Source organism: Lissotriton helveticus, chromosome 1_1 (genome assembly GCF_964261635.1).
Source record: "Lissotriton helveticus chromosome 1_1, aLisHel1.1, whole genome shotgun sequence".
Lineage (NCBI taxonomy): Eukaryota > Metazoa > Chordata > Amphibia > Caudata > Salamandridae > Lissotriton > Lissotriton helveticus.
In genome coordinates, this window is record NC_136057.1 from 1,251,165,202 (window position 1) to 1,251,453,559 (window position 288,358).

Sequence of the window (288,358 nt, forward strand, 5' to 3'; positions counted from 1 at the left end):
TTTAATAAGGGGGGAGCAATGCTAACCCCTATCTAAAAAAGACCTAATCGCACTGCTCTCTGGGGAAGGTGGTAAAGCTCGCTGGGGACTCATATCATTCACAGGAGAGGGAACAGGTCGGGCAGCAATATTCTCTATCATGGGCAAGTTTGTGGTTGGTAGTCAATCACAGACATCTAAATCAGAAAGATGAGCAAATCTGTTAACTAAATTTAAGTCAACTGGTCTGTGTAGGATTCTGTGGGGTACCCTTGAGTGGTTCAATGCATGTGGAATCGCCCAACCCATCAAGGGAGTGTGGTGGGGTCTATAAAAGAACCCTAGGGGCAGAAGAGAGATTTTTCTTATATGATACTCTAAATTAGTGCTACCTAGGTGGTCCAAAAGAAATCTTACAACAATCTTGTTATTAAAATTAGCAACTATACAGTCTCCTCTCCCGTTCTTTGTAGAATGACCTATCCATGATGATCGTCTGGCCATAATCATCTGGTTACAGATATCCCAATTCCCTACCCCAGCATCCTTCAGTTGTGTTGTAAGCCAGTGCATGGTTTTAGCCATCAGCTGATCGGTGGTTTCAATCTGACCGTCCTGTAAAACTGGGACATTCCTCAGAACCACCACCAAAGGGGCTGCGGCCGGGGGAAGGTGTAAGACTCTAGAGCCCCCTAACGCTGGGGTATTGTCTAGTCCCTCGTGCATCCGGGGGTACTCTTGGCCATGTGACCTGGTATAGAGCTAACCCGATTTATTGGTGCACGGGTAGTTGACTGTTGTACAATTTCACCTACTAGCCCTATGGATGGTCTACTTTCCTCCCCTCTCCGAGCACCCTCTTTAGCTAGACCAGAACCCCTAAGCACATTCCATATTTCACCCACTACTCTTCCCACATTCGTTAACCACGCTTCATGGTTAATGGGCACAGTACCATTGTTCCCCGATGGCAATAACATCAACCTAGTTGTCGGTAGATTTGACGAGTTGGAATTGGTTACTACCGCATTTCTCAGCTCTGAAGATGTAGATAATCGGTTGGCTTGAGTCAGTAAACCCTCAATAGTACTGTGATTTGTCGTGACCTTCTGTTCAAAGTCATTTAGTCTCTCCTCGATCTTAGTCAATCTGTGGATAATAGGAGTTAAGGATGTTACAATTAAATCCCGAAATTTGTTCCACATAGCCTTATTTGCTTCAGCAGAGGAGCCACCATAATCTTGTGTGATGGGATGTGCAAAATTGTCAGCACGTGAAAATAAAAAAGAAGCGTTTTTGTGCTACTTTCCATGAAATGGAGCGCCCAGTATGCCTGGCTCAGGGGTGAGTTTATTGTAGTTCACTGTTCGTGCAATGAATAGAAAAAGATAATCCCATTTGTAGACAGTTACATCAGGGATCGCCATTTTCCCACCAGCTACTAGCCAGTAAACAAGGGAATTACCATGTCATTTTAGCATAGTCATGGAGGAATCACCCTGCCAGCCTCTCGCTCAGACTCACACTTGACAAGCAGAACGACTGAACCTATTATGTGGCTATGGTCAATGCGTAAGGCTTTTGTACTCACACGGTGACCTTTGACCCCTGCCTCGGTCACCAGCTGACTAGAACGGGCAGTGTGCTTTGCGCACAAGTGCAGTGCGTGAACGTCTGCTTTCCAGGTCCGTCGTCTCTCAGTAGTGTCTTGCATTAGCAAACAATATGCAGTTACCATAAATAATTCTTTCTGGCAGGCTGTGAGCTGTGCCTTGCCTCGGGAATGCTGAGAACGGTGACCCGAACGGTGATGAACCGTAATGCATAATGCAGACTGCTGGGAGGATTTGTTACTCGGTTCATTTTTAAATGTGAGACACCTGTACCTCAGTCAGTGATGTCATTTCGGGGTCATCTTCGGACTTCTTCCTCAGGTATCTGGCTTCTGAAAACAGGCCACAAGCAGTGACAAGCCTTCCAGCGTGTACAAGGAGAAGGATAGTTCAGGGCTGAAAACTTTCAGTCTAGGGAACCCTTTATATTCTTTCCTTTCTTGTTTTCGGCTGTTTCAGTGTTGAAACTTTGGGAGGTGGGGGGCTTATATTCCTATTTCATTGTTTTCTGGCAAAAAACATTGAAATTCTGACATACTTTTATATTATTATTGATGACCAGCAGTGTGATCGATATTGATGAACACAGCTATGCATTTGCACACAACTGCATAATAGTGAAGGAAACACAGGTAGCGATTGTGAATGTCACAAGGTGTGGACCAAGGGTTGGCAATGGTGATCTCACTTAGCCAATGTTTAGTGGTCGATTCTATTGACTTTACCAATCCCAGATGCTTTTAACGTACACTGTCCATCATCTCTTTGTGTTTGCTCTAAGTTGGCAGGATATGCCCAGATGTGGGCCCCTTGCTCACTTTGCCACTGGATTCAAGCTAGCCTGGCTGATGAGGAGTGTTCCCTTGAAACCGGTCCAAGTGCGCTTGTTTCCGCTCCAGGGAAGACCTGGCTTGGCAGTTTGGGCAGGACTGTTCCCATGAGGCACAGGGTCAAGACTGATTTGCATATAGTTGGGTCTGAACTGGGGTGGCGAAGTGAGCTAAAGAGCGATGATGGATTCAACCCAGATCTGTGACTGGGGGTGCGTGTCTGAAAAGTTTCAGCACTCCGTCCATCATCTGATTGTGTTTGATTTAAGGTACGCTGCCACCAGCAAAGCTGATAGATGCGGCCAGCCATCTTGAAAGTCTGGTTCTTATACATTCAAACTGGCCTCCACATTGCACAATGCAACATGACTGGACACGAATTAGCAACCATTTTGAAAGTATAGAAAATGTTTTCATACTTCTAAGATAGCCGTAATTTTGTGTGAAGCAAATTAATGAAACAGGACACGGCAGCTATCTTGAAAGTATAGAAATAATATTTTATACTTTCAGGCATCGGGAATAACATGCACTGTTTTTTAATCATTCCCTTGTAGTTGAGTGCAAATTATGCACCCACTAATATTTCAGCACTATCGCAAATTTGCAGGTACAGAATCTGCATCCATTGTACACCCGCAGGTCAATTATGATTGGGCTTCTAGTGTCTACCGTACAACCAATGCCAATAGATAATCTTGAAGGCATTGTCCCTAAACACCAGTTTTGACCCATTCACCCCAGGCCAGAATTATTACAGATGTTCACAGCTCAGCACCCGCCATCCCACAAAGAGTACATTTGATATTGATATAGTATAAGTTCTGGGGGCCTCATTTACAAAGTCCCTAGTGGCACTTTTGCACCGCCGGATCATCCCTTTTTAAACGCTCCGGTGGCGTTTTGTGTCACAGCATATTTACAAGGCCACGCAAATCCACTTTGCATGGCTTTTCATGGCCTTGAAAATATGTGGCCCTTTTACGCAGAACAGTGTGCGAAAGGGACATTCCATGGGTGTTGCTGTGGGTGCTCCCACGCAACATCCATGGAATCTGAAGCATTCCCAGACAGCGGCGGTCCGTGTAGGTAAGCAAGGTGAGGCGGTGAGGTCGGGGCATGGCAGGAGGGGAGAGAAGTCACCAGATGACAGAATATGGAAAATTAAATAAATAAATAAATCCTATTCTGTCTGTCGACATCCCCCCACCCGCCCCACCATGCTTACCTGCATGGACTGCCGCTGCTACCAGAATTACGAGGAATCGCAAACTTGGGAATGCGTCTGATTCTAATGCATTAGGGAGGCGCAGCAAGAAAAAATATCCTTATTTCTCCTCGTTTTTTCCTCTATGTGTGCTGCATTTTGTAGCACATTTAGAAAGAAGACAACACCTCTTGTGATCACCCCTACAAAGCAGACACTCTTGCTGTGTTGGTGCATGACAGTCCATTGTACGCCAGTGCAGGGGAAAAGCCAAGCATTTGCGACCCACTAGCTTTAGTGGACATGAGGCAGGCAATTTTTTAATGTAATAAAGCATCATATGGTAGTGCATTGTTATTTTCAGACAGCTCATTTTACATTGAAATGGTCACTGAATTTGCACAGACACAGTTTTATAGATTAAACTATACTGCACTAACCCTGGGTGGAGTTCGCGGAGTTGCACTACGCGGAACTCCGCGATGTACAAAAAAACACTCCGACGCACTATGCGGAGCTCTGCAAATGGCAGAGTATGATAGAAAAATGCCGTTCACGGTGATTGCACAGTGCGGGCATTGCAAACGGCACCTTGCACAGCACAAGTGGTCCCTGCTTTCCTTTTCTGCCCCTCGAATAGATTTTTACTCGAGTGGCAGCTTTCTCAACGTGAATGGGCAGTTTCTCATCGCAAGCAGTCACAAGCATTCAAGACCACTCGCAATGAGAAACCTGACCCCCACGTTGAGAAATCTCACCGGGAGGTTGATTTCCCAAAACTTGCATCCGCCAACTTCATGTTGACGATCACGAACGAGGGAAAATCTCGCCAGGAGGTTGATTTTCCTCGCTCGCCAACTTGACATTGCCTAACGCGAGCGAGGAAAAAAACTCTGCTCTGAGTAGTTTTTCGGAACTCCGCGAGCTCCGCGCAACGCACAGTGCAGAAAACTCCGCAAACTTCAGGAGCGGAGCGAAGTTCACCGCCCAGGGTTATACTGCACACAAATGATAATGTGGAATTCGGGTGTCAGTAAACATTTATGCATCACCAAGTAAAGTGTCTTGATTTGTTCAAGGCCTACTAAAACCTTTGTTTCCATCTCACTTCAGAGTTACAAAAAAAATGCTCCATTTTGCTTTCCCAACTGCTGAATGTGTACAGTTCATTAACCCATCACAGGTTGGCTCGCTAGATGACTCCATGTCTCCTGGACATTGTTCCAGTCATTAGTAAAAAAACAAATACATTCTGGGAGTTATAGTCTTGGTTAGCTTCAATTGGATTAACACACCTGTAGCTAAGTAGCTGTTAAATGAACGTCCAGAACTGGGAGCTTGGCGTCGCTGTGACCTGGAGATAGTTGGCAACCCTACAAGCAGGTGTAACAAATGAACCAAACAATCGATAGCTTTCTCCTACCTCTCACTTATTAGCCTTCGCACTTGGGACTAAGACAGGCTCCTAATTAGAGAATTGTAACAAACTCCTGAAGTCAGCCAAAGCTCATTAACTCCAGCAACAATTAAAATACAAAACAAACCAGTTTATCAAAACAATCGAGGCAAATCCTTGGGGAACCAGATGCAGGCGAAGACCAAATAGCCTGGAAGCGGATTTCAGTTTTTACCACAACCTTACGACGGCTGCTAAAATAGCATATATTATTCTTAGATTATTTTCCAGGTGCCACCTCGCTAGCAGTATTGTTAAGACTTACTGAAAACGCCCCTTTGTGGTAACACCCACTGTGACACCGACACGTGGTTACTTTGATGATTTAACAGATTTTCCAACACAAATAATTTAGAAGTACTTGATCACAGCTTCTCACTTTCCTTCTCCAGTAAATTCATAAGGCGTCAACAAGTGTTGTAACCACCATGGTCTCAACAGACTAAGATATGTCATTGAGGAGAGCTTATAGATAGTGTGGCTGCCACAAATCGCCTTTACCTTTCACGTCCTGCCATCTTGTTTGTTTTATGGATGTATGGAAGCACTTAAATACCAATATGAAATATTATATTTCTTCACTTCACTGCGCCTAAAGGTGGCCATGGCCGCGCCTCTGCACGAGACAAAAGGTTTTGTTCAAGCTCATGAAAAGCCTAAATACCACTCAAATCTGCAAATATCTCCTTCATTCACATTTAATATGGTATTATATGCAGGGCCTCTGCAATTCTGCAGCTGTGAGATTTTCTGGTTATGGATATACTGCACTTGCCACATAATCCAACACCTGTGGCATCATTTGCAGATGTCATCAAAAAAAGTTTCTAGCTTAAAGTTACTAAACAAAATGCCAGGTGTAGTGCTGCATGGTAGCAGATCATTTGCAAAGGTTAACTGGTCACATATCAGTTGCTGATTGTTGTATTCAGACACTAAACATGTACAAATGAGAGGACGTCTGCCGAGACAGTATTAATGTGTGCTGGAATTATAAAATAGTGCAATAGTACTGCTAGAGAATGTGCTGCAATATACCACATACTTTGGCCTTTCTTGCCTTATTATTTAGTCTACCCGGCCATATAATTTGGTCTCCATTGCTCCATAATGCCATTGAACCTGGGTGTATGTTACATGCTCATTATAGGACTCTTTTACACTATGAGGGCATAGCACAATGTGAATCAGTGTTAGGTAGGGTATCAGTAGCGATGGGGCTGTCAGCATCACTGGTGTACTCCGCCCGGAAGAGGGACAGAATTCCACTCCAGGATTTTCTTGGGCAGGAAGTGGTTGCTAAGTTTCCACCAGGCGATTCTTTGTTTTTCAGACTTACGAAGACACCTGAGACAATTGGCATGTCAGATATGGTGGCAGGGTGGCCGGGTAGAAGAAGTGGAGACATTTTGTTCATGCATTTTTGTGATGGAATGAGTGTCTTTTCAAAATTTGCCTGGCAGATATTTAGGGTATGACTGGATGTGAGACTTGATGCTGATGATACAGCACATAGCCAACATTCATAGGGGCATATTTATCAAGTAGTTGGGTCGCCCTTGCGCCACTTAATGGGACACATGGGCAATGCAATTACTAAGTAAGAGCGACCTCTGACCCTGTGTGAGTGAGTGAGTGATTCTCCCCGACTGTACCTGTGTATGTTGCTGCCTTGATTGTTCCCCTTTCCTTGGTGTCCAGATTGTGTCCCTTTTTTTCTTCTGTCATTCCCCGCGTCTCCCCCTCGCCGCCCGTTTCCCGCCGCCGCGTCCCGTAGCTCCGCCCCCCTCACACCCTATTGGCCGCCCCGCTCCCACCTCCCAGCTGCTCCTCCCTCCCTCTCCCACTCATATGGAGGCCGCGCAGCGGTAGAGAGAGCGACCTCTGACCCTGTTTACCAGGCAGGTCGCTCCCCTCACTGCCACGCAGACCCCTGTGTGACCACTGACCGCTGCTGCATTGTGTCTGCCTGCGTTCAGAGTGACTGTGCCCTCCTTCTCTTCTGTACCCACGAGTGAGTGATTCTCCCCCACTGTACCTGTGTATGTTGCTGCCTTGATTGTTCCCCTTTCCTTGGTGCCCAGATTGTGTCCCTTTTTTTCTTCTGTCATTCCCCGCGTCTCCCCCTTGCCGCCCGATTCCCGCCGCCGCGTCCCGTAGCTCCGCCCCCCTCACACCCTATTGGCCGCCCCGCTCCCACCTCCCAGCTGCTCCTCCCTCCCTCTCCCACTCATATGGAGGCCGCGCAGCGGTAGAGAGAGCGACCTCTGACCCTATTTACCAGGCAGGTCGCTCCCCTCACCGCCACGCAGCCCCCTGTGTGACCACTGACCGCTGCTGCATTGTGTCTGCCTGCGTTCAGAGTGACTGTGCCCTCCTTCTCTTCTGTACCCACGAGTGAGTGATTCTCCCCCACTGTACCTGTAAATGTTGCTGCCTTGATTGTTCCCCTTTCCTTGGTGCCCAGATTGTGTCCCTTTTTTTCTTCTGTCATTCCCCGCGTCTCCCCCTCGCCGCCCGTTTCCCGCCGCCGCGTCCCGTAGCTCCGCCCCCCTCACATCCTATTGGCCGCCCCGCTCCCACCTCCCAGCTGCTCCTCCCTCCCTCTCCCACTCATATGGAGGCCGCGCAGCGGTAGAGAGAGCGACCTCTGACCCTGTTTACCAGGCAGGTCGCTCCCCTCACCGCCACGCAGCCCCCTGTGTGACCACTGACCGCTGCTGCCGTGTGTCTTCCTGCGTTCAGAGTGACTGTGCCCTCCTTCTCTTCTGTACCCACGAGTGAGTGATTCTCCCCCACTGTACCTGTGTATGTTGCTTCCTTGATTGTTCCCCTTTCCTTGGTGCCCAGATTGTGTCCCTTTTTTTCTTCTGTCATTCCCCGCGTCTCCCCCTTGCCGCCCGTTTCCCGCCACCACGTCCCGTAGCTCCGCCCCCCTCACACCCTATTGGCCGCCCGCTCCCACCTCCCAGCTGCTCCTCCCTCCCTCTCCCACTCATATGGAGGCCCCGCAGCGGTAGAGAGAGCGACCTCTGACCCTGTTTACCAGGCAGGTCGCTCCCCTCACCGCCACGCAGCCCCCTGTGTGACCACTGACCGCTGCTGCATTGTGTCTGCCTGTGTTCAGAGTGACTGTGCCCTCCTTCTCTTCTGTACCCACGAGTGAGTGATTCTCCCCCACTGTACCTGTGTATGTTGCTGCCTTGATTGTTCCCCTTTCCTTGGTGCCCAGATTGTGTCACTTTTTTTCTTCTGTCATTCCCCACGTCTCCCCCTCGCCGCCCGTTTCCCGCCGCCGCGTCCCGTAGCTCCGCCCCCCTCACACCCTATTGGCCGCCCCGCTCCCACCTCCCAGCTGCTCCTCCCTCCCTCTCCCACTCATATGGAGGCCGCGCAGCGGTAGAGAGAGCGACCTCTGACCCTGTTTACCAGGCAGGTCGCTCCCCTCACTGCCACGCAGGGATATATGACGTTAAAACGCATGTTTTTACAACGCATACCGTTACAACGGGACTTTTACAACGCCAATACTATTACCACGCATGTATTTACAACGCATTTTTTTACAACGCAGGTACCTTTACAACGCATACCATTACAACGTAAGTATTGGTAAGTATATATATTTTTTTTAATTGTATATTATTTAAAATTAATATAATGTAATGTAATTGTATTTAATTTAATTTAATTTAATTTAATATCATTTAATTAATTTAATTTAAATTTAATTTTATTTTATTTTTACCCTGTATCCCTTTACCCAAAAACCCAAAACTGACCCTGAACCCTAAAAATACCCCTTTACCCAAAAACCCCAAACTGACCCTGAACCCTAAAAATACCCCTTTACCCAAAAACCCAAAACTGACCCTAAACCCTAAAAATACCCCTTTACCCAAAAACTGAAAACTGACCCTAAACCCTAAAAATACCCCTTTACCCAAAAACTGAAAACTGACCCTGAACCCTAAAAATACCCCTTTACCCAAAAACTGAAAACTGACCCTGAACCCTAAAAATACCCCTTTACCCAAAAAACTGAAAACTGACCCTGAACCCTAAAAATACCCCTTTACCCAAAAACCCAAAACTGACCCTAAACCCTAAAAATACCCCTTTACCCAAAAACTGAAAACTGACCCTAAACCCTAAAAATACCCCTTTACCCAAAAACTGAAAACTGACCCTGAACCCTAAAAATACCCCTTTACCCAAAAACTGAAAACTGACCCTGAACCCTAAAAATACCCCTTTACCAAAAAACTGAAAACTGACCCTGAACCCTAAAAATACCCCTTTACCCAAAAACTGAAAACTGACCATGAACCCTAAAAATACCCCTTTACCCAAAAACTGAAAACTGACCCTGAACCCTAAAAATACCCCTTTACCCAAAAACCCAAAACTGACCCTGAACCCTAAAAATACCCCATTACCCAAAAACCCAAAACTGACCCTGAACCCTAAAAATACCCCTTTACCCAAAAACCTAAAACTGACCCTGAACCCTAAAAATACCCCTTTAAAAAAAACCTAACATATAACATTTTAAATATAATTATATACTTACCAATACTTACGTTGTAATGGTATGCGTTGTAAAAGTACCTGCGTTGTAAAAACATGCGTTGTAAATAAATGCGTTGTAATGGTATTTGCGTTGTAAAAGTTCCGTTGTAATGGTAGTGCGTTGTAAAAAATGCGTTGTAATGTGTGTTTACCCCACGCAGACCCCTGTGTGACCACTGACCGCTGCTGCATTGTGTCTGCCTGCGTTCAGAGTGACTGTGCCCTCCTTCTCTTCTGTACCCACGAGTGAGTGATTCTCCCCCACTGTACCTGTGTATGTTGCTGCCTTGATTGTTCCCCTTTCCTTGGTGCCCAGATTGTGTCCCTTTTTTTCTTCTGTCATTCCCCGCGTCTCCCCCTTGCCGCCCGATTCCCGCCGCCGCGTCCCGTAGCTCCGCCCCCCTCACACCCTATTGGCCGCCCCGCTCCCACCTCCCAGCTGCTCCTCCCTCCCTCTCCCACTCATATGGAGGCCGCGCAGCGGTAGAGAGAGCGACCTCTGACCCTGTTTACCAGGCAGGTCGCTCCCCTCACCGCCACGCAGCCCCCTGTGTGACCACTGACCGCTGCTGCATTGTGTCTGCCTGCGTTCAGAGTGACTGTGCCCTCCTTCTCTTCTGTACCCACGAGTGAGTGATTCTCCCCCACTGTACCTGTAAATGTTGCTGCCTTGATTGTTCCCCTTTCCTTGGTGCCCAGATTGTGTCCCTTTTTTTCTTCTGTCATTCCCCGCGTCTCCCCCTTGCCGCCCGTTTCCCGCCGCCGCGTCCCGTAGCTCCGCCCCCCTCACATCCTATTGGCCGCCCCGCTCCCACCTCCCAGCTGCTCCTCCCTCCCTCTCCCACTCATATGGAGGCCGCGCAGCGGTAGAGAGAGCGACCTCTGACCCTGTTTACCAGGCAGGTCGCTCCCCTCACCGCCACGCAGCCCCCTGTGTGACCACTGACCGCTGCTGCATTGTGTCTGCCTGCGTTCAGAGTGACTGTGCCCTCCTTCTCTTCTGTACCCACGAGTGAGTGATGATTCTCCCCCACTGTACCTGTGTATGTTGCTGCCTTGATTGTTCCCCTTTCCTTGGTGCCCAGATTGTGTCCCTTTTTTTCTTCTGTCATTCCCCGCGTCTCCCCCTCGCCGCCCGTTTCCCGCCACCATGTCCCGTAGCTCCGCCCCCCTCACACCCTATTGGCCGCCCCGCTCCCACCTCCCAGCTGCTCCTCCCTCCCTCTCCCACTCATATGGAGGCCGCGCAGCGGTAGAGAGAGCGACCTCTGACCCTGTTTACCAGGCAGGTCGCTCCCCTCACCGCCACGCAGCCCCCTGTGTGACCACTGACCGCTGCTGCCGTGTGTCTTCCTGCGTTCAGAGTGACTGTGCCCTCCTTCTCTTCTGTACCCACGAGTGAGTGATTCTCCCCCACTGTACCTGTGTATGTTGCTTCCTTGATTGTTCCCCTTTCCTTGGTGCCCAGATTGTGTCCCTTTTTTTCTTCTGTCATTCCCCGCGTCTCCCCCTCGCCGCCCGTTTCCCGCCACCACGTCCCGTAGCTCCGCCCCCCTCACACCCTATTGGCCGCCCCGCTCCCACCTCCCATCTGCTCCTCCCTCCCTCTCCCACTCATATGGAGGCCCCGCAGCGGTAGAGAGAGCGACCTCTGACCCTGTTTACCAGGCAGGTCGCTCCCCTCACCGCCACGCAGCCCCCTGTGTGACCACTGACCGCTGCTGCATTGTGTCTGCCTGTGTTCAGAGTGACTGTGCCCTCCTTCTCTTCTGTACCCACGAGTGAGTGATTCTCCCCCACTGTACCTGTGTATGTTGCTGCCTTGATTGTTCCCCTTTCCTTGGTGCCCAGATTGTGTCACTTTTTTTCTTCTGTCATTCCCCGCGTCTCCCCCTCGCCGCCCGTTTCCCGCCGCCGCGTCCCGTAGCTCCGCCCCCCTCACACCCTATTGGCTGCCCCGCTCCCACCTCCCAGCTGCTCCTCCCTCCCTCTCCCACTCATATGGAGGCCGCGCAGCGGTAGAGAGAGCGACCTCTGACCCTGTTTACCAGGCAGGTCGCTCCCCTCACCGCCACGCAGCCCCCTGTGTGACCACTGACCGCTGCTGCATTGTGTCTGCCTGCGTTCAGAGTGACTGTGCCCTCCTTCTCTTCTGTACCCACGAGTGAGTAATTCTCCCCCACTGTACCTGTGTATGTTGCTGCCTTGATTGTTCCCCTTTCCTTGGTGCCCAGATTGTGTCCCTTTTTTTCTTCTGTCATTCCCCGCGTCTCCCCCTCGCCGCCCGATTCCCGCCGCCGCGTCCCGTAGGTCCGCCCCCCTCACACCCTATTGGCCGCCCCGCTCCCACCTCCCAGCTGCTCCTCCCTCCCTCTCCCACTCATATGGAGGCCGCGCAGCGGTAGAGAGAGCGACCTCTGACCCTGTTTACCAGGCAGGTCGCTCCCCTCACCGCCACGCAGCCCCCTTTGTGACCACTGACCGCTGCTGCATTGTGTCTGCCTGTGTTCAGAGTGACTGTGCCCTCCTTCTCTTCTGTACCCACGAGTGAGTGATTCTCCCCCACTGTACCTGTGTATGTTGCTGCCTTGATTGTTCCCCTTTCCTTGGTGCCCAGATTGTGTCACTTTTTTTCTTCTGTCATTCCCCGCGTCTCCCCCTCGCCGCCCGTTTCCTGCCGCCGCCCCCTGTAGCTCCGCCCCCCTCACACCCTATTGGCCGCCCGCTCCCACCTCCCAGCTGCTCCTCCCTCCCTCTCCCACTCATATGGAGGCCGCGCAGCGGTAGAGAGAGCGACCTCTGACCCTGTTTACCAGGCAGGTCGCTCCCCTCACCGCCACGCAGCCCCCTGTGTGACCACTGACCGCTGCTGCATTGTGTCTGCCTGCGTTCAGAGTGACTGTGCCCTCCTTCTCTTCTGTACCCACGAGTGAGTAATTCTCCCCCACTGTACCTGTGTATGTTGCTTCCTTGATTGTTCCCCTTTCCTTGGTGCCCAGATTTTGTCCCTTTTTTTCTTCTGTCATTCCCCGTGTCTCCCCCTCGCCGCCCGTTTCCCGCCGCCGCGTCCCGTAGCTCCGCCCCCCTCACACCCTATTGGCCGCCCCGCTCCCACCTCCCAGCTGCTCCTCCCTCCCTCTCCCACTCATATGGAGGCCGCGCAGCGGTAGAGAGAGCGACCTCTGACCCTGTTTACCAGGCAGGTCGCTCCCCTCACCGCCACGCAGCCCCCTGTGTGACCACTGACCGCTGCTGCCGTGTGTCTTCCTGCGTTCAGAGTGACTGTGCCCTCCTTCTCTTCTGTACCCACGAGTGAGTGATTCTCCCCCACTGTACCTGTGTATGTTGCTGCCTTGATTGTTCCCCTTTCCTTGGTGCCCAGATTGTGTCCCTTTTTTTCTTCTGTCATTCCCCGCGTCTCCCCCTCGCCGCCCGTTTCCCGCCGCCGCTTCCCGTAGCTCCGCCCCCCTCACACCCTATTGGCCGCCCCGCTCCCACCTCCCAGCTGCTCCTCCCTCCCTCTCCCACTCATATGGAGGCCGCGCAGCGGTAGAGAGAGCGACCTCTGACCCTGTTTACCAGGCAGGTCGCTCCCCTCACCGCCACGCAGCCCCCTGTGTGACCACTGACCACTGCTGCATTGTGTCTGCCTGTGTTCAGAGTGACTGTGCCCTCCTTCTCTTCTGTACCCACGAGTGAGTGATTCTCCCCCACTGTACCTGTGTATGTTGTTGCCTTGATTGTTCCCCTTTCCTTGGTGCCCAGATTGTGTCACTTTTTTTCTTCTGTCATTCCCCGCGTCTCCCCCTCGCCGCCCGTTTCCCGCCGCCGCGTCCCGTAGCTCCGCCCCCCTCACACCCTATTGGCCGCCCGCTCCCACCTCCCAGCTGCTCCTCCCTTCCTCTCCCACTCATATGGAGGCCGCGCAGCGGTAGAGAGAGCGACCTCTGACCCTGTTTACCAGGCAGGTCGCTCCCCTCACCGCCACGCAGCCCCCTGTGTGACCACTGACCGCTGCTGCATTGTGTCTGCCTGCGTTCAGAGTGACTGTGCCCTCCTTCTCTTCTGTACCCACGAGTGAGTAATTCTCCCCCACTGTACCTGTGTATGTTGCTGCCTTGATTGTTCCCCTTTCCTTGGTGCCTTGATTGTGTCCCTTTTTTTCTTCTGTGATTCCCCGCGTCTCCCCCTCGCCGCCCGTTTCCCGCCGCCACGTCCCGTAGCTCCGCCCCCTCACACCCTATTGGCAGCCCCGCTCCCACCTCCCAGCTGCTCCTCCCTCCCTCTCCCACTCATATGGAGGCCGCGCAGCGGACGCGCCGAAGGCGCGCCTAAGGCAAGCCCGTCTGCGCCCCTCCGCGCCTGGCCCGCGCCCAGTGCCAGGACCCCTGTCTCCCGCAGACACCAGCCCACCCGCCGGACCTACGACGCCACCGAACTCTAAGCACTCAACGCCGGCCGAATCCCGGGCTGCTATCGAGCCACCCCGAGACGCACCCACTGACCCTTCTGCTGCCACTCCTGCAAGTTCACCTGCATTCGGACCTGCACTACACCAGCACCGACCAAGCCGAGCAGCAACCACCTCAAGTGCATCCTGCTCAACACCCGCTCCATCCACAGACACGCCGTCGAGCTCTGGAACCTGCTCGACACCACAGCCCCAGACGTCGCCTTCCTCACGGAAACCTGGATGAACGCCTCCTCAGCGCCCGACATCGCCATCGCCATCCCGGACGGCTACAAGATCATCCGGAGGGACCGCGTCAACCAGACAGGAGGAGGCATCGCCATCATCCACAGGAACACCATCCGCATCACGACCAACACCGACGACACCTTCGCACCCGCCGAACACCTGCACTTCCAGATCCACATCAGCCCCAAGACCACCCTCACAGGCACCCTCATCTACAGACCCCCAGGACCACGCACACAATTCAGCGAAGACATCGCCGACTTCATCAGCCCACACGCCCTCCTCTCCACTGACTACATCCTCCTCGGGGACCTCAACTTCCACCTGGAGTACAACATCGACCGCAACACCACCACCATGCTGGACAACCTCGCCAACCTCGGTCTCAAGCAGCTGGTGACCACCCCCACCCACTACGCCGGACACACACTCGACCCCGTGTTCTCATCCAGCAAGGACATCACCTTCAGCCACGTCACCGGACTCCACTGGACGGACCACAGCTGCATCCACTTCAGCTTCAGAAGGACCACGATCCACCACCACCAACAACAGGTTGCAGGCAGAAGCTGGAACAAGATTACAACCGACCAGCTCACGACCTCCCTGAGCATGAACCCTCCCACCAGCGCAACTAACCCAAGCCAGGCGGCCACCAACCTCACGAAGTGGATCAGCAACTGCGCAGACGACCTCGCCCCTCTGAAGACCCCGCCTAGCAGACCCGGCAGCAAGAAAGCCCCATGGTTCACCGACGAACTCAAGAGCTCCAAGAAGAACTGCAGAGCACTCGAGAAAGCCTGGCGCAGAGACCCAACACCGAACAACATGACTGCCCTCAAGCTCACCACCCGAAAACACCACCAACTGATCCACGCCACCAAGAAAACTGCATTCAAGGAACGACTGGACAACAACGCACACAACAGCAAGGAACTCTTCAACATCGTTAAAGAGCTCTCCAACCCCAACGCCGGAAACAACGACATCATCCCTTCGCAAGACCTCTGCAACTCCCTCGCCTCCTACTTCCACAACAAGATCGCGGACATACACAACAGCTTCAGCACTCAACCGACGCACGCCACGACTGAACTACCGCCCCCCATCACGCGCCGGGACCCCGATCAGCACCGAAGACACCATCTGCACGATGAACTCCATCCACTCCGGATCTCCGACCGACCCCTGCCCTCACCACGTCTTCAACAAGGCCGACGCTGTCATCGCACCCCACCTGCGGGACATCATCAACACCTCCTTCAACACCGCTACCTTCCCGGAGAGCTGGAAGCACGCCGAACTCAGCGCTCTACTAAAGAAGCCATCAGCCGACCCCACCGACCTCAAGAACTACCGCCCCATCTCGCTGCTCCCGTTTCCTGCAAAAGTCATCGAGAAGACCGTCAACAAGCAGCTGGCCGCCTTCCTCGAGACGAACGGATCCCTCGACCTCTCGCAGTCTGGCTTCCGGGCCAACCACAGCACCAAGACCGCCCTGATCGCAGCCACCAATGACATCCGAGCCCTGCTCGACAACGGAGAAACAGCGGCCCTCATCCTCCTAGACCTCTCCGCGGCCTTCGACACTGTCTGCCACCGTACCCTAGTGCGGCGCCTCAGCAACGTCGGAATCCAGGAGAAGGCACTGGAATGGATCATCTCGTTCCTCGCCGGAAGGACACAGAGAGTCTGCCTCCCCCCGATCAGATCAGAAGCCACCGAAGTCATCTGCGGCGTTCCCCAAGGCTCCTCGCTCAGCCCAACCCTCTTCAACGTCTACATGAGCCCCCTCGCAGCCATCGCACGCCAACACAACCTCAACATCATCTCCTATGCCGACGACACCCAGCTGATCCTCTCCCTCACCAACGACCCCGCCACCGCCAGAGCCAACCTACACGAAGGGATGACAGACGTAGCCAAGTGGATGATGAACAGCCGCCTGAAACTGAATTCGGACAAGACGGAAGTCCTCATCCTGGGATCTTCACCCTCCGCCTGGGACGACTCCTGGTGGCCCTCCGCCCTGGGCAACGCACCCAAACCAACAGACCACGCACGCAACCTGGGCTTCATCCTGGACTCCTCCCTCTCCATGACCAGACAAGTCAACGCCGTCTCCTCGTCGTGCTTCAACATCCTGCGCATGCTACGTAAGATCTTCCGGTGGATCCCCACCGAGACCAGGAAGACGGTCACCCAGGCCCTCGTCACCAGCCGTCTGTACTACGGCAACTCCCTCTACACCGGAACCACCGCCAAACTCCAGAAGAGACTCCAGCGGATTCAGAACGCCTCTGCACGACTCATCCTGGACATCCCCCGACGCAGCCACATCTCCGGACACCTGAGAGATCTGCACTGGCTCCTGGTCAACAAGAGAATCACCTTCCGTCTCCTCACCCACGCACACAAAACCCTACACAACCAAGGCCCAGGATACCTCAACAGCCGCCTCAACTTCTACGCCCCCACACGCCAGCTTCGATCGACCGGCCACGCCCTCGCCTCCGTCCCCCACATCCGAAGAGCCACCACAGGAGGAAGGTCCTTCTCCTACCTGGCCGCCAAGACTTGGAACTCCCTCCCGACCCACCTCCGCCTGACCCAGGACCACCTTGCCTTCAGGAAGCTGCTCAAGACCTGGCTGTTCGAGCAGTAGCGGACCCCCCCTGCCCTAGCGCCTTGAGACCCTCCGGGTGAGTAGTGCGCTATATAAATGCTTTGATTGATTGATTGATTGATTGATTTATCAAGCCACACAAGGCCACCTTGCCTTGCGTGGCTTGATAAATCTAAAGTAACGTAACGTAGCGCAAATTAATGAATTGCTTTACTCTGCCCTGGGAAGGCGTTCCTTGGGTACAACATGGGTCTTCGTATGCATCCATCCATGGATCTTCGCGCATTCCCATATTTACCACTACTGGTAGACCTGGGAATGTGTCAAAATGGTACGACTCCCCAGGAGAGGTGTATACCTCCGCTTTCTATCTGTGCTGCATTCTGCAGCACAGATAGAAAGAGGAAAATGCCTAAGGGGATTGTTTTTTTGCAAGAAGGTGTCCTTTTCTGCATAAAAACAATCCTGCCGGAAACACAAGTCCCATGGTGCCAGGGTGCAAGGGTGCCTGAGTTGGCGCTAGGCAACAATAGTGAAAAGCGAGAGGGCCGTTTCTCAGCCTATTTAGTTAGATGCATTTTCGTTTAACTACTGGGTTGATCGTTAGAGAAAACAACATTTCGGAACCAAATACATAGACTATCTGAACGAAATGGACATTTAAATCACTTTGTATTAATGCGGCTGGTGTGCTTTTACTCTGTTTTGGCAAAGCGAGCATAAGATAATTGAACCAGTGCTGTTTTCTCTATGTACCATCACAATTGTATGACACAACCGTGGCATGTGCCATTTCCAGAACCTAACATGCTATGTTTCATTTTTCAAATATCCGTTCTTCATTAATAGAAATCAGAAGCATAGCTATTTTTACAAGCAATTAAAGGCGCAGTACCAATATTTTCAAGAAAACAACTATACATCTGCAGAAGAACAATATCATAGAAATGTGCCTATTAAAATTGTTTTCAAGAACAAATTCAGTTTTTGAGCACCATGGTAATTAAAGGCATGGCCCTTTGACAACATGGCGCTGCAGAGATAATTTTGTATACCTGCAAAATAAATAGAAATAAACCTAGACTTTCTCCTAAAACCAAGGAACCTAGAAATAACATAGAAAATTGTATCACTGGTATGAAGAGGCTAACCTTTGTTACTGGTTCTTAGCTGTTTTGCCTATACTTCATGAGTGGGTCGGACAGTATCACTTCATCCTGAAGCGATCCTTTGATTCTTTTTAATTTGGTCGAAACAGTCATATTTTATACTTCTTTATTCCTTACAATAGCGTACTGAGACAGGGTAGATTGGAGAATATGAATATTATTTTTGGACTTTTTCTCATCTCTACAAAAGAAAATTTGTGACAGCTCAGACATAATTAGCTTTCTGTGATTATTCATTCTTGTGCCTCACTTTTCAGTGAGCACTGTGCTGCGTGAGCGTTTGGGGGTTTTCTGTCATCTATCAATACGTGAAATTTATGTAACTGTAATATATGTTTTTCTAACTGATTTTGGATCCTTCGGCTTACTCAAATTCACTTGAATTGTCTATGAAATGAATTGATTGAGTCTTTGCAGCTATGTTTTCTTAAATGTTATTGCTAAAAATTGGAGCATTTATGAGATTACATGAATTCCTGGGACCGCTGCTATAGTTCTCCTTGCATAATTGGGCATTCCATACTTATGCTACCAATCTCACCAACCTGCTTTATTTTAGATAAAGTAGGACGCACCAAGGAAAGCTTCAAGTGGCCTAAACTCTGGCATACAGCTTGTGGCAGGAATAAATCATGTTGGCCATGTAGCAACAGCCAAGGAGAAGTTATACTGGCTCTAGTTGGAAGACCAGATTCGAATTAAATTCCCCAGTCTGCTCTAGTATTGTGAACAAGAATCAGACCACAAAACAATCTGAAATAGTTATGTTCTCTCTTAGTTGGAGAAGCTGAGGGCTCCACACGGGACTGCTTAGACCTTCTACTTTTCATCTCACATCTGTGAAAGGTGGCATATTGAATCACTACATAACGTTCCTGGAATTCTCTTCCATTGATCCTTGGACATGCAGCTTCCTTTAATAACATCACATCAGACCCCAAGATCACTCTTTTACTTCAGTACATCATTCATTTTACTGAGTCTCTTTACCTCAAGATGCCCTAACATGTATTGTACCATATTGGACTGCATGTGTTTTGCCAAGTGCTTCAACTGAGCTTAAGCAGAATATATTTCAAATTTCAAAACCATTATAATTGCAATAGGTAAAAGGTAATAACTATTTAACTTTAAGCCTGGAATTTTAAGCCTAGGGGTCTTACATGCTGTGCATTTGGTCCCGATACCACTGTCCAATCAAAAGTTACAAAAGTTACATTACATTTTATACAGCAGGAGTATGCCCTGCAGCAGGGTTGCTAGTAATAATACTCAATCACATGCTATGTTTTAGAAGTAGTCAGACAAATATGCCCCTCACTCCTACTTACCATGCCTGTACTCTATGCAAATGTGCAGGGGTCCTCAACACAAAGTTTCCTTACTAGAGTAACAGTCATGACATTGTGGAAACAGGGATACCTATTCTTTTAAACACAGCACATGTAGATGGGTATGATTAGTAGGCTACAGACACTGTAAAGGTCAAAATATCAGCCGTCAGGAGCTAATAGAGGGAATGAACATGGCACAAAAGAAAGATTTTCTTACAACTAGAGAGACTCAGAGGAATATATGACGGTACAACACATGCCTTTACAAAGCATGCCTTTACAACGCCGTCAATACAACAACCAAATTGTTACCTTGCGTACCATTAGAACGCAAGTCATTACAAAGACTTCCTGTAGGGGGGGTGCTGGAGTTTGGAATAGTATAATTTACTATTCCAACTCCAGTCTGTGCAACGGTAGGGAAGGTGTTGGATTTAAAACCCAACACCTAAAGCCTCCTACAGCAAGTCATTGCAATGACTTGCGTTGTAATGGTATGCTGGGTAAAAACACGGTCGTTGTACTGACCGTGTTGTAATGGCATAGCATTGTACCAACAGCATTGTAAACACTGTTTCCCGACTCAGAGTGGCAGTCATTAGTAAGCTAAAAGACTGGTCACAGAAACAAGAAAATAACAACTTTGGTATGGGGGTGTTGCGACAGAGGCATTTGTTAAAATTCAAAAAAATCTGGGCTGAGGTAGTAGCTTGTTCTGTTCGCGAGAATTGGACAGCTTAAAAAGTTTACAGTCCAAAGTTATTGCTTTTAGAACAATCATCCTCAAGAAACAAACTCTATACTGACCAGAAGACGGTTCATAGAAACTGCGGTCCTCTGCTTGCACTGCAAAACAATATTCTACCTGGCACGGAATCAGCAATATAGTATGTTTCCACAATCAAATGTATGCAACACATGCACCAACTGGTGCATTAACCCTTTAACAAACCAGATCGAGAGATTGCCTAAGTAAATAACATGGGATTTGCCCTTTCAAGCTAAGTCTCTTCACACTTTGAAACACATAAACAAAATGTAACTATTTTCAGCAGGGCAAAGACACTGACGCCTGATATCCAGTATAAATTGATGGACAATCTTGAACCAGGGGAATAGCAGAACATTTTAAACAAAAACATCACTGCTTTGATCTTGTCTTTTGTAAACCCTGATGATGGTGGACCTAGAGAAGCCAGAAAAAACACACGTCTATAGCTGTGGCAAATACAAATTCTCAAAAGGACTGGAAACTTACCTTGGCTGAGGAAACTGATGAAAATGGACATCAAGCAATAATAAAGAAGAGACGCAGAGTCTAAACTTGGACCTTCACATTGCTCTTCTTCTGGGTTTTGGTCCTGACTGGTACTATAACAGAGATCTTTCTGGACCTCACTTAGGACAAAAAAGCTAGTATGGATTTGCAATATCTTCATGAAACACAGTACAGAAAATTGTAAATACCAGACCTTTATTCTCTTTTGAAATGACAAAAGCAAAGCAATGTATATTGCTTTTGAGAACAACCATCTTTATGAAACTAACAGGAAACAGAACAAAGTCCAGTGGAATTTAATTGTTGGTTTCATTTTGAATTTAAAAGACCAGAACAATACAGTTATTTGATTGAACAATGTTTGTCTAATTAACAGTTTGTAGTTACAGTATTCACAAGCACCTGTTTAAAAGACACATTTTTAATAAATAAGGAATGATGAGAAGGGAATTAATTTTGGCTGAGGGAACAGCTATATTTAAAATAGTCATGATTTCAAACAAGCTCCGAAATAAAAACTTTCAAAAATTATGAATTTAGTAAATATTCAATATAAGTTTTACAACAGACTTTACGAAACGTATGTTTTGCAGTTGTAAAAAATAAACCAAAAGTCAGCCCTTTTGGTATGAAATTTACACTCTATACAGTTCTGCGTAAACTACCACAATTTTTGGTTCTCTTGAAATATAGTCCTATCTTTAAGGCTCAGAAAGCAAGTATAGAACCATTGGCGGAATTCCACAAATCTATTATGTACAGTTTTCTGACTTTAAAATTAGGATTGGGAATACATATATTACAATTAAAAAAGGAACAAAAACACTAAAAAAAATACATTGATAGATTATCATTATACCATGTGCATTAGGACAGGGGGATATGACTGAATATCCCCATCAGCTTTTAGCAGCACGTGTCCATACTGAAAATCCACTATTTTACAACATTGTTTCCGAAATGGTCTCCTTGCCCCACCATACAATGATGTTTGGCCAGCCCCCGAATGCTTGGGGCAAAATGACAGCTCTATATTTTCTGATTGCCTAACAAAGGCAGCAGGACAGTATGATTTGGGGCATATGTTACCAGCATGATATGAAACCACCCCACCAACTGTTCACTTTATGTAGTGACCTGCTTGCTGCACTGCTTTATGCAATGAAGGTTCATTTTTAGGAGAGGTATAAAATATTTGTGTCATGACTATTGCTACTCTGCTATAAAGTATACCAAAGTATAAACACCAGTCTACTTGTTTCCGACCTGAGATATCTTACAACATAAATTTTACGACAAAGTTTAACTCTATACTTGATAACCTATGCACACTCAAATTATTGAATATTGATCTTAAAGTACTTAGAATATTTATTAAAAATAACATAATATTATATCTTGGTTTTGTTCTATTGTTTGACACAGCTGTCTGCATCAATTTAAAGAAAAAAAAGAATGCAAGACTTTTTGACTTTTAAATTGTTCAGTGCGATTTATCTTCTTTAAAACAAATGACTTCCATGCATACGCAATTCACTCACATGCATGAATGAGTACCTCATGCTACAGTCGCCTAACATTGATGATATTGCAGAAGTGCAAAGGCCAGCCTATATTTAAGCGAGTGTCAAGCAACCTTAATATTCACATTCATCAAGTCAACAGAATCATTGGAAACAAATATTAAATTAAATTAAACATGGATCTGTGTTTTTAAGAGCGACAGTCTTCTTAGCCAAAAATCTGAAAGAGCATTGCATTCTTAGACGCATTTCAAAGTCATTGGTTGATCTCAGGCAAAATAGTTTAAAATGGCGGGTATGTGAATTTAATTTTTCTATGAGTATAGTAACTAATTAAAATGCCAACTCAAGTAGCATAGAACTCACCTGCAAATGGCCTGTATTGGTAATTTCAGAACTAAACTTAATTCTACGGGCATGTCATCTTTTCTTAATTTCTCTTGCATTGGTGTGTACCTGAGATTTTGGTCTTCACTTGTATTAGGGTTCTCATGTACAATCAGCACTCTTTTTGACAGCAGTAAAGTAATGCACGCTAGTACTCACAGGATTGCTTCTTCATTGTGCCAGGTTGGCCATACTGCATGTTTGGTTATTTTGTCACCTAGAATCACTCCTATCTTCTACCATTGCATAACACTGAGGTTTGCAGATCACACTTTACAGCATAATGATTGAATATCGAAACATGCGCACAATACAATCCGGTTGCCTCGTTGAACACATTTTTAGTTCTTAACTAAAAAAATATAGGAAGGGTCTCTTTGAGCACATTCAGATATTTACTCTTCATTGTCGACTGTTTTCAGCACCGAATCTTCTCCCAGTATTTTGCAAAGTTCGTTAAGCCTCCTTTGCATTTTAGGAATGCCTGCAAGTTGTGATTCTAGTCTTTGTTTTTCATCACTTAGGGATAAGCGAGTAGCAGTGTCCAGATGCTCAAAGCGCCAGCCTCCTTCACCATCAAACTGCAACAGATGAGTGTGGTATTTCCTGCAGGAAAAGGTAATATCGGAGAAGTTTTATGATGTAAGGTTCGCACAAAGATATTCAGGACCGCACCAATGTTAATGTATAGGAAAGCATTGACCAATTACTTGGCCTCTTGGGGCTATTGTCATTGTAGGTTCACGCCTCAATACTCCAGTAATACTACTTTCCATACTTTTAAATTATTTTGTCAATTTTGTCTTGCAGTCAATATACTCCTTAATTTACTTGAAGAAGGGGTCATCAGTTATATATAAAGTGACTCAAAATCATCAACAAACCACTTCAGCACACCTGGGGCAAATTTTGCCACAGTGCTGGTCCCTTCTTCTGTAAGCACATTTAACTCCCAAAAGTGAAATAATGAACAATGACGTCTATTTCATTCAATTTTTATATACTTTTTAATAAATGGCCATTCGTGAACAGAAAAAAAAGTGGTGAATTGAAAGGGCCGTGGAAGTCTATTCAGACTCTGATGTAATACCTTTGTTAAACAATTGCTGGGAAATATTAATATATAATGCCTCGCTATCTAATAAAAACAAAATCTGTGACAGAGTTAAAGGCTAGACCACAAATACTTTTTTATCATGGTGCCTTTGAAATTTTATGGCTTTGCTTCAGTAGGAGCGCAAAGAAAATGGGTACAGTGTTTGGATAGACCTAACATAATTCTAGATATTTTGCAGATCATCAGAGCATGCTTGGTTTTGTGTAGGCCAGAGCAAACAAATTGTCTCGTAGGATTTTGTTTTCTGTTGGTTTCTTGCGGATTAAACTAAAATACAATAAAAGATTTCTGTGATGATAGTATTTCTATTGTAATATTCTAGAATTAGAATGGTTTGGAATATTTCCTAGTGTTAATAAGAGTAATCATGTATTTGCTTTCTGTCTTAACTCTTATCTTACTTGATACCCTGGCCTGATGAAAGCCCCATAAACTGACTGAGAAAGGAGGGTGATACAGCTTTTCTTTTTGAGGAGTAAGCACAATAATCACAAGACATCAAGATCATAACAGCATGCAATACATATACCGCAGGGGGAAAAAAGGGTGCCATTATACATTAAATAAATAGATAAACATATGAGGGTAATAAGAAAAATTGAACAGATAAAATGGAGAAGTACAAATATATTAAAAAGCAATATTTTTGCTTAATTTAGCAAGGGTCCCCAAATTCGGAAAAACTTCTTCCCGGATCGAATGCCTCTGCTCTTAGCAATAGCCATCTCTCTCTCTAGAATCTCCCTTAGCACTGTCCACCATTCAAAAGCTCTAGGCGAAGTTTTAGATATCCAAGTGTGGGCAACGCAAAGTCATGCTGTTACTAGCATAATTGATAGGTCCTAATCCCAGGGATACGCCTGTTTTATAGCCAAACATAATCTCTTTCTCTGCTAAATATAAATTAATATTTAGACGATCAGCTATGATGCCCTGTACCTCTTTCCAAAACGCGGCCATGTCTGGACAGACGACAAGGATGTGTAGACTATTTGCAGCTATCAGTCCAAATTTGGCGCCTTTACATTTATCATTCATATTTATATTGCTAGGACCTATCCATTTAACTGTACTTTCTGGTGTATAATAAAGCATAAACACTGTTTTAAACTGTTGCAACTTGAGATTGATAGAGTGGATCTAAACTCTCCAATGGTTCTACTATATCAGCTGAGCTAACATCTTGGCCAAATAGCTCAGCCCATTTTAGTGCCATCTTTAGATTATCATTCTCCCAAGTTTAGGCGAATAATTGACACACCTTACTAATAGTCAGTTTTGATTCTGAATGTATATACTGCAGTATGTCTGATCCCATAGGTTGTTTAATACCTCTGTGTCCCAGTAAATAATCTCTTATCTGTAAATATTCATAAAACATATTTTTAGGGAGGCTAAATGAAGTCTGCTGATCTGAAAATGTACGGAACCCGGCAGCATTATACAGATGGCTTTACTGTCTAATACTAAATCTATTCCAGGATTTAGCTAGCGTATCATGAAAGATATCAGGGAGCATAGGATTACACCATAATGGCATGTTGAGATGTATCAAAGGTAGAAAGTAGTTAACTGTGATTTCGCGCCATATACAGGCTATATCCTTAAGAGGGTTAAATCTCAGTCTCTTAAAATGATTTGGGTCATTTATTCTATACATGACCATAGTACTGTCATTGCCAATAGCAGGATTGTAACAGCATTGATGTCTTCTAGAATCAAGGAGATCTTGCAAATGTCCTACAAAAGAAGCCCAAAAATATAGTTTAAAGCCCGGTAATTTGAGTCAGCCCTTGCTATAAGGAAGTTTTAAATACTTTACAGCACGTCTCGGCTGTTTATAGCTCCAAATAAAACTACTAATAACCCCCTCAAGTTTTTAAAAACAATAGTTTGGGACTCTCAAAGGTATTGCCCTAAATAAAGAAAGAAATTTAGGCAGAATAATCATTTTTATAATATTGCAGCGACCTATAATACTAATTGGCAACTTATGCCAGTCCCTCATTTTAGAAACCATTATTTAAGTAAGGAATCGTAGTTCAGTTTTATGACCTGCCATATATCTGAAGTAATCTGAATGCCTAAGTAAGTGGCTGACATACAGGCCCGGTTACCGCCCTTCCTGATTGAAAGTTAAGGACAGTCTGAGTTTTACTAACATTAAGCTTATATCCGGAAACGTGTCCAAATACACTTGCTTTGGATTGGATTGTTTCTATCGCCCTTGCTGGGTCTATGGAGAATACAGCAATATCATCGGCATAAACCGTAATTTTCAGTTCATCAGAGCCTAGTAAAACTGGAGGAATAGATGGATTAGAGAGCAGAAATTTGATGTATGGTTCGATGTATAAAGCAAAGAGTAAGGGTGATAGAGGGCACCCTTGCCAAGTGCCCCTCAGAATTTTAAATGGTGTAGACTGCTAGGCTAAATAGATTTATTTGGCGCTCGGACATCTATATAAGGCTCGTACCCAATCATAAAATCGGCCATGGATATTATATGCCATAAGTGTAGCCCAAAGACAGTCCCATGTTACACGGTCGAATGCCTTTTCTGCGTCGAGCATGATCATTCCTATGTCCAAGTTAGTTTTAGAGGCAACATCAAATGCAACAATAGAGGTATTCATATGCGCAGCCGTGCCTCTGCCGGGTATAAATCCATATTGCTGGGCAGAGGCGAGTTGTGTCATAAAGGGTGCAAGGCGCGTTGCCAATATTTGTGCAAAAATGTTCGCATCAGCATTTATTTATGGTATCGGGCGGTATGATCCACACTCTTCTCTCTGCTTATTCTTCTTTAAGAAAAAAACAATATTTGTCATATCCCATGTCTGAGGTACGGACCCTTTTAAACCAATATGGTTCATAACTTTAAGCATTACAGAGATTAAGCTGGCCTTAAAAGTCTTATAAAATTCCACCGGTAAGTTATCTTCATTGGCTGCTTTCCCGGAGGGAAGAGCATCAATGGCCGGTGATATTTCTTCTGCTGTAATTTCTGAGTTCAGTTAGTTTGCCTGCTTTGTTTCCAATCTATGAATCGTTTGATTAAATCTACACTTTTCCATATAACTAAGAGTTTTTTCTTTATCAAACACATTAGAATTACTATAAAAGGTCTGATAAAAAACAGAGAATTGTTGGGGGGGACGTGGTTAACTGCCAAGAATGGCAGACTTGCTTTGAGAGAGCTCTGTGCCCGGGCCCCAAACAATCCACCCAAATCCTGTTGCTGTGGGGTATTACACACCAAACCGTGTGCTGCATGACCGGGGAGCAATACCGGTGACATACGGCTGTTCCTGAATGGGCAAGGCAGACGAGCGCACTATCGCCGGTGGAGCCTGTTCACGCTGCCGACTCCGGAGCTGTCTGATGGGCACCGATCTGTAAGGCGCCCGTGACACTGCCGAAGCAGTGGCCTGGAACTAATCCTCACCTTGTCTGGGCAGCCCGGGGGCCCAGAATATCGCAGGTGGGTGTACAGACCACGAGAACTGCGGCAGGCCTGAGCAGGGCTGGAGCGATATGTGCGGCTGATGACTGGGCCGCGGATCTGTGGTGCAGGACAGAATTGAGCCGGCCACAGGTGACTGAAGTATTATTACTACAAAAACAATGGCTCCTGTGGAAAAATTACTCAAATAATATGGTAATATTGCTGCACAATGGCAATGTGGGTGAATCACCCACATTGCCATTGTGCAACAATATTACCATATTATTTGAGTAATTTTTCCACAGGAGCCATTGTTTTTGTAGAAATACTTCACCCAGGCTCCCAGTGAGTAGGGTTCCCCTGTTTAATTCCTAACTGAAGTATTATTACGGCGCCCCAGTACACATGTGCCTAGCGACACCTCCATGTGTGCTTGACGGAACAGTTTAGGACACACCCTGTGGGACGACTGGGTGGCAGCGTGCTGAGGGTGATACCAATGCAGAGAGCCCGTCTGTTTAGCTGATCTATGTGCAGGCTGCCCTGTGCTTGATACGACCGGAGGCGTGGCCTAGTGGAATCAGGCACTTTTTTGAGAGCCCCGGTGATGTGGAAGAATGGCTGGAGGTAATGGAGCCAACCAAAACTGTAACTTCTGCTTCTCAAAGCACCGCCAAAAGCCTCAACAGTACTGGAGTCCCTGGTCACCACAGTGGAAGGCGCTCAGAAAAACCATGAAGAGGTTCCTCACAACACAGCAGATGCAACAGAACAAATCACAGGCGATCCTCGCTGCAAACACCTTTACCCACACTGCACGAACGGATGAAAAGACTCCCTCTGAAGAAGATACGCATGACACAGACTCAGAGGGAAGTGTGGCCCTATAACCCACAGTGACCCGGAAAACAGTTAACAAACTCTTTGGTTGATTCGTTATCTTTTTATATTCTACCTGAAAATTTATTCTGTTTTCGTAAGATAACATCTACGTACACATGCGATAGTGATGCTTAATAGTGTGCTCTTATGGCCCATGGAGCCGACATGCCCCTGAGAGATGGCGAATACACCACATGCGAGGTGCTGGCGATGCCTCCAACATGACGAAAGCGCTTCCTGTACTTAACATGTTTATATATGTTCAGTTCAGTTGTGTGGCCCGGTATAGTTCTACGACCGGACCGAGTTTTGGGTTTCTTTTCGGGGGGGGGACAATCCTATTGCAGATGCGGGCTCAGTTGGACGCGGTTGCTTAGAAGCTCTGCCTACAGTTACGTGGGTAAAAGTTGTTCTACAACACGCACACTTAGCAAATACACTATACTGGCGTGGAATGTTCACGGAATGGGCTCTGTGCAGAAGTGGCACAGAATACATGCACAGCTACAGCGCCATGAAGCACAGATAGTATATCATCTGCAGGAGTCCCATATGATGGACAGTGAAGTGCTAAAGCTCCGTAAGAAATGGAGAGGTCAGATATTTTCCACTATGTACTCAAGCTTTGCGCGAGGGGTCACAATTTGGATTCGACATGGAGTGCCATTTTTAGCGCTGGAGCAGCGGATATATAAGCAAGGTGTAGTAACGAGGTCCACACGTTGTTGAGTTCAATATCATTTAATAAGTTCAATTCCTCATGGGTGCTCCCTGCTTGACAGAATCGTAATTCCCCAACATTCTACAGCTGCCTTCAAGTGACAGCACGGGTCAAACCAACGGGAGAGAAGCGGGAGGGGGGAAGCAGGGAGAAGAGGGAGGAACCAAGTGACAAGTTACAACACATCATCCTCCCTAGGGAGACAATGGGGAAAAGGCAGGGGGCATAAGAAAAGAGGAGCGGAGTGGATAGAAGAGAGAGAGCGAGTGAGAGAAGGAGAAAAAGAAGAAGAGAGGAAGACAGAAACAGGAAAAGAGAAGAAAGCTGCGACTACACAAAGAGGCCTAAAAGCGGGTCCTGCAAGGAAGACCGCAGCCCCTGTACGAACCTGGGACATAGAGAAAGATGAACCAAAGGCCTCTGCCAAAGTTTTGGCAGAGAGCCACTTTAAATCAGAAGACAGTCTGTGTGAGAGCGGGGTGGAGGAAATCAGGAATAGGGAAGATCCTGAGCCTCTAACTACTCTTCCCCACCCTTACCTATCAACCGTAAGAAGACAATAAATCCCCAGGGTATCCCGGTAGATCTGATAGTGAAGGGTAAAGCGTGAGATGAAGACCCACAATATCCGTCCACCCCGGGCCCCTAAAATACTAACAAGAAACAGTAAGGCTTAAAACTACTAATGATACGTGTGTCTGTCCTCAAAGAACTAATGTAGACACTGGTAGAACATAACTACCCCTTCATCATGTCCCGGGAGACAACACTTCAGGCTTCTAGATAAACTCAGTTAATATTTCACATGTGGTACTACAGTAAACAAGGGTTATTAGTTCTGTGATGGCCAACCCGAAGTCAAAGTTATAATAATCCTCAGTTCCAATATTACCCAGGAGGGTTGCTGTTAAAGATGGTTATAAGTTCTGTGATGGCCACTCATAAGTCCAGGCCATAACCAAGGTGGAAAACAGATTTCCCTGGCGGATGCTGCAGAGTAAATGATTCCTAGAATACCTGCTTTTCCGCTATGCCAGTAAGCCACCAGTCAGTTCCTAAGTTTTACCTCGAGGAGGAGCGTTGCACCTTGTGGTGTGCCTCTTAACTTCCTCCACAGTCTCCTCTAAGCTTCCCAAACACCAGGGAAGAATTTACAATTATGCTCAAGGCTACTCTCCCACGTATCTTCACTTTCCTTGCAGGTGAGAGAACAAAACTTTAAGACCTTCTCCTTGGGTAGTTTCCTGGACCAGATCGCACTGCGTCTGCGCCTTGTAACCACGCAGACCTCATACACCTTATCACAGTCGTTGTCTGGTCTAGACCATCCTCCCCCTTCGGATCTCTTTCCATACTCAGCACCTGAACCTCTGGTCATGGGTTCACACCATGTAACTTCATGCCACTCTCTCCAAAAGTTGTGTCGAATAGGCTTACACTTTTCCTCCTTAAGTCTTTTAGTTGGAGTAACTTTACATTTTCCATTACTACCAAACTCATTTTCATTTTTTCTAACTTCTTCACTTTCTTCCTTCACAGATTTCATGCTTATATTTTCCCTCCTTTCAAGTCCTTTATAAATACCATGTTTGACTTTGAGTTTGTCCATAACTACCTTTTTTCTCCATTCCACTCTCCAAGCAGTTCCTTTCCATGCCCCCTCACCCTCATATGGTGGTTTTCTTTCTTTTAACCGCTCAAACCAAGCTAATTGTGTACTGTTGATTTTCACCAGATCACTACCAAGTTCATTGCTTTTTTGATATATCATCCATCTTAATGCCTTTTGTTCCACCCCTCTCAGATGGGAGAGTTGATTTTCTGTGTTGTACCTCTTTTCCTTCGTACTTCTTTTCCTGTGTGACACAGAGTCCGCGACCCTAATTATTTCACTTCCTCCAAAGTTGATAGTACACACAGGGTTAACTTTGCTCATGTTCATCTCCACTTTGTCATCCTTGTCATCCCTGATAACTTCATATCTTTGTACATCACGAGACATCACTTGCATAAAATGATCCCTAATACCTTCCATAACTTCTTCACTTACATTCCTTCCAGCTCCCTCTTGTTCATTCTTTTCAATGTTAATGTAGACCTCTTCACCTCCAGCTCCCAATCTGTTCAACACTATTTCCACCTTATCACTGGGGAGTAATGATTGTTCCTCATTTTCTATAATATCTAAATTACGAAAATCTTCCTTCCACTTTTCCTTTGTATTTGTAGTAATACCATCCCTTCAAAAAAATGGCTCCAGTGGCGATGAGTTATACCTCTTGTTTATTTCCATGTTAATTCCACTGTATAACCAGATGAATAGAACACAACAAGAAAATTTCTATGGGTACTATGTTACTGGCGATACACGCCATAGGTGAAAAGAGATGGGAAGCTAAATACTCTTTAATCCACCCAGTGCGATGGCGTGATTGCTCCGGAGCACAGTTGTCATTCACTTTAATCAGCTCCAAAAGTAGATTACTCAAAAACTGCTTTGCGCCGTTACTCGTGTGAGCTGACAACAGGTAAATTTCACAGTTAGATTCATCACACGTTTTTTTCCTATTCCTTTATCCCTAGAAAGTGGATATTTTATACTTCTTGACGCTTGTAAAATCAAAATTCTTTTCAATCGTAAGTGACAGTTCTTAAGAAATACGCTTCACCTCACAGCGCGCTGCCTCAGATCAATTTCCTACGCTGCACCAGGGGTTTGCTGTACACCCTGTTATTCTCACTGTTTTCATGAAATGCACATCACCTCACGGCGCGCTGCCTCAGATAGCTTATATACGCTGCACCAGGGGTTTGCTGTACACCCTGTTATTCTCAATTTCTTCACGCAGCACCAGAACGCCTCCTTAGATCTGTTTCAAACTCGGGAGCAGGGGTTTGAAACACACCCTGTCCCGCTCCCGTCTCCTCACACGGTTTCAATGGCTTCCCACAAGCACTTGCACCACTCTTGTGTTTTTCCAACTGGGGTACAGCCTTCGGGAGTTTTTTTTTTCTTAAACGCTTATACCAACATGCTCGGTTACACAGAGGCTGTTCCTTACTCGCATCCGACAATACTTTGTTTAGAAGAAAAAAAAATTAGCTTACAAATGCAGTCCTTCACTCATGCTTAAATAGCTTGACGCACTGCCTCGGGTCAGTTTCCACTGCGATGTCAGAGATTTGACATGGTTCCCTGCTCAGAACACTTCACCTCCGACAGCTTCATAAGTCTAATCTCCTTGACTTGCGCTGAACCCCTTGTTCTCCGACCTGAGTCTTGCTTTCCTGCACCATAAGAATATCAAGGGAATACCAAGGTAAAACCTGATATTACTTTCACTTTTTTTTCTTTCCCAGTCCGAGTAATGATACTTTCCGACTCCTTCTCATATCATTTCTCCTATGGGATTCACTGCACCCCAAATCAAAAATTAATAAATTAGGTTGAACTCACACTTGTAACAGCCATCATACATCTTGGCACCTCATATCAACGATTCCTCACGTGGGTAGTTCACCAATATGCCGTTCTTTACTCCTTTCAAATTACGACCAGCCTCCTTTCACCTCAGAAAATAACCGGCTCTTCACGCAGGAACACTCGCTTCAATGCTTAAAATGGCCAGACGGTGGCAGTGCCGTCCCAGGTTTGCACTGTATATTTGAGGAGAATTTCGTAAAATGTGACAGAATTTTTGCTGCAATCATGAAAACTGAGGAGAGTTAAATTTTGAACGCAAAATTCGCCGACACACCTCAATATCACTTGCGGAAACAGAGGACACTTGGTACCCTTGCCTTGCTCATTCATCAAATCAGTCACCAAGGCTCAATTTGCAAAGTTCACAAAACGGCGTAAACGATTCCGAATCTGTTCCCCGCTCCGCTCAGCTCTCTTCACTAAGCTGAAACTGCTCACCTCGTGAACTATCACGATTAACTTGGCTCTTGCTCCTCTCACCATTTCATTTCCACACGGACTTTCGCCTTTTTCCCAGAGCTCGTTTTTCCAAGTCAGTCACCCAGGCTCATATTTTCAACTTCCAAGTGCGGCGATGGCGAGCTCTCCTCATGAGCTTAAGCTGCTCAACTCATGAACATTAGCCTCCTCCGAAGCTCATAAACTCGGGTCTTACACCTCTTCTCTATCACAATTACAAGAGCGCCCGAGATAAATCATCGAATCATTTCATTTCTTTTTCCTCGTTCAAGCTCACAAATTCCAGGGGAGAGCACCCCACTGACCCTGGCTCAGCTCCGTTTCCGTCGTCGCCAAAATGTAGTAACGAGGTCCACACGTTGTTGAGTTCAATATCATTTAATAAGTTCAATTCCTCATGGGTGCTCTCTGCTTGACAGGATCGTAATTCCCCAACATTCTACAGCTGCCTTCAAGTGACAGCACGGGTCAAACCAACGGGAGAGAAGCGGGAGGGGGGGAAGCAGGGAGAAGAGGGAGGAACCAAGTGACAAGTTACAACACAAGGGCATACATATTTGTAAGGGGGACGCTGGATGGCCAGCATGTGGTTCTGGGGAACATATACGCCCCTAATTTTGAGTAAGATAAGTACTGAGGAATTCTAAGCAATGCACTGGCGGGGTGGGAGCTGCACCCATGGATTATAGGGGGCGATTGCAATACAGTACTGGATGTTACACTGGATAGGTCTCACCCACCCATGCACTGAGCAGGAGTGTATAAACAAGTAGAAGCACTAGGTAGCTGGGCGGATGGATGGGAAATATGTGACGCATGGAGGATGCGGCATCCTACACATAGAGAATACTCCTTTTATTCCCCTGTTCACGTGCTTCACACGAGAATAGACAGAATATACTGTTCTAATAGGATTGCAATGCAAGTGTCCCAGGCTACATACTTGACAAGAGACTTTTTCCAACCACAACAAGTTGGAGATTGTACTTAAGTGGGGCAGGATTCCCACCCCAGTTCCCACTTGGCACCTGTGGCGATAATTACTGGAGGATTCAGTGTTCCGAGCTACTATGTCAGACACTATTGAACATTTCACAGAGAATAGTAACACTGCGTTGAGAAGGCTGATTGAGTAGGACGCCTTTAAGACGGTTATTAGGGGTAAGGCAATCAGTACGACAGTAGGCGCCCGACAAGAAATACATAAATCCCTATTAGAGGTAGAACACAAAATGGGTAGAATGGAACAGTAAGCCATAACTGACGCTGAAATCGTGCCGCACTACAGGAGGCTAAAATCAGCCATGCGGAATTGCTTGAAACTCTCCGGGTTGTAGATCACCAAAAATATTCACAGCTGCGCCACACTGAAGCAGATAAAACTGGGACATTGCTTGCCAGATTGATTCAGGACACTCCCCCTGCGGTTATCATAAATGAGGTCACTACCCTGGAAGGAGACAAGGCTGTTGCCCAGGGGGACATAAATGTCGCCTTCCGTCAGTATTACGCCACGCTGTACAGTAAACCTAGTAGCAGCACAGAGGCACATATGGAGGCTTTTTTCTCCACCCTTCCATACCCACAGCTCATGGCGGAGGCACAGAAGGAATTATTGGGGCACATTACTCAGTCTGAAATCAGGGTAGCCATGAAGGGACTCCCGCGTAATAAAACCCCCGTACTGGATGGCCTCCCAGTAGAATTTTATGCTACATATGCTGATTCCCTGGTGCCCCAACTAGAAATATTATACAACACAGCACTAGAAAAGGGTTCTTTACCTCTTACTGGTATCACTCCCGAAGCAGGACGAGACCCTACAGATATGGCCAGCTATCACCCGCTGTCAATGCTGACCACAGAGTACAAAATACTCAGTAAGGTGCTGGCCAATAGATTATTGCCCTCCCCGACTAAACTGATCCATATGGACCAGACTGGCTTCCTACCGGCACGTAGCACGTAACTAAACACCAGGAAGCTCCACTATCTCCTGACAGAAGCCCCGGGTAGACATGACCATGCAGGCTGTATATCCTTAGATCTGCTGCAAGCATTTGACTCCATTCACTGGGACTATATGTTCCGTGCCCTGTAGAAATTTGGGATACAAGCGGGCTAGATTGACTGGTTACGTCTATTATATGCTCCTCCTACGGCGAGGGCCCTCACAGGCGGTAACATTTCAGCAGAATACCCGATATATAGAGGAATGAGACAGGTATGCCCTTTGTCACCCCTTATATTCATTCTGGCCCTGGGACCATTGGTGCTTAAAGTGCGTATGGATCTCACTAACATGGGCATAATATTAGGGAACACAACACACCTTTTTTCTGCATACGCAGATGATATTATTCTATATCTTAGAGATCTCAGTTTGCCTTTGGGCCCGCTGTACGAGGTGTTTCATCACTTTGAATTAATCTCAGGCCTTGCAATTAACACAGCAAAGTCACATTTTTTTTTCTTCAAAGAACATGCAAGCTCCACTGCCATTAAGTTTGGAGATAGAAGACTCCAGGTTGCACAAAATACATTTAAATACCTGGGTATCCAGGTCTACCGGGCACAGATGGATATGCTAGATGGTAACTTGCATTGGGCGCTTAGAGCCTTACGCTCTAGTGTTGCTTTCTGGACAATGTTACCTTTGTCAGTCATGGGTAGGGCGGCTATAGCGAAAATGGTGGTCCTACCGCAACTGATTTATTACTTCACTAACTTACCTCCTATGATTCCACACACTACTTTCAAACTGATGAATACTTTACTAATTGACCTAATATGGGTTTCTGGCAGGTGGCGCATTAGTCTTAAGAAACTGCAGCTGGGTAAACGTAGGGGAGGATTGAGCGTTCCTGTCCTACGAGCGTATTATTACACATGTCAATTGCAATCGCTGCCCTATTGGACTGCTGGGCGCAACTTGCAAGAGATAGGGCTCACAGATAAAGACATAGATAGGGGAACCTTACATGCCCTGTTGTTGCCCAATAACAAGACCCTGAGGTGTCTCCCCCCTCTGCTGCGCAGTGTGCTACAATGCTGGAAAGCAGCGCTGCAATATACAGGTGCATCCCCGCGCTTATGCAGGCAATATCCCATTATTGGGAATCTTGTTGACAGACGGCCACATAACTACACGACGAATAACACCGTGGCTGGAAGTAGGGATCGACACGGTGGCAGACCTGTTTGGAGACATGACACTTTTGTAAATGAAACGGGAGCCCCGGTGCAATTATATTTACTACATGCCGCCTTGCTACAATATGTAAAAACCCACTGGGCCCCTCAGAGACAACACCCTCCCACACAAGACCTGGTCAAGATGATGTATTATATGGGAAGAGGCAGCCACCTCATTAAATGGCTATATACAGGGATACGGTCCCATGCTGAGACTGGTCTGGCTCCACTAAGCACGGCATGGGGGGAGGACTTAGGGAGAGACTTGGAGGATAAGGAATGAGCGGCTATGGTCGAACACCCCACAAAGATACCCAGGAATGCAAAATGTAAATTTATTCAAACCATGATTTTACACAGGGCTTACCTCACCCCCCATAAATTGGACAAAATGTTCCCACAGACACAGCACTCCTGCCCGAGATGCCTACTGGAGGAGGCTGGCCTCCTACACATGGTATGGGCGAGTCCAACATTACAAGGGTTCTGGGATGCTGTCAGACACATTATTAGTATGGCCGCGCACCATGAGGTACACAATTCAGTGGAGGAATGCATATTAGGCCTGCACAAACACAGGGGCAAGCATAAGCATGTGGAGAAGTGTGGCTCACTGGTTAGAAGCGGCAGACCCTGAAGCAGAGGTCGGCCCGGGACCAGGGTTCAATTCCCGACGCGGCAGGGTCTTGGGTCAAACGTCCGCGGACTCGATAATTCTCGCTTAGGTGCCTACGCTAACCATGGGTCCCACTCTGCAACTCTGGGCAATAGCTTGCTTAATCTCCACAACGGCCCTAGCAACGCCGGGGATGCCTGGCTTCACCTTGGGGTGCCCTCTCACAGGGAAAGCCAAGACGGGTTCCCCAGCGGTATACAGCGCCAGGACACCACGTAATGAGGTAACAGTGCGCTTTACAAGTATACATACATTACATAAAGTAAGTTATCATTTTGTTGATTTGGCTCTAATTTTAACGATATGTGCCATCACTATGCGATGGAAGTCGAGGAAGCCACCTATGACTCACGCCTGGTATAGTGAACTGCTCCATTGTGGCAGTGCAGAGAGCGCGGCCTTACGCTAAGAAGAGCTCAGAGGCCTACGAAAGGTACCTATAGCATTGGACTGGGATGTTATGATGGAAGCACTCAAAGCTGCAGACGTACACCAGTACAATACCCTTAATGGCACACAGTAGAACATTCACTGAGGCGATACTTTCCCAAACGCCACGACCTGAGATGTGTAATTGTAGTGCATAGCTTTATCAAGAGCCTCAAACTGTAGAATACGAAATATATGGGGAATACTTGAGCAGACATAGGCCTGGGGGGTGGGGGAGGAGGGAGTTTGTAAGCAGTTTAGTTTAGTGTTTCTTAGAGCGGTAACAGCTAACAACACGTTTCACTGAATGGGGTGAGATATCGGGTGTACTAAATACAGGATTTGTCACCGAATCATTCAATTGGCAGGGATGCTATTGCAGAGATGTGTATTTCATGCAGTAATGTTATACCTGCTATCTGTCTTGGAAATTACCGCCCGCTGTACAACATCTTAAAAAGCTTGAAACCTATTAGCTGCCTTTGTAGATATCTCGCACCAATGGTATGATGTATTTTTGAAAAACAATAAAACTATGTTCCAAAACAAAAAACAACAGAGAATTGTTCAACAATCTCTTTGGGTTGTGTGTACAGTAACCCACCATCACCTCTTATGCCCTTTATTACTAGCTCTGCCCGTTTATTGGAAAGTTGATGTGCAAGCACTTTTCCAACTTGCTCGCCATATTCTTACTGTAAAGCTTTGTTTATTATAATTTGTAGCCGTTCTTTCTTTTAAGGACCGGCTTAGCGCAGCACGTTTTTCAATTAAAAGAAAATATATTTGGGAATATATAGGAGTTGTCATATGTTGAGTAGTACCATGTATGATTTCATCTGTATGTACTACTTCTAATTGTCGAATAGCATCTCTAATGTCCTTATTTGCCTGGTTTTTAATTCTGTTTTGTCTTAAAACATATTGCTGAGTAGGCCCCCTTATGTAGGCATTGAGTGAATCCCAGACAGAAAAAAGAGAGGCAAAACCTTCATTGTCCTGTATAAAATTGCTAATACATTCCATCATAAATACTTTATTCTCTATCGTTCAGCAAATAACGAGGCAGCAAAAACTGGCATACTTGTTTAGTAGATGAGCTGAGTGTTACGGTCAGAAGTTAGGGTTATGATCTGAGACTATTTTAGGGCACACTTCACACCTGGCTACTTTAAGGATAGAATTAGAGATAAAAAACATATTGATTTCTTGAATATGATCAATGTGGTGCACTATAATAAGTATAACCAGGTGATGAAGGATGCAGTGTCCGTCAGACATCTTTCAAGCAGTGTAATCGAGCCATTTCCACAATAGTAGCCCTAACTTTCCTCATTCTAACCGATGCACCTTGGTTTGTGGAGTCGATGCAAGGGTTCATAGTACAGTTAAAATCACCCATAATTATTAAATCTCCCTGCCAGTCAAAAAGTTCCAAGGTTAAAGTCTCAAAGATAGATGGATCATCAGTGTTGGTTCCATAGAGAAATTTTCCCGGCTACATTCCAGCATAAACACTTTATGACCCCCATTTTTTTAATATTAGAATCATACAAAAGCCCAAAAACCATAAGACATATCTAACTATAATCCCCGTATCATCATTTTTAGGTGGAGTAAGATACATTAAGCGTCCATGGCATTCCATGCTGTATATGTTGTTGCGACTATAAAATGTCAAATCAAATACATTCTTTCTGCTTACTCCTTCCGGTATTTTTTGTTTAGCCCCCTCCACCACTGCACCCCCATGCCCCGACTAGCCCCACATTGGCCATCCCTGGGGGAGACCCTCCCACCCCACCCTGTTCTTTGGAGAAGAAATTCCCCCCATCCAGGCTGTCGATGGACCTGAAGGCCAGCATGAGCTTGTACTACCCCGGGTAAAACCCGCACCACCCTAAGCCCACCATAGAATAGTTTAGAACAGATTAAGTAGAAAAAAGAAATAAAAAGGAAATTAGAGAAACAAGCATTGGCATAGCCAATAGGTCTCGCCTTTGGGACCTTATAAGTAAAAAGCGAGACCAATTGGCTATGCCAATGCTTGTTTGTTCCAGTGGTTACTGAAATGAGCCTGACGTTCTACTCGTCTGCAGTTTGCCTTGAGCTGGCGTGGGGAGAAGTCACGCCTGACCATGAAGCTTAATAAAGCCTTTTAATTACAAGCTTATTAGTCCCAGAGCTTCATATTACAACATAATTTTGGCGACGACTTGCAGGCTCATTGACAAAGTCGCAGCGTGAACTTCAAGATCCTGTGAAAGCAGTCAGGAAAACAAACCCATGAAGGAAGGTTGAGAGGAGCACTTGACACCCCCATGAGGATTGTAAAAGACAGTCTGTGGATTTGGTGTCAATGCGCAAGTGCAACAGAAAATGAATGTGGAGCGTCGCTGAAAGAAAGAGGAACTAACGTGATATGCTGTAAAATGAAAGAGACACCATATTTAAGTGTAGCAGGAGGATTGTTTTTTAATAGCGGAAAAAAGCAAACTAGTGAAAGCGATTAGTTGAGGCGAGCGCAAGACATCCCTTCTCTCTAAAAGTGCATTTTTGATATAAAGACCACTGTCACATTGACGCAGTTCGATATTGTGTGTTGCAGCGGAGGCACAGCGCAAGGTAATCAGATACAGTGGGGGAGAGATAAAACAAGAGCGGCCGGGAAACTGAAAGTACGGCCGGCCAGCCATGATTAATTAGGGGAGGAGAAGCCGCAGAGCGCACGCTGGGCGAAGCCCTTTGATGTGCTGTGCGGCCGTGAAAAAATGCAATTAGGAGGGAGGGAGGGAGGCTGATGCGCGTGCTTGTTTGGTCACGTGATTCACGTGAACTCAAAGAAAACCGCAGCAAAAAGCCCTTGGTTTGACGAGCTTTTTGAGCACTTGAATTCTCGCTCCGCTCAATGCGCTTGCGCGCATTGATAGGTCGCAAGACTTAAAAAGGAGAGACCCCACTAAAGCCGATTGATATCACTAAATCATATAGTCTATCATAAACATAATCAAAATATATATTCAACGCTTAAAGAGTCTTAGGAGGCCGGTTGATTTGAAGACTTCCATTGCTTAAGAGTTTGCTGAGCCTCTTTGACTGAGTGGAAAAGCCAAGTATGACTGCCGCGCATAGCCTTGAGTCTGGCTGGTTCCTGAAGAAAGGCTTGTGCGCCCGTGGCCTTCATAACGTCGATCAGTTGGCGTAAATTCCATCGGCACTCCATAGTTTCTTTACAGAGATCTGACCTCACAGAAAATGGATATGACTTGGATGTGCTAGGTCGGGCACGGAGAAAAACAATTCCTGAAGTAAATGATCATAGGTTTGGAGTGCTGTCGGCTAGCTTGTGCTTCTTGGTTGAAAAATAGAGGGAGCCTGTGGGCCCGCTGGATCTGGGAGTACCAGTCACAATCAGAAAGATCTAGAAAAGATTTCTGAAATAGTTGAACCAAATAGGCCCTAGGATCAGTGCCCTCCTTTTCCTCAGGAATTCCAAAAAGCTGTAGGTTATTCCTCTGTTGCCTGTTTTCAAGATCGTCAACCTTGTTTTTAAGAGATGTAATTTGAGTTTCATGTGTCCCAATTGTAGCTACTGACACTGCAACAGTATCTTCTGTGTTCGACAGACGCTGTTGTAATTCTGTTATTTCTTGTGTAAGACCAGCTACTTTAGTTGCTACCTCAGACAAACCCTGTTCATCATACTGCTGTCCCCTCTGGCTTGACTAAAGCTATTTAACATTTCGGTTCTCTGTTTGTGAAGTAATTGAAAAATAGCAGATAGGTTTGTTATTGGTATCTTGCCGTAGTTCATATTGATTTGTAGAGATAGCAGAAGTGAGAGCGGAGTGGTTGAAGAGGATACTATTCTTATTGCCAGCAGAGTACGCACCACCAGAAGTTTCTCCAATATAAGCACCAGGACCCGAGCTTACTCGAGCTTACTCCCAGTGACTCTTGCACTTCGTTGTTGGGAGAAGATCCAGATAGTCTTGAAATCATAGCTTTTGCATCCCCTTTAGCAGTAACCCATTTTCTAAGAGGGCTAATTTTGTTAGTGCATCCATCTGTGGCTACTGCTTTTGACGCGATAGAGTGTAGCTTGGCCTGTTCTTTAGCCTTCTGCTTCTTTTTCGGCTTTGACCCTTTATTGTAGCCACTACCAGCTTCGACTTGTTGCTTTTTTGTGTCAGCAGTCCCCTTTGTATCAGATGAACAATTGTTACCTTTGGAAGCTGGATCATATGTAGTAACAGAGACAAAGGAGTAAATAGGGGAGTGGGCGAGAACCGGGATCACGTTTGGCGAGTTGATTATTGCCGAGTCAGTATCCTGCTCATTAGACTGAGGTTCTGAGGTTGATATAAGTATATGCCAAGGCGCTCCTACAAACACTACTTCCTTTTCATCAAGATCTACTCCACCAAGGTCGCTGCGTGCCTTCATCATCTCTGGTTGTTTTTTCACCTGGCAATAAAATAGCTGCTGTATATCAAGTTCTGCCCGCTCTGTAGCAGGACGTATGTTAGCCAGCACCTTAAAATTCATAGTTGACCTATTGCAGGTATCATTACCAGTAGTTAATAGGTTTGATTGAGTTGCAATAGTGACCGGCTTTGCTAAAGTATTATGCAATTTAGGTTTCTGCAGATTCTCAGCAAGCAAACTTTCAGAAGCAGATAAATTGTATCCAGCCTCAATTTGTGTTATTAAGTCATTACCTTGTATTGTTGCTGAAGTCGCCAGACTAATATTCAATTCGCTGGAAGGGGAACAGACTACAAAAGTATCTCGATCTCTCTCTTGTTCTGTCTCCACTGCCTCCAGCAGAGCTGCTGCCACAGACTGCTCCATAGAGGGGGCTGCACATGACTGTATAATAGCAGCTGCCTTCCCAGACTGAAGCAATTTGAGGACAGGCTTTTCCATGTGAGAGTTTTCCCCTCGCGCATCGATGGTTGCAAGCAGACCAACAGGCTCATTGATTATTGTGCCCTTACTTTCTCGCTGGGAAATAGAAGCCGGTGAAGCATTAACAGGCGCTGCAGCAGGGGCGTGCTGATTCCGGCCACGCTGTGGAGCAATAGTCTTCTCCAGGTGAGACAGGCCCTGAAGTCTAGATGAGCCGAGAAAGTAAGCATTGCAGGTGCCGTAATCGCAATTCGAGTTCTGCGGCGATACACACGTGAGCCAGATGACAGCACCGCAAAGTTGTAGCGGTCAGCAGGCAATGCTTAGCATCTGTGTTTCCAGCCCTGAAGTCTTCTAAGCCGTTGGTGGGAAAGTTGAAAGCAATGATAGCGGAAGCAGCCGGGGTTACGAGCTCACAGCGGCGACATCATGCCACCATCTTCCTTCCCCACGTGATCACATCAGAGGAGGGTGATATAGCAATGCCAGTTTTGGACTGTTTAGCAAAGTAACATGATTACTATATATTTTTGATTGTAGCTCCGCAAATATTCATAATTGCACATGTGGCTCTGTGTAAAGAATTTAGTACCTGATTTTTTTTAATTAAAAAAACACTTTACCCTCTTGACTACTTTTCGGGGATCCCCTTTCTTCCCCACAAGTTCTACCATGTGCCCCATTGTAGTAGATTTGGGAATCCATCTGTGTTTGTTGGGGCTTTTGGACCTTTGGATTGCTTCTCTGTTTGCTCGGCTGTTTGCTACCGCAGCCTACCGCAGCCCACCGCAGCTCCTCGCCTGTTGGGGTGAGCGCCCTTCCACCGGAGGCGCCTGGGACTGTGTATCGCTGTGTGTGTGTTGGGAGAACCGCAGGGCTGCGAGCTGACCCGCAGGGACTCAAAGTACCAAGAGTCCCTGCGTGAGGTCTAGACCCGCAACACCTGGGTCGCTCTCCCTGCCTGCCCCGCCCCCGCCTCAGCACTGAAATACCAGGCGATTTGAATCTCCGTTGGAATCCTTCTGTGTTTGTTGGGGCTTTTGGACCTTTGGATTGCTTCTCTGTTTGCTCGGCTGTTTGCTACCGCAGCCTACCGCAACCCACCGCAGCTCCTCGCCTGTCGGGGTGAGCGCCCTTCCACCGGAGGCGCCTGGGACTGTGTATCGCTGTGTGTGTGTTGGGAGAACCGCAGGGCTGCGAGCTGACCCGCAGGGACTCAAAGTACCAGGAGTCCCTGCGTGAGGTCTAGACCCGCAACACCTGGGTCGCTCTCCCTGCCTGCCCCGCCCCCGCCTCAGCACTGAAATACCAGGCGATTTGAATCTCCGTTGGAATCCTTCTGTGTTTGTTGGGGCTTTTGGACCTTTGGATTGCTTCTCTGTTTGCTCGGCTGTTTGCTACCGCAGCCTACCGCAGCCCACCGCAGCTCCTCGCCTGTTGGGGTGAGCGCCCTTCCACCGGAGGCGCCTGGGACTGTGTATCGCTGTGTGTGTGTTGGGAGAACCGCAGGGCTGCGAGCTGACCCGCAGGGACTCAAAGTACTAGGAGTCCCTGCGTGAGGTCTAGACCCGCAACACCTGGGTCGCTCTCCCTGCCTGACCCGCCCCCGCCTCAGCACTGAAATACCAGGCGATTTGAATCTCCGTTGGAATCCTTCTGTGTTTGTTGGGGCTTTTGGACCTTTGGATTGCTTCTCTGTTTGCTCGGCTGTTTGCTACCGCAGCCCACCGCAGCTCCTCGCCTGTCGGGGTGAGCGCCCTTCCACCGGAGGGCCTGGGACTGTGTATCGCTGTGTGTGTGTTGGGAGAACCGCAGGGCTGCGAGCTGACCCGAAGGGACTCAAAGTACCAGGAGTCCCTGCGTGAGGTCTAGACCCGCAACACCTGGGTCGCTCTCCCTGCCTGCCCCACCCCGCCTCAGCACTGAAATACCAGGCGATTTGAATCTCCGTTGGAATCCTTCTGTGTTTGTTGGGGCTTTTGGACCTTTGGATTGCTTCTCTGTTTGCTCGGCTGTTTGCTACCGCAGCCCACCACAGCCCACCGCAGCTCCTCGCCTGTCGGGGTGAGCGCCCTTCCACCGAAGGCGCCTGGGACTGTGTATCGATGTGTGTGTGTTGGGAGAACCGCAGGGCTGCGAGCTGACCCGCAGGGACTCAAAGTACCAGGAGTCCCTGCGTGAGGTCTAGACCCGCAACACCTGGGTCGCTCTCCCTGCCTGCCCCGCCCCCGCCTCAACTTTCCCTTATTTGTGTTTCTCACTACCGCTGCGCGGGAGCGCCCGGGGTGAAGCCCGGGCTAAGGGCGGGCCGTCTGTGGCCGTCAGGGGCCAAAGGAGGCCGGGCTGGGCCACCCCACTGACACTTAATGCATTTGTGCTGTACTTTTATTAATTATTTATTGTATAGCTGTTGGGGGCGGTAAATAATGTCTTCATTACCAAATAGTACCACCTTGGTCCCTTCCCAGGCCGAGGTTGGGCCAGCCATCTTTGGCCCACTAGATAAATATTTCTATCGCGCTGCTCAAGACATTGACAAGGAAATTTCCCTGGCAGAGAGACGTGTTGAACGTAGGCTGTCCATTGAGCTTCTTAAAAATTCTGTGGAAAAAAGGCCACCGCAAGGCTTCCCGGCATTGGTTACCCCTTTGTCGTCCATAATCCTGCCCATTGTGTCCGAAACACCTTATGCCTTCCCTTCATTTTTGGAGTCGGAGGGTGGCTCGAATTCCGGACCTGAGATTCCCACCATGCCCATAATTTCACCTATTAATCTTACTGACTCACCAACTTGTATAGTTGAGCCTAGTGTGTCAACCAGTGTGGCTCAACCAAAACCATGCTTAAAAAGAAAGAGGAGTACCGCCCCGAGGAAATGTTATTTCCCTAAACCTCCAAACAAAGTTAGGAAAGTTGCAAAAATTTCGCGCACCCATAAGGAATATATTGGGGTTAGCCAAAGTGGAGAACCACCCGATGAAGGGGGGACTGTTGTTTCAGTGAGTCCAGGCCTCACTACCAATGACCCCCAGGGGACGGGGTTGGTCGAGAATTCATCCCCTATTTATTTATTGCTACCCGAGTTGGAAAAGCTGTTAAGGTCTCTGCTGACTCCCGTGGAGGAACATGTTAATAAGTTAATTAATCGATTGGACCATTTTGAGCAGGCCACCTTAGATAACTTTTTCTCCACGAAATCATTGATTAAATCCCAACATAGGATGAGCGAGAGTAGTAAGCTGCAGGAACCTATTGGGCAGGTTAAAAATGTGCCTATTGTTGAAATACAACCCCCAGTAGGCAGAACCACAAGTGGGCTCCAGGGGAAGGGACTAGGTCAACAGACTAATTCTGTAGTGCTAGCTTGCCCTGGCAGCAGTACTGGAAAAAAAATAACCAAGCTCCCTGACCCTGTGTCTAAGGGTAAGAATAAAGAATGCCCTCAAAGTAGTACTTCTGTTTCGAAAGATTCCCAGCCTCCGCCCAGTATCTCAAAACCCTACCCTAGTGTTGGAGTAGGGGGTAATAATGGTTCCAGAATAAGCAATGCTGTACCCACTAGCTCTCAGCAACCACCAAATATTCCTATATTCCGCCCTGTTGCTCCAGCTACTAGACAACCAACATCTTATTCGATGAAGCCCCCTCAAATGATACCCCCTATGAATCTTACCCCAGACTCCTATCCCTATGTGGTGGTCCTTACCAGCGTACCACCCCTTTCGGTTGAACAAAGAGAAACCTTCCAGATGCTGAAAAACAAGGTAATGCACTGGTTAAGGGTAAATAGACCACTACCAGGGGAAGCGGATGGGCTGATAATAGGGGCAAGGAGGACAGATTGGATTGGTTGTACTCCCAAAAACTTGGGGGGGACTGTATTGTCATCAATTTTCAAGACCCCAGGGTGGCAGGTTGGATAACGAGACAGGGCTGGGGCACAAGTAGTGGTGGAATTGGTATTGTCGATCTTACCTTTTTCTACCCAAGACCAATAAGGGCCCAAGAAGGCGTGTTTAGGAATTTAAGTTGTCCTAACAATCCTCCCCGGTAGGGGTTGTTCCCTTTGCTGCACCATTGCAATGGCAAAACCATTGTAATGGCCTAAACTATAACTTTTTGGGTGGCATGCAAGGTTTGGGTTGGGGTTGTTGACCAAAGTCTGATTATTTGAATAGTAGGGGAGGCACAACTTGTGGGAACCTTAATGCTTCTGCTTTGAATATTAATATGGTGCCAAATGAAATAAATGCAGGTGAAAAGATTGTACTTGTGGAGGAAGCAAGCGGGGAGTTAACGCAAAACCAGGGGAGTGGGGAATTACCCACACCAAGTATTGCTGGTACTCAAGAAGTGGAGCACAATATTATGGGAAATGACCAAAACTGGGGAGGGCATGGTGGCAGCCCAGTCAACCTCCCTACCTCGCCCTCGACAAAAGCAGTATGCAGGGATGGTTCTATCGCAGGGAAGTTTATATCTTGAAATATTGCAGGATTGGGTAGCAAGCTGATGTCACAAACCTGGATTGATTTTATTAATGGGTTTGAAGTGTGCTTTTTACAGGAGACATGGGCTTGTGATCCCATTTTTCTTCCAGGTTATTTAAATTTCTCTATTCCAGCAAACAGAGGTGCCAGGGGTAGACCAATGGGAGGTCTTACAATTTGGATCAAGCAGAGTTTCGAAATTACAATAAAAGTGTGGGATTTGGGCTGTAGAGACATTTTAATGTTGCGAATGTCCTCAGAAAAGTTGGGTGTGATAGATTTGTACAATGTTTATGCCAGGGGCACCAATACCGGGAGTTCCCCCACTCTAGAGGCCCTGTCTACCTTTCTAGAAACAAAGTCCCTTGGAAATAGAGTAGTAGTAGCTGGGGATTTAAATAGGACCTTTGAACCCCTAGACAGTACTGATGATCCCCTGGGGCAGGAGGAGGATAATCTTTGGGCAGTCCCTACTTTGAATTTAGCTCCTGTTAAACGCTGGACGAAGGACATACTTCTCCTAAATGCCATGTGTCTGGAATATGGGATGAGAGCCCTTAATGGGAGGACAAAGGGTGACAAGGAGGGTGCTTGCACATTTGACAATGGCCACAACAGAAGCAGGATAGACTACGTTATATGTAGTCTTGATCTTTGGCAGGGGGTTTGTGATATGGAAATTAAGGGTAGGTTAGAAAGCGATCACAACCCCCTCTGTGTGACCCAGACCTGGTGGACGGTCGCCCAATACAACTTGCAGCCAAATGATGGTTTACTCCCTGACATGGCCAATGATATGTGCAGATTGAAATGGCCATGTGTGTTGGCGAATGCGGAATCCATGGACTTTATTAGTTCCGAGGTGGACAGTGCTCTCGCCTCTATGGAGTTAATAAGTCCCACAGTCCCAGGGTCTAGGGTAATTACTGACATCCACAACAATCTCTTTTCCCTCCTAAGACCTCACTTTACGAGAACACGCAAGGCAAATCGTACACTACCTCCTAAACCAGCCAGGTGGTTTAACCAACAGTGTAGGGCAGCCAGATTAGCCCTGGGTAGTGCTATTAGGAGCAGGGATAGGGCTGCGATTAGTGCAGCAAGGAAGCACTATAACGCAAGCATATCCCTGGCAAAGAAAACGTGGGACGAGAAGTATTGGGCAGAATTAAAGGAGGCCTCTGGAGCCAAGGATTCCAGGCTCTTCTGGAAGATAGTGAAGTGGGGTAGAGGTGGCATCCCAAATAAACCAGAAAATAATGTTGCTGAGGCTGCTTGGGTGAATTATTTTAGACCCCAATATGCAGAGACAAAGGAGGTGGTGGGGGGGAAGTGATTCCAGCTGTATTTCCTACTGATAATTTGTTTTCCCCCAAAGAAGTTGAAATTGCAATATGCTCCGTACAAGGGGGAAGGGCCCCGGGTTTAGACGGGATACCCTCGGATGTTTTCAAATATGATAAATTAAGGTGGGTTAGGTATGTGTTCCTATTGGGGAATGCTATTGCAAAGGGCGTGCTAGTCCCAGAACAATGGAAGGGAGCAATCATCATACCGATCTATAAAAAAAGGAGATCGGTCCATCCCGGCTAATTACAGGCCAATAAGCTTGATTGCCACTATCCAAAAAGTGATAGGGAAGATGGTGGTAAACAAACTTATGGAATGGGTGGATGAGAATAATTCCCTCTCCCCTTACCAGGCAGGTTTTCGGCGGGCTACTAGCACTGTCGATCAGGTGTTTCGTTTCACTATGCTACAGTGGGGGACGGTATTTCTTGGCAGGGGCAGCCTGTATGTCGCCTTTGTCGACTTGCGGGCTGCCTTTGACTTAGTCCCAAGGAGCAAGCTTTGGACAGTCTTAAATAAAATAGGTATCCCAGCAGAATTGCTCACTCTAATCATGAGGTTGCATGAGAGTAATTTCGCTAAAGTCCAGTGGGGCCTGAATGGTCAATCGTCCGTCGACTTTCCGGTTGAACGGGGGGTTCGCCAAGGTTGCGCAATGGCACCCTTGCTTTTTTCATTATTTATTAATGGAATCGTAGGTAGGATGCTGGATGCTAGTGTTGACGCACCTTCGTTAGCGGGCCTCAGGGTCCCGATCCTGATGTTCGCTGACGATACGCTAATCATGTCCAAGACCCCTTCTGGGCTACAACGTGCCTTAAATATTTTTGATGGGTTCTGCCTGGAGCATGGCCTCGAAGTTAATGTTGGCAAGACCAAGCTGATGGCTTTTTCCCCAAGATGTAAACCTCGTACTAGGATATACCTGAATAATATCGAGCTTGAGGTGGTTAGGGAGTTTACTTATCTGGGGGTACAAATAGCAAATAGCCAAGGTTGGTCCCATCATATAGAAAAAGCGGTCTTGAAACACCAGCAAATTTCGGAGGCACTACGGGTGGAGCATAAAAAATCAAAAACAAAACCCATAAAACCTGTCCTTGCCATAAATGATGCAAAGGCAATAGGGTCGGCCCTATATGGGGCAGAGCTGTGGGGTTTTGAAAGGCTTACTTCCCTACAGATAGCAGAGAATAGGTTATTCAGGGGAATTACAGGACTTCCCCAGAGCACCCCACTAATCCCGCTTAGCCTTGATCTTGGGAGAAGATCTGTTAGTGATCGAGCTCGATTGCGTCCCATTCTATATTGGAGACGTCTTTGGACCACCCCCGAGATCAAGCACTATGCAGATGGGTTTCTTGCAATAATCAAAGTTGACACCTTCCACAAAATATCATGGCTGAAAAATCTAAGGGCTATGTTAGGTGAACTTGGCCTGTCCAACCTTTGGGACAATCCAGCGGGGGAAGTTTTTCCAAATAAAGATACCCTTAAGACTTTATACTGGGATTGGATATATGGTAGGCTTTGGAGGGGTACAAAATCTGATTCGATGGGGGGTCGTTTTCTGGAAATTAAAATGTGTCCCGTCTTAGAACAGTATTGGGACAATATAACTGTCCCTATGGACAGGAAGTTATTTTTCCAGTTGAGATCTGGTTCCCTCCCCTTGAGATATCTAACAGGCAGGTGGAGGAGTTCGAACATCCTGTGCTGCCCAGCGTGCGGGGCAGCTAATGAAAGCATAGGCCACTTCCTATTTGTTTGTAATGCCTACGCCACCCCTAGGAGGGTTTGGCTAGCTCCAGTTTGTAAGAATCTTGGGACATCTAGTGGTGTTGAGGCATTGAGAATCATCTGTACCTCCACTGACGAGCCTATTGTTCTGGGAATAGCCAAGTATTTGGGGTGGGCGTGGTCCATTAGGCGGAGGGCTCTTTCTACAAATGCAATTTGATTCCTGTTTTAAATGTGTGTTAATTTTTATACTGATTAAGCTTGCACAACTGTTTTAGAAATATGTACTTGTATAAATGCGATTCAAATATTTAATTGTGATGTATTTTAAATGTATGTTGTGCTTTTATGAGTATATACCTCGAATAAAGCTTTTCAAACATTAGTAGATTTGGAGTAAACATGGCTTGACTACCGGTAACAATATTGAAGGAAATAAATCAGGCCTAGCACACCATAGATGGAGGCCATCTTTTTGTTTTACACTCTCCATGAAGACAAGACTGTTTAAATTAAATTCACCCACTTGAATGGTCTCGCTTGAGTAACTACAAGGGAGAGTGGAATGTTTGGTGCAGCCTTCCAATCCTCCTACCTTCAAAGATGCTAAGGAAACTGGATTTAATTTCTCAAAGACCTGATGAACGAATCACTTTGCACATCAATCAACTTTTATTGCAAAAGGCTACAGATCTTCTGTTTACTGATCTAAACAAACTGAATTCAACTATACATGTAAACGTTTGAAACAAAAGTGAATTATGGTCTGTGTAAACAAGTGAATTATTAATTGGGGTGGATAGTACGCGACCACAAGTAATAAAGTCACTAACCTGTTAGGTCCAGGCTAATAGTTTCAGTACTTTTAACCTGAGCTCAATCCTTTGTAGGTTTGACACAGAGCAGACAGGTTTAAGTTAGAGAATATGTGTGAAGCATTTAGAAGTACCAAAACATGATGTCACTGACCATGTCATTAGTTATGTAGAATGTGAAGGTCATAAGCAGTGCATTGCAGGGACGTAAGTTATAGTTAGCTCAGGTAACTATAACTGCTGAATTTCTATGGTTTTGTATGAGTGAAATCTGAGCCTAACTATAACCCCTCTGTATTTTTTTCCAATATATATATATATACTAGCAGCCCGTCCCGACGTTGTCCGGGTATGAAATAGAATGTGTGTAATGTGTGTATTTGGCAAGGGCAATTTATTTTAAAATCTCGCGGTAGGCAACATTTTTTGTTTCATTAGAATCAGGACGGAGAAGGCCCAGCTGCAACCCTGGTTGATGTTAGCAGGCGCGTGCAATTGGTGTAGTGATCCGCCGCCTGAGCCCGGCTACAGCCCTGGTTGATGTTAGCAGGCACGTGTAATGTCGTTGAATGAGAGAGTTATCAGCCGCGGGTAAACCCGTTTAATGAGAGAGTTGAGTGATAGCGAGTAGGAGAGGCTGCAGTAATTGTCCCCGCAGACATGCTCATTTGCGTGTTCCCCCGCTTGAGGCCCAGATGCAGGCCTGTTTGATGTTAGCAGGCGCGTGTTCCGCCGCTGGAGGCCCAGCGACAGCCCTGATTGATGTTTTCAGGCACGTGTAATTAGTGTACTGATCCGCCGCCTGAGCCCGGCTAGAGCCCTTGTTGATGGTAGCAGGCGTGTGTAATTTCGTTGAATGAGAGAGTTCAGTAACAGTGCGCAGAAGAGGCTGCAGTAATGTTACTTACCACGCCTCCAGCTGAACGCGTTTGTCATGCCTCCAGCACACGGACACAGCAGACGATCTTCTGATTAATGTACGACCCACATGGCATGAAGGGCGGAACGTAGCACACACCCCCAGCGTTTCTCACGCCCCCAGCGTGCCCCTTGAAGCAGCGCAATTGCGTTCACAAGGCATGAAGGCCGGATACATGCCCCCAGCGTTTCTCACGCCCCCAGCGTGCTCCTTGATGCTATGCAGCAACGTAATTGGTGCTTGTATGTATGACTCACATGGTATGAAGGGCGTACACACGCCCCCAGCGCTTGTTCCCCCCCCCAGCGTTTGTCACGCCCCCAGCATTTGTCACTTCCCCAGCACATGCCCACAGCCCACGATATGATGGCCGTACCACACGCCCCCAGCGTTAGTCACGCCCCCAGCCTAAGCCCACAGCACAACGCAGACATACCCACAAGGGAGTACTTTGCTGGCACGGTTCTTTTACCTTTTAAATGTATATGGTGGCCGTCTGCATAGCCTATGTCCTTCTGCTGCAACTACCCTTTCCAACGCTGTATTGGGTGTTGTGATTGGTGCTGTGGTTACTGAGATTACCCTCCTCAAAGGTTTGGGCTCTCTCTTTATAATATTAGTATGGACTACATATGTTTTAATTTACTATATGTGAGTATTGATGTATATAAGTGATTATACGTGAGAGTGTGAGAGATTGGAAGAGTTCCTGTATAAATAAGTATGTGTTTCTATAAGTGATTGTTCAAGAGAGTAAGTATGTGTTCGTTTCTGTATAAGTAAGTGTAGTGGTGTGTGTATAGCTGTATATGCAAATAAATGGATGTTTGATAGTTTATTTGCATGTGTGAGTATGTGTGTGAGTAACTGTATGGATGAGTATCGGTGTGTAACAGGATGTATAGGTGTATAAGTACATATAATGAGTGAGTACATGTATGAGTGACTATATAGAACTGTTGGTGAATGAGTGGATGTGTATGTAGATTTTGGAATTACTGAATAGGTTGTTCCAACTGGTATTGGTATCTCCATTTTTTTGATTTTTGATTTTCTATTTTTGAAGGTGTGTATCAAATGTTATATTACGCTGAGAGGAGGTCTGCCACTCTTTCACAAGGATGATGTCATCAGTGATGTCATTTGAGATGTCATCAGTGATGTCATGAGTGATGTCACTGACCATGTCATGAGTGATGTAATATGTGACGTCATCAGCAGTGCATTGCGGGCGCGCGAGTTATAGTTAGCTGAACTAACTATAACGGTGGAATTTCAATGGTTTTGTATGAGTAAAATGTCCAGCTAACTATAACATGTGTGAAACCTATGGTTTTTTCAGTGAATTTCTAAGGCTTTTTAAATGCTAATTCCTAACTATAACGTGGCTGAAACCTATGGTTTGTTCAGTGAATTTCAAAGGTTTTTTAAATGCTCATTCCTAACTATAACGTGGCTGAAACCTATGGTTTTTTCAGTGAATTTCAAAGGTTTTGTAAATGATAATTTTTAAATGTATTAATTGTTATTTTTTTATACTAATTTACTACATTGTTTTAAAGTATTTATTTTTAGATATTTTATTTTTTTAAATTACATTACATATTTTTAATATAAATTGAAAAAAAATGTTTTTAAAAATATTGAAATTGTAATATATATATATATTTTTTTTTTAAATGTATATGGTGGCCGTCTGCATAGCCTATGTCCTTCTGATGCAACTGCCCTTTCCAACGCTGTATTGGGTGTTGTGATTGGTGCTGTGGTTACTGAGATTACCCGCTCTCTCTTTATAATATTAGTATGGATATATATATATATATATTATATATATATATATATATATATATATATATATATATATATATATATATATATATATATATATATATATATATATCAGGTAGAGCTGACTCTACGGGAGGCAGAACTCCCGGTGGCAATGAGAAGCAGAGGCCGTGCAGCCTAACAGTTATCTGACCTTCAACCCACTGGGGTGCTATTTTTGTTTTAATTTACTGCACTTCACGACGGATACTCACTGTAGTTAGACCTACCTGCACTACAGGAACCATGATGCCACGAGGGTGGCCACGCCCACCTGGGCGGGACTTATTGACATTTAGTGCTAGGTGGAAATCATCCGGCGTTTGTAGCAGCTGAGCCACTGAGGAAGGGAGTTGTATTCTCCTGAAACGCGTCTGGCCTTGTAACAAGAAGGAAGAATGCTGTGCGCTGCTGGCTTGCGTTTTGTCACCCAATAAAGCGGAACTAATTTCAAGCTGCCTGTGGTCGCTCTCATCTTGGTCGAAAAACACTTCTGGATATATATATATATATATATATATATATATATATATATATATATATATATATATATATATAATAATATATATATATATATATATATATATATATATATATATATATATATATATATATATATATATATATATATATATATATATATATATGAACTCCACTATTGCTGGTAGAAGGGGTCAGCTGTCACGGGCGGTCCTGCATGAAGCTACCAGCCAGCCACATTAAATTCTTCAGAAAAACTCCACCAATTATGGAAAGATGCAGGACACTCGTAGTTCAGTGGTATAAGATTTATTCCGCAGATGAAAAGTTACTTTTCATCTGCGGAATAAATCTTATACCACTGAACTACGAGTGTCCTGCATCTTTCCATAATTGGTGGAGTTTTTCTGAAGAATATATATATATATATATATATATATATATATATATGTGTGTGTATATATAGATATATATTTAATGTTAAACAAGATATATATATAAAGTTAGGTAGATAGATATTTAACGTTAAACAATTTGACCTAGTCATTAATTATGTTAATAAATAATAAACATAATTACCTTTTATTTAAAAAAAAAGTTATGTGAATGAATTTTTTTTAACACTTTAATACATATTAAATGCAAAAAGAAAGTTTAGTGAGGGCAGAATATTTATTTAAAGCATTGTTTAAAAAAAAATGTTTATGCAAGAAATTGATATATTCAAATTAATTAATTATGTCATACACATTTAATATGATTAGATAATGTATTTTAACATTTTATTTTATTAGGCAAAGGTTCAAAATATTATTGAAAATGACTTTACATTCATGTTTTGCATTCAAATATCTGTAATTAAAAGAATAATAAAATTAATATTTTTTCTTAGACTTTCCTATTGGCAGATCTCTGCCACGGTGGTGACATCTCCATCTGTGCATGCAAAGTTACTAATGATAACTTTACACTTGTAAATCCTATCTGTTGTTGGTGGTTTCACCCCCTAATTTGAGGGTGTGGAGACATGTAAATCTACACCTATGTGTAAATCTCAACTCGGAAATGATGAATAGCAAAAAATGTAGATTGCGATCTTGCAGCGAATATACACATGCATGCTTGTGAATGGACTCATCTGACAATGTGTTCTTTTGTAACATAGTGAATGGTGTCTCCTGGTGTTGTTGTCTGCACAGTGATTACAACTACATAGCGTATCTGTGTACAGAGCTCTTTCCAACGTGTCCTATTTAGAGTTTGTTTATGTTGCCCTTACCCAAAAGTTGCTGTGGTTAAGAGGGAGTAGAGCTGGAGACCAAACAAGGAAGACAATGAGAGGAGCAGTGGGCAGTAAATGGAAAAAAAGGAATAACAGGAATGAAGGCTGATGTAGCATTGAGGAAAGAAAAATGTAACGTGGGGAATCCACTGTTAGTTGAAGTATGAGGAAATGCAGGGACTGCGGGGTAGTGCTGGGAGCACAGGGAATCGGAATTAACTGGAAGAGAGGGAAGCCGGCACTATCTGGGAGAAGGAAGAGAAGGACTTACAGGAAACAGATGTGCCCTTAGGGTCTTTTGCCAGCATGGCCTTGCTTGCTGCTCTAATTATTCATTGCGTTTTGTAGAGGGCTAAGTGTCACTGCACCATCACTTCAGTATCTATCCTACCAAGGATAGGTGCTGAGTAGTTGGGAAGGAGGGTTAAACCATAGTCTATTCACTGAATAATGGTGTCAAAACCTTTAGAGGGGAGCGCACTGACCCCAGTCCAATTTTAAAGAGGGTGAAGTATGTGTCCGAATTCCGTCTAAAAAAAGCTGGGCGTGCTAAGAGATGGCTGTGCTAGTTTTAAATGCAATAAGGAGCTATACACTTGCCTACTTTCAACAGGCAGACATGAGCTGTTAGTCCTTTCCATTCTCCGTTTCTGCATCATGGCTGCTTTATCCAGTAAGACAGACCAGGTAAAAATTCTTAGCCTTGAAGAGCCCTTCAATGACCATGAAAACCCACGCTAGGGAGAGAGGGATTCTTGAAGGAAGTGCATAGACCTAAAAACAAACGATCAGGCTTGTTGGCAGCTTCAACTGCTGGCAAGGGTCCCATTTCACTTCTTTGCGGCACGTCTAAGTCTTGGGCTATTTGCCTCAGGATACCAGTGGCACACACTATACATCCTAAGACCAAAATGTTGGCAGACCATTTCTTCCTGTTAAGAGCTTGACTTGCTGGTTCTGCATCTTCATAGGCAGAGCACGCTGTCAGTCAAAGTATGGGGAGGGGACCATCGGGAGGGCTTTCCAGCTAGAGCCTTGGTCTGCTCAACAGAAATCCATAGATCCGTCCCTTGGGCTCATTACGGCTGGCATCAATGGTTCTTTCTGGGCACTCCTAGGTGCAATAGTCCGGCAAGAGTAACCCCTCACACGCCAGCCAAAAGAAGGTGTAATTTAGTCTGAGTAGCTGAAGTTCGGTTTATATCTTTAAACACCGTATAAATATAATTCCATATAAATACATAGATCGTGTTTAACATTCATGTGTTAGATAATACATATATACCTTTCAAATTGCATTTTATTTTATCATTAATGCATGTAAGAGCGATACCAGGCAAACCTAACAATATACCTAAAGCTCATTTTAGTGGTTAAATGGCTGACTGTGTGCTCTCTCTGTCGGGGGCTGGTACCCTCAGCAAAGGAAAAATGACAAATTTCTTTCACAGGTCTGCTCTTAAAGGTAACACGTGCTTTGCACGGCCTCTTGCCCTCATCTGCAGAGATGATTTCCTTCTGTGCACTTTTAATAAAAAGAATATCTAAGAGTAAATTCACACTGTCCTGTTTTTGAAGCATTATTCCTATCTCCAGGGTAATTTGTATAAATTGCACATGGCTAATGGGCTGGTACAATTATAACGAAGACAATGAGGGCCAAGGCAGTACAGAAGGTGTTGTCAGAGGGGTCATAAATGAACGGAAATGTTAAAACCTAGTTGTTCACAAAAATCAGATGGGAGATGTGGAAACTGGTTTGGCCGTGTGAGTCGCACGGGAGTTACTGGTTTCCCAGCGCCTACCTACTAATGAACCCAAAAGTGCTTACAGAGGAAAGCCTTTAGTACTTAATTCTCAGGGTAGCGAAACCGAGAGAGCCGAGGCTTACTAATGGAGGTTGATGGAGACTCAGAAGTCAGAGTAACATTAATAGTACATAATAAATCAATGGCCAACTACTCTTTTCTCTTCATTCAAAAGAACAGAACTTTATTCCACCATCGGCGCAATACTATACATATAATGACAGATAACAAGATGTCTTGCTGTATATTGCTGTAATCCCAAGATGTCATCAATATGAATCAATAAATCTTTGAAGTTTCTTTCCTGGACATACTTGCCCCTTGGGAAATTGACGTGGTCATCAGCTAAGTCCCCCTACTGCTTCCGAGCCTTGGGCTAATTTAAAGCAGAATCAACTGCTTCTTTAATTAATTGTTGGAGGCCAGTTCCTGTCACTTGGAGGAGCTCTACACCTATTGCTTCCGGACAACTGATCTGCATTAGCAGAAAAAATACAAAGCTAAAGGCACCACCTTCCTATTTATACCAGTCTCTAGGTTACCAAATATTGCCATGGTGAGATTTGAAACCTTAAAATTAGCCTGCGACCTCTCCTGCATTACGAGCACACGATGAGCATTGCACAGGACTCAGGACACTCAAACTGCTCCCAAACGGCTGCCCGTAGCACGCATTTATTTATTTGTATTTATTTATTTAATGCGATTTGTTATAGCGCAAACTTTACCCAAAGGTGTCAGAGCGCTTTACAAAAGAACCAGTTACATTACAGAAGGACTACGGAGTGCATGAGTTACATAAAAGATACAAACAGAAAAACTCTAAATTCACACAAGAATGGTAGTAAGTACATACGTCTACTACAGATACTAGGGGCTAGAGTTGCATATATACCAGTTGCAAAATATACAAGTACGCATCCAGACCGCTACCCCGCCCCAGCCCAGCACATGACCGAGGTTAAGGCTGCAGGTGTAGCATGGACACCGTTCCCCCAGCTCAACAATAAGAGGAATAGCAAGCCAGTAATTTAAATAAAATGAGCAATGAAATCAAAGGTGTGTATCTTACCTGATCAAGAGGGCAGGAAAATGATCAGGAGGTGAAGGAGTCCTTTTGTACTACAAATTACTAAAAGTAGAAAAAGGACTAAAGTGTGAATCTGTCTCTCTATGGATGGGGCACCAGCTCTGGTAGACTGGGATGAGTAGTAGATATAAGGAGGTAACTGATTATTGTGGTGGGCATCTGCACGCCCCACAAAACAATCATAAACCTTGCAGGGTGGACCCTCAAAGTCACTAAATTATCTGACAGCAACACCTTTCTAGCAAAGGCATAGAGCAGGCAGCTTTAATTTAGGGCAATGTGTAACGTCTTTATGTTGTACAAAAACAATATTAGAACAAAATGCTAAACAATAAAATACGAAACCTAAATAGAAAAACTGAAAAAATGCAATGAACAAAATGATAAAAATAGAATAAGGGAAACGGAGACTTTAATTTTTTTAATATTTAAGTGAAAAATAGTGCCAGAAAGTGGAAAGGGCCAATGGTAGTCAAGGGTCACTGTAGACTGGGGGCTAAGTGCCATGTGAGGCACATAGAGCCCTGGTTGGACACACAAAGCAGATTTGGCCCGATGAAAGTCTAGAAGTCAAAAACTTCCAAAAAGTATCAAGGTCCTAGTTTAGGAAGGAACTCAGTAATTTTCTTAAAAGAAAAAGCTGTCTCCCCGTGGGACAAATCTGAAGTTATAGCCACAGGGGTGAAACTGTTGACTTGATACCTGCTGCAGGTTGGTCCCCATTAGGCTTTGAACATTTTGAGACTTTTGTTTAGAAGAAAGTCCAAGTCCCAAAATAGAAAGGGACTTTGTCTTTTTTTCAGAGATGCTGGGCCACTTCAGGGAGATAAATCTGAAATTCAATCAGATGCCATGGAACACCTGCTCAGGTACTTTTTGTGGTAGGTCTCCTAGGCTCTGGAGCAAAAGTTTCCGATTTCTTTCCTTGCACTCAAGCATTTCTAAGCCCCCCATGAGCTCTGGGGCGGCATCTCGAGTCTCTACCGGTACAAGGCAGAAGACACTAGCAAATTCCAGTCCAATTTCCAATTACTTCTGGGAGGGTACCTCGAGCCTCTCCCGGTACAAGGCAGAAGACACTAGCAAATTCCAGTCCAAATTCCAAATACTGCTGGTCAGCTGGGAATTGCTGCAAAAAGGACTCTTGCAGGTTTTGTGTACCTGTAGCCACGCAGAACGCTAGCTGTCTGACCCTTGGAAATAGTTTACATATTTTTCTTGCTGATCCTAACCCTGAGATACAGTATTAGTAGTGTAATCTGTGCTCTGGTTTTCTACAAAATACAGCTAGGCCTGCCACAATAAAATTAGATTTGTGTGCCTTGCCTATAGGGACAAGATAAGATTAATTTTCTATCTATCAGACTTTTACCATGACCCTACATTATGTGCTACAAGGCCTACATTGGGGTGACTTAATATTATACAAAAGGATGGCCTTTACCTGTCAAACCGTGTTATTTTGACAGGTCACACTGCATGCTTTACACTGCAGCAGTCAAGCAACATAGGGTAGGCCTGTAGCCATGTTTAGGCTGCCACTGTAGTGGATGGAACTATATGTGCTGCAGTTCACAAGTGGCATTTAACTTCATAGCCCTGGGTGCACTTTCTACACCATATACTAGGGACATATAAGCAAGTTAAATGTGCCAATTCGGAATAAATATGTGCCTCTTGTTATCTGATCTAGGGATCTCCGACAGTGCACTGCGAAGTCTGAAGCGTTGTTGGTATTACACTTTGTTTTCAGCATTTATACGTTACGTAAAATGATCCCCCCCAAAATGTACTGCCACTAGCAAGATATGGGGATTTAAGACAACCAATTATTTGCATACAAATTGGCAACATGAAATTTTACTTGTAAAGGTTAATGATGGCAACAACATCTAACAGACTTCAAATTGATGAATTTCCGCAATAATATGGACATGTAGGTCAGTTAACTAGAGGTGCATATTGATTTGAAGAAGCACTGTTGAGCAGAAAGAGCATCCACAGCCGTACACATAAACAGCTCAAGCGTACACTACTGATAAACCATAAAAAGGAGTGCAGTTTGGAAATTCTTAGTCCCAATTAGGAATAAGTCAATTTATTCATGTTAAAAGGGGGAGCGCAGGCACTTTACTCCTGGTAAGAAAGGGTAAAGTACACAGAGTTCCAAAGCATGCAAAGCAGATAGGGCAAGAAAAACCTAGAGGGATGTCCCACAAAAGATGGTAATTTCCTACACGAAATTATGCCAACTCTGAGAGTTACTATGTAACAGTGAATACAGATCCTCCTACAACAGTTCCTTCTGTCTTGTTGTCCTGGTGCCCTCTGGGACTCAAAGTACAGGCAATATCTCTTTGGCAGTTAGGAACCCTCCCTGAACACTTTTGTATCAATTGTCTTTTATTTAGGGGTGCTTTTCAGTTCTTTGTGTGTTCTCAGTCTGAAATCCATGTGTGCTGAACACAATCTCAGCCTACTCTGCCACTTCACAGATTAGTTTTTACTTGCAAGCTTCAGTGACTTGAGTGAATGCCAGTAGCAGGCATTTACACTGGTCCAAAACAATTCCTTCATGTAAACAAGAGCCCAACACAAAGTATCCTTAATGCTGGATATCTTGCTGAGATTGCTACAGGAGTCCAGTGCAGGACAAGAGATGTTTACCAGTATCCATGCATCAGGATCTCTAAGTTGTACCAGGTACAATAAAAGCAGGTTCATGGACTTCTACTCAGACCATAGAAATGTCAGCGATGACGCTGCGGTTCAAGTTTAAAGCCCCACAGCCAAAGGTCATGGCTCACAGAAAACAGAGCTCCTACGCCTTGCCTCTATTTTGAAGGTTCTTTCTTCCCAATAGTGTTTCCCGAAGACAGACTGTGAGCCTACCGAGTGACACTCTAGGTGTTGCAGAGGTATGGGGGCAAGGGAAAAAACAAAGCTCACCACAGCTCGGGAAACATGGCTCTTTTCCCACAAATTGCTCAATGCTTGATGCTCTTGCTCAATCCTTCTTGCACAGCTCCTACGTTGTCAAGGCATCTGGAGTGTAGTGTGCACTTCTAGCTGGTGCTTCACTGTGGGCACACCTCCAGTACCCACATTCTCCTCTGTCATGGCGTCATTCCTTGAAACCTCCTCCCCACATTATTGCTAGAGAAATTCAGTGGTGGCTGCCACTTAGTAGTACGGGTGAGGCGGGGGGGGGGGGAATAGATAAAAGTGTCTTACGAGGCTGCCGGCTATCGTCTCACCTCCATCCTCTTCTGTTCGTGCGGGAAGCATGCACAGGCTCCCCTAAGCCAATCACGAAGCACCTGTCACCAGCATGTTAGCAGCAGTGGTTAGGCGCGAATACAAGGACTGCGAGCCTGTGCAATACAGCCGTGTGGAGAACATGCTAAGTGTGCAAGACGGCCGACCAAACTGCCATGTGCACTTAAGTGCCCCAACCACTCCTCCCCTGCTGGCTCTGCTGACAGGCCATTCCCACCCCATAAACCTGCTTCAGTAAGGAAAAATAAAATGATAATAACATTGTGTTATTACCACTTTCTTTTTCTTTTTTTCTCTGCTCAAAGAGCAGTGGGGTGACGCTCCTCTGACTTAGCGGAGGAGCGGCTGCAGGAGAGATTGTAGCAGCACTCCAGGTCGTGTTCCTGATCTTAGAAGGAAGGTGGCCACCAAAATGTCCCAGCACTGGAACTCAGAAAACCTCCCTAGTCTACAGCTGTGGACTGCCAGCCACCATCTTTCAGTGAGAAAGCCCTGGAACACCTTTGCATAATTATATAAGGTTTGTAGGTTAGGAATGTGTAATTCCCCCCAAATTAATTATTGTGGGCTGTCTTGTGTTAGGAGAGTGTTCGCACCTAGCTACTCAGTCGCATGTCATTATTCTGTAAGGGTTGCTGGAGGGAGGGAGGAGCGAGCTGGGTGTTCCCTGACAGTGGAGTGCAAGACAAATGACACAAAAGGAGCTGGGCATCCCTGACCAGGCTCATACAAAAAATCTGTCCATGAACAATTTTAAAGAATGAAAAAGGAAGGGGGCAGATACTGTCCTTACATTACAAAGGAACGTATGTCCCCTGCCTTCCATTCACAGGAGCCCAGTCCACTTCAAAGGCCTTGATTAATTCTCTATTGATGACCAGCAATTTACATCCAACAGCAAGCCAGAGTCGCTCCGTCTTACATTTTATGAACCCCTATTATAGAGGAGATTCAAAATGAATTCCTGTGTCCCTGGAGTCTCAGACACTCGCTGTCTCTCGGTCTCTCACGCTCTGTCCTGTGGGAGGACAGTAGTAGCGTCAAACTATCAGAAGGGTGCTCCTAGTGTGCCCTTGCAGACCACATTTCTCATTCTGAGTCCATTGTCACAAACCCTCAGCATTCATATATGATTTGTATGTCTGTTGAAACAAAAATCAGAAGCTTATTTGGGACACTTGGTGTAGTGGGTAACACTTCTTTCAGCCACACAGAGGACATTCCCGTCCCAACCGGAATGTTACACACCCATTGTCCTACCTATTTGCCTGCTGGGTAAACCCAGAGTTTCTATTCTTTTTTTAGGTCGAGCCTAGCGCAGCGCGCATGAGTTGCTCTAGGAGATGACCTTTTGGAATTGGTCTGCACTTTTCTGATACTCGTGCGTGTGACGGCATCCACCTTGCGGGAGCGAGCAGCGGCGCACAGGGCGCCATGTGGTCTGTATCATGTTTCAATTAGCGTGGTGGCTTTCATTTTTGCGTGTGCTTGTTCATTTTCTTATGCAATGGCTTGGCACGTAGGCAGCATGATTCACCTGGCACATGGCTCTGAGAGCATGTGACCACAGCTCTGTAAACATTTCAGACACATGACATCACCAACAGATTAAATAAAGCCGCGCCCGCGCGGGCCGTGGCCGTGATTGTGTTACCGTGTGTTTAGGTTGCAGGGCGCACATCTTCAGGGCAGAGAAAACAACTCGTTGGTAATGCGTATACACCGGGCAGGTCGCTCTTCAAAAGTGGAAAACACCACTTACCCTGGCTGGTGACGCTGGTTTTGTCGTGGTATAGCGCTTCACCACAGAATCTCGGTTCTAAAGCACGTCCCTCCACCAATCTAGACCTTACTGGCCCTCCTTTACCCGGACTAAATCACGAAGAGTGCTCCCTGCCACCCTCACTTTTTATTTAATACTGATTTGTTCCTCTACTGTAAAGTGCTTGCCCTCCCCCTACAATTTACACACTTCTGAGTTGTTTCCCCATGTACAGCGCTATGTGTCCCCTTGCTCTTTTTATACTATACTGACTCGTCGCCATATACTATGTGTAGCACCTAGTGTCCCAAGCCACAAATTTAACACAGCTCCACAGTTCTCAAGCCATCAGCCACATCCAACTAACACACGAAAAAAGCCCATCAGCACTGCAAAAATCAATCAGACTCCATTGCTAGATCACCCGCAATTTTCTGCTATTTTTACACAGCCCCAGCAAGCACAGGGAGAACACGCCAAACCTGACCACTGCTCCCCCATCCAAGGGTCGGCCGCTCTGTACGTTCACGCCACATCCCCTTCCCAGAACATCATGCCCCCCCTTAACTCAGCTCCTTTCAATACACCATAGAACAGGCTACTTCAGCAGCTCAACGATCCCTGCACAAACCATACCATCCTCTCAATCCGAACATCAGCATGTCTCCATATTCCAGGCATCTTCACATGTGAAGAGCACTCCACACATTCAACTAGGTTCCCCAAGTCCAAGGCTGACTGTAAGTCTGTTGGTCTTCGAGAGTAGAGATATCTATATATGTTTTTTTCATTTTTTTTTAGCATATTTACATGTTTTTTTCAGTGTCCTTTCTCCTGTGTATTCATTTGCTGCATGGCTAAACACTAAAAAGGTCCCAAAGGCGAGACCTATTGGCAATGTCAATGCTTGTTTTGCAAGCCACTGATGGTACGAGCAACCTAATACTGTGAGAACAAGGACACACTGCATGTGTAGATAGGAGTTCACTATGGCTCTGTGTGATACTGGTACTATCCCTTGCCTCCTGTTCTGGTGGCTTGAAGACAAGTTATTTGTTTTCATCAGTGTCTTTAGCCCTGGTAACGTGTATAATCTCTATTACCCTCTTTTTACTAGTATGAGGTTCCATGAAATACTTCAGCCCCTTCTGAAAGTACATGGGCACTTTAAATCAATGACAGAGGAAGCCTGGGACATGAGCTTCTGCTGCAGCTCTGAATAGAATTTGAGCACGTTGTGGTGCCAAATGTAATGGGTTGTATTACTATTTGTGAGTCAGTCATTTCACTGCAATGATTCATTTTTATATCGTTGATAGTGATGGTTTTATTTAAAATCAATTATTGGATATTTGCACAGAATGTATGTTTTTTTAATGATGCTTTTGCTTTGTTAATCTCATCTAGAGAGATGAATTAATAATATATATGCAATATGCTTTATTACTCTGCTTTCTGAAATAAAGATTTCAAAGAAGTATTCATCGTTATCAGGTTATACTTATTCCGCCTCTTTCCAAGGATCCTAAGAGATCCTGTTCTATACCATGTCTGGGTTTTGAGAAACAAAACGTTTGAGTTGTACACGCCATTTGCTACCCTTAGATAAAGTAAAGAAAGGTCCAACACACTAGTGAGACCCAATAAAGGGATAGATGTCAAGCTCTTTCTGCTGTGTTATTTTTCCGCTGCCTTTCTTAGCCAAATTCTGATTTAGCCGTGCTTTAAGCGGGATGAAAAAAAGAGGGTGGGGGGAGGAGGTATCGCTGAGAGAGGCCTATTTTAAGATGCTCATCTAGGAACCCTTTATAAGAGGCATGTCCTATGAATTTTAGGTGTGGCCTAAAACGTGAACTAGACCCCTGTATGACCAGTGACCAGTGTATGGGTGCCTCCACCTGGGTTTTCAATTAGTGCATCCAAGTACATCATGAGCAAGTCAGACCTACTGGCTTTACAAATGCTTTCTTGTTCGCACTGACCTTTATTCAATACCAACAACTATTCTTCCCTTCATATCACTTTCCTCTGAAATCACACTCTCTGGAGAAGTGTGGCTCAATGGTTAGAGTGGCAGACCCTGATGCAGAGGTCTGGCCCGGGACCAGGGTTCAATTCCCGCCTTGGCGGGTCTTGGGCTCAATTTCCTTGGACCTGATAATTCTCGCCTCGGTGCCTAATCTAATCATGGGTCCCACTCTGCAACTATGGGCAATAGCTTGCTTAATCTCCACAATGGCCCAACAGCGCTGGGATGCCTGGCTTCACCTTGGGGGTGCCCAGGAGTGGACATTTCACAGGGAAAAGCCAGGAAGGGTTCCACAGCGGTATGTGTACAGCACCAGGACACCCCAGTTGGGGTATAAGTGCGCTTTACAAGTACAAATTTAATTTCCTTAGTCTAATACGCTCTTTCTCTCCACACGTCACTCTTTATCTCTCTCACACACACACACATTTTCGTTTCCTTTGGTATTGTCTAGATTTCAACAGCTGTGCACCTCTTTCACACACTTTCCCCTGGAAATGTATATTATAATTGGCACATATTAAACCATTATCCTTTGTGCTTTGCAGACTGGCTCATTAGCCTTCACATTAGCCTATTGTGCCCCCAGACCGACTGGGACCAGTGCAGAGAGGCAGGAAATTACAGGCACCTCTGTAAGGGAAAACTCCAGAACCTTCTTCCACTTCAAAGTGATCAACAGGTATAAGAAGAGGACTCTCAGACCCACTCTTTAGATCACTTCTGGACCTGTGGAAGACTCAGAAGAAGGACTGCGCTGCTGCAAGAAGGACTATCCAGCTGCTCTGCTGCCCTGTTGCCCTCATGGAAGAAGGACTGCTCTGCTGCCCTGCTACCTCAGGAAGAACGACTAGACCTGTACCTTGTACCCAGAACCACCAGATTGACTCCAAGGGCGAGTTTGCTTGCCTCCTGTTCTAAGCTACAGGGACATAACAAGCTTCAACACCCTTTAGCCCTGCACCTGGACTTTGCCCGTTTTGAGTCCTACCCTCCCCCGGGTGGTGCCTCCCCAGTCCTGGGCCCTTGGAAGTGGGGATAAAGGTGCTCTGCCATCCCAGCTGTGGTACCCATCAGAAATGACACAGTGCAATCCATGGACCTCGCATCACTCTCTAGAACCAACGCTGCATGGCCGATCTCAATGCAGGACCCCACATGGCTCCTCGAACCGCTGCTGCATGATGTAACACCCCACAACCAGGACATAATGTACAATTCTCAGAGGGCCAAATCCATTCCCTGTATACAGTCCATGCTCCATCACAATCGGCCTGAACTTGTGCCTTTGTCCCAGTCCAGCGTGACCAGATAAACACAGTTGGCACCTTGTGCTTTATTTTTACCTAAACCTTTAAAATTGCATCTCTGGTTCTAATTTGGATACTGTGATTATAATTTTTTCACAGAATCTCGGTCGCAATCGGTCTGTGTCTGACAGATTATTTTGGAGTATTGAACATGTATAGCCACGGAAACTATTAACATTCTTTAGAAGGTTAGTGACTCGACTACTCATGTTCAAGGAACTGTAATCAATAAGGATCATGACATATTGGTTACTATGAATTTGGCACACAGTGTGGTATTGGGTCTGTTTCTCTTTCTCTCAAATCACCTTTAGATTCTTTGAGGTGGCAATCACTTCTTGGCATCTTTAGAAATATAATCTCTTTGATTTTATCCTGGAGCACCTTCTTGTTCTTGATTTCTACACCGTTTATAAGGAAAAACTCTTTCTAAACCTTATGGTGAAAATGATTCCCTATAAGTGGGGTTATGTTTTGCACAATGTAAAAAGTATATATGAGACTATGTTATTGTTTTCGCAGCCTTGAGGAAGTCACTTGATGTGAAGAAACACGTGTCGGCTGTCGCGCATTTGGATCAAGACCACAAAGCTACAAATACCCTTTATGAACAGTCTCCTCAATGCTATGCTTGTTTAGGGACAATGGATCTTTTTGGTCTTGCTTGAAAACTGTGATGTCATATGCAATGTTTTTCTAAATTAAAAAGAAAATTTTTCATATGAATCCAAATCTGTTTTTCGCCAGTGACATATTGACACTATTGAATGTGGTTTGTTTGTAATGGTCACATATAAGTACAATTGGGGTCTTTATTTGGAGTGCCGGAATATTTGTATATTGTACTAATTGCATTTATGTTGTTCTGGTGTCAAATGATTTATTAAAATGTACTCTTTTTTTAAGTTGATGTGGGGTTTTTCTTGTGTTGTGATTACACTTTATTTCTGTTTAAGTGCTTCATAAAAACCTTCCACATTGCCTCTAAGATACGCTTTAGCTTAAGTTAGTTTACTGACTTTTTGTGGTTCACCCTGACAAGCATTGTGTCTGTTGCACAAGTTTTATTCCCCTCTTGTAACAATCCAATTTCTCACACTACATGACTGACTCAGCAGCCAGAATCATTCTCTACCTCCTATGCGACAATCACATCATACTACACCTGAAGGAGCTCCGCTGGCAAAAACCAGCACAATTCAAACTCCTCACTCACACTTTAAAGGCACTATATAACATTGGCACAGCATATCTCAACAATCTCATCTGCTTTCACAAACTTTCCAGCCACCTGCACTCATCCGGTCTCCTACTTGCGCACATCCCACGCATACAGAAAAACAGAAGCGGCGGTCAAGTTTTCTCCTACATCTCTCTTAAAGCATGGAACGACCTGCCTCTACACATAAGAGCCTCCTCTTCACTTTTTGAATGCCGCAAAAACGTGAAGACCTGGCTTTTCGAGGCACTAGCTTTGGCTTGACTCACAACTGCTCAGCACTAGGATACCCACCTGGGTAATTGTGTGCTCTACAAATCTGCATATCATAACATAACATAGACAGCAGAAGGGGTTGTATGTCAAAATATCACTGGCACAAATAATGTGGTGATAGATTATCATGTCAAAAATACTGAGAATGAATATATTTAGAAGCTGAGTTTATATAGGTAAGTGCTGATTTACTTTATTTCACTTCCTGTTTATTTAACTTTGCATTAAATAAAGTAAGTCTATTTTTCTCACGATATTCTGGTACCACAATATTACTGCTGTCAATAATAAGGTGGAATACCTAGCAGGAGTTGTCACCAATGTGCACAGACAGCATTTAGCACGGGTGCAGTGAAGAGACAGAGGCCATTACCAGTAATGTGCAGAAATCATGGCCAGAAAGAGCAACGTTGGCAAACGGTGGTACGTCCTGAGAGTGTGCTGGAAAAGCAACACGAAGTACACGCCTTGTAGGAAGAAGAGGACATTGAGAAGGAAAGGTCCAAATGAGTTGAAAATGAGGCAACAGTTTGTAAAGGACCCAGACCATCTCTTACTATCCTCACTTCCATCTGAGCCAGACATCCTGCCTCTTAGTCTTTCAGCCCCGGATCTCTCGCTGCACCCAGGGGCGTAGCCTTGGGGGGGGGGGGGGGGGGGGGGGGTTTGGGGCACCCCCAAATAATTGCATTCTTAGATTCTTAGCTTCAGGGTTGGCTCTTGGGGCCCTGAGTAAGGTCTTCTATGGTTTTGTTTTTTCTCATCAACCTCTTTTGACTAAAATGTTTTTGTTGTTGTTAAAGGAGCTTAAACAGAGGCCCACCGAATGCAAATAAGTATTGAACCTGTTCCTCGTGGGAACAGTGTATCCAACCTTGGTCATTCCTCCACCCTTTGGCATACTGTTTTAGAGAATCTCACTGACTAAGCTACGCCCCTAGCTGCACCAGTGAAGCACCTTGATCTAACCTAGGTTGGGGGTTCCAATACAAACACCTTTGAAGGTACCCACACTATATTCTAAAACACTGCCGAACTCAGGCTCCCAGAGGACAGACAGTTTGTGCCTGGAAATTGAAAGTAACCCACTAACTCGGCCTTCTTCTAATGTGATGCTCCATTGTGGGAAGTGTTTGTTGGCTTTACATGGCATGTATAAGAAGTGCATGGGGTGTTGTTGTTGTGGTACTAATAATGCATCTAAAAAAGCAAACATTGATGTTCGGAATTAGTACTTGCCATTTCGGGGTGGTGTGTTTTTTTTGCCTTTCTCCTGCTTCGTTTCTCTCAAAGCAAAACTTCTCAACTACCTTGCACTGATAAACTGCCAACAGCCCGAAATATGTCAATGATTGTTGGGCCTGATGAGAGGAAGTGTGAAGTGAGGTTTATGGATTATGACATTAGCCGCAGCGTTTTGTTAGAATCTGTGAAGCAACATTGTGTATTTGTAGATTATTCATTAACTGTGGGGTGAAGTACTTCTCTGCCTGCAGCCGTGCGTAGATTTCATTGGAGCAGTGGAGAACTCTTGTGCGCTGCAGACATTGGATTTGCTGCAGAAATGCAATCTGCTGCAGAATAACTGCAGCAGGCACAGCGGGAGAGCAGAGGAGATGTGTGAGAGAGGAAAGAACGAGAGAGCGCCTACAAGGCTGCAAGAAAGCGGCCGAGGAAGAGAGGGGGGCTGGTTTGAGCATTTGGCACGGGCTACTTTTGGCTCCCCAGCCCGGCCTTGTTTTGGTCGATAAACCCTTATTCTTTCTTGTCCGGCTAGAATACTCTTTAGTGTCTGAGGTCCACCTTAACACTGCCTGGATCTTGTACACATTGCTGTCATTCACAAGGCGGACGGAAACACTCTGCAGATATGAAGTAGGATTTGGTACGCTTTCATAATACTGCAATATTACCCGAGTGTAGACTTTACACTGCAGTGTCAATCAGTGTTACATTTGCATCAAAGACTGTTGGAGACGAGCCCGGCTCATGTGTTGCTGGCAAAGTCCGTTTAATTTGAGATATATTGCACTATTACAAATGAACACTGATAAAGTCAGTCACGCGCAAGTTTAAAGCGTGCCACCAAAGAGTTACAGATACTTACTTAAGCATTCCGAATGTGCAACGCATTTAGGCATGAAACATGGCAGCAAGTCCACAGTACATACAAATGTAAACAGGACGAACGAAACGCAAATATAAGAACTGTAGTCTAAGTTAATTGAGATGATAACCGCCAGTGCAGTTCACCTTTCTACACCTAGATGGAGCTGGTTTGCATCTGTATGCTAACACCACAGTGTGGCACATTTAATTATGTGCAGGGACCATAATCCCGTACACTGATGACGTATGTGACAAGCGAGAAGTTCAAACCCACACTATGAATGGAACTAAACAGTAGGCCATGTATTATTCTAATGCTAAGGGGCCGACTCACTGGAGCATGTCTGAGTACTGGAGGCACTACTACAGGGATATTCTTTGACGTAATCCTACATGCCTGTGGGAGGCAGGCACAGAACGTCCAACTCCCTCTAAGAAAAAGTGAACAGGGAGCTCAGTCCTTCTGTTTTAAATACCCGTTTATGAATATTCACTGAATTCTCCCATTTTAGATGTTTTGGGGCCCATTCAGAAAGCCATGTAAGGGTACGTGAAAGAGCACCTCAAGAGCACTACTTTACGTACTCCAAATGCCTTTGTAATAAACTTCAAGTAGTCTCAATAAAGTCAAGACAATGCACAAGTGTGAAAATTGTAGTGATAGTAAGCTTGTTGCCCCTTACCAAAGAGAAGGCCGGTGTGTGATGGACAGCAGGGATATCCCTGCATCCTTTGCAGCTTGAAATATCTTTCCTTCCACGTCGATGCTCACTGCACTGGTACACTCATCTAGCAATGCATATTTTGGTCTACAGAAAGGGGAAAAAATATGTTAGTAATTTTAGCCAGGATATGTGATCCTGAAACTTCCAAACTAGGGTTTATATGTATGGTACAGCTGTTGAATTTCCTAAATGCAGTGCATAAAAAGCTTACTGTTTATTGTTTTATTGCAGCCGCCTACTCTGGCAAGACTTCTACTGCCGACCATTTTATCACCCGAAACTCTCTTCGCTTTTAAGTTACAAGAAAACCTTTCTAGGATAGGAGTAAGACCCAAAACCTGTTCATATGATGGTTCTCTGCCATCATATAGACTTTTCCTACTCCGGAAGTCTTCATTGTGACTGTTTTCACCTTCCTTGTGTGACTGTCTTCACTTTCCTTAGACCTTTATTAAACATTGTTTGCAGCGGATTTACAAGCTTATGCATGTATATGCATGTATGCTTGAAGTTTGTTTCCCAAACATGCTACTCTATTGTCATCTTTACAATCCTTCTGGTAAACTGTTCCCAAGAGTAGTTCTTTATGTCTATCACAGAAGGTCATATTTAGTCTTAGGTGGGAGGAGTACTGTCCATCAGGGTGGCAGAGGACTTAACATCCTATGTAGAGTTGAACGCCCACTGATCGGTCTTTTCTGTATGTTGAAAGGAACCACCATCACAGCATTTACATTTTTTTGTTTTGTTTTACAATAGCAAACCCTAAGTGGGAATTTATTATTGAAAACAATAACCTAATGACACCCTACCCTGGGAGAATACTCACAGGATGTGAACGTCATTCTTTCTTTTTCTGTCCTGTGCCACAAGGCTATTCCAGAAACACAGAAACAACATATATAGAAAAAAATCAGACCATCCATCTAAATGAAATATGCAATGTGATGGCTTTACTCCAGCTGTCCTACTCATCAGTCCATAGGAGGCAGCTGTCTGTTGGCAGAGCCGTCTCTAAATGAGGCAGGATGACCGTCAGTTTGGCAGACAGGGTAATCTGTCACAATTGCGACAGTATACCCTCTCCACCAACCTCTAAATCAACCCCAGAGTACCTCTTTTTTTCTCAATTATTTATCGAGTTTGTCTTGACCAATACAAAGAAACAGGACAGAATGCTCCCAAAGGACACAATGATAAACATAATAAACCACAACAACATGCTTCGAACCATAGCCCGGAAACATATCACGCCCCTCAAAGGAAGGCAATCAATAACATGGAATAAATTGAATAACAGCAGGATACAAGACCCAGGGAGTGAGAGTAGGAGAGAGAGAAACAAGGGTATTAAATAGGTAAGGAGGAAAATGCAACGATAGAAAGACGAGAGCAGACTAGGGGCACCCCCAATTCAATCAGTAACACATTTATCATCAACCCTTGAGAAACGTGCCCCAAACTTCTTCAAAAGTGTGTCATTTATTGTTTAGCTTGAGGATAATTCTTTCAAAATATGCCATGTTGTATGCATGCTTTCCAACCAGGGCTGAAGGGAGGGGACTTGGGCCCTTATGGAGGGGCGTAAAATCACCAGTTTGGCCACTTCAGGGGCTGTGTAGAGCCATGTGGTGACGTGTTGAGCCCTGTAAATCCCTCTTCAGATGATCCCAATCTGCAACCAGAAAATGTTTAGTCTGGTGCATTCCCACAATATGTGCACTGTGTCACAATCTGTCGCACCACATCCCCAGCAGCGAGAGTCCACACTAAGGCCGGCTCTACATAATTTTGCTAGAGACCAGTGCCACTGGTGAAGAATCTTGAAATAGCTGAACCCCAGAGGCTTTAAATCAGTATATTTCTTCAAAATTACCAGACCCATTTGTTACCCAAGAGTCTGTTGTATTTTTCACTGATTGGTCACTTATGCTTTGTACTGAGCTACTGGAGTTCTTTGTTTGGTGTTTGTGGGAGGCCACGAGAATGCAGCAATCTCCATTCTTCCTACTTCATAGCATATGGATTTGGTTTCCTGCCTATGTCCAGAGTAAAATACATGAAGCTTGTGATCATGCTAAAGGAGTCCACGAATAAACAGAGCGCACTTCATTTTACAAGTAAGAAACAGCCCTGTATTAAACACTGTTTCTTCACATGATATATCATGTCAGCAGCACTCTAGAGGCATGCCCCCTTACTATGTAAGTTATGCACACACACATATATTTGAGTTGTATAGCTTAAACATACCCACAAAACATGGAGGCACAGAGCATGATAGTGGGTTTACACTGGTTAGTAGAGTAAAAGGGGAAATAGAGTGGGGAGCGGTAATGCAGCATTAAGGGAGGAACTCTCCAGTGGAAGGGTGAAGGTGCTGGTGTGAAGCTTACAGGGAGTGGAGTTGCAGAGCTGTAGGAAATGAGATGACAGCTTGAATTCTTCACGCATTGTTTGGCATCTGACAGGTTACTAATGAAATGTGATGCAGGTCCTACTAGACCTGTATTACTTCATAAAGCGCTACATAGAGCTCACAAGGCTGGCCACATGAGAATTAGTACTAAATTCAAATATGTACTCATTATACCGGTATCATTTGCTTATGTCTTTATTATAATACTCATTTTTTTTAAAACTTATTTTTGCTTACAAATTTTAGATGTTTGATTTGGATTATACACTGTACTGGGGGTATGACATCAGGATACTAATGAAGTATGTTCTTTTGGTAAGTTGGTTTTTTTGTAAATAGATTTGCCATTTTTTTTATCTTTTAGTCTAAAGGTCTTTGTTGGAACATTCTATGTGCTTTTTAACAATAGGTGACAACAATTGGTCATTGTATTAGTATTGCATAGTGGATACAATTATGTAATGTGTTTTGTATTACAATTGAATGTGTTCATATTATCTATAGTGTATAATCTAAAAGAAACGTAAAATGTATATGGCAAAATAAGTTTAAAAATGAGGATTATAATAAAGAACTAAGTAAATGATCCGGTATAATGAGTACATATTTGAATTTAGTAGTAATTAACATGTGGCCTGCCTTGTGAGCTCCATGTAGTCCTTTATGAAGTAATACAGGCCTAGTGGGACCCCACATCACATTTCACTGGTTTGTTCCCCCCTTTGTCTCAGACCTCAAATAGAGTATTTAGGGGTACCTTTCTTCTTAAATTATCTGAGAGGTTACTACCATACGGTGTTGCTTGTAGAGACAAATGAGATTCTTCGCAGAGGATCAAAAGCCTGATAGAGAAAACGTACTTGTGATAGAACATCCGTGCCATGCCCATTCTCTGCTTCTCTCCTCCCGACAAGACATCCTTCCAGTCCATGACAGCATCCCACCCTGGAAGACATAGAAATGTAAAACAATAAATGCCTGATGAGATCCTTTACTGTAGCCAACATTTGATAGGTTTATAGAACAGTCAAGCTGTTAGACTCATCATAAAGTATAAAATAGAAAGTGTGGCTTGCACTCTGTTCTCCAGTAAACTATTCCAGTATCATGGACAGGTATTTACGCACACATTTCTTTTTTTATAAATTGCATTGCACTGCATTTCTTTGATCCTTTTCGGAGTTTAAAAATTATTACTCTTCAACATAAATTCGTCCAAAACGAAAAATGGCCCCTGACCTTTATGTCATCAAGAACATATTTTTTCCAACTACATATCTGCAACAACTGATTCAGTGACTACTAGAATATTTAACAAATACTTGGAATGTTTTAATGAATGCTTCAGTTTACACTGAATGAAATATGGAGTAGGAGTGGTATAAAGTGCTCTGATATATCTCTAACACACTTATACACACATCAAACATTGTTTCTCCTAGCTGCTGGTGCTTCAACATTGTGTTTCTTCCATATCCCGCTTCACTTCCCTTAGTCCCACCTCTCTTAGTTCAGGCACCCCTTAACCAATTCCTCTCCAACTCTGCATGCCCATCCCTCCTTCGCTTGCTGCAACCATTCCTCTTGCGGCGACCTTCCTTCCCATCCTTCTACCGATCCAGCGCACCCTTCACACTGCACAGTACCCCGCTGCCCACCGCCTCAGTTGTATTGTATCTCCACTGCTACGTTGTAGCTAGGTTTTTGTACACCTGAATACTCATATGCAAAGAAAGAGGACACCTTTGAAAGAAAGGGCGTAGCTTCAGAGGGGGAGGGTGTACAGGATGCGAGACCTCCCAAATAAATGCATTTTTGACTTGGAAATAGAGCCCGGGGCCTCTGTGTCGGATTTCTTGTCAGCCTGATTTGACTTAGCTGTTTTAACTTCTTCATTTTTAGAGTCAGGAATTACATATGATTAAGCCCACATTTACAAGGATTTTGAGTTGGATGCGTCACCTTTTTGACGCTGCCTCACACAAAATCATGTTTGCTATTTACAAAGCCATGCAAATGTCACTCTGCTCTGCTTCGTAAGAAAAAGAAATGCAGTGTGGGGTATTGCGCTGCTTTGCAGTACTTTGCATTAGGTAGGCATTCCATGGGTGGTGCATGGGCATTCCAGTGCATTCCCCCAGTGATTTCTTTGCAAACCATTATTTATAAACATTTGTTGACATGGGTTGGCACCAAAATGGTGTGCCAGCCTCCCGCTAGTGTAAGAAGGAGACATTTCTTTATTTCTCATTGTTATTTCCTCCTGCAAGTGTGCTGTATTCTGCAGCACACATACAAAGAGGAAAAAACCTCCAAAGTATCCCTTCCTGAACAGAAATTATCCTAACCATAACGCTGACATTATTCCACTATGGTGCAAGGGTTCTCAATTACATGGTTGTGATCATGCTTGCGATCTTCAGTGAGTTTCCTAGTGTCTTTAATTCCAAAGGTAAAGCATGAGTCTAGGCATGCATTCTGTGTACTTCACTCAAAAGTATCCCAATGTTTAGATGCACACAACAGTTGAGTTTGGTTTCAAAAATTCAAGTTAGCTTAATAAAAGTCTTAAGTTCATTTGGCAGGATACTTAAGCTTCATCAGACTTTGGTTCCACCAACTGTGAGGTCCCACAATGGTTTGCATCACTGTAAATGCAGCTCTGGCAGGTTGGAATGCTTTATTTGTACAGGGCCAGATGGTGATGGATGGATTTCAAATGTAGTCACGAGAGCCAATACTCCATAGTCACACATAACCACTGGTTCGTAGACCACTGGTTCGTAGATGAGGCTCTAGACTTGAAGCCAAATTGATTTATTTTCAATCAATGCAGCACGGCAGTCAACATTGCTACGCTGGGCTGTATGGAATAGAGATTAACAGAACAGCACTCTATGTACTAACTAAGGTATGGCCCTGTATCTCTCTCCCCCTGCGCTGGTGCACTTTAGGCTGTCTCCGCCACACAAACACACGCACACTTGCACCATGGTGCAAGGATGTCACCGTGATGTCCACATAGGTTTTTCACTGGAAGCCTTCCTTTACCAAAACAATACTATGTTTAGACATAGTATAACACTTTTCCAAGCTTGTATATGTGCTACACCGCAAATTCGAAAAAGTTTAGAGAAAAGAAAACTGTTCTCCAGCTCTATGCCTGTCTCAAGGAGGTGCAAATATCTTGTGCAAAGCCATGTCTACCTTGAACACTTAAGTACCAACCATGGAATACATTCATTACTCATAGTTGTACAAATAGCGCTCGTCAGCATTTTCTTTATGGCTATTTTCCTGCATAAAACGCATTTCATGCTAGAAAGTAAATCAAAAATTCAACATTTGCACCGGTTTGGGTCATGTTTTTGATGCAAACATGGCACACAGTGTTGGTAAATGTGGTCCCTGGTGGTCAAGTGATTAAGTGAAGAATGAGTTTCTAGTTCTGGTGATGCATTTGACTATCTCCATCAGATGGGGAAGGAATAACTTTAGTTCCCTAAAATGATATAAGGAAAGTGATATATGGCTCTGACTAGAAGGCAGCACGTTGATTATCTTTCCCGCTTTAGCCGACAGTAGCCCTACCTCTATTCTGTATTTGGTGCAGAAGATATTTATACTCATTTGCAGCAATTGTTCCAAAAGGGTAGTTTATTTGGAGGGGTCTCACGTCAGTTACTTAAGTGGGGGTACTGATTTGAATTTCAAAATGTTGTCTACAATGACTAGCTATGCAGGGAATGCATCCTTTAGGTGTGTATATTCTGACTTCTAGTAGGACTTATGGTCTCTCTCAGGTAGGTCATTCCCTTGTCTCAAAAAATGACGAAAACGTATCTATGAAGACCTCGTGTTGTGAAAAATAAACAGAGTGACACCTGGTCAGCGCCCTTTTACCATTCGTTGTCTTTGGTTATCGTCTTTTAGCCATAGGTAGGCCTGGGTTAGCCCTTTCAGCCATTTCATCACTGAAGTATCTGATGGGGATCAGCCTACAGGAATATTGCGCAGGTTTATGTTGTGGTAATTAGCAACGAAGAAGTCTGTCTGAAGGAGCGCTTACCTCATTAAAATGCATTAACAGGTGCCAGGGGACACTGTGGTTTAAATATACATGTTTAGATGTGAAATACTGTTTACTTTGAGCTGGTGGTTGCCGGTGGGGTACGGCGGCACTCATTTTTGGAGACTGGCAATTTTTTTTTCTCATCAGACATTGATCGCGAGTGAGGGAGTAACACACAAAATTGAAAGTCAGCAGTGGCTCCTCTGCTAAGTCAGAGGAGCATTGCCTCACTGCTCTAAGAGCAGTATAAAGGAAAAATAAAATGATAATAACTGAGCATTATTATCATTTAATTTTTACTATAACGCCCTGGAGCCAGGTCAGGGTGGGGCGGGGCTGGACTCCGTTAAGAGGGAGTAGTGGAAGGTGCGCCTAACTGCACTTAGCAAGTTCTCAGTAATACACAGCCTGGGTGGAAAACATGCGCAGACTCCTACTCTCTGTTCGAGCGCCGAACCACGGCGCTCAGACCAATCATGACATTGCTGTCATGGTGACAGCAGCTTTGTGATTGGCTTAGGGAAGTCTGGAAGCCTGGATGCTGTTGGGATCAGGAAGAGCAGAGGATGGAGGAGAGGGAGTGGCTGGCAATCGGCGACGAGTAGGTAAGTCCTCATTTTTTTTTTAAACTCCCAACCCCTGCCACCGTTCCCTGCCAGCCGCCACTGAAAGAAGTAGGAAGAGAAGGACGGGGAAACAGTTGTAAATAGAGAGGAACCTGCACAAACGAGTGAAAGGAGCAGAGCGTGTCTGGTAGTGAATGGAAGAGGCATGAGGTTGATTCAAGACTATGTAGCCTTGGTATTGAGCGCATCCACATTTAAAAGCTCTTGCAGCAGGTTAATTTATGTACTGTGTGACAGTTGTGGCTGCTCTTGATAAGTGGTGGGGCAGGGTTGGGGAGGGTAACTAACCAAAACATTTACCTGCCGCTGCCGGCTGCCGCCATTCTCCTGTTCCGGTCCCGACTTATTGTCTTTACAGGCTGGTGTCTGGTGTACACTAATCAGGCTCCTAAGCACCAATCAGGATGCTGTTCTCATGCTGTTAATACTAATCACCAGCATGAGAGCATCGCCGTGACTGAACTGAGCAGGCTGGTTTGGAACTCCCTCAGATCCTAGAAGCCTGTGCTTCTTCTCCATGCGGCTGTGCAGCACAGCTCGGGTGGAGAGAGATCAAAGTGCGCATGATAGTTTGGTCAGCCTTAGACAGCGGACAAATTGTCATACGCGCTTACATTGCGCACTACTCCTCCCCTGCAGTAATTATGGCCCTCCCCACCCAGACTTGGCTGGCTCTAGCGGGAAAATAAAAATAAAATGATAATAAAATGGTTTTATTATCATTATATTTTTCCAGTTTCTTTCAGCTGGCTCAGCAGAGAGGGCGATGCTACTCCACCATAGCACAGGAGCCGCCGCTGCTTTGTGACAATGCTCCTATTAGTCTCTTGTCAGCGTACACACATGTTTATCACACATGCATCTATGGATGCAGAGGCTTTATTGAGAAGCCGGAAACAAGTAGGTATGAACGGGAGCCTATGAAATATTACTGAGCAGGAGCCTCTGAAATGTTACTCAGCTTGTTGGGACATACCCTATCAATAAATCAGTAAATCAGAGTTCTTATAAAGTGCAACTCCTCACCTCTAAGTGTTCCCAAGAAGGTCACTGCTTTCCTCCAACCTAAGAATTCATTGTATTTGCTCATCTGATAACAGCTCATTTTATGGGTTTTACCATCTGTTTCAGGGAATAAGGAGGTTTTTTCACCAGGGAAAGCGCTTTTGCCCATTCTTGGAAAAAGAGTAGTAATATATTTATAGTGGAGTGGCATAGAGTGGAGCAGAATGTCGTGGACTGCCGTAGAGTGCAGTGGCATAGAGGGGATTGGCATAGAGTGGAGTGGCATAGAGTAGAGTGGAATAGAGTTGAGTAGTGCATCATAGAGTAGAGGGAGTGAAGTTGAGTGGAGTGGCCTAAATGGAGTTGCGTAGAGTGTCAAAGAATGTCATAGAATGAAATGTTGTAGAGCGATGCAGCGTAGAATAGAGTAGAGTATTATAGAGAGGAGAGGCATAGAGTTGTGCTTAATTTGGGACGGTGATTTCCAGTGCTCGGCACTGGCACTTAATTGTCAATACCACAGCTGTGGCAGTCTGCCACATGGTGGTTCCGTCTCTATAATTTAGAGATGAGAACAACAACAGCTGTTTATTAATTCAATATACATTAACACAAGTGTTACCTGCCGCCCAAGCCTTTCTTATAACTTTAGAGGCCTGGAATAGTCTGAATTGTGATGGTTACTAGTTGTGTAGGTACTATCATCAGCAGCGCTGTTGGGCGCAATGTGTGGTGCAGGCTGCAGTGGCCTCCTGACAAGTACCTTGGCACTTATGTTTTTACAAATTAAGCACTGGCTTAGAGTGGAGTAGAGTGTCATTGAGTGTCATAGAGCAGAGTGGAATGGCGTACAGTGGAGTAAAGTGGCATGGAGTGGTGTAAATGGAGTAATGTAGAATGTCATACAGTGGCACAGAGTGGAGTGTTGTAGAGTGGCATAGAGTAAGCTAGATTGTCGTAGAGTAGAGTGGAATAGAGTGGAGTAGAGTGTCATGGATTGGAGTGACATGGAGTGCCGTGGAGTGTCTTGGAGTGTTGTAGAGGAAGTAGAGTGTCTTAGAGTGGAGCAGAGTGTTGTAGAATGGAGTTGAGTGGAGTGTAACAGATTGAAGTGGTGGGGAGGGGAGTGACATAGAGTGGAGTGTCTTGGAGTGTCGTAGAGTAGAGTAGAGTGCCGTAGAGTAGGGGAGTGGCCTAGAGTGGCGTAGAGTGGATCTTATAGAGTGGAGTAAAGGATTAGAGTTGAGTAGTGTGTCAGAGTAGAGGGGAGTAGAGTGGAATGGACCGGCATATAAGGTGTTGCATTGAGTGTACAGAATGGAGTAGAGTGTTGTAGAGTGGCACAGAGTAGAGTAGAGTGTTGCGGAATTGTGTGGAGTGGGATGACAAAGAGTAAAGTGGAGTGTCTTAGAGTGGAGTTGCAGGTCATAGAGTGAAGTGGCGTGTTGTAGAATGGAGGGCGTCGTATCGTAGAGTAGCATGGAGTAGAGTGGCGTAGAGTGGAATTTTATGGAGTGGCAAGTTATAGAGTCAAGCGGAGTGTCATAGAATGGAGTGGTATGTCATAGAGTGAATTAGATTGGCATAGTGTGGAGGGGCATAGAGTGGATTAGGGTGTTGTAGAGTGGAGTGGTGTAGAGTGGGGTGGAGTACTGTGGAACATGCATGGTGTGGTAGTGCACTGCTATTACAGACAACAAATTTTGAATTGAAATGAACATTACATTTGCACAGACATACAGTTTCACTGATAAAAGTATACCATACACAATTGATAATGTGTGGAAATGGCATCACCTAGTGTATTTATTTTTTTTAATTGTAAAAAAATAATTGTTTTCACCACACTTCAGAATTATATATTTTTTAGGTTTTGCTGGCAATGCGTACGAAGTACGCATGCGCTAGCAAAATCCTTATGTTTCTCTGTTGGGTCGGGTATCCCGCCCCCTCCTCGCCCCCTCCTCCCATTGGCTAGCTCCATAAATGGAGGCTAGCCATTGGGAGCCGGATCTGTCCGTCAAAGGCCGGACCAGATTCGGGGGCGTTCCCGAGAATTTTTCCCTTTCTGCTCACGTCATGTAGACGTGTTCACTCGGTGGGCGGGGCTTTTTTTTGGGCTCGTCGAGGTTTGCTTGGTCCATTTAGCGGCCGACCGCCGGCCGAGGAAGTCCAGGTGAGTTGTTCCTTTCCTGTCCCCCCTCCCGCTATCGGTTCCTCCCCCGCCCCCCCCCTCCCGTTCCTTTCCCGCTCCTCCCGCTGGCCGTTCCTTTCCCAACCCCCCCTCCCGCTGGCCGTTTATTTTCAAGGCAAACATAATTTTCCAGATCTGTTAAGGCAGTGTTTGTTTGACTTCGAGAGTGGAAGGTTGACCGCAACAACATGCGAGCGACATACATTGAGACGATAAAACACCGTGAATATGCAGCGTCCACTATATAAATGTGAATTATTCAATCAGAAGTCTCCGTCCAGGAGGAAGAGGCGGGGGCGAGGGGAGGACCCAGGCATGCGGACAATGCTGCACTCTGGGGGCTGCTCCCGCCCTCCAGGCCTATTATCAGATCTGCGGCGGAGCTGCTGCTTGACTGCCCTCCTCACACGTCCACACCCCGCCCCCCCGGCTGATGGACCACTTGGGACCCGCCCAATACTTAAACCCTACAGAAAAGGGGGTGGTGATGAACAGAGTGTCTGAATTAAGCAGACCACTCTTACCCAGTCCAAAGATCAGGGCTTGATCCATCACCGTTATTTATCTCACTGCCCCATCCCAGATCAGAACCTGGCTATATGCAAATTAGTCTGTCCCTGGCCCAGTGCATCATGGGAACAGGGCAGACCAAACTACCAAGCCAATTCTTCACCAGAAAGGATACAAGCTACCGGGGACCGGTTTCTGGCATTTCAGCCTCTTCGGCCCGGCTTGCTTGAATCCTGATGGAGCAGTGAGAAAGGGACTCATGTCTGAGTATACCCTGCCACACCTATAGTGGCCAACAACGATACAGAAAAGGGGGTGGTGATGAACAGAGTGTCTAAATTAAGCAGACCACTCTTACCCAGTCCAAAGATCAGGGCTTGATCCATCACCGTTATTTATCTCACTGCCCCATCCCAGCTCAGAACCTGGCTATATGCAAATTAGTCTGTCCCTGGCCCAGTGCATCATGGGAACAGGGCAGACCAAACTACCAAGCCAATTCTTCACCAGAAAGGATACAAGCTACCGGGGACCGGTTTCTGGCATTTCAGCCTCTTCGGCCCGGCTTGCTTGAATCCTGATGGAGCAGTGAGAAAGGGACTCATGTCTGAGTATACCCTGCCACACCTATAGTGGCCAAAAACGATACAGAAAAGGGGGTGGTGATGAACAGAGTGTCTGAATTAAGCAGACCACTCTTACCCAGTCCAAAGATCAGGGCTTGATCCATCACCGTTATTTATCTCACTGCCCCATCCCAGCTCAGAACCTGGCTATATGCAAATTAGTCTGTCCCTGGCCCAGTGCATCATGGGAACAGGGCAGACCAAACTACCAAGCCAATTCTTCACCAGAAAGGATACAAGCTACCGGGGACCGGTTTCTGGCATTTCAGCCTCTTCGGCCCGGCTTGCTTGAATCCTGATGGAGCAGTGAGAAAGGGACTCATGTCTGAGTATACCCTGCCACACCTATAGTGGCCAAAAACGATACAGAAAAGGGGGTGGTGATGAACAGAGTGTCTGAATTAAGCAGACCACTCTTACCCAGTCCAAAGATCAGGGCTTGATCCATCACCGTTATTTATCTCACTGCCCCATCCCAGCTCAGAACCTGGCTATATGCAAATTAGTCTGTCCCTGGCCCAGTGCATCATGGGAACAGGGCAGACCAAACTACCAAGCCAATTCTTCACCAGAAAGGATACAAGCTACCGGGGACCGGTTTCTGGCATTTCAGCCTCTTCGGCCCGGCTTGCTTGAATCCTGATGGAGCAGTGAGAAAGGGACTCATGTCTGAGTATACCCTGCCACACCTATAGTGGCCAAAAACGATACAGAAAAGGGGGTGGTGATGAACAGAGTGTCTGAATTAAGCAGACCACTCTTACCCAGTCCAAAGATCAGGGCTTGATCCATCACCGTTATTTATCTCACTGCCCCATCCCAGCTCAGAACCTGGCTATATGCAAATTAGTCTGTCCCTGGCCCAGTGCATCATGGGAACAGGGCAGACCAAACTACCAAGCCAATTCTTCACCAGAAAGGATACAAGCTACCGGGGACCGGTTTCTGGCATTTCAGCCTCTTCGGCCCGGCTTGCTTGAATCCTGATGGAGCAGTGAGAAAGGGACTCATGTCTGAGTATACCCTGCCACACCTATAGTGGCCAAAAACGATACAGAAAAGGGGGTGGTGATGAACAGAGTGTCTGAATTAAGCAGACCACTCTTACCCAGTCCAAAGATCAGGGCTTGATCCATCACCGTTATTTATCTCACTGCCCCATCCCAGCTCAGAACCTGGCTATATGCAAATTAGTCTGTCCCTGGCCCAGTGCATCATGGGAACAGGGCAGACCAAACTACCAAGCCAATTCTTCACCAGAAAGGATACAAGCTACCGGGGACCGGTTTCTGGCATTTCAGCCTCTTCGGCCCGGCTTGCTTGAATCCTGATGGAGCAGTGAGAAAGGGACTCATGTCTGAGTATACCCTGCCACACCTATAGTGGCCAAAAACGATACAGAAAAGGGGGTGGTGATGAACAGAGTGTCTGAATTAAGCAGACCACTCTTACCCAGTCCAAAGATCAGGGCTTGATCCATCACCGTTATTTATCTCACTGCCCCATCCCAGCTCAGAACCTGGCTATATGCAAATTAGTCTGTCCCTGGCCCAGTGCATCATGGGAACAGGGCAGACCAAACTACCAAGCCAATTCTTCACCAGAAAGGATACAAGCTACCGGGGACCGGTTTCTGGCATTTCAGCCTCTTCGGCCCGGCTTGCTTGAATCCTGATGGAGCAGTGAGAAAGGGACTCATGTCTGAGTATACCCTGCCACACCTATAGTGGCCAAAAACGATACAGAAAAGGGGGTGGTGATGAACAGAGTGTCTGAATTAAGCAGACCACTCTTACCCAGTCCAAAGATCAGGGCTTGATCCATCACCGTTATTTATCTCACTGCCCCATCCCAGCTCAGAACCTGGCTATATGCAAATTAGTCTGTCCCTGGCCCAGTGCATCATGGGAACAGGGCAGACCAAACTACCAAGCCAATTCTTCACCAGAAAGGATACAAGCTACCGGGGACCGGTTTCTGGCATTTCAGCCTCTTCGGCCCGGCTTGCTTGAATCCTGATGGAGCAGTGAGAAAGGGACTCATGTCTGAGTATACCCTGCCACACCTATAGTGGCCAAAAACGATACAGAAAAGGGGGTGGTGATGAACAGAGTGTCTGAATTAAGCAGACCACTCTTACCCAGTCCAAAGATCAGGGCTTGATCCATCACCGTTATTTATCTCACTGCCCCATCCCAGCTCAGAACCTGGCTATATGCAAATTAGTCTGTCCCTGGCCCAGTGCATCATGGGAACAGGGCAGACCAAACTACCAAGCCAATTCTTCACCAGAAAGGATACAAGCTACCGGGGACCGGTTTCTGGCATTTCAGCCTCTTCGGCCCGGCTTGCTTGAATCCTGATGGAGCAGTGAGAAAGGGACTCATGTCTGAGTATACCCTGCCACACCTATAGTGGCCAAAAACGATACAGAAAAGGGGGTGGTGATGAACAGAGTGTCTGAATTAAGCAGACCACTCTTACCCAGTCCAAAGATCAGGGCTTGATCCATCACCGTTATTTATCTCACTGCCCCATCCCAGCTCAGAACCTGGCTATATGCAAATTAGTCTGTCCCTGGCCCAGTGCATCATGGGAACAGGGCAGACCAAACTACCAAGCCAATTCTTCACCAGAAAGGATACAAGCTACCGGGGACCGGTTTCTGGCATTTCAGCCTCTTCGGCCCGGCTTGCTTGAATCCTGATGGAGCAGTGAGAAAGGGACTCATGTCTGAGTATACCCTGCCACACCTATAGTGGCCAAAAACGATACAGAAAAGGGGGTGGTGATGAACAGAGTGTCTGAATTAAGCAGACCACTCTTACCCAGTCCAAAGATCAGGGCTTGATCCATCACCGTTATTTATCTCACTGCCCCATCCCAGCTCAGAACCTGGCTGTATGCAAATTAGTCTGTCCCTGGCCCAGTGCATCATGGGAACAGGGCAGACCAAACTACCAAGCCAATTCTTCACCAGAAAGGATACAAGCTACCGGGGACCGGTTTCTGGCATTTCAGCCTCTTCGGCCCGGCTTGCTTGAATCCTGATGGAGCAGTGAGAAAGGGACTCATGTCTGAGTATACCCTGCCACACCTATAGTGGCCAAAAACGATACAGAAAAGGGGGTGGTGATGAACAGAGTGTCTGAATTAAGCAGACCACTCTTACCCAGTCCAAAGATCAGGGCTTGATCCATCACCGTTATTTATCTCACTGCCCCATCCCAGCTCAGAACCTGGCTATATGCAAATTAGTCTGTCCCTGGCCCAGTGCATCATGGGAACAGGGCAGACCAAACTACCAAGCCAATTCTTCACCAGAAAGGATACAAGCTACCGGGGACCGGTTTCTGGCATTTCAGCCTCTTCGGCCCGGCTTGCTTGAATCCTGATGGAGCAGTGAGAAAGGGACTCATGTCTGAGTATACCCTGCCACACCTATAGTGGCCAAAAACGATACAGAAAAGGGGGTGGTGATGAACAGAGTGTCTGAATTAAGCAGACCACTCTTACCCAGTCCAAAGATCAGGGCTTGATCCATCACCGTTATTTATCTCACTGCCCCATCCCAGCTCAGAACCTGGCTATATGCAAATTAGTCTGTCCCTGGCCCAGTGCATCATGGGAACAGGGCAGACCAAACTACCAAGCCAATTCTTCACCAGAAAGGATACAAGCTACCGGGGACCGGTTTCTGGCATTTCAGCCTCTTCGGCCCGGCTTGCTTGAATCCTGATGGAGCAGTGAGAAAGGGACTCATGTCTGAGTATACCCTGCCACACCTATAGTGGCCAAAAACGATACAGAAAAGGGGGTGGTGATGAACAGAGTGTCTGAATTAAGCAGACCACTCTTACCCAGTCCAAAGATCAGGGCTTGATCCATCACCGTTATTTATCTCACTGCCCCATCCCAGCTCAGAACCTGGCTATATGCAAATTAGTCTGTCCCTGGCCCAGTGCATCATGGGAACAGGGCAGACCAAACTACCAAGCCAATTCTTCACCAGAAAGGATACAAGCTACCGGGGACCGGTTTCTGGCATTTCAGCCTCTTCGGCCCGGCTTGCTTGAATCCTGATGGAGCAGTGAGAAAGGGACTCATGTCTGAGTATACCCTGCCACACCTATAGTGGCCAAAAACGATACAGAAAAGGGGGTGGTGATGAACAGAGTGTCTGAATTAAGCAGACCACTCTTACCCAGTCCAAAGATCAGGGCTTGATCCATCACCGTTATTTATCTCACTGCCCCATCCCAGCTCAGAACCTGGCTATATGCAAATTAGTCTGTCCCTGGCCCAGTGCATCATGGGAACAGGGCAGACCAAACTCCCAAGCCAATTCTTCACCAGAAAGGATACAAGCTACCGGGGACCGGTTTCTGGCATTTCAGCCTCTTCGGCCCGGCTTGCTTGAATCCTGACGGAGCAGTGAGAAAGGGACTCATGTCTGAGTATACCCTGCCACACCTATAGTGGCCAAAAACGATACAGAAAAGGGGGTGGTGATGAACAGAGTGTCTGAATTAAGCAGACCACTCTTACCCAGTCCAAAGATCAGGGCTTGATCCATCACCGTTATTTATCTCACTGCCCCATCCCAGCTCAGAACCTGGCTATATATAAATTAGTCTGTCCCTGGCCCAGTGCATCATGGGAACAGGGCAGACCAAACTACCAAGCCAATTCTTCACCAGAAAGGATACAAGCTACCGGGGACCGGTTTCTGGCATTTCAGCCTCTTCGGCCCGGCTTGCTTGAATCCTGATGGAGCAGTGAGAAAGGGACTCATGTCTGAGTATACCCTGCCACACCTATAGTGGCCAAAAACGATACAGAAAAGGGGGTGGTGATGAACAGAGTGTCTGAATTAAGCAGACCACTCTTACCCAGTCCAAAGATCAGGGCTTGATCCATCACCGTTATTTATCTCACTGCCCCATCCCAGCTCAGAACCTGGCTATATGCAAATTAGTCTGTCCCTGGCCCAGTGCATCATGGGAACAGGGCAGACCAAACTACCAAGCCAATTCTTCACCAGAAAGGATACAAGCTACCGGGGACCGGTTTCTGGCATTTCAGCCTCTTCGGCCCGGCTTGCTTGAATCCTGATGGAGCAGTGAGAAAGGGACTCATGTCTGAGTATACCCTGCCACACCTATAGTGGCCAAAAACGATACAGACAAGGGGGTGGTGATGAACAGAGTGTCTGAATTAAGCAGACCACTCTTACCCAGTCCAAAGATCAGGGCTTGATCCATCACCGTTATTTATCTCACTGCCCCATCCCAGCTCAGAACCTGGCTATATGCAAATTAGTCTGTCCCTGGCCCAGTGCATCATGGGAACAGGGCAGACCAAACTACCAAGCCAATTCTTCACCAGAAAGGATACAAGCTACCGGGGACCGGTTTCTGGCATTTCAGCCTCTTCGGCCCGGCTTGCTTGAATCCTGATGGAGCAGTGAGAAAGGGACTCATGTCTGAGTATACCCTGCCACACCTATAGTGGCCAAAAACGATACAGAAAAGGGGGTGGTGATGAACAGAGTGTCTGAATTAAGCAGACCACTCTTACCCAGTCCAAAGATCAGGGCTTGATCCATCACCGTTATTTATCTCACTGCCCCATCCCAGCTCAGAACCTGGCTATATGCAAATTAGTCTGTCCCTGGCCCAGTGCATCATGGGAACAGGGCAGACCAAACTACCAAGCCAATTCTTCACCAGAAAGGATACAAGCTACCGGGGACCGGTTTCTGGCATTTCAGCCTATTCGGCCCGGCTTGCTTGAATCCTGATGGAGCAGTGAGAAAGGGACTCATGTCTGAGTATACCCTGCCACACCTATAGTGGCCAAAAACGATACAGAAAAGGGGGTGGTGATGAACAGAGTGTCTGAATTAAGCAGACCACTCTTACCCAGTCCAAAGATCAGGGCTTGATCCATCACCGTTATTTATCTCACTGCCCCATCCCAGCTCAGAACCTGGCTATATGCAAATTAGTCTGTCCCTGGCCCAGTGCATCATGGGAACAGGGCAGACCAAACTACCAAGCCAATTCTTCACCAGAAAGGATACAAGCTACCGGGGACCGGTTTCTGGCATTTCAGCCTCTTCGGCCCGGCTTGCTTGAATCCTGATGGAGCAGTGAGAAAGGGACTCATGTCTGAGTATACCCTGCCACACCTATAGTGGCCAAAAACGATACAGAAAAGGGGGTGGTGATGAACAGAGTGTCTGAATTAAGCAGACCACTCTTACCCAGTCCAAAGATCAGGGCTTGATCCATCACCGTTATTTATCTCACTGCCCCATCCCAGCTCAGAACCTGGCTATATGCAAATTAGTCTGTCCCTGGCCCAGTGCATCATGGGAACAGGGCAGACCAAACTACCAAGCCAATTCTTCACCAGAAAGGATACAAGCTACCGGGGACCGGTTTCTGGCATTTCAGCCTCTTCGGCCCGGCTTGCTTGAATCCTGATGGAGCAGTGAGAAAGGGACTCATGTCTGAGTATACCCTGCCACACCTATAGTGGCCAAAAACGATACAGAAAAGGGGGTGGTGATGAACAGAGTGTCTGAATTAAGCAGACCACTCTTACCCAGTCCAAAGATCAGGGCTTGATCCATCACCGTTATTTATCTCACTGCCCCATCCCAGCTCAGAACCTGGCTATATGCAAATTAGTCTGTCCCTGGCCCAGTGCATCATGGGAACAGGGCAGACCAAACTACCAAGCCAATTCTTCACCAGAAAGGATACAAGCTACCGGGGACCGGTTTCTGGCATTTCAGCCTCTTCGGCCCGGCTTGCTTGAATCCTGATGGAGCAGTGAGAAAGGGACTCATGTCTGAGTATACCCTGCCACACCTATAGTGGCCAAAAACGATACAGAAAAGGGGGTGGTGATGAACAGAGTGTCTGAATTAAGCAGACCACTCTTACCCAGTCCAAAGATCAGGGCTTGATCCATCACCGTTATTTATCTCACTGCCCCATCCCAGCTCAGAACCTGGCTATATGCAAATTAGTCTGTCCCTGGCCCAGTGCATCATGGGAACAGGGCAGACCAAACTACCAAGCCAATTCTTCACCAGAAAGGATACAAGCTACCGGGGACCGGTTTCTGGCATTTCAGCCTCTTCGGCCCGGCTTGCTTGAATCCTGATGGAGCAGTGAGAAAGGGACTCATGTCTGAGTATACCCTGCCACACCTATAGTGGCCAAAAACGATACAGAAAAGGGGGTGGTGATGAACAGAGTGTCTGAATTAAGCAGACCACTCTTACCCAGTCCAAAGATCAGGGCTTGATCCATCACCGTTATTTAGCTCACTGCCCCATCCCAGCTCAGAACCTGGCTATATGCAAATTAGTCTGTCCCTGGCCCAGTGCATCATGGGAACAGGGCAGACCAAACTACCAAGCCAATTCTTCACCAGAAAGGATACAAGCTACCGGGGACCGGTTTCTGGCATTTCAGCCTCGTCGGCCCGGCTTGCTTGAATCCTGATGGAGCAGTGAGCAAGGGACTCATGTCTGAGTATACCCTGCCACACCTATAGCCCTGATCTTTGGACTGGGTAAGAGTGGTCTGCTTAATTCAGGCACTCTGTTCATCACCACCCCCTTTTCTGAATCATTTTGTCCACCATAAGCGTGGAAGGGTATACTCAGATGTGAGTCCCTTGCTCATTGCACCATCAGGATTCAAGCAAGCCGGGCCGACGACGCCTGAAATGGCAGAAACCGGTCCCCGGAAGCTTGTTTACTTCCCAGTATAAGAATTGGCTTGGTAGTTTGGTTTGCCCTGTTCCCATCATGCACTGGGACAGGAACAGACTAATTTGCATATAGCCAAGTTCTGAGCTGGGATGGTGCAGTGAGCTAAAAAACGGTGATGGATCAAGCCCTGATCTTTGGACTGGGTAAGAGTGGTCTGCTTAATTCAGGCACTCTGTTCATCACCACCCCCTTTTCTGAATCAATACTTAAACCCAGCTGGTGCATGCGGTCGGCTTGGAAGACTTTCCCAGACTCCAGAGTGGATTGTTCCGAGCTCCCTGCGCGTCGGACGAGGGCCCCCCGAGCTCAGAAGCAGGGCGTGCTGCTCCTCAACTGACCCCCAACCGAGGGCTGCCCTCCCATCTACAGCAGGCCTCACCAAGACCCACGGGCCCCCTAGACGTCTACTGCAGAGCCGTGACCCCTGCTCGACTCGAGGGCTGCTGCTTCTCAAGCCAGAGGCCACATCTGGCGTCACATCCGCCCTAGCCAGCTAGGGTCCACCCAACGGCCTTCCGCCAGTCCTAGCTGGGCTCACTATCCCAGCCAAGGCCCCGTCCATCGAGGCTGACTGCACCCATCTAAAGGCCGCCACCTCTGCAGCCAGGGCTCGCAGCCCACCCACCAGGGGTCACTGCGGTCGGACTGACCTCTGGCAGGCAGCTGCGCACCGGTCTGCGGAGTCAGGTTTCCCCAGATATCGAGCCGCGAAGCGTGACGATGATGAGGAGGCAGAGGAAGTTCAACCTCCAGAGACTGTGGAGCAAAGGTATGTTGCTGCCCCCCCCCCCCGACTCCCAAACAGATAAGCTAGGACCGGGGTCTCCCACCTGCAGCCCCTAGTTACACCAATGTATTTAACAGCTTTTGCTTAGTGTATGTGTATATGTGTATATATATGTGTGTATATATATATATATATATATATATATATATATATATATATATATATATATATATATATATATATATATATATATGTGTGTTTGTATATATATATGTGTGTATTACCTACTGGCGGTCGCCAGTAGGTATATATAGTTAGGATTTTTTCTCTATGGGATTTTTGAAAATTCTATGTCTAATAACTTTGGCGTTTGTGGACGGAATTGGCTGAAATTTTCAGGAAAATGGCACATTTTGTTTCTGAGCAGCCCCTGAAAATTTTGGGGGGGTTCGTCAAGGGGGGCCGAGAAAAAAGGGGGGTCCCAAAACGCGTTTTTCCCATGTTAATTTCCATAGGGCGGTTGGCCTCACTTTTAGCCCGAACGGCTGAATGGATTTGCACGAAACTTGGCAAAATTGTAGGGACTGGTAGCCCGATGTGCCTTTTGTAGGTCTCAATATATGTGCTCCAGTGGATTTTGAGAAATTAACGTTTAAAAAAAGATATATATCTGTAACAGCGGACCTGGCAGCGTCCCAGGACGCGTACTTTTCGCGCAACGGAGCTTTGTGAAGCGAAGCTGATTGGTTCTCCGGCGTCTGTCAACATTCCAAACAGTCCGTAGCGGCCGCCATCTTGTCTCTCGGTAGGATCGAGAGACAAGAGGAGGCGAAAGCGAAGGGGCAAATGACCATAAGGGGGAATAGTAGATCCTCGCTGACCCCCTAGGTTTGATGTGTAGGTTTTAAAAGGGCCCCGCGGGGCAAAAAAAAATAAAATAATAATAATCGAACGGCTGAATGGATTTGCACGAAACTTGGCAAAATTGTAGGGACTGGTAGCCCGATGTGCCTTTGCTAGGTCTCAATATATGTGCTCCAGTGGATTTTGAGAAATTAACGTTCAAAAAAAGATATATATCTGTAACAGCGCTCCGCTTCGCGTACTTTTCGCGTTACGGAGGTTTGCGAAGCTGATTGGTTTTTCGGCATCTGTAAACATTCCAAACAGTCCGGAGCGGCCGCCATCTTGTCTCTCGGTAGGATCGAGAGACAAGAGGAGGCCAAAGCGAAGGGGCAAATGACCATAAGGGGGCATAGTAGATCGTCCCTGACCCCCTAGGTTTGATGTGGAGGCTTTGAAGGGGTCTCGCAGGGCAAAAAAATATATACCGTTTTTTTAGTTTTTTTGCGTGGAGTGCGCCCGGTTCGCGAACCGGGAAGCGTTCTGGGGAGCGTACTTTCTTGAAAATTAGTGAAAAAAGTTAGAGTAAAATAATAATTGTGAGTGATCAGATGTAGGGTAGCTCTGAGAAGAGCTTTTGGGTTTATGGTACATTTAGGTACTTATAAGTAGGTACCAATGCACATTCTTAAATTCAGAGTGAAAACTCTGTTGCCCTCATCTGAGAAGTGAACTCCATCTCCTCTGTAGATATCTTGCATGTAGTAACGCAAGTTATTGTTGTACAGGGAGCCCATTCCATGGTCTCTCATGTAAGCTGAAACAGATTTGTTTACATGCTTCCTCGACTTCTCAATTTGTGGACAAAATTGGTTCGACCACCTCCATTTCTGTCTTTGGCATATATTTGAATATACCAAGGCAGTCTGAGGAAAAAGTGCCATCAATTGCTCAAAGGTGTCCTTTAAAAGCATTTCCAGACCTACCCCAGTCAAAGTGCCCAAATCATTACCTCCACAGTGCACAATTAACAGGTCAGGTTTTGGCAAATGCATAAAGGTTTTCACCAATGGTATCAATTGGTGACATTTTAATCCTCTGTGGCCAAACCACTTAATTTCCACATCTTGTAAATTGAGGTTAGGTAAATTCCTGTTTTCAGCGTACCTTTGAGCCCAATATATGTAACTATGTCCAACAATCCAGACAGAAAACATGGTGAGAGAAGGTTCTGCTGCAGTCAGATGAAGTGTGGCAATGAAATGGCAGTTGAAAAAATGAGAGTGTAAAATGAAAAAAACTGAGGAGTTTCTGTGTTAATGAAGCAGTAAGAGTGATTGGTGGATTTTGATTGCTGAAAACAGAAAGTTAGTGTGCATGGATGAGTTCGTTGAAAGATGTATTTTGAGTGGCGAAGAAAAAATCATTAAATGAAAGAATGCTCTGGATATGCAGGTGCACTGAGAGTTCAGAGTTCAATTGCAACATTGTTGTGTGAGAGGTCTTGCAAGAGGTGGTTGCTATGCAGAAAAAGCAGAGAGGGGGCAGAGGGGGGAAGGGTTTTGCTTTGAAAAAAAGTGAGGGAAGAGTTTTGATTGGGTGACATGAGAGATATGTGTGAGGAATTACAGCATTTCTGTGCTTTTGATAGCTGCAGACTCTGGAGTGCATACCTTTTGCTCTGCTGAAGACAAATTGGTGTGTTTCTGAGACTGTTTTGAAACTCAAAGTATTTGCTAAGGTGAGAAAAGATTTCTTTAATTTAGATAGAAAATAGTGTGCTTTAAGGAGAAAATTATGAAGAAAGTTGTGTTTTTCAAATGTTGCTTTGTCTCAAGTGTTTCACAAATAGATTTTGTTTCTTTGAGAAATTGTAATTGGAGAAAATGTGAAGTATTAGTACTGACAGGGCTTTTATGTGCATAGGAGCTGTGGAGTGTTTTCAAATTATGACTTGTAAATCGTTTTTGAGAAAAAGCAATGGTTTTAATATTGATGAGAAGGACATAATGGTGTCTGCTTCTTTATAAGGTAATTGAGAGTCTCTGATGTTATTTTTCCCATTTCAATGTAAGAAGTTTGTCTGTGGAGCAAATTGCTTGTAAATATGCTCCCACCTGTGCATGGCAAATTTAGATTTTGAATGTTTCCGTTACATAGGCATGTTAAAGGTGACTGAAACATGCTGCAAAGGCAATCAAAAAATGCTTTTATGTGTCTTAAGGACATTTTAAGTCATTTCCCCATGTGCAGTGTTTTCAAATTATGAGTTGAAAATCGTTTTTGAGGTAAAGGAATGTTTTCAAAATTTATGTGCGCCATATGACCCCAAATTTCTTTTTCAGGGGTGCAGCAGGGTGTTCTTGAGACACCCCTGCACCGTCGGAAAAATTCGTAATTTGCGATGAGGTAATTGCTAATCGCAAATTGCACCTTCATTCCTATGGGCCTCCTGCTGCATGGAAATGAATGGGTAATTTGTAATTAGCAAATAGCTCATCGCAAACTAGGAATGGTAAAGAATCGCTATTTATTCCTTAAAGTTCGCTATTTAGGAAATGCAAAAAACTTTGATGATACATATGGCGGTTTATCTCTAACAAGATAAGAAGCATAGGGATAGATTTATGATGACTGGCGCATCACCAGGGATGTGTTAGTCATTCTGTGCCGCTGTTCCGTCACCTATGGTGTGCTGCATTTACTATGCGGCGCATCATGGGGCAAAAACAGCACAGATGCGTGACGTATTTGTGCCGTAAAGTTGGCGCATTGCTGGAGTTGTATCGCAAGTGTGATGAAGCTCCAGTAAGGTTGAGGGGAGCCCCTGTCGCAGGGTTTCTGTTCTGACACAGAACTGTGGACAGAGGATTGGAACCTCGGCGAATTAGGGTGTCCCAAAACTCACCTTAGTAATCAAAACCCCTTAGCAAGCTAGGTACAGTGTCACATTGGATATAACAAACTCTCAATGTTTAGACAATCCAGAATATGAACTTATAGTACCTCAGGATACGTGGAACTCATGAACAGTCGGTCGTTATATATTTCTTAGAAACGAGAACATGGAGTTAAGAAGAACACATGTGTATTTGAAATGTTTATTTACTAATGCCGTCTTCTCAGGCGTAGTATCTTAGATTATACAAGTACACATATTATCAGTAGCAAAATTACCAGCATAGTCAATAGTACATAAAAAGCGAATGGTGACAGTATGTTAACATGCTGTAAATGAATAAGAGTTAGCAACACTTATAAGCAGCCGCGGGCCGTGGAGGGAGTTACGGTGGGCAGGGAGGCGGGGAGGGGGAGGGGCAGGGTGGAGAGGGCTCCACCCTGCCCCTCCCCCTCCCCGCATCCCTGCCCCACCGTAACTCCCTCCACGGCCCGCGGCTGCTTATATCTCACCCTCCCTAATACACATAATATATTATTTGCTAAGAAGGTCTCTTTGTGTTGGTTTAGGGCGTGCCGATACTTTAGTGTCTTAGATTTGAAGGAATCACATCAGCATAGAAAAGATAATCCATATGCCGTGCTTAATATCGCCAACGGCATTGTGCCATAATATTCTAGCATGCGATTGCGGAACAGTGTCAGCAGCTGCAGGGCGGGAGCTTGCACAGGAGGGACATCCATATTTAAAAATGTAAAAAAGCACAAGAGCGTCCGCTGGTAATGCAAGTAAAAATGGGAATCCACGAAGCAGAGTGGAAAAAATAGAATGTAAGAAAGCAGGGATGACTCCAAAGATTTTCTCAAATGAAGTCACGAGACCACTGGTAACAATTTTAAAAAAGTGCGCCAGGCCCTTTGTGGAGGACGCGTTAGAGATAGTCCGAACCATCTTGCTGAAATGGAAAGGCGAATCTGTATTTAAAAGGGTCTGCACCTCTGTACGGGTGTTCGCTGTGTGAAGCACGAAAGTTTCACGGGCCGAACTCAAGGCCACCTCTCTCTGAGACAAAATAGCTCTTATTCTTGCCATGCCGTTGAAATGTGCTGCCAAGGTTGGTATTTGTGGCTAGATTGAAAACTCCCTATGTTCATGTGTGGGAGGAAATAGAACATTTCTGCAGCAAATAACCCGTTCATTTACTGTTACGATAAAATGAATACTTTTAATTAACCCAGAATAATCTTCATTATTGAGCATCAAATAACTACCATTTTCCAAGAACTTGAACGTGGGGATGATAGCAGGAACTGGTGTGCCTTGCAACACGCAAGCCATATTTGGTCGGTGTTTGTTGCATGAACCGTGTAACTGTATGTGCCTACACATTAGTGAATGATCTGGCGTCTCAGTGCATTCCTCTCCATTCAGATAAAGTTCTTGATCATCTTTGAAAATCTGTATGTGTATGGAAGCGACCAGACTTCATGAAGAAAACCACTACCTAAAGGTTAATAACGACCTATTGGTATATATTTCATACAATTTGAAAACTTATATAAAGCAAAAGGCAGCGTTATTAAACCGTGGATAAGGCACGTTGCCAAAGCAGTCAACCTTTTGGATTTATACTGGAAATGTTAAAGGAAGAATTACGGAGTAGGGCCTGTAAATCTTTAATAGACAACGAGTAAAATTACTCCAACCATCATATTCCTCTAACTCCGGGATAGTAGGGGTGTTTAATTTTTTAGAAGTAGCCAATCCAAAGCATTTGGTCTAGGAAATTGTTTCATTCACAAACCACATATGTTTTGGGATGAGACATGCACTGTGGAAAGCCTCAGTGCCTTGTACCTGCCAGGTTCGTGAACCCCAAACTGATGTAGATCCTGGATATTTTTACTCTGTATTACGTTAGCATGGTCTCATTACTGGTTTAAACGCCATTTTTCCTTTTTTGTAACTTCTGCACACGACACTTAGTTGTTGCTTTAGCTTTCAGCCTAACTGCGTCAAGATCTATGCCTGCTTCAAGCAGGCGCAGGGTTTTGATGTAGCTTTGTCCTATCTGATTGTAAATGCGGCACACTGTGGGTGGCAGAGCAGCGGTGCACGTTAACTGGTGCATCCCTGGGGATGTGCTAGTTAATATAAATCTGCCCCTTTACATTTAATTATGTGCAGGGGACAAAGAGTAGGTGAGGTTTATCCAAGGTTAAGAAGAGATGAGTCCTGTTCAGTGAAAAATTGGAGATAGGCTTCAGTATATTATATACTTAAGTAGTGTGTTAAGTTTTTGATGACTGTTATTAATTTACTGTTGGGTAATAGTGGTTAATAACATTTTTTATTATATTTTACCACAGATTCAACTGCAGATTATTTCAAGATTTTAGGATGCCTAGCAAAGAAAGAGTAAGAAAGGCTGCAAAACGTCAAAGACAGCAGGACCATGGAATAATGCAGCAGTCCTCTAACAAAAAGATTTGTCAAGTCACCAAGAAAGCACCGGGTAAGAGTCGAAAAACAGTCATAAGAAATATGTGTAGTAAAAAAAATATTACTACAGAAAATGTTTCAGTCCAGAAAAGGAGAAAGAATTCAAATGGTAAGGAAAGGCCAATGAGAAATGTTACTGCTAGAGTAAGAGATAACTCTATGCATGAAAGTAGAAGGAAACAACAGTTTAGGGATATTCGTAAACGAATGTTCCGCAACAGGATAATTGGGAATTTGTTAAAAAATATTAAGAAAAGTCAGCAGAAAGTGGTTTTTTATAAGAGAAAAAAATAGTTGAGAAAGTTATTGATCAGGCATTTGAAATTAAACGTAAGTTATTTATTTTGACAATCAATAGAATTAGGAAGCTAAACAAGGTAATTTATGATTTCAAAAGAAATAGTAGATGGAAGAGAATAGTTAATCGTAGTAATTTTTGTGAAGTTTTTTCTGGAGAATGGATGCATAGTTCAAGCTCTGAGGCATTTTTTAATGAGGAGAGTTATTTCCAGGATAATGATTTGGTGCATGCAGTTGACACCAGTGGTCGAGCTTATGAAGTGAAAGATGGTTGTCCAGTTGAAAAAGAAAAACTTGTGAGAACAGAGATAGAAGAGGTGTCAGGTAATGAGGTTTTAGGGAGACGTCCTAAGGGTCCTGTGTACACCTGGAAGTGTAGTAGTATTTGCAGTGTACGACAGGATTCCATCAATTTGCTTTGTGATTTTATACGGTCATTTAGTAAGAAAAGTTTGAAGCAGAAAATGAAGTTGTTGCAAGAATTAGATCCTTGCAGAGTGAGAGAAGTGATAGGTTTGCATGGTCATTCACTGGCTTGTCTTTCCAGGAGAGTATGCCAGAGTGTTTTTCATCATTTCAGGATGCTAGCAGTGCATCATAATAAAGTGAGGAAATTAGTTAGAATGTTGTATTATGCTAAGAGTCCAGCAATTATGCTTAAACAATTATGCGCTGCTCTTTTGCATGGTTCTGAAATAGATGTGAAGAATATATGTGAAGAAATTGAGTTTTGTTACTTTGGAAGTAAAGAGGAGAATGTTGAAATTGACCAAGAAGAAGAGAGTAATGTGGAAGATAGTGTACAGGTTTCCAGTACAGATAATTTCCAGAGGGAAATTGCGACGTTTGAGGTGAAATCAAGTGAGAGGCCAAATTTCACTTGTGTGTGTTGTCGACGCACTTATTATAAGAATCAGACTAAGTTAGTGGATTTATATGGAAAAAGTGAAAGGGAAAATAATAGTGAATGGAAGGATTTTACAACATACTTGATGGTAGAAAATTGTTTTGATTTGGGATTGGATCAACGTGTGTGTACTTATTGTTGTAACAAATTAAATCAAAACCAGATGCCTGCTAGAGCAGTTCATAATAATCTGGAATTGGTTGAGATTCCTTCTGAATTGAAGGATTTAAATACTTATGAATCTATTTTGATTCAAAGTATCCATCCCTTTCAGGCTATTGTAAGAATGGAGCCAAAGACAGGGAAATTGCCTCCATCAGATTTACAGAGAGGATTAAAGGGAAGAGTTGTTTATTTGCCTCTAGATTTGAAGAAAAACATTAACACAATTGGAGTAGAAAAAGTGGAAGAGGAACCTCTTGTTATCTTAGTTAATGGGGTTCCGACAAAGAATAAGAAAATATGGCAAGATTTAGTAGATGTTAGGAAAGTCAAAAGGGCAACATTGTATTTGAAAAAATATAATAAATACTATAAAAATGTATATGTTGCAGAAGAGGAAGTAAGTGAGGAAGAGGATAGCGATTTGTGTGCTGGTCAAATTGAGAAAGTAGAACCCTGTACTAGTGAAGAAATATATGAACATTATAGTGTTCATCCTTTGCATTCCAAGGAAGTCATGGGGAATGCTATTGAGTTGTTTCAAATGAAACAAGCGAAAGGGAGTCCCATTAGTGTTTGGGAGGAAAGTTTGGAAGCTCGGTGTTTCCCACAGCTTTTTCCAACAGGTCAGGGAGGAAGATATGATGAGCGACCTCATCAAATTCCTGCTTCTGAATACCGGACTTTGCGATTGTATGCAGGAGATCCTAGGTTTCGACAATGCATTCCTTATTTGTTTCATCTCCTGTTTGAAAGCGATCTGTCTGGACTGTCATATGCAGTGAACCACATCTTGAAAAGTGGTATACACATGCAAAACATCTCGGCAAGTGACTTTATGGATAAAGTCAATGTCCAAGACAGTATTTTGGATTCTCACCTGATTAATCTCATGGCGTGTCAGCGTGGTACTAATGAGTACTGGTACCGTCGTCATGGTGATTTAAAATGTATGCTGAGGAACTTAGGAACTCCCACATGGTTCCTCACTTTGAGCTGTGCTGAGTATGGCTGGGAAGACTTACTTGAATTTCTACGAGAGGCAAATGCTAACGTAGAAAACATCGAATTCAAGACACCCGGAGAACTGTGCTCTTTGGATCCAGTCAATGTATGTAGGTACTTCAATCATAGATTTGAAGGTATGATGTCTTTCATCATGAATAAGAAGAATCCACCTCTTGGAGAGGTGTTGGATTTCTTCTGGAGGAAGGAGTACCAAGCAAGAGGTGCTCCTCATATACATATGTTGCTGTGGATCAAGGATGCACCTAAATTTGGAACGGATGCAGACGACTCAGTGATGAGTTTCATAGAACAGTATTCTACGTGTGCTGTTCCAAACGCAAAGGAGAAAAAAAGCCTAAGAGAAAAAGTTCTACGTTTCCAAAGCCATCGATGTGGAAAGTACTGTCGTCGTAAATTCCGGAACAAAGACAAGTTCTACACCAAATGTCGTTTCGGCTTTCCACGATCGGTGATTTCTAAAGGAAGAGTGAACAGTTTGATGTCTTCGCTGCGACATAATGTGATGAAGAAATCACCTAAAAACACATACAATTTGAAGAGGAACGAAGAGTCTAAGTACATCAACGACTACAACCCGGTGATTTTGTCCATGTGGAATGCTAACATGGATATACAGTTTGTGGCTGATAACTGTATGGCTGTGGCTCGGTATGTGACATCTTACATCACCAAAAAAGAGAAGACAGAATTGAAGGATATGTGGGAGGACATTTCCCATGAAAAGAGCCTCAGCAAGAAGTTGTACAGTTTCAGTCTGAAGATGTTGTCGCATCGAGAAATCGGAGCTTACGAATGTTCTGACCGGTTGTCTTCAGCAAGTCTCTATGCCAAGTCCAGGAGTATCGTTTGGGCGAGTGTTGGTCTTGCTGCAACGCGTAATCGAGTTCTGAAACCTGTGCGGGAAATTGAGTATTTGGCGGAAAAGGAGCCAAACAGTACCGACATTTTGAAGAGCAACATGTTGGATACATATTATCCAAATCGAAGCAGTCACCTTGAGAATGTTTGTCTGTATGAGGTTCTGCAAAATTACATATTCAAGAGGAACATCAAAGAAGATACTGAGAAAGGAGTGTATGCTGTAATAGGAAGTGAGGGATGTCTGGTCAAGCAAAGAAAATGCCACTTGATAAACCATCGAAAATTGAGTGGCGAATCTCCTGAAAAAAAGGAGTTTTTCTATTTAGCACTTTTGCAACTTTTTAAGCCTTGGCGTGCAGAAGAGGAACTGCTTGGAGATTTCCTTTGTTACGAAGACTCATTCAATGCTGCCAAGGAGACCATAGAATGTCCTGCTTTTCCCAAATATGTAGAAATGTTGAATGTGGAAATTGAGCAGGAAGCAACGATTGCAGCCGAGATTGCCAGAGACAGTTCTCAGGACAGTCAGAGTTCTGCTTCATTGAGTCAGGATCCACTAGGAGGACCTCTTATCGAAAATGAAGCTGCCACTGCTATGAATGAAGTGGAAAGAGCCATGGCACATGCTCAGGAGGATGTGGTTAACTTAGAAGAGTTGGAAAGACAACTCAACGTTGAGCAGAGGAAAATATATGACGAACTTACCATGCAAATTGATCATGGATTAAGTCATGACAAGAAAGAGTGCTCATGTACGTCGTTGAAGCCTGTCCGACTGTACGTGAGTGGAGAAGCGGGAACTGGAAAAAGTTTCCTTATTAAAGCAATTTCATGTTATTTGCAGGAAAGGACAGAGTCATCGCTGTCTTGTGTTATCACCGCTCCAACTGGACTGGCAGCACATAACATTAAAGGGATTACTTTACATCGTTTACTGATGCTGCCAGTGGAGCATGACAACAAATTAGAATATCACAAGCTATCTGGAGATGCTTGTTTTGAAGTTTCAAGAGTCTTGAGGAAAATGAAACTTCTTATCATTGACGAAGTAAGCATGGTTTCCAATGTCATGCTTGCCTTTGTGCATTTGAGAATGCAAGAAGTTCTCAAAACAGAGTATGATGTGTTATTTGGTGGTAAACACATCATTGTTTTCGGAGATCTTCTGCAGCTGACACCAGTGAAAGGGCAACCTGTGTTCAAAATGCTCACGCATGAAGATACCAGGAAGTGCTTAGGGAGTATTGGCAACGTCAATATATGGTTAAACTTCAATTATGCTGAACTGCATGAAAATATGCGTCAGGCAAAGGATGAAGTTTACAAGACTATTCTACAAGATGTTAGAATTGGAAAAGTGACTGAGCATGGGAAAGAAGCTTTACATGCACGATTACTGACAAATTTATATCCAGACGAAGATGTTGTGCCTGAGAATATTTTTCAGAAAGTTACTGAGAAAAAATCTGGAATATGTTTGATGCCAACTCTTGCAGAATGTGCCAAATTCAACAACAAAATGTTGCATTTAGAAAAGCAAGAGATTGTGAAATTGGAAGCTATTGACAGAGTAGAGCATATGGGATCAACAATTATTTTGTCTGAGAATCTGAAAACAAAATTGGATTCATTAGAGAAGAGTATATCTAAAACTGCGGGTTTTGAAAAGACTCTGAATGTGTGCTTGAACTGCCGTATAATTTTAAGAAGGAATTTACATGTTGAAAGAGGTCTGGTAAATGGATCAATGGGTAATGTTGTTGATTTTGTGAAATACAGAAATAGAGATGGAATTGAATTTTTAAAAATTAAATTTGATGGCATTGAGGAAGTACAGCTAATTGCTCGTTGTTCTGCTAGATTTTTGCTTGTAAAAGACTTATATGTTCGTCGTAAGCAGTTTCCTGTTTGCTTGGCATATGCGGTGACAATCCATAAATCGCAAGGTTTAAGTGTAGACTGTGCATTGGTGAATATTGGCAGTTCTGTGTTCAAGGAGGGTATGGCATATGTGGCATTGTCACGAGTTAGGACTTTATCGGGATTGTACTTGATTGAGTGTGATGTCACAAACATTTGTGCGGATCTAGATTGTGTTAAGGAATACAATAGGTTGAGAAGAGAGTATGCGCCACATTTGCCTCAGTATCCTTTGTTTGAGAAACGTGTGGTAGGCCGGAAACAAAGAAATGTGACCAATACTGGGGAGGTTGTAGCAAAAAGACGAAAAGTCGATGAACCTGAAATTATAAGCAGAAACAAAAAGGATTCTGTTGAAGATGTTGTTGGTTTTCAATTTGAAAACAGTTCTGGTGTCAACTGCTATGCTAATGTAGTGGTTAATGTTTTGTTTTCTCTACAAAATGTAAAAGAAGAGATTGTGGTCAATTCTGATCAAAGATTTTGCAGTTTGTTAAATTCTGTGTTAGAGAAATGTAGCACTGATAGAACAAACATAGAAAGTGTGTCTGAAATTCGAAATCTGTTAGACAGATGTTCAGGCCAAACACAATTCTCTCAAAATAGTCAGCAAGATTGTCAGGAGTTTTTAATGTATATGCTTGATGTATTGTATGCTGAAGGTGTAGATGTAGATCATCTGTTTGGGCTTTCTTATCAATGGCAGCATGACTGCGAGAACTGTAGGGTATCAAGTAGTACTAGTGTAGACTCAGAAAGATTTATATATTTAACTTTGCCAGACAGTAAATCAGTCTCTTTTAATAAGCTAGTAAAAGCAGCTGATCACAATATGGAGTGTAGGCAATGTAAATCTGAAATGATGTCCACATTATTTATACGAACATATGGCCAGTATGTCATTTTAATGTTCCAACGATGTAGGCCTGATGGAACAAAATTGACAACTTTAATTAAAAATTTTGTGGCTTCACAGTTGTCAATATCAGGAAGGACTTTTGTAACTGTAGCAATTATATATCATGATGGTTCTTCAATAACATCAGGACATTATACAGCTTATTTAAAGTGTAGAAATGGCTGGTCATTCTGCAATGATTCTGTTTTAATTTTCAAAAAAAAATTGCCATATGACCTTAAAAACTGTTACCTGGTGTTTTTAAAACCAAAATTTTAGGGAAAGAATCTCGGGATGTGCTCTGAGGAATTTCAAGAAGTTCTCATGGCTCCTACACTATTTGGCCTTGAAGATAAGTGTAGTACAGAGACATAACTTTTTACCATAACACTGGACGTTATTGAGAAATACGTGCACTTTGAATGAGTTCAGAAAAACTATTTCTTTTTATAAGCTAATTGAAGCAGCGAATCAAAACATGGAGTAGAGGGAATGTAAGTCTGCAATGCTGTCTACTGTTTTACATTGCTTTGTGATAAAAAGTGATGTAGAGAATTAAATAATTGTACTAGTCATAAAGGTAGTGTAAGTCTGCTTCATAGTAAGCAGTATCAGTGTGATAGGAAATGTAGAACATGATTGAGCAAGAAGGGGAAGATATTACTAGTCCAGGATTGTGTAAATGATCTTCAACATTTTAATTCTGAAAGTTGCGGAAATGCGAAAAGACGGGATTGGCTAACAAGAATTCCAAGAGTTATACATGGCTCTGACAAGATTTGGCCTTGTGGAATCTTGTGGTAGAGAGCAAGAAGTCATTTATTGTATGTAACATGTTTTTGAAAACGATGGAGGTTTTCTTTCAGAAAGTGGCGGGTTGAAAGTAATAACAGCACAACAGAGTGTAAGCTGTTCATAGGACATCCTTGGCCGTCATGGAAAGTAAGTTAACTTTAAGGAGTTCTGAATTCTGATTTGTAATGTTGTATGGGTTTTTTAAACACAATCATTTTGATTGTGGTTTTTTTTCCCCGCTGTTATATGATGAATACCTTCAAGTCACTGTTTTAGTGAAATTTGATACATTCTGAGAACAGCAAAAATAAACCATTTAACATGTATAATTAATTCTGTTCTGTTTGCATTTATGATGTACATGTAGAACTGCGTAGGAGGCATGGAGAAGGTGAGGCTTCTGTAAGTGTCAAAGTTGTTGCATACAGTGCTCATATTCTACGTAGTCTTTTATATTTCATTACTTTCACTGTTTCTGACTGATCTAAAATTTTTTTTTAAAAAAGAACAGTAAGTATAAGGGAAGGAAACAGACAGTTATGTTAAAAGAAACACAGCTATAGGGAATAAACTAGGGATACTGTTACCCGCAATCCTCTGCTGATGATGTCACTGAGCATGTCATGAATGATGTAATATGTGACATCATCAGCAGTGGATTACGGGTAATAGTATCTCTAGTTTACTCCCCTATAGCTGTCTTTCTTTTAACATAACTGTCTGTTTCCTTCCCTTATACTTACTGTTCTTTTTAAAAAAAAAAAAATTTTGGTTCGCTTCCGGTTCGCGTACCGGGGAGCGAACTGGGAAGCGAACTAAGAGAAATAGAGGTTGGCACAGTTGCAAATATTGTACCAATTTTTTAATAACGGGGAGGTAGTTCTGAAAAGAACTTTTTTTTAAATTGTTTTTGTTGTTTTATATTTTTTTTATTATTTTTCTGAACATTTTTTTACTTTTTTTGAATTTTTCTGAACAGTTTTATATTTTTTTTGTTTTTTTTTCGGAGGGGGCAACGAAAACGATTCATTGTAAAGGGCTCAACAGGAGCAAGAAAACAAAAAAAAAGAATTTATTGTTTGGGGAGTTTCGGACAAACATGAGCATGATTGTCAATAGCTCTGTTGATCAGAGTGATGCTACTTTCTCCGTAGCAAATGAATCCACTGCAATGTACGCAGACTTGTTTTACTTCACGAAATCTCGTTTGTATATTTGGCACCATCTCCCTGCCCTCTGGTCCCGTTACTTCCGGTACAACAGATCTTCTGGCCATAATAGGGAGATTATCTAGGTCGTCCTGTTCCTCTTCTTCCTCTTCTTGCTGAATTATAACTTTAGCAGGTGGTCCACTCTTCCTTGGATGTGGTGGAGGTGGTGGGGAAGCACCAGCTGAAGCTAGTAAAGAAGCCATTGCTCACTGGTAACAAAGGGTCTTTCTCTCACAATGATGAAAGTCAGAGTGAGGAAAGAAGGAGGGATTTTCACCATTTGGGAAAAAAAATAGTTCTCAACCAATGAAAAGTGTTCATTTTAGATCATATGACCTAGTCTTACATCATTAGGAAACCGAAAGTGAAATGAACCAATGAAAAGTGTTATTACCAAGTCACATGACCTGCTGTGTTTACGTTACGCGCTTTGCAGGGCCTCCCGGTTTGCTTCCAGAAACCTGTGCTTTGCGACTCGGTAAGCGTACGAGTTCGCTAACGTAGCACGTCATATGACGTATCACGCGACAACGCGAAACGTCATGCGGACGGGACGCGTCACGATGTTGTTTTCTAACGCGGCAGTTGCGGTAAAGAAACGTTTACCGGCTCGCGGTCTATTTCGCGGCATCAAGGTCAGCTAACGGGAAGCTTCCCGATTCGCGAAGCGGGAACGAAGAAAAAAATATATTAAAAAAAAAAAGTTATTAATAAACATATAAAATATATTTTTGGATTTAAAGAAGAATACATTTTACAGCTACAGATATTAGCTGTTAAAAAACCAATGAAATTCACTGAAAAAACCATAGGTTATAGACCATATATAGTTAGGAATTAGCATTTACAAAACCTTGAAAATTCACTGAAAAAACCATAGGTTATAGACCATATATAGTTAGGAATTAGCATTTAAAAAACCTTATTTTACTCACACAAAACCATTGAAATTCCATATATAGTTAGTTGCACTAACTATATATCGCGCACCCGCAATCCACTGCTGATGATGTCACATATTACATCATTCATGACATGGTCAGTGACATCACTGATGACATCACTGATGACATCTCAAATGACATCACTGATGACATCTTACTTGACATCAATGATCACATCACTGATGATATCATTCATGTGATAATACAATGCATCTCCTCACACTCTAATATAACCTCCGTTACACCCAGTGTTAAATAGAGAGTATCATTTTTGAAACCATTGACACACCAATACTAGTTACTACATACGCACTCACTGATTCCTATGTCTACACACACATTCACTCATACAATCATTCATACATACAATCACTCATCTTTACAACACTATCATATGCACTCATACACCTATACAGACACTCACACTCTGCCACTCATCCATGGAGTTACTCACACACCTAGTCAGTCCTGAAAAGAATCAATCACACTTCCATTTTCTCATCTATACAGTTAAACACAGAACACCTTACATTTTTGAAACATATACTAACACATAGTTACTCTCTTATAGAATCACTGATACAAGTACACATTGATCTGCACAGAGTCACACACCTCCCAGCCAGCCATACACACACTCAGTCTCCCATACAAATACTTGTGCAACCAATCAATAACCCATATAGCTACTTATATAGCTACTGATCAACACATGCAGCAGCTTGCACAACAACAGACATACTGATGCACACTTTTAGACAGTTTAGTCACTAACCCGTGCATTCAGTAAGACGCATTTAATCACTCACTCATACAGTCAATCACGCACCTACTAAAACCTTCATTCAGACACTTATACATCCACTCATTCTTCAATATGTAAAACATATTTAAACTTTACAGAAACACATAATCACTGGATGTTGTCATCAGTGATGTCATCAGTGATGTCACTGACCATGTCATGAATGATGTAATATGTGACATCATCAGCAGTGGATTGCGGGTGCGCGATATATAGTTAGTGCAACTAACTATATATGGAATTTCAATTGTTTTGTGTGAGTAAAATAAGGTTTTTTAAATGCTAATTCCTAACTATATATGGTCTATAACCTATGGTTTTTTCAGTGAATATATATATATATACACACAAGTGCCAAGCATGTGTTCGAGACAAACTTATATTTTCAGAACGGCTTAAGCTGATGTTTAGAGAAAGGACTGAATTTCCAAAATTATATTACGGTTGATACTGGAGTGCTAAATCATGCAGCGTTGGGAATACTTCTTATTATTTCCTTGATGCTAGTGACATTGCTGCTATGACTTTTATAGATCACTCACATAGAGACATTGCACTTTTGAGAACTTTTTAACATCACTGCTGGCAGCCGTTCCGGAGGGGCTGGGCTGCTAATGTTGCATATGGTGGCCACTGAGGTAATGTCACCAGCTCAGTCTGCTTTTCGTTAAACATCAGTAGCTCTTTTTACAGAAAAGATTGGAGACACCGTTGGTCTGTTAGGTAGGTATCTTCCTTGGCTCCGGGCAGCAATCGTCAGTTTTAAGAGTTTTCAACGAGTCTAAAAAGGGGGTACGTTGGAGAGCTTTCCGACACCTCAGATTTCCTGGTATCAAACATCCTGATGTCTGTAAAACTGATATCTGTATGCCCAGTTTGTCAGTGTTCATAATAGTTGCTATTGTTATTGCTGGCAAAGTTCTGTAAAACTTGCCCCAATCCCGCTTCCGTGTTTTTCCCGCCCCCCCCCCGCTTTCGTGTCTTTTCCGCCCCGCCCCCCTTCCCGCTTTCGTGTCTTTACCGCCCCCCCCCTCCCGCTTCCGTGTCTTTGATCTTTGGGTGTCCCAGTAGAAGACTCTTCCCTCTGCTATTTACGGGTGCATGGTTTTTTACTTGCTTGCAAATTCTGATGTGGGTGTTTGTGTGTGTCATTTGCGAGAGATAAAGCTAGTGGCATTGTAAATGACAATGCCATTTATTTATGTTAAAAAACATAAATAAAAATAATGTCAAGAGCAATGCCAATAGCTCTAACTTTAACAAAAGCAAAACCATTGCATTGTAAATGCTTGTTTATACATGTGTCCTTTCCTAATTTTGACACACTGGAAAATATCTGCAAGGTTTATTTACAGACATTTAAAATTTGGGGGCTAGAACAAATCCTTTCCTTTCACAGCAAGACTGTCACCTAAATCCTCTCACTTTGAAGTCAGAAAAAAACAACACCAACCTCCCTCAGAAGACAAAGTCTGACATTTGACCGCTGTCTTTGAATGTACAGCAAGTGCGACAAGATTACACCAATATTTAAATGCCAGTTAACAGAAAACGAGCACTCATGGAACAATACAATAAATAGGCTATGCTCCATGAGAGGGTCTACCTCATACAGGACAGCCTAAAACAAATAAAACCACCAACTAGAAAGTAAACAACTATGAGTTGCAAAAAAACAATATAAAAATAAGAAATGGGTGGAGTGTATTCCCAAGCTTTCAGAATGTCCACAAGAAGTCTTAAACAAACCAGACAGGCTGTCTGATAGGCATTGATCTAAAAGATCTGGCAGGCTAGTAGACGAGAAGAACATCTGTTTCACGATTTGATTGTGCGTACAGAAAGCAGTTCTCTAATGCACTCAAGAAGAGGTAAATAATGCATTCCAGCACATAGAGTGACCAAGAATGGGTTTAAAAGGAAAATCAGGGTAGAACCATCTGTTAAGAGAGGTAGAAGCATGTTGGAAACAAGAAAAACAACCATGTAAAGCATCACTTCCAGACAAAGCAGGAGACGAGGGCTGTGCCCGGGTGAACACGAAATATTAGTGTTACCAGAATTAAGTTAGCCATTTATTCTTGAGCTCTATAAATTATTTGGTGTTTCATACGGTTTCCGCCACAGGATATTAGCATGTTTTAATTAACTATTAAACAAAATATTCCATATAATCACAACATGGAATACACATTCATATAAAAGTTTTCCTAAATTAAATTAGAACATTGGAATGTTGAGAACTTCAATGAAGACAATGGATAAGCCCCAGGCTTATAATAGCTATTGTAAGCCCGAAGCTCCAACATTCCAATGTTTGTCTTCATTTTATTCCCTTTTTAATTTAGAAGATTCTACCCTTAGTGGGTGGAATGTTCTAATAGTCTTATAGCCTTACTGCCTCAGGCTATACAAGTTGTCAAATGCCCTCTCCCTTATTATAGGCCCTCACCTGCAACTCGGGCCTATAACTTTGGTTCAGGGTCTTTCACAACCTGTATAGCCCTCTGCAGTAGGCTATAAAACCATATTATATTTATGTTCTCAGGTTGGTCTGAAAACAATAGCTTGTATGATCCAAAGAAGTAACTGTATAGTTTTCGACGCCATTGTGCACATATGAGTCAGATACTTCTCCTATTACCTGCATCCCATTCAGGTATCTGTTTAAGGGGTGAATCTTCAAAATATTAAGACTGGCAGAGACCTGCTTTTGGTATGTCTTGTAGGCTTGACTAAGAAGGCCAACTGATGTAAGTAAGCAACTATTGGGAGTCAACAAAAGCCTAAAGATACAGACCTCATATGGTCTTATGATTTGAGCTACTATGCTTTGTGGTACCTAAAATTCGAAGGATACCTTTAAGGGTAGCTTGCACTGGTCCTTTATGATTTCTCATCCATTCATTCAATAGGAGGAGCAGCAGTGTTTGCAATAAATTACTCTTTTCTGAAATAAACCTCCTTTATTCATTCATATCCCATGTCCCTTGCCATCAAATACCTTAATGGACGGAATCTTTCCTGAGGCTACTATAGTGACTGTGAGATGTCCTGAAAGAGTGATGATGACAGTATCGTGACTGACATGAGGAGACACTATGGCATCTTATCACATTCATTGACTTTTTGTATATTATATTTGAGGTTTGTGCAATATATCATATCCCCCAATAATTTCTTACTACTTAAAACCCAAATACAGTGACCACATTTGTAAAAGAAAAAAGTGTCCGTAGTGGGAGCAGAAATTCACAGTCTTCATTAAGCACCATGCTGTTCTCACTCTCTGGTGGATGGCAAATGAGCATTGGTATTGCAGAACAACGAAATCTATGTATTTATAGGTTTTCATTGTGCTAAACATGGTTGTAGAGAAACCTAGATATATAGTACAGATTTAGGGTGGAAAATAAGAATCAAAAGAGCTCTTGCCACACTGGGCATGCACGTAAAGATTTCCCTTTGGATCATGATACCGTGATACGCATGTACTCTACGGAATGTTGGTAGGGGCTTGAATCAGATTTGCTGGAGCCACAGGCTTTGGAACTGCAAAACTGTAGGTGTGATGATGTTAGAGGCTCTCAAAAAGGCAAATATAAGTGCATAGGGTAGTGTCATAGCCATCACAATGTGGTGAGGAAAAACATTTTTAGATTCTTAACAATATTGATTTCTTATTGACAACCACATCTCTGAGGGTCATCTCGTGCTGCCTTCCCAGCTTTTGAGGTCAGTAATAATGGCAGAAACACATTGGCAACACAGTAGTAAGAGCAGGTGTTTAAACAGCCCATTCTCTTAAAACTTTATTGTGCTATGTGTCAGAATCTTTTGATTTGCGACAGCAGGGTAAGGAGGCTGTAGCTTCCCATTTCAGAGTGGATGGTGGTTTGTATTTGTCACTCGTTGGTGTCAGTGAATATACTGGACCACAGCTCAGGCCTATGCACTGGTCGGGTGCCCGGTATGCCTGTGTGTTTAGCCATTGTGCACATCCTAAAAATGTGCAGTTCACAGTGCCCTGGAAGTTGTATGGATGCAGGCCATTTATGGCCACATATCAAAAAATCAATTTGCGATGACCAAATAGCAATTGTTCGCAAATGGCTATTTGGTACTCATTAGGTGATATGTATGTAAGGAATTGCCAGAAATGTAGTGATTCCTTATTACTAAATATTGATTTTCTAAATAGGTAATCGCTATTAGGTAATACTACTCCATTCGTTCCTATGAGCCTAAAGGCCCATAGGTGCAAATGGTTTTGCATTAGCTAATTTGCGATTACCTAATTGGCAATAGCAAATTAGGTTATGCGAAGCAAAAGGTGCCCGGGGGCCTAAGGCTCCCCTGAAGCACCTCCAAAAACAAAAAATTTCACATGAAAGAGCACACATAACCTAAGAGCATGTGTACGTTATATGGCACTTTGAAAATGCATTTCTGTGCATTTTTCTAAATTTGCACATGGTTACCATCAACTTGAAGTCGATTGTCATAGCATTTTCCTAAATGCACTGTTTGCATTTAGAAAATGCTTGGTACATGTGCTAAGGGAATCGCAAATTGTGATTCCCTATTTGTTGTTGCAATTTTAGGTAATCACTATTTTTGCAATTAACTAAAATTGTGACTACTAAGTCTTTCATGCATCTTGAAAGGCTGGTTTGAGCCATTTGCAAATGCAAAATTGTTTGATACATGCGGCCCATAGTCTTTCCGTAAACTGATATGATAGTTCAGTGTGCTATTGAACTGACTGAACAGATCTGTGGGTAATTGAAGGTCACAAGATAAATCCTACCAAGTGGCACTCATGGCCAATAAAAGGAGTACGATTGACTTAAGTAATAATATTGTCTGTCATCAACACCCAGAGATTAATCAGGCCATAGACCTTTATACGTTCATTGTGATTATATACAATTATTATGATTGCTGTTACTGTTTTGTTTTTCACATGGTTATGTTTTAAAAATACTAGCAAAATAAATCAAACCAGTCACCTGTGTCGTTTCCACCCAAGAAATAGATTCTAGGACTATTTGAATCGTGACACCCCACATCCACATTCCTCTGGACTTTTGGCATTGGTCCTGTAGCATATTGAGTTAAGAACTGCACACATGTGACTGCATTAACTAATGATCTAGGGCCAGATGTAGGTCGGCAAATACCGCTCGGTAACGGCCGATTTCGGCCGTTACCGACCGGTATTTGCAAAAGGAGATGTAGGGGCTTTAAAATTTACAGATTCGGTATATTTACCGAATCGGTAAAGTTACCGATTCGGTAAAATACCGATTCTGTAAATTTACCGAATCGGAAAATCAATATGTAGGTGGCACTGAAAACAGTGCCACAGGCCCTTACCGATTCGTTATTTACCATGTAATACTATTGCATGGTAAATAACGAATACCTGTGTACATGCACATCTGTGCATGTACACCGGTGCCATGTGGCACACAGACATGCCCTAAGGGCATGTATGTGTGTCACATGGCACACAAGCCACAAAGAGGGGTGCAACAGGGTGTCAAAGTGACACCCTGTCCCCCTTGGCAATTCGGTAATTTTACCGATTCTGTAATTACCGAATCAGTATTTGCCATTGACTCCTATGGGCTTCAAGGCCCATAGGAATCAATGACAAATACCGATTCTGTAATTACAGAATCGGTAAATACCGAATCCTACCGATTCGTTATTTTTTACCAAAAAATTACCTACATTAGATTTACCGATTCATGAATACCGAATCAGTAAAATTCGGTATTTATGAATCGGTAAATCTAATTTACCTACATCGGGCCCCTAGTGTTGTCTTTTCTCCATGGCATAAGGCGTGAAAGTATCTCTATCACTGTTACATGATACTAATTGTCAATACGTTTGCTGCCTGGTCTGCTCACTAAGCTTGAATGAAAGGAATAATGGTGAGAGATGCAATGGTGGTCGTCTTAAAATATAGAGTCCAAAATATTGTGTGGACAAAATATTGTGTCAAGAATGTCGAGAACAAGAATATTGTGAAGGTAAGTTTCTATGGGTATGCAAAGTTTTACTATACTTAACTTCACATATATGTACCTGCCGGTATATATATATGTCTTTTTGCCTGCTATCACCACTTCAGGGGTCCTTGGGGGAACTGCAATCCCCAGACTCCAACGCGGCTGGCGCCACCAACAACGCTGAACATATGCGCCTGGAGGCGCTTAAAACATTCACGGGTCCCCGCAACGTGGGAGCCCGTCTTTTTGCCTGCTATCACCGCTCTGGAGGTCGATTGGGGGAACAGCGCTGAACCTACATGCCTAGAGGTGCTTAAAACGTCCACGGGTCCCCCGCAGCACGGGAGCCCATCTTTTTGCCTGCTATCACCGTTCCGGAGGTCGCTGGCGGAACTGCAATCCCCAGAGTCTATCAAGGCTGGTGCAGCCAACAATGTTGAACCTACGTGCCTGGAGACGCTTAAAACATCCACGGTTCCCCCCAAGCGTGGGAGCCCGTCTTTTTGCCTGCTATCACTGCTCCGGAGGTCGTTGGGGGGGATCAACGCTGAACCTACGAGCTTAGAGGTGCTTAAAACATCCACAGGCCCCCCGCAGCGCAGGAGCCCATCTTTTTGCCTGCTATTACCGTTCAGGAGGTCGTTTGGGGAACTGCAATCCCCACAGTCCAACGTGGCTGGAGCTGCCAACAATGCTGAACCTACGTGCCTGGAGGCGCTTAAAATATCTATGGGGATCCCCAGCAGCACAGGATGTGCGCGGGCATGCCCGGGCCACGCCCGGGCCGAGGGCGGGTCCGTCTGTGCTCATCAGCACAAGACAGAGCAAAGGCAGGGCCATTCCCCTTGGCTCCATCGCAACAGCAACCTGAGAACGGTAAGTGTAGAATTATATTAATAATATATTTTCTCTTGCTTATTTTATATATATTTGCCCCCACTTTTGGCCGCAACAATGGGCAAAAGAAAAGCATGTGATAAAAATCTGGGCACTGGTAGCTTAAGGAAAAACCTGCGTCATGCTGCTGACAACTTCACCCTAAAGGAGATTGACAAGCTAATAGAGGAATTAAAGGTCCTCTTAGCCCCCAAACCAAGATCCCCAAGTTCAAAAAGCAAGAGGAAGGAAAAAGGTTCTATTGGGAGACACGCTACAACTCCCAAAAGTATTCCCACCTATTTTGGGGCTCACCAAGCTCCACATATAGCCAACACTGACTCTAATTTAACTCTGCCCTCTGAGCATCAACAACAATCCACTGTACCTATCACTGGATTCGTCACACGAGGGGGTGTATATCAATCATAAGGGAGGATATAACAAATGTTAGAAGGAGCACAGTAGGAAACTCAGAGAGCGACTATATAGGCCTGTCTTTTAGGGACGTGGCTAATTTCATTAGAACTACGTTTTAGGCCAGAAACAGACCCCCAAATAACCTTAAAAATAAGATCCCCCATGTACCAGATCTACCTGTCAAATGTAATCAATACTGCCCTCTTACCACATTGAGATCTAACCGATATAGATCATTTAGTTATCAATGTTGACTGTACAAACAAATATTTGCCACTGGATAATCATGCAACCGCAGAAATGGACCCCACATCTTTAACTAGCAAAGTGATCGCAACAACTGCACGTCCCTCCCCATTGAGTTTGGATCTGATGGATCAATTTAACAGTGTTAGGGAGGAAGTTAAAACCTTAAAGACTATCACTGAAAGGATGGCTAACCTAATAATTGATAAACTGGATCCTTTTATTCATACTGTACTGACTTGGGGGTTATGTGCACCTACAACTCCACAAGTGAATATTGAGGCCGATAGAACTGAACAGACTGGGCCACAAAAGACTGTCACAACGAGGGTGGACAAACGGTATACGGAGCACCATAAGAACACCTTCATCCATAACCAAAGACAAAACAGAAACTACACCTTGAATGCTGATAATCCATCTAAATGCAATTATGTTCCACCAAGGGATAAGTACATCTCAAATAAAACTATGACATCACATAATGTGCATCTGGACTATAACCTTAACATCCCCTCTGTAAGGAAAACCCAGAGAACAGCACCAATAGGGGCCCTAATAACGCCCAATGCTTTGATATATATATGTCTAACGTCCCAAAACCTGAGAGGCCCATACTGAAACATACAAGGCCCTGGTGAATATAGTAACTCACTGGTTTCGTCACACGATGGGGTGGAGATCAATCATAAGGAAGGATATAACAAATGTTAGAAGGTTCACAGTAGGAAACTCAGAGAGCGACTATATAGGCCTGTCTTTTAGGGACGTGGCGCTAGCTGATTGTCTAATTGCATTAGAACTACGTTTTAGGCCAGAAACAGACCCCCAAATAACCTTAACAATAAGACCCCCCTATGTACTGGACCTACCTGTCAAAATTCATCAATACTGCCCTCTTACCACATTGAAATCTAACCCCAAAGAAACTGTTAGACTTTCTAACACCTCAGATATTGATTGACTTATTATTCCCCCCACCGCCCCCCAAACAGTACTTTACAGTTCAACCATGTGTGTCCGGGGGGCCTGCAGTCTATGCTGCGCTAGATATTGTTTGGCCACTAAGGCCTAGGGCAACACTTATCAAAAATTTGAAAGAGGACCCTATAACATCCCAGTCATATTCTACAAAGCCTGCCATGGGTCTCGTAGGATTATTGGAGGACGATCACCTAAAACTACTGTCCTAGAATGTTGCATGCCTTAAGAATAAACGTTCTGACCCGGAGTGGGGATCATTGATTGATTTGATTCCCACCACATTGTCTTACTGCACGAAACCTGGGCGTCAGAATTTGTTTATCGCCCAGGTTTTGTTGCCTTTAGTAAAAAAGCAGTTCCATCGCTGGCAGGACGCCCCTCGGGTGGGCTTTTAATATGGCTAAGACTGGACTTGTTTCCAACGGTCAAAATGCTCCCAACTAAACTAAAGACCTACTTGCCCTGCAAATTACTATTAAAACCCGGTCAGGACCCAGACATATAATTCTAGTGAATGTTTACATTAGGTCTGTACCTTCAAACTTGCAATCTTCGATCGTAAGTAGGCTCGATGACTTTTTTGGGACAGATTACCCAAAAAACGTAAAAAATTGGGGCGGGTGATACTAACACCTGCATTCCCATATCTGCAGAGTCTAGACCTCAGGGAACACTATCTACTTGCGATTATTAGAAAACTACCAAAATATCAAAGGTGGGCCCACTAATCATCGATCTCATTACCTACCATGGACTAAGATTAGTAAATGGTAATACCAGGTCTAGCTGTCCCCCTTTATTTACCTTTAGTAGAGGTCTTAGCAGATCAAGGATTGACCACATATTACAGGACAATGATCTCTGGCCAGACTTATATGACATGTAAGTTATTCACAGACCAGATAGCGATCATCAGGCACTAAGTGCATCTTTTTATATGACTGGGTTTAAAGATTTACAACTGAAGGCAGTCGTCCTTACCACACCAACTATAACATCAAATAATCTGAGAAACATCAAGTGGACAGCAATGGGGGAGATGAAAAAGCGATAGCACATGTCTATAACCTTTTTGTTACTAAAATGTCTCAAATTGACCCAAACAATATCTATAATAGTCACTTTAGTTCCTTATGCTGAGAACTCATGGACATCCTAAGACCATGTTATATGAGGGAACAGAAAAGAGGAGCACTTAAAAGGAAAACGCCTACCTGGTAAAATAAGACCAGCCGCCTAGGAAAGCTCCAACTCCTGCGTGCTATTATAAAAGGGCTTTAGACCTGAAATAATAAAGACTAGGCATGAATATAAAAATAGCTTAGGCAAAACCAAAAGGGAATGGGACGAGGCCCAATGGCTAATGCTAGCTGAGGCCCTAGAGAAGGAAGACCAGAAGATTTTTTTTAAACTAGTAGTTGGGAACTCTATTCATAACACTCACTTAGAATCTGCTATCATGCCCGACACTTGAGTCACCCACCTTAGTGCCCTTTATGATTACCTGCAGCAAATTAACAGCCAAGAGATCATTCCCCTAGAAGAGGTTAGCGGTATTCAAATACCTAGTGCGATAACTTCATCTTGCACTCCAGCCACGCAAGCGCACCCTATATTTACCCTATCTGAAACATACAATGCAATAGCGCTAACAGAAAGGGGCAAGACCCCTGGAATGGATAGCATTCGGGAGACCTTTATCTCTTTGTACCTGATATCTGGGCCCCCTATCTGACTGCCCTATCAAACAGCATAATAAGTAGCAACAGGATTCCCCCGTCATGGCAGGGTGCGGTCATCATACCGATCTACAAGAAAGGCGAGACACCTATCGCATCAAATTACAGGCCGATAAGCCTTCTTGACACTCCCAAAAAATCTTTTGCAGACAGTATTTAATTAGATTAAATGAGCACTTTGTACCAGGTCCTCCGCTTCAAGGTGATAACCTGGTAATACATCACCTTGTTGCGTGACCATCTATATGTCGCTTTTATGGACATAAAACCGGCATTCGACCTAGTACCCAGAAACACAATTTGGGAGGTACTGGAAGGCTATGGTATTCCCCTAGACCTACTAAGGATACTTAGGCTCTTCCATAAGAATACATATGCAAGGGTGAGGTGGAACACAACTGGGGATATGACTGAGAAGACAGAGATCAGGAAAGGGTCAGACTGGGATGCGTCCTAGCCCCAACATTGTTTAGCTTGTTTATTAATGGTGCTGTAAAGAGGTTGAAGTCATGTAAACATGATGCCCCTAGAGTAGTGGGCATACCAAAACCAATATTAATGTTTGCAGACGACAACCTGCTGAACTCCCGCACACCTATGGACCTTCAATCTCAACTGAACGCTTTCATCACCTTTTGTGGGGAAAGAGGGTTAGAACTAAACTCCTCAAAATCTAAAGTTAGGATAATTAATCCCCACAAGAAGTGTAGACGTATTGTGACTGTAGAGGGCCTCCCTCTACAGGTAGTCCAGTACTTTGACTATCTTGGGGTGAGGTTAAGTAACACTCAAGCATAGGCCCCACAGTTGGAAAAAAGGAAAACCACTCTACTTCAGAAAGCTTTCGCCATAGCTAGACGATATAAGGCCGCATCCGGAGGACCGGTAGCACCGGCCCTGGCTATATACAAAGCTACGGCTGTCGAGTCAGCATTATATGGAGCCGAGATCTGGGAGTATGCTGATGCAGATAGGCTAACCAAAACAGGAAATAGATTTTTAAAAACACCTTTTAAAGTTCCCCAAAGCAGCTCCCCTGTAACACCTGTAAGTCTAGATTTGGCCCTCAATCCCATTCATCTAATAGCTGTCTTAAAACCCTTGCTGTATTGGGTTAGAATATGGTCCACACAAGATTTGGCATCCTATATAGAGTGCATGAAGACCTTCCGGCCCTTTATAGCAAAGTAAGAACACCCTGACTCAAACATATGCATATAGAATTGGTATGAGCGATTTATGGACAGCTCCAGACTCAATAGTAAAAGGTGATATTGCAAGAGTCAAACAGTGCTATTGGGAGGCAGTCATAGCCAAAACATGGGAAGCGTATGAAATAAACATTGTTACAGGCAAGTGTCTTAATCATAAAAGCCTACCACGGTTTGAACCTTATATGAACAGGATGTACCCACATCAATTAAAAACTTTGTATGTTCAATATAGGAGTAGGTTCTGCCTATAAGATCTCACACTTTTAAATGGACAAATGTATCTCCTAAGATAAATTTTTGCCTAAACTGAACAAATATAGTGGCAACGAAATCCCATTTTATGTTATTCTGCCCCTATTACTGGATAGCCCAGAAAAAAATGGTTGTTGACAGTTTTAATAGTATAGGTGTTAGGCACTACTGGGAAGCGGAGAGACTTTTCAAGCGCGACACAAGAGAACTTTTAGCTCTCGCGGTTTCCTGATATCTGTATATTGCTTGGGCCTTAAGGAGGAAGGTCATTCTTAAGTCTACAGTATGAAAGAGTTTGATAAATATTAGCATTGTCAATGTACTACGCACACTCCTTTTATTGTAAATATTTGAATTTTCCAGATTGGTGAAAACTGCAATTGCCCAACTTTATACTTGGTTGCCTTGCCACTTGATCAAAGTACCCCTCTAGGTGTAGTCCCTCTACTTTTATTTCTAACGTATATGGACTTTTATTCTGTTTTAGAATTGGGTAATTGCGCAATGATGTTTTATGATCTTTTTAATTGTTTAATGTTTTACTGCTTTTAAGAGTATCCTTGTTGTATTAACATGATGTGTTCTATGGGCTGTGTCCGGAATAAACAAATATATATATCTTCAAGGTACATAGATGTGGAGTCAAGAATATTAAATCTATACTTACCTATTTGCACTTACTTTCTCAATATTTTTTCCTCCTCAATATTTTTGACATGATATTCTGTCCACGCGATATAATATGTTACCGATATTCTGTCAGCGATCCAGATGCAATGAGGGACATGGGTCTTGCTTGTGTGTGGCATTTTGTTTGATTTAAGACCTGTAGGAAAGTGCCCCTTTTTGCATGGTTGCCCCCCACTTTTTGTCTGATAATGATGCTTTGACTAAGTGTGCCCTGTGTTCCTGCCAACCAGGTACCCAGGGCCTAATTTTTTCCTTAACCTGTACTGTTGCAAACCCAATTGGCCCCTCTCTGGCCACATGTAAGAACCATGTAAAAGGTACAATGGGTACCAAGGGCACCGTGACCAGGGAAGACCTCTAAGGACTGCAGCACATATTGTGCAACCCTTAGAGGCCCTGTACCTTAACACACACACACACACTGCCATTACAATCTGTGTGTTTTGGTGCACAGCAAAGTGAAGAGTCGACATGACACACATCCCTGTGTTCCATGCCTACAACCCACTGCCTATGGTATAGGTAAGCCACCCCTCTAGCAGGGTGTGCTATATCACTGATGAGGGTACAGGTTCATGAGCCCTGAACCCCTCTAGTGTCTAAGTCCATTCTTAGACATTGTAAGTGCAGTAAAGCCATAAAGAGTATATGGTCTGGGAGTTTGTCATTACGAACTTCACTGCACCATAATGGCTTTGCTGAAATCAGGGAAGTTTGGTATCAACTTCTCAGCACATTAAACCCACACTGATGCCAGTGTGAGATTTAATGCAAAATGCACTCGGAGGGCATCTTAGAGATGCCCCCTGAAAAACGACCTAACTCTAGAGTCCTGGCTAAATGGCTGCTCACCAGCTGCCACCACCAGACATGTTTCTGGAGCCGTGGGTCGAGAGCCTCCTGCTCTCGGGGTCCTAAAAACAAAGCACATCCTGGGTTGAGGTGTCAAGCCTCCTCCCCCAGGATGGGCAGAGGCCACGAAGGAGAAGCTTCAAAGGCTTGCCGCCTTTGTGAGCTGATCCAGCCATTTGCGGCTACCAGCTACTGGCCCCCACGAGTTCTAATCCCCACTTTGGAGGGAGAATCGGCAGGGAAACAAAGATAGGAGAGGTGTGCCTACCTTTGCCAACCCCACCCCTCAGGTGGGGGAGGCGAGGCGAAGTACAACTCTCAGTCCCCGCCATCTTGAAAATGGGGGATCCAGAAAACCAGAGTGAGGCTTATGACCCCCTCCTACTGGAGGGTTGCATACTATGAGGTGTCCCCACTCCAAGGAAGGGATCCATTGGTTCCGAACTGTACCTACATGAAACGCCCCTAAATTTTGTAGTTAGGGGCAACCAAGAACCTTGCTTCCTCAGATAAGCAAGAAAAAGAAGAAGGAGGACCGAAAAGCCATGCTGAAGGAAGAAGAGGAGGACACCAACTGACTTGACCCCAGCCTCTACCGGCCTGTCGCGACCTCAACCTGCTCCAGTGGTATCCCGGTGTGTACTGCAGTCAGCAGCCTCCAGAACTCAGAGGACCTGCCCTGCATTATCTTCAAAGACTTTGTCTCCCGTGAGCACCGGGCTTCATCAAGAACCAGACTCTGGCTCCAGTCTAATCTGCAAGTCTGCACCACTCTGCACCCAGCACCCATGGCCTGACTTCGAGTATCCCACACCACGAGGAGGTCTCCCTGGTGGTCCTGACCTGGGATCTGCTATACATAACCTACCTCAAGCCTCCCGACTACGTCTGCAGCCTCTATCTGGAGGATCCCCTAGATTGCAACCGGAGCTGGTAAAGAAAACCAGACGCATAAAAACACCCCTGCACCCGATGCCCCACACCAATGGTGTCCAGGAAACCCCCAGCATCCCAACTTACCTCCCCAACAGGTGGTCACCTCCAGAAAATCTTCGTGCCAGAGCCTGCAGTGTTTGTTCTGACAGAAGCGTCCCTATTGCAAACACCAGGGCACTCGACATTGATCCAGCACCCTGCACCAGGCTGCACCTGTGCCGCTGTGGGTGCACCTTGTGTGCTAACTTGGATCCCCATTAGCCCTGAGCTTAACCCCAGGAGCTTTGCTCCTTCAACCTTGAAGTCTGTCCGCGAGTAGCCACCAACCAACGCCCCCCTTTGCCCCATGGCCTAACACTGGGCTTCAGCACTCTGCACCTGGCCACCCTAGTGCTGGTGAGGATGCTTTTTGAGTGAATTCTTGACCCTAGGGGAACTCTTGTTCTAACACCAGAAACTCACCCCTCAAGACCGTGCACTTACCTGCAAACCGATAACCTCATTTTATTTTCTCCATTGGATTGCATTGACAGTTTCCCTCTGAGAAACTTGTGTCGAGGGTGTTTGTATGGAAACCTGAGAAACTGTGTCTTGATAAAAACGGCTTTACTTACCTTTTATCTAGGAAATGTCCCAGTGTGATATCTAGGCATATCGCTCTGAGTATAAAATCTAAAAAGTAATCCAAAGGTAATTACAACTGTATTTGAATAGTTTACAAACCTATAAGAAAAGTCATTATTCATCCAGCTTGTTTATGAACAATCTGTCTTGAAAAGTAGAATTCTATTTACCTGTACTAAGTCCTGCTTGGTTCAATAAATTAAATACAACAATAGTTGAAATAGTTGTGATACAAATAATTGATCTGAGTTCAGTCTTTGAGTATGTGACATAATTTCTTGCCCAAGTGTGTACAATAAATGCTTAACACTATCCTCTGATAAAGCCTTACTGCTCGCCCACACTACCACAAATATAGGGTACGGTATCATCTACTTTTGCCTCTGCAAGCCTTTTGGGATCCACTGGACCCTGTGCGCACTATACTTCACTTTGGTATAATATATAGACAGCTTCCTACAAGATCCCACACCAAGTTCTACTAATTCACAGAATTATCCAAGATCCTTTATCAAACCACACCTAAAATCCCTACGACAAACCTACTGGACATTGATCAATGAAAAGGACTCCATAGAGATTCTCCTAGCTCCACGGCTACAGCCTTTCATCAGTGCAACCACTAGAATGCAGGGAACCCTATGCAGATGTGTCCTATCTGTCAAACATTAGGGCCCATACACAACAATATGACTTGGTACTGAGCTAAATCTTAGGCACTCTGTTTTTTTCAGTAATATGCACCTGTAATATGATGGCTGTGAAGCCCTTAGCCTTTGCGCAGAAATTGGTAATAAAAGTAGATAGTATAGAAGAATTCCAATCAGTAGACCTATAGCGAACCCTTATATTTTAGCAATACAGCACTGAGAGGCAAACGCATTTGCTTGACGTGTCACTGGTATCAGTGAATCTTTAAATCGAAACGCTGTTATATGGATTCTCCATCTTTTTTAACTCCCCAGATTATTATCAGGTGGGTTTAGTCAAATCAAGTCTCATTTTTCTTTAGGCTAGGAAGACCACCAAACACAAATACATATATTTTGATTGTAATATCTTTCGACAATCTGCCACACCTGCAATTTAATCAGGCCATTATTGGGAGTTGGTCTCAACCTATCACACATATATTTGAAACCTGTAATAGTAATTTCACATTTTTACCATTAACTTGTTTTTATTCATTCTGTGTACTCTTTGTAAAGCGCTCTGATACCCTACCCTGGGTCTGGTCCGCGCTATAGAAAACTCTAAAATTAAAATAAAATGAAATTGCCTTATTTACTTTTCGTAAGCTGTGATTTTGCTTTGTTGATAAAAAGATAAATCTATTATTTTATATATTTGCACATGCTTTGATGTGTTTAAGGATTCTGATTATTTAAACCGAAATTAACATTTACTTATTTATTCATTTATTTATGTATTCATCATAGCATTTAAGCACAGCAAGAGATTACCTCCTTCCCTTTGCACTATGTGGTTTAGGTGCACAATGTGTAGAATGCACTCCAAATCCAGATCGCGGCAATCTTTCTCGTGCATGTCATCTACTGAGTCTGGATATATAACTTGATCTCGTAGGGTTCCGATGGACATGTAGGGCCTGGAAGCCAATGCAAACAAAGTTACGAGTCTCTGTAATTAGTTTTTTTTTAAACAGTTTTTATTTCCTTTTCATTGTAAACATTTCTTTTCGTATGCATTCCTTACAGACATTTTGTTGTTATCTAGTATTTTTTGCATATATTAACAGTTCGGTCATCAAAGTACTGTTATTCTATTTCATGAATATTCCCCCTCATAACCCCCCTCACCCGTACCACTATTACAGGTCCCAATTAGTGTTCAGCTATATGCAGTGACAGATCTCTGTTTAGATCATAGTCCATACTCCTCCTGTTGTACCCGGACCCTAGTATCTCTACATGAATCTACTCATATTTTATTTTTACTCAATGAGGTGTGCCCGCTCTATAACCCCTTCAGGATCTTGGCGTATTGGGCTCCCCTGTCGGGATTGTGTCTAGGGCGAATACGCACCAGATTCTGGATTTCTCATAACCTCCACCATTGCCTTCCATGCTCCAGCTTGTTCAATTGCACCTATCCCTCTGCGTGCATTCCTGAGTAGCACCCTGCTCTCGCACACCATCCAGGAATCTAGCTCTTTTTTCTATCCAGCTATTCGGTGCCCCCGAGTGTCCTCCAGCTTCTCGTGTTTTTACGCTTGTCCAATATGAAAGCAAGGTCTTCGAATCTATCAGTGACCCTCGATTTAGATGTGTGGGTTTATAGGCTAAGGAGGCAGTGCGCAGGGAATCACTTGTTCAATTATTTTAGCCACTTCAGCTGTGACCTCCCGCTAGTATGTGTATACGGTTGGACAACTCCAGAACATGTATTGTAATTGTATTGTATTGTAATTGCATTTATATAGCGCTTACTGCCCCTGACGAGGCGTCAAAGCGCTTTATCGGCGAGTAGCACACTACTCCGGTACCCATAGAGGATTAGTGTTGAATTAGTATAGTGAAACATGCAAGTACATTTTAAGTGGTGGATAGGTTAGTCAGTTATTTGGATTTGGAATGATAGCAGAAGGATAGAGGAGGAAAAAAGGTTTGTATTTATATAGCGCTTGTTACCCCTGATGGGGTGTTGAAGCACCCTACTCCAGAACCCCATAAAGGATTAGTGGTGAATTAATATAGTGAAATATGAAAGTAATTTCAGTGGTGGATATTAGTCATTAATTTGGAGAGAGAAGGATAGCGGAGGGATAAAAGGGGAAGAAAGGTTTGCATTCATATAGCACTTGTTACCCCTGATGGGTGTTGAAGCGCTAATCTGGCGAGTAGCATGCCACTCCAGGAACCCATAAAGGATCAGTGTTGAAAATTAGTATAGTGAAATATGATTTTTTTTTGTAGTGGATATGTTATTCAGTTATTTGGGTAGAGAAGGGTAGGTGGCGGGATAGAAGAGGGAAAGAGGTTTGTATTTATATAGCACTTGCTACCCCTGATGGGGTTTTGAAGCGCAAGTAGCACGCTACTGTGGAACCCATACGTATTAGTCCTGAATTATTATGGTGAAACATGAAAGTCATTTTAGTGGTGGATATGTTAGTCAGTTATTTGGATTGAGAAGGGTTGGGGAGTGGTAGAAAAGGGAAAAGGTTTGCATTTATATAGCGCTTGTAACCCTCATGGGGTGTTGAGATGCTTTATCACGTTACTCTGGAACCCATAAAGGGGTAGAGAGAGTCCTTGCCAATCGCTCTATATAGGCATGTTACCGCCATTATCTTGCCCCGCCGCTCCTATACAACAACTGGTAGTATAGTTTTTGGGTTCCCCATCCCCCAATGTCTCCTAATTGCTGCTGTTACCGCTCTGTAGAGCAGAAACTGGCCTGGGGGTATGCCCCAATCTGCATAGAATGCTTCGAACAGCCAGAGCTCCCCTTCTCCATACAGGTCTTCCAGTTTAGTGGCTCCCACCTGTACCCAGTGCTCCAAGCCCCTCCATTGAACCCCGTGTGACAGCGCTTGTATCACCATCATAGAGAGGACAGGTGAGTAGGTGTGCTTCAAGATGACGTCTACCCACACTCACCCAGCTAATCCATTCTTTCAGTACTTAGCATGGGGTAATAATTGATAACTACAATGTAGAGCTAATGGTCTTTACCTACATTTTACATCATAATATGAGGTATATGAAATTAGCGGCTTCTCATTAGTTTGGCCAGAAGCTGCAGACGGTTTACTTTACAAAAATCTTCTTTTAACCAACCTACAATTCTCAAAACGTTGCAGGTCGGCACAAAATTATTTGTATTACTTGAATTACCAGTTTTATTACAGAAATACCAATGAAGATAAACACAACTTCTTTCATTTTAAATTGGTAAAATGGTAAAAACAAATATCCTTGCTCTATACCAGTGGTTTGTAACAGTAACCTTTTTAAATCCGTGGACCCCAAAAGAATCACTCCTGGAAGCCGAAGACAAAACTACAGAAACAAGAATACATCAAACAAATACACAAATTATAAAATAAAACAAAAAATAAAAAAATACATTTTAACGGGAGAGTTGGAGTCTATCAACATCTACGTTTATTACTAAAACATGAAGCAATACTCTAGAACCTATCATATGACTTTGTCAGTTTTTTGTCATAATGTATAGTCTGTTTTTGTCAGAATATATCAGTGCTTCTTCAATTGAGGTGACCAATCATTTATTCTACATTCCTTTTGATGCACTTCTGCTGAAGCCACGAATCAAGGTAATGATACCAACTTAATTTTTTGTTTCCAGTTTTGAATTCCTTAATATATATAATACATATATACACATTGTTGGAAGCCAGAGTCCCAGTCCTGCACTACTGTCACAAAGTGTGAGACCCGGGGCTCCCCACTCAACGTTCGGCCAGGTAAGGACACCGTTTGAGATAGCCCTGCTCACCCCCTTAGTAGCTTGGCACGAGCAGCCAGGCCTATTTCCAAGGCACTAGTGTTCTGTATGTGCAACCATGCCCACAGCAACGTCCTGGTGAAACCACAAATGGACTCCACACAAGTTTGATAAAAACGAGTATAAACTTTATACAAAAAGATATACGATCAGACCACACGATACAATGTCCAACATGTGTGTGCCCCCCTCCTATATTTGGCCTACCAGGGGGTTATTTAAAAGCAAGCACGAACCACTAGGAACACCGTGCAACATGTTCTGTTTACTCCTGCATACACTGGGTGGATTTTCACACAGGATAGAATTAAGCACAGGGGTAAATGAGCCCTCTGAAGAAATCCACGCTTTATTCTCTGTGTAAAAGCAGTTTCCGTGCAGAGCCAACTTTTCCACTACAAGGCTGTCATAAATATCGGACAATTTTCACAGTGAAAAGGTGACAATCTAAGTTTGGAAATGCCTACAAATGGAAATGTTTGTGTGCGTTCAAGCTTCCAAAGCAAACTGCATCTTTGAACCCCCTCTTCCTGTTCCTTGAGTGAGATTTACTGCTGTGGATTGTTACACACGCATGGTGTTTAAATATGCAGTAATAAATGCATCAATGTCTGCAGGAATTCCTTAGTGACTTTTTGACAGAAGTAAATCACCTGTGACTTGTACAGAATAAGGGAGAATCTATGTAGGAAGTGTTGGCTTTGACTAAGAATTGCCATGTAAACTGAGGGAGAATAACACTTAACTTCACACTCTACACCATAGACAGCGCTGCAGATCGTGGTCTCTCCAGTCTGGCACAAAGGTAGTCCAGCTAAAAGACAATTTCAGAAAAACAAATGTTCTGTTCCAAAAATCTCTTTCTAGGTGAAAGGAAGATTTTTTCTCTGAAATAGCGATTTCAAAAGAGCCACAAAGTCAAGTGTGGCTGGATGGTCTGTAAACAGATGTGCAGGAGCAAATCATTTCAATGGTAGATAAGGACTGATGGGCCCATCCGAACTGTCAATGTTGCACCTATTCTTAATTCTTTTTAACTCAGCACGTACAATAGCTTTTTTTGTCTCTTCATTACTTTCCTATCTAGATCACAGTGATTGCCTTCATCACTACTGGTTGGAGTCTGTTCCACCCAATTTTTAATCTTTCAATAAACATTTTTATTGTTACTCTTGGTGCTCTCCGTCAATGCCGCTTTCAAGCCCAGTATCCCCGAGAGCGTCCTGGTGCCCTAGGGGTTCTAAAAATCCCATTTTAGACACAGGTTGAGCTAAACTGACAATCAGGTAGATTGAGAGCAATGCTCTGTTGCAGAATGGGTATCTAGGCTCCTTTGCTCAGGATGAGGGGCCCTACTCAAAACAAAGCCTACGGCACCCTTAAACAAGCTCACTTAGAACCGCATGTCGCATCACATCTCATGCCCCCAACTCAGTGGACCAGAGTGGAGTCTCTGAAGGTGGGGGCTTTGTTCCATGCTTTCTCTCTTCCACCTCTGAGTGGAAGAGGAACATGCACACAATTCAGGTGATTGAACATCCCATGATTTATTCATGTGTCTTTGAATTGGGGGCAATCACATTGGCCAAAACACCCCTACCCACAAGGGAAGTGTACAAATGCTGATTGATAGGAGCTACATTCCAAGGTCAGAGTGGAATCCCCAAAGGTTTTAATTTCCTCTCATTAAATGTAACTTTTGGCCCACCCTTAGTATTGTTCACTTAGCAGAACAAGAGAAACGAGGCTGCTTCTGGTCCACAAACACTTTAGAACATTCTGAAGTGATTTTATCAATTTTTAAAAATTTTGATCTTGATTTCTAGTTTGGCAGATAGATACTCCTCTACAAACGTAATAGATATCCCGCTCGCCTCATTACAGTAGAATATAATGCACTTGTAATAAGGCAGACAGGATATCTGTAACGTTTGTGATGGAATAATCCATCCACCAAACTCCAAGTCAGGCCCTTTGCTGCTGTAACAGCTATCTGTCGCACTGAGTTGGGAATCCCCAAAACATAGAATCTAGGAGAAAGATCAAATAAGTACCAGTTGCACCGCTGAATTCTTTACAGCAACAAGTAATGGAAAACACATACCTCTGGGGGATGTAGAACATGTGCTGAGGTGGTGGCTTGTAAAGGACTCCTTCATATACTGGCCACAGACCACTCAAAATTCTGAAGAGAGAACTTTTTCCACAGCCATTTGGACCAGTTATTAGGAGATGCATTCCTTCCTCTACCTAAAACAGTCATTCAAACATCTTATTCGATTTTTCCTGTATGTGCATCATTAAAACCAATGAAACAGAACTAAGATCAATACATGACTTATAGTATTATTACAAAATGTTTCTTTTATGTTCCCTTATGTACAGCCTTAAAATAACATATTTCAAGGTGTGCAAATGTATAAATGTTTCTGCCATGAAACTTTGTGATTTAAAAAAAAATCTTTATTCATTAACTTATTAAGTTTGCAAACTTTAAAACAAAGGAGAAGGCTTCTGATAAATAAGCATTCGTGGAGTAAAGGCCCTAGAATACAGACAATTTTATCATAAAAAATGTGTTTGATTTATTTGTGAAAATTCTTTCGCCAAAGGTTTTGTTTGTGCAAAAGTTCTCAGTAAGCAAAGTGAAGCAAAGTTAGGAAACTTGATAATGTTCACAAGCTGAGTGAAGTGTGAATCGTGCTAACTTTGTATCAATGTCGGGATCCCTAATGCTGATTTTTGCTGTCATAGGCAAATACAGATCATGCATGTGCACCATGACATAGGCGTGTCTCGCGGATTGCGGTCATGTTGGACTAGGAGGGGTGCCCAAAGCACTGCCCTCATGGTGGGGAAAGGCCAATGCCTTCACTAAGATTTGAGTAGCATGAGCATGGTGTTGGCAGCATACCATGTAGTGATCAGTAGAAGTGAACATGTCTTTTTTTACTTGTGTCACTGGAGTGAGGCCCACAGGCAAACTCATTTTAAAGTTCCGCTGCTGTGTGCTTGACTCACCCTTAGACTACATTGGTTTATTGTGAAGAACTGCGCAGTGTATGAGTGGTGTATCTGAGATTGGAGTATTTCAGCATGGAAATGGTAGAATACCAGGATAAATTAGTGCATACATAGTGAGTGCATGTGCTCGCTGTATGTGTGCCCAGGAGTAGTACAATACATGAAGGATGTAGTGCATTGCAGTGCGTGCATGTTAAATGTATGTGGTGGATGCACGGTCTATAGCAGTGCAAGGGTATACTTTTGTCAGGTGCGTATACCTGGTGAAAACATATATAAATATAAAGGTAGATAGATAGTAGCATCATGGGAATCTGATGTTGCATTGTTAATTTTCCAGGAAATTCACACCCTCACACATATCAACCACAATATATACAGATTAAGTGATAGGAAGGGAGTAATACAAACAAGTCGACAGATTGAAAGGCCAAGGCAGTTCGACCGGTGGGCAACAGACATCCAGAGAGAAAGATAGGCAGGCAGACAGATTCATAGAAAGTTGCATAGATAGATTCAAAGACAGAGTTTAAAGATAGGTAGGTAGCTAGGTGAACAAGATCGATAGATAGATAGATAGATAGATAGATAGATAGATAGATAGATAGATAGATAGATAGATAGATAGATAGATAGATAGATAGATAGATAGATAGATAGATAGATAGATAGACAGACAGATAGATAGATATTGGAAAAATCGATAACCTGATACCTTAATATTTAGACTGGACACCACCACATCTCCGTTGGGGGTAATGATGGGTACATTTTCACAAACGATTCCGTGCTCAACATCAATAACATTTCCTAGAGATGAAGCAAAATTAACACATTTATGGTTAGGGCCACACGTGTGGAATATAAGCAAAGGTAACTTTAAACACAGTGCAACCTGAGGATCAGATTAGCAACGCGGGCAGTCAGCCATCGGCCGATGGGTCAGTGCTTGAGTGCCAGCTGTGGGCCAGTTTTTGTGTCTGTATTCGGGCCATCTTTAACTTTTTTTTAAGTATGTTTATTTCTAGTATGAAACATGGACAGTTACAATTATACATCATTATATTAGTCACAGAACATGTGGCTTATGTCCATACAATTACATATATTGGTTTGCATAATAACGCTTTTCTTTTTGTTTTTGTTTGTTTGTTTGTTTGTTCTATTTTCTGTTTACAACGACCCCCCCCCCCTCCCGCAACAACCCCGGCACTTTCACAACAACATTTAACCCACACTTGTACTGTGTTTGCATTGTTCTGAATGTTAACATTTATTTACTATTCTGCCATTCCTGGATTCACTCCCAGTGCCAGAGTCACAAGGTCGATTTTTTCTGCACCTGACATTGCGGCCTCAGTGGCCCTTAAGGGTGAGCCCCTAGTGGGGGGGGAAGGAGGAGGGAGAGGGGGGAATAGGAGGGGGAGAGGAGGGGAAGGGGGGGTGGGGAGGGTGAATCCTCGAGTCTCTAGGGGAATATCGGCCCCATAGAATCCTCCACAAGCGATCGATTCATATCATTGTCAACACCTGTTTCGAAGTCCAAAAGCATTGCATTCCATTCCATTGATATAGGAGTTTTTCGTAGGCCTCTTCGCTCCTCCCTCTGTAATTCCATACCCTCTGCCCTTCCCCATCGTACTACCTCTCCATGCCAAACATCTGGGTCCGGCGGTCTAGCTGACTTCCACCTCATCGTGATTGTTCTCTTTGCCAGTAGAAGGGCCAAGTCGGCGAAGCAAGTCGCTACGCTCTTCTTCTTTTCAGTAGGGCACAGCCCCAGTACACTATATGTCACAGCTGTGTAAGGCCTGGCTGGTACTAACCTATTCAGTGTGTCATGTACTATCGTCTAGTAGTACCCTAACTTGGGGCATTCCCATAGCATGTGTAGCAGTCTGGCGTCGCCTGCCCTACAGCGGGGGCATGTGTCTGCAGTATCGGGAAACATGGCGCTAAGCCGATGTGGGTGAGGTACGCCCTATGCACTATCATTAGCTGAATAAATTTAAATTTTGGGTTCCTCAAGACCTTTTTGGGGAATTTCAGAACTCTTTCCCATTCCTTATCCCTAAAGGCCCTGCCTATGTCTCCCTCCCATCGGTCCCGGGTGGGCTGGAGTGAGACTGCCTTGCCCGTTCTGATACCGTTCGTTATCCATTTCGTCAGGTGGCTGCCTGTCCCCATTAAATACTGCATAGTGAGCAGCGGGTTCGTGGGTGGTTCTGCACCATCCGGTGCCCAGGTCAACGTAATGTAGTGTTTGATCCTAGCGTGTAACAGAAACAACCCCCCAGGCGTCTGATGTGCTCTGTGAAAGTCTTCATATACCATAATATCGCCATCAGCAAATAGGTCTCCTACCTGTAGGACGCCTGCGTCATGCCACGGAGCGAGTTCGCGGCCAGACAGGGTACCGGTGCCGAGGGGAAGCCCTAATAGGGGTATTGTGGGTGCATAGGAGGACGTAGCATTCGTATACTTTACCGCTTTCCTCCAGCAATGAATGGCAAGTTTAAGCAGGTGTGGTGTCGAACCGGGAACCTTAACCTTCGGCAGTAACAGTTTGTGTATGGTGCTATTCGCTCTTTCGGACTCTGTCATGTTCAGTTCGTGGAGGTTGCGACCTGCCAGCCAATAGGCGAGCCATTGCAGCTGGCATGCGTATCCATACGCCGTCATATCCGGGACCCCCATACCACCCTGATCAGTTGGCAGCTGCAGTTTGGCGAGGCTAATGCGTCGTCTACCCGCCCCCCACACCAGGTCGACGGGCCATCTTTAACTTGACCCTTGTGGGCCCAGCTGAGATTTAGAACTTTGAAGCAGTGTGCTTCCACTGTTTCTCCAACGCCATGAGTGCTGAGGGGCCCCCTGGTGATGCAGCTGATTACGTTCGCCTGGAGTGAGGCGCCGGAGAAAGGAGTAAAGAGCTTCAGCCTGGGGGGGAGAGGAGGGGATATCGCTGCTGAGCAGGACACACGGCTTGCCTGGGCACTGCAGCATCGTTTGGAGGAGTTAGCAGGACTGCCCTGAGCAAGCGGTCTGCTGGTGCTGCTGCCTCCTCCCCCACCCTCTTGTGGTACTGGCAGCTGTGCTGAAGTGGAGAGTGGCGCACCACTGCGGACACAGGAGGAGCGGGAACGGCACACAGGGTGCCCATGGATAAGTCACACAGCACGGATTAGGTGTCGGAGGGCTTGAGCTACTGGAACAACTGCGGTGGATGGAGGCCCTCTGGCTCAATTGCCTTGAAGGCTTTTGCCTTTTCTGCAGCAAAACATAGTGTTCTAAAGCTGGAGCAGAGTGTTGAGAGCAACCCCCCCTTACCCCCGAGCCGGGCCCTGGAACAGAGTTACGTTGTGCTCTAACATAGGGACATCGTGTGTTGCAACTAAATGTACAATCGGTGGGGAAATCCACACACGGGGAAGTTGTGCTTGATGACCTCAAAGAAGACGACCCACAGTGAATATGCAAGGGGGGGTAAGATGGCACATACCAGAACTAAAACGGACCCTACCATCAAGGATCTTTTTACTAAAACCTCTCCCAAGCAGGCTCGGCAGGCTTTGGGGGCGGCCTCACCGAGCAGCAGTCAGCAGGTACGGAGACTGGGCAGGAAGGGCCCGGTAACAAGAGGCTTTATGGAGTCCCTCTTTGGTAAACTGAATGAGTATATAGCGACATTAAGGACAGAGATGGCAAGCGACGTAAAAGAACTACGTCGCGAGGCGGGCAAACTTGAGCATCGAGTGGACTTCACACAGAAAATGGTTGATGCTAGAGAGGAGGAACTAGAACGACACTGTAGTGAGATAATTGAACTTAAAGAGCGTAATGCCGACCTCAACTACTACTTAGAGATTTAGAAAATAGGTCTAGGAGGTCTAATATAAGACTTAAGACGGTTCCACTTCAGGCAGGATGGCATCCGCCTTGAAGACTTTGTCACACGGCTGTTCTGACAAATTGCTCCAGAGCTAAAGGACGTTGATATACCCTTGGACAAAACACATAGGGCAGGTCGCCCATCCTCCTTGTCAGGTACCCCTCAAGACATCCAGACGTGTTTACATTACTATCGACCGAAATAACTCATAACACGCGTGCATGCACAGTTTTTCCACAGAACGCGATGAAGAGTAGAAGGGCAGCCTGTGGACGCCACAGCTAAGGTAAGGTGTTTTTATTTACTTTAAAGTCCTTTTATCTAACTTGTAAGCAATTGTTAATAGGGCGGGTGGGAGGCGAGGGATGGCCAAACCCGCTCCGCCGCAGAATGTGCGGAGATTTTCCTACTCTGCGTTCTCCACGGAACGCGGAGTAGGCAAATCTCTGCACAGTCCGAAAGCGGACGAAGGTCTGTGCCCGGGGTTAGTATCGTTTTCAACGATGTGGGAAGAACTTAAGGCTTAGTGTGGGGAACCTATATAACTATAGAAACAAGGAGTAAAAAAGAGGGCAGGGTCAAAGGCGCGGAGTTGGAGGGGAAGTGACAGCATTGGAGGACACGCACAGGCATATGGGGACATATAGGATAAGGCGACAATTGACTATTGCTAGGAAACACTTCAAGTCCTGGATATGGATGCAGCCGATTATACGTTACGCAGAAATATTATGCAGGAGGGAACATGGCTGGTAGATTGCATGGAGCATAGGCTTCGCAGCAGACACAGGCTCGCCGTGCACAGGCCTTCACGGACCACTCCTTGAACATTCTGATGAAAGACGTTGAGATCCCGGCAGAGTTTGGTCGGTTCTACGCACATATTTATGAGGAGGGGGCACAGCAACATGGACACCACACCACATATATAGAATGGCTCCCCTGACCAAACTGACGAAACAAGTAGCCGCACCTCTAGAACTTGACATTACATTGCAGGAGGTCCTTGACGAGATTGGGAGATTTCAGGTTGACAAGGCCCCATTCCGGATGGATACACTGCTGCTTTCTATAAAGTATATGCAGCGCAGTTGTCCCCGGTGGTACTGCATCTGTACAACTCCTTTAGCTCCACAGGTACTTTGACAGAGACCATGAACACAGCTATATCGTGTTACCTAAGCCCGGATAAGACCCGCAACAATGCGCTTCATACCATCCCATATCACTAGTGAACGTAGATGCCAAGCTGTTTACAGGCATCTTGGACACCAGACTGCGGAAGTATATGCCTGGCCTGATTGACCCGGGTCAATCGGGCTTTATTCGGGGACACACGTGTGGGGACAACACTAAGCAAATACTCCACCTTATTGACAAAAACAATTGGTTACAGAAGCCTACTTTACTTCTAGCCATAGACGCTGAGAAAGTGTTTGACCGGGTACATTGGCCCTTTTTAAATGAGGTGCTGGTGGCGGTCGGCTTGGGCCCTCATTTCTGCAAGTGGATATAGACCAGCTATGCAGACCCAAGGCACTTGTGCAAGTTAACAATGCCATTTCCCCAGTGTTTTCGATCTCGAGAGGGACGCGGCAGGGGTGACCACTCTCTAATTTGTGCTCTACATGGAGCCATTTATGGAGCGAATAAGAGGGCACTCACAAGTGGAAGGGGTGTGGATGGGTGGCCAGGGGCCTAAAATAGCATTGTATGCTGATGATGTTCTACTTACAACTACTAAGCCAAGTGAGTCATTGCCTCGGCTTCTTCAGAAACTGGCAGAGTTTGGGGAGGCTTCCAGATTTAGGATGAATGCTGCCAAATCACAGGCCCTTGGCATCTCTATCCCGCAGGAGGAACAGACTTATTTGACAGACACGTTCCCCTTCTCCTTGGCCACACGGGGTATCTCATATGTGGGAATCCAACTATTCTACACCATCGACAAGGTGGTGTTGCAGAACTACGCAACCTTGCTAGGTACGGTGCGTTCTCTTATACAATCATGGCACGGAGGTCCTATCTCATTGACCGGACGAATAGCGGCAACCACAATGACTCTATTGCCAACAATCTTGTATTTAATGGGAGCAGTACTGCTGCAACCTCCCCCTGTAGTGATCAAGAAAGTGCAACTGGCGATGGAGTCCTTTATATGGGATGATTAAAAAGCTAGGATGGCAAGAGAGAGAGCTTATCTTCCTGAAGCTAGGGGAGGGCTTGAGGATCCCTTACTTGGTACGCTACTATCAGGCAGCTCAGTTGAGGTTTTTAGTGGAATGGCAATGCCCGCTTACAGAAAAGCACTGGTGCTTTTTAGACCAGAAAGGGGCCGGTATTCACATCTGGAAAGTCCTTGGTTACCACACAAGAATCGTCCAGTGGGAGTGTGTATTTCTCCAGTGGTTTAGGCTACAATGGGAGCATGGGATAAACTGAGCGTCTCTAAAGGTCTCTGCTCCCCGATATCCCCACTCCCCCAATCATGGGAAACACAGATTTCCCCCCCGCCATGAGTGGTACAGCTTTCTCTCAGTGGCAGGATGCCAACTGTAAACGATTAGGGGACCTCTTCAACGAACGGGGGCTACAGGACTTTTCAGGGCTTCAAAAAGACTATGGCCTCCTGGAATCAAAGAGATGGCGATATGCAGCTGTTCGCCACTGGGTGAACCGACCAGACATACGACGCTGCGCCAGCAGACCCCTAACGCAATTTAAGCGCTGGCTCCTCACACGAAGTGAGGACCGGTGTTTGCTTTCTTACATTTCTCTTTTCTGAACACCTCAGCCGCGCCCCTAGTATCTCCAGCGAGATCTAGATGGGAATTGGAATGTGAGCGCGCATTCACAGATAAAGACTGGTCAGACATCCTACAGCGTGCTCGCAAGTCAGCATGCAGTGCAGGAGGGAGTGAAACACTTCTTAGGTTGGCACACTATTGGTATTATACACCTGCTCACCTGTCCAAGTGGAAGCATGGTTGTAGTGACAAATGTTGGCTGGGCTGTGAAAACACAGGTACACTAAGTCATTTTTTATGGCATTGCCTCAAACTACATTGCTACTGGGAGGAGATATTGGCAGCTGTAGATCAGATGTTTAAGACGGAGTTGCCCCGCTTTCCTAGCTATATTCTCCTGGGTCTCCCCAATGCCTTGACATACCCCCTCGGTTCACTTAGGTGGAGGGCCATAACCCTAGCATTGTGTGCCACGAAGCAAGTCTTACTCTCATGCTGGGGGACTGATGTTATATCCACACATTTAGACTGGTTACATAAACTCTGGGACCTATTGAGTATGAGGAAACTATCCGCTGTTGTAGATTACACACTTCCTAAATTTGAGAACACTTGGGGCCCTTGTCTTAAATACTTGTCCGACACATTTCGAGAACTCACATGTCCGAGATATTTACGCATTTTGCACTTAACAGCAGGCACACAACCTGACTTATAAATAATACAGGGGTGGAAGCTGGATCATATTTACGTTATTACAGTACAGACGGGCCTGGTTGGGTTGGATGATTTGTTTACTTTATCGATGTATAAAGTTGATTGTTGTTTCTTTATGGTCCTTTTCTCCTTTTTGTTTATTTCTCTCTTCTTTTGTTTTGTTTGTCTTTCTGTGCCGGCTATTGATTTGGTTGTAGGCAGATGATTGGTATAATTTATATTTCACTGTTTGGAAATTAATAAAAATTGTACAATCCTAGGTAGAAACAAGGAAGGGAGTTTGTGTTCTCATTCAGCGGGGAGCACGCCTAGTAGTTCTGACTGGATGGTTCCAAATTGAGCAGGACCGATGCTGATTTGTTTATGGATGGTTTCTGTCTGAGGTGGCATGTTGGGCAAAAAACAATGGACAGGAATGTGGCCCAAGTAAGTACGATGTGGTTAATGCAAGCACTCCTCCCATCCTTTTTTGTTTTCTCTGTGTTACACCATAAGTGCGATGTGTATGCCCAAATATGAATCCCATTCCTACTACGCCACAGGACTCAATCTGTACCTCAATGATCTACTCTAACTATGCTGAAACTAGTTTGCCGTTGCATGTGTTCCTGTTCAGAGGGGATCGGGCCTGGCAGTTCTGGCTGGACTCTTCCTACTGGAGCAGGACCAAGGCTGATTGGATGAAGGCTGGTTTCTGTATGCGGTGTGACGTGAAGGGCCAAACAAGATGGACTGCGATGTGGCACTGGGTAATTACCAGTGGCTAAGGTTCATTCGAGCATGCCACTCATCATTTTTTGTTTTGCTCAAGGCCTGCCTGCTCTGAGCAATCAGACAGCATGTAGAGCCTTTGCCATGGCATATTCTCTCTCACACTGCTGCAAAGGCGATGCCACTGCACGTCAATTCAAATTGCTGCATACTGTGGTGGCATGTGTGCAGAAACACATGCTGGCAATTTCAGTTTTACTTCCTCTTTAAAGAGGATATTTGCCTTCCCTGTTTGAATAGCAGCCCCAGCAGTGTGATGGTGATGCCCCGTGAGGCAGGCCACCAACCAAGCCCTGCCCAGCAAAGACAAAGTGAGCTTCGCTATTCCTGACAACCTTAACATGTGTGTATTTACGCTAAATTTTTTAACAATGACGTGATATTCTTATAGAGTATGTTGATAGAGGTTGTTGATTTGAGTGTGGCTGTTTTTGGAAATCTGTGACTGGAAACTGACCAAAGATCAGGTTCTTCAGAAGCCAATAATTGCATAATTATTCGGGTTTTACTTCAAATATCACATCAGCTTTGATTCGATGACCTTGGATGTGAAAAGACACCTGTTTATTCACTATCAGATTAATTAAATGTTAATGTTAGGCCTTGCTTTATTTATCACTGCTTTCTGCTCTTTCTCTTCAATCTGTGTCAAGCATGCAAGGGCCAATTTGGCCGAATATCAAAGGGCTGCCTCCCGACAAGCAGAGGCCTAGTTTCCCAAAGAAAACAGTTCAAGCAACAAGTGGGTTGACTGCAGGGCAAGCAAGGGTTGGTATTTTAAGGAAAAGCCTGCAGTGGGGAAGAAGAGGCCTGGTTGCAGACAAGCAGGGTGCTCTGTACTAAGGAAAATAAGTGGTCTGGTGGGCAGCCCAAGAGGTTCATGTCTGATTTGCCAGCACATTTCACATACAACATATATTATTTAGCCAAAACAATTAAAATAGGGCATTTAAAAACGCACATCGTTGTCAATGAGACAGAAACAAAAACAAGTGCTTCGCAAGAGGCAAATGGAAAGTCAACCATATGAAAAAAGACAAAACCCATGACTCCGCCCTCCACCCCTCCTCCCCACCCCGAGGTTCAAATTTGGAAGCATACATAAAAATACTTGATCAAATCGCCACCCACATCACGTCATGCACAGAAACGGATACACAAAAGGGCACGGGCAATCTGATGTGCTATCAAGGGAAATGTAATTGGGATGTTACCGTAAATTGGATTTCTCTGCCTTTTGTTACATTAAAATACTAAAGAATGCACTGCTGTCAAAAGACATAACGAATGAAGGTATTTAAGTCTATATCCACTGGAGCAGGGAATTCAAGAGGCAAAATAAAAGAGACGTAAAACAACTTCTCACTTGCTGGTCATGGAATTGTTCAAGATACAATTTATAAATTAAACCTAAGGGAGAAGCCAGACGATAAACATGGCACAGGAACGCCGGTAAAGGGGCAAGAGTCAAAACCCTTAAAATATAGATGGGGTCCGTCTCAAAAAGTACAGACCAATTAGTGACAGGTGAATTAACATTAGAGCCAAAGGTGACAGAAGAATATCACTTTGTGTACTGCGTCACCTTCTAACTTGAATCACTATGCGCCGCCAAGAAAGGCACATTTGTATGAGATCTGGTGCACGTCTCATGCCAACCAGGTGTTGGAACTGGCACGTTCTAGTAGTCTGAGGCAAGGCCCTAGCCAGGCAGAACCTACCACTGCTGTCAGGGGTGGGTGATTACCCTCACAGTATACCAACCCTGCGCTCACCCTTGGGTAGCTTGGCACTGAGAAGTCAGGCTTATCCCCGAGGCAATGTGTAAAGCATTGGCACAGCACTCACACAATTAATACACTGAGCATCACAAAAGAGACTTCACGCATGCCGCATGTAACTACAGTTTTTATTCAACACATACATTAATTAACACAACGTAAAAATCATGTATTTCTGGGCATAAATCACATTTGGAAATATTACTAGCAGTACTACGACCAACCGTGTTAAAATGACATCAGCAGTATGCACACTTTCGAAAGATCCTACTTTACCCCAAGCACCCTTATGCAGTGCGAAACATTGTCAGAGCTAGGCCCACCCTGGCAATTAATACAATTCAATACCACACAGTTACAGGGTGCACCCCAGATCACAATGATATCAGAAATGTGTACACACAGATAATTACAACACTTTTTAACAGCACCATGGGCCAAGGCTGCACGGGTAAAAACCAATGTCAAATGTAGTATTCTTTTGGCAAGGAATCAATGTGTACAGCATCACCACTGTGCAGTGTAATCAATAGGCAGTCCAAATGCTGTCACACCCACACACTCGATAAGCACTGCTACACCGTGCAATGGATAGAAGGTACATCCATGTGGAGCGCACTCGCACACACACACACACACACACAGCATCGTAGTGCTGTGCAACTGATATCCAACAGGTCAGTTGATAATACAAATGCGGACCCCTTGGCTCAAGCCCCCCTCCCCTACACTATGTTCACAGGTTGTAAATAAAGAAATCCACCCTCTGATATTAGGCTGATTGCGGCTGGAGTCACACTTAGTCAAGCCTCAGGGGAGAAGGTGGGGGTAGGCAGCAATTGACAAATAGGGGTTTGGCCACCACTCTGGAAGTTCACCCACGGTATGCAGAGCAGAAGGGGCTGAAGACAATAGTGTTCAATCAAAGGGTTCCACAATTGGCCTTCTGGCACCAGCCCAGTTCTGCGACGCACAGGTGGGTCACGCAGTCTCTTGACCCACTCGCTATCACCCTCTGAAGCGTTCCTCAGCCCAGTCAATTACTCTCACCAGCCAAGCCCGATCCAGGCAATACTGCCTGGCAACAGGGAGTCATCGGGCCGGGTCAGGAGAGGGCAGCTGATCCGCCACACTGGGGGCACAAAAAGAAAAATCAATGAATGGGGGTGAAGCAGGCGAGCCTCTCAGAAGGAGGCACCCCATCAAACACACATCGATCAAAGTAGCACCCAGGCACTCTGGGCACAATGGAAAAAGAATCTGCTCCTGTGCACCTCCCTGGAAATGAGGCACAATGTCTCTTGCACATTGATATGAGTGGCACCAGACAGTTTAGGTCACTCCAATGAAGAGTCCCAAACTGAATACCTTCCTGAAAATGAGGCACAAAGCCTTGTGCACTTTGATAGAGGTCACACCAGACAATATTGGTCACACACAGCGAAGAATTTCAAATTCCATACCTCCCTGGAAATGAGGCACCATTTCTGGTGTGTGTTGATACGGTCACACCAGACAATACCGGTCACACACAACGAAGAGTTGCAAAATTCCGTACCTCCATAGAAATCAGAAACAACACCAGTTCCGCGTTGATACGAATCACACACAGGTGCAAGTTTTGCAGTACCACACAAGGTAGAATGAGGCACTACCACGGGTAAGCCCTCCTTCCAAGGGTTGCAACCTGAGAATCAGATATCGCACACAATGGGATGTATGACGTTACAACGCATGCATTAACAACGCATGCCATTACAACGCAACTTTTACCCCGCAGATGGCATTATAACGCAATCCATTACAACGCATGGCATTACAACGTAGGTGCTTTTACAACGCATGTCATTACAACGTAAGTATAGGTAAGTCTTTTTTTTAATATTAATTTAATTTTAATTAAATGACAAAAATTATTCAATAAATAATTGTAATTAATTTTTATTTTTTAAATTTATTTTTTAATTAATAATTTTAACTCCTTGAGTGTATAATAGTAGGGTAAGTGTTGGATAGTGTAGGGGTAAAAATTACTCTTCTAACTCCAGGGGGGTGTAATAGTAGGGTAAGTGTTGGATAGTGTAGGGGTAAAAATTACTATTCTAACTCCGGGGGGGGGGTGAAATAGTAGGGTAAGTGTTGGATAGTGTAGGGGTAAAAATTACTATTCTAACTCCAGGGAGGGTGTAATAGTAGGGTAAGTGTTGGATAGTGTAGGGGTAAAAATTACTATTCTAACTCCGGGGGGGGGGGGTGAAATAGTAGGGTAAGTGTTGGATAGTGTAGGGGTAAAAATTACTATTCTAACTCCAGGGAGGGTGTAATAGTAGGGTAAGTGTTGGATAGTGTAGGGGTAAAAATTACTATTCTAAAATAAATATAATAAAAAAATAAAAAAATAATTAAAAAAATTAATTTATAAATTATAATTAAAAAAAAATATTACAATTATTTATAAATGTTATAATTATTTAAAATAAATTAATTTATAAAAATAAAAAAAATAAAAAATTAAATACTTACCTTACCTATACTTACGTTGTAATGGCATGCGTTGTAAAAGCACCTACGTTGTAATGCCATGTGTTGTAAAGGAATGCATTGTAATGGCACCTGCGGGGTAAAAGTTGCGTTGTAATGGTACTTCGTCGAAAAAGTTGCGTTGTAAAGGTCGTTCCCCCACACAATGAGCATGCAGTCAGTGTGTCGCACGAGAGAGATGCAGCACGATTGATGAAGTGGGTCACGTGGGGTCCCACAAGTGGTGAATCCGCTCACAGCCAGCAAGATGTTTTTTGTGTGTTGAGGCCCCCACGATGCAAAGGCCACACTCCTTAGATGCGGGCAATACTTTGGGGGCTCCAAACAAGGCAATCTGGTCTCCAGGCCCAATACTTAGTTCAAAGCTCAGTCCGCATTACCAGCTGGGATTCAGCTGATGATTTCGGCACTTAAGAGGGCACCGCTCTCCAGGTGTCACAAGTAGATGGCGTGAGACTGTTGCTGGAAGTCTTTGATGTCCCTGAGACCTCCACAATAGAACAAGGGGCAAGCCAACAAGCCCTTGGAGAGAACACTTCAGGGTGCCACACAGCAGCAGGTAATCTGCCCAGACAAGCCACTATTCAGGAAGGGTGAACAGTCCCTTCCAATGGCAGTAAACCTCCTTGTGCACAACAGATTCCTCTGGCAGTGTGCACCACGGAGTTCCAGGATGTTCAGCCCCACATCCTCAGAAGTATATCTCTGCCCTGATGAAGTATGGCACCAGCAGTTATACTATAATGTGCCTTTGAAGTAGGGAGCGGATAAGAGGGCTCTCTGTGAACCACGCGTCTCTCCTATATTTCAGTCCTGTCTACCATGAGGCTGTGCAATGCAGATCTTATTTTTTTTTTAACAGAGTTTTATATAGCGCGAACATGACCCGAATCGGGTATCAGAGCGCTTTACATAGCACCAGTTGCATTACATGAGGACACATTGACTTTTTTGTTAGGCACAGGGATTTTAAGTGATTTGCCCAGAATCACAGGATGTTCAGCGTCATTGCCGAGATTCGAACCCAGTTCCCCAGATTCGAGGTCGACCGCCATAGCCAAAAGGCCAACTCCTCTCCCCGCCATCTTAATCTTTAGTGGGGCCATGATCTGGCTTCCCAAAGACCAAGTGTCATAACCCTCCCTCCAATCTATTCAGCCAGGCCCTCGAATGGCAGAGGTCTGTCGTTACAGTGCATGCCCAATGTTTATGACTCTCGCTGGTGAATGCACAGATGTGCTCCCCCAACCTCCAAAGTGGACTGGAGTCAAACTAAAAGGCACACAAAGAGTTTTTGGGCACAGAAATACCCACTTTCTAGGGGTGGTATTTCTAAACTATAAATGACAAATCCACCTTTACCACATCAGAGGGGTTGTCATTGTGAATACAATGAGAGGCTGCCCCACTGCAAGCCACTGCAGCAGGTTGAAGTAATTTCAACTATTCCCCGCATGTTAACCTATGGGAAGAGCAAACCTCATGGGTAGTGAAAACACACATGGGTATTCTTCACTACCTGTGCAGGGAACATATGTGTACGTGACCATGACTTTCACCTACCACTTGCTTCACCCCTCAAGACTCCAGAGGTGCTCTAGTGGTAGTGAAAGGTCCCCTCACGAGTGGTCAAAGGTTTAGAAAGGCCAACCTGAGCATAATTGCACATGCGCACTCACAGTACTGCAATGGTAGGCTGGAGACATTTAAAAATATCATGGGCGCAAGTGCGCACACAGGCCTGCAATGGAAGGCTTGAAACATGTTTTAAAAACATCATATGTGCGAGTTCGTACACACAGGCCTACAATGGAAGGCTTGTGACAGGTTTAAAAACATCAGGTAAGCACCACTTCCTAACTTGTGTAGAAACGGTGCGCACACTTTCACACTACAATTACAGTGGAAAGTATCCAGGACCCTAAGGCAGCTAAATGAAAATCAGCAAAACCCCAGTGCTGTTCCATGGGAAGAGCCAACCTCCTATGTAGGAAAAACACATGGGTGTTCTTCTCTACTTGGCATTGAACGCCCATGTGTACCTGCCCTGCCTTTCGCTTACCACTTGCTCCGGCCCTAAGGGCTTACCTTAGGGGTGCTCTAGTGGTAGTAGAAGGCCCACTCAGGGTAGGCTAACAATTTAGAAATGCCAACCTGAGCATAAGCACAACTTGTCACCCACAGGGCTGCAATGGCAGGCTTTATACAAGTTTGAAAGGCTATTCTGGTGGGTGGCAAAATCAGTGCTGCTTCCCACTATTAGCCAGTGCAGTACCTGCCCTAGGTATGTGACATACCTTTTTACAGGTCACTCACAGGTACAACACCTAAACCAATCAAGTAAGAACCACTTCCTAGCATGTGTAGGAAGGTGCACGCACACTTTTACACTGCATTACAGTGGAAACGATCCCCGAAAGTCCTAAGGCTTCGAAAAGAGAACCAGCAAAAACCAAACGGTTTTAGGGAAATCCCATAAGAAGGGCCATGTCCAACACTAGGAATCTGTGTGGATTGGAGTGATAGTTTTTAGCCTGCTTCCAGAACTCTGCGCAGTTCAAGATTCTCATAGATATCTAGATGAGCAGAGAATGGTTTAACCAACACAGCTTGGCATGCTAAAGTAGCTGCATGATCCAGGAAAATGGGTAGAACTATCTGCTAATGAATTTTGTAGATGAATACTGGGTTTACAAAATGCTAGTACAAATTTGTGAAAAGATGATGGAGGGCTATCTGAGAAACATTAACCCGAGAGAAAATATGGCTACATAGAGGTGTTAGCAACTTAAATTCTTATAGTCATTAGTGTCAGGATGTGGATCATCATCATCAAGGGAAGCTGAGGTCATCCGATCCCTCAACATTTGCTTCATAATACCAATGTACCATGAGGTGGAATAAAGCCCTGGAGAGATAACGTTATCAAGACCAGGAGAAAAAGTATGAGGTAATTAAATATATTCAATTGACGCTAGCATCTGGAACTGGAAGACAGTTTGTGTCCAAGGAATTCTTTCTATTAAAGGGTTGCATTCAAGTACACAGCAGTTGCACTTCTCCATACCCTGTGTCAGAATGAATGTGGTTGTAAGGCCAAATTGAGTATATCTCTCTCTGTTCTATCAGGAAGTTAATTTTCATATAACTACAATTGCAAAGGTGATGATTTGCAGACAGAACACTTATTCAGCTGGATGAACCTAGCGATATCTAGAACAAAACAAACTGCTTATTCTTCAAGTACTTGCATTTCAATGAGGGATATGTCTTGCATGATGCTAAGCTGCAATATTTGCTCTGTGTGTGGTCAGCAGCACAGGATGAGGCTTCTCTGAATTACTGAATATCAGGCAATATTTTGTGACCTTGGTAGTGGTGTCAAGATCACAATCCTGGTGCCTTAGGTGGCAAGTACTAGAAGTGCTGGACCAAATGATTGTTTGACAGTTTTCATGTGCAGCTTGGTTTGGAATCTTAGGTACTTTCTTTAGCTTCAGGTGAGGCTTTAGGAGAGTTTGCAAAGCTCTCAATTGCTCTTTGGTTTCAATCAGGACTTGCAACTGAACAAGACATGTCTTTTACCAAGATTTAGGGGTCTGACTGAGACCTGGCTACTGTTGTGGTTACCCTTGTTGCTGCTTTGGTTGAAGCTGTTGTGTCTGCTGTTGTTATTGATGCAGTGTTAGCTATGGTTGATGCTGTGACTCTTGCTGCTACTGCACTAGTCATTACTGTGCTGGAATCCATGGTCACTCATATAGACCGCGTTGTCATCAGAGCCATGGTCACTGTAGTGCTTGAAGCTGTTGTCATGGTGGTGGGCCTTGCTGATGTGGCAGATGTTGTTGCTATTGTCACTACTACAATTACTTGTGTGATCACTGCTGTTTTCCCTGCCATGTTGACATCTGTGGTTGCTGATGTGGTCCCTGCAGTGGTTTCCACAATGATTGCTAATGTTGTCCCTGCAGTCTGGACAGACATCGTCACTGTGTTTATCCCTGTCAGGGTGGTAGATGTGATCACTGCTGTCATTACTACTGTAGCAGCAGTAGTGGTCGTTGCTGCTGTGACAACTATGTATGCTACTTTGGTCCCTGCTGGGATGGTTAATGTGATTACTGCTGTAGCCCCTGGTATTGATTCATGATGACATTGTAGATAGCTCCAGGGGGAGCATTTCTGTCAGGATACTCTAGTAGAATCACAGAGAGTCATTTTTTCAGGCCCATCACCAATGCAAATACACAATGCAAAACTATTCAACTGCTCAAATTAAAACTCAAAGCCACTCTCCGCGTTCCTTTGTTTTTGCTAGCACATATGTTCTAGTCTAGAATTAAAGCTGTCTGTACCCAGTCCCGAAAATAACCACCTGACTGTCAAAAAGTGAGAAATCTGAATGTAGAAGATATTTTCAGGCATGTAATTCAACAAAATTATTATAATTAATGCAGTTTGTTGTATGGAATTCTGACACTGACCAGGTAGAACACATAGAATGCTGCAGGAGACCTACTGTTGTTCTCCTGCGTTATAGGTTTAGTGGTAGGGGCATGAAACTGACAGTGGCCGTGAGATTCTTGATCTGCTTTTGTTTGGTATGATCACATCAGGGGAGGGCAGGTGCTTTTAGCGTTAGAGCACACATTTTGCCTGTCCTTAATAAGCTGCCCCTCATTATGTAGCTTTGGCATAGGCCAAAAATGTAGTTTGCAATAGCCTCTTGAGATGTTATTGGTTGTTGATAAAAATGTAAATTGATACTTGTATAGCGCACTACTCACCCGCAAGGGTCTCAAGGCGCTTGTACGAATATCGCTGTGGAACCCATCCTGGCTTTCCCTGTGTGGTGTCCACTCCTGGGCACCCCCAAGGTAGAGGCTAGGCATCCTTAGCGTTGTGGGGGCCGTTGTGGAGATTAAGCAAGCTAATGCCCAGAGTTGCAGAGTGGGACTCCATGATTGGAATAGGCACCGAGGCAAGAATTATCAGGTCGGTGGAATTTTGAGCCCAAGACCCACCAAGGCGGGGAATTGAACGCTGGTCCCGGGCTAGACCTCTGCATCAAGGTCTGCCGCTCTAACCATTGAGCCACACTTCTCCACTGCTGCAGTTACAACCACCGTGTGGTTAGCTGCTTGGGCATGTATGTGTTTTCTCTGCATTTAAAGTAAACAGAAACAGTAGATTTCTTGGAGGTTTAATAAAGGAAGGTTGCTTAATGTTTTCGCCCACTCACCTTTGGCGTTACAAAGCCACAAAATGTATTCTCCAATCTATTTACATAGCTAGAGCTCTTAATTGTCAACATTTTCCTTACTAGCTCAATCTTTAGAAACGGGTTAGTGGACACATAACTTTGAGTCTCTTTTTATCATATGTTATTGGGAGTGGGGTTTGTCTATATTTGAAAAATTAATGGAACAAAGTACATTTATTTGAGTGAGCACTTCAAAACCTACCAAATGAGTTCAACCTATTCATAGGAAGGTGGAGTATTATGTGGTGTGGGGGTTAGAAGTCAGCATGAAATGCTATCCTGATACCCCAAAGATGGTCCTTGGAATGAGCCTAATAAATCCCTAGCTCAGTCCTAGTAGTGTGGCAAAGAGCAGTCAGGCTAGGCTAGTGGAACATGTGTTAAGCATTTTAGAGTACCAACATGGACAATACGTAATTGACATGACTCGAGAGAAATCCAACACCAAATTATAAAAATAGAGTGTATTTAATCTTAATTTAGACACCAAAAGGAACAGAATAGCTTACTTTTAACCGGAGTTATAGATTTTTGAAGCAATGTAAAGTCAGTGCAAAATAATACAGTGAAAATTTAACATTGAGAAAAACCACTAGTGACTATCGGTCACTTGCAGGCCGAGTTGCATTGTACCCTTGCAGGGTACAGAGGGTACAGGTGATGTGGGTCCCAGGACCAAGCCACGACAGTCAGTTCAATTTTACCTGACCCGTAGAGCCTGGGTGCAGAGTTGTCCTGGCTGTCCCTGGTGCTGATGGGGAGCCATCGGAGAGCTGCTTTTATGGTTGAATTGGTGCTGTGGTGAGAAAAGATGCGAAAACACAATAGGGCTGCTGAAGATGTCAGATGAACATCGGATGCAGCCCTCTCTAGGTGCAGCGTCAAATGCAGGGGTTGGTTTCCAGACTGTCGACCAACAAACCTTGGCTGTTGTAGTAGAGCAGAAAGTAACTTCGACGTCCAGAAATACGGGGAACTCAGTACCTGTCTGTAACTTTATGGAAGGCAGGACTGCAATGCACTAGACCATCCGGATTTGGCCAATCCCTCAGAAGTCCTGATGGCCAGTGATTCTTCGGATCCGGAGCACTGCTTTACCTGCAGTTTGCAGGGGACTAGTACCACTAGTCCAGGGAAGTCTGCGTGTGCTTCAGGTTTGCACAGGGGTCCCTTTGACTGGAGGAACCAAGAGATAGCCTACGACGCATCTTCTTCAGGCAGTTTCAGGAAGTGTGCCAAAGATGCATGGTATCCCTTTTTTGCTCGATGCTAGTCTTGTTGTCGCTGAAATGGTTATCTTCTTCTGTCCTCTTTGATGTATGTTGTTCAGAACAGAGGTTCTAGTGTCAGGGTATCCCTTAAATCCTAGATTTAGGAGTCTTATAGGTGTGGAAGCACATAGTCAATGGACTGCTAGTTCCTACAGCTAGTCTGACCCTGGGGTGACCACAAACGGGGGTGTGGGTCACCTTTTCTACCCAGAACCCTCTATTTTGCCACAACTTAAAAATGGCAGAAGTCTAATTTTAACGACTGATCACCCTGGAGGTGTGGCTAGCCTTCCGAGGGTGACTAACAAATTTCCCGCCTGTCTAGGTGCAAATGTGCCTAGGGCAGGGGAGTCAGCCCTGATGCATATCAGAGATGGTGCAGTCTTTGAAGCTCATGACCCTGATGCACCACTTCACTAGCCTGCTTGGGAGGAGGGAGGTTTGACCTCCTTCCAACCCAATAATAATAATAAAGGGTTTTGTAGAGCGCTCAGTAACGCCATCACGGCGTGTCCCCGCGCTAATGGAGAAGTGGCAAACAAAAAAAACTCACTAGGAAACCCCCTCACCAGAGCCTCACAGTGTGTACAAGTGGGTCTTCAGCAGAGACCGAAATATTGCCAAGCCTTTGTTCCCGACTCCTGGGAGTGATCACACTGCTTGGCTGGTAGTTGAAATCCTGTCTTGCCAGCAGCAAACACTAGAAACACAGGTCTGCCAGCTAGTGGACTGAGGAGCTTGGGCAATCAGATGGGCAACCTTTAAGGTATAATCAAAAATGGTTGTTTAGCCATGCACTGCTTAATTTCAATTCTGTTTAAAAGTTTTTCCGTGCTCCTGAGAATCAGCCCCTACTCGAGGGTGTACATCTAATGGATAAGTTGCACTCCTGCTGCTGCAGTGAGTCTCCCTGGGCACAGGTTGTGTGCTGTATCTCCAGCTAATGTTGAATAAAAAATCTTGAATAAAAAAAATGCTCTTCACGTGTTTCTTTGGTTTCAAATGATCAAATGTTTAATACTTTGTTTCTTCAATTCATTGTATTACGTAGATTTCTTCATACAATGTGAAACTTCATTTCCCATAATGCATCATGTTTAAACTGCATCCATTAGTCTCCCAATGCATTTCGGCATTGTGTGCCTTCATCATTATTAAAATCTGGCATATTCAAAACGCGCACTCGAACGGTGCACTATACTTATAGAACTACCAATGTACGCTGTACACGCTACTTTAACACAGCGTCGCATACACAGCCGATCTGCAGTTCAGCTAGTCATACTTTGTTTTATCACTAACATTTAGAATGAGTTTTAACACGTTTACCAGGCATAAATATTCAGTGGTTCACAGTTCATAGCAACACAACACCGAGGTCTTTTATTTAAACAACACCGAGCACGTAAATAGAAATAGCCATTTATGATCCAATATGGTGTAGGTTGTACTTGTATCAGAGAATCCCTATAATATACTAAAACAAAGAATGTATTACCATTTGCAGATACTCCCCTGATGAAGGCACTTGATGCTGAAATGCACTGGGAGACTTATGGATGCAGTTTAAATATGATGCATTATGGGAAATGAAGTTTCACATTGTATGAAGAAATCTACGTAATACAATGAATTGAAGAAATAAAGTTTTAAACATTTGATCATTTGAACCAAAGAATCATGTGAAGAGCTTTTTTTTATTCAAGATTCTTTATTCGACATTAGCTGGAGATACAGCAGACAACCTGTGCCCAGGGAGACACACTGCAGCAGCAGGAGTGCAACTTATCCAACCTTTAAGGTAGCCACCTTGGTGTATGCCACATTCCTCTCAACACAAGATTCATGTCATGGGGGGAAGGCAAGCTATTTGATACCAAACATGGCATATTTAGGTAGTACCATAAGGGAAGTGCCAACCTCAGGTTTGCCCGGATGCCAGCCCATGTTATCCTCTAGCCAGTCTATCACTTATACTGTCCTTTGATGGTAAAGGGCACTCTAAGGTCATATAAGCTTGCACTTACATGTCCACACATTTGATATAATGCAGCCTGCCTCCTGGGCTTTTGGAGGCTTTACTTAAGGGTGACTGGCATATATCAGAGATAGTGCTTTGACTTTGTCACACATGGTAAGGGCATAGTGGAGTTCGAGCAGTTTGCACTGCTCCAGCAGTCTGCAATGGCAGGCCTGCTGTCAGTAGCTTCTTTGGGTCACTCTGGGTGGCACTAACAGTGCTTCAAGCCATGGGGACCCCTTTACCACACATGCCCTGGGTACCACTGGTACCATATACTAGGGACTTATAAGGGGATAAAATCCTTGTCAATTAGTGATGCCAATTTACAAATAACAGTTTTAGGGAGAGAGCACTGGCCTTGGAGCCTGGTTAGAAAGGCTTCAGGGCACTGTCAGAGTCGAAAATCAGCATCTAGTAGTCCCAATAAATATTGTATTTGTGAGAAGGATATGTTACACCATATGTTTTCCTCCGCAAGGTACTTTACCATAGAGGCATTGTAAAAAGCAACCCGAATGCCACCATAATCCTGATTTTGAGCAAAATGGGAGTTTGTGACCAAATTGTAATTATAAGGTGGGTGGAAATTGCAGCACCCCTACATTTTTCGACAGTCACATTTTGCTAGGAAAAACGTGGAGAGGATAAATGGCCGAAATAAGGAAAGAAAATTGTTGTAACTGAGTGCACAGACTTGGATTCTGCAGATTCACCCTTGTTTCTACCATCAAAACTCATAATTCATCAGGGGTAGCAAGCACTATATAAGTGCAAAACTTTTCTCTCTTCTATCCCTCCACTATCCTTCTCAATCCAAATAAATGACTAACATATTGACCACTCAAATTACTTTTATATTTCACTATACTAATTCACCACTTCCGGAGTTGTGTGCTACTCGCCGAAAAAGAGCTTCAACACCTCATCACACAACTCATCAGGGATAGAAAACGCTATATAAATGCAAACCTTTTTCCGTCTTCTATCCTTCCACTATCCTTCTCAAAGCAAATACCTGACTAACATATCCACCACTCAAATTACTGTAATATTTCACTATACTAATTCACCACTAATCCTTTAAGGGGTCGGGAGTAGCGTGCTACTCACCGAAAAAATGAATTGACGCCTTGTCAGGGGTAGTAAGCGCTATATAAATGCAATTACAATACAATAATTGGCAGGCAATACAGCACCCGGAAAATAGTGTTTGAGGCAGATTACTGCCTCACATACCAAGGAACTCGAGATGAGGCCCTGGAATGTCTACATTTTTCAATTTCTTATGAATAAGATAGTTGCTGAGCATTGTGCAGCACCCACATGTGCTCATTTGAAGGGCAGTTGGTTTGGGTCTCACACAGGTGTGATTGGGAGGAGCAGGCAGGCAACGGGGAGGTGATTAAATAAAAGTTAGTCGTGAGACGTTGTGTGTTTCTGAATCGATGTATGCATATCGCAATAAAATAGACTTTGAAGCAGAACGTTACTTTAATTTATGCACTACTTTTGTGACATTGCTGTGGCTTCGCCTGATATGCCACTGACCCAGAACTTGGGCGCAATTAACACAATTTTAAAAGTGTAAAATTATTTTCTGTCAAATACAAACACGTGAAATATGTAAACACTTCAGTCTGAAATGGAGCATAGTAAAATGGAGAGGCCTAGCACTGCTTAGGGGAATCCTGTAATAGCTGTCTCTGACCATGTCACACTCCAGTTGCATAAATACGATCACAGGTTCAAGGCAGTGGCCTAACCAGTGCTTATTTTGAATCCAGTCATTTCTGGTGCTCAGCACCGGCACTTAATCATCAACACCGGCGCTTGAGCAAGGACTCATTCATTTTTGGTAGACACAGGGAGATTACGTGATTCGCCTAGAATCACAGGATGCTGAACAGACGCAGAGCTCAAACCTGGTCCCCCAGCTCCGAAGTTGGCAACTCTGGCCATTATGCTACATCCTCTCCCCACTTGTAGGGTTTGTTTTTTCTGTGTTAGGCAGCACTAACAAGAGAAATAGGCTGGTCGAAGCGGTCTCCTGACAGAGCCCCACCACTTATGTTTACAAATTAACCACTGGCATAACAATAGCCCCTGCAGCTCCTGTGGTGCGAGGGGGGCCTCCAGCTCCATGCCCCCCCACCCCTCGAGCACTGTCCACGGCCTGGCTTGAGAACTCCTGACTACGTCCGGAGCGTGGGAACCCCCTCCATGCACTTTGCGGGGGGGGGGGGGGGGGGCAAGTTTTGTTACATCACTGGTTCGAGGACTGATTTTGGAGACTCACACCTCTGTGACTACGAGGCTGATAAAGACGACCGGAGCGCCTAAAAGCAGTCAGCTCATGTGGAAAGTACCAGCAATTATTGTTGTTTCTTTCTTAAAGACTGTAAAACATTATTGTCCTTATTTCACAGAAGTACAAATTTCAGAGTTGACTGGGGATAAAGACGAGCTTAATCTGCAAGGCTTGAGCAGAAAAGAAGCAGTAAGTAGAGCAGAGAGGAATTAAGCAATCACAGCAGGCAGACCGCGAGAGCAAACGACCAGGAATTCCATCCTGCCTGCTGGGCCAAGAATAATGGATCACAGGGAGACAGCAGATTTCAAAACACCAGCTACAAATTGTATTTATTTAGTAACCAGACAATATCGTTTTGTACTGGGACAGAGGGTAATGCATGTCGACACCTACTAAGACAAAGATCAGCTCCTTGAATCTGCTTCTCTTTTGGAAATCAGTCAATATGTCATGGAAACAGGAACACACAGACATGCACACTGGGACAAGGAGACATTAATGAGTAAAGTAGGACAGGGAAACTCACGTACATGGGACGCAGACAGTCACACACACACACACATTAACTAAAACACAAGATCCATTGATCATACTTAAAGGGTTATGAGGAAGGACACAACACTCGCCCACATTACAGAACACCAATGACAGGGAATAACTAGCACACAGTCTACATACCCAAGTCTCAACAACGCCTAGAGGCCATGCAAATGGAAAACACTGATCTATACAAAAGACAGTGAAACATAACATTATAATTTAATGATGTTTAAATTAGTTTTCTCCTAGAGAGTTGGAAATCCTTGTGTTCTGCCAGATTTCAACAGGAGCAGAAAATGGTATGAGCCAAATTAGTCATTGTTAAGGAAAGTCATACATAAGTATAAAACAAACACAATACAATCCAGGAAGTGAGGCTCACCGCTATTAAGGGCTAGGCTCCGTCGGGGGATTCATGGTTACTGGCTAAATATCCAAACAAACAGTATCACCCCAGAGTCTAGGTGATAAGTGACTGGACACACGAAAGTTGCTTATTATTTTAATTACCGAGCTGATGCCGTACAGAGGGTTGCAAAGCGGGTGCAAGTTATAGTTACTTGAGTTAAATAAGGAGCCACCACCAGAAGCTCCTGAGCTAGGGTCTTCAAACAGTGTAAATCCCCGGAGGAGCCCCACCCCCCAATTGAGCCACCGCCCCCTGGACTGGAAGGTTGCGATCCTGCCTTGCTGGAAGCAGCTGTGGACAGAGCACAAAACGGTGTCCAGGGCGACACAGTAACATGGTGAGGGTTAGAGTCAAGACCAAGCTGTAGTGAAAAAGCCCAGGAGATGTTCCCTGCTGGGTGCCTGTGGACAGCCGCTGTCCTGTCCCGTTGCAGTTGGTTCCCTCTCGAAGGAACAGCAACCTGAGCCTGAATCCTTGACCAACGGCAGGGATTCCTGACGCTGCACCAGTTGCTCCCCTGCCCCTCTACGATTTGTCGGAGCAGGCATAAAGAGAATGAGGAGGCCACGATGCTCCCACCACCGCACTCCTCAGCTACCAGGCTCCCGTGGCGCTGAGCTGCGCCAGGCACCGTAAACCCTTCTCAAAGTCCCAGGAGCGCTGAGGCAACCGGGACAACAAGCGTGGAGGACATCTGAACCCATTTAGAGCGCCCGGAGCAGCAAGGTGGAGAGTAAGTGGAAAAGCGAAAGGAGTGGAGGATCAGGAGCTGAGCTCAACGCTGCACTCTTCCATCTTGGAGCACATATCTCGACTGAAGGAGCCAACAGTGGTCCCCAAGGTGACCCTGCAGCTTATCTACGGTCGGGCTAGTTTATCAGGGCTGTCTCTACTGCCTCATGCCACTGATACTATTGGCTGCCTGTCCCACCTGTCCGTGTTGCCCAACTCTCTCTGCAGCAACGTCATCAAGCGGTGCACCGCAGACTGGCCAGCTACCACTACCCTAGTCTCTCTCTCCCACAGCACCGTAGTCCTGTGAACCAATGAATACCTCTCGTCCATATACAAATTGCCCTACGCTGTCTATGGAGCCTTCATGCCCTTCAGTGTCAATCTACCCCTCTTCGTATAGATGGCACCCAGTACGAGCTCAAGAACAGTTCCGGGGTCCAGCACAATGCCTTCACCCACCACCACCCGGCCTTCTACTCCTAAAGCCAGTACAAGTTCGGGGATTTCTCCAGGCCCAAGAACACCGCCCATGTGAGCAACAGTACCCTGAAGGCCTGGCTGAACAAGCACCGCAAGAACCCAGGCAATGGCGAGATCATGCTCTGTAAATATATGTAATATATATTTGTCCTACCCTAATTGCTTCAACGTTTCTTAATATGTAATCTTGAGTGAATTTGCAACATGTATATCTGTAACTCTAGCCACGAGTAACTGTAGTAGACATATGTATTGTCACTTACTACCATTCTTTTTGAGTTCAGAGTTTATCTGTTTCGTATCTTTTATGTAATTCATGTACTCTGAAGTCCTTATGTAAAGTAACTGGCTCTGACACCTTCGGGTAAAGTATGTGTGTTCTATATAAAACGCATAAATAAACTGGTGAGAGTCAGTGTTTTTTTGGTTGAAAATGTTACATTTAAACCGCCACTTTCATCTAGCTATTAAGTCATGTTAACCTTTGTTTTTTCAGTGAATTTCAAAGTAAAAAAAATAATGTAAGGTAAGATATTATTACAATATCTAACCGTAACGTCACTTTAACTTTTGTTTTTAATTTCTAAGGTTTTTAACAAAATGTAAAGTATGATGTTATTACCACATCTAACTCTAACCTCACTTTCACTTTTGTCTTTTTCAGTGAATTTCAGTTTTTTTAAATCATATTCAGTCAACTTTCCTGCCTTTCGGCAAGCGCAGATAGAGGTTGATGGCTGCGCTCAATGCTGGAACCCCGGTGAGCAGCCACCCCATTCAGCACAGTCTTTCACTGTGCACAGCCGGGGTTAGCCACAGAGCCTGCTCTGGTCAAACCCTGCACCCTACTCCCAGCGGGTCTGCCAACACCTCAATGCACTCTGCCTTTGGCCCTGTGCAGTGGGGGTTGGCCACAGGCTCTGGCATTTGACCAGGCCCTGTTTCAAACCTCCCATCGGTGGTCACTCCCCACTGCTCACGGAGTTCAGCAGTGTGCAGTTAGGGGTTGACTGCAGGGCCTTGCCTCTTGACAGGCCCTGCGGGCAACCCACAATGATCAGCTGCACATGGCTTTACCCGTAGACAGCCAACCCACAACAGACACCCAACCTTTTTAAGAAAAATTTATTTATGATCCCACTGGATTCTTGCAGGAATCACCTCATCGCCTGTGCTGCAGCAAGGTTCTGTCGGGAGAAAAGGGAGCCATGCTGGTTCCGGAAATAGTCCTAGGGCATCACAGCACACAAAGAAAATGTGGGTCAAAGGGGGTAAGGATATCCCTCCCCTGCCCCCTTTTTCTTTTTTTCCATTCGGTTTCAGGACAGGGGGACCAAGTCCCATGTCCTGTAAAGGCAGCTGCAACAGTTTATTCATGTTGCAACCAGCCAATCAGAGCACAAGCTCCTGCCAGAGCAAGGTGACCGGTGGGAAAAGAAGCCAACTTGGCTAATCAGACAACTCTATTCTTTAAGGATTCATGCCTGTGGGACTCCCGCAAGAGTACTGCGAACCCAACCGATCGGATAGATATACGTTTTAACCATAAACTTCTCAAAAACTACTGAACGGATTTAAATCAAATCACAAATCACACTTTTAGGGTAAAGATCTAGCATTCTGCCAAGTTTGGTGTAATTCCATTCAGCGTTTTGGCTGTAAGTTTGTCTACAATACCTATAGGATTTGCATGGGAAATTGGGTTTTGGGAACCACTCTTTTTCTTGGACCCCATTGATGGATCACTACAAACCTTTCACGGAAGAAGCGAAGGTGGATGAACGCTTTTTTGCGAATGTTTTGTTAATAGTTGTCAAACAGTGTCAAAGTTATTAGTAAAGCAAAAAATCTATTTCCTATGGTAACTAGGTCCTAACTATAACTACACAGTGGCTGAAGTGTCAATAGGAAGAGCATTTTTTGTTTGCCAATTACCTTGCCCAATATTATGAATATGCGTACATCTTTCATTAAAGAAAAAATTATCCACCTCAGCTTCTTCATAGAACGTTTTGTGCGTATCCATCAAGCAGGACCAAAGAAAAAGGGGGGGGGAGGTCGTAAAACTGTGCATCCCCATGTCAATTCACATAGTAAAATTTGCTCGCAGATGCAGAAAAAGCACGAATGCATGGAATTACACCAAATTTGCAAAAAAAAATGAACTTTACACAGAAGCCTGCTTTTTGTAATTGGGTGGAAATCTGTTTAGCCGTTTTTGAGAAATTAGCGTTTAAAGAGGTGCTGGGCTGGTCATTAAAGGGTTAAAAAGTTAGGTATATCTGGAAGGTTGGTCCCACTGGAGCGCTGCAGTACAGAAAATTAAAATAGAGCCATCTGGCCAAGGGAGCTTTCTCCAGTTGAGCACCTTGGTAAAGCAGGAAGGACACCGGTCCGGCAGTACCGAGCGATCAGGTTGTCTGGCCACATATCAGAACTATTTGTTGAGGCCGCCATTGCAGGACTCAGGGTCCCCGTATCCTGTTAAAGTTTTAAGAATAAGGTTTAAAGGGGCAGTATAGATATACCCAGCCACATGTGAGGGATCCACAGGAATCCGCTGGGGCAAAGTTGTTTTAAAAAATGTTCATGTCACAGGTCCAACAGTATTCCTGGGGGACCCTGTGTGGCCCTTCCATGAAGTACCAGAATAGTCTAGCAGGATCCTAAGTGGTATCATGGTCTCCCACAGGAAGCACTGCACAAACCTCCCCTTTAGATGTCTGCATTGGGGGGTGGGGGGGTTGGTTACCCACAGGGGAGTTGGCCTTATTCAAGGGGTTGGCTGTCCATGGAGGATTGAATGTAGGGGGTGGACAAAGGCCTAGCCCTGATGCCAACCTCCTGCTGTGTACAGCCGAAGACCGTGTGTAGCTTAGAGTTGGCTTTTTGTGGGAAGGTCAATCAATCAATCAGCATTTGTAGATTGCAGCACTATCACCCCTAGGGGTATCTGGGTGCTATGGCTTAGTCGAAAAGCCAGGTCTTGAGTCTTTTTCTGAAGTCTGCCAGCAAGGGGGCTGTACAAAGCTGGAGGGGAAGGTCGTTACAGGTATTGACAGCGATGTAAAAGAAGGATCGGCCACCGTGGCTGTGATGGATGCAGGGAGTGTGTGAGGGCAAGTGAAGAGAAGTCCAGGGGTCCAGCGGGTTGGTGGGCCTGTCCAGACCAAGGCCCTGCAGCCAACCCACCACTTTGCACTACTGCTGTGCACAGCGGGGTGGCTGCACGCCGATGTTGAATGCGGCAGTCAAACACCCTCTGCATATGGCCAAAATCAGGGTATTTGCCTGGATATGATTAAAAAAACGGAAATTTGCTAAAAAACCAAAAACAAAGGTTAAAGTGACGTTATAGTTAGGTTTGGTAATAAGACCTTTCCTTATATTAAAAGAAACAGAGCAATTCAATGCAAAAACAAAGGTTGAAGTGACATTATACTTAGGTATACGGGTATTCAAGTTTAGTTTATGTTAAAAAAGCATCCTAGAAATTCACACAAAAAAACAAAAGGTAAAGTTAGGTGTTGAATCAAAATAAAAACTAACATTTAAAAAGAAAACAAACCACTGAAAGTTTCCAGTTATATTTTACTGAGATAACTATAAATTGCATCCCCACAATGCACTGTGTATGACCTCAAATATTACATCATTTATGACATGTTAAATGACATAGTTGATTGTATCACTGATGACAACTAATGTCATCAGAGGATTCCTGTATCGGCCTAATCCCGCAGAATGACAAACATAATAAAACAATGGATTCTCAGCCATAACTTTTTATGATTGCTTACCTTTAATTTCTAAAGGCCCATCAATGTGCAGGTCTGCCCGGCCTTCATTCTTTGATTCCTTGTCGGATTCTTCGATAGCAGCTCTCTTGTATATCCCTCTCTGAACTTCATTGAAGACTAAAAACATATTGTACACTCGAGCTGTGTAGCCAGCCAATTCTGTGACCTGCGGAAATAGATCAGGTATTACCGAGAAATATTCAGGTCTAACCTCTCAATAATAAAGCAAGTGCATTCACCTAAAGGAGACAGACTGCTGCACTCTACAGCAGTATTCAAATTCACAAGGGGTTTGTAATGCTTTCTCTGAACATCCATACCAGGACTTGAAAGTGGAGTCCCTAACCGAAAACAGGAAGTGCCATTCAGTCTAGTGCAATAACATATTCTCTTTCTGTGAACCACCACCCTCGCCTTTTAAAACAAGCTTATCCTGTTCGCATATAAGAGATAAGGTGGTATTATTCAGCACTTCCCAGCACTAGTCTGTTTCAAAGAGAAAGAGGGTGGTAAAAAGCAACGACATGACAAGATAGCAACTGCTACACGTGGGCGTCAATTTACCAAAATGCCAGGAGTTACGGAAGTGAGATCACATGACTTCCCTTTGACCCAAAGCCATCACAGGAAGTGACATCATATAATCTAACACTGAATCCTCCAAGGAAATGATGTCACATTGCATTAATCTCGATTACATCACAATAGCTTATATTGCTGAAGTTAAGAGACTCTTAAATGCACAATTATATGATAACACAAGGTACTAATATAAATAAATGTACATTTTATATACCTCTTACATTTTAAATGGAGTACTGACATGATAGGAACATTATACATTTCAATTTTTTTATTGCCCAAAAAATAAGGGCTTAGATTTATTATGATTTTGAGTTAGGGTTGATTCACTTTGTGGTGCAGCCCAGACGCAAAATAATTTTTGCCATTGATTAACCCACGCAAAGCCCCTTTGTGTCGCTTTGCATGGTTTAGTAAATGCAAATTAATGCAACACAGCACATAGCATTGCCTTACATTACTTTGCATCTGGTAGGCAATACATGGGTGGAGCACAGGCGTTTCCATTCATCCACCCATGAATTCTGACACAACCTCAGATTTTCAAAGACATGTAAACCTAGGTTTGTGCCAAAATGGTGCACCTACCCAACAGAGATGTAACGAGGAGAAATATCTCAATTTCTCCTTGATACTTATATGTGCTCCATTCTACAGCAGACGTAGAACGAGGATCATGCCTCTAAGGGTTGTGTTTGTGCAGGAATGTGTCACTTTCTGCACAAAAACAATCCTGCTCCTAATTCAAGACCCAATGTACTATGGCGTAAGGGTGCTTTAGAGCATCTAACACATGTATAACCTATTTACATTACAACTGAACGTAAATACGCCCTTTTCCTAGATACAGCAAGCCTCCACAATTTATTGCCAAGACAACCACAAGTAAAATAGTGTCCCACAGCACTGTGCGCTTTGGTAAACATAACTAGAAATCCTGTAACGAAGCACTCACTGTAATTAACACATCACTAAATGAATACCTTACGTTTGAAAATACAGATTATGTTACTTACTGTTTACATTGTGTGTCTAGAGCTAATGTTGGGTCTAATTGTCCCGTAATTAAGCACTTTCTCTGGATAATGAAATACACGGAAGAGATAACACTACACAATTAAGCGGGTCAGGCGGAGATAACAATGACTGTGCCCCGGCTTATATATATCCTTTGCTCCAGCTCCTTGAGGCATCTCCTCCTTATTGCCACTTGAGCAAAGCTTTTAAATGAAAAAAGAAATTTTGACCTTGCGCCAGTTTCACCTCATTGCTGTCACGCTCATGTGTTTTTACCTTTCAGCTGCAGGTAGCTTTTTCACATTGCAATCTGGACACTTCTATTAATTTAACCTTCTAGCAGATTCTCATCATTACACTAGAACTCATTTTTATCAGCCCGTTTTTCTCATTGATTTATTGTTGTCAGCACTCTCTGTCAAACCTGACCCTAACATCACAATCTACTTAAAAAAAAGATGTTTCCCCTTTGGGTGCCCATCTTGAGGTCAGGTGGACAAAAAAATGATAATGGGGTCCTTTATATTTATTTGCCGCTCTAGTAGCGGCTTCTCTCTGCTGCCGGAGCTTTTTTTTTTTTTAACCCTTTTAGTTCTCAATACATTTTGTTTTGCTCAAGGTTATTGGGACTTGCTGCTTCTCAAGTTTTCTTCATTTGTTTCCATGCCTTAGGAATAAAAGCAGGACTAAAAAAAGGGGGAATTTGCCTTCATTATAGTCCTGTTTTTATCTCAATACGAAATGAAGGATTTGCTGTGTAATTAGTTACATGCCAGCGGAGGCCATGCGTTGAAGCTGCATATGTGCCAACAAGGCTAAAACATTGAAATATCAAACTATCATATTCAGTATAATAAGTGGAGGAATATATGAAAATATGTTTAGAGAACCAGTTCTTGAAATTTTAAATATTAATATTTAACCAGGCTTATTATAAGGGATAGATCATGGACCAGGAAACAAGCCACTGGATTGAACTCAAAGCATTAGGCCACGATCACAAGTTAACCATAACATTCTGATTCCTTTGCAACCTGCTGTGTGTACAGGGATCACAATTTGATGTAATGCTAAATTTGTACCGTCCAGATAATTATCAGGAGTGATAAATTCTGCAATTCCACAATTTCTCCCAGGTCTTTTTTGCTGGTATAGCCACTTGCTCCTATTTTGCTATCCCAGAGGTATTTCATTGGCTACATCAATGATGGAAACTTTCTTTTAAGAGGAACCTTTAAGACCATGACTATCTGTAATAAGGGCTCTGACTCCTCTTCTAGGAGAAAATATCTGACCAATGAGGTAATGGAAAAGGCTCATCAGGAAGATCTGCGACACAGAACTTAAAGGGACATGTAGGAGGAATCAGAAAGATGTGACACAGAGAACTGTGTGGTGTCAACTGAGGCAGAATAGTCTTTCCCACTCCAGGACGTGTCACTGATATACTCCCTGGGCTCCTCCTGAATGACGAGGACCCCGAGAGCTGATTCTACTGATAACATTGTTGATCTAATGCATTGTTATGTGGGACTCAGCCATGAAGAGCAAATCACAGCTTGATTAGCTTTTCCTCCTATATATTGTGAGTCCTTGTTGGATGTGTAGCAGAAAGAGAGATACCTTGGCTTGCTGTCAAACAACACATATTGAACACCATCTCATAGAGTAGGAGAGATGTTTAGCCTTGCTTATTCACTTAGTATTGTCAGTGATGATCGGGCTCGCTTACCCTGTGCCACTAGAATTCCTAACCTGAGCCCGAGGTCTAAGATACAAGACAATTGCGAGAATCTTCGACAAAGTTACAAGGGCAGGAGGGGTTCTGAATAGGAGACCCTGTCTAAGAACCACAGAAAAGCTTTTTCCAAGATTGCAAACATAAAGAGACTCTGTTAATGTGATATCCACAATGATGTATCCTGGGGTCAGGAAATCCGACCCAGCATTGGGACTCCTTCTTACATTCCTGAGCACCAGTCTTGTCTGAAAAGGTCTCCACTATGTATCTTCTGTGCTTCTATTTCTATCCACACAATGGTTATTCTTCTGGGATCTCCTTTCGTAAAACCCATAAAAAACCATTCCCCTGCTGGACTCCAAGCCATGTAATAGAATCAGAGGTGTCAGCATAAGCTTTAGATGTACATCAACTGACAGATCTTGCTCTATACTAGATGAGAAAGGCATTGCTTTGAGAAGCAAAGCCAACCTGTTCACCAAAAGCACCTTCTCTTTTGCCATTGGAGTTATCATGAAAGGCTTAAAGCATGGAATGAGCCTAAATGTAATAGCGATGGCCTTGCTCCTCAATGTTATAGCTACATGGTTGCAGCAGGAGTTGAGTACCCACTGGCCACATCGTAACTGTGTTGGATGTGATCAGAAAACTGTAAATTGCCCCAGATTGTGGGAAGAATACTGCTAGATGGTATTGGTGTTCATATTTCTGAGGAATGGGACTGCCATGAGCCATATTTTTAGGCTGATAGTATCTGCATGCTTTTATTTCTCATCTGGGAGAGCAGAATTAGAAACGAAAAGGTCGATACCCCAAGCTGAAAATGCAAAAACCGCATAAGATTTTTCAAATGGCTGGGTGCATTCAAAAACTATCACCACAAATGAACATCTATATATATTGTACCCTGACTTGACCTCAATAACATGTCAATACTTTTCAAAATGCCCAGGATGGCACTTTGAACGTCTGTTTCTTTCTGGTGGGGTGATTCAGAGCTAGACCCCTTTTCACCATTAGGGAGGGTTCTTGCCCCTTCCATTTTTCAGTTATCTTGGCATAATTGACATGGCTGGAGAAAGATTGAGGTTTGTTGAACACCTTCTTTTTTTTGTCTGCATCCTTGGGTGTTTGAGGGTGAGAAGGGGAAAAAGAAAAAGCCCATGAAATCCCTGAAGGCTCTGGTAAGTTGTGTCAATTTTCAAGGGACAACATCTCAGGGTCTTTGTCAGCAACAATGAACTATGATGTCTCTGGGAATCAAAGGTCCATAAAATGGCCATATATTTTGGTGCACAGAAGGCATTTATTGCAGAGGAGTCTGAGGCACTGGAAATACAGCCACTGACAAACAGTGTAATGGGAAACCATAAAGGCATGGAGAATGACCTCTGCCTCACAAACAATTCAGAGAAAAATGTACCCATGACCTTGAAGGGACTTTACCCCATGAATATCAGTGCATCCTCCTGCTGCAGAGTTGAAGAATTCGAGGGGAAAGATAGAAGCGGCGCCATTTTAAATTCCTACTGAACACTGCCTGAAAATGCAACAGGAATCCCAAAAAGGTCCATAGACCATCTTGTGATATGGGCTGGTATTTCCTCACATGTAGTTAATCCTGGCACACTACCTTTAGCACATAGGAAACGAGAACTACTACTTCTCCCTGCCTGCACCATGTCTGTGTGATCTGTAGCTCAGAATGTGTGCTGCTCTTCCTCTTCTGTATCCGGGTTCTATCGCGGTCTACTATCTGCACAACACTATGCATCATGTCCGTTAAGACTTGCGCAGTGGAAAGGCTACCAGAGGAGCTCAGTTTCAGACTGAAAGAATCTATTTCTACCCAAGTGCCAAGAAAGCACTGGTCTCCAGACACAAAGAACTGAGAAAAATGCAGTTTTCTTGCTTTCTGCTTCCCATTCATGCAACAACAAGACTAGGGGAGACATGCTTCACCAGATGTCACAAGATTAGGTTGCTCTGGAAGACAGCCCCTGGTATGGTACTGCAATGCGGTATATGGTTAAGCAATTTCAGGAATAGAAGGAAAATTAGAAGGAGCAACCAGGATTTCAACAGAGAAAGACTGCTGTCCATTGCAAAATGCAGGGGAGAATGAAAGCACACAATTGTACACACAAGCATACTGGTCTCTAAAGAGGAACAATGTTTCAAAAGAGAAAGACTGCTGTTCATTGCAAAGTGCCTAGGAGAATGAAAGCACACATTTGTACATACAAGCAAAATGGTCTCTGAAGAGAAACAATGTAAAACAAATACAAAGCTGTCAACGAAAGACAAGGAAGTGAGAACAGATGGGCGCAGGTGATCGGTTTTCTGAATGTCCTTACTCCTAAAACAAGGATTTTGTTCCCTTTCCCCAATAAGGATGTGCCACGAACAGAAGAATGAGAAACAGAGGACATACCTTTAATTAAAATAATGGCACATTTCACTCCACGAACTGTCCGCTTATGGGGACAAGTCAGGAGTGACCTTAAAGAGACCTGCCATCCATGAATTGAAGGACTGGGCATCCCCTAGCCTTAAGAGGTGAATCTGCTTCTCCAACTGATACATATAACCCAACAATAACCCCATGCCACCATGAACGAACCCAATAGAGACTTCAGTGAGTCAATCGCCATCATCTCCGGCACACGATGCTGTAATGTCAAACGTATTCGGTATCTGAGGAACAATATGGGCACAATTTTGTACACATCTTTTTAACTTCTCAAAGCAATGTCTTTTTCACAGATTTCTCCAACTTTCATGGCAGTTGCTTTACCACTTTTTTAAGTAGGATAAGGCATTCATACCATATACCTTTACTCTATATGTTTATTCAAACACTAAGTTTACTTTGCTCAACCCTTAACCAAATATAACTATAAGCAGAATCCCAGTGCAGATAGTTGGATGAACTTGAATGAAACTCGAATATCACAAATGGCTCTGCATAAAGACCACTGTCGGACCTTAGGACTGGACCGGGCATATAACACGGAGATCATGTTTAGCTCAAGCTGATCATCAGAATCATTACGCCTGCACAGTACCTCCTTATAAGAAGACATAATCCGCTCAATGGCATCTGCTCCAGATGCCAGAAGGTTCCTTGCCGTAGTGAAGGCTTCTGTGCGTTCGCTGACCATGCCATTTTTCTGTCCATCTTCCAATTCTGGAAATCATAATAATTTCTAATTATTTGTGTTTTCAAAAGCAGCTGGGAAAGTATAATTTGCATAATAATGGCTACTCTTGATTACAAAAAAAATGGTACAACCCCGTATCGTATACCTGATTTTCACAGTCTTAACAACTGATAGTGCTGACGTTAATATACAGTCAGGAACATCGACTGTATGCTGGCAAGTATGCATTTAGCCTATGGTGCTCCCTGCCATCCCCAGAAAGTGATATATTTGTAGATCCCAGCTGCAACACGGCTCTTTTTGTGTACACTGGTGGTGGTGCATTCATTTACCTTATGAATACACTGTAGAAGTATATTCAGAAGGAATCGTTTTAGAACCCTATTCTTCATGGTGAGACATCACAAATCCTTTGATCTCAGTGACATCATAGGAAGTGACATAATATGATCTTTAACCCTGAGGTTAAGGACACCATAATAAGTGCACAGTTAAAACAACACAGCAGTTACTAACACAAATACACGTCTATTTTATGCACCTGTATTCTAATTAGAATTCTGGCATGTAAACATTACACATTTATTTCTTTTCCTTTTTACTGGAGGATATTGTTCTACAAAACAAACACTGTTAATGGCTTACAGTATTCCTATGACTGTTAAACCATTTTTCATTTATGATCACTTGATCACTATTACTAAGAACTAAGGTGGAGGTATGGTTCTAAATGTATTCACAATGAATAAACAGAAGTTGGCCAACAATGTGTGTTTTTATTTCACCTTTTTTTGTTTATTCAGAAGAGTGCTATTCCTCTGGTGAATTTAAAACGAAGTGAAGCAGCAAATTGTAAACATTGCTCATAAGGAGATTATTTATCGTCTTCCGTAACACTGCTTTGCCACCTTGAATGGCCGGGGCTGCGAAGGTGCCAGGCATCGGTTGCAGCTTTGTCCACTGGCTCTCCCTAAATGGCGTCCATGGTCTTTCACCCCAAAAATTGAACCATATAACAGTGTGTTTCTGTCTCTCGACTTGCGAGGTATGCATTTTCAGGAATCTGCCTCTCATTTTTGACCTCTCAGGAAGTGTTTTTGCATCAATCAACAGTGGAGGTTAATGTGACATGGTGTAAATTGAAAATCGTTTCTCATTCTTGTAATATCTTGTTAGTCTATCACAATCTAGAAGGAAAAAAGTCCAAGACAAGCTGTTCAGGTGACATACTAGCGTTCCTGTCCCTTGAAGTTCTCTTCTGCACTTCATCTTCGTTGACAGTTTGAGGAACCCTTAATTCCTACAGACCTCTCATACTGCAGGCTTGTTTCCTCAGGGTCATCCCTTGGGTGAGCCCTAAGAACAGAGATTTACAGTGGACTCCCTGCATCTAGCCCTAAGGGGGTTGTCCGGTCAGCTGTTTCGACCAAGACCTGGCTGATGGTAGCTGATTCTTAGTTTTTAGTGTTACCTTGGTGGAATGCCTACCAGTCTCCCCTGTAAACTGAAGTCAACAGGTGCAAGAAGATAGGGCCCATTTGTGTACACATAATTTATATCCTGAATCCAATACCTAAAGATATAAATGGTACTCCGAGTTGGAGTACAGATAAAAAAATTCAAGTGACTAAAGACCAACAATGTGGAGACATTATATACATATTTGTTTTTTGATAAAATGTTTGCAAACATTACAAGCAGTCATACCAGGCATAACACTTTGTGAACATTAGTGTTCATCAGTTCAATCCCAATTAATCTGACCCCAGCCTGTTTAGCTCACATTTTAAAATTGTAAGAAAACATGTATTATTACTGGGCACTGGACTTCTAGCAAGTGCCCACCTTTGGGAATATAAGCTTGAGTTGTCCTGTAGCTTTCTGAAATTTTCCTGGCAGAGGCCTCTTCTTGTAGAAGTGTATCCAGCATGTGGAGACATAATGCTGCATACTTCTTGGGTCTGGGTCTAAGCCAAGGTCCTACTGAAGCTCTGTTGACCTACCATGCTATAGTTGCCCCCATTGTCGAGTGTGGTGGATTCCAGAAAGCTGCAGAAGTTCTGCCCGCCAAAATATCCTAAAGATATCCACAGCCAAGTCTATTCCGCACCAAAAGACAGAGGTGGGCAGCTGAGAATTCAACCTGGTTGGACACCGATGTTTGCTATGCTTACATAGTCTGAGCTCCTCAAGAACTGCACTAGTGAAGATAGCAGTCTGAATAAGAGACTGATTCAGCATCTGCATCTGAGTGGTGGTAACTCAGCCATGTCACCATAACACAATAGCTCCAACATTTAATATTTGTATCCCTTTTTTCTTGTTCAATTCAGTCAATTAATCATTCATGTTTATTTAGGGTGAAACCCCTTCAAAACTATACAGCAACACATTAAAATGAACAGGATACACAAAAATACAAAAGCATTATATCAATCAGAACAGCCACATTAAACAATTCAAAAATATTCAAAAACCGAAACCTCTGAGAGCCATCATGTAAATCCAGAGGAATAAAAATAATAGGGAAACAGTAAAACTTCAAATAAGTACCCATTCTTAAACACCTGCTCCCGTGACCTTACCATCCACAGGAACCAAGCATACAGGTAGCTTGCAAGGTAGCAGGATTCAGCGACGTATGTGGTCCATTTCAAGACATGGCGTCTTGGGCCATTGTCACTGCTTATAGGCATGAAAGTCAAGCCATGGTCCCAGTGATTTGCAAGCACTCTTGGCACTGTTGATACTATTCTGATTTCTTCCTGCTGTTCAATGTTGGTGCTCGCAAACCTTTGGGTTTGGATCATCATTGAATATGTCCATCTTGATACATTATGTCTCTATGGTATAGCTCCATGAACATTAGCTGTTTTATACTTGATCATACCATTTCATATTGCATGCATTCGTTCTTTACTTTCTCCATCTATGGCATAACCTGAGCTTTACAGTCATTGAACAGTTTGCAAACCAATGATCGTGGTTGTCATACTGTATTGTCTTTTTTCTTTCTGCTCTGATTGCATCCACAACCTCACTAGAAGTAGCCTTTTGCATAGCAGTATTATGTTTGTTACTATGTAGTTTTGTGTGCAGTGTTGTACAAATCCTTTTTATGAACTGTTTATAACATATATCACTGAAAAAAACAAAGGTTAACCCCTTGGCTGCTGCCGTCGGCCAACGGTCGTCACGTGCACTACCTTGGTAGTGCTGCGAACGTCCATTGGCTGATGGTGCCCCACCCGTTTTAAGAACGTTCAGCACTGGAGCTGAACGTTCGACGCAGGCAAGGTGTTAAAGTAATGTAATAGTTAGTTGAAATGTTCAGTAACAACGTAGTATTTTGAACTCTAGAACCCCCTAAGATTTACCAGTTATAGTTATCTCAAGTAACTATATATATAGATATATCTATAACTCGTGCCCTAATGTAACTGTAACTCGCACCCCCGCCATGCACAGTTTTCTCATTAATATTTTAACTGCAAATGTTACAGAGATATTTTCAGTGGTGTCATAGAAGATGTACTACGTGGGGTAATGAGCAGTGCATGGAGAGGGTGCAAGTTAAAGTGGAGATCAGTCAGGATCCATGGAGGCTCCATGTTCCTAGATAAACAAAGTTTTTGAGCATTAATTGCCCAAAAACTACTAAACAAATTCACACCAAATCATAAAAAGCACTCTTTCTGGACCAAGATCTAACATTCTGCCAAATGTGGTATAAATCCACTCAGCGGTCTGGGCTTTAGTTTTATATATATGAGTTTGTTTTATAAATCTTATCTACACACAACGCTGAGTTGGACATTAATATTTCAAGGTGACTGAGATTCCATCTTCCACTGTACCCAGTTATTGTAAAATCATATTTTTACTTAGAAAGGAGATTTTCTTTCCTTCGACCTACGTTTTGGTCACCAGATGATCCTGGAACGGGGTAATATACCAGCTCATGCACAGAGGGATTTAGGTACCACTAGAAGTCCCTAGGGCGCTAGCTCTTTAAACACTTAGGGCCTGATTTATCATAGTTTTGTGTCACCTTTGCTCCATGGAAGGCCATGCAGTGAGACATAAAACTTAGATTCGGTTGTACAAAGTCAAGCAAGGCCCCTCTGAGAGGCTTGGTAAATCTGGTGTAATACAAGCCAGCGCATGTTGCTACCTTGTGCTACACATTGTGGTGGGGCATTACATGGGCGGAGCATGGGTGTTCCCACACATCCACCCATGCATTCTGATGCATTCCCAGATTTACCAACATTGGTAGACCTGGGGATGCAGCGGAATTGTAGGCATTTTCGTCAAAGGCTCAACAAGGAGAAATATATTTATTTCTCCAGGTTCTTTCCTCTTCTAAGCCTGCTGCATTCTGCAGCAGACTTAGAAAGAGGAAAATGCCTCTGAGGATTGTTTTTATGCAGAAAGGTGCCCCTTCCTGCACAAAAACAATCCTGCCTACAATGTAGAAACCCTTGCACCGCGGCGCAAGGGTGCCTGAGTTGGAGAAAAGCAGCCCATCGTGCACCAGCACAGGCAGAGAGCAGGAATGGGCCATATATTGGTAAATATGGTCCATTCCTGCCCTCTCCCTTTCAAGCAGCGCAGCAAGTTGTCTTGCTACGTTGTTTTGTGTGAAAGTATGATAAAGCTACCCCCTAATTAAATCTATATGGTTAAGATCCCTGCCTTGCTCCTTTATACAAGTGAATATGTACTCCATACCTCGTGGTCTTACCTAAATAAAGTGGAGGGGGAAATCCTATGTAAGTTATGGTCCATGAACGCTTCTGTCCCAGTCCAAGCCCCATGACTAGAGTTGCAATTGCAGAGTGCTTTGACTCTAGCAGCAGTGATCGGATGGGGTCGACTGTTACACCCTAAGATGGTTCCATTTGGGAGCTTTTGAAGCAAGGTTTGTTTAAGGGGAAGGGGACACGCAGTTCCTTCCATAACAATTCTTTCCAGTGCAATGCAACTCTTTGGTATATCCCTTGACTGTCCGATAAACTAGTCTCATAGCCAGCTAAAGAAAGCCTTGAAAGACATAGAGCCTTAAGTAACTTTTGATCTGGAAAGGGAACACTGCTCAAAACTAACAAAGTATGAAAGGATAATGGAATCTGCTACAGTCAATAAAATGCAACCCTATCTTGAAATGTTACTCAATCATAGGGTATGAAGAGTAATTATGTTGTTAATATTTAACGGTCTTCCACCAAGCACCAATACTTTAGTGAGTCACACTATGTGGGATAGGTATGCCCAGCCGTGGATCCATTGCACACTGTAATCTTGGAAGCAAGCTATAACCGACTGATAGGCCCTAAATAGGGCAAAACCAATCATGGGTTGCTTGTTTTCCGGTTCAGGCGGGACCTGGCCTGGCAATTTGGGCTGGACTCATCCCGTTGGAGCAGGGTCAAGACTGATTTGCATATGGCTGGGTCCAAATGGAGGTTACAGGGTGTGCAAACTAATGATGGACTAGGATGCAACTTTGAGTAATTATCAGTTGCTGAGATTAATTCAGGCATTCCATCCACCACTTTTTTGCATACTTCAATATGGGAGCCTGTGCAGGTACTATCACAGCAGAACATATCTATCCCTTTGAATGAGTAATATCCAGGACTGTAACCATGTGTTTTTATCTTGCTGGCCTTAAAAACACAATGCTGATTTTTTTAAATATATTCTCTGTTTATAAAATATGACATCAACTCTGCAAGCGAGTTCTTAATTTGTATACAGGCTCCTAAAAACAAAAATACATGTTATAGTATTGTTATATTATTTGAAAGTTTCTTGCCTTAGTATTGATGGTTTTTATTTATCTGGTATGGATTGTTATTTTGCTGCTTTGTTGTTCTCTGGTGTAGTCAAAACAAAGATGTTGGTGCCTTTTGATCAGTCTCTTCGCCTCACTGAAATTAAAACTTTGACTGACTGACGATGTCTATCCAGAGAGTCTGTTGCGAACTGTGGGTCATTAACCTGCATTTTGTAGTACATAAAGTAGTACTATAATAGTATTACTTGCTTTGTACAAACTGCATTTCACAAACCAGCGAGTGCAAATCTCCACCCTCCCACCACTCCTATCTTTCCTATTGGTAGATCCTCGCAAATGTACATTTACTATCTAGTAGTAAAAGTGGCAGGGACCGGAAGGAATGGCTGGAAAACAGGGCATACTTACTACTAAATGGGAGAGGTTTGAGAGGTCTATTGAGGGGGATTAGGGAGGGGCATGGCCCTGCCTACAGAAGAGTAAGTCCATTGCTTGTCACAAACTGCACTTCTAATATAACTACAGAAAAAAGGACCCACAGCCATAGTAAATGTACTCCAGCAGAAATGGCCAGCTACTGGTACTGTAACACCCTCTCTTAGAAAATAATGGAGGTAGAGACATAAAGTTAAGCCCCATAGTAAACCTATTTTTAAATGACATGTATTTATTCAAAATAGATAAAAATATAAAAACATTTTTTTAATCCAAAAAATATCTTTAAAAAAGGCATATTTACTATTGTGTTGTAAAATATTGTAATTTTTATTATAAAAATGCATGTAACAATAACATTTAAGATATAGCAACTTATGTATAATTAATTTGATATAGAACATTTATTTTCAAATACATAATAAATACATATAGTTTATTTTAATTTAGGTGGGGATTTTGTTTTTAAATTACTTTGATATATTTAAGCCAGGTCAATTTTTTATTAAAATGAAAGTAGCAGAGCTAGAGTATTCTTTTATTTTGTTCTACATTTAAAATACATATATAAAAACTTTCTTTAAGTTAATATTTAACATAAAAATAAGTTTAGTAATTGTTTTCAAGTTTAATAATTTTTTTTACTTTTCCCTACACTTACCATAGCGAGATCTCCCCCACTGAAACAGAGATCTCCCTATGGTAAAGTATAAGGAAAAGTAAAAAGATATTATATAAATAAATAATAATAAATATAAATGACATTAAAAATATTTTTAAGATCTGTTAAAATCAAAGATCTCACCTAGTTTGAAATGTTTATAGTTGTTTTCATGTTATAAGAATTTACAAAAAGTTATGCATAGAATTAATTTAAAATAGTTTAATTATTATGAAAAGATGCACATTTATTTTTAAATGTAAAAAAGTTGTTAAAATACGTTATCATAAAACAATATTTATTTTTAATTATGTATGTATGTATTTTTTTACTACTAGGTTAGTTTTATATATATGTTTAAATATTCAAAGTAGATTAATCAAATTTAACATTATTTTTTATTCAGTTATGGTTGGTATACAAGGACATGCCTCCATTATTTTTATTAGAGTGTGTTGCAGTATTAGTGGTTGGCCATGGATTAGGCTGGATTTACTATTGCCCCTGTTTGGCAGCTGTAAATTACACTTACAAATTACACTTTTGTGTAACTTTATACTCTTGAATGGTGAATAGCCACAAGTAGTAAAGTTACTTGAAAGTGTAAGAGTAGACCTACATGTGTAACGTACTCACAAGTGCTACCTTTGAGAATAGCCCTTTGTGTAGCTTGCATGCTCACTCTTACTGACCCCAATCATTTCTCATTTAGAGTGCTCAGTAGCTCATCTCGTTACCCACTACAGGGAACTCAGCCTGGCACAAATCCGAAAAGTAAAGCTGATATATCTTGCTCATAATTTGTACACAGATTAGAAACCTTCAGTTGCCTGCATCCAGTCAATCGTGCATAATTATTTAAATGAAATTAAATGTTTGCAAGGTCGGTGTCACAAAGCACATGGGTACAGATGTTAAGCCTGACTTGTTCTCTTGATAAGCAAATGCACAAGTCAAGATTCTGCAAAACCACATTTATGGTTGAACCTGTGGTTACTGGAGGCTAACTAGCGTGAACAAAATGGCAAGTTATCCTTAGACGTCAATTCACCAAACTGCCAAGGGTAGCATTAGTGTCACTACAGACCCTTTTCAATTAATTCATGTATTTATTCAAGTTTTTCTATATCACAGATATCATCCCTGAGAATGTTAGAGTACTTTGAAGAGAGTTATTATCAAAGTGCATCGGACGTTTTAGAGTGTACAGTAGTCTGCAATTTACAAATAGATGCATTCCCGAAATACTGAAATAGCACCTGAATGTAAGAAATTAGTACATTTGTGATTTTATATTTGTAGCAGTCAATGCAGTTAGCAGTTAGATTAGCAACTGAAACATTAATAGCTCTGAAACCCACCCAGACACTCCACTCCTCAAGAAACACATCCTGGACTCAAGAAACCTTCAGACCAGTCACTTAAATACGATTCATGGAAAATATAATCGAAAGAGCTGTTGCATTCCAAGTTCTAAAACATATCACAAATAAAATCCTTCTAAATCTTTTTCAATCTATATTTTACTGTAAATGTAGTGCAGAAACACCCTCCATTTAAATAATGGATGCACTAAAAATCATAGATGATCAATATGCATGCCTAATGGTTCTTTTAGACCTCTCTGCAGTATTCAATATGCTAGACCATCGATCATCACTATAGATACTAATGAGAGTAGAAGGAACAGTATCGAGCTGGTTTAATTCATTACTCTCTCCAAAATCTCAATTCTTGAAACTCAACTTGCATTAGAACATTGGAATGTTGGGAGCTTCACTGAAGACAATGAAGTGGCTCAGGGCTCATAATAGCTGGTATAAGCCTTCTGCTCCAATATCCCAATATTTGTCTTGGTGTTTCGGCCTTTTTACTTTAGAACATTCTACCTTCAGTTGTTTGAATGTTCTTTTATTCTTGTAGCCATTCTGCCTCTGGCTATAGTGGTTGTTGAAGGCCCTCTCCCTTGTAATGTACTCGCTGCCTGAGCAGGTGGCAATAAGGCCCTATTAATAATTTTCGCTTCCAGTGAAATACTGAGTACCACAAGGTTCCATGTTATCACCTCACCTATTCAACTTATATATGGACTCTCTAGCGTCTATCTTTACCATCTCCATTTATCAATATGCAGACGACACCCAGCTATACCCCTGATTGTCTAATCAGCCAAACATAGGGGTCCATTAGGATGGCGGGCGGACTTTGTCCGCCCGCCACCCTAACGGAGATCCATAGGTACCCCCCCATGCGCCCCCCGACAGTGGTGGCTACCTGGGGGCCCTGCAGGGGGCCCCCGCAGCAATCTCCGCCTGCCTTTCCGTGGCGGCATTGCCGCTGCGGAAAGGCCCCTACTTTGTGCCATCATAATATGGCTGGCACCATATTAATCTTATACCACCGCGGTCGCAAGGCGACCGCGGCGGTAAAGCGGCGGATGGTCTTTCCGTCCGCCGCTGTCCCCTCCGCCATCCTAATCTGGCGGAGGGGAAAACGAGAGTGCCTGTCGGGCGGATTGCCTCCGCCAGGTTGGCGGTGGCCACCGCCACCCTGGCGGATGGCAATCCGCCCGACATCCTAATGGACCCCATAGAAAGTAGCTCTGAAGTCCTAGTAAATAGCATTGCATTAATTTGCTTTAAAACTGCATCTCAGAAAAACGAATTCCTTCTCCTATTCTTGTCTGAAAAGCCATCCCGTATTCAAATTTGGCTGTTCATAGTACCCCTCTGTGAACACTTTCACAGCACATTACAGCGGCTTCATGATCAGCTCATCTGCAAAACAAACACAGGGCAACACTGGGCAGCACCTCATTTGCCAAGGTGGGGGCCTGGTGATTGAGGTTGAGCTGCAGAAGCGATATTTTTGACTGAAGGCTCCCAGAGGACCTTGAGCTGAGCCAGGACCAGGCATTTGACTAGAGCCTGACTTATCTTCAGCCACTCCAACTCATATGATAGATATATATATATATATATATATATATATAATCAAACTGAGCACTATTTCTCAGAGGGCTCTCAGACGGCTCTATTCTACTAAAGGGGTAGCCGAAATCAGGAAAGACAAACAGTCTCTATTTAGGTAGAGAAGATCTACCTTTTTCTGATATCTGCAGTTAGACAACGAAATATGTCTTAAAAATGCCCAGGCTTATGCCCAATGACTCACATCCCGCCAACCCTACCTATGCCGCACTGGCTTCCTGTCAAGGAACAAACTGTTTTTAATTCCATGTGTTTGCTGTACAAAACTATGTTCAGTTTCAAGCATTGATCTTGCAGCCAAAATATCTGCTGGTATTGTCCTAGCCGGGAAATAAGATTCAGGGATTCATTCTTACTAGAGGTGCCTAGCACTTGTTTAAAATATGTTGGTGGTCGAGACTTAATGGTGGCAACAGCTAGCAGGTGGAACTAAATGCCCTTCTACCTCCACCAAGAATCTAATACAGAGGTCTTCAAACTTTTGGATGCCGAGATCCCCCTGTCAACATTTTCAGGCGTAAGGACCCCCTCCTGACAAAAATTTCTAAACCTCTAGGCTGGGATACTGGAATTATGAGGCAGGTGAGGACCAAATTATGCGACAGGCTGGACTAAATTGTGTGAGTAGAAAATGTATATAATGTTCTGTGACGCTGCATATTTTGGGATAGCATTGCTATATTATTTTGACATTTTTTAAACGCAGTAACACTGAGGAAAGATTTCACCCCATTAGTACCAGTTTATAACCAAAATACAGCAATTAACATCAGAAAGATGTCTAGTAAACCTTTGTGAAGGGCCTCCCACTCCGCAGGAATATGCGCTGCCACATTAGAAGCTCACCTGGCCACGGCCGGGAGCAGCACGGGTCCCTTCAAACCCTGGCGGTCTTGTGCAGAGTTAAGCAGTTTACCCATGCCCCTTTCCCCCCCGCCCCCCTTCCTTCCATCCCTCTCTTCTCTCCTCTCCCAACCCCGGATCCCTCTCTCACATTGCAGGCAGATGGTTATAAGCCCCAGGACACCTTTTGGTAACAGTAGCGCACTACAAATGTAAATAATAATAGGCAGAAGCAGGGGATCCACTAGACCCGAACTTTGGGTGGGGGTTAACACTCCCAGAAAGGGCTGGCCGTAGCACTGGTCGCACACAGTGCAACAGTCTTTCCACCTTCTCCATGAATTCCCTCACTACCACTCACCAACCATACACCTCATCTCTCTATAGCACCTGTCTGACAAACATTTAATTTTTTATAGCGCTACTCATAGTTTACTCACACTCAGTTCTGTGATGTGCATGATACATCTTCTCTGTACCAGGCACTTTAACCTTCTGCACTGTGTGGGTGACAAGAGTGCCCATGTTACTGCACGGAGAGCAATGCAACAGAGTGAGAGTAGGGTAAAAGGAGTGACTACCGGGTGAGTGAGGTGAACATATGAATTTGGGTTCGGCTTTAAGTGCAGAGTGGGACGAATTAAAGCATGGTTAGTGATGGCCTTGTTTGAGTGAGCTACAGATTGAGCAATGAGGGGGGACAGGTGAGTGAAGTGTCACATGAGTGCAGGGTGAGAAGTGTGCTTGTGTGACTGCAGGGTGAGGTACAGAGTGAACAATGCAAGCACATTTTTAGTGCAGAGTGATCACTGTGAGAGCAGAGAGAGCGGGTGAATGTTGTGGGTGTATGGTGATCACTGTGAGTGCAGGGTGAGCGGGTGAATGGTGTGAGTGCATTGTGATCAGTGTGAGTGCATGGTGATCAGTGTGAGTGCTGGGTGAGCGGGTGAATGATGTGAGTGCATTGTGATCAGTGTGAGTGCATTGTGATCACTGTGAGCGGGTGAATGTTGTGAGTGCATGGTGATTGGTGTGAGTGCATGGTGATCAGTGTGAGTGCAGGGTGAGCGGGTGAATAGTGTGAGTGCATGGTGATCAGTGTGAGTGCATTGTGATTGCTATGAGTGCATGGTGATAAGTGTGAGTGCATTGTGATCAGTGTGAGTGCACTGTGATCAGTGTGAGTGCACTGTGATCAGTGTGAGTGCATTGTGATCAGTGTGAGTGCATTGTGATCGCTGTGAGTGCATGGCGATCGCTGTGAGTGCATGGCGATCAGTGTGAGTGCATTGTGATCGCTATGAGTGCATGGTGATCAGTGTGAGTGCATTTTGATCGCTGGGAGTGCAGGGTGAGCGTGAAAGTGAAGGCGAGAATGAGAAGTGAGTTGTCTGAAAGCAGGGTGCATTCCCAGAAACTTGAAGCGTAGAGTTTCAGATACAAGTTAAACTATTGCTATAATGGCATTAATCAGGGATTGAGGGTGGAGGAAATAAATAATGTGCTGATCCTGCAACAAACTGATTAGGGTTACCAGCTCATTATTTTGATGGCCCAGAAATAAACAGTCACCTAAAACTGTATTTTTAGCACTTGTCTGTGAATACTTAGAACAGCAAATATAAATAGAAAGCACTTTTAATTGTGTTCTAGGGATTCCTCAATGGATCCATGACTGATAATTAAAGAGAGCAAAGACAGAAATGTCACATAACTAATTAATGCATACTTTTTTATTTATAACTCTATTTAGTGTCAAGAGCAGGTCTCTGCAGGCTCTTTAAACAACACACAGCAGGCATGTTTCTTTTGGCAACCCAACTGTACATTCCTTTTCATTAAATGCATTCTCACACTACAGCAGTAAGTGTAAAAATACAAATGTAAGGAATAGGCAGAGAGGGGGCCCAGGGGGTACTGGAACCATAAAAAAACGAAGCCTTGGTAACCAGTTAACAAAGGCATGTAAATATGCTAATAAGACCTGTGAAAAACTCGGGCCTGCTGGAGATAAGACTCCAGACACTGCCCAGCCAGCCCCCAGCAGCGCGAGCTGCACTGTAGCAGCCCGGGCTGAGACACAGGACGGGGGAGGAGGGAAGCTGAACGACCCCCTTCACATCACTCCACAGCCCTCCTGGGGGGTCGCGCCCCAAAGTTTGAAGACCCCTGATCTAATAGCTTAAATTATGAAAACTTGTAAATAAAAAGCATCGTTGTTCTTATTTATACAACTTATGAAGCTTATTCTATCTTTATCAGAACCCAATAGAGTTTGCTAAAGTCATGTCTTTTTTTGAGCTCAAAATACCAAGTGTGGGTGATAATTAGCCTTTTACAAAAATCCATAAATAAATTAAAAGAATAAAATAAACCGATCTAGTGGTACTGCTAGTTACAATTAAGTGATCTTCTCAGGAGCTGCAATATATTCATGCATATCTACCTTTTCTAGGTAACAGTTGACACCACTGAGCGAATACAAATGACACCACCCTGAATACTACATGGGCGAAGTCATACTTTGCTGGAATTACATATATTGATCCTTAAATTCTCGTTTTTGTTGATGTAAAGATTGACAAGATTTACAATTACACTGGAAAGTTTAATATTAATAGCACATCGCAACTGCACAAAGGGTAATAGGAAGAAAAGATGCAAGTACCATATAGTGGTACATCATTTTTTATCATATATTGAACATAAATGGGATGTTTAATACCATTATTTAAATGTAAAATGCAATACATTCCAAGTTTCTCATTCTTCTACCAACGGTTTGTGCAATAATGCAATAATGTTTTGCTTTAAATCAATGGTATTCCATAACTTTTCACATCATATTGAACTGATGAGGCCTGCAGTTATCCTCAATAATTGAAAGAGAGAGACCATGTGGTATCTCTTTGCTAGAATTACATCCAGAAGAGGGTTGCCACAACAGACCAATCATACTTTCAGAGCCCACTGTAAAAAGCTTCATAGGGGTATAACTGCCACTCTAGTAGGTTTGGCTGACTATAGCTTATCTAGAATAAGGAAGACCTCATATCCATTTGTATTTTACAGTTATCTGGTTTAACCATTTAGACTACACCCCTAGTTTGCGGGAGGCACTGTCCAGAGGAACCTAGGATAGTCACTGCACCAAAAATCACACCACGGCTCTCTGACACTGCGAACGAACCAGGAGAGGCCAGTTCGTTGGAACTAGACCCTGGGGTCTTGCTTCAACCTTTGGCAGAATCTGCACATAACCAGAGTATTCTCACTGCCATAAGATTTCTTCATTGTAAGCCTCCATTACGCTAAAATGAGGACATCTAGACTTGATGGACTTCCACTTGGAATCCTCTCCCTTTGGTGAACACTGGGCATCAAGTAATTGTGCTGGTGGTTGCCGGCGGGCCCCACTGGCTCTTAGTTCAGGAGACTAGCACTTATTTAGCACCCTATTAAAAAAAAGAAAGACACTTGCACTGAATATACGAACATTTGCTGAGGCAATGATCATGCTGACTGTTTCCTACAGATTTTAGTGACAATAGCCACCCTGCTCTATTTATTTCAGCCAATGTTGAAAGGCACAGGCTGAAATAAATGGAACATGATGGAAAAGGCCACTAGAGTGTAGTACAACTGTCAGCAGCAGCACTGTCTCTGATAAATCTGAAAAGAAAAGTACCTAATTTGTATAATGTCAATGAAGTCATTACTTTCATGCTGAGCGTGTCTAAGGATAATGGCAGTTTGCCTCAAGCTGTACATAGACAGTAAAATTATAAAGTTTCCTTACACAGAGACTAGGTCCATCACTGCATCTGCAGCACAAGATTTCCTAGCACTCAGCCCGAGCAGTGCAAGAATTACATTAGTGCAGCAGGTGCAGTGAAAGTTGTTCCCTGGGGTGCGCGCTTTCAACTGTGCCCTAGTTGTATCTGTCCTTCACATGGACCATTCCCCTACTTAACCCTATTTCTTAAAAATATTCATGGGGAGAACCTTCTGAACGCTTCTTAAAGGGAGGTGGACTTGATCACAGCCTATGCTCTACACCCAGCTCTGGAAAGGCTCCGGTGGTGAAAGTGTGTAGCGCCAGTGGTAGAAGTGGGCAATGTCAGAGCAGGGGCGGCCTTAGGCATGTGCAAGCTGTGCACCTACACAGGGCCACCAATCCCCAGGGGCCACCACGTCAATATATATCCTTAATATAATAATCCTCTGAGGATGGATACATATTTGCGTGGCGGCCCCTATCTACGCTCCCTGCCCAGGGCCGCCATGAGCCTAGAGAAGCCTCTGGAAGCCTCTGGTCAGAGTCAGACATGTGCGGTGGATTTTTGAGAAATAGTCTGGGAACTTGTACTTATTTTTTTTTAACAATCTAAGTACTGGTAACAAGCATCAGTACTTGCATTTCAGCACCCAGCTGGCACCACTTCCCTGGCATCTGGGAGTGTGGTTGGAAGCAGATGTCGGACTTTCCTGCCCCACTTGAAATATTAAACATGTGATTCAGGACATCGTGGGGAATGTCTTGTGAAATATATGAAATTAAATTTCATGACCATACAAAAAACCCTCTTGCTTCCTACGCCTCTCTAACTCTAGCTGATGGAGTTGTACGCAGTCTGAGTAATGTAGAATTAGCTGTATTCATGTATAAGGTTTGCTGCTCAAAGCCCTGCAGATTTCCCGAACAGGCTGGCAGTGGGAATATCATAACTGTATCACATAATCAGGTGCTGCTGGCATGGGGAGCAATGGTGCGAAACTTACTGGACCCAGGTGGTCCCCACTGTTCCACACCTGGCCGAATGGAGGGTTAGGGGCAAGAGGGGGTTCGGGGCGGGACAGTGAGTGAAGTGTAAGGCACACCCCAGTTTGACAGAATAGATTATGGGTGATCCCACAGTGGGGGCCCCAGTCAGTCTACCTTCAAAAAAGTACAGAAATCTTGGATCCTTCTTTATATGAAAGCTTTGGGGATGGGGCGATAACTGGATGTTTTGGAGTTCTACTGTTTATAAATGGTTGAATCGCTTTAATTGATACTAAGTAACATGATATGGTGGAGTGAAATTATATCCTTTTATGTAAAGACTTCATAATGAATACTTAATATAGACATTTAAAAAAACCTGCCATATAATCGGCCTACAGCATCAACTCCTGTGAAACATAAATATCCCACCGAAAAGACACTGGTGAGCAAGTGAACCTCACTGTAACATTTATGTTTAGACACAAGTGCCTGATTCAAAATTATTCGAACTTGAAAATAGGAAATTTACTAAGTAGACTTGTGCCTTTGATTTGTATAAACTTAGACAAACTTCCTGGAGCCCTCTTGTAAAACTATACTCACCTCCTGATCTATGCCTGCGTAAGGAAATGGAACACGTCCATATTTCCGAGTGCAGAAATTAAATCCAAAAGTACATGTGCGCGTTAAACTCTGTTATTGCGTCTAGTTGATGTGGAGAAATCCATTCCCCTGCACCCCCCACTATTCTTGAGGTGTGCCTTCCTTATGACCACCTAAAAGATGGAGCTACTCCTACCCTAAACAGGAGTATATTTCAGGTTGGGAATGTGCTTGCCAAATAATTACGAATTACGAATATCTACAAACAAGCATGTTGATGTGTTTTCCACCTACTTTGTCAATCTTCCCCCACCCCATCTCATGAGCAAAATTCAATCATTTTGCAGAACTGAAAATGTGTGTAAATCTATTGTCAACAAGTGCAACTTCATGTAGCAGTGTCACACCACTGGCGTTGCCCCTGGACTCTGTTGCCCAGTTCCACTCATAAACGATGGAGTTTGTGCATTTCAGCTTCACCTTGGTGGGCAGACATCTTCACGAATTGGGTCCAAGGATCCAGACACTGAGTAAGAACCATAAACAACAATGGCGTCTCTTTTTAACTTTGCAAATGAAAGACACACTTGAAAGGAAGAGATGCTCTTACCCCCATCGGCGAAGCCTGTCGCCGTGATGATGGGCACCGCCACCATGATCAGACCACTGCCGCTCCACACATACTTCATCAGGAACTGCTCCACCATCACATACCACAAGCGCTTGGACAGAATCAGGTTCATCTGGTCTGCCAAGGCACTGTAACTTTTCTGCAGTCTTGACATTTCCACCTGTGGCCAAAAGCAACCGTAAATAGGTATGTTGTTTGCATAAAGCATTATTTCTAAAGTATTACTCGTTTTGTGCCACACAGTGTCGTGCACAGAGTTGAAGAAAATGGCTGGAAGTTTAGCAACCTTTATTTAAAGCCTGTGGGACATTGCAATGATCACTAACGTATAAAATACCAGTTACAAAGTTGACATGCCTGCAATTTTCTCCTATTTTTATAGTATATTTTCTTCAGTCTGCAAGAAAACTGAACTAATACAAAAACAGCACATATAATAAGGGCTCCTGGTTTTATGATATTGTCATTTTTTCCAAATTTGGTTCTCTACATATTCATGTTCCTTTTTTCGATCTTACTGGCATTTAACCATATGTATCTATTGTTCATGGAAACATTTAGTAGCAACTAGTATATTTCAATTCTTAACTGATGAATGTATTCTCATGCTCCTGTGTATGTTAGGTTTTAGCGAGGTAAGTAAGCATATCTGATAACAAGCATTTGCATCCAATAGGTCTCGCATTATAAAAGTTTGAGCTGTTGGCATTGCTAATAATAATGCAACACTAGCAGCTCAAAGATTCAGTAAGGTGAGACCTATTGCATTGCAATTGTGTTTTTATTTTTTTTAATATAGCACAAACTTGAGTGAAAGGTGCCTGGTGGAAGCGTGCACTGATGGCTGGTGGTGGGTGCGCCTGGTGGAAGCGTGCACTGACGGCTGGTGGTGTGTATGCCTGGTGGAAACATGCACTGAAGGCTGGTGTTGTGTATGCCTGGTGGAAGCGTGCACTGACGGTTGGTGGTGTGTATGCCTGGTGGAAGCATGCACTGACAGCTGGTGGTGTGTGTGCCTGGTGGAAGCGTGCACTGACGGCTGGTGGTGTGTATGCATGGTGGAAGAGCGCACTGATGGCTGGGGTGTGTGTGCATGGTGGAAGTGTGCACTGATGGCTGGTGGTGTGTGTGCCTGGTGGAATTGCGTACTGATGGCTGCTGGTGTGTGTGCTTGGTGAAAGTGTGCACTGACGGCTGGTGGTGTTTGATGGCTGGTAGTGTGTGTGCCTGGTGGAAGTGTGCACTGATGGCTGGTGGTGTGTGTGCCTGGTGGAATCGCACACTGATGCCTGGTGGTGTGTGTGCCTGGTGAAAGCGTGCACTGACGGCTGGTGGTGTGTGCCTGGTGGAAGCGTGCACTGACAGCTTGTGGTGTGTGCGTGGTGAAAGCGTGCACTGACGGTTGGTGGTGTGTGTGCCTGGTGGAAACGTGCACTGATGGTTGGTGATGTGTGTGCCTGGTGGAATCGTGCTCTGATGGCTGGTGGTGTGTGTGCCTGGTGGAAGCGTGCACTGATGGCTGGTGGTGTGTGTGCCTGTTGAAATCGTGCTCTGATGACTTGTGGTGTGTGTGCCTGGTGGAAGCATGCACTGACGGCTGGTGGTGTGTGTGCCTGGTGGAAACGTGCACTGATGGCTGGTGGTGTGTGTGCCTGGTGGAAGCATGCACAGACGGCTGGTGGTGTGTGTGCCTGGTGGAATCGTGCTCTGATGGCTGGTGGTGTGTGTGCCTGGTGGATACACGCACTGACGGCTGGTGGTGTGTGTGCCTGGTGGAAACATGCACTGACGGCTGGTGGTGTGTGTGCCTGGTGGAAGCATGTACTGACAGCTGGTGGTGTGTGTGCCTGGTGGAAGCGTGTACTGATGACTGGTAGTGTGTATGCCTGGTGAAAGCGTGCACTGACAGTTGGTGGTGTGTGTGCCTTGTGGAAGCGTGCACTGGCGGCTGGTGGTGTGTGTGCAGGTGGATGATGTGTCCACCTGTAGGCTATCGTGGGAGTAGTGACCTTTATTTGATGTGCCCCCTCTCATACGAGTGAAGGCAATAATATTCTCCTGCAGTGACAGGCAGCACTAGTTGTGTCCTCTGGATGATGCCAAGCTTAATTGCTGCATTCTGTGGGTGGGGGGCCAGGACGAGGGGTGGACTATCAGTAGTTTTGATTTTCTGGTGATGTGTTCCTCTACTGAAAAGTCAAGGTTATGGTAGTTACAACCGCTTGGTGGCATTTTGCCTTCCTGCCTGCAAGGACTGCAGTCTAGGGTCCTCTCACAGTGGGAGGATTGGTTTTCTCACCTGAAGCTACCAGTGAATGAGATATATCTCGCAGTGGCGCTGTAACTAGGGTGCTGGAGTTGCTGCAGCCACTCTAGATAACCTTGAAAGAGTTTAAACAAACAATGAGCTATACCAGTGCTTCCCAAACCTTTTACGACCTCAACCCTATTTTTAGAACGGCAAGCATTTGCGGCCCACTAACTTTACTGGACATGAGGCAGTGCGATTTCATACTAATAACAGCAATTGTTTGTAAACCTCACGCCCTTGACCACACCCTTCAATAATGAACTGTGTCCAGGATATTGATCTGCCAAGAAAAGTATCAGATCATGACCTGCATTGGAGTGTGGAGCTGTCACACTTTTCAAAGTGGAGTACTGGCCTGTGGCATCCGTTTACTAAAACCACAAGGTTTCTGAAAAATGTTGGTGTTGATGCTAGTGGTTTTAGAAAATTTGAGAAACCCCCTTCTGCGGCAGAGTATGAGGTATGGCCTTGTATCCACTTCTGTGTTAAAACAAGGTCCAGTGGTGCATTTTGGACTCCATATATATATTTTGCAGTTTTATATATCACGAACCAGGCCAAGGACATTGGAGTGCATTACATGAGCACCAGATTACATTATACAAGCTGGATAGAAGCCTTTGATGTGTTTTCGTTCCACAGGTATTTGAAGTGTTTTGTGATTTGAAAGGCTGACTAACTTCTTTTGAAAAACTGCTGAGAATTACTTAAACAGGAAGATGATATAACAGAGGTAACTTTATCATGGTAACACTTTTACTGGGGTAGGCGAGTGTATGTAAGGAGAAGGCTACATCAAGGCAACGATTTTCTAGTAACATTTAATTAAAACGGGTTTCCTTTGCAAATTAACCTTTACAAGTATTTCTGAATATTCCAGTATACTTCTAAGCATTGGCATTTAATTGTGAAGTTTGATGGCACCAAATATGTGAGTTGAATCAAAACAAATCAATCCACAATAAGGTGGCTGTTTAAAATATGGCAGGCGGTCCGTCAATCCTCTTATGCAGGTGAGATCTTGCTTTGTTGATCCCATTCCCAAACCGCCAACCAAATCCCCCTTTCATTTGCCAAAGAACTTGAAGCAAAACTCATGCTGAGCAAGCTGCTCTGCGGGGTTTGTTCTATTTAAATAAGCATCCCTAAGAAATGTCTTTGATGTGTTGGGAATGTTCCCCTGTCACTTTGGGCATATTTTCTTATTTTCCCTTTAAGGCCACCATGCCTTGAATGGCCGAGTCAGGCACGGGGGCTTGACTTTCAAATATACAAGTGTGTTGGCGATTTTTGGCGGTAGCGCACATAAAAAGGGCTCAATCTTCAAAATGTGCACTTGAGTGAGTGATTTTCTTACACCCCACAACTCTACAGAGCTGCTGCTTCAGTGCGCGATTTTACCATGGATGTTAGGAAGCTGCAGAGTGCCCCTACAGCATTCACGAGAAAACAAAGCTGCATATTTAAAATGCTGGTTGGGCTCCTGCTCATGAGTGAGGCTGCCATGAGTAATCCCTTTATTCCAGTCAATGAGCTGTACAATAAATGTATCATAGAGAAATAAGTAAAAAAGTAGCAAAGGTAATGGAGAAGTGAGAGACTACAGAGAAGTACACAAACAATAATAAGAGATATAAATAAATTAAAAATGCGACACAGAAAGAAATAGAAAGTCCGGTAAAAAAAAAAAAGAATCTTGAATGTAAATGTGGAATAGTGTATGTTTCATCCCAGTATATAATTGTTTATCTCCTTTGTCGCCACAGGATCTACTGGGCTAGCATTTAGTTTCATTTCATATAGCAAGAGAAAAGTGCTGACCATTAAAAATGCTTGCCAACATAACATGACCACAGAGACCTATTTCAAGAATATAGGGCTAATTTATTTTGCTTCATACTATCCTAACTGGAATTATTTTTAACCATCTGAGCTTATGCACTTTTGTAGTTCACTTATACTGAAGGTAAATATACGTATGTTTATTTACCATGTAATGTTGTCAAAGTGGCCTGGCTGTGGTCTGATTGGTCTCAAAGTTGAAGTGCAGCACTGAAGTTGAATAGGTATGTCATTATTAAATGGAGCATACGGTGAGCAATCCGGTTTAGCAGGTCTCAATGTCAAACCAGGTGGTGCAAAGAGCAAAAAAAAAAGAAAAGGGGTAAAATGGTGTTTCTCACAAATTTGGTTGTGATGAACAGTGCAGACATTATTTTCCATCTGGGCTCAGTGAAGAAAGATGATACTGAGCACATTAAGCACTGCCTGGTTGTGCCCCATGAAAGATAAAAAAAAAATACTGTCATCTATTGCACATATACGTGAGACGGACGCAGGAGAGTGGCCGTAAGGGATCATTTGAGAGTTCTCTAAATGAGGTTAGATAGAGAATCGAACTAACGAGGGAGAACAAAAATCTGTTTTCTAAGTAAGGAAGTAAAAGTAGGCTGTAAGAGGCGAGAGAGCACAATATACAATATAAATTGAAGTGGGTGCAGACCAGTTACAGTAAACACAGTGTAGATGAAATGTGTTAGATGTCAAATTTTGATCACTTTCGTGGCCGCTTTGATGTTCTCAGTGGCTGCACGGCTCACTGAGAACATCAAAGCGGCCGCGAAAGTGGTCACGCAGGCTGACAATTGGTGCGCGCGCCCGGCGCACATGCACTGTACCCAATCCGCCTGCAGTCTTTGGGAGCACTTTCAAAAGCCTCTTACTTAATATCTCGCATAGCATCGCTTACACCATAGCTCGGCGAGACCTAAAAACGACACATTCACCGGAGAACAGGACCATTTTCGTGGCAGCACGCGCTAATCGGCAGCAATGTAAGCTTTATTAGAAAATATATGCCTTTTTAAAATCTCCCTATGTTCTCAGTATGCACAGCAATTGCATAGTTGACAGCATAGCGAGACATTCAAATAAAGATTGGGGACCTAACGTAGAATGCCATCTATCAGTGCAACTCTAGATCTGTTAAAAAATGGACATGTGGGAGTGCAGCCCTTTTGGGATGAGGTGGGTCACACACTATCTGTTATGTTATGTTATGTTATGTTATGCTATGTTATGTTATTATAAGCTTGTAGAGCGCATTATCACCCAGGGGTATCTAAGCGCTATCAGCGGACACATAACACCAGCGAAAGACACAGAACCACCAGCTCAGAGGGGCCCCCTGGCCTCCAGGAAAAGCACAGTCTTCAGATTCTTCCTAAAAGGGAGGAGATTAGTTTCCTTCCGGAGTTTAACTGGCAGGCGGTTCCAATCCCGAGGGATAGTGCTGGAAAAAGCTCTGCCACCCATAGATGCAAGGGTGAACCGAGGACAGATCAAATTACATGCCTCAGCAGAACGAAGGGCCCTACTTGGCATGTAGTTGATCAGTTGGTCCTTGATGTAGCTAGGGGCTGAGAAATAAATGGCCTTATGTGCTATACAGAGGCTCTTGAATTAAGTTCTCTGGGTAATTGGCAGCCAATGTAATTCCTGTAGTAGGGGCATAGCCCGGGTTCGCCTAGGTTTGTTGAAGATTAGTCTGGCAGCGTCGTTCATTACAACCTGAAGCCTAGCCAGGAGGTTTTTGGGAAGGCCATAATATAAAGAATTGCCGTAGTCAAGACGTGCCAGAATCAAGGCAGAGACCGCCAGCCTAAGGGTGGAAAACGACAACAGAGAAGATAGTTTCCGGAGCTGGGGCAGCAGGCTAACACATGTGCCCACCACAGCCGACACCTGCTGTGTCATGGAAAGCCCGGCATCAATTTTGATGCCCAAACTTTTTACTGCCACTGCAGGTTCAGGAAAAGGCCCCAATTCTGCCGGCCAGAACAGATCACTCCACGGATTTAAAGCTGTAGTGACTGCTAGGACTTCGGTTTTATCCGGGTTTATTTTTAGTGAATTAGCCGACATCCAGTTGATAGTGAACTTGAGAATGTCTTGCATTCTCAAGTACGCCGTAGGTGAATGGTCAATCTGGATCAGGATTTGCGTATCGTCGGCATAATTATAAACCCTGCAGTCCATCTGGTTCAGTGCTGTTATCAAAGGCTGCAGATAGATGTTAAAGAGCAGAGGTGATAGAGCTGAGCCCTGAGGCACTCCACAGATCAGCTTGGCTGGTTTGGACACTAGATCCGCTAGTTGAACTCGCTGTGAGCGATCATTAAGAAAAGAAGTCAACCAGGCCAGGACCGAGCCCTGTATCCCTTGATCCTTAATCCGCGATAGTAGTTGGCTATGATTAACGGTGTCAAACGCCGCGGATAAGTCCAAAAGGACCAGGGCACATGGAGTTTTTTCATCAGCCCAGAGTCTCAGGTCATCCAGCACGGAGAGCATAACCAATTCCGTGCTGTGATGAGCTCTGAAACCAGCCTGATTGGGCTCAAGTAGATGATTACATTCTAGGAAGTGGGTGAGAGAATGTAAAACATGCTGCTCTAAAATTTTAGCCAAGAAAGGCAGCTGAGAAATTGGCCTAAAGTTCTTTAGGTTTTTTGGATCAGCACCTGGTTTCTTTAAAAGGGGAACCACTCGTGCTTCCTTAAAATTAGAAGGGATGAGTCCCGTCTCCAAGGAACGGTTCAGAAGGGCAAGCACATTATCCTCCATCCCAGGCCATCGCAGCTTAAACATTTTAGGAGGGCAGGGGTCCGCTGGAGAGCCTGATTTCACCCGGCCCATTATAGTCGACAGAGACTCCTTGGTAAGGGCGGGCAGCCTGGTCAGAAGGTTCGTTGTCGGCATAGGAGGAATGGGGGGGCTCGATTGAACATGGAAAGTTTGGGGTATGACTGATATCTAACATCAGATCCTTTATCTTATCCATGAAAAAGGTTTGAAAATCTTGACAGTCCTTTTGATTAAAGGTTGGGTTTGGTCCCCTAACCGTCCGCAGATCGTTTAGGACTTTAAACACTTCTTTCTGCGGATTAGCAGCCTTAGAAATTGTTGCCTCATAAAATTCGGCCTTCCTCCTTTTTATAGGCAGCGAACTTCAACATATAAGCAGCTAGAGCACAGGGCATATGAGACTTACGCCATGCTCTCTCGCATTGGCGGAGGACTTGTTTTTGTTCCCTGAGGGCGTTATTAAACCATAGTGTCCCCTTGACCTTGTCTACCAGTCTGATTTTATGGGCCGGTGCTACTACCTCGATAGCCTCCTTAAGTGTAGACAGCTGGGAGACACTTTCAGTCTCTGCTGGCTTAAACCGTCCCCTGGAATTGACGCCCTGTGTTGCATTACTAGGGCTTATGGAGGAAGTGCCAGGGCCAAGGGAAGACCGTGGCCCGAGTCTGGAAGCAAAAAGAACCGTCGACTGTTAGAGGTTAGCGTGCAGGAGTGGACATGCGTCCGCACCAGGAGAAGCCGATTTTTGAGACCTGAGGTTGCAGGCAGAAGCATGATCGGAAATGTGGGAAATGGTGGGACTATTATGGCATATCCATATGATCAAGAACTGTTACACAATTTTGATGGCTTCTATGCCATACTTGTATATAGATCAAATATCGTAGTGTTTAATGCTGTGGTTTGCCGCAAAACTTTCAATAAAGTTGGTGATATTTTTTTTTTTTTTTTTTTTTAATGGACACCTGTCAGGCACACATAGTTTTACTATTGCATAACTGGGTACCACTGCTGCTTGCAATTACACAGTATCGAACCCCACACAAGGCAGTAAGAGTAGGAAATTCAAGGCGTGTTCCTTTTGAGAATCTGTGAACACCCATTGACCTGAGAATGTATGGGCGTTCCGAAACTGCACTCGAACCTCTTTCAACACTGCAAACAGTTGGACGAACTCATTTTCCAGGAAGCGAAGGGGAAGGAAGGAAACATCTGTACACTTTCTGGGGTGTTTAGTTAAAAGGGTTTCTTGAGCGGTATCTGGATTGTTTTATCTGTGTCGATTCGTTAGTTGGCTTTAAATGATTAGCAATGATTTCAGCGATAATCTTGCCAGCAGCTCTCAGCATGAATATTGGTTGAAGGGTGAATTTTTTTGCAAAATTTAGGTCATTAGCAAAAGTGCTGATGCTGTATTGTTTAAGCGAAGGAAAAGAAAAAAGTGCAATGATGTGACTGCTGACAGCCTCATCATATTGTAGGAGCACGCATGCGTTATCAAAATGCAATTTGCTGCCTGGGCTGTCAAAAAACAAAAAAACTCAAATAAAAAAAAAATAGGTCCGAGGGTGGATGTGAGGAGTGGGTCAGGGTAGTAATTGGTAGGAAGGATGGGAAATGAAGTACACAAAAAAGGGAGCATCACGGAGGGCGGGGAGATGCATGCGAGGGAGAGAACAACACAGGGGCAAAGAGAGAAGCACACAGCCAAGAACAACATGGAGCACATTGGAGACAGAAGAACACAGACAAGAGAGAGCAAAACTGAGTGCAGGGGAGTGAAGCACATGGCCAAGAGAGAGCAACAGAGAGAGCTGGGAAGAGACGCCCATGGGAAGACAGCTGCAAAACATATGCACTCTCATGGAGTGCTTATGCAACAGATAACAGCAGTTCTGTTGCAATCAGACAGAGTATGCTGTCAGGTAGGCTGGACCTAAAATAAGATAACACAGGCTTTCTCTGTATGGTTGTAATAGCTTTAAAGGGCTGTGGAGGTGCTGCTAGCATATTTTTCTTTTATTTAAGGAGCAGTACAGACACTTTGTTGCAAGGAATGAATGTTGCACTTTTTGCCTACTAGCAAACCAGTTAACATTTGATAGGGTGAAATAGATACTTCTTTGAAAGGCTGCACTGCTTTGAATATTTTAGTTCTCACACCTCCTTGAATGAGTGACACTTGAATCGGGCTAGTACAAAGTAACTATAATAGATGAGATGAAACAACGCCTGCAATTCTTCTGTTTGTCACTAGTTCTAAGAATATGAAATGGTACTGCATGTGGCACTTTTAATTTGATAGAATTGCCAAGTCATTGTATTACATCAGAAATCTTATTGATGCTGTACATGTGATTCGCTATTTAGTCACTATGGGGCACATGCATCAAGCATTTTTGTCTTCGCAACGGACCGATTTGCAGAATATGCCCGCTTGCGAATGCAAAAAAGCTTTTCTGATGCAGCAAACCCTATTTTGTGATTCGGTAACCTATTACCGAAATGCAAAATGGGTTTGAGATTCGCTACTAGGAAGGGGCGTGTTTAGGGCGTCCCTTCCTAAATCCAAATCGCATCGCTATGTAGGAATGTTTTGTGACCGAAATGCAGTCGCAAAAGATTCATATTTTACCACCTACTTTAAGTAGGTGGTAACCCATTCGCACTTCGGGACCCCTTCCCCTTTTGAATGTTTGTTACAGCATTTTTTAAGAGCACGGACCACTGCCTACTCTTAAAAATTAAAAGAAAACTTTTAATTTTTGTTTTTGAAACGCATCCCGTTTTCCTTTAAGGCAAATGGGCTGCATTTCAAAATAAAAGTTTGCTTTATTTAAAAACAACCACGGACATAGCGGTCTGCTGTCTCCAGCAGGACACTATCCCCGTGATTTTAGCGATTCCTAGGGGGACGCAAATGGAGATCTACCTTATTAATGAGGTAGAGCAATTTGCGACCCCCAAGGAATCGCTATATGAAACCCTTTGAGTTTCATACATTGTAAATTGCGATTACCTAATTGCGATTCTCAGAAATTCGCAATTAGGTATTCGCAATATACAATTTTGATACATGTAGCCCAGAATGCTTATTGTTGTAGAAATGGCATTACTTTATTTTACAGCAGTACACTTAATGGGTCGCTACTGACATGTCTTTATACAAGTCAAGTCAAAGGATCTTTATTCGGATATAAAAACATCCATAAAAGTACATACACATCACAACAATTCATCAATAAAACAATTATTTAAAAAATGGAATAAGATTACTAGTGCAAATGTACAATATGTAAATTATTAAGCAATAGTGCAAACTGCAAAGATGTAACAGTAAATCCCTTAATCAGACCATGTTAATTGAAACACGGGAGCGAATTGCAGACTGAAGAAAACAACTTACTCTAAGGATTACATCATCAGAGCCTAGCATCAATAGATCTCTAAATGCTAAGTTAAAGTCCATCAGAGCGTGATCTCTGAAATACAGGATTAAATAAAGTTTGGTATATTTTACATAAAAACCACAAAAAAACATAAAGTGTAAAAGGCTTTCTTTACAACCTAAATTACAAGGACAGTGCAAATTCCCCAGATTTTTGTTAAAGCCTAATGGAAATCAAAGTAGGTGTTTGATGCTTCGTCCCTAAAACGAAACAGCAGGCTCCTATTCCATCTGCCCATGTCATTATACAGTTACAATATGTGTAATGGGTACAGTATGGGCACTGCTGCTTATGTCTCTGATACGGTCAACTTGGTAATACAAGCAGTTTTTAGCAGATTTTTTAAATGGGGTGATGTGTTTTTTTAAACCTTTGAGCCTTCAATATTTTAATGGGGCGACGTGAATACTTCAACCCTGCAACGTTATTCATGCGACAGAGTGGCCAGTTATCTATGTTAAAATGCATCTGAGATATCCCTGTGGACTAAAGCATCCACTGTAAAACTCCATTGCAAGGTCACAGGTTCGAATCCAAGTGTGTCCACGTAGCCTTTTATTGTTTGAGTGACAATGACCATCGCTGGGTAAAGAATAACACTTTTTAGCTCCTAGAAAGAAGACAAAGAGCAGAGGCGCCAAGCAACTTCTTACACAGAGACACTTGCATAACCACGGGCAGGCCTTAGTTCAAGACCCTTCACAATCCCTGTATGCAGCTACAGCAATGGAACACAGTGATTGCTTAACATAGTGAGACCTAAAGGACACCAGCTGCCATCATGGCATGTATGATACTATGTGACGACTGTCCAGTGTTACCAGTCAATATTAGATCCACGTGAATAAGGGATATAGTGTTCCTATACAGGGGTCAGACCTAGGTGAAAACAACAGCAGTATTACAAGTGCTGTAGGCACGTATTGGAGTTGCTTCAACTTATTGCACTCATGTTGGAAAAGGTCTTATCTATCACAAAATACCATAACAAATACACAAGTGGTTAAACTAATAAAGCTGCACCGTTGAAGAAGGTCTTGTAATATACTTGCTAAGCCCTATTTAGGATGTTTCCTAAAAATGACGGTAGCCCTCACCCACCGAAGTGGCATGCTTCATCATCTTTCCCCCTCGCATTGGTTCCTGAAAGGTAGTCACATTGGTCTCTCCAAGTAGCACTTAATAGAGCTTGCAAGTTTATATGCCTCCCTAACAGTGAGTTTCTTCAGACCTGTGCAGATTAATGCAATGCAAACCCTTACGTATATATACTAGTATTTCATGCACTAAAAATTGCAGCAAGGGAACTTGTTGAGCTGTGTTGCTTAAAAGGAAGAGAGAAGAAATGTTCCATATTTATAAAGATTCTGAGCATTTCTGCTCTCTCCTTATGCTGGCTCACTGTGTGCTGCCATGCTAAAATGCAGGCTCTCTTGTGCCATGCATAGTGCAAGGGGGGCCTGTGTAAGGAGCAGAATTGTTTTTACGGAGAAAATGATATATTTCTGTACAAAAACAATACAAAGAGGAAATAACAAGGAGAAACAAATGTTCTCTTCATTATGCCATCCTTTGGCCCACGTAGATATTGGACGCAATTCCAAGTTTACAAATCTTTGTAAATCTGAAATTACATCATATCCGTGGATGGATGCACAGGAATGCTCATGCTGCACTAATTGGGGAGTGCCCTGCCAGTTCCAAATTTAACATTACAGGGCACAAGGCGCTGCACTGCGTTACATTCCTTAAGAAAACCATGCAAGGCGGTGCAAATCGCCCCTTGTGTGTCTTTGTAAATTTTCCTGAAGCCTTTGTGTTGTTCTTGCACCACCTTGCACAACACAAGGCTAAGGTTGAGTGCATTCATCCCAACTGGTCCCACCCTACTTCTGCCCTAACCCGCCCCAATTAGGTATTGTACCTCTACTTGTGTGTTGCTGAGGAAGAGAAGAATGTAAGGAAACAAATGCACCCAGATAGTGCACCATCTGGCTCCATGAACTGTTATAATAATGAGAACACAGTAATGTATTCAAGTCCTCAATCATTCAATGAGGAGTTAAATTGCACACTGTCTAGTTGTACAGAACCCTACACACCGTCTTCCTGTGGTATAGGTAACTTAGTTTAAAGAGGTTTAAAATTCTAGACAGTTTTGGGAAAGTCCCTCATGATGATCACTGCAAACAACACACACAATGCACCACCATTCACTCAAGCCCCAAAACCATGAGATCTGGAGGTAAAAACTTGAGCATACTGTTCTTTCTCACCAGTAAAAAAACACTTGAATTGCCATCTTACATCAAATGGTGTCGTAGTGTACTACTATTTTAAGATAAGGAAAAGTTATAGCTCTATTAAATGACGTTTTGAATAGAGCAATACTCCTAGGATAAAACTCCACCAGGATATTGCTGTGAAGTATGCAAGCTTTACAGTTCTTCAAGTGTACGCTGCCCCGTGAAACAGTACGAAGCGATGTTTCGGGCATTTGTGGAGGAGCACAGCGTCTGCCTCATCATGTAGTGTGTTTGAAACATCATGTCACGTCAAGCAGTTACGTAGGACTGAGATGTTGTAGCATAGCTGCCATCTTGGTAGTAATTGAGGAAAGTGCAAGTGTATCACTTTAGAACATGATGTCAGGCCATGTTAAGATACTGTATGTTAGGGGTGATAAATATAAAGCACAGATTGCCACCATCGTGGGAGTACTTAGGAACATGGCACAGATAAAGCTGATTTGCGATGCATAGATGTGTTGCTAAACCGTTACTGCATGCTCGTGGATACGGACAAGGCCTGGAACGGTGTCGCAACACTGCAATGTTGAGCATGTTATGGTCCTACTATTTATTACTTGTAAATATATTTTGGAATTCTAATGTCAATATTTTAAACCTTCAAGTCAAGACAAAGTAATGCAGGTAAAGGCTTTATACTGAAGTAGAGATATGATCTGGTTTCACAGTTTGGGGAGTGGTGGAGTTCCTAACTCCCTGCAACATGTGGCCCAAATCTGCTGTGTTAAAACTGACGACAAGTGGGACATTACACATCCTTGCTTCAGTCCTCAGTTAGTAGAAATATGTGGGTTCAGATACGATCTTTTATCCACTTTAACACTAACCTAAATGTTTAAATGGAGTAACTGGGTGCTGGATTTATAGAATCCCCCACGTCGAGAGGTTTCTAGATACTTAGGCACGGATTTCAAATGTGGCTGAATAACTAGGAAATACGCATTTGCTCTTGTTTCTTGCGAGATACCCACTTAATAAGATTAGGGGCCCTATTACGGTGTCGGGCGGAAAGCCTAAGATCTCTGGTCGGTGTCTTTCCTCCCGACACAGGAGGTTTAAAGTCTGACTGCTGTTTTAGGATGATGGCGGTTGGAGTTTAAACCTGCAGGGTAATCTGACACAGCTCCGCTGGGCTGTCGGAAAGGCAGCATAATCCCTTAATGACGGCGTTTCCACCATCAGGATTATGCTGTAGGTTTCCGAAAGCCATTCCATATTTGACCTTTCTGACATGGAAAGGCTGTCGAAAATCAACATTGGGGGGTCCTAGCAGGGCCCCCTTCCCCCTGGCCCACCGCATACTACCCTGAGGGGCACCTATGGTGCCCCCACTCAACATCCCTGCAACCTGTGGCAGGCACTGTGAGGTATCTGCCACACGGTGCAGGGATGTTTACAAACTTCCATTTTTCTTGTGCCTTATTCGGCCCAACGCACAAGCTCCGATTGAAAATGGACGTTTCCGCCCGCACTATCTGCGGTCACATCCTAATTTGGATTGCAGACCCACTGACCCATGGTCGGGCAGTTCCTTTCCTTGCGTCTGCTCGACCAACATCCTAATGAAGGCCTATGTGTTTAAGACAAAAAAGTTGCAAAGCACATCACAACCTTTCCTAAAACCCACCTGGTGAAATGGTAAGAGCTTGGCCTCTTCATATCATTGTTCCATTTCACCCAATAGATTTTCTTTTATCATATACCAATGCTATACTGCCTAGTAGTGCTATCAGCCTATAGGCTTATGGATCATCTCCCTTTTAAAAAATTGAGTGCAAAACTGAAAATCCCGAAGAGTCTAAAATTACTTTAAGTTCCAGACAATATGTAAATAGTATTGTTAGAGAATGCAGTCAAAAGGATGTATTCATGAATTTGAAGGTGTTTATAGAGTACCATTTGTGGTAGTGGTAGATATTCTGCATAAGATATTTCTGTAGGATGAGAGTTAAAATTGATATTCAAGTAGTACAACAGTTTCACATTTGACTAAGCAAATTAATGTCTTGAGCAAAACTGTCTTTCCCCGGCCCACAATATTGTCATGATTTTTTGCAAAATAAAAATAAACTTAAGAATGAAGAAAGATTAAAAAAAAGCATGCAGACCCTGAATTCATCATGACATAACCTAGCAAAACCTAACCACATGGTCATACCTACAATGATAGAGGTACATCAAACACAAAAGGGTGATGGGAGGTTGCTTGCAATAAGTCGGATCACTGACATAATATAGAATGACAAAATATAGACTTACCAAAATATAGTCACCAAAATATAGAATGCCAAAATATCGAATTCCTATCTACAAACAGGTAAGTACAAAAATATCGAATCCAAAATATAGTCTGTAAAAAATATAGTCAGTCAAAATATCGAATTTTTTTAAATGTCTTAAAAGTAATTTAAAATTAATGAAATAACAAATATAATCAACTAAAACATACTTAAAAATACTCAAATAACCTTAAAATTAAGATATAATTAATTTAAGTTATTAATAAAAAAATGTACAATATTTTACCGTAGGATAGCAGGAGGGTAACATTTAATATTACCACTCCAGTGAGTGCAACAGTAGGGAAAGCGGTGGATAGCGTAGGGGTAAAAAATACTATTCCACTCCAGTGAGTGCAACAGTAGGGAAAGCATTGGATAGCGTAGGGGTAAAAAATACTATTCCCACTCCAGAGAGTGCAGCAGTAGGGAAAGCGTTGGATAGCGTAGGCGTAAAAATTACTATTCCCACTCCAGAGAGTGCAACAGTAGGGAAAGCGTTGGATAGCGTAGGGGTTAAAAATACTATTCCCACTCCAGTGAGTGCAACAGTAGGGAAAGCGTTGGATAGCGTAAGGGTAAAAATTAATATTCCCACTCCAGAGAGTGCAGCAGTAGGGAAAGCATTGGATAGCGGGAGGGTAAAAAATACTATTCCCACTCCAGTGAGTGCAACAGTAGGGAAAGTGTTGGATAGCGTAGGGGTAAAAAATACTATTCCCACTCCAGAGAGTGCAACAGTAGGGAAAGCGTTGGATAGCGTAGGGGTAAAAATTACTATTCCCACTCCAGAGAGTGCAACAGTAGGGAAAGCGTTGGATAGCGTAGGGGTAAAAAATACTATTCCCACTCCAGTGAGTGCAACAGTAGGGAAAGCGTTGGATAGCATAAGGGTAAAAATTACTATTCCGACTCCAGAGAGTGCAACAGTAGGGAAAGCGTTGGATAGCATAGGGGTAAAAATTACTTTTCCCACTCCAGAGAGTGCAACAGTAGGGAAAGCGTTGGATATTGGAAGGGTAAATATTACTATTTCCACTCCAGAGAGTACAACAGTAGGGCAAGCATTGGATAGCATAGGGGTAAAAATTACTATTCCCACTCCAGAGAGTGCAACAGTAGGGAAAGCGTTGGATAGCGTAGGGGTAAAAAATACTATTCCCACTCCAGAGAGTGCAACAGTAGGGAAAGCGTTGGATAGCGGGAGTGTGAAAATTACTATTCCCACTCCAGATAGTGCAACAGTAGGGAAAGTAATGATTTAATATATTATTAAAAATAAATTAAATATCAATACCAATAAAACATTAATTGAAATTAATAACCAATTTAATATTATGTAATAATTAATTAGAAATACAACTACATATTAGTTATTAAAAATTAATAACCTATTCATAATTATTTAACAACTAATTAATTTTCAATAACAAAAACTAATTAATAATAAAAAGTAATACCAATTAAAAATTAACAGTAAATTAATTATCAATACACAAAAGTGTTTTTAATATGTAATTAATTACAATTACATTACTTCCCACCCTATTCCCCTATAAACCCACATCCCACTATAGAAAATACATTAATACAATTATCATAATTATCAAATATTTAATTAATACAAAATAATTACCAATTAATAAAAATTAATTGCCAATTAATAGAAATTAATTACCAATTAAAAATTAATTAACAATAAATTTAAAATCAATACCAATAAATGAAAAAAATTATTTACTTAATTACAATTAAATTACTTCCCACCCTATTCCCCTATAAACCCACAACCCGCTCAGAAAATAAATTTAGAAAATTAACATAATTAACAATTAATCAATTAATACAAATTAATTGGAAATTAATAAAAAATAATTACCAATTAAAAAATAACAATAAATTCAAAATGAATACCAATAAATAAATAAAAATATTTAATTAATTACAATTAAATTACTTCCCACCCTATTCCCCTATAAACCCACAACCCGCTAAAGAACTAAAAAGCAAAATTTAATTAAAAATTAATAATAATTGCTAAAAATTAATATTTAATTTAATATAATTAAATTACTTCCCACCCTATTCCCCTATAAACCCACAACCCGCTACAGAATTAAATTACGCAAAAATTAAATAACATAAAATTCATTACTTAAAATACATTAAACATACATTACAAAAATTAATATACACTTTTCACACATATACTAACATACAAAACACTTTAAAAAAATTGATATTATTAAAAAATCGATATATTTAATGCCTATATTGTATACTTCGATATTTTGACTTCTATATTTTGAAAATCGATATTAGTTACCTTAAATTCGATATTTTGAACCACTATATTGTGTCCATTCAATATTTTGTCCATTCTATATTTTTACTTCGATATTATGTCCATTCTATATTTTGGAATCGATATTATGACTGTTTACCCAATACGTCTAATCAATCGCTTGGGTAGTATTTCAAGCCAACATCTATGATATCTGTCTAAAATAGCACAGTGTGCAAAAAACAATGGTCTGGAATGCGGGCAAGAGCAATTCCAAGCTTTTCTTCCATCACTGTGTTGTCTTTACATTGACAGAGTGATATACTGGACGAAGAAAATAGTCCAGAAAGACATATGAACAATCTGAGGTTGTCACTGTCAACAAACTGTGATCATTGCTGTTACACAGCCTTTTGGAATGCTGAAAGTTTGTCCAAGTCTATGCGAAATCTAAAATCAAGCACTAACAGTATATTTTGCACTCAATGTTAAATTCTGAGTTGAGTGAAAGTTGCACTGCGACTTAGGGCCTAATTAGGATGTCGATCAGACTGCCACAGCAGCCCGTCAGAGGCAGTCCGACCGACATACAGCAGCTCAGTCCAACCCCCGCATTATGATGCGGTAGGTAGGACGGAACGCATCGGTTGGAGGGATCGACCAACGCTTCCGAAGGGCTTAAGGAGCCCGTCAGACTGTCAGTCAGATTGTATTTCCTACAATACGGTCAGTGCCTTCTCGGGCACCACTGTAGGGATTACGATGTGCCTGTCCAACAACCTTTCCAGGGTGATCCGACTGCCATGGAATTACTGTCAGAAAGGGACTTTGGGGGAACCTAGCAGTGCCCCTGTCCTCTGTGGGCCTCCGTATTGAGGCCTGGGGGCCACCTGTGGTGCCCCCCAAACATCCATGCACTGTGTGTCAGGCACCACATGGTGCCTGGCTTACAGTCCATGGATGTTTAAAAACATCAGTTTTTCCCCTGTGGCATGTGCTGTGGCTCTATTCGGCCCACAACACAGACCGCAAAATCATAATTTGCCGGGTGGTATTGCCGACTACTTGTCGGTCGGTTTCAATCCCACTTCGATGGCAGTTCGACCCTCGTTCGAAGGCCATCATAATCAGGCCCTTAGTGTTCTGCCTGTGCAAATCTCGTCACATATTACCTCTAAGAACTTGCACAGTGAAAACAGGACAGAAATGGTGAAATGCTGAATTTTAATACCTGGCAAAGCCACAACTACATGTTATTCCCATTTCAACCTTAAAAACTCAAAATTGGGTGCAAAAAACACCTGGATCACCGCAATAATTAAGAGACAATGAAAGCACACTTGAGTGGAATACCTGCGACTATAAATTTCAAGATTCATGGGAGTATGGGTAATCGAACAATTACATAGCAGATCACTAAACTTTAAAAAACATAATTTTACAAAGACTCTCCTCAATATACATCTATTTTTGACACTTATCAAATTATCTGCTATGCATGGGTTAAAATTAGAAGTACTTTACATGAGTGTAATATATTGAATGAGTCAGACCTGTCACTTTTATTCTATTGCCGACCATTACTTTTCCAGAGGCAGTGCTTCCCCTTCAATAGACTACAATCAGTGCAGCAATGTGACAGGTTATTCTCTAAGTAGCTACGCTCATCACATTATGTGTTTGTGTTGACACCTCAGTGAATATATACTGTACCTTATGTTTGACAGTTTAATACCTTCTTTGTATGGCTTCAACCTTTAATTTAGCAGCACTGTCATTTTTCTGTGACTAATGCTTTCAGTGAAATAGAATTGTCCCTTCTTTCTACAAATGCAATACATTTACTTGAGAAATACAGTTAGCCCTTATTATGGCTTGCAATCCTTTGAAAAGGGCAAGGCCCTATTCTTTCTGGCACAAGTAATCCTACTGGCTCATGAGTGATCTAGTTTGTGAGGTTGGGGGGGCACAAGTTATAGCTAGCTCAGGAAACTATAACTGATGCATTTAATAGGTTAGAAAAAAAAGAAAATGTAATGTTAGTTTTACCTTATTCCAGTGGCTAAATATAATGTCACAATAACGTTTGTTTTTTCAATGAATGTCTAGGGTTCTTTAACGTAAGCTAATATCTTATTTGAATAGCTAACTAGTATAAAGTCACTTTAACCTATGGTATTTTAAGTGAATATATAGGGTAAAGAAACATAGCTTTTCCCCCGGAGTTTACATATATAATAGGTCCCCTAAAAATGATTTATATATAGGTTCTCTAAAAAGGTTTTTGTCGAGGTTTGTAGCCACAATCCTAATTGGAGTGTAGGTCTTCTACTGTTATTTTTATAGGGGTGGGGCTTTGGATTTTTATAAAAGACTTCAAAGATTCTGTCATTTTTTCAAAATGCCACACACAAATGTGGAAGATATTACTCACTATATTACATAGCTGTAGGGGTTGGTGCACTTTCTTAAACTATCAGCAGCATTTATGTGTGCATTAGACTTTCAGCAGCATCTACAGCCACATCTTTCATAAGCAGGAAAGTGTTGAGAATGGCATTATGAAATGTTTTTTATTTGCCACCAAGTTAAGTTTGAGTGGTCATCTTCATACTCTGTCACCCTCCTGGTATAGCTTAAGTTAAAAACTCTCACTGTGCCCTTTATGCAAGGGTGAGAAGACTGTACACTCATCTTAGGTGAATTCACATGTTTCACACTTTGTTTTATGGTGAACAATATGCAGGCAAAGGTGGGTGTAAAACAAATTCTAAAACATGAAGGCGCATACATTTTAAATCAACCCCAGTGGTTGGGTTGACTATTCGAGAAAGATTTGTTGGGACAATGGGACGCTTTCAGGCAAAAAAGGACTTAGAGATGCTTAACCATAAGGTCTAAAAGCAGCTCTGGGAGAGCTGCACTCACTTGTGTACTGGGCGCATTTACGGTTTACCGACATACTAATATTTTCACAAGAAGCAGAGGTTTGCTATCCCTGCAATATTGGATGAAATTAAATCCAAGGCAGAAGTTTCAGGGTACTCTTGTGACAAGACTGAAATTTTAATTCAAAATTGTGCTCCAAAGAAACTTTGTTGCATCCCCCTAAGGGCACACCTTTTATAATTCAGATTATGGTCCTTTCGTGTTATGTTCAATCAACACAATTCTTTATAATAGTTTATCAATTTTTTTCTTGACTTTATCTCATTTCATTGAAATTCAACTTCATTTCAACTCCTCAATTTTCATAATTGAGTTACTTTTCTCAAAATACATAAAAAAAATGCTTGCTGTACTCCAATGCATTTCAAGCGAAAAGCTCTTCATCAGGGAGAAACATTTATAAATTAAATATAATGCACTGAGAAAATTATGATTTGTTTCATAAGGATTTTACATAATCAACATTCCAAGCAACCTGCTCCCTAGAATAATAAGTATCATGCAGTAGTGGCTTTAAAGAAAAAAACATATGTGAGTATTGTGTGAGGTGTATTAAAGGGTAACATGCTCAAAAAGCGAGTTCATTCGTGAGTTTTTTAAGTTTATTACTCACGTTCTATGTCATTGCAATAGTGCCACCAAACGTCCTGAAAAATAAAAACCGAGTGTAAAGCTTCAAGTTTATAAACAAAAAACGGTCCGTAACCTTTGTAGCGGTTTGATGAGGATAAACTACATGTAATAGTGTTTACTTGCGGCGCGCTGACTAGCAAGCTCTTCAATTCAAGTAAGTGCACTTACAGGAATTCTGTACCGGTCGGGCGATCTCCAAAGGATTCAATCTGGACCAGCAGTGTAACGTTACGTTCAATCAGTTGTTGCTTACGACGCTTCTGAAGCAACATTTCAATGGGATTTCATAAAGGCGAGAGTGCGTCGGAAGGGACAAAACAATAAAAAAACGGACTAAAAACGGCAATGGTGTTTGTGGCGGCCATGTTTTAGTGTCTTAGAAGTGCGATGTATAAACTATCCAGTGCGCTGTATCTACTATTTTCTCAGGTTCATGAGTGAATAATAGGATGAAAAGTAAAATTAAATCAATAAAAATGTGTCTTTGTAAGTAAACATTATCATAAATAATTAGTCAACAGTATCATAATGATGAATTCACTATATGTAAACAGTTCTCAAGAGGCAGAACCATGTTACTAAAGGTAACATACAAATTCGATGCGTTCATTTAGACCATCCGGTTTATAGGATTGCATTTTCATGATCCAATAATTTTCTCGTCTCAACAAATGTTTATTATTGTCTCTTCCTTCTGTTTTATCAATCACTTCCAGTATCATAAATCTCAATTGTGATTGATTATGTTTTTCTTCCAAGAAATGGATCGCTACAGAGGACTTCTAATTCTGGGTTCTAATGTTCGTCTTATGTTCGTTAATCCTTATTCTCAATCTCCTCTCAGTTTCTCCCACGTAGACGTTGCCACATGGGCATTTAAGTAAATATATGACATTACTGGTGTCCCAGGTGGCTGTTACTTGGAGTTTGATTTTATGCCCCTTCATTGGGTGATTAACAACAGTTACGCGAATGATATTGTTGCGATTATTGCAATTCATGCAAGGTTTCATTCCACTGTGTATCTTCATTTGTGTGTGTTTCTGTTTTAATATTCCTCCGATGTTCTTATTTCTTGTGTGAGCGAAAATTAGAAGCTGAGCGAAGGAATTCTTAAAATCTGGTTCCATAGTTAAAAATGACCAACGTTTATTGATGGTTCTTTTGAAAGCTTTGCTGGATGTAGAAAATCTTGACACTACCGCTGTCCTGGTATTTACTTGTTTTTCTGATGGTTTTAGAACAATTTCCCTGGTTGTGGTTTGAACTTTCTTTTTGGCGTTTTCTATAACCTTTCTTTGAATCTTTCCGCCATTTCCAAAATTCTCAAATCGGATTTCTCTGGATCAGATACTATTATTTTTATTCGCATCATCTGATAGAGGCAAATGAGTTTTTAAAGATGTCTGATGGTGACTGTTATAATGGAGCATATTATTCCTATCTGTTTTTTTACGGTAAATATCCGTCTCCAAACGTTTCTCTCTTTTTGTAATCAATATGTCTAGGAATGTTATCTGTGTCTCTGAGATTTCAATGGTGAATTGTATATGTTCGTTAATGGTGTTCCATTTGTTTATCACGGACGCAGCCTCCTCACGTGTTCCTTCCCATAACATGAAGATGTCATCAATGTATCTATAATACGCTTTTATATGATTCTTCCATTCTTGGTATGACAGGTTGTTTTCTTCTTCGAATCTCTCCATTACCAGATTTGCGTACGCAGGCGCCATACAATTGCCCATAGAAGTACCGCTGAGCTGGAGATACCACTCCTTTTTCCATTGGAAATAACTTTGATAGAGCAAGAACTGGACGAGTTCCAAAAGAAAAATTTGCAGGGGTGACTGAAATGTTACCACTAAACAATTTATGTGTACCCTCAATATTAAACAATAAAAAACAATGATAGCGACCGTACAAAAAATTGAATACCTTGGCATACAATTTAGGAACAATCTGGAACCTCAAGAAAACATGCTGAAGATAGTCTCATTCAAAAAGTTAAAGAACTGCTGTCTACACGGACACCTAAATTTATGACCGGGTGGGGATGAATGGAATGGATCAAGATGATGATTGCCCCGCAAGTTAATTTTCCTACATGCATGCTACCTCCTCAACTCTCAATCAACTTCTTCAAAAAGAAGTCTTTGATATCCAATTTCCTCTTGAAAGATTTAAGAGGCAGAATCTCCCTCAACAAATCAAAACATTTGCAAACTTGATGGCAGTCTAAATATCCCTAAGTTTACGAATACCAATTGGCCTTTCTAATTTGACAAGCTACATGGTGGTCTTGCCCCTATGCCGACGATAAACTCTTATAGCTCCACATCAAAGAACATCTCACAAAACCATTCTTTCTGATCTCAATACTACCAAGGAAATCCCGTAATTTACTTCATTCCCAGCTCTTTATCATGGGCAGCATCTCGATCTTCAAAGTTTTCGATAAAAAACCCTGCAACAAAATCCAACAATCAGAATAAGCCTCCTCTTAAGCAACACAAAAATCAAAATAAAAGGGAAGTGCCCAATTGGGAGAATTGGGCAGATAAGAACATGCGATATATCAAAGACTTCGGTTCCTCAGATAAGCCCAAAAAGTTTGACGAACTACATGCCACCCATAACCTAAACAACATTGACTTTTACAATTTCTTAAAGCTTATGGTAGGTATAAATAAATGTAATAGACCACACAAATCAAACCTCATCAAAGTCCTAACAAAGCTATTCAACGCCAGCAATGCTAATAATAGGCTAACATCAGAGATCCAAAATAAATGGATAAGTCCTCCGATAATAACACGCACCAAAGTTGTAACTGATGACTCCTGTAGAAACATTTGGAAATTCTCCCTAAGGAACTCTCCCATTTTCACCCAATGCAAATTCTGGACACTACATAAGACCTAATGGACACCTGAAAAACTCTTTAAGATGAGCTTCCCAGACCCCGATCAGTGCTGGAACTGTCACCATGGGCCAGGCTCTCTCAATTGCATGCTATGTCACTGTAAGAAGTTGAGAACATTCCTGGGAACAAATCCAAAACATAATAAAATAAATCTTCGATATGGAGATACTTCTTAACTTCCACTCAGTGACAGTAGGTCCATTGTCCCCAGTACCTGTTCCGAAACTGAATTCACAAGACCGGAGTCTTTTAGACCTTCTATTAATTATAGGATTCAAAAATATCACATGAGAGTGGAAATCATTTCAAAATCTATCCCACTATACATGGTGGGAATGAGCCTGCTTTACAATAAATGCTGACATGTCATTGTTCAACAACAACTTTAATTCAAAGGCCTCACACAAACTATAGAATGAAACGTATATGTTCAAAAAGTACAGGCACCATAATCATCAGCCTCGCCAATGCACCCACATAGACCAAACCCAAGTCTCGAACCACCTTAGTCATCAACTTAACACCTCCTTAAAATGAGCTTTTGTAAGTGAGATCCCTGTAAGTGATACAACACAGCCCACACATCTCACCAAGCTGATTATTACCACCTTCCTTTCACATGCCACTCAATACAACCCATACCACCCCTTCCTTGTCCCGTTCATCCTCCCCCTATACCTCTTTCTTCTGTGCTCTCTTATGTACTGTTTGCAATCAACAATGCTTTGTTCAAAATCATACATAACTATGTTGTAACCCTGGGTTTTATTAAAATATATGCGTTAGCTCGCATAAGCATTGTAGCCAAGCATTGTATATACTATGAATGTTTGTATACCCTTGAAAATCAAGTAAAATTAATTGAAAAGAAAAAAGAAAGTGTTGGAAAATTTTATGAACTTTGTAACTTTTTAGAGCCTGCTAACCAATATGCTGATAAAACTACGCTAAAAAGTGAATCAATAAATCACATTTTTAAAAACCTTTTCTTGGGGTAGAACACCTGAAGCCATTTCAGAGAGGATTAGATTTGCTGGCTACACCTGCTTTCTGCATACTGTATGAGGTTCTAATAAAACAATTTGCAGGAATGCATTTAGATCTCAGTACAGCTTCGCTGGTCACATACATTTCAGAGAGGCATACATTACACTAAAGTATTGTCATTATATAATGTCCAAGTGCCAGCCTCACTTTCATTTTTACAGGTGATTGTCTAAGCGCACCTTAATTGATGATTTTATTGTACTTAAATAAAGGAACATTTTATTGGCTCTTCAAGTGTTTATCTTGGAAAGGAAGACCACGTCGAGCACTGTAGCTTTCTTTTTCTCCCATTTTAGCCGTGTTATGATATGGTGCTAAGAGCACAGTCTGTCAGCCCTGTCTGCTGTCAAAGATATTCGGGTGGGGGCAAATAGATGGTCCTGCTACCTCCCCCCCCCCCACCCCCACAGCCGCCCCCACTGGGCTACACCCTTTGTTGTAATATGTTTGCTGTTCGTGATGGCAATTAATTTTATATGGAACAGACATGGCATTTCAAGGGATACCAGTATCTTTGTGAAGGTATAGTGCTAAAAAGTAAAGTGGAGAGATATTGGTGGAAAGGAGCATACATTGATGTGAAAAAGAAAGTACAGGCCTTCAGTTTTGTATAGATTTACATATTAATACATAACTGGTGTTCATCGAATTCTCAACAAGTCGTAACGTCAGATAAATCTACCTTCATGTGATAAATAACACACACAATTAATACATGGATATATCAGCCAACGTTCAAACGCCTCGTGTGAAAAAGTAAGTTGATTCTTACTTCTTTTAAATGAGGTTCTGCTAAATAAGTGCAGATGATTACACCATCAACAGGAACTGCTACCACCTCTATATAAATTCAGAAACGTTTTCAGTTTGGTCTGGGAAATTCAGGCATGTGGTGGTAACATATTATGCCTAGCTAAAAAAATATATTCTTGTCTATCCTTCCACAGGTGGAATGATTATTTATAAATGGAGAAAGTACAAGACGGCTGCCAATCTACCTAGAAGTTTGTATCCAGTAAATTCACTCCAAGATCAGACCACATTCCATTTCAGGAAATCACAAACAACCTGTATGCTGCATTCATGGATCTAAAGGCCTCAATAAATCCGAAAATCTTTCGATTTCATAGTTCTAAAAACTGTACAAGTGCAGTTTCCGGGGAAGTGCAGCCAGGAAAAGCAAACTCTTCGAAAAGAACTTTGCTGATCGGCATAGGTTTCCAAAGAAGAACCTGAATGAACCACAGGATTTCTAGAACAATATCCACTGGACAGATAAGACCAAAGTTACGTTGTTTAGCAGCAATGCACAACAAAATGTTTGACAAAAACCAAAAACTACACATCCCTACAAGAACATTTTACCAACTGTCAGTCATTGTGGAGGGCTGGTGATGATTTGAGCCTGCAGGCACTCGAGCTGGACACCTCACGTTCATTGAATCTACCATGAATTCCTCTGTACACCAGCCCATTCTATAGGAGAATGTGGGGCCATCTGTCCAGGTACATGAAGGTGGGTCATGCAGCAGTACAGTGATCCAAAACACATTACTAAATAGCAGAAAAATAAAAGAACCAATATTTTGAAATGGCCAAGTCCAGACCTCAATCCCATTTAGATGCCATGGTGGAAATCAGTAGAGCTGAGCGTAAGCAAATTCCCTTGAATATTACAAAGGAAGTGCTGCCCAGAACCAATCTGAGCCAATGAGAGGATGTTAAATTAACTTCTCCAGGAATCAAATAAGGCTATTTCTGCTAAAAGGGGTACCACAGGTTACTGAATCAATGTAGTGCACTTTTTCAAACAACGCTACTGAACGTTAGTTGATTTTTTTGTTCAATAAATAATGACAAAAGGAAATTTGTGTGTTATTACTCTCATTAGATTAGATATAATTAAGTAGTTCAGGTATATTTTAATATCTAAAATTATAGAGTCATAAGATGGTTTGCTTTCTTTTTCACATCAGTAAAAAAGAATAGGGAACAGAAAGTCATGGTTTATAATGCGAATACTTAGCGTTGAAAGGGCATACATTCACAAAAATGAATAGAGAATGATCAGCTCAGTTGATAGTCCACAATATTGCAGGATCGCCAGGCCGCTTCACCTATACAGGCATTTGAGAAGCGGGTGCTCATTAAATCTGTTTCTGAAGATGAGATTTGATGGGTCTAGTGTAACCTCTTTTAGGATATCAGTCTATATTTTAGGCACAGATCCAGAAAATGAGTTGGCTGAGGAAAATGCCTTGCACATACGACAATGTTTATAAGAGGGTCCGTAATCACACATCAGAATAAAAAAAAACACATCTACCCAAAGCAAGTTTACATGAAGTCTGGTGCAAATTGCTATTGATGCAGGAGTTTGTACCTGTGATTTGTGGCAGTTAAAATCAGGTGCAATTGCAGATGCTAACTGCATTCAATACCGGCCTTGTGCACCAGAGGTACGGACGAAATAACATGCAAATAGTGTGTAATTCCCCTTTCCAGGGGTGCAAACTGCCCATCCACTAAAGATCTCATCACACGGTTGGGTTATTTAGTATATTCGCCGTTTGTACCAGCAATTGGCTGGTCCTCTCAAAACTGGGCATCATTTGAAACAGTGCATGAAACGCAATGAGCTGCTATGCAAATCAAAAGTATGCCTTTAAGGCACATATCGAAGCGCAGAAGGGTTTAAGGACCTTAAAACAGAAGAAAGATGCTATCTCCGTTTAGAGGTCAGCCTGGAGAGATCTTCTGTTTCAGCTTAGATCCCCTGGGAAGAGAGAAAGTGCCAACTTATCACTTTTTAATTGCAGTTGGCTCTAAGACAGGAAATGGCTGGGAAACTGTAAATTAAACGAGATTTGACCTTTCTGCAAAGGGGAACATAAAAGGTGACAAAAACACAAAATAAGATTCAACAACAAACAACCAGAACGAGTACTGAGCAGGCAATTCAGTGAAAAGGTCCTCCAAAAAAGGCACATTTGACATGAAGCAAATAAAGCGAACAGCCTGCCCCACACACAAAATATCTCTGAACATACCAGATCAAAAACAAAATGTGTTGCTGCGAACTGTAAATCTGTGTGAGAAAAAGCAGCCAGAGAGCTAGGAAGTGATTTGCTTCGCACCACAAGTGATGCATAAAGACACTATCTCCAAGAAAGAAGCATCTTAATTACAAACATGACTTCACAACACTGGGAGGAAATAAAAGAGGCTGTAAAGGAAATTGTATTACTTGTGTATCAGTATAGAATGATATAATAAACAACTAGAGCAGAGACTGCGGCGAGACACTCCCACACAGCGTTCACAACTCCCCCACAATGTTGAGAGACTGACTGGCAAGATGGCCAATGCAACCTTACATCTTAGCCCCATTTTTCTTGAGTAATGAAGTTCCGTGATTTCGAACCAGACTCCATTTTGTTTGAGTTGTTTGTGACGCCATTTTTGTGTTGCCCTCACGTATGCCGTGGAGGTAACCGAATGAACAAAGTTGCATGGGCCTCATTGTTCATGTAGGCATTAACAGGCCCTTTTCTGACTTGTGAGTGAACTGCAGGACGCTGACCTCTTCACCTGAAACTGACCCTTCGCGAGGCCAATTTCCCTTGGTTTGATTCTTGTCTAAAATTGCCAATCAATGTTCAGGATATCGTTAACTTTTAGTTTCTTGCACATATCTTATCCTACTCAACATCTGAATTGTTTCTTTCCTTACGACTTTTCATTACATGGGTAGTGCTTTCAGTTATGGGTTTGTCCGGCTTGTGGAAATTGAATTTGGGACAGTCCTAATAATTAACTTTTGGGTTGGGTTACTGTAAATTGGGTTTTTGTTAATGTGATACTCAGTTAGAAAATGTGTCCTATTGGTCCGAATTTTGCGCAGTGGGTGTCCATTTGTAATGTGAATATTGGGTATAAAAAGGGATGTTTCGCCTTACAAATTTGAACAGTTTCTTGAGTTGTACACTGTGTTGTATTGCTGAGATTACTGTTACTAGCTGCAGCTAATAAATTTGATCTCTGACGCCACCTAGAAGTATTCCGTGTCTCTGTTTGCCAAGACAGGAGAACCCGAAGACTTTGGGCGTGTCCCTGGCGCCGCTGGGTTCTAAAACCCGGTTCTTCAGTTGGCGCCCAACGTGGGGCGACTTCAGTGGTACCGGTCCAAGCCTGAGGATCGTGAGGAGCCACGTGAGGAAATTCTGGAGGAAGGCCGCCACTTCATTGACCCCTGCATGTCGACGTGGACCGAAGGTCTTTTCTGCGAGGCTTCCCGCTTTCAAACGGCTACGAAGGACTGCTGTCCTGACTGTCGCCCTGTCTTGGACCCTTGATTGATCCTTTGTAAAGCGAGATGATAGACGGTCTTCTGGTGGCGTGACAGATATTTTGGTTAAGTATAAGTGGGTCGCTCCCACGACTTTGTTTTGGTTCTTGGTTTTGATTCGGATGTTGCAATAGCCGAAGCAGAGGGGCTCGTATTTTTACGAGTGTATCGATAGTTGATAACTCCTTGAAGTTTGAAGCTAGATTAGTGAGCTATAAGCTGCCTGGTCTTAGCAAAATTAGGAAATGGTTTAGTTGTGGTTGCAACAGGGATTCCCGATTGGAGGATTCGTGTCCGATACCTCCGGTTTGAACTCCGACTTATGAGCTTTATTCAAAACACGGAGTGGGTCCTATCACTTATAATGAAGTATGGGTCCGCTATACAAGAAAAGATGGTGTTTTACGAAGGCCCCAACATGGTAGTTTTGAATTAAATATTTTAGATAATCTGGAAGTTGCGCTATTTAAGAAGAAAGCCCGGTCGGCAATGTTTGACTCTTTCCGCCTTTGGCGTAAGGAAGCCAAACAGCGAGAAATTAAGCAAGCAAAAAGAGATAGGAAAGATAAGAGTATGTCAGTACTACAAGCTGCTAGGGAGTTTAGGGAAGATGGAGAAGAGCGTGCGAGTGAAGTCTCAGATAGACAATGTTGCATGGCCATCGATAAATGTTATCCGGCCTTGCCACCTTCTCCTCCAAAAGTGAATGAAGATCCTGAAAAAGATCCTTTGATCTCTCATTCACTGAGATTGCCACCCCCTTATGTGCAGGGTGCTACTGCGCCTCCATTACCCCCGGTTGTTCCACCTTTTGTTGTTCAACCTCCTGCTGTTGTTCAGCCACCCGGTGCTCCACAGATGGTTTTGCCTCCTACTGTACAACCCACTCTAGGGTCGCCAGCTTTGCTACCAGCTTTGCCTCAAACTCCTTTGCTTTCTACTTCTGCATCTTCGACTCCTACTGTTCTTGTCCCTACACCTCTTTTGCCTCAAAATACTTATTCTCCTGTTCTTATGTCTGCTTCTTCTCCTTCTGCTCGAAAACGAATGACTGAGACTGTTGTTAATCAGTTGTCTCTACTGTTTGGGTCACTGAATATGACCCCTATTTCGGAACGTAAGCAGAGTCGTAGTCAGCTTCCTAGTTCAGAGGAACGGACAGTGTTGGATTTGTTGGCTCGAAGATGGATTTTAAATGCTTCCAGGTATAATTTGCCAGCGGTTATGGATGTTTTCTTTCAATGGGAGCCGCCTAAGCAAAGGTATGTTTTTGATGTAATGTGTACTTTTCTTCGTCAGGAATGGGAAGATAATGAGTTGGGTCCGATTCCGCAGGAAGTGCTTGATGTTCACTCAGAATTTGCTAAAGGGACGATAGTGGAATCTGATGTTACAGATGCCGTGGAGACGATACTTGTTTTTAGGTCTAGATTACCGCCTCAGACCTTGTACGAACTTGATTCCTCTGTTAGGAGGAAAGTGAAGCAGTATCCTATGAGAGAGGTTCCCCCTGTATGGAGAGAGGAAGTTGTTGCTAATGTTAATCAGGGTATTCAGGGTGTACTGGCACATTTTCAGCGAGTATGGGTACATGTCCCTTGGAAGAGAGCAGAGGTCTTGGCTCTTAAGCAGACCTTGCCTGACCCCCGTAAAAATCCTGCTGGTTATTACAAAGAGCTGTCCAGGCAGTTGATGCATGTATTATGAATTTAGCTGACATAGATATGGTGATGGGTAATGTAGTTCCTCAACCTTTGTGGGCGAAGATTCGTCATGAGAATCATGCGGCAGAATTGGGAGATACATGGGCTAATATTGTTGCTGCAGATGGTCGGCAGGTAGGAAGTGCCAAACCTGAGCCCTTAGTTGCAGAATTACCGGGTAGGATTATTAATTTGATGAAAACTATGATGCCTCCTTTGCGAGTGAATTGGGATAAGTTAGCAGCATGCAAGCAAAAGAAAGATGAGAGTGTGTCTGATTTCTTCACTAGGTTTAAAGAGACGTTTATCGATCATAGTGGTCAGGATATGAGCACTGAAGGTGGTCAAAGGTTGTTCGTGGACAAATTTGTCTTTAATTTGCTTCCCGAACTTTCTAATAAATCAAAGGACTCTGAGAGTGCATGGGCTGTTTCTTCGTCGGCCCAGATATTGGCTACTGCACAATATTATGAGAATAGGGATAAAGCAGAGAAGGATAAAGCAGAGAAGAAAACTAAAGATTTAAAGACGAAGGTTCTTTTGCAGCAAGCTTATCCGCCTCGTCAGAATCAGCCTCAGTTTCAGCAACCTCCACAGTTTCAGAGATTGTTACAGAAGCCTGAGCCTTATGCTCCACGATTCTTTCCTGGTCCTAATCAGTGTGCTTACTGCAGAGAGGAAGGTCATTTCAAGAATAGTTGCCCGGCTTTGTTACAGCGTGCGAATGGCGTATCTGGTCAGAGAGGTCGTGGTGGTTTCCAGCAAGCTCCTAGGGGTAGGGGACGTGGTGTGTTACCCCAGAATGAGCGTTCCTCTTCCCTTCAGAATTCTGCGAATTATTTTGATAGACAGAATGTTCTGAGTGGTCAGTCTGCACAGGACTATGTTGATGAATATTATGTCGAGAGTGAGAGTGCTGGTTATAATGATAGTTAGGACAGCCATGGGCAAAGTAAGGGAGTAGTGTCAGTTCCAGTAGGCCAGAGAGGACCTTATGTTGAAGTGATTACATCAGGTGTGGCAGAACCTTTTCTTTTGGATACTGGTGCGACGAAGAGTTCTATTATGCACTCTAAACTTCCTGGCGCACCTTTGTCTGGCTTGACCAATGTTTCCGTAGGATTTTCAGGCTCCCCAGTTCGTAATCCGGTTTCTAGTCCTTTGTCCCTTTCTATTGGTCCTTGTGAATTGGAAGTTCCACTTATTCTAATGACTGGTTGTGGTGAGAATCTGTTGGGTTTGGACTTGCTGAAAAGACTGCATGCGACATTACATTGCTCTCCTGCGGGAAGACATCTTACCTTGGGTAAGAAAGTGATTTCTCCGATGTATTTGTCTAAAGATTGTCTTCCACTGGAATTGCGTTCTCTTCCTGATACACTTTGGGCTACAGGTCCCAATGATGTTGGTCTCTTACAGATTCCACCATATGTTGTCACCCTCAAGTCGAATGCTAGGCTACCTCGTATTCCGCAATATAAAATCTCTAGTGATGGCGAGAGAGCTCTTCTGGCGATCATTTATGATTTGGTTGAGAAGGGTGTAATTGAAGAAACGAGAGGTAATGTGTGTAACAGTCCTGTTCTGCCTGTCCTTAAGCGTACTGATGCTTCTCAGCCACCTGTGTATCGGTTTGTGATCGATCTTCGAGAAGTGAATAAGATTGTGGTGCCACAGTTTCCTGTTGTCCCTGATATCACTGCTTTGTTGACTCTGATTCCTGCTTCAGCAGCCTGATTTTCAGTTATCAACCTGAAGAATGCTTTCTTCAGTATTCCAATTGCTGAGGAAAGTAGAGATATTTTTGGCTACTCTTTAGGAGGCCGAAGCTTCTGGTTTAAGAGAGCTCCTCGAGGTTATTGTGAAAGTCCCTCCATCTATAGTCAGGCGTTGAAAACTCAGCTTGATGGTTTTGTGTTGCCTACTGGTGCTACTCTTATTCAGTACGTTGATGATTTGTTGATTACTGCTGATGACGAAGAGATTTGTAAAGAGGCTACTCTTTCTTTGTTACGATATTTGTCTGACCTCCATCATAAAGTGTCGCCTTCAAAGTTACAGTATTGTCGACAAGAAGTAACCTACTTAGGCCATCTCTTGTCGAGGGAGGGAAGAAGGTTGACCCCAGAACGAATTCAAGCGATTGCGCAAATGAGTGTGCCATCCACACAGAGAGAAGTACGCGCTTTCTTAGGTATCACCTCGTATTGTAGGCAATGGATCCCTAACTTTTCCTTGCTAGCGAAACCTCTGTTGGCGCTGACTCTTAAAGATACTCCGTATCCTCTCCCTTGGTCTGATGAATGTCAGAAAAGTTTTTCTGAATTACGTGATGCATTATGTTTGGCTCCGGTGTTGGGTACTCTGACTACAGTAAACCTTTCACGTTGAATGTTCACGAGAGAGAAGGTTGTGCATTGTCAGTGTTGACTCAACAGTTTGGAGACAAGCAGCGCCCATGTGCGTATTTTTCAGCGACGTTAGATCCGGTAGCTAAAGCGTTGCCGAGCTGTTTGAGAGCTACAGCGGCAGCGGCTGTTTCTATCCGACAGTCTGCTGGTTTGGTATTGGATAATACGTTGATTGTGATGGTCCCACATGCAGTGGATACCTTATTGAATAGGACAAAGACTCAGCACCTTACTAGTGCACGTCTGTCAGGTTATGAGTTGACGCTTTTGGCTAGCCATGTTCACATTAAAAGATGTAATGTGTTGAATCCAGCTACGTTGTTGCCGATCTCTACAGAGACAGATGCTCAAGAACAGCATGATTGCTTTCTTCAGACAGAGGAAGACACGAAGGCTAGAGTTGATTTGAAAGATACTCCTCTTACGAATGTTGATGGTACCCTATGGGTAGATGGTTCGTGTTTCAAGCTTCCGAATGGTGAAACGACTGCGGCATATGCCATCACAACTTTACATACAGTTGTTGAAACAGCACATATAGCACAGAATTCAGCACAAGCTGCAGAGTTGATTGCATTGACTAGAACGTGTGTGTTGTCAGAGGGAAAGCGAGTGAATGTTTATACTGATAGCCAGTATGCGTTTGGTGTTGCCCACAGTTTTGGGCGTTTGTGGAGAGAAAGAGGATTTCTTACTTCCCATGGCACAAAAATTCAGCATGGGCAGTTAGTGAATGAACTTTTGGAATCACTTACTCTCCCAAAGCAGATTGCAATTGTGAAGTGTAGTGCGCATAAGAAGGTTGTGGATGATGTAGGTCGAGGAAATGCGTTTGCGGATGAAGTTGCGAAGGAAACGGCGAAAGACATGATGAGCCGTATGCATGTTGCAGGCCCTGCAAGATGGGTTATGGCTGGTGGAATGTGTGAAGACAGAATAGAAAGTGTGAAGTCAATTCAGGCTGAAGCTACGGAAAAGGAAGTGAGTACGTGGAGAGAAAGTACGGGTATGTTGGATTCAACAGGTTGTTGGGTTGAGTTGTCAGAACACCAGCGATGGTTGTTGCCAGACACGTATGTGCTCCCAGTGGTTACTATGGCTCATGGAATGGCTCACATTAGTTCGAAAGGGATATGCAAGTTGTTGGCCCCAGTATGGCAGAATGCTGGAATTCCTAAATGTGCTGAGAATTTGGTGAAGCATTGTATGATTTGCTTGATGCATAATCCTGGCAAGGGAACCCCAACTCCAGCTGGTCATTTTGCTCCTCCAACTTATCCATTTGAAGTGATACAGCTAGATTACATTCACATGGAGAGATGCAACAATTTGAAGTATGTCCTTGTGGTTGTTTGTGCCTTTTCCAGATGGATAGAGGCCTACCCCCTAAAGGATAATACTGCCTTGTCTACAGCCAAGGTTTTGCTCAAAGAGTATTTCCCTAGGTTTGGTTTGCCGAGAATTGTATGGAGCGACAATGGGAGTGAATTTGTGGGTCAAATCATGAAGAAAGTGTGTGTTGGTTTGGGTATTGATCAGAAATTTCATGCTGCGAATCACCCCCAGTCTGCTGGACTTGTCGAGTGCTATAATGGTACCTTGAAGCTGAAAGTACAAGCGAGCACTGGTCTTACATGGCCATATGCCTTGCCGTTGGCTCTTTTGTCAACAAGGACGACAGTGCATTCTCGTGTGGGACTTAGCCCATACGAAATCGTCTTTGGTCGTCCAGCGAATGTTTGGGGTGTGCCTCGTCCTAAAAAATACAGCGACATTGAGTACCCTATGTTGGTGGATTACTTACATGACTTGACTGCTAAATTACGTGTTCTCCACCAACAGGTCTATGGCAGTTTGCCGACAGCTACTGCAGATCCAGGCCATACGATTCAACTTGGACAATACGTGCTAACAAAAAACTTCCAGCGAACTAAGAATTTGGAGCCGCGATGGACTGGTCCCTATTTGGTTCTGTTAGTAACTAGAACTGCTGTTAGAGTAGCCGGTAAAAAAACTGGGTACATGCTACCCATTGCAAGAAGGTCCCTTTGCCCTTACCGTATGATAAGTGGGTGAGGGATGGTATAGCCGACGTTGAATGTGAAAGAGTTCCTAGATTTGTGCCTTTTAGTGATGCTCATTTGACATGGACTCGGTCAGAACGCGAGGATGATGATGTTCTGCAAGCTGCTGTGCCTCCACATCTGAAGCTCGACACGACGAATCCGGAGCTCCTTTTTAAAGACCCAACTGTGCTTGGTAAAGAACGCTACAATTTGAGACCAAGAAAGACTGTTCTCATGGACAAATAAAATCAGATTTTTTTATATAGTGAATTACACCTTGTCAGATCAAGAGACTTTTTAACTTTTTTTCTTTTTCGAGTCACCATCCGGACTTAGCTGCAGGGTCGCGGTACAGCCTTAATGGGTGAGCCGCGTATTGACATAAGGTCTGTGGTTCATGGTCGTTAGTACGATCTAGACGCACACTTAAGTGAAGAAGGTAATAGCCGCAAGCAGCACGTTAGAGGATGGAGTCTCTTGAGTCTGATATGGGTGTTGAGAGAACTGATTTCAAAGTGAAGATATGTATATTGGTCCGCAGCAAATGTTTTTTAATACTGTGTTTTCTAATGCTTTTGAATATTATATTGGGATGTGTGGGTTGGATTGTCTATGTTATACAACAGACGCTTGCATCTACATCCCAACCTACTCTTTCTTTTTCTACTGTTTCCCCACATGAGTTTCATACGTTGCCTGAACATGAACAGACACGAAGATCAGAATTTGTGAACAATTCGTTTATACAGATGTTGCATCAGCATCAGCTAGTCGTAAATACCACGAATTGTTGGGTTTGTGGTCTTATGCCACATATGACAGATAAGGGAATGCCATATTTGTTTTTTTTCGCCTAATGGGTCAGTGTGGGCACTCCAAGCAATGTTTATCTATGCGAATGAAGCATCTCCTGTATGTTCCGTCAAAGATAATGCGAGTAATAATGCCTTGATACAGGGAATAGTAGATATGATCAGAGATATTGATGCGTATAATGCTATCCCTAAAGATGAGGTACGAGCATATGTTGGTTGGAACAAGACTGGATATAACATTAGTCTGACAGAGAAAGAGAGACAGAAAAGGTCTCCTCCTATTTGGATTGTACCCCACCGAGGTCATTTTTGTCTGCAAGGTAATGGTCAGAATCCGAGAGCTCAGCTTGGTAAGAGTGTGTGTGTGCACAACTATGTCTATACATCCCAGAAATCTCCACTGTTCGTGCCAGCTAAAGGCACGTATTTTGTTTGTTACGACAGAGCATAGACATGGTTGCCTTCTGATTTTTCAGGCACATGTTATGTGGCATTTTTGCTTCCCCCTGCGTATACAGCTGCTTTCAATTACCATAAGACAAGATATGGTGGAGATGTTATCGATGCGAAAGATACTGTCGCACAAAAAGTTGGAGACTTCTTTAAGGGTTTTCTGCCCTTTTGGGGTCCTATGGCTAATAGTAGGAATATTCGTCAGCTTACGAGAGTGGTCGAGGCCACTATAAATGAGACTGCAGGTGCCCTTAGCAATATTACAGCTGAGCTTCAAGCGGATCGCCTTATGACATTACAGAACCGCTTTGTTTTAGATATTATACTTGCAGATAGAGGTGGGGTATGTAAATTGATCGGGTCTAGTTGCTGTGTTTTCATACCAGATAACGCCCTGACAGTGTACCAAGCCATCTTGAGGTTACATAAGTCCGCTGAGTCTATACATGTAGACGAAGGGAACTGGTCATTGATGGAATGGTTTTGGGAACTGCTGTCCAAATGGGGATGGAAGATTCTGATGTTTCTTGGTATGGCTTTAGCAATCCTTTTCTCGTGTTGCTTATGCATCCAGTGTGGTCCCGCCATTTGTAGTCTTTGTGCTACGATCTGTGTGAGAAGACCAGTCCCGAGAGAAGCGAAGGATAATAAGATGATGTTACAGCAACACCTTGATGACCTGATGAGAATAGATATAGACCTAGATTCAGATTGACGTGAGTTTAGGTCATTGCCTACGTAATGGCAAAAGGAGGTCTGAGGTTCTGTGATTTCGAACCAAACTCCATTTTGTTTGAGTTGTTCGTGACGCCATTTTTGTGTTGCCCTCACGTAGGCCGTGGAGGTAACCGAACGAACAAAGTTGCATGGGCCTCATTGTTCATGTATGCATTAACAGGCCCTTTTCTGACTTGTGAGTGAACTGCAGGACGCTGACCTCTTCACCTGAAACTGACCCTTCGCGAGGCCAATTTCCCTTGGTTTGATTCTTGTCTAAAATTGCCAATCAATGTTCAGGATATCGTTAACTTTTAGTTTCTTGCACATATCTTATCCTACTCAACATCTGAATTGTTTCTCTCCTTACGACTTTTCATTACATGGGTAGTGCTTTCAATTATGGGTTTGTCCGGCTTGTGGAAATTGAATTTGGGACAGTCCTAATAATTAACTTTTGGGTTGGGTTACTGTAAATTGGGTTTTTGTTAATGTGATACTCAGTTAGAAAATGTGTCCTACTGGTCAGAATTTTGCGCAGTGGGTGTCCATTTGTAATGTGAATATTGGGTATAAAAAGGGATGTTTCGCCTTACAAATTTGAACAGTTTCTTGAGTTGTACACCGTGTTGTATTGCTGAGATTACTGTTACTAGCTGCAGCTCATAAATTTGATCTCTGACCCCACCTAGAAGTATTCCGTGTCTTAGTTTGCCAAGACAGGAGAACCCGAAGACTTTGGGCGTGTCCCTGGCGCCGCTGGGTTCTAAAACCTGGTTCTTCAGTAAGAAGATAAGAGAAACAAACAGCCCTACAGAACAATACCTCAAATGGAGACCAGCTCTCACACAGAACTGTGTTCACATAAATTCAATAAATAAATAAAATAAATACCAGTTAATGGACAGGTTGAGGCTTTACAGAAGACTCTATTAGGACCATACTACAGATGCCTGACGATTTACAAAATGCACCAACAGGAACCTACTGCAGAGATGAAGGAATTAAAGAAGGTGCCATCAGGGCCCTAGCGTAGAGGGGCGAGACTGAAATGTTGGCTTTGGAAGTGGACCAGAGAGGAAAGTGACATGGAGCAGAAACTAAGATACTGTGGACCTGAGAGGAAACTGACATGGAGCAGAAACTAAGATATATCCTTTAAAACAATGTGTCATGTTCCATTCTTAGAGTCACCAGCTCTCAAAGTCGGTCTAATAGGACACATGGGAGGCTATGTAGGCAATAAGAAAGGATAGAACAGGTAACTGCCCAATGCTGACACACAAGAATGACAGTGTCTGAATCTGAGAGGTCAACATTGTGTGGCTATGCTTCCTCTTGCCAATGATGGTTAACCACAATCACGTGCCAGTCATCAGAGAGGATGACCTGTAGGCCGGTGGCTAATCGAACCACGAGTCTCTCACGCTGCAATCTAGCAACCTTAGCCTCAGAGTGAAGCGCTACTGGAAAGTCGTGGCATAACATCATTAAAGCATTTAGGCAGATCACCATAGGAGGGTGTAATTGCTCACATCTATATATACATCCCACTCAATAGCTGAATACATAGTCCCACCAGTCCACTCCTGAATAATTGTATCCAGGCTTCCCATGCCTTTATAATGAGGTTTGGGGTCAAAAGTACAAATGTGACTTGTTGTACCTTTCCGCTGCATCCCAGCGAGGCAAGCAGACTTTTGTGATGCACCAAAATGGTGTGCAGAATCGCCAGTCTGTACAATATTAGCAGTGGATGGCATGTTTATCTTGTGTGGGGATCTGGGACAGGCTGCCTCTGTGAATGTGTGCTGAGGATCCACAAGAATCATGTTATGTTATGGTATGTTGTGCTATGCTATGTTATGCTATGTTATGATATGTTATGTTAGAGCACTAGGCACACATGTATTGCTCGCTGCCAAGGCCACTTTCGAGATGAAAGATGTTATGATGAGGACTTGTATCCAACTACTTCTGATGGTTTTGAGTGAGTGCATTCCTAGTCACAAGTGCAAAGGAACATGCAAAGTGTCAGGACTGATCTGAAAGGTTGCAGTCCTTCAGTGTGGAGCCTCACTGGGGTACCTTCCATATCTGTGCTTGAATTATTAACAGGGGGAATGTCCGGCCGTGTTGAGCTACTGGAATCGAGTGCATGCGGTAATGAGTGAGGTTACGGGTGTACGGCTGATGCCTGAAGCGCGGAGGTGCTTGCTGAACGTTTGGGAGCCGAATGATTACAATCTGGCGCAGCTTCGATGGGCGACCTTGGGTAACATGATTGCCAAGCGTGACATTGCCCAGCTATGGGGTGCCCAGAGGCCTCCGACAGTCCTGGTGTGGAAACAAAACATGGATTGGGGCATGTTTCGAGAAAATACGGTTTATGTTTCCCGTGGCACACCTGGCAAATGGGGGAAAATCTGGACTCAGTGGAACACATACCGTGGTGATATATGTGCTCCCCCCATATCGGAATGTGATATTGACTTGTCTTCCTCCCAACCTGCTGTTTCCTCCGCAGGATTATAGATGTTTTGTATACTCCTGGTCTCCTTTCCCCCCCCCCTCCCCCCGATTTACTGTCTGCAACGATATCTGATTTACGTTTGTACCCCCCCGCGGGCCGAATGGTGACACAATTCTATTGTAATGCCTTGCTATGTTTTGTTTTTCTGTTTTCTTGTTTTTACTTTCAATAAAAAGTTTCAACAAAAAAAAAAAGAATTATTAACAGGGTATTGCTTTGTACTTTCTTGTTATAAAATATAGGTGCATGAAGTGATGACATAGTAGAACCTGGTGTGCATGGGAGACTCAATAGTGAATGAAGGTGTGCATCCTAAATATTATACCCAGAATATGGATGGGGCACAATATCTAGGACAAAATATTGAGAGAAAAAATATGGACAGGTAAGTTTACATTTTCTGTACCCAACTCCACACATAAACCTAAGTGGTGCATATATCTTCAATGTGAATAGATGTGGAGGTAGGAACAATACATCTATTTAGACTTCCTTATATGCACTTATCTTTCATTATATTGTACCTCGACATTCTTGTGTCACGATATTCTGAGGGTCGACATTCATTAGTACAATCGTATATAAAGAGATATATACAAAAACATAGCCCAAACTCTTGCAAAGATAAGGATGGCCTTGAGTTGAAGCTTGAATATGGTGGCTCCATAGTGTGTATGTTGGTTATGGGAATAAGTGATGGTGGAGTCCCTACTCATTAGTTTAACCATTCCCCCTGAGATACAAGTACATAGTATCAGGCCCCTTAAAGGTAGATGGGTGACCAGGCTTACAGAATCGGGTCCATAGGCAGCAGTAAGGCGTGCAGTTAGCAACAGATCTACAGTTCAGAAAGAAACTGAAGCACATCTGTTCACACAAACATAATCACCTCACCTGTAGGGTAACCCACAGTCTCCTTGTCTCACCATGAATATCCTACCACATGCATTGCAGCTCTTCAGAGCTCAGCTGCTCCCCAGCTTGGTTGTGCAATACCAATACGCCTACATAAATGCATGCATACAATGTCCCTGATGGTGCAACAGGTGTAGTGTCTTCAGTTTGCAATGCTGATTCCTGCTTGCTTTTCTATGGCTAAGTTGTCCAATGTTGGGCCACCAGAGCTGGGTCATTGACAGATTTTCAGGACAACCATTACCTAATTGAATGATTTCCAGTTAGATTCACTGTATATGTATCTTATCAGGAATGACCTCAGCCTTTCTCGCACAATGCTGCATCCCCTTACCATAAGGCGATTTTCATGAACCTCCTCCTGTGATCCGTGAAAGCAACTTAACCTGCAAATGGCCTAAGTGCATTATCAGGATCTATCAGTCTCTAAAGCAGTTAATGTTCCTGCTCATAATGCCACAGCAGTGTGAATTATAATACTTACTCCACTCATTATTTAAACCTGATATGGAAGACATGCACCTGCCTTAACATAATCATTTATAACCACATTGGAACACATCTAGAAGTTAGCTCCATGAAAATAAATTGGTGTATGCTTGTTTTAGCTTGGTTTTAGCACCAAGGTGATCTAGAAAATATTGCTAATAGTACTCACCCTGACTTTGGGCCTGGTTTTAGCTTCAACTATGTTAGTTTTAAAACTGGGCCTAAAACAGGACTAAAGCTTTAATAATGGGATAAAAACAGAGAACAAATAGAGTCTGCACAGAGTAAGCCTCATTTTTAGCCTATGTTTTGAATACTTCCAAACGGCAGACATCTTGGGTGGGAGGCGTCAGCTTCGACAGCGCTCTAGCCATCCCTACATAAGGTACGGTAATCCTCCGCGTTAGCGGACGCGATTTGTGGATGCGCCTTCTTCAGCGCCGGAGTCACGCCAGAGTCAGCCCGTCTGCGTCCGTCCGCGCCTCGGACGAGCCCGACGGCCATGGCTCACACTCCATTGCATCCCAGATACTCATCACAGGTATTAACCAGTAGAGTAACAAATAAACCCTATATAAATCCTGGTCTCATCAAATATAGTCCCGAGCAATTAATGGCTCTGAGATCCCCTAGACAACTGTCCTGCTGTCTTTTTGAGTTAGACAGGGAGAATAATGTTTGCCACAATTGTACTCTTGCTATAAACTCTGTTGGGACGAAAATTATAGAGGATAGAATCAATAAGAAACATCCTAATCTTGATTCAGGATTATTTACATTTCTTAGCCTGAATTGCCGTTCCCTACCAAAACACAAGACTGAGATATTTAACCTACTATTAGATGAGGCTCCTGACGCCTTGTTCATAACTGAAACTTGGCTTCAGGAAAGCTCCGGACCTGATGTTGTCATGGCTCTCCCGGATTCATATGCGATTACACGACTCGACCGGAAAAATAAGTTAGGAGGCATAGAAATTATTTTTTTTTAAATCTACAACTGTGATTTTAAAAAACTCCCATGCGCCGGTTGTGAAGGTGCCATTTTTAAAATTATACTTGCCCCAAATTTCACTTTTTCAGGAGCACTTATTTATCGACCGCCAGGTGCGGCATCAAACTGGATGATCAATATGTCAGAACTTATGGGCCCTTAGTAATGAAGGCTGCTAACTTCACAGTTATTGGAGATTTGAATTTACATCTGGACAAAGAGGACTGCACAAATGCCACCGAACTTATTGCTGATTTTGCGTCTCTTAACCTAACTTTGAAAAACTCTGGTCCTACACACATCGCTGGTCACTTATTGGATCCAATTTTCTCCATCATTACTGATATGGACACTCTCCCTGCCTTGCCCATTCCTTGGTCAGACCATTTTCCCATTAAATTCTCATTTCGAGTACAACTGTCAAATAAGGACATAACACCGGGTCCACCCCATGTTGTTAAAAAATGGAAAAAATTAGATATTAATATTCTGAATACCTTTTTGGAAGACACCTCACCCTGCACTAAAGGGGTGCAAAATCTTTCGACATCTGTCCAAACATGGCTTATGACAGCCATCGACTCTTGTCTGCCCAAAACAAAGTTAAAAGGTCATAATCAACGCCCCCCTGCCCCATGGTTCAATGAATCTCTAAAGCAAGAAAAGACCATATGTAAAAATACTGAACGTCAGTGGAAGAAGACTTACTCCCTGGAAGCCAAGAAGGAATATAAAATAAAAATAACACACTATCAAATGATGTGTAGCAAAGCTAAAGCAGAATTTGTATGCACCAATATCACAGAGGCTTTAAATCAATCTAAAACACTTTTTAAAATAGTGAAAGAGCTGGCTGGCTCAAATACTTCACAAACCCCACCTGACCTCAATAAAACACAGTGTGACCAACTAGCTACTTTTTTTGTAAACAAAGTGGATAAAATATATCAGAGCATCGAACAAGCACAAAATGAATATAATAAAGTTAATATGGATGTTCATAACTCCTCCCCTGACAGACCGAGCAATCAAACTGGTATACTAGGCTCTAATGCCTGTGACATTCATACTGCCTCACTTGAAAACTGGCCTATGCTCAACATTGATACTGTTATTGACCTACTTAATACGATCAAATCAGGCTCACCAAGAGACCTGTTACCATGCTCTGTCCTAAAACAACTTAGTAGGAAAGCTATGTCTATTATCACCGATCTTTTAAATACATCCCTGCAGGAGGAACATGTGCCAGATGAATGGAAACATGCAATGATCCATCCACTGTTGAAAAAAGCTGATGCTGATCCAAATCTACCCTCAAACTTCCGGCCAATCTCCCTTCTCCCCATTTTTGCTAAGATTCTGGAGAAGCACGTTCACCGATCTCTCACGGATTTTATAACCATGCACGACCTGCTGCCCTCCCATCAGTCAGGCTTTCGCTCAGGCTTCTCTACTGAGACTACCCTGTTAGGTGTTACAGAGAATATCCGAGCTTTGATAGACAGAGGCGAAACGGTGGCACTTGTGCTTCTTGATCTCAGTGCCGCATTTGATACGGTGTCATATGCGGTACTAATACGGATACTCCAATCGATAGGCATTTGTGGCGCTGCCTTAAATTGGATTAAATCATTGTTAGAGCATAGAACTTTCCAAGTCTTCTCTCAATCGGCCTGTTCAGATATCCTGACTTTTAAACACGGAGTACCGCAAGGCTCAATTTTAAGCTCGCTACTTTTTAACTTGTACATGAGTCCGCTCGCAAAAGTAGTAGAAGAGACTGGATTGCTGATGTTCTCCTATGCTGACGATTCTCAGCTTCTCTTCTCTCTTTCTTCCGCGGGAAGCGATAACCCCTCCTCCTTAAAACTAGGATTGGAAAAGATTGCAGGGTGGATGCAAGAACACTTCCTCAAATTAAACGGTGATAAAACCGAGTTAATTGTCCTGGGAAAAAATAAAGAACTTTGGGGACCCCAACACTGGCCATCAGAAATGGGTACCCCCCCGATTCCAACTACACAGGCTCGTAATCTAGGATTCATTGTCGATGACTCGTTGAATATGCACCAGCAAGCTGTGAAAACATCGGCCACTTGTTTCGCAATTCTAAAATGGCTAAAAGAAATCTGCTGGATGCTACCAGAACACACCAAAAAAACGGTCATCAATGCCTTAATAACATCCAGGCTTGATTACGCCAATGTGTTATATCTGGGGGCAAAAAAGGCAACGATCCGCAGACTGCAAACAGTGCAGAACGCAGCGGCGAGACTGTTATGGAAAATCCCCATTTTTTCATCCACCTCCAAATACATCCGAGAGCTGCATTGGTTGACAATAGAGAACCGGATCAAATTTAAATCCCTATGCTTCATGCACAAGATCTCCACTAAAAAAGCCCCTAAGTACTTACAAAATCTAGTCCGCCCTTACCTCCCTTCTCGGGCTTTGAGATCGACAACAGCCCACAATTTTGTTATCCCTAAAATAAAACTATCACGCATGGGTGGTAAATCCTTTGCTTTCCTCGGTCCCTCACTGTGGAATACTATGCCATTTGCACTGCGCTCTGAGGCATGCTATATAAGATTCAGGAAGGCCTTAAAAACTTGGCTATTCAACATCTAAATTGCCGGTCCTGTCATTTACTACTGAATCATAGCGCCGGGAAACCCTTTGTTGGGTAGCTGTTGCGCTATATAAGCTAAATAAATAAATAAATAAATAGGTACTCACAGATACTTAGTACCTGCACTTCCTTTGTTTGAAAGGGAGGGTGCCTGCATTTCCCAGCGGGGTTTCAAACTTTTAATGGGAGAATATGGCACTTATCAATAGCACACAGGTACACTGGGAAAGTAAGTACCTACACTTCTAAACTTCCATTTCAACTACCATAGCTTTAGCCGAAAAGTGTTAACCAGGTCAAAAACGTTGGCGATTCTTCACCGGTGCAAATAGCATATGGCCTGGGGCACTTTTTCACCAGGCTACTACACAGTCCAAATGGCTATTAAATCATTGTATTAGTTCAGCTTTTTTTCATAACAGTGGATCAATGCTTTCGTTTCCAGCCATGGTAACCCTGATTTCTTACACAGTATTGTGGCTTCTTTTAAGAGATATCATACAGTATATTTGAAAAATAAAAGTCAGGGATGAAAATATATTCTTCAAAAGCAGGATATTCTTGATTCTTATGTTAGCACGAGGAATTTTGGAAGACGAGGGTACTGGCCCTTTATTACCTGGGGCCTGGTTACAATAAGTGTTGTTCTTCTGCTTCGGCACACAGCATCTTCTGGGGTATGGGAAACAGGCCTGAGTGTACAGTTGGGAAGGGAGCTGGGTATGGCGAGCGGGTACAATAGTCAGAGATCTGGAAATAGGGCTAAGGTGCGTTGGGTAAAGAGGCACTTGAAATTATATTTTACTAGTGAGAGATGAGGCTCGAAACATCAAGCGATCTATTCCTGGTATTCAGCAGCCGAGGAAGATTTGCTTAGAGTTACATTGATGGCAGTGTGATATAGGAGAATGGCAGAATGGCCTGTGTTATCTGTGGAGTACCCCAAGGACCATCGCTCAGTCCCACGCTCTTCAACATCTACATGCTCCCCCTCGCCGCCATCGTCAGACTGCATGGATTCAGCATAGTAACCTACGTTGACAACACCCAGCTCATCCTCTCCCCCACTAAAGAACCCAACACCACCACTCAGCTTCCAGGAAGGAATGCGTCCTGGATGAGAAGCAGCTGTCTGAAGCTCAACTCGAAGAAGACAGAAGTCCTTCTCCTCCGGGGGCCCACCCCCACAGCATGGGACAACACCTGGTGGCCCACTGCCCTCGGCAATCCCCCCAGACCATGCCTGGAACCTTGGCATCTGTCATGCACGCACCTTCTATGTCTCGGAAGTGTCCTGGATCCACGATGCTATGCACCCTGCTTCCCCCAGTCACCTTCCGGGCGTCAGGACTGAACACTAACACCCAAAACGTAACCCAGGGGAACACAGGGGAACAAAACAAGGGTAGGAGGGGGAAGAAAAGACAGACACTCCACAGTCTTCTTCCACGTAGGGGAATATGGAATCTTCCGCTATGGCACTGCAGTAATACAGAAGAGACAACAGTGAAAACAAACCCCTCCCCGTGTCTTCCCCTAAATGATATGTGCTGAGTATATATTGTACCTTGTGGAAGTTCAAAATGAATCATGAACCAAAAAGAAAAGAAGAAGAATATCAGGAACGCTGTATTGTGCTGGAACTGACTGTGTACGAAATGTCTGTACCCTGAGCACCGAGCAGGTGCGCTGTAACTATGTCCAAAGAAATCTCCAAGTACAAGTATCTGATCACATAATGACCCGGACGCAAATCAAAAGAGAAAACCTCTGAATCTCTCGAGGAATAAACTGGAACCAACTTAGATTGCCACCGCTCTCCGCGGTAAAATGAAACCACACTAGGAAAAGAAAACATAAGAAAGTATCCAGAAGCAAGCCGCTTCGTAGAATAACACATGCACCTCGAAATACCTGCACGCCTGAATCCCCTAGCTCCTCGGACGCCGATGTGAACCCGGAACGGAAAGAACACTAACTAGCTGAACGCGAAGCACTTCCTGGGCGTCAAGGGCGGGCTTATCACTCGAACACTATCCACTAGCGCATGCGTGGTGCTTACGCATGCGCACATACATCCACATGGCTTTTGCCAACCAACGCCAACCACTAGTAATCGGCCTGATTAGCGGAACGAACATTACCGTTACATGCTTCCTACACGGCAGGCATGACAGAACACCCCTCCCACAACGCCCCCCACCGGTTTGGGCTTGTGGGGGTACCTCCTGTGAAAGGCTCGCAGTAATCAAGGCGCATGTACTTGAGCGGCGGGTTCCCATGACCTTTCCTCTATACCGAACCCCTTCCAGTGTATCAAATACTGGAGGCGATTCCTCACTCTCCTAGAGTCCAAAATAGCTCCCACCTCATAGTCCACATCTGAATCAACGGGAGCGGAGAGAGGAGCCACAGGAAGACGAGTATCAGGCAACACCGGTTTCAATAATGAGATGTGAAAAACAGGATGAATTTTCATCGAAGGGGGCAGGCTCAATTTGATGGCCACCGGATTGACAATCTTAAGCACAGAAAAGGGGCCAATAAACTTGGGCTTAAATTTACATGCTCCCTTCAATGCTAGGTATTTGGTGGACAACCAAACCTTGTCGTTTTGATGGTACACGGGTCCTGCATGTCTATGTGCATCAGCAGTCTTCTTATACTCTGTTTTGGCCTTGTCAAGGTTGGTATGTATGGTAGAATGTACCATCTGCAAATGTGATACTAACTCTTGAGCAGCTGGAATGGCACAAGGCCTCAATGGAGGGAAAGGGAGTACCTTAGGATGGAAACCGTATGAAGCATAAAAGGGTGTATATAAGGTGGAAAAGTGGTGGCTGTTATTATATGACAGTTCCGCCAACCAAATCAGTTCATCCCACTCCTTTTGTTCCTGCAATAGTTGACATCTCAAGAATTGTTCAAGACTTTGATTTACACGTTCAGTCTGTCCGTCCGTCTGAGGATGGTGACTAGAAGACAGGCGCACCTCTATTTGTAGTGATTTACATAACTGTTTCCAAAATTTGGAGATAAACTGAGAGCCTCTGTCAGTAACCAAGACAGACGGCAGACCATGGAGTCGTGCAACATTTTGCAAAAACACATCCGCCAACCCTGCGGAGGTAGGGAGACCTTGAAGCGGGATGAAATGAGCTGCTTTGGTGAACATGTCCACCACCACTAAAAGAGCAGTATTGCCCCTGCATGTTCTCGGCAATTCTACGATAAAGTCCATGGAGACAGATTGCCAGGGTGCTACTGGTGTAGGAAGAGGCAATAACAAACCCACTAAACCTTCATGTGAGGATTTGCCCTGTGCACAGATATGACAGGTTTGTACAAAATGTTGTATGTCTTTTGCCATGTGGGACCACCAACAGTATCTCCTAACCAACTCTAGGGTTCTTTTATAGCCTGGATGTCCCGCCACCCCATGCGAATGGCACCATTCCATTACTTGCTGTTGAAGTGGTACTGTGGGAATAAACAACCCCCCCTGTATGTACTGTAGATCGTCTGTAACGATGGCCTGTTGTTGCTGTGCAATGTCTCTAGCAGCAGGTTTACTCTGTGCACTTTTCACCTGCAGGAGAGAGTCTTCTACAGTGTTTAATGCACCAATCAATCTTTGGGGAGCAATGATACAGGGAGGCGTCTCGACTGACGGGGCTGGATCGAATCCCAGACGGGACAGGGCATTGGCTTTCCCATTTTGTCTCCCCGCTCTGAAATGTATCTTGAAATCATACTCATTAAAGAACTGAGTCCATCTCAGCTGTCTCATGGACAGTGCTCTGGCTGATTTCAGATATTGGAGGTTACGATGGTCGGTTAGGACAGTGACGGTATGGTTTGTCCCTAGGAGATATTGTCTCCATTCTTCCAATACCTTTTTAATGGCTAAGAGCTCTCTCTCACCAACAGCATAGTTTACCTCCGCTGGGGTCAATTTGTGGGAATAATAGGCCACAGGATGCAATTCACCCGTAGAAACGTCAGCTTGAGAAAGTATCCCTCCCACTGCTACTTGAGATGCATCAACCTCTACTACGTAGGGACTGGAAGGATCTGGGTGTTTGAGAATAGGAGCCTGTGTAAAAGCGGTCTTGAGCACTGTAAAGGCTTTATCCGCAGTCTCTGACCATTGAAACGGAACCCCTTTCCGTAACAACTTTGTGATAGGAGCTACTAGATCTGAAAACTGGTGAATGAAGCGTCTATAGAAATTTGAAAACCCAATGAATTGTTGGACTTCTTTCACGTTTTTGGGAGGAGGCCAATCTAGAACAGCACTGACCTTCCTTGGATCCATACGTAGACCTGTTGCTGACACTATGAATCCCAAAAAGGCAACTTGATGGCGATGAAAGAAACACTTGTCTAGTTTACAAAAAAGATCGTTATCCTGTAACAGCTGAAGGACCGTTTCACATGACGTACATGGTCCTCCAAAGTTTTGGAATATATCAGTAAATCATCAATATAGGCTATGACGTGCTTATCAAGATACTCCTTCAGCACTTCATTGATGAAGTATTGGAATGCTGAAGGAGCATTGCATAGCCCAAAGGGCATCACTAAATATTCATACAGCCCGTATTTGGTGCAGAAGGCTGTCTTCCACTCATCGCCCTCTCTGACTCGAACCAGGTGATAGGCTCCACGTAGATCTAATTTCGTGAACCATTGGGCATCCTTCACCTGGTCGAGCAGAGAGGAGATGAGCGGCAAGGGGTATTTGTTCTTTATAGTGATGTCGTTCAATAAGCGATAGTCTATACAGCATCGCAAACCCCCTTCACGTTTAGGGATGAAAAACAAAGCCGAAGAGGCAGGGGATCTAGACGACCGAATAAACCCTAGTTCCAACATGGTGTCAAGATACTCCCTTAAATAAAGGTTCTCTTTCTCAGTAAGGGAGTATACCCTACTGGTAGGTATGCAAGCGCCAGGTTGGAGGTCTATTCGGCAGTCATATACTCTGTGAGGTGGTAAACAGGTAGCTTGCCTTTGATCAAACACGGTTTGGTAACCTTGGTACACAGGAGGCAGTGTTAAATCGGGTTGTTCTCCCTGATCCGTAGCTGTAAGGGACTCTGATACCGTATGTATAGTGCTCTGTATGGGGTTGGCGATCTTGTTGCACGAGAGGATAGGAAAAGGATTGCTATCCATGAGTGTTGGTTGTTCCTCTTGCTTCTGAAAAGTAATGCTAGTTGTCTTCCAATTTATGTGGGGGTTGTGGAGGCGCAACCAAGGAAGACCCAAGACTACTGGGAACTGGGGGGATTCAATCAAATCAAAAGTTAATTGTTCTTTGTGCGTGGGGTCAATACACATCTCCAATGGGATGCTGGAATGAGTGATGGGTCCGGATTTTAAAGGACTCCCATCTATGGTATACACTTCCTCGGGGGTCTTTTTTGGTTCAGTAGGAATGCTATTGGCCATGGCCCACTGATAGACCATAAAATTGCCCGAAGCCCCAGAATCTATCATTATTGCCTGTTTTACCGACTGCCAGTCTGGACTCAACAAAAAAATGTCCTTTATTGTTCAACAAAGAGGAGACCATATGAACTAATGGACCCGGCGGTACGGTCTCTGTTACCTTAGGGTCAGCTAGTTTTCCGATTTGCGGAAAGCTTTAGGTTTGACAGGACACTCTCGTAGGAAATGACCTGCTTTGCCACAATATAGGCACAATCGGTTCACCCTACGTCTTTGTTTTTCTGCCTCACTCAAGGGACCTTTTATGCTACCTATTTGCATGGGTTCTGGTTCTTCAGTCTTAGTTTCAGCCTCTGTTTTCTTCTCTTTGTGGCCGTATCTAGGATATTCATATCTTGCTCTATCTTTTCTCCTTTCACCCAATCTATGGTCCAGTTTCACCACTAGATCGATTAACTCAGGACAGGTTGCTGGAGGGTCTACCACATGAGCCAACTCATCTTTGAGCTCATCTGGTAAGCCTTTATAAAAAAGAGCGCTTCTCTTATTTGCAGGCCAATCCGCCTCTACCACTAATCTGTTAAAGGTAGTGATGTAGGTAACTAAGTCTTTTGACCCTTGTTTCAGATGCAGTAGCTCCGTATCTGCTGCGTGAGTGAAGGTATGTTTGTCGAACATTTTGCGCAGTTCTCTACGGAACGCTTCATAATCCAATAGCATGGGGTCGTCTTTTTCTATCAATGGGATGGTCCAATTAGCGGCTGACCCTCCGAGATATGACAGTACAAAAGCCACCTTGGCTTGATCATTAGGAAAACATGCAGCCTTGCATAAAAAATTTAACTGACACTGTGTCAGAAAAGCCGCACATTTAGAGGGTTCTCCATAAAACCTTTCAGGCGGAGCCAAAGGGATGGAATGGGGTGTGACCACTTGTACTATTGGGGCTGCATTGCTGGTCCCTGCTCTCTCCCCATCATGTGCACTTAAAGCCGCCTACCTGTCGGCAATGTTTTGGGTCTCTCTCTGGAGGTTTCCCACCATGCTAGCTACGTCCTGCAGCGTAAGATCCATGACACCTAGGAGACACTGTATATAACGGCTTCGCGTTCTGTCATGCACGCACCTTCTATGTCTCGGAAGTGTCCTGGATCCACGATGCTATGCACCCTGCTTCCCCCAGTCACCTTCCGGGCGTCAGGACTGAACACTAACACCCAAAACGTAACCCAGGGGAACACAGGGGAACAAAACAAGGGTAGGAGGGGGAAGAAAAGACAGACACTCCACAGTCTTCTTCCACGTAGGGGAATATGGAATCTTCCGCTATGGCACTGCAGTAATACAGAAGAGACAACAGTGAAAACAAACCCCTCCCCGTGTCTTCCCCTAAATGATATGTGCTGAGTATATATTGTACCTTGTGGAAGTTCAAAATGAATCATGAACCAAAAAGAAAAGAAGAAGAATATCAGGAACGCTGTATTGTGCTGGAACTGACTGTGTACGAAATGTCTGTACCCTGAGCACCGAGCAGGTGCGCTGTAACTATGTCCAAAGAAATCTCCAAGTACAAGTATCTGATCACATAATGACCCGGACGCAAATCAAAAGAGAAAACCTCTGAATCTCTCGAGGAATAAACTGGAACCAACTTAGATTGCCACCGCTCTCCGCGGTAAAATGAAACCACACTAGGAAAAGAAAACATAAGAAAGTATCCAGAAGCAAGCCGCTTCGTAGAATAACACATGCACCTCGAAATACCTGCACGCCTGAATCCCCTAGCTCCTCGGACGCCGATGTGAACCCGGAACGGAAAGAACACTAACTGGCTGAACGCGAAGCACTTCCTGGGTGTCAAGGGCGGGCTTATCACTCGAACACTATCCACTAGCGCATGCGTGGTGCTTACGCATGCGCACATACATCCACATGGCTTTTGCCAACCAACGCCAACCACTAGTAATCGGCCTGATTAGCGGAACGAACATTACCGTTACATGCTTCCTACACGGCAGGCATGACAGCATCATACTCAACTCTTCCCTCACCGTGGCCCAACAGATCAACGCCATTGCTTCCACTTGCTTCAACACCCTCTGCATCCTTTGCAAGACCTTCAAATGAATCCCCACGAATCCAGAAAGACCGTCACCCACGCACTCATAACAAGCAGACTGGACTATGGAAACACCCTCAACGCTGGAATAAAAAAATCCTTTCTTCGCAAACTCCAGACCATCCAGAACACTGAGGCCAGACTTGTCCTCGGCATCCGACATGAACACATCACCCGACACCTGTGAGACCTCCACCGGCTCCCTGTCGAGAAGAGAGTAACCTTCAAGCTACTCACCCATGCCTACAAATCCCTCCACAACACTTGACCCAAATACCTCAACGAAAGAGTCTCCTTCCACATACCCAAGAGAAACCTCCACTCCTCCGACCTCACCGACACCCCGCACATCCGCAGGGCCAGAGCGGATGAAAGAGTCTTCTCCTACATCACGGCAAAAACCTGGAACGAGCTCCTGATCAACAGCAGGTGCTCCCCCACTCTGCACACCTTCAGGAAGAGCCTCAAGACCTGGCTCTTCGGCTGACTCGAAGCTGCACTCCCCCTCCCCCCCAGCACCTTGAGACCTTCACAGGTGGGTAGCGTGCTTCATGATACCCTTATTGATTGATTGATCTTGATACATCAGTGTGCGTTAAGCAGAGATGCGTAGCAACAGCCCCTGGCAAATGTGAGTTGCACACAAACTATGTTTTATGTCTAATAAGCCACATTGCATTGGTGTGCTTTGAGGATGCTGTGATAGTTAGTCGTACCCCCTGGTGCAGGGATCTCCAACTTTTTCGGTAATAAGAGCTACTTATGTTGGAATAGTGACCACATCAAACAAGATTACATTAGTGGCCACCATATGTAAGATTACCAGCAGTGATCACCACAGTGCATCAGGCTGGGTTGCCAGCAGTAATGTAAAAAAGGCTTTATCCATTTGGAGTGCCTCTATATATGTAACACATACCAGCCACAGTTGCAATGCCCCCAACACGAAAGTAATAATATTAGTAATAAGTCTCTTCACATGGTCTATCACTCAACAATCAGCTTTATATATGAATATTGGAAATATATCCTCTCAGCCCTCTCGGCACAGGGGAAGTGTCCCTTTGCCTGCTGCTATAGTCTTATCGTATTGGAAATTTAACCATTTTTCTTCAAACATCAGCTGATGAGTTCTGCAAATACACACCTTTTTACCTTGAAGACACAATTTTGGCATACATATATTAATTCAACCAAACCAAAGGTTCTGATTTAGTCAGATGGTGCTGCACGCAGGAGACATACTTATAGGCACCTGGAGAGGTACCAGTAGCAAACTACTTGTTGGAGAAATCTGCTATGGCGTGTTTGAGTGGTACACTTGTTTCATAAGACACATGGCATGGGTGTGCGTTAAGGCTTGTGAAATACTTAGCAACACCCCCTGGTGAGTGTGAGTGGAACGCACACTGGGTTTTATGTCTAATAGATCACATGGCATCTGTGTGCTTAAAGGCAGCTGGGATACATAGCAGCAACCTCGGTGTGTTTCAGTGGCAAACACGCTGATTTATGTTTAATGAGACACATGCCATCTGTGTGCATTAAGGCTGCTGAGATACTTAGCAGCATCCCATAGACCGCACTGTTGGCACAGAAAGTCTCTTGCATGGCAATGGACCTATACCTGTGCCCTGAGTGTACAGCTACGGTGATATTTAAATCCTTTGTAACAAAGTATTGGTCATGGGTGAATATGAAGCATGTGTGCACATACTGACGGAGGCTTGTCTCACTGGTGGCAGTCATGCCAAGGAACGGGAGTGGCACCCAAAGCATTACCCTTGAGTGTTGGAAAGCTAGTGCCTTCGTCATGAATTAAGCAGCACATGCTCGGTAGTGGCAGCAGACTTTGCTTTAAAGTAACAGTAATCTGTAGAGTGAACAGGCTTTCCTACCTGTGTCACTGGAGTGGTGCCTCCTGGCCCACTTGTATAAAATGCTGCTGCGGCGTCATTAACTCAACCGTAGCCTTCATTGGATTGTATGTACAGACTGGCAGCGTGTGTGATTCTGTGTGCTCTTTGAGATGTACATGTACTTGTGAAGGGGTGAAGGGGTACAGTACAGAAGAGTCCGCACACATGAATGCATGTGCATGCTGGGATGTTCATCTGCCTGAAGAGTGGTACAGTACATGGTAATAAGCGCATGCAGTTTTGCGTGCTGGGCGTTGTGTGTGCTTGTGAAGGGGTCAATACATGGAAGTATCTGGATTCTATTTTCCATTTTGGAAAACCCAGATCTTGCCGGAGGAGTGGAGGTAGAGGACACACCCTGACAGATTTGTGGATGGCTGCATTACTGAGAGCTGGCTGGGACAAACACTGGAGGAAGGAGGAGTCAAGCTCTTCAGTACACTTCCAAAGGGTCTCTTTGATTCTAAAGAGGGGTCAATGGTCAAAGGGGCCTGGACACATCTCAGGAAGGAGACAGGGCTGATAATGGAATCATTAAGAGTAGGGCCAGGGGCATTTTGTAACCCTTCAATGCACATATCACTGAGGCTGACATCCATATGTGATAATCTAGTCACTCCTATGGACTGTGTTTGGGATTATCAGATCTGAAGACACTCCTGCTGTGATACACGACTCTCTGGGTGAAGAGCAAGACAGAGGAATGGGCACTTCAAAGTGGGAAACCCCCAGAACATTAACTTCAACAGCAGAGATACTAAATTCCAGTAGTGTCTGGAACAGGATTATAAAAAGGGGAGCATGACACTCCCAAACTGCCAAACTAAAACTGCATCAGCACAGAGAAGCACAGCCTGACCGCAGCTTGTCTGGACCAGGACTCGGACTCAAGAGTCTGACAGTCTCCCTGATGGGTGAAGGGAAATCACCCAGGAGAATCATGACCACCCACCCTGGAACACCAGCTTCCACCGGAACTGAGACCAGAGGACCCTATGGGAAGAAGGAGTGTGCTTGGAGTGAATGTGCTTCAGTGCGGATTCATTTGAGTGGATCCCTGAAAGAGAGTGTGAGATTTGGAACCATGTCTGAACTGCTTATCCGATCAAGCCATCTGTCTGTGTTTGTGACCCCTGTGTGCCGGGGGTGCATGGTAAAGGTCAGAGGATGTTGCTTTGTGGCAGTACTGCAGGAAGAGAGCTGTCACTCTATTCAATATTGTGACCTGAAGTTGGACGCTGCCTTAACTTCGGTTCATGACCCCTATATGTCAAGTGGGGCCAGTGGTTAATCTTAAGTGCCATCACCCTGGTCCAGTGCTGTGGAGTGAGGGCCATTGACCTGTTCAGTGCTGTGACTCGAAGGGGGATGCCATCTTAAGTGCGTGGCTCGTGACCCCCGTAAACCAGGATGGGGACGAGGTGAATTTTGAGGGCTGTGGCCCTGGTACAGTAATGTGGTGAAGAGAGGGTTGTCGCCCTGTGCAGTGTTGTGACCCGAAGGAGGACGCTAACTTGAGCACTTGAAGCACGACCCTGTGTACCTGGTGGGAGCCATGCAGGAAGTTGAGGCCCGTTGCCTGTGAACCATGAGCAACTGGGAATTTAGAGCTGCTACACTGTCATTGGAACTTGAACAGCATCCCAGGTCTGCCAATCGAGACAGACAGTACTTCCCACAACAACAGAGGAGCGCCATGAAGTTCTAGACCCAGTACTGACCAGGATGAGAATACTGCTCATCACCGACACAAGCCGACGTTGACCATGACCCAAGAGCGCTCCTGGGACTTCGGTCTCATCTCCAGTGGGAACAGGTAAGACTGCACCTCGAATCGCAGAGTCTCTGTGGGATGAACCTGCTCTGACTGAAAAGCCAAAAGGTGCTAGGGCTTTGAATAGCCATTTTGGTACTTCTAAGACTTTAGTAGGGCCTAGCCTGAATGATGCTGCAAGTACATGGGAAATCACCCTAACCCTTAGCTAGAAGAACAGGACACTGGTGTCCAAGCAGACAGCGCTAGAATGCAGACCTTGCGAAGAGTGTGTTATTATGTCATGTGTACCTTATTTCTCTTTGTGTGTTTGTGTATATAACTGCCTTTACAAAAGCAACTTTTGACTAGACATTCAATTATTGCGGTTGCTGAATGCACGTTGAGTTGTGAGCCTGTGTTCACCCTACACCTACCCCCTCCCAGAGAGTGCTATAGCTTAGAGTCTAGTACGCAAGGAGTTCTTGGTCCAGTTACTCAGAGCCCATAGTAGGCGGGTCCAAGACATCAATAGTAAAAGGCCGCAACCACCACTGTTGGGCGCAGTAGCGCCTGCTTGTTTCGTGATCTTCTGAATGGAGTACTGACGCCCACACCACTTTATATCTGATACTATTCATGGCACGGTGTGCTTTAAGACTGCTGAGATACTTAGCAGCATCCCCTGGCATGTTTGACTGACATGCACACTGCTTCATGTCTAATAAGACACATGGCACTGGTGTGCTTTAATGCTGCTGAGACACTTAGCAGAACCCCCTGGTCTGCTTGAGTGACGTGCACACTGCTTTATGTCTAATAAGACACATAGCACTGATGTGCCTTAATGTTTCTGAGATACTTAGCAGAAACCCTTAGTGAATGTGAGTGACACGCACACTGTGCTTTATGTCTACTGGGATACCCAGCAGCAGCCTCTTGCTGCGTTTGTGTGTGAAAGGTCACTTGAAAGGTGCATTTCCTTTGGGGGAGGGGTGAACTGAAATACAAGGGGGTGAATGTCGCGGGAATCAGGAGAAAAAGATAGGGATACAAGAGGAGAGAAGTTATGGGAGATTGGTAGATTATGAGGCAGATTTGAATAAATAGGAGAGCTAGTGAGGGGGCGCAGGAGGAGAGAGCAGAGGATAATTGACAATTTGAGCGAGGAGCACAGGAGGAGAGGGTGGCGGGTCGCAGAAGGGGATGCTGGGGTGAGGGGGCGAGGCTGACACCATCAACAATCGATGCCGCAGTGGCAGCTGCGCCTCGGGCCGGCGTGCGCTCCCCTGCCCTCCCCTCCCCCTCACCTTGTGGCCCCGGTAGAAGGCGATCTCCTCCACGTTGGCGATGATGCGCGAGTGCACGTAGCGCAGGTAGCCCTTCCTCTGCGCCTCCTCGGCCACCAGCTTGCCGAAGCGCGGCGAGCAGGCGCGCAGCACCTTGGCTGTCGCACCCACCACCAGGCCGGCCAGCAGGGTGGGCCCCAGGGGGTCGGCCCCTCGCGAGCGCGCCGTCTGGATGAGGGTGTAGGAGGTGAGCAGCACGTCCAGGATGGGCTTGGTGAGGTTGGAGTACAGGTGCGCCACGGACTGCGAGAAGACCATGATGTCCTCCGTCAGGGACTGGTCGGGGTTGGTCAGGCGGCCGTCCATGCACGTCACCTTGTAGTAGGTCTGGCGGCTGAAGTAGGTGCGGTAGGCGTGGGCTGCCAGCCGGGTGCGCAGCGCCAGCGCCAGACGGCCCTCCAGGAAGCGGATGGCGCTGTTCACAAAGGTGGCCGGGATGGCGATCATCAGCCACTTCAGCAGCTGCGCCACGAAGAGCCGCGGCCGCTTCTCCACGATGCTCTTGACGATCTTGCCGTCCAGCCGCGCCACGTAGATGGAGAGGAAGGTGCGGGAGACGAGCGCCACGGAGTGCAGGCCGAGGAGCGCCAGCTCGGGGCACAGGGGCCGCGGGAAGACCAGGCGCCGCAGCTCCAGCAGCTGCCGCACGAAGTCGGCGTTCACGGCCGGGCAGGCGCTCAGGGCGACCGGCCCCGCGGAGAGGGGCTCCGGGGGCCCCTGCTCCTCCTCCTCGGCCGCCTCCTCGGGGGGCGCCGGGGGGCGCAGCTGGCGGCACAGCACCGGGTACAGGGTCTTGATCCCGTAGGCGGCGGCCAGCAGCAAGGCAGCCCTCCGCGCCGCCCTCGCCCGGCTCCAGGTCCCCGCCGCCCTCATGGTGCCCAGCGGCTGCGCTGCTACCAGGGGCCCATGTCCGGGTAGGCCTCGGAGGAGCGGGGGCTGCCGGGCACGCAGTCTCCTCGGACAGACGCGGAGTGACTGGCAGGCATCTGTGGAAAGGGATACCCAGCCGCACTGGGTCCTCGGTCCTGGGTGAGCCGCAACCCTGGCCCCGCCCCCGACCGCTGATTGGAGGTTCGGGATGCAGGCCTTATCCCTTGCTGGGTACCAATCTCCCCGGACCATCTTTCGCCCAGAGACGAACACTTTGCAAAGTAAACAAACACACATTCTATCCCGGGAAGACATAATTGCAGCACTGATGCTGCAGAGCATAGTTCTAAAGCAAGCGTGATAGCCGCAGTGGGTGACCTGCGTCGGCCTCTTCAGCCCCTCCATTGAGCTTTTACAACTCCTGCAACTTCGGCACCGGCTTTGACTATCGCGACCTGACGTGCCTATCGCGACCCGAATACCCACTGCCAGAACATGGACATGGCACGTTGTGTGCTGCTATTCCACAAAGATCATATTATTTTAGTGCTAAAAGCTCTTTAATTCGCCTTAATGAAACCTCCCAAGATCATCACAAATGTACAAAAAACATTGACTTTACGTAAAAAAAAAACGAAAACCAATTAAGAGTAGGGCAAATTCAGAGAAAACACCCTTCGACAGAAATGTTCGGAATTTGTATTCACTCACAGCTCCAGTTTCTACTCCCTAGCCGCATTTACCCTGTTAATAACAATGTTCATTCATCAGAATGAATGCCCTGATTACTTTACGGATAATCATCATTAACTCTGCATCCATTGTCTTCGTTCCAGTCATGACTTGCAAGTTTAATCGTATCTCCTCGAGACAGGCCATCTCCAAGAAAGAAAGAATGTTGTAATGCAAGTCCTGCCTGCTTCAAACTGGGTTCTATAAAAAGCTCTGCTATTCTCGGAAGTCTCCTGGTTCTTATTCCTTCGTGCATTATCCTCTGGCAGGTTTCGCAAGGCTGCTAAGCATTACTCTGGATTTTCCTTTAGAGAAAGACTGACCTGATCATTACAGATTTTCAGTAATAAACCGACCAGTGCTTTTTGATATTGGTATGTCACTGACAATTCTCTTCGTTTTTCACAACGTTGGCCTCCCCGCTGCCCTAGTCAGTGAGACCAGATCGAGATAGAAAGTCTGTTGCCCTGCTTTCCAATACCGTCTTCAGTGAAGAATCAACGTGTCTAAGTCTTGCACATGCAAGTTAACAATGCAGAGTACCACACTCACTGCACTTGCAAAGTTTCATTTCGATCGTGAAGGAAGAGGAGATCCAAGGTCGGCTTTTGGCATGAGCGAGGTGGACTCAGGCCAAGGAGGCCAGTCTTCAGAGGGGCAAAACGAACTGTCTACATAAATGTTCTGCAGGCAACAGCGCCCTTCTATCTTAGCTCCAGTGAATCCACTTAAAGTGCTTCTAATAATTTTTATTAAGATGCTGCAGCCTCTGTTATTAGCACCCTATCAGCCCTACCTTGCCCTCCCATTTACCTCTCACCCCTGCTTCCACACATTTCCACACAGCGACAGCCCTTAAACCTCACAACTTGGAACCAGACTGGCGCAGCTAAGTTGTGGGTGATTCAGGGGAGCTGGGGAAGTTGCGGAGATGTGTGTTCTGAAGCAAGTCCCAGCTTTGATATAGCCAGCCAGAGTTTGACCTGTGAAAGGGGAATGCAGACTCATATATTCACCAGCATTAGCAAGGGCAGCGCATTTTTTTCCGCCTAGCGTGCTATTGGAGCAAGGGCCAGCTTTGAGGAGCTCTGCCGACTATTCTCTTTGTTTTACACTGGAGAACTCCTGGGGCTTAATATGTGCCTTGTCTTGTGCAGAGTGGTTACAGGAGAAATCAGAATTTGTAATGTTCTTGATAACTTGTAATGCATATTCTTGAAATGACTTCAGTTGCTGTCCAGTGCTGAACCTGTTGGCCGAGTACCTTGCACCTTGGAATTAAAGTCTTACCTGGAGCTATGTTACAGTAGCTTCTTTTCAGAGGCGATGATTCCACCAATGGGTTCCCCTTCATTGATACAAGTGGACATTTACCAGCCCGATGTTGTGAGAGTGAAGAACCTTTGTTGTTCAATGCCTGGGACTCAAGTTTAACATCGCATCCTTTGTTCACACCTACATCATCTGAAGGAAAAAGGCCCCCCCCTACAATACTTTTAGGTCCAAGAGAAGGGAGGGAGAAAGAAAAAACAAAATGGGGAAGGAACCTCTATGCCAATCTACTTAATTTAACAATAGACCATTAAGGTTCTATAATGCCACAGCACCCACGTTGTATTTAGTTGTCTGAACACATTTCATAGCATTTTTTTTAAACATCAGACTTTTTGTAGATTTAAAAACTTTTTATTATACGTTTAATTATTTTTATATATTTTTTTGTATAAACACATATCTCTAAAAGTTATTACAAAAATACATACATTTGTGACACATGTAATTACTTAGTTTTCATACATTATTTCTTATAAGTATCACACCATGATATGTAAAATTAGACATGCCAAAACATAAAACTAACTTTCATCATTCATTACCAATATTCATACTCATTCAAACCTCATTCTTACAGTTCCACACTACACACACAGCATACAGGGTAAGAGAGCTTCGACCCTGTGGAGGGTCCCACGTTAGTTGTGGGAGACCAGGTTGAGCTGTTTCCAAAGCACCCAGCTCGATGGATTGGGCTCCCAGGGACAACTTCTCAACAACAGTTATGGTCTACGCACGTATCAGTGGTAAGACCACCTTCCTCAGGACCAACATGTATTAAAACTCTGTAAGGACATGTGGGATGTCTGATAATGAAAACATATTTGTAACTATAAGGGTGGTGGCAAGAATAATGCTTTATATATTTAATTTAAAGTTTCTTTACATATTTACTCATACCTGTGCAAGACTACTAGGTGATGTCTACATGGTGATGTCTCACAGTACAAACTACAGTAAGTGACATGCTACGGATTGGAAAAAGTGCCAATTTGTGCAAAGTGAAGAGAGAGAGAGGAGGTAGAAATTTACACGATACAGAGAGACACCGGAGTGTTGGAAGAAGTTCATTCAGAACTGTGGTAGTAAGTTACACCACTAGAAATTCTCAGAACCAACGATAAGGTCAACCGTCTATATATACGCCTAGGCAACACCTCTGGATTTAAAAGCTGCCAATTAAGGTGCCTTCAAGACTCATGTCATTGCAACACCATCACAGCACGCTCAAACCGTACACAGCAATGTAGCGTGCGGCGCCATCTTGGATTTCGAAAAGAAGTCCTTTGAAGCAGAAATCGTGCATTCATGGTGAAGCACAGACCTCGGCTTGGTATACTGCTATAACAATATTGACATTACCCAATGTGGTGTATTCTCAAACAGCAATACTCACACCTTTTATCTAACATACTGCCATTTTCATTGTTGTACATTTGCTTTAGTGTTTTTTGGGGAAATTACTGGAAGGTAATAGAGGCGTTTTAAGGCATGAGCAAAGTGGGAAATTGAACAGGACTCCCACCTTCCTTTTTTTATTTTTCAGCAGAGGGTAAAAAAAATAATAAAAACCCTAGAGAAAGGAGAATAAAATAGAATAATAAAAATAAAAATACTAATAGATACTGACATTATTAACAAATAAGCATGTTCCATAAAAAAATAAACAATTACATATATGCACATATCTATATAGAAGGAGTTCCCAGACTTCACTCAAAATATTTCCAAATATGAGAAAATCTTTGCATCGACCTTATAGTTCCAGTCATAGCTAATGCTCATTCCCTTTCATAGATATCTTTCATGAGAGCCATCCATTCAAAGAACGTAGGGGTTTTAGGCGAGATCCATTCTCTCGCAATACATAAACGAGCAGCGGCTAATACATTAGATATAAAGCTCATGATACCAGCGTTATCACATGCTTTAAATCCCAACATAATCTCTTTATTAGTAAGACTAAATTCAATCCCAAGCATTGTCCAGTATATCTAATAACTTTCCCCCAATAGTCAGAGAACATAGGACAAGTATAAAACATATGCAAAATATCTGCAGCTCGTTGGCCGCACTTAGAACAGCATGTTCTATCTTCCCCGACCCTAACAAATCCCTGTGGTTGTTGTTGCCACTTACTAATTCTCTCAGGAGTGTAATATAACAAGCAAATTGTTCGAAATTGTTGCAGTTTTAAATTGATAGAATGAGTGAAATTATTTAGCGTATCCAGAGCCATAACCATCTCAGATGTGTCAACAGTTGAACTAAGTGTTTGACTCCATTTGTCAGCTAAATGAATACTATCAGTGCTTCTTTAGTTACAGAGCTACTGTATGTATATGGTGCTTATTCTAGCTTTAAGTGAGAGATTCGGTAAGTACTTCAATAAATCATGAGAGTGTGGAAGCTGGAACAACTGTTGTTTTAAAAAGTAATCTCTGATTTGTAGAGTAGATATTTATAGAATAGCTGGTGTGGAAGGCCATAGGAAGACTGCAGTGATGAAAAGGTGGAAGAGCCATTATGATTATACAACTGGCCCAATCTTTAAATTCCACATTTTGTCCATCTGTTAGCAGTATGATCGTGGAATATGCTCTGGAGAGATGGTTTGTTGCATAGTTTAAAATGTTCATGCTGTATGAGATCATTGACAGTAAGCAAAGAATAATCAAGTATTTCGTGAACTGGCCTCTCTTATAATAATTAGGATCTTTAATCTTATAGAGGATCATTTGGCTATCAAGTGCTAATACAAGACCATAGTATGGCAATTTGTCAGATAATAGACTCTGCTTTCCAACAATAAAGCTTAAAATCAGGGAGTTGCAAACCTCCCAACTTATGAGGAAATTTAAGGTAACGTATAGCACAACGTGCCTGCTTGTAGCCCCAAATAAAGCTACTAATAACTCCCTCTAATTTCTGAAAGGGTTCCGTATAGGGATTGCTTGAAACAAATACAAAAATGTAGGCAAAATTGTCATCTTAATTATATCAGATCTGGGGCGTGGCTACGGAGCTGACCAAGATGGCCGCTCCCGCATAGAGCTCCGCCGGTCGGGCGTTTCCAGCTGCCCTTTCATGGTGTAGAGCGAGCAGAACCACACGCTTCCTTCTCCCCCTGATGCACGGGGAGCTCAGCTGCCGGAGGATGCCTGATTGGTGCGGCTACGACACTCCTGAGGACGGCAGACGAGCCGGATGACTCCAGGCCTGCATTGAGGTGCTGCCGGCATCGTGCTAGGGCTGTCGGAGCTGGGGTGAGTCTTCGCCTGTTGCTCTACCCGCACGCTGGCCTCTGTAAAATTAAGAATAATATGTCCATTCATTGTTGGTGACTTCATGTGAATTTATTGAAGATAGAAGTTACAGGAATTTAAGTACATAAATAAGGAACCCCACCAGGAGCAGTCTGAATGTCGCTCAGCCCTTAACCCAACTGACTCAAAGCTTACTCACATTCCAATTCCCAACGTTCCAACACACACGTAACCAGGCTCAGCATCACATTACATCATCTCTCTTTTTTTAATAATGAAAAGGAGAAACTGAGATGACGGGTTGAGCATCACATTACATCATCTCTCTTTTTTTTAATAATAAAAGGAGATGACAAGATAAAGTAGTGAGTGGGAGAAACAATGAGGAAGACTGGAAGCGAGAACTAAATAAGGAAGACAGGAGGCACAACTAAATAAGGAAGACAGGAGGCACAGGAGACACAAAAGACAAATCAATCACCCATCTCCCTTTTCCTGAAAACAAACAACCAAAGCACTACCACAACAACAACAGGAAGCAACTCAGGTACAAATATCATGAAAGCTGGCCGGGCCGACATGAAATAATACAAGAGTACAATCTCAAAAGAGAACATGACACCATGTAAATGTGGTAAAGGACAAATGTGTGTAAAAGACATCAAAAAGGTGGGGACACACCACATAATTAGATGTGGGGACATATTATAAAACAGTATACACACCAAGAAAAATGTACAAAAGTACGAATGTGTATTAAACACATTAAATAGATGGGGACACACCACATAAGAAGATGTGGGGACGCACCATAAAACAACATGTGCATAAGTTGCCAGACAAACACATTTAATAGATGGGGACACACCACATAAGTAGATGTGGGGACACACCATAAAACAGTACAACATGTGCATAAGTTGCCACACAAGCACATTAAATAGATGGGGACACACCACATAAATAGATGTGGGGACACACCATAAAACAGTACAACATGTGCATAAGTTGCAAGACATGAAATGTACATGAGAAGCTAAAAAGCTTGGTGTGGTTGACAGAACACAGTCGAATGCATTTGCATTATTAAAGAATCTACACGTAATAAATAGCATAAGTTAAAAGAACAGTGCACATTTGAATGCATTTGCATTGTAAGTTAAAATCGCAGAAGAGAATGCATTTGCATTCTTAAGGAACCACACGTAAAAACATACCATAAATTTAAAGAACAGTGCACAGTCGAATGCATTTGCATTGGTGTGGTTAAAATCGCAGAAGAGAATGCATTTGCATTCTTAAAGAACCACATGTAATAACATACCATAAATTTAAAGAACATTGCACAGTCGAATGCATTTGCATCGGTGTAGTCAAAATCGCAGAAGAGAATGCATTTGCATTCTTAAGGAACCACACGTAATAACATACCATAAATCTAAAGAACAGTGCACAGTAGAGTGCATTTGCATTGGTGTGGTTAAAATCGCAGAAGAGAATGCATTTGCATTCTTAAAGAACCACACGTAATAACATACCATAACTTCAAAGAACAGTGCACAGATGAATGCATTTGCATTGGCGTGGTTAAAATCGCAGAAGAGAATGCATTTGCATTCTTAAGGAACCACACATAAAAAAATACCATAAATTTGAAGAACAGCGCACAATCGAATGCATTTGCATTGGTGTGGTAAAAATCACAGAAGAGAATGCATTTGCATTCTTAAGGAACCACACATAATAACATACCATAAATTTGAAGAACAGCGCACAGTCGAATGCATTTGCATTGGTGTGGTTAAAATAGGAGAAGAGAATGCATTTGCATTTTTCCCCTTTTTTTTTTTAACAGTAAAACAGTAGTACAAAATCGTTGTATTTTTAACTTTTGAAACGCTTATTCTGAAATCACCGTAAAAGTTAAATCATTGAAAACTTATAATTAATGTAACTGTAAATATATAATAGCAGAGGAAGGTGCTAGCATCTGTAAAATAGCAAACTTCTGGTGATGGAAACATCAAAGGTAACAGTTTACGGAAATTTAAAACGGAGCTGAGTTTCATGTAGAGCAGTACATGTACAATATTGAAGTGCAATGATGTAACGGCACAGTCAGAGTAATGATGAAAGTTCCCACAGAAAAGAGCATGTCGGGAAATCCATGTATCAAGTCAGCCAGTTAAAAAGGTCGTAGTGAAATAGTACTTGCGGATGGTAAAATAAAACGCTCCAAGATCCCTGAATCGAGACGTTGGATCGGAACAAGCCATGAAGAGAAGTGGAGAAGTGTGGCTCACTAGTTAGAGGAGGCAGACCTGGAAGCAGAGGTCAGCCCGGGACCAGGGTTCAATTCCCGGCTCGGCGGGGTCTTGAGCCCTAAAATGTCCATGGACTCGACAATTCTCGCTCCGGTGCCTACTCGATTCACGGGTTCACACTCTGCGACTCTGGGCAATAGCTTGCTTAATCTCCACAACGGCCCCTCGTGGCGGGATGCCTGGCTTTCACCTTGCGGATACCCTGCCGGGGTTATCTCACAGGGGAATACCAGGACGGGTTCCCTAAGCAAGCGCTTAGAAACCGCTTGGTGATTTGCGCTATATAAATTCCTGTACATTTACATTTACATTTACATGACGAAGCTTTCCAAAATCCAAAAACATACCGATTGGCACAATACATAGTTTGCAGGGAATGACCACTGAACTGAAGAAAAAGTACACATTCAAAATGGTGGCACGTTTTCGACGTTGAACCGGGTGGCTCATGCCTGAAGAATGCTCCAAAATTCGCTGGACAGCTGCAGTGACGTTGAGAACTCGTCACAGTGGGAATCCAAGTAAGGAAGACTTGATCCATGTGATGGCTTGCGCTGACTTTGAAAGATGCGTTTAATAACGGTGAGAGCGCGAGCAAGAACTATGTGCTCTCAGCTTTTGAAATATTAATAAAGCATAAATAATAAAATGCTCACAGGTAACACTTTTCAACACTGTTGCTGTAGAAAATGTAAAACTCTCTTACGATTGATGCGCTGCTGCAGAAATAACTGTAAGACTCTCTTCTCCACCAAACAGAGCAGTTCAAAGTTGAAGGTCACTCGTTCACCTTTCCTTCCCCTTAATTGGTTTAGCCTTTCCTTCCCCAAACTGGGTTTATTGTAATCTAAACTGCAACCGGAATTCGTTCTCGTACCGGGTATTTAACAAAAGGCCTTTTTCAGCAGGGCATTCACAAGGCTCGCAGGAATTGGCATGCAGTTAGGACACGAGAAAATCACTCTTGCGCCCCTTAAAGTTTAATTTTGCCGCTTTCGAAAATACACCTCACTGCCCTCGAGAAACTCTTTTGTCAGCAATGAGAGTCCTGCTTCAAACAATTTCACCTGCTTACTCTGTTATGTAAATAACTGGCACTTACTTCTAGGGCGACCGGTGTGAGGTCACTGGTGGGGTTCTCTGTGTCAGTACGCTTGAGGTGCTTTGTAGTAGGTTTCCTTTGTTGCGAAGTTGCTTTTCTTTAATTTTCATGGAGATTGCAGAACAGGTTCTTTTAAATCTTTTCGTTTTTTTTTTAAAAGTCTCTTGTAAATTGACGCAGAGGTCCGTTTCCAAAATCGTCGCCAGATGTAAAATTAAGAGTAATATGTCCATTCGTTGTTGGTAACTTCATGTGAATTTATTGAAGATAGAAGTTACAGGAATTTAAGTACATAAATAAGGAACCCCACCAAGAGCAGTCTGAATGTCGCTCAGTCCTTAACTCAACTGACTTAAAGCTTACTCACATTCCAATACCCAACGTTCCAACACACACGTAACCAGGCTGAGCATCACATTACAGCCTCGTCCTGCGCGCCGCTTCTCTGGGGGCTATCCCGGCGCCCTGTCTCCCGGCTGGCCTCCCCTGCTGGGCCCCCCGCGACAGTTGTGGCGGAGACGGCCTTCGGGCCTGCAGCGTTTTTAGGAGCCGGGGCCCACAGTAGGATTGGAGGCCGGCCTGGGGTGCATGTGTTGCGGGTCCGGCTTCCTAGGGTGGTGGGGTGACGGGAGGTGGTGGTGAGACGATAGGGTTAGGGTGATGATGTTTTTCCCCCCTTTCGACACCGGAGGAGTGCTCTGTGACCGGTGGGGGATATAGGGCCCCGTTTCCCGCCCACCTCCTGTCCCGGGCCTTCCCTCGGCAGCACCCACGCTGGCTCATCCGGCTGTGCAATACTGCGACTATCCTGCCTAACCCACCAGCCGCCCTGAGAGGGAGGCCTGCTGGCTGCATTGGCACCTGGTGGTCTCCTGTTCGTGGCCAACCACAGTGGACCTGCACATACCATCTCTTTAAGAACCCTCCTCTGTCGCAGTGACTCTGCTTGGCGCTGTGTGGCCCTCAACGACATCCTGGTCCTGGTGATGACTCGACCGGTTCTGGCACGCTGGGCACCCTGAGATCCGAGTTGATACGCGCGACGGTGCCCCGGTTTGACCATCTGCATCCTCCCATTGACCCGGGAGCTCTCCTCGGCTCCGGCTGACCATCTCATTTATACGCCTGCACGCCACAAACTGCGTCACCCTCCCTGGGCACCAGCTTACTTCCCACAATGGTTAGAAAAGACCCGAGACAGCCTAAACTCCAATTTGAAAAGCCTCCTGACACCTAGTCGGCCCCTACTGAGGATCCGGCTGCCGCGGCAGCCCCCCTTGTGGAGGGATCTGACTCGAACTCCCTGGCTGCCGCCATGATAGCCGAAATGAGATCTGGCTTCAAGGCCTTAGACGCCCGCTTTGACGACCTCGATAAAAAATTGGCCACCATGAACGCAAAAATCCAGGGTCACGACCGCAGGCTTGACGTGGTGGAGTCCAGGTTTCCGACCTCGAAGATGGCGCCTCTTCCTCCCTGAAACGGCTGGAAAGAGTCGAAAAAATCCTGAAGGACGTGGCTATGAAAAACGAGGATTTGGAGGCAAGGGGGTGCCGCAACAACATACGCCTTCTTGGCGTTCCGGAGACGACACCCACTGGTCGACTGGACACGTTTGTGGAACAAGTCTTGTCGGACCTCTTTGGTAGGGAAAACTGTACCCAGGGCTTCGTGGTTGAACGAGCGCATCGGTCCCTGGGCCCTCGCTCCAAACCGGGCTTGCCACCTAGACCGATCATTGCAAGGCTTACAAACTTCCGCGATCGAGACTCAGCTCTCCGAGCGGCCCGTGAGAAAGGCGACATCCAATGACAGGGCAACAGGCTATCCCTCTTCCCAGGCTTTAGGTTCATGGTACAGGAAGCCAGGCGAAAGTACCAGAGCGTCAAGGCCATGCTGAGAAATCTAGGCCTCCGTTATGGTATGCTCTACCCGGCCCGACTCAGGGTAGACATTGATGGCAAACCGAGAATTTTTGATACCCCAAACGCCGCACAGGAATTTTTCAGCAACTTCAAGAACAACAAAAGCGGCTCGCCCAGGGGCTCACGGCCACACTCCCCTCCACAGCAGTCCTCGCAAACCAGCGTGGACCTCTTTCCCCAGTCTGGAAGTGGCTGAATGACTGTTTTGTTCTACTCCTTGGTTCACAATGTGTCTGTTGGTTCTTGCTTGTTCGAATGCATATTTATCATTCTACTGTTTTAATTATTTGAATGCTGACTCGCCCGACTGGCGTGGTGTTGCCATGCCCCATGGTGAATACCTCCATGGTTTGTTTTTGCGGGAACGTTACTTGGGCATTCCTCTTTCTGGGAAGGGAGAGGGTGGGTGGTGGGCGGGAAGGGTTTTTTGTGTTTTTTCTTTTTCTTTTTTCTGATGATAATTGCAGTCTGCAAAGTATGAAGATGATTTTGAGTGCTATGTTTTGTCGATGCATTGACTCCATTTATAGAACATTGCAGATATGGTTGTGCTAGGTAATGTGCCCGGTCCCTCCGGACTGTCGTTGATGACTTGGAATGTGCGGGGCCTGAACGATAATCGGAAACGGAGGCACTTCCTTAACTACATGACACGTCATAAGGTAGACATCCTTTTCAGGCAGGAAACTCATTTGTCGGACGTCATGGCTGGTGGCCTGGCAGCCGGGTGGGGCCCGAACAGGTACTTCTCCAGTTTTAGCTCGTACTCAAGAGGGGTGGCTGTCCTTGTGCATAAACGCATCCAATTTGCACACTTCGCCACAAAACACGACCCAGAAGGTTGCTTCCTGATTGTCACTGGTCAGCTCCTGGGCCATAGGGTATCATTGGTCTGTGTCTACGGCCCGAACTCTGACTCTCCCGCTTTATATCAATCCCTTTCCACCCACCTCCTTCCTACTGACACTGGGCACTTGATTATTGGAGGGGACTTTAACCTTCTCATGGATCATGATAGAGATAGTACTGCTTCCACCCCGGCACCAAACCCCACTCCCAGCGGGCCCTTCAAGAGATCTGCACACATTTTTCCCTAGTTGACGTTGAGGCACGTTTACACTCTATCACTCCTGTGTTCACTCACTACTCCGGGTTCCACAACACATGGACCAGACTGGATTACTGGCTGGTCTCGCCCATGATTGCCAGCTGGTTGGGATCAGTCCGCACTCTCCCCCGCACTCTTTCCGATCATTGCCCGGTTCTGCTCCAACTGTTTGTCCCTAGAGAGGGGGGGTTTGAGAGGTGTTGGCGTTTCCCTGGCCGGGCGTTGCTGGACCCCGTCTTCACCGAGGAGGTACGACAGACTATCGAAGACTACTTTGATCTGAACACTGGCACTGTTGACACTTGGGCGGTCCTGTGGGAAGGCTTCAAGGCATTTATCAGAGGGGTGTGCATTTCAAAACACTCAGGGATCCTCCGAGACCTGCGTTCCACCCTAAACAAGATTGAAGATTAAATTGCCGCCGTTGATCGCGATCTACTTACTGCCCCCTCAGATGCCCTGTCCGCCACTCGCTTAGCGCTAAACATTAAATTCCGAGACGCGGCGAATAGAGAACTTTCCTTTCTCAATAAGCACTGCGTGGGAAGGCGTTATGGTGATGGCAAGCGTCCTGGTCGCCTATTAGCGAACACCCTGCGCCCTCCTAGAGCCCCTACTTGCATCATTTCCATGTCTGGTCTAGACGGCACCCCAGTACAATCTACCCCGGCGGTCTGTCAGCTCTTCCTCACGTACTACAAGTCCCTTTACACCTCACACCTCTCCGGGAATCAGGCCAACCAAGAAGAGTATCTATCGGAGGTGGCCTTTGTGTATCTGGACGCTACATGCAAGAGTTCCTTCTAGCCCCTATCACTGCAAACAGCATCATAGAAGCCATCGATGCTTTGCGTGGCTCTTCAGCCCCCGGATTGGACGGCTTCTCGGCCGACTTTTATAAAACATATAAAGAACTTCTGGTGCCTCGGCTGGTTGAGGTCTATGCGGAGGCCTTGGAGGTTGGCATCCTTCCCCCGACGCTTCGTGAAGCAGTGATCATTCTTTTGCCTAAACCAGGGAAGGACCCCATGCTCCTTGGTTCATATAGACCGCTGTCACTGCTGAACACGGACTACAAAATCCTAGCTAAAGTGATAGCGATCAGACTCTCCCTCCTGATGGAATTCATCATCTCTCCCGTACAGTCGGGATTTGTTTCTCATAGGTCTACGTCCCTTAACCTCCGCACCCTATTCACGGTCCTACACCGTATCGACCCCGTTACTCCAGCCGTGGCAATTTTATTGGATGGGGAGAAAGCATTCGACTCTCTAGAATGGCCGTTCTTCCTCTCTGTCATGCGCCGTATGGGCATGCCGGAGTGCTTTATTGAAACAGTTGCACTTCTGTATTCCAGGCCCATCGCTCGTCTGCGACTTAATGGAGTATTGTCTGATCCCTACCCCCTATCGCGGGACACGAGACAGGGCTGCCCCCTTTCCCCACTATTGTTTGTCTTAGCTCTGGACCCCTTAGCCCGTCAGTTCCAGGAAAACCACCTTCAACGCGGATTGCAGTTTCGTACTGGACCTTTATTGTTGTCCATGTACGCAGACGACATGATACTGTATGTCCGGCACCCCGCTGTAATCTGTCCCCATTAATACGGGAAATTATCCGTTTCGGCGCATTCTCTGGACTAAATATCAATTGGCACAAATCTGTCATTTTTCCACTTACTACCAGCACTACACCCTGGTTGTTTGGCTTTCCACTAGAGTGGTGCGATGACTCCGTTAAATACTTAGGGATTCATATCCACCGAGACACTGCTTCGATGATATGCCTCAACTATGGCTCTGCCGTCTCTAGGTTGGAGTCACAGATTAACCGCTGGATTAATCTACCCCTCTCTATGGCCGGTAGAGTAGCGATTATTAAAATGGTGGTTCTTTCACGGTTTTTATATTATTTTAATAACATACCGTTCCCCTCACCAAAGCCTTCTTCACACAACTTCGCTCACTCCTACTCCGATTGATCTGGGGTGACCGCACACCACGTGTCAGTTGGAAGGTCTTGATCATGCCGCCAGCTAAGGGCGGGCTGGGTGTACCAGACTTTTATCTGTATTATTTACTTGCCCAATGTGCCCATGTCTATTCTTGGTTCCACCCAGACGCACGTATTCCATACTTACGCCCAGAGGCGGATTTGGTTCTCCCTGGGCAGCTTCTCACACTTCTTCCCACTGGCTTTCCTCAGGACCAGCGGGACATACAAACAGTATCCACCACATGCTGGGCCTGGATTAAGCTTCGTAAACTTTTTGGGCTAGATGTGCTCTACTCACCCCTTCCAAATTCCTCCCTTCTTCCCATTACAGAGGAGACAGTGGTAAAACACACCTTGCAGAAATTTACGATTGTTACACTCGGAGATCTTTTCCCCGATGGTCATGTATTTTCTATGACAGAGGAACCCCGTTTCTCCAACCGCTACTTTATGGACGCATTTATTCTCACCCGATTGCGCTCAGCGTTGAGGGCATGTTTCCCCTCCTTTCCGCTAGCCCCAGAAGAGGTTCCCCCCTCACGTTAATAATACAGAGCCCATGTAACACGCACCTGATCTCCAAGCTATGTAAACAATGCGTAATGCTTAAACCTAGTGATGACTCCAAACTCAGGGCTGAATGGGAGAGAGACTTAGGCGTTCCTATTTCAGATGAGCAATGGACATACTGTTGTAAAGCCACAACGGATGTCGCCCTGAACAGTCGACAAAAGCTGCTACAGTTTAAATTTCTCCGGCGGATGTATTTCACCCCGGCCCGTGCACATAGCATAGATGACTCCCGACCCCACCACTGTCGGAAATGTCTTTCCCCTTTAGCAGATTTCGCGCACTTGTCATGGACTTGCCCCAAGATACATCAATACTGGTTAGACGTTCACACTACATTGGGGAATATACTCTCTATGCCACTCCTGCCTACTCCTGAGATTGCACTGCTGGGATATGTCGCAAATTTCCCAAGGAACATTCGTAGATTGGCAGCGCTCTGCTTCATGTTGGCCAAAAGGGAAATTGCATTGCTCTGGGGTAGTAGACGGGTCCCCACTCTCTGATCATGGCTAAACAGTTAAACCTTCTACAACACAAACTGCGAGGAGTTCAGCACTTTACTCCCCCCCTCTTCCAGGCCTACTGATATATGGGGCCCCTACCGTAACTACATCTCTCGGCAACAAGTCACCCAAGACCCATTAACACTATCCGGCATCACCCCGACCGGAGTGGGTTGAACTACCCCCCTCTCTACATCTAGGAGGTACAGTGCCGGTCTCTGCATCGCTGTCTTGCTGTTTGTTGTCTGCTGGCACTACTCACTACAAATGATTGTGTTCTTGGAATGATGCTCACTCGGTATGATGTCTTTAGTCTACTGCAATGTTGAGATATCATGGTACTCTCTTTTCGATCTTCACCCTGATAATCATTTTTTGTTTTTGTTTTCCTACCTCATGGATATGCTTTGCTGCTCGATTATTATGGTCATTATTTGATAATATGTTGCACTGTGTCTGTTTGAATATGCTTTTATTGTTTTTCTTATGTTCTTTTCCTCATGTCTTTACGTTATTTTTGCATTTTTGCCATTTGTATTCATGCGAAACTCTAAATAAAAGTTTTAAAAAAAATTAAAAATTATATCAGATCTGCCAATGATAGTTATAGGAAGATTATTCCAATTCTTACGTTTTTTAATAACTGACTGAAGTAGCATTTCATAGTTGAGTCTCCATATGTGCTCAGCACTAGTAGAGATCCTAACCCCGAAGTACCTTGCCACTGTACAGCCACTGATTATAGATGTTGTCGAAATTAAGTTGTGAAGAACTTGTGTTTTATGCGGATTTAATTTATACCCTGAGATCCGACCAAAAGTTTTTGCTTCTTCATTGATGACACTCAATGCTATAGCTGGATCAGAAGTAAAGGCAGCAATATCATCCGCATATGCAATTGCTTTAAGTTGATAATTCCCATTCGTAAACAGGATAATATTAGTGTTCTGATTTAATGCTTTAATAAATGGCTCTATAAATAAAGCAAATAGCAGCAGGCAAAGCAGACACCCCTGCCGGGCGCTGTGGTGTTTCACGAATGGAGCTGAATACAAATTGCTGTATGTAAGTTTAGCCTGTGGATTGATATACAATGCCCAGATCCACTTTAAAAACCAAGATGGTAAGCTATTATTACCCAGTATCTTCCAGAACACATCCCATGCCACCCTGTCAAACGCTTTTTCAGCATCTAACAAGATCATCCCTAAATTACGAGATGTCTTGTTAGCAATATCAAAAGTTGTAATAGCTGTGTTGACATGTGCGGTGGTATTCCTACTGGTGATGATCCCATGTTGGTGTTTAGACACAAGTCCAGGCATGTAGGAAGCCAAGCGGTTAGACAACACTTTGGGAAATATTTTAGCGTCAGAATTAATGAGAGATATTGGGCGATAAGACCCGCAATTGTCTGCAGCCTTACCTTTTTTAAGAAAGAAAATTATATTAGTCATATCCCAAGATTTAGGGCCTTTCATATGTTCCCCAATCTGGTGTATAACTGCACGTAAAAGCGGAAGAATAGGATTTTAAAATGTTTTGTAGAATTCCATTGGTTTAGCGCCATCGCCTGCAGCCTTGCCCAAAGGCAACGCCGCTATAGCCGTTAAAATTTCATCTGCAGTAATATTTTGTTGAAGATAATCTGCTGCCTTAGAGTTTAGGATTTGAGAGTCTTCTAGTTGTAAGTATTTCTCAACTAAAGCTTCAGCCACATCATTGGTTTTAGCGTAAAGCTCCGTATAAAATTGAGCAAAATGTTTCAAAATTGATTCCATAGTCTTATATATCGAGCATTCTCAACCACTAATTAAAACAATGCATGTTTGAGATTTTTTCCCCACAATTTGATAAGCTAAAATCCTCCCAACCTGATCCCCATATTCATATTGGTTATAGCGAATTTTGTTGTAGGCAGCTGCACTCTTCTCTGTAAACTGTTGTGTCAATAATAACCATGTATTTATTAAAGAAGAGTATATAAGATCGCTGTTCCATCTATTAGACATAAGCTCCAATGCATGAGTGAACTCTAATTTTTTTAAGTGTATCACGAGCTTCATCCAGTTTTTTTGGTTGAGTTTTGTTAGAATAATATTGCTGAGTGGACCCCTGTATAAAAGCTTTCATTGCATCCCATATGCAAAAAGTAGAGAAAGTGCCAGTATTCATTTGCAAAAATTGAGTGAGAGCTCTTTGCGTATTTGTAATAAATTTAGGGTCTGATAACAAATATCTTGGAAATGAAGATAATCTACTGCTCTTAACCTCAGCTGAGAGCTGAAAGCAGATCAATAACAGATTGTGATCAGATGTTATCCGCAGGCAGACCTCTATTTGTGCATTTGGTAACATGTTATTGCTCACAAAAACTAAATCGATTCTTGAGTAGTGTTGATGTGGCCTAGAATAATACGTGAATCCAAGCAGAGTGGGGTACACTGTCCACCATAGATATTACAGCCCTTGTAGCCGTGCCAGTTTGTAAATTAATTTACGGACCCTACACATCCTCGGGGATGCAGATCGATTTGTGGAGTCAATCTTGTAATTTAAAGTACAATTAAAATCCCCCATAATAATTATTTCACCCTGCCAATCTAACAGGTCCAACATTAGTTTATTAAAAAGGGTTGGATTGTCCAAGTGTGGGCCATATAATGCACACAGAACCAATTTTTTATTATAAACTTCGAGTTGGATGATGACCCATCTGCCACCTGGGTCAGAATCTTTTTTAATAATATTACAAAGAAAATGCTTGTCCTTAAGAATCTCGACCCCTCTGATAGTTGCTCCTTGTGAAGTACATTCCTTCAGTTCTAAGCCCTATCCTTATAAATCAAATGAGTCACTAACAAAATTACCAGATGTGGTTTATACATCTTGAGCTCTTCTTTAACTAATTGTCGTTTAGTTTGGGAGTTTAACCTGGCTACATTCCAGCTAACTAAAGATATGTGTGAGCAAATCAATGCGCACATCCCAGTATAGTGGGCACTCCCTCTGGTTCACAAAAAGGACTCCTCTGTTTGGGTTCAAACGTTTATTGGTTTGAATTGAAATTCATATTTTCATTAATGGATTATTTTTCATCCAGGTTTATCCTTTACACAAAAACAACATTGCTCCAATGCATTTCGAGTTGAAAACTCTTTCTCAAGGAGCTCTGTGAAGGAATGAGAACGATCTCAGTTTGTATCAGCATAGCATTAACAGGTAAATCAAGTGAAAACGACATTCTCAACGGTGAATGACAGCAAAATTAAATGAATGTAAACAATCTGTGCATAAAAAGCCAGTATGACTTTTGAACCAAAAGTGACTTATCACATTGTTTCACATGCGTGATCAAATCATGTAAGAGAATGGTCGGTGCACCCAAAAAGGAAACCAAGATATAAAAGCAGATGGTAGGAGAAAGTGATAGGCAAATGAAGATTTGCTCACGTGTATGTCGGGCAGAAACTGCCGTGCTGGATGGGACGGAAAGAAAAAGCAGGTTAGGAAAACGCTCTGTGGGCGGGTACTAGCGCGTTTGAGACACATTCGAAAGTGTTGTCAAAGCTTACCAAAGCTGGATTCTTCAAGGGACTGCAAGGGTCTCCGGGTTGGTTAGTAGCGACGTGAAGTCGCTGGCTTGCAATGCGGGGTCTCATGCAAGGCTGACTCTGTTATGAACGCGCGGCGGGCTGACTGATCATGAAGATCAAGGAAGGACTAACTCGGGGCGACTTTGGGCGCCATATTGGAACGGGTGTTTGCCGCGAGGGAAAGGATAGAGAAAAACTAAGAAAGGAGTCGTCAAACAGTGTAAAAAAATGGTAGAGGACACAACAAAGAGTAAGACAAAAAGGTTGGTGCAACAAACCATGAATTAATAATCAAAATAAGTAGTCAAAAAAATGCAACAATGAATTCATGTGTACACAAATATGTAAACATATATGTAAACTCGCACAATTATTAATGTGTCCTTATATACCCAGCCGGGTATTTATAGGAAGCAACTCAGTTCAATGCGGTCGTTGAGGCCGAACGGTTTATAAGATTGCAAACGGTAAATCCATGAAGTCTCTCTTTGGAGGAGGAACTTGCTGTTATCTCTTCCTTCTTTTTTATCCACAATTTCAAGAATCATGAATTTCAACTGTGCCACTGTATGATGATTTTCCATGAAGTGTACAGCTACACTTGATTTTGCTTGCTTTGTCCTGATATTAGATTTATGTTCATTCAATCTGACTTTCATTTTTCGCTCAGTTTTCCCTATGTAAATCTTCCCACAAGGACACTTGAGAAGATAAATTAGGTTAGACGAGTCGCATGTTGCATTGACTTTTACCTTGATTTCTGTACCTCTCATTGGGTGGTTGATTTTGTTACCACTGATGATGTTGTTACAATTGTTGCAGTTAAGGCACGGTTTTGTGCCTTTGTAGGTGGGTTGAACAGGTGTTTCTTTCGATAGGATTTCCTTGAGGTTGTTGGCACGAGTGTATGCAAAAATTGGAGGATCTTTAAACATATCTTTGAAATCTGGTTCCAAAGCCAAAATTCTCCAATGCTGTAAAATAATCTTCTTGTATCTACCACTTAGTGTGGAATATTTCGAAACAACTACCATCCGGTTTGTTTCTTTTTTCGTTGTCTTTTTAAGAGCTGTTTCACGTGTGATTGCAGATGCTTTTCTTCTTGCTTCCACTGTGGTTTTTGCCGGATAACCTCTGGCTGTGAATCTTAGACTCATTTCGTCAATCCTTTGAATGTATGTATCCGGATTGGATACTATGCGTTTTAATCGTAACATTTGACTGTATGGGAGATGGCGCTTCAATGATTGTTGATGAAAACTTGTGAAATGCAACGTATTATTGCGATCGGTTGGTTTCCTGTAAAGGTCTGTGATTAAACCAGTTTCAGATCTGTTGATCAGTACATCCAAAAAGTTGATTTGTGTATCATCCAGATTCCATGTGATTTGAATTCGATCATCTTTAGTGTTTAGATTGTTGAGTTCATTTTCCAGCGTGGTTCTAGTGCCTTTCCACACAAAAAATAAATCATCGATGTACCGGACGTACATCAGTAGGTTGTTGGTCCAAGTTGGATTTTCATAGATGTACTGTTGTTCGAAATCAGCCATGTAAATATTAGCGTACGCCGGTGCGGCGCAGTTGCCCATAGACATCCCAGATGATTGTTGGAACCAGTTGTTGTTGTGACAAAAATAGCTATGGTATAAAGTATAAATCATGAGCTCCATGAGGAATACTTTCAAAGTTTCTGAGATATTGCTGTGTACTAGGCTCTTTTCAATTGCTTCAATTCCACCTCCGTGTGGAATTGAGGTGTACAAACTATTCACATCTGCTGTGCAGAAGAAAATCTTGTCATTTTTATCTATTTTGATTTCCGACAATTTGAGAATGAATTCCGTTGTGTCTTTTACATAACTTTTCAATTCCTTCACGAATGGTTGCAAATGCCGATCTAGAAATTTTCCCACAGGCTCGTGGAGGGATCCCTTGGTGGACACTATTGGCCGCATGGGTGGGTCCATCAGATTTTTGTGGATTTTCGGTAACAGGGTTATGGTGGGACTTCTTGGAAAATCTACCAATAAGAATTTCCTGGTACGATCATCGATGGTTCCTTTGTCGTGGGCTGCGTTGATAATCACTGTTAGTGTGGTTTTATATAGGTTCGTGGGGTTAGAATCTAATGGAATGTAAGTATCGGTTTTCCCGATATGTTCATCCATTTTGGCGTTGTACATGCTAGAATTCATGACGACGAGAGCCCCGCCTTTATCAGCCTTAATACATTTGATCAATTTGTTGTTGGTGATTTTTTTCAATGTATCATTATCTTTCTGTGTTAAATTTCTGTTCTTAGTTTTTTTCCTGAAATTAATTTTTCCCAAATCCTGTTTGACTAAAGTCTCAAAAGTGTCTATACTTTTGTGGCTAACCGGTGGTATATATGAACTTGTGGGGCGTAGTCCACAGAGAAGATCCACTTTCTGATCTGATGATGGTGGAATTACATTTTCAAAGAAGTGGCGTAGTCTTAACTTTCTAGTTAATTTGAATGTGCTGGTCTCCAATTCCAGTTGATTGGTAAATGAAGTGGGGATAAAAGACGTGCCTTTCTGTAAGAGTTCAATCTCATGTTGCGATAATTCAATATCCGAGATATTAATGATTAGCGATTCTGTTTCTTTTTGTCCTTCTTGGAGCCTCTTGTGTTTGGAACATCTGGTTCCTTGTCTCTTGCTTCGCCTGGGTCGTCGGTTGCCGCGGGGCCCTTCTCTAAAAAAGGACCCCTGTTGGATGTAGAGGCGCTCTCATTTGCTTGTGCTCTATCTTGTTGTTGACCCCTGGTGGTCTCATGGGGTGTTTTTCTAGGTTGCCTACTCGAGGTATCGCTTCCAGAAGAGGAAGTATCAGTATTTTGACTCGTTGGTTTGTTTCGACGACGTTGGGCATAGATATCAGCCCAGGTATATACCTCATCCAATTGGTAATCCAAAGTGTCACGTTTGAATTTCCTCAGTTTCCTGTCGTTGATTTCTTTTGTGTGTTTTTCTAGTTGCGTTTTGATATCTTCTAACATTTGTGAAATGTCTTCAGTTGATTTGAAAGTTTCGAGTTCTTTTTCTACCTCCGAAATCTCAATGGTTAGTTCAATCAGGATGTTGGACAACTCTTCTACGATGAGTAATATAAGGTCCAGGCTACATTTGTTGAGGATAGCGTTCCACTTGGCTTGAAAGTTCTTTGAGTTTTTGCACAAGGATGGTTTGAGTGCGATCCTCAATCCACGTGGGATGCGGAGGGCTTGATGGTATTTAACCAAAGTTTTTGCATGCAATTGTTGATTAATACGACGTTTGGATAGATATAAGAGATGTTTGACACATTGTTCTCTTGTGCGAGTACTGGATTCTTGTGATACGTCATCCTGAATTAATGCATAGATACGTTCCTTTTCCTCATCTCCATATGCTAGGATGTTGGCTCTTGCTTCAGTAGACTTGGAGATATTGTCGTATTGCATTTTGAATGCGTGCTATTGCCTTTGGGGCGGAAGAACTGTTAGATTCCAAATAAATGAGATGGGCAATGCACTGCGTTGTCGATTGGGAAAGTTGAACTCTTCGTCTTATTTTTAATTGAGTATAAAGGTGCTCCAACTGGAGGCGTAACCGTCCGTTTACGCCGAAGTATAAACTAAAGATATGTGTGAGCAAATCAATGCGCACATCCCAGTATAGTGGGCACTCCCTCTGGTTCACAAAAAGGACTCCTCCTTGAGAAAGAGTTTTCAACTCGAAATGCATTGGAGCAATGTTGTTTTTGTGTAAAGGATAAACCTGGATGAAAAATAATCCATTAATGAAAATATGAATTTCAATTCAAACCAATAAACGTTTGAACCCAAACAGAGGAGTCCTTTTTGTGAACCAGAGGGAGTGCCCACTATACTGGGATGTGCGCATTGATTTGCTCACACATATCTTTAGTTTATACTTCGGCGTAAACGGACGGTTACGCCTCCAGTTGGAGCACCTTTATACTCAATTAAAAATAAGACGAAGAGTTCAACTTTCCCAATCGACAACGCAGTGCATTGCCCATCTCATTTATTTGGAATCTAACAGTTCTTCCGCCCCAAAGGCAATAGCACGCATTCAAAATGCAATACGACAATATCTCCAAGTCTACTGAAGCAAGAGCCAACATCCTAGCATATGGAGATGAGGAAAAGGAACGTATCTATGCATTAATTCAGGATGACGTATCACAAGAATCCAGTACTCGCACAAGAGAACAATGTGTCAAACATCTCTTATATCTATCCAAACGTCGTATTAATCAACAATTGCATGCAAAAACTTTGGTTAAATACCATCAAGCCCTCCGCATCCCACGTGGATTGAGGATCGCACTCAAACCATCCTTGTGCAAAAACTCAAAGAACTTTCAAGCCAAGTGGAACGCTATCCTCAACAAATGTAGCCTGGACCTTATATTACTCATCGTAGAAGAGTTGTCCAACATCCTGATTGAACTAACCATTGAGATTTCGGAGGTAGAAAAAGAACTCGAAACTTTCAAATCAACTGAAGACATTTCACAAATGTTAGAAGATATCAAAACGCAACTAGAAAAACACACAAAAGAAATCAACGACAGGAAACTGAGGAAATTCAAACGTGACACTTTGGATTACCAATTGGATGAGGTATATACCTGGGCTGATATCTATGCCCAACGTCGTCGAAACAAACCAACGAGTCAAAATACTGATACTTCCTCTTCTGGAAGCGATACCTCGAGTAGGCAACCTAGAAAAACACCCCATGAGACCACCAGGGGTCAACAACAAGATAGAGCACAAGCAAATGAGAGCGCCTCTACATCCAACAGCGGTCCTTTTTTAGAGAAGGGCCCCGCGGCAACCGACGACCCAGGCGAAGCAAGAGACAAGGAACCAGATGTTCCAAACACAAGAGGCTCCAAGAAGGACAAAAAGAAACAGAATCGCTAGTCATTAATATCTCGGATATTGAATTATCGCAACATGAGATTGAACTCTTACAGAAAGGCACGTCTTTTATCCCCACTTCATTTACCAATCAACTGGAATTGGAGACCAGCACATTCAAATTAACTAGAAAGTTAAGACTACGCCACTTCTTTGAAAATGTAATTCCACCATCATCAGATCAGAAAGTGGATCTTCTCTGTGGACTACGCCCCACAAGTTCATATATACCACCGGTTAGCCACAAAAGTATAGACACTTTTGAGACTTTAGTCAAACAGGATTTGGGAAAAATTAATTTCAGGAAAAAAACTAAGAACAGAAATTTAACACAGAAAGATAATGATACATTGAAAAAAATCGCCAACAACAAATTGATCAAATGTATTAAGGCTGATAAAGGCGGGGCTCTCGTCGTCATGAATTCTAGCATGTACAACGCCAAAATGGATGAACATATCGGGAAAACCGATACTTACATTCCATTAGATTCTAACCCCACGAACCTATATAAAACCACACTAACAGTGATTATCAACGCAGCCCACGACAAAGGAACCATCGATGATCGTACCAGGAAATTCTTATTGGTAGATTTTCCAAGAAGTCCCACCATAACCCTGTTACCGAAAATCCACAAAAATCTGATGGACCCACCCATGCGGCCAATAGTGTCCACCAAGGGATCCCTCCACGAGCCTGTGGGAAAATTTCTAGATCGGCATTTGCAACCATTCGTGAAGGAATTGAAAAGTTATGTAAAAGACACAACGGAATTCATTCTCAAATTGTCGGAAATCAAAATAGATAAAAATGACAAGATTTTCTTCTGCACAGCAGATGTGAATAGTTTGTACACCTCAATTCCACACGGAGGTGGAATTGAAGCAATTGAAAAGAGCCTAGTACACAGCAATATCTCAGAAACTTTGAAAGTATTCCTCATGGAGCTCATGATTTATACTTTATACCATAGCTATTTTTGTCACAACAACAACTGGTTCCAACAATCATCTGGGATGTCTATGGGCAACTGCGCCGCACCGGCGTACGCTAATATTTACATGGCTGATTTCGAACAACAGTACATCTATGAAAATCCAACTTGGACCAACAACCTACTGATGTACGTCCGGTACATCGATGATTTATTTTTTGTGTGGAAAGGCACTAGAACCACGCTGGAAAATGAACTCAACAATCTAAACACTAAAGATGATCGAATTCAAATCACATGGAATCTGGATGATACACAAATCAACTTTTTGGATGTACTGATCAACAGATCTGAAACTGGTTTAATCACAGACCTTTACAGGAAACCAACCGATCGCAATAATACGTTGCATTTCACAAGTTTTCATCAACAATCATTGAAGCGCCATCTCCCATACAGTCAAATGTTACGATTAAAACGCATAGTATCCAATCCGGATACATACATTCAAAGGATTGACGAAATGAGTCTAAGATTCACAGCCAGAGGTTATCCGGCAAAAACCACAGTGGAAGCAAGAAGAAAAGCATCTGCAATCACACGTGAAACAGCTCTTAAAAAGACAACGAAAAAAGAAACAAACCGGATGGTAGTTGTTTCGAAATATTCCACACTAAGTGGTAGATACAAGAAGATTATTTTACAGCATTGGAGAATTTTGGCTTTGGAACCAGATTTCAAAGATATGTTTAAAGATCCTCCAATTTTTGCATACACTCGTGCCAACAACCTCAAGGAAATCCTATCGAAAGAAACACCTGTTCAACCCACCTACAAAGGCACAAAACCGTGCCTTAACTGCAACAATTGTAACAACATCATCAGTGGTAACAAAATCAACCACCCAATGAGAGGTACAGAAATCAAGGTAAAAGTCAATGCAACATGCGACTCGTCTAACCTAATTTATCTTCTCAAGTGTCCTTGTGGGAAGATTTACATAGGGAAAACTGAGCGAAAAATGAAAGTCAGATTGAATGAACATAAATCTAATATCAGGACAAAGCAAGCAAAATCAAGTGTAGCTGTACACTTCATGGAAAATCATCATACAGTGGCACAGTTGAAATTCATGATTCTTGAAATTGTGGATAAAAAAGAAGGAAGAGATAACAGCAAGTTCCTCCTCCAAAGAGAGACTTCATGGATTTACCGTTTGCAATCTTATAAACCGTTCGGTCTCAACGACCGCATTGAACTGAGTTGCTTCCTATAAATACCCAGCTGGGTATATAAGGACACATTAATAATTGTGCGAGTTTACATATATGTTTACATATTTGTGTACACATGAATTCATTGTTGCATTTTTTTGACTACTTATTTTGATTATTAATTCATGGTTTGTTGCACCAACCTTTTTGTCTTACTCTTTGTTGTGTCCTCTACCATTTTTTTACACTGTTTGACGACTCCTTTCTTAGTTTTTCTCTATCCTTTCCCTCGCGGCAAACACCCGTTCCAATATGGCGCCCAAAGTCGCCCCGAGTTAGTCCTTCCTTGATCTTCATGATCAGTCAGCCCGCCGCGCGTTCATAACAGAGTCAGCCTTGCATGAGACCCCGCATTGCAAGCCAGCGACTTCACGTCGCTACTAACCAACCCGGAGACCCTTGCAGTCCCTTGAAGAATCCAGCTTTGGTAAGCTTTGACAACACTTTCGAATGTGTCTCAAACGCGCTAGTACCCGCCCACAGAGCGTTTTCCTAACCTGCTTTTTCTTTCCGTCCCATCCAGCACGGCAGTTTCTGCCCGACATACACGTGAGCAAATCTTCATTTGCCTATCACTTTCTCCTACCATCTGCTTTTATATCTTGGTTTCCTTTTTGGGTGCACCGACCATTCTCTTACATGATTTGATCACGCATGTGAAACAATGTGATAAGTCACTTTTGGTTCAAAAGTCATACTGGCTTTTTATGCACAGATTGTTTACATTCATTTAATTTTGCTGTCATTCACCGTTGAGAATGTCGTTTTCACTTGATTTACCTGTTAATGCTATGCTGATACAAACTGAGATCGTTCTCATTCCTTCACAGAGCTCCTTGAGAAAGAGTTTTCAACTCGAAATGCATTGGAGCAATGTTGTTTTTGTGTAAAGGATAAACCTGGATGAAAAATAATCCATTAATGAAAATATGAATTTCAATTCAAACCAATAAACGTTTGAACCCAAACAGAGGAGTCCTTTTTGTGAACCAGAGGGAGTGCCCACTATACTGGGATGTGCGCATTGATTTGCTCACACATATCTTTAGTTTATACTTCGGCGTAAACGGACGGTTACGCCTCCAGTTGGAGCACCTTTATACTCAATTAAAAATAAGACGAAGAGTTCAACTTTCCCAATCGACAACGCAGTGCATTGCCCATCTCATTTATTTGGAATCTTACATTCCAGCTAATGCATCTAATCATCCCCATGACAAATCATATAGCAGGTCGAACTCGTCCCAAAGTAGTTAATCAACAGAAGAATGTGCTCCATAAAGATAAACATTAAAGCATTGTAATTTATCTCCATTTTCATTTTAGATGACATTTGTACCCCCTGTTCTTAACCCCACAATACCAATACATTTCAATGTTAATCAGTTGGTGATCACCCCCCACCACCACCCCAAACACAAACCTCCCACCCAGTGTTCTAAAAAAGGAACCCCCCCCCACCCCTAACAAGCTGTCAATCTAGGACAGCTACAAGGAGCGGCGCTCCCCCAAGAAACTCCCAAATTATATTCAAAGCATTAAGTTAGTTATTTTCAGGGGAAGACCAGAGATAAAGTTCTGAAGAAGAGAGAAGAAAATGAACCAAGAAAAATTGCCCCTTAATGCCCCTTTAATGTTCTGAGATCAAAGCAGCATACTAAACAACCCGATGTCCAGACAATCCTTAACAATCCTTGACAGGAAAGTACATTTATGCTATCCACTTCCTTTAGTTATTCAGGTTTTGTTGCAGTTTATAGAAAGTGCCTGTTTTGCCTCCTGATCTGAATAGTAAAATTGCGAGCTGCCGTCTTTAATAACCTTCAGTCGAGCAGGTTCTTGTAAGTAAACCAAAGCACCAAGTGCTTTCCAGGAGTCAATAAGTTGTCTCATCCTCCAACTTTTATCCATTGTAATTTTACATAGATTAGACCTAGCAGTAATAGAAATAGACTCCACTGTCATTGGTGTCGTACTCCGAGCTTTAATAGCAATTGACTAGCGCCGTAAAAAGTTGCCTACACAGATAAGAATTGGTCGGGGTCGGCGTGAAGCAGGCTGGTTTGCTTGGTTGAGAAAGATTGGCAAGCGATGAGCAGGCTGAATTTGAGAATCCCAATCCCAGTCTACAAAATCTGGGAACGCTTTCTGGAATATTTGGACAATGCATGCATGTGGATCAGCTCCTTCTCTGCCTTCCGGAATGCCAAAAATTCCCAAATGATTCCTTTGTTTCAGATTTTCCAAATCTTCCAACTTTCCTTGTAAATCATTAAGTTTTGCATCATGATCGCAAAGTAGATTAGTAGAGTGAGATACTGCTTCTTCATTTTCAGACAATATTTGCTGTAGCGTCACCACCTCCGCTGTAAGTTCAGACACCTTTCTGGTTACTGTGACCAAGGACTGTTGGAGCATAGCGTTATCCGCCCTAAGATGTGTGTAATGGTCATACGCCTCAGATCTGTGTGCTATTAACACCTGCATAACTGAACAGAGAGAGGGTTCTGATGCTAATGCTGATGTTGCTCCCGCTCCCGTTATGTTTCCCGGTGTAGTTGTAGTTATCGGGACATTCATTATCGAAGTGTATTGGTGCAGGAGGTTCAGGAGCATAAGAGGCATTAGTAGGTAGCTGTACCCTGATGGGTTGAGAAGAGGGAGTCCTTGAACAAGCTGTTGCTGCCAAATTTTGTTCCAAACCAGAGCCAAAGAGTCGTGAAACAATAGCTTTAACTTCCCCCTTTGAAGTTACCCATTTCCATAAAGGGCTGCTCTGATCATTTTGTGTAGGTTTAGATTGCACTGATATCGCCATCCCTACTTGCTTTTGAAATAAGTTACTATTAGGCTCAATAGTTTTCCTGCTTATTCTAATTTGTTTAGTAACTTTTAGATTGCGTCTTTTCTTTTTAACAGATTTAGAATTGTCAGTCTCCTCATGTGAGTACCCAAATGAATCATCAATATTTGTTGGTGTATTCACAATGTTTTTAGAGAAGAGATGAAGATGAAGTATCAGCTTGTAGCTCAGTTTGTTCCATTTGCTCAGCCTGCACACTACTCTGATTAGCAGAGCCCACTGTAGATATTTCCCCTGTGTGCTGATCTAGTAATTCACTTGACTCCGTTTCGGTGCTTACTAGCGCAATTGGTGAACCTTTTGCTGGTAGCAGGCAATTTTGCGTGTAGTCTCGTGTATTTGCAACAAAGCTAATTGAAGTAGATTCTGCCAGGCTGTTCCTGCCACCTGCCGCGTGCTCTTCTTGGCTCCGCCGTCGGTCATGTCCATAGCGGGTATGCCGGCAGTGCTATAAGCGGCTGAGACCACTGCAGAGCTCCAAGTTACTCAGCCAGCCCGCAGAACATTTACTTTAGGAGGGGCCATAGACGGCCAATCTGAGAAAGACAGAAAAAGCTGAGCAGGCAGACCGGGCAAGCCAAAAACAGAGCAGCGCTGAGCGCCTCGTCCGCTGCGATGGTGAATGCAGCTCTGAGTATCACCAAAGAGAAGAAACAGCCGTAACATCTAAAGTAAGCTTTTTATTGCTGTTTATAAAGTATTTCTCCGCTCATTCCCCCGCTGCTTAACAGAGCAGTGCTGCCAACATTTCCCCCGTAGGTCTTCAGGAGCTCTCAGCGGGCGCCGCTACTTACGGCGGAATCAATCCGCCATCTTCCTTTCTTCAGCTCCCCTTCCTAGGGGCACCCTGGTAAAGTAGGTGGGAAATTCGAAATTCCTACCATAATAGTGTTCCTCGTAAAAAAACAGCTTCTTTTTCTAATCTGACAATAGAGCGTGCATAACAGAAACTTAGGGCCAAACTTACTAAGGGTTTGAGTCCCCATCAAAGGTATACAAATTGATACAAATCATTGTAAACTTTTGCAAGAGTATTTACTTTGCAGCACAAAAATTATTTAATGCTGGAAAGGTGACCTTTTCTCAAAGCAAATAGTATTTTCCGCTGCTATGCACCATTTTGTATCAGAGGGGCATTATCTGGGTGTAACTTGGATAGATTATAGTTTGACTCAAAAACCCAATTTACTAAAATGGCTAAACTGTGCTTTGCAGGGAAAAATAATGCTTCCTTGAAGTAAGCGTTAACAAAAATAAATGGTTTATTTTCTCAGAAGATTCCACACATTGATGTGTGCTGCTCTGTATAGCACACATACGATGGGTGGAATGTTTAAGAAAAGTCTAGGTATATGCTTTTTTACAGGAAGAGTAGGATTCCCTATGCTAGACAGCATAATGGTGCAATGGTTGTGCTTGGCAACAGGCCTGTGCACCAGTGTGGGGTAATTGGCAGCAGCAGGCTATTTTTAATAAATATGACTCTGCAGTGCTTTCTCCCTTTTGTGCAATGCAGAGGTGTTGTGCTAAAAAGTAATAAATCTGCCCTTTAGTGCGCATGTTAGGCTTTCCCAATCTTAACCCTTGCATTCTCAGACAGTTGGTAAAATTTAAAATAAAAAAATAACCTTTCGGTGTCATTTCTCTATCCTTACTTCACTTTTTCTAGCTTAACCATCTCTTTTAAGCTCTCGTATTATCCTTCTCTATGTACCTTCTTTCTCTCTATCTATCCCATACCATCTCTCTTTACCTCACCTTTGTCTACCTCACCTTTGTCTACCTCACCTTTGTCTACCTCACCCCTCTCAATATACCCAAGATACCCCACTTAACTTCATCTCCCTCTTTCTCTTGATCTTGTATCTCTGTCTATCACTCTTTGTGCATTAGAGGTGGGCAAGCCACTACAAGTTTGAGCCAGACGCAAGCTAAACTCTGGCTCAGCTTGAGGTTTTGTTGGACCTCGATCCTATGATGAGCCGAGCTTTCATGTGGCTTCTGCCTGCCACCCTCACACTTCTTACCTCCATGCTCAAAGAGACAAAACCAAAGCATTAACATTTGAGGCAAAAAGGAGAGACAACAGATACATATTTAGTGACTGATGTGTACAAAATGAAACGAGAAAATTAGCATTAATTACGTATTTCCCACTTAAGCAAATTGTGTGATCTTAGGCAAAGATATTATTTTACAGATCCTCGTTTTTCTTCACTATCACAAACGAAAGCACCTTCAAACACCCAAGTTCCAAACAACTGCTGTACAGAAATATATTGTGTTTGATTTAATGGACTATAATGTTGCTCTATTTACAAGAATCTGGGCCACATACAGGGCTCACGTGACAACTGTCCTGTCTCGTAGTTCACTAACGGCACTGTGGCCAGAGTGGGGGCAGGGGCAGATGGTTCTAAGTTCATGTTTTAAAATTGTCACTTTTAAGGAGTACTTCTCTGTGCAGGTCTATAATGGATCTATTAACGTGAAAGATTCCGCATGTGAAAGACATTTTTTTTTTGATTCGTGATTGGACTTCATCATATTTTATATGATATTTTTTGTATGATTTACATGGCAAACATTTTCAGTGCGTAGCTCGTGCACTGGCTCTAAGAGCCAAACTAGACCCTTGGCTTGACTCTGGCTGGGCTCTCCCTGTTAATTTGTGGACTTCGATCCATATCTATAATTTTACATCCCCTCTCTTTAACTCAACTCTCTCGATCTTATTCCGGTCTCTAAATCTCACTGATCTCACTGCTATTTTTCCATCTGACCTCCCAGTATCTCTCCTGAATGTTCTTGACTTTGCACACAACCTCTTCTCTATCTTTACCTCAACTCTTTATCTCCCTTGCCACATCTTTATTTCCTTACCTCTCTCTGCTTCTTTAACCATCTTCTCTTCCTCACCACTCCTCCTCACCCATTTATTTTTCTTTCTACATTATATCTCTCACTACCTCACCTCTTTCTACCCCTCTACTCTCTTTCTCTTTCCCTCCCATTACCAAACCTTCCACTTTACCTCACTATTGTCCTTACTTCTCCACCTACCCTTTCTCTTGCTCTACCTCTGATCACTATCCTTCAACCCTCTAAATAGCTTACTCTTTTCTGACTGCCTCAATTTCTTTGTCTCTACTACGTTTTCCCTATTATCAACTTCTCTCTCTCTCTTTCTCTCCAACACACTCTTGACCTCCATCTCAATTTCAACTCACCCCACCACCTCAATTTTCCTTCTCCACCTCTTTCTTTATAGCTCTCTCTACCTCACCACCTTTTCCTCTCAAAACTCTTTACCTCTGGATGAACCTGTCTTTCTTTAATTCACGTCTTTCAACTTCCTCTTTTCACTCTACACCACATTTCTTTCCACACTTCACGCCTCTACCTTTCTCTCTTCCCTACTACTCTCTTTACCTGACCCATTTTTCTATAGCTCTTCTCATTTTTCTCTCTCAATCTTTCTGTTTGCATCTCAAATCTTTCTGTTTACATGTAGCTGCCTTTACCACGCTCTACTTCACCTCTTTTTCTACATTACCTCTCTATGTACCTCTCCCCTTAGAGTGCTGAAATACTCAGCTTTTTTCTGAACTCCCTTCTCCCTATCTCTACCCATCTTTATGTCTCTACAGCACTCTAAATCCTTACCTACTTCTCTATATCTCTTTATCTACATAATCCTCTGTCTATCTCCTTTTATCTCTCCTTACTGCAGCCAGCGCACCTAAATCTATTTATTTTACTTATCTTCCTAACTCACATATCTTTCTACATCATATCTATCTCTGGCCCCTTCTGCCTCTACTTCACTATACTGTCTTCCTTATGCCTCTGTCCAACTCCTGTAGCCTTTCCCTTCCTATTTCTCTTCTCCAGCAGGATCATGGGTACCTGTTTAACCAGAGAAGTGCACACATGTAAAATGGATAAAATTAACAATGATGGGGAAGAGAAATAAGGAGAAATTTAGATTGTAATCAATACAATTGTGAAAATCCTCAGAGCACCGGTTTGATATTTTCTGTTGCAGTAAGAATGCCAGTAGTGGGGAGGATTATATTTGTCATTACAAATACTTGGCGACCAAAGCTACAATTCAAGTACTATGTGCATATGTCTTAGTTTGATATTATGCACTAATCCCAAAAACTTTTAACAAGTCATCCTAAGCATGTTTTTCTCATAATGGGAGTGAGAAGCTGCTGATTGGACACTTAATTCCACATTCCACAATATAATGTTGTTGCAACTGATAGAGCGCATACAGCACTCTGAAATGTAGGGGTGCATTATACTTAGGCTTTCCTGTTTTCAGTTTCTATTTTTGTTAAATTCTGGTGGTTTTTTTCAGTGTTTTACAGTGATTTCAATACCTTAATAAAAAATGGTTATCAGTGGGTACACATTTTCATGCCATTTAAAACAACAGAAACAGTGTTTTTCCGGTGTTTATGGAAGTTTTTGCTTTTTTGCTTTCTGCACTGATAGTGCATGTTATATAGACAGTTTACATACAGTGTATATGAGTTTCAAATGCATTTTTACAAATCAAACCTATTTCAGTACACCATACAATACTTCTTCAGTGAGTCTTTGGTTATGTGCGCTCGCTCTTTCCTTCTCATGTAAACTTTTATCTGTGAAAAGGCCCACTCTACATTGGCATTTGAGACGGGCAACAACAAAATAGCCAGTACACAATTTGCTAACTCTGGCCACTGGCATAGCTGTCCATGCCAATACTGGTGCACCTGAAGACTGTGATTCTATGCGACAGGTTCTGCAACATATGCTTTGAACTGGGCGCATATGCCCTCTGTTATTGAAGCAGTCAAAAATGAGGCAGCACTTTTGAAAATGTCCCTTTACGGAAGGGATCTATAACTTGTGCAGAGTACCACAGTGAGGCTTCATTGACTTCAAATGTCATGGTTGGTGAAGGGCTATTTCTCATACATTGTAAAATAAAAGTTCCTGAATTGCTCAACATCTCTTTGCTTACCAAGTGGCAAGCACTTTAGCATGGAACATGTTGCAGTGCCAAAGTCACTAAAAGTGTCACCCAGTTTACTCTCAATGAGATGTTTCAAATCTACATGAATTATGCAGAACACTTGGCAAACAAGGGTGTTTTCAGACTCTAGTTTTTTTATTATGTCCACTACAGCAGTCCTGCTTTCCTTTAAAAACTTGAGAATGCAGTAGAGTGTACCTTTTTTCAAATCACCTCATATTTCTTGCAGTTTGCATCATCACTCAGCAAAAGTTCTGTAAACGGTTGCCACATGGATAATTTACCATAGTCTCTAGGACTGAGAACCACCAGCTAAGTGACACAGTTGGGATGAATCTTTCTTTGATTCCACACAAAGCAGAACATTAGAAATATTTGTGTTTTAGTGCCCATGCATAACAAAATAGTGCACCAGAATTGTCTAAAAATGTAATAACATTCTTCATTTACTCTGAAGATTGTAAATATGCTTTCAGATTACCATCTAACAAGTGGCAAGGATGTCTTACAGGGAAGCACTTCAGCTCAGGTATCGATTTTGACAGATCATCACACAACTTTTTCATATACGTAGCCGGATCACTGCAAATACAAACAATATAATTCCAATCTTTGTTGAGCTTGGTAAGAACTTTTTGCAGCAGCATTCCAAGTGACACTGCATTCCATGTTTTCCAAAAGTCTGGTGTCAAGTTTTCATCAGTATTCCAGATGCTTTGTGACTGCACTCTTTTCACATATACCTGTCACTATACCTTGCATTGAATGTTTAAAGCCTGGGCTGTTTGGCAATTCACCCACTATAAATTCTGACTCACTAGAGAAGGGGGCTGATGTATCAAGGGTTTTTACCCATTCTCTGTGGGTAAATGTGATGGTACATATTGGGAAAGATTCTTATGAAACCTTTATTTTTCCTATCAGCGAAAGACTCAAACGTAGCCAAAAAATCAAATATGATTTAGATATTTCCTGATTCTCTACAATTTATAAAATAAATAAACAACACCTAAAACATGCTTCTAACCCCTGTATCTTTAGACCAAAGACCACAAAATTGACAAAATGATGAAAAAACAATATTTTAGTGATATCACTAAAGAACAAAACTCAAGCAGAATAATGTTAGGACAGTCTTTCTTACTGCTAACTTATATAACAAAGTTACATTCTATTTGCCCATTCAGGAAGAAATAAAAATGACTCTTTCACTCTCCTTTTCCTTTCTTTGAATGGCATTTATTTTGTGGTTGTGCAGGTTTTTTTTCAGTGTTTATATGTTTACACTTGTGAGGGCTATTTCCCTTCTGGTTGGGTTTTATCAGTTATTATAGGTTTAAACCTAAAACCAGACAGCCTAATTATACTCATGGTTTAAAATGCATTTATCTATATTTCTATTGTGTGCATTGTATTACGTTCATCAACAGTATATATTAAACATCGTAAACTTAGAATCATAATATATATCTTTATGCAGGATATATATGTATTTGAGACACTATCATTTATGTATTCATAATGTGCAGAATGGCATTATATTCATAATAATGTAACTGTGTGTTGTTAAAGTTGCCAGCACTGTAGGCCCAGAGTTAAAAGTTGCTTATAGTTGCGAAAGCTTCAGTCACTGAGGAAACAATTAAATGTATCTTTGTTTGTGCCAGAACAGTATGCTCTCATCCCATTGCAGGTACAAAGAATTCAACATCATTCTTTTTAGTTTCAGGAGATAACTGGCATGCCTTTGAAGAAGTCTGAGAAGCTGGAAGGGAGGATATCATCTATGTCTGGCCTATCTGCACTCCAAGGTCACAGGAAGCGAAGAAGATTTAATTAAAGAAGTTATGGAAAATCACCACAACCTTAGAGAGTGAAATAATTCATCATGTGATGCATTTGGGAGGTTGAGTTTGTCCTTTTGTATTATGCGCAGGGACAGAAAAAGGCAGACTTCTAGATTTTCTATGGAAAAGGAGCATCTTAAGAGCGAGCTCCATAGCCTTAAGCCATTTTGACCCATTTGACGTGAGCACTTCTAAGGAAGTCTACACATGCTACATGGCCTTATAATAAAACCCATAAACTAGAATTCGGAGTCTGTGATCTTTAAAGCATGACTATATTGTAAGTATAACCTTGACGTGTTTCTTTTCCTCAACAACGTTTAGTAGGCAAATAAAGACCATCATTGCTAAATTTGGAAGGTAAGGCAATGCCCAAATGCGGCACAATCAAATGGTAGCAGAGGATGGTTTGCCACTAAAGTGAAGGGAAATTGAGGGATTTAGAGTAGAAGCGGAGAATAATTTGGCTCTGGACTTGGCGTAGAAGACGGCGGAAGAACGACAATTGATGGAGTTCGGCAATGATGATGGTGCGGCGGAAGCAGTGGTAGAGTGAGTATGAAACTGTGTGGTGTGTTAGATTGCGGTGATGTTTTCATTGTGTGTTGTCTTGCGAAGTGAGAATGCAAGTTGAGTGATTGTGGGTTAATCGGTTTATTGGTCTGGACACATGCGGATGAGGAAGTTTTGGTGAGCAGACTCAAGAGAAGTCAAAGATCCCGGAATAGTTGTATATGTAATTGTCCGATCAAATTGTGGGTGTCGTGAAGCACTATTGGCGTTCAACTTGTTATAGGGAACTTTGGGTGAATGAAGAGTAACGATGGGGTGGAAAGCCTCAGGTACCAGAGGGAGACTACAGCAATTAGGTGACCAACGCAGGTAGGGGGTCACAGCGGATGTTCTTGTGAGAGTGTTCTATCGATCTTTTAGCGGACGGACAATTGTTTACGTAACTGTTAGTTATTGTGGCTGTAGTAGGAAGCAGTTACTTGGTTAATAACTTTGGTTGTACAGTTACTTTTGTATGAATGTGTGAGCGAGAATGTACGAAGAGAAATTGTGAAGGAGGGTGAGCCGCTGCAAGGAGGGAGTTGTGACGTCAGTGCGAGCCGCGCTGGGAGAGGTCGGTTGGCTTAACGCCATGTTGGGATTGGTTGAAGTTCGTCCACAGCTTTAACATTGAATTCTGGATTGCAATTAATTGCTTTTACAAGAAGATGTTTTAAGGTATTGCGCGATATGTATAGAGGAGACACAGGAGTGGTAACTCGGGTGGGAAAAGAGGCTCCAGCAGAGGATACTCCATCACATTATATGACAACTAATGTAGGACTCCATACTATAGTGTGACTGCAAAACTGTCACAAAATTACAGAGAAAGAGGGAGAATTGGCCTTCCCTCATTATGGGTCATTTCGGATGGAAGTGTTGTATCAGTTGAGAGGAGTGATGTCTTCTCTGAAGCCTCCACCCAGACTAACTCACTTTGAGGGTTCAGATGCATGGATGCGAGAAGAGAATGGTCACAGGGACGAATGAAGAAAGCAATGAAGGCATATCAGGATGCTAGATGGGATGCACAATTGAAGAGGTGGAGAGTAGACACTATAGAGGGAAAGCAATTATATCCTTTTATGTTGCAAGAAGAAGGGTCCGAAGGAAAGAGTAAGACCGAGGAGGACAGTGATACAGATGATAACTTCTTAGAAAGATTGCTAGCCGAGCGTCCTCCACCATATGATTCCAGGTCAGAGATAGAGAAAACACAGCATATTGGAGAAGTGCCAGGAAGTTCTGAAGGGCCGACAACAGGGAAAAAGGGAAAAGTGGCAGTAGGAATCAGAATCCCAGGAGGTTCTGGAGGGACAGGGTCTACAGACCATGAGCAAGACAGAAGTGCATGTAATATGTGGTTGCCAGATTCTCTGACTGTACCAGTTACAATTGGTCCTGTGGTCTTGATCTATAACCCTACAGAAAGAATAGGTGAAAGTCAACAGCAGTGCAGAGGAGGGGAAGAGACCATATCTGAAGGGAATCTTACAATGAGCAGAACCGGTATGGCTGATGCCAGTCGAAGCTAGTACTCCACTGCCAGCTACTGCTGATCCATCAAGAATGGACAGTGGGTCTGAACGAAGAAGAACAGGAGTTTTGGCAAATTCTAGGTCAGATATTAGAATGTTGGTTTCCCCAGTGAGGGAGTCAATGATACTGAGAGAGAAATTGGAACAGAGACGAGAAGCATCTAGAGGAGTGTTGGGATCACAAGGTCTATGTGAGGGTAACCATTGGAGAAGTCGAAGTTGTGAGCGAGAAGGTCATCCAGTGTTGAGAATGGAGGAAAGCGGAAGTCTAAGAAGAGCACAAAGCTGTGGCAGGGAAGAAACAGGAAGTGAACAGGGTCAGAGAATGATACAAATGGCAATGAAGACACCATTGTTAGATGTGGACATAGATGGAAGTGGAAATAGATGAAGTAATAGAAGGAAATCTGCAATTGGAAAGGATTGAAACATGATCCCAGTGAATTGTTATTCGTAGCTAAGGATGTCACTAAGAAAGCAAAGTGAGCTCATGAAGCATTGATACAATTGGCAAAACAGTATGAGGTAGATTTAACTAAAACAAAATTGATGCAAGGAAGCTGCAGATTGAATTATACAGACCAAGATCTAGAGGAAAAGCGAACAACAGGATTAAAGGCACAGATTAGAGATTTGATTATTGCAATGCGACCAGGGAGGGAATTGGATAAATTGGAAGAAAGATGGGCTAAAATGAAAAGTGCCAAGAAAGTGGTAGGAGATACTCCGCCTCAGGGTGGAGGGATGGGAGCAGCAGGAAATTTCCTTCCGAGAGAAGTACAGAACGAAGGGTACGTGCATGTGCCTTAGAGCTGGGGTGATATGGCAGCATTCATTAATGATTTTCCTCGGCTGACGGAAAAACCTGCCGATTGGTACAAACAGATTGATAGGTTTGTTAAGATTTCAAAGGTATTATGGATGATTTAAATACTTTGTTTGATATAGTGGTTCCAGGTGATTTATGAACTGCATATAAGGTTGCTGTTGATTGTCCTACAGCGGAACCATCTAGAGAGGCATCAACAAATTGTCCTTCAGCTGAGGTGATGAAGAAATATGAAAAAGTGATTGCATGGTTGCAGTCTAAAGTAGCCCCGCAAACTGTCGATTGGCTTCAAATAGATTGTACAGGATCCCAAAGATTATTATGAGGGACTTTTAGTGGCATTTAAACAACACAGTGGATTAGATACCGTATATCCAAAAGATATGGGACAGTTTGTTTCTAAATTTGTGTTAGGATTAAGAACTGACATCAGTTCAATGATACAACACCACTTGATATGTTGGCAGAACAAGTCAGTTGACGAAATTTTGAGATATGCAAAATATTGTAGTGAACAGGTAGAGGCAGCACAAAAGAAAACAAGAGAAATTAATGTTGGTACAGTTCAGAAATGCAGAGAGACCCAATTGGACACAAGGAGTTGGGGGTGTAATGGGTTGAGGTAGAGGAAGTAGTAGAGGAATGAACCAACAACAGATGGTGTCACAACCTGGACAGGGTAGAGGAAGGGGTGCAGATGTCGGTATGGGATCTGAGTGGGTGGCAGATCAAAAAGGTGTGACAGCGTGTCATTATTGTCACAAAATCAGGCATTGGAAGCGCAAGTGTAGACTAAATCCAGCAAATCAATCACAATATGAAGGAGAGGGACAAATGTTGGAAGTTGTGAAGACTGTGACAAGACTCAGATCCATGTATGGATGTAGTTGTGAGTCCCAAATGCAGATACCACAACGTACCAGAATACCCATGAATAATCAGACATATCAGCAGATGCCTTACTTTGAGATAAAAGACAGACTAGATCAAATACAAGGCCCTATGAGTGTCAGAGGGGGGAGCAGGGAGAGTACACTTTGGGTGCTCCCCTGGAAGTGGCTCAAACTGGTCCATTGGTGAATGCAAAGGTGAATGGTCATCCCGTTACCTTTTTGTTTGACACTGGAGCTGCGCGCTCCACAGTAAGGACAGAAGTGGTCCCAGATTTAACCCTATCAGAAAAGTTGATTCAAGTGGTAGGAGTGACTAATTTGAAAATGACTAATCCTTTGACAAATGATTTACCTGTGAAAATAGGTCAATTTCAGGATAAACACCAATTTGTGGTGTATGATTCCAGCCCAGTCCGTTTATTGGGACGAGACCTTTTGTGTAAACTGAATTGTACCATATCATGCATCCGAGAGGTGTGGAGTTGCAGACCTATGATGATGACACTGATTTTAAAATGGCCAATATGAGTTTGTGTGCAGAACTGTTTGTGGTTCTCACAATAGAAGATTTGCCATATGATCTGAGAGATTCAGTTTCACCGAAGGTGTGGGATTTCACATGTGAGGAGATTGGATTAGTTCGAGGTGTTGGACCTGCGATGATACAGGTCAAACCCAATGCTGAATTTCCACGAATTCCGCAGTATAAATTGACTCCAGACACCATGGCTGGAATACGACCTGTGATTGAGTCCATGATTGCACAAGGCATTCAAAAAGAGATAAGAGGTAGTCCCTGTAATTCACCTATAATAGGACTACAGAAACCTAGCGGCAAGTACAGAATAGTGCAGGATTTGCGCAGGGTTAATGAAATCGTGATCCCATGTCGTCCTGTGGTACCGAATCCAGCTGGTAAACTATTTCAAATACGATTTGAAGCTGAATGGTTCACAGTCATTGATTTGTGTCAGGCATTTTTCTCCATAGCCTTGCACGAAGATAGCTAGTATATTTTCGCGTTTAGGATAGACGACTGTGTGTTAATATGGTGTAGGATCCCACAGTGGTATACTGAAAGTCCCTATTTCTTTAGCCAATGTTTGAGAAAGAATCTTGAAGGATTGGTAATGCCCCAAAATTCAGTCCTGGTCCAATATATGGATGACCTATTAGTCGCGTCAGAGACTGAGGATACGTCTAGGATTGATACAGTGGCTTTGCTCAATCATTTGGCATAGAATGGACATAAAGTGTCTCCAAATAAGCTTCAGTATTATCAAACAGAAGTGCAGTATCTAGGACACAGAATTGATAAGGGAAAAAGAAGGGTGTCACTAGGTCGCATAGAGACGATTCTGCAAATGGTAACTCTGAAAACACAAAAAGAAGTCTGCATGTTTTTGGGAATGGTCGGCTATTGTCGAAAGTGGATCCCAAACTTTTCCTTACAAGCAAAGCCACTTTTGAGATTGACTCGAAAAGACATTAGTGATCCGGTACCATGGGATGATGACAGCTTGAGTGCCTTCCATGAGTGGAGAGAGAGTCTATGTCGCACTCCAGAGCTAGGAATGCCAGATTACAATAAAGCGTTTTCGCTCTTTTGCAGTGAGAAAGAAGGATGTGCATTAGCGGTGCTCGTACAGACACATGGTGGTGCCCGTAGACCAGTGGCTTACTTTTCTGCTACCTTAGATCCTGTAGTTTCTGCGTTACCCGGATGTCTCAAATCTGTTGCAGCAACAGGTGTCAGCATTGAGAGATGTGAAAGTATAGTAATGGGTCAGTCTCTTGTGGCGTATGTGCCACATTCAGTGGAACTGTTAATGACAAGAACAAAAACTCAACACCTAACAAACAATAGGCTTAACAAATATGAACAAGTCAGATTAGCTGGTGAAAATGTTACTCTAAAGCGTTGTACTACCCTGAACCCTGCTACCTTGTTGCCTCTTCCACAAGAGGAAGAAGATTGTGAATTGCATGACTGTCTGGATGTTACTGAACTTGCTACCAAACCCAGACCTGACATTATTGATGAACTGCTGCCCGAATTCGATCTGATCCTTTTTGTTGACGGTTCATGCCTCAGAGACAATGAAGGGTATCTGAGAGCAGCTTTTGCAGTATGTACTATTTTGGGGGTAGTTGAAGCTGCCTGTTTAACTAGAGTATATTCTGCTCAGGTGGCCGAAATTGTTGCCCAGACACATGCCTGTACCATTGCAGATGGGGTTCGAGTGACCTTTTATACAGACAGCCAATACGGGTTTGAGTGTTTCATGACTTCGGACAGTTATGGTCTCAGAGGGGATTTTTGACGTCATCAGGATCTCCTATCCAAAATGGAGAATATGTACGTCACCTACTTGAAGCCTTACAAAGACCTAAGGCTATAGCAGTTGTTAAATGTACAGCCCATTGGGAAAGGGGAAGATTTTGTCACTAAGGGTAATAACTATGCTGACGAAGTAGCTAGTTTTTGTGCACTACATGTTTGTATTTTCAATGGAGGAAATGTAGGGGAAGTGCAGAAGAGACCGAGCTCAGCATGATGTTGGCTGTGGCAGATACATGGGATGAAATTAAGCGACTGCAGGATGAGGTCTCAGAGGTGGAAGCAGCATCATGGGTTAGAGCAGGCTGTCAAAAGGGAGATGATGGTATTTGGGTATCAGTAGTAACAATATGAGAGTAAGGGAAAAGGAGACACCCTCAATTCCTGGGCAATCTCAGTTAAACAACAGGAGAGTGTCAAATGAGTGAATAAGCACAAAAACAGAGAAGAGATTCTTCCTATAGGATTCAGATTGGAAATCAATAGGAATTCTCTTGGAAGCCCTCACTCACCACCCTGGGTGGTGACATGCTTCATCATCGGGCCCACCATGAGAAGCAGAGTCCCTCCCTGGTGTGCTAAAACGCCAGAATACTGCGGAGCTGGATTTCTTGTGACAGTGATGTGAAAAAGAAACGTGAGGTTAAAATTGTCAAAGGACTGTACCACAAAGAAAAAGTTTTATTCAATGGTCAGCCTGACAAGAATCTCTTCTCTGTTTTTGTGCTTATTCACTCATTTGACACTCTCCTGTTGTTTAACTGGTATTTGGGTATCAACAGATAAAAGGGCATTGTTACCTAACTGTTTATGAAGCCCCTTGGCAAGGCAGATTCACGTAGTAGTTCATATTGGAAGGGATGCCATGGTGCGAGTTTTCAGGCAAACGTGGTTTAACCTCCGATTTCGTGTGCATGCTGAAGCAGTTTGTCACAGGTGTGTTACATGTCAGCAAATTAATGTGGGAAAGAGAACTGTGGTTGCAATGAGTCACATTGGAAGATCAGGAGGTCCTTTCAATAGAATACAGTTGGATTTCATTGAGATGCCAAGATGCAATAGATAGAGATATGTCTTGGTAGTAGTCTGTATCTTTTCACGTTGGGTTGAGGTGTATACAACTATGCCAGTCAGTCATAAGCTTTTATTCGATACGCAGAGATATCTTATAAGCACATACATAATACAATCTATACAGTATACAAAAAATTTATGCCATAAGAAGTCAGTAAGAAATGTTAGGAATGTTTAAAAAGTGATAAAAGGGTGTAAAGTCCGTTAATAAATTAGCTAAAACAAGGATTAAACAGCTACTGACAATCTCTTACATCGAATGAGCCAAAACTGCTTTAAAAATTTAGCTATTCCACAAACTATGGGGGGGGAAGTGTCCGTACTTAGGATACGCAAGGCTACTAAGTGACTGCGTGTGCCCATGTTACGGCAGAGTGGTTTCAGCCAAGAGCTCCTAGGCCTTGCATAATCCGGGCATTCAAATAAAACGTGCGCAATAGACTCAATCTTACTCGGGCAACATGCACAGTTGGAAGAAGTGCGATCTGCTGTTGACCATTTCGATACCAGGGCACCTAGCGGGAGGGAACCAACTCTAAATTTAAAGTAAAGAGCGCGGTCAAAGGGGAGAGTGATCAGGTCCAAGTAAGGTTCAGTGGCCACAGTATCTTTAATTTGTAAAAAGGTGGCAGTCGACCTGCAGTGATTGGAGTTAGAGATTAGACGCTCTGCAGTCCATTTCCAAAAAAGCGCCTTGACAACTTCTTTTGGAGGGGCTGAGCAGGATGACCAACAATCCCCTAGTCCTATATTCTCCAACAGCTTTTTGGTGTCCTTTAGCCATTTTATCTTGGCCCAACCCCCCTGGCTCATTATGTCTCTCAGGGCATCAGCATAGGATTTTAATTCTTCGCACCTCCAGATCCGTGTCCACAATAGGAGAGGGCGAAGCTGGGCCTGATCTTTAATGTTTTTACATCCCGTGTCCATCCTCACTGGTACTGACGGTGTGCTCAGAGGAACAGCGATGAAGGATTTTAATAGCTTGCTCTCAGCAGTAACTAGGGCATCCAGACGGCAGTGGCCCCACAGTTCTGCCCCATACAAGGCTGATGTCGCTACTTTGGCCTTGTAGATGTCAAGTACTGGGGTAAGTGATCTCCTAGTTGAGGCGCTGTATTCCCTCATGAGAGCTCCTCCTACTCTCCTGTGGTTAAGGACCATTTTTTCAATGTGGTTTGCCCAAGTCATCCTGTCCGTAATCCGAATGCCAAGGTAGTCGAATTCGGCTACTTTCTCCAGGGGAATAGAGTTGAGTGTAGGTGGGCGGCCCAATTTTTTCGGTGGGTTAACAACTAGGTATTTTGTTTTGTCCACATTTATTATTAGCCCTTTTGCAACACAGAACTCCTGGAATCGTGTTAGAAGTTTCTGTAGTCCTTGTGGGGTCTTCGAAATCAGGAGCGTGTCGTCCGCAAAAAGCAGGGTTGGGATACGGACACCTCCAAGACAGGGGGCGTCGGCTGGTTCTTGTTGAAGGTGTTTTACCACCCCATTCAGATATAACGAGAATAGGGTGGGTGCCAAGACGCATCCCTGTCTTACGCCCCTAGACACTGGTATTTTTTCCGTGAGCTCTCCGTTAATACCCCAGCGGACCTGTGCAAAAGTGTGGGCATGAAGGCTTGTAAGAAGGGACAAGATGTAAGGTGGTAGCCCCAACTCACAAAGGACCCTCCAGAGCTCTTCTCGGGGAACTAGGTCAAAGGCAGTCTTCAAGTCTATGAAGGCTAAGTAAAGACTACCCTTGCCTAGTTCCACCACCTTCCACCCCAAAAGGGACAACCTAAACACCTGCTCTATAGTCCCCATACCAGCCCGGAAACCTGCCTGAAAGTCTGATAGGATTTTATTCTCCTCCACCCAATGGAGGATCCTACCAAGGATGGCTTTGCCAGCTATCTTTTGGGTGGAGTCTATCAGACTTATTGGGCGATAGTTTCCCGGGGTTTCCCTGCATCCTTTTTTATAAATGGGGACAACCACCGCCCCTTTCCAAGATTCTGGTACTACTCCTCCCCTCATAATATCATTTAGGAGAGCTGCTATGATCCTTCCCCATTCCGCTGGGTAAGCTCTCATCAAATCACCCGGAAGACCGTCCGGGCCCGGTGCCTTGCGAGGTGCCACCCAGCCTATAACCCCCTCAATCTCTAAGGGAGTGAAGAGGTCATAGGCATGAGGTTCGATTGCTAGTGTGAGATCCATCCCCGCAGACAGACTATGCAATGTGACAGTCTCACAGTGGCAAAACTGCTCCTAAGGGAGCAGATAGAGCGGTTCAGAATTCCGACCTCGGTGGAGACAGATAGAGTAACACACTTCCATAGTGAACTTTTGAAATTATTATGTGCAGCTTTATAAATTGATCAAAGGTTACATTTCAGCTACAGGCCCAAGGCTTCTGGTCTAGTGGAACAAGTAAACGGCACAATCAAAATGAGGGTGTCAAAGGTGTGTTTATCAACATCCCTGAAATGGCCTGATGCGCTCCCCTTAGTGCTAATGAGCCTGTGTAGTACACCTGACAGGAGAACTGGGCTCTATCCCCACCAGATTCTGATGAGAGGAGCTATACAACTACCTATGGTGCCAGCTACAGCATTGATAAACATCACAGATGATTTGGTTATGGATTATTGTAAAGGACTGGCTGATGTGGTTAATTCTGTGTCCCACCAGGTCGAGGCTGCGACTGCATCCACCTCAAGAGTCCTGCTGCATGATCTAAGCCCAGGTGACTGGGTGCTTGTCCGAAAGCACGTGAGGAAGAGCTGCCTTGACGTCCGTTGGCGAGAACCGTACCAGGTAATTTTAGTCACAAGTACAGCGGTGAAGGGTGGAGGACTGCCAAATTAGATCCACGCTTCACAAACTCGCAGAGTCCCAGAACCTGTGGAAGATACGACTCCGCTTGTTCCCAGAAGTGCAATCGAGAGTGCAACAGAAACAGAAAGAACAAGCCCAATCGTGAGAACCATCGATAAAGCAGAACAATCAGCTGAGCAGGAAATAATAAATCAAACGACTCCTGAAGTGAATGCAGACTCAGAGAGAGACGATATTGTGGAAGTGAACTTTGAACCAGAGCAGAGTGAACCCTCTGGTGCAGAAGAAACAGATCAAGACGAAGAACGGAAAGCATATGCTGCAACAGCAAAGTGGCCAACAAAGAAAGAAAGAAAGGCTGAACTTGAGGCTTGCATCTGAGAAAGATCTCGCTCCAATTCCTGAAACATCTGAATCCGATCAAAGTGAAAATTACTGAAGAAAGACCGGATGGTCTGAGACGATCCAGAAGGGAGAGAGGACCGTCACGAAAATACGCATCTGCTGAGTGGACATACCTGGCTGCAGATGCAGAGACCGGAGAGATCTGGGAGACTGAGGACAGGCACAGTGGGCTACCGAGAAAACACCCTGACAAATTGATCTTCAGTTAATAGTACCTGGAATTGATGCATTCAGAATACTGACTTTGACAGTTCCAGATCCACCAAGGCTGAGTGGATTGCGCTTTTTGATTCTCAATCAGGTTAATTTTCCTACTTTTGGTCAACAGCCATCTGCACAAGAAATGTGTGCTGAAATACTACAGCTTGTTCTTGCTATGCTTGGATCAAACATCATAAATGATGAAGAATGAACTGTAAAATAACTTTTTGTTAGCCTTAGAAAGAAGATAAACTAGCCCCAAGAGGAAGAAAGTTAAAATTAGGGATTTTCAATAGAGAGAAGAATTTAGGGTTAAGGCTGACTACGTCTCTTCAATAGGTTTAGTATTGTTTATCTGAACATTGAGAAAGAACAATAAAGACATTGTAAATAACCAAATTAAGCAGAGACTTTGTTGAAATCAAATGTGTTTCAAACAAAATCATGATTCAAAATGGAGTCCGAGAAGTCAGGATGCAAACAAATGTGCACAATTGGGACCCTTATTGTTGTGGTGCTTATTGTTATAGCTATGGTGATTGTTACATCGTTGGTGGGGTCTCACGATACGGAAAGGAATGAAATACTATCTACCCCATCTACTGAAATTATAGAAGAGGGTGCATCTGCTAAGGAGAGGGATATGATCAGGGAAACTAGTCGGATGTTAAATGTAGCTCTATCAAAAGGAGATTTTACTCTGAATGCATATGCTCGGTTGTTGTATGAGAATGCGGACACAATGGACGCAAAATTTTGTTATGTGTGTATGCAACTACCTGCATCAGTAGAAGAGGGCATCCGATATCATCACTTACCACTGACTTAAGGCATCACATGTTGTGTATTGCTAAGCATGTTTTATAGTAAGGCCCATTTTGAGTACTATTGCTCAAATTATGATGTGGTACTCTCAGAAGTCCCAGTTCTGAAGTACATGAACAAGTATGATTACTATAAGGAAGTAGATAGAATGTCTACGTATTTTGTGGCTATTATTACATTAGATACTTCATATGCTCATAGACACAATTTAACCTGCATGCTAACTGATATTGAAAAGAAATGTGTGGATCAGATAGAGGATCGACATAGACAGACCTTATTCAGACCAGATCCAAAGCATAAGGTTATCCCATGGATGCAGGAAGAACTAGATCATAAGGCAAAGGGAAGTTCTGGTCCCATAGATTTAGACTTTCAGCAAAAGGGGAAGTTATGCATTAGACACTCGTCAACTTATTATGACAAAAGATTTGTGGGTGAGAGTGATTGCAAACATATAATCCTAATCGAGGAGGTAATAAGAAAAGCATTATTGGATAAATTGACTATAGTACCAAATGTGTATTTTCTATGTGGAAAAGCTGGCAACAATAGCGGATAAACTCTCTGTGAACAGAGCCCAAATCTTATTACTCGTTGATGGGGAGATGGTCTCGATAAGGGCTATGGTCCTTCAAAATCGCCTTGCTTTAGACGTCCTCCTAGCAAAAGCTGGAGTTTGTAAATTATTGAAAGTTCAACAGTGCTGCACGTATATTTCAGACAATAGTCGGGATATATGAAAATATATTAGTTACATTTCAGAGATACATCAAGATTTGAGTGATTTAGCTGCAGATGGCCTATGGGAACAAATCGGTAAGGGATTTGGGAAAATTGGAAGTTGGTTTGGAAGCCCAGGACAAGGAATAATGGGATACATTTTGAAACCCATCATATTAACAATCATTTGCATCATTGTGCTATTAGGAATCATTAAGGCTTACAAATGGCAAAAACACGTCATAATGAAAACTCCTTTAAGAAACGAGAGCAGCAGTTAGAACGATAGTCATTATCTGCACCTTAAGGGGCTAGAGAAATTCAGACAGGGACGGCAGGCTACAACTTTTGTTTAGATCCCTCCCTTCTGCAAAAAGAAAATTGTAAGAGAGTAATGTGTTGGTGTTATGACACTAGTCATAAGAGGGGGAACTGATCGAGTGCATACATCACTCTAAAATGTTGGGGTGCATTGTACTAATGGTTTAAAACACATTTATCTATTTTTCTTTAAGTAGGATTTATATGTATTAGAGACACTATCATTTGTGTATTCATAACGTGAAGAATTACATTATATTCATATTAATATAACTGTGTGCTGTTAAAGTTGCCTTCACTGTATGTCATCATTATTTTTAGTTTAAAGAGACAACTGGAATGCCTTTGTAGAAGTTTGAGAGTGGGAAGGGAGGATATCTTCTGTGCCTGGCCTATCTACACTCCAAGGTCACAAGAAGCAAAGAAGATTTAATTAAAGAAGTTATGGAAAATCACCACAACCTTAGAGAGTGAAATAATTCATCATGTGATACATTTGGGAGGGGGCTGAGTTTGTCCTTTTGTATTATCCGCAGGGACAGAAAAGGCATACTTCTAGGTTTTCGGAGGAGAAGGAGTATCTTAAGAGCGAGCGCCATAGCCCCAAGCCATTTTGA

At 43.7% G+C, this 288,358-nt stretch overlaps 1 protein-coding gene and 1 long non-coding RNA gene across 2 annotated transcripts; one reads left to right on the top strand and one right to left on the bottom strand.

The window, feature by feature from the left end:
- Positions 1-20,943: 20,943 nt before the first annotated feature.
- ABCD2 (ATP binding cassette subfamily D member 2) lies at positions 20,944-239,924 on the bottom strand. The gene is made up of 10 exons (XM_078679996.1): positions 238,930-239,924; positions 181,435-181,615; positions 164,626-164,747; positions 158,218-158,383; positions 129,649-129,743; positions 128,014-128,159; positions 122,879-123,024; positions 73,789-73,873; positions 70,468-70,593; positions 20,944-23,280 (listed from the first exon to the last, which is right to left on the bottom strand). Exons 1-10 carry the CDS (start codon positions 239,839-239,841, stop codon positions 23,070-23,072), a joined length of 2,190 nt encoding a protein of 729 aa, XP_078536122.1. The 5' UTR covers positions 239,842-239,924; the 3' UTR covers positions 20,944-23,069.
- A 29,023-nt stretch (positions 239,925-268,947) lies between these two features.
- LOC144772547 (uncharacterized) lies at positions 268,948-275,455 on the top strand. The gene is made up of 2 exons (XR_013599800.1): positions 268,948-269,002; positions 275,087-275,455. It is a non-coding gene; the product is annotated as an uncharacterized LOC144772547 (long non-coding RNA).
- The last annotated feature ends 12,903 nt before the right edge of the window (positions 275,456-288,358 follow it).

Coding starts and splice junctions, on each gene's coding strand:
- ABCD2 (XM_078679996.1), bottom strand. CDS start 239,841: ATGAGGGCGGCGGGGACCTGGAGCCGGGCGAGGGCGGCGCGGAGGGCT. Junction 123,025..128,013: donor ATGTTCTACATCCCCCAGAG/GTATGTGTTTTC, acceptor ATTGGCTTCCAG/GCCCTACATGTCCATCGGAA. Junction 23,281..70,467: donor ACACACCGGCCTTCTCTTTG/GTAAGGGGCAAC, acceptor CTTTTCCTGCAG/GAAATACCACACTCATCTGT.